The 279,357-nt window shown below is 45.0% G+C and overlaps 7 protein-coding genes and 1 non-coding gene across 16 annotated transcripts in view; 2 read left to right on the top strand and 6 right to left on the bottom strand.

Moving 5' to 3' along the window:
- Positions 1 to 37,911: 37,911 nt before the first annotated feature.
- On the bottom strand, positions 37,912 to 179,137 carry BRF1 (BRF1 RNA polymerase III transcription initiation factor subunit). 3 transcript variants are annotated; one of them, XM_033137529.1, is made up of 15 exons: positions 178,880 to 179,136; positions 168,101 to 168,178; positions 142,380 to 142,553; positions 119,837 to 119,868; positions 107,910 to 107,982; positions 92,506 to 92,655; positions 89,750 to 89,843; positions 80,934 to 81,060; positions 74,447 to 74,486; positions 74,261 to 74,353; positions 71,809 to 72,060; positions 46,688 to 46,749; positions 45,528 to 45,609; positions 43,415 to 43,470; positions 37,922 to 38,350 (listed from the first exon to the last, which is right to left on the bottom strand). In XM_033137529.1, exons 1-15 carry the CDS (start codon positions 179,073 to 179,075, stop codon positions 38,009 to 38,011), a joined length of 1,851 nt encoding a protein of 616 aa, XP_032993420.1. In that variant the 5' UTR covers positions 179,076 to 179,136; the 3' UTR covers positions 37,922 to 38,008. The 3 variants fall into 3 exon arrangements, with proteins under 3 accessions (XP_032993497.1, XP_032993578.1, XP_032993420.1); XM_033137606.1 differs by lacking the exon at positions 92,506 to 92,655 and having other exon boundaries at positions 37,912 to 38,350; positions 178,880 to 179,137; XM_033137687.1 differs by lacking the exons at positions 107,910 to 107,982; positions 119,837 to 119,868; positions 142,380 to 142,553; positions 168,101 to 168,178; positions 178,880 to 179,136 and adding an exon at positions 107,883 to 107,903 and having other exon boundaries at positions 37,917 to 38,350.
- On the top strand, positions 99,880 to 104,948 carry BTBD6 (BTB domain containing 6). 4 transcript variants are annotated; one of them, XM_033137892.1, is made up of 5 exons: positions 99,890 to 100,013; positions 102,013 to 102,301; positions 102,797 to 102,887; positions 103,250 to 103,368; positions 103,545 to 104,948. In XM_033137892.1, exons 2-5 carry the CDS (start codon positions 102,102 to 102,104, stop codon positions 104,575 to 104,577), a joined length of 1,443 nt encoding a protein of 480 aa, XP_032993783.1. In that variant the 5' UTR covers positions 99,890 to 100,013; positions 102,013 to 102,101; the 3' UTR covers positions 104,578 to 104,948. The 4 variants fall into 4 exon arrangements, with proteins under 4 accessions (XP_032993867.1, XP_032993783.1, XP_032993951.1 ...); XM_033138060.1 differs by lacking the exon at positions 99,890 to 100,013 and adding an exon at positions 101,443 to 101,706; XM_033137976.1 differs by lacking the exon at positions 102,013 to 102,301 and having other exon boundaries at positions 99,880 to 100,013.
- Positions 179,138 to 188,395: 9,258 nt separating the features above from the next.
- PPP1R36 (protein phosphatase 1 regulatory subunit 36) lies at positions 188,396 to 214,377 on the bottom strand (the record flags this gene model as incomplete). Its single annotated transcript, XM_033172771.1, has 10 exons — positions 188,396 to 188,658; positions 189,578 to 189,772; positions 190,913 to 191,106; positions 191,241 to 191,283; positions 202,464 to 202,604; positions 205,747 to 205,845; positions 206,945 to 207,011; positions 211,639 to 211,757; positions 213,297 to 213,392; positions 214,289 to 214,377. Coding segments are annotated over 10 exons (1,278 nt in total), but the record flags the coding sequence as incomplete, so codon positions are not given.
- On the bottom strand, positions 205,982 to 206,054 carry TRNAK-UUU. Its single transcript has one exon. It is a non-coding gene; the product is annotated as a tRNA-Lys (tRNA).
- An 18,621-nt stretch (positions 214,378 to 232,998) lies between the features above and the next one.
- HSPA2 (heat shock protein family A (Hsp70) member 2) lies at positions 232,999 to 235,546 on the bottom strand. Its single transcript, XM_033137398.1, has one exon. It carries the CDS (start codon positions 235,293 to 235,295, stop codon positions 233,391 to 233,393), a length of 1,905 nt encoding a protein of 634 aa, XP_032993289.1. The 5' UTR covers positions 235,296 to 235,546; the 3' UTR covers positions 232,999 to 233,390.
- Positions 235,547 to 244,137: 8,591 nt separating this feature from the next.
- On the bottom strand, positions 244,138 to 259,248 carry ZBTB1 (zinc finger and BTB domain containing 1). The gene is made up of 2 exons (XM_033137264.1): positions 258,983 to 259,248; positions 244,138 to 246,747 (listed from the first exon to the last, which is right to left on the bottom strand). The coding sequence occupies exon 2, from the start codon at positions 246,725 to 246,727 to the stop codon at positions 244,601 to 244,603; it is 2,127 nt and encodes a 708-aa protein (XP_032993155.1). The 5' UTR covers positions 246,728 to 246,747; positions 258,983 to 259,248; the 3' UTR covers positions 244,138 to 244,600.
- Positions 259,249 to 264,091: 4,843 nt separating this feature from the next.
- Positions 264,092 to 271,987, top strand: ZBTB25 (zinc finger and BTB domain containing 25). 4 transcript variants are annotated; one of them, XM_033136890.1, is made up of 3 exons: positions 264,092 to 264,108; positions 265,946 to 266,125; positions 270,425 to 271,987. In XM_033136890.1, exons 1-3 carry the CDS (start codon positions 264,098 to 264,100, stop codon positions 271,563 to 271,565), a joined length of 1,332 nt encoding a protein of 443 aa, XP_032992781.1. In that variant the 5' UTR covers positions 264,092 to 264,097; the 3' UTR covers positions 271,566 to 271,987. The 4 variants fall into 4 exon arrangements, with proteins under 4 accessions (XP_032992781.1, XP_032992857.1, XP_032992918.1 ...); XM_033136966.1 differs by having other exon boundaries at positions 270,428 to 271,981; XM_033137027.1 differs by lacking the exon at positions 264,092 to 264,108 and adding an exon at positions 264,295 to 264,345 and having other exon boundaries at positions 270,425 to 271,986.
- Positions 271,988 to 278,055: 6,068 nt separating this feature from the next.
- Positions 278,056 to 279,357, bottom strand: part of AKAP5 (A-kinase anchoring protein 5) — a 2,322-nt gene continuing 1,020 nt past the window's right edge. The window contains exon 1 of the mRNA XM_033136777.1: positions 278,056 to 279,357. This exon is cut by the window's right edge and continues 1,020 nt beyond it. Within this exon, the coding sequence (XP_032992668.1) occupies positions 278,827 to 279,357 (531 nt within the window). The 3' untranslated portion in view covers positions 278,056 to 278,826.

Genomic DNA, 279,357 nt, shown 5'->3' with positions numbered 1-279,357 from the left:
TAAATGGCACTTCTGGTGCGCTTTGGTTTTCCATCACGGTGTCCCGTTGCACCAGAAGTGATTTAGTCCTGCTGGGCACATGACCTGCAAAGCTGTCTGTGGACAATACCAGCTCCCTTGCCTGAAAAGCGAGATGTGTCCTGCAACTCCATAGTTGCCTTTGACTGGACTTAACCGTCCAGGGGTCCTTTACCTTTTCCCCAGGGGGCTTCTCTTCCACACCCACCCTTTGTTAACCATCGTAAGTGGGGTGCCAATTTGCTTAACTGCAGTTCGCACAGGACCTTAGGGAACAAAGTTACGGCCTACCAAGATAAGTGCAGCATAGACAGCTAGAGGTGATTTTAATGGATAATCACTTAGTTGCATCTTCACATCATTAAGCATCAGTGCAGAAGACATTAAAGGTCTTCTGAGAGAGAGAGAGAGAGAGAGAGAGAGAGAATATGGTGGTGATTATACTGATTAGCCACTGCAACCGGAAAGTGCTGGCATCATAGGAGAAACCACACCTCCCACCGATACCCTGAAGACATCCTCGCCTCCCAATTAGGAACAAGCTGTTGAAGAAATCCCCAGGGAAACCAGAATCTGTTGACATTTGTTTTACAGACGAGGAGGGTTCATATGCACCCTGAAAGTAGTTAGGTTCCGCTGCAGTACAGAGAATATTCCACTTTCCTTTTAAGTAAAATGGTGCAATAATTGGCATTCCCTTCCCCTCCAACCCAACTACTGAAATTTGTAAGGAACTGTGGTGTGAGCAGATTACTGACCTTCACAAATAACTGGTTAGATCCATTTTAAATTTCTAACCCAAGGACATTGTTCACCACCCCTCATGGGGACTCTTGCAATCGCTTGCAAGACAATAAAAGATAAACTACAGTGCAAAAAGGATAAATACTAAGATAACCTAAGTCAATTTAAATAATTCCAAAAACACACATAGCAACAGCCATAATAAAAAATTTAAATAGAAAATTAACAGTGAACCAGCCACCTTCTCTGCTTGCACAACCTGCAATAATTTCCTGACTTCTCAATGAACTGGAGAATAACAGAAGAGCCCTGATGAATCAGTGAAAAGTCCAGCAACCTGCTTTCCCTAGCGACCAATCAGATGGTGATGGGAAACCCATAATGCAGATAGCCTTCTTCTGTTCATGTTCACACTGGAAGCTGCTTCGGATGGCAGAGGTGCCTGGGTCAATCCAAATCCTCCCAAGGTAGGGCTGGGAGCTGGATGGAGTAACAGTCTGATGCAGTTTAAGGTTGCTTTCTGCTTTCCCAGCAACTGCATTTAGTGGCATGCAGCCTCTGTTCCCCAGACTAATAGTAATCAGCAGCCATATCCTCAATGAATTCATTCAACCTTCTTTTCAAGCTTGGTGCAATCACTACATCTCAGGTAGCAAATTCCACAGTTTACCTACGCACTATGTGAATACGTTCTCCTTTTGTCTCTCCAGAACCTCCAATGTTCACTTGGAGGACTCTGGAGTCCAGTATCTCTTGTTGTTGTTCAGGTCGTTCAGTCATGTCCGACTCTTCGTGACCCCATGGACCAGAGCATGCCAGGCACGCCTATCCTCCACTGCCTCTTGCAATTTGGCCAAACTCATGCCAGTTGCTTCGAGACACTGTCCCACCATCTCGTCCTCTGTCGTCCCCTTCTCCTTCTCTGTCGTGCCCTCCATCTTTCCCAACATCAGGGTCTTTTCTAGGGAGTCTTCTCTTCTCATGAGGTGGCCAAAGTACTGGAGCCTCACTTCAGGATCTGTCCTTCTAGTGAGCACTCAGGGCTGATTTCTTTGAGAATGGATAGGTTTGATCTTCTTGCAGTCCATGGGACTCTCAAGAGTCTCCTCCAGCGCCATAATTCAAAAGCATCAATTCTTCGGTGATCAGCCTTCTCCAGTATCTCTAGCATCTAGTTCTCTCTATCCATTATCTGCAAAGTGTTGCATCATTTTATAAATCTGCCATGCCCCCTGCTCTTCTTCTCTCCCACGGCAAACTGTACTAATCTCCAGGTGGTGAAGGGTTCCTAATGGAGAAGTTGGGATTGGTGGCTGGTTGTAAGAAGACAGTCTGAGCTCTGTGGGGCACAGCCCCATTTGTCCTTATGGACCCACAGCCTTCCACTGCCTCCAGCCTCTTGATTCTTCTCATCCTCCTTTTATCCCGCCTGGCCAAACTGACTTCCCTTTGAAGGCTCTTGCACAGAGTGGGGATCACAACAGAAAAACCCTGCTCACTGCAGTCTTCCAAGGCCACGGCAACAAAAGCAAGCAGATTTCAGAGCATGCAGGGTGGAGAATGCCACATACATCAGGAGCCCTGGGCAGCAAACCCGGAGCACCAACAATAATTTCACCAATTTATTTCCCTCTAAGGCATTACACACAATACTGCTTTTCCTCTCCTACAACTCCCTCCCTCACTCTTTTTTAAGAGGGGGGAAATAGTTTATGCCTCTTGGTCGATCACATTCTCCATAGGAGCGATTCTTCCTTTTACTGTACATGATGTACAGAAAAGTTTTCACAGTGCTGCATATTCTTGCTGGCGCTTTTTTCCCTTTTAATACTGCAAATGCCCTGACCTCCTTACAAAGAAGCAGCCTTCTGCCATCCCGGCCATATGGAATTGTAAATGGCTGGCTGCCATGGCTACAAATATTGGCTCCTTCTGCTGTCTCGTTAACCAGTGAGGGCTCAGTTACCGAGAGATATGCCATCATTGGGGGGAAATTTAAAAAAAAAACAGCTGTTTGCTAGACTGAGGTGGGAGCAGACACTTCTCTTCAAGCTCAAGAGCTCCTGAAAAAAGGGGCCCAAGTCCCTCCAACTTTGCAACAGACATGTCTTGCCGCAGTTGGCACAAACCACATATGTTTCTTCCGTTATTCAGATTTATTATTGTTATTAATTCCGGGCAGAGAGGAGCCTAATAAAATCGGGTAGATTCAGAACAGACAAAAGGGGAGCAAATTTATGGAATTTGCTGCCCGCAAGATGTGGTAATGGGCACTAACCTAGGTGGCTTTGAAAAAAGAATATAGAAGTCCACGAAGGATAGGTCAATCCAATGGCTAACAGCTATGACAATAATAATATATTATAAAAATTTATTATTTCTACCCTGCCCATCTGGCTGGGTTTCTCCAGCCCCTCTAGGGCGTTCCCAACAGAATATTAAAAATACGACAAAACATACAAACGTTAAAAACTTTCCTAAACAGGTGACAAGTGGAAGTGCAGCATGGAGTGGTCCTTACTGTGTTCCACAACTCACCTCTTCCATATACTCTATTACAATGGTTCCCCAACTCCCCTTCTGAACGACTTGTTAAACTGCTGAGGTTCTTGGGGAACTACTTTGAGATGCCCACAGGCATGTCCTGCTTGTGGGCATCTCAAATGCATCTAGCTTGCTGTCCATTCTGGTAAGGAGAAAGCTAGACCAGCTGGACCTTTGTTCAGGCTTCTTCTTATGAAGGGTCTTTATTCCAGAGGAGATACCTTGCAAAATTTCCTGTTGCTGTATGCTATATTTATTGCACTTTCCCCCCCATAGGAGTTCTTGCAGGGCACGCCCTGTCTTGTACTAAATTGAAATACTTCTAGTTAGTATTCATGGCTAATGAGCACAGTCCTAAGCACTGGAAGCCCCACAGCTCAATTAGACCTAAATCCTAGTTAGTGTACTTACAATTTATACATGCACATTCACCACACTGGGCGGGGGAGGGGAGCAATGTGTATCAACAGTGCTCCAGAAGAAATGATGTGAGTTGACAAAATAACTGATTGCCAAAACATAAAGGCCCAGAAAATAGGAAAATCAACTAACAAGTTTTTTTCTCCCTTCAAGTTGATTAACCAACCACCTGTTGGACTAGCTGATTTAACTCAAATTAGGATAACACCAAACCCACAGGGGAAAATGCTGAATGTAGTGAACGATAACTTACTAATGAAATGCAAAAGGCTGCATTGTGATTTCCAACTGCAATAAAACAATGGAACCAAAACAGCTTCAAAATGGAGCTGAGCACACCTCTAAGTCACAGTGCCACTGTTGAAAATTTGCCCCATACCAAATTATTCAGTCTACAACTGCTGATCATCTACAATTAAACTGCTTAGAGCTTTGAAATGAGTTGGGTTTTTTATAATAAAAAAACCACCACCTCCCCCAAAGCAATAAATTGGTTGAACCAGCTTGAAAGCTATCTAACTAGCACCCCGTCAAATGAGCTATTTAACACTGAGAGCTGACAGAGCTGACATTCTCCTGACAAAATGTGATTGGGACGAAATCTGTCACTGTGTCTGCTCACCGCTGAATCTGCTTAGCTCATGTTCTGTCTTCAATTGAGCTGTAGAAGATAACATCTAAGTTTGTCCTCTAGCTTAACAACTTAAAAGAAGATTCAATATAATAGATTCTGACAGGGCTGAAGCGCGCATAAATTGAATTGCCAAAGTGAACAAACACGGAGGGTAAGGAACAACAACAGGCAGGCTGCAGTAAACAGCTGCTTTTATTTGCTTTCATTCTATAAGTGAAAATTAGACCATGCAGACACCCTGGGAGCCACCATGATATGAAAGTTAAATGAAGACGCTCCATTTTGCAATAGGGTAAAGGGTGATGGAGCAAAGGAGAATCGTGTTAGCCACCCCGACCCCCCTGGATGTGAATGAAGAGAAAGAAAGAAAGAAGGGAAAAGAAAGAAAGAAAGAAAGAAAGAAAGAAAGAAAGAAGAAAGAAAGGTCTTTTGAAATCTCATTCTGGACACTGGCTCCCAGGTCTGCTACCCAGGGTGGGAAGCCCATCTGTTCAAACAAGCTGAAATGAGACTGGGGATATAGTTCAACCCAAGGACCACGTTCCCTTGTGTGGAACCTTCCAGTCTGCATGCCAGTGATGGTGGAGCCATGGATGCAATTCTCACCCTTGTGGATGTTACACTGCAGCCTTTACAAAAGGCAGAGGTTACTCTACATGTATCATGGATTGGTTGGAGGCACCAACCTGGGGACTCTCCAAGGAAAGAAGGCTCTGAACCCAGGGATTGGTACTGGGACAACAATGAGTGGTCAGAGGGAGAAGAGGGAAAAGACTGGAAGGAGATGTCATAAGCTGGAGAGATAACAGGGCTCAGTGAGCTGGAAGTGTCTCCAGAATAAGAGGCAGAAGCTGAAGTAGGAGAGGAAGGCGGCTGAGGGGCAGAGATGGGTCAGGCTAGTGAAGAAGCACAGGGGTCTCCTGCTGCAACAAGTTCCCCTCCCCTCTGGTCTCCCAGAACCAGGAAAGGCATGAAGCAGGTGGAGCAAAGGCAAAGACGCCAGTGTAGTCTCAGATTGTTGGGGGCAAACCCTGGAGAGGAGGAGACCCAGGCCTGGGATTTAAACCTAGCTATGTGGCAAATATGTATAAGATGGAAGTGGGAGGATTTTTTTTTACAGCCAGCTTTTTTTTTTGTAAGGGAGGGCATGGAAAGGTAAGGGAGTTCAGCTCCCCACACATATTCTTCTTTCTCTACTAACCAGACACATCCCCCCATCTCCACCCTGCTTTATGCTTGATGAGGTCAGGCCAAGACTTAAATAAAACAGTTCTGCTGCCATCACATCTAGTTTGAGCATGAATGGGGATGCAATCCCCAGCATGAGAAATCTCTTAGGCATCAAAATAAAGCCAGGCACCTTTGCCATCTACCAAAAGTCTTTCTAATCCCCCTAAAAGCAGACAAGAATATTCTGCTAATTCCTTATTCCTAGCCCTAGGTTCTCCAATTTGTGCTTTTCTAAGAGTCAGAGAGAGATCTTAATCTTGAATAGCACAAAGCACTAAACAGTCCAAGAATTGGATTTTCCAAAGAAAAAGTGCTTTGTGCCAAGCAATCTTATAATGGAGTTCTATATTCTCTTGCTTCTCAATGGGAGACCTGCAAATCACAGCCAACTCACCCAATGCCTCCAAGTGCTAAACCACTCACCTCTTTCCTATTCTCCTTGACCCTGCACCATACTTTGCTGCTCATGATGGCAGCTACAGACCAGTCCCATATTTCCTTCCAATACCATACATGCATTCATATGGATGGGCAACACTGCCAAGCAACATTCACTGGGTCCAGCAGGTATACCAAGCAGGCCATGGGCTCCAGAGCCACACTGTAACGCAACATTTTCTCTGGGGAACATTCTTAGGTACCCCTTTCTAAGACTTATGGAAATAGCCTGTCACTACAATCTGTGTTACCAGCACAATTTAAGTCTTGGCTATAAGTGGGGCCACTGAGACATAAAGGGCTGGCACAGATAAACACTTGGTGAAGAGAAGGTTTGGCACGGGCCAAGGTATCACATACTCCTTCTACAGCCCCCTTCTGCCCATCTTAACCATGGTTGGAGGTCTGCTCTCAATCTCTTAGTTGTGTTTCTTATGCCAGCACTGACCCTAAGAAGGTATGCTTATGTGCCTGGCTGAAGCTCCACCAAATGGTTACAGGTTGTCCTTCTCCATTATGGTGGCCTCCATATTTGGACTACAACTCCAGTTGTGCTGGTTGAGAATGGCCAGAACATCTGCAGAGCTTTCTTCTGGGTAAGATTGTCTTCCATGAACACGGTCTTAACAGTGAGTCCATAAGTGACTGTGGAGGCCAATTCTGGATCCACAGTGGGGACATAGGGTTCTGGGCAGGAGTTGATCACGGTGTGGATTTGCCAGGCGTGCCTTCCTCTTAGCACGTTTCTCCCTTGCATCCTGAGTTCGAGTGTCTTCAAAGCCCATGACACCTTTGGTAAAGGCTGTTCTCCAACTGGAGCGCTCGCAGGCCAGTGTTTCCCAGTTGTCAGTGTTTATACTACATTTTTTTAGATTTCCCTTGAGACAGTCTTTAAACCTCTTTTGTTGACCACCAGCATTACACTTTTCATTTTTAAGTTCAGAAGAGTAGTTGCTTTGGAAGACGATAATTAGGCATCCAAACAACATGACCAGTCCAACAAAGTTGATGATGAAGAATCATTGCTTCAACACTGGGGATCTTTGCTTCTTCCAGTACACTGGCATTGGTTGGCCTGTCTTCCCAAGTGATGTGTAAAAACCGCTGATGGAATCTTTCAAGGAGTTGGAGATGGCGTTTATAAGTGGTCCATGTTTCACAAGCATGCAGTAAGGTTGGTAGTGAAGTAGTTTTTTAAACAAGCATTTTGGTTTCCCTGTGAACGTCCCAGTCCTCAAACACTCTGCAGAGCACCAGGTTGGTGAAGGCTTGTATAGGTAATGAAATAGCCCATCTGTAAAACTATGTGAAGAATTCAATCATTTTAAACTGTACATAACGAGATACTAAATTTCTAAAAATCAAGGAACAAATTATGCTCCCTGAATTATGCTAAGGCTTATAGCAGAGCAATCTTAAGTGCAAGATTAACCACATTAGTGCTTTTAACCTCCTGACAAAGTTAACCAATATTTGTGTTTTTAAATAAAATAAAATAAAATAAAACCCAGGCCTCATAAAAAGATTATAATGAGGGAAAAGATGAAAAGGAAAAACATACACTAACCATTCATTTCCAGGAACATTCTACAAGGATTGTAATTATCCAAAGGTGATGCAAGATTCATTGCAAGCACTTCCTCTCTATGCACTTTGATGGCATAGCCATAATCCCTCCCAACTCTATCATATAACATTAAAAACCTCTTGCTGGCAAGCACACAAATACACAGAACAGGGGAGTGGGTAGTTTTTAAATAGTAAGTGTGAAGTAAAAGAAATGGTTGGAAAATATTTCTACCTGCATGTGGTATGCAGTACATTAAAGAAAAATATCCACAACCATCTGGAAATCAACAGAACTTGGACTTTGTTTTGAGATTATCTTTCACTCATACCTAATTATAAGCCACAAATCATTCCTTCTTGCTTGCAATTTATAGCAGCCGATTAAAGCAAATCTCTTATTTAAAAAGCAAACATTTCTCTAAAATTCCTGGCTAAAGCCATCTAATCAGACAGCTTCAAAGTGCCACCCTGGAAAGATCGCCCACCTTCTTCCACAAAGGGTTGGAGAGGGAGAAAAAGCACACACACCCGCTTTAACACATACAGTACTGTTTTGTGAAACATACACAGAATCAAAGGAAATGTCAACAAATGTTTTTTAAAGTATGTTGTCCCTGAAGTATATAGTCACCGAAAAGCATAATGAATGCTAACTCCTTTCCCAAATCAAGTCTCTGGGAAATAATCAGGCTTTGGCACAAGCAGAACAACAGAGTTATCAGCAGGAAAACTCTGAAGTTATCTTCAAATATCTGAAGGGAAGATGGAGTGAGCTTGTTTTCTGCTGCTCCAGAGGGACCCGAACCAATGGATTGAAATTACAAGGACATTCTGACTAAACATTGGGAAGAACTTTCTGATGGGAAGAGCTGCTCGACAGTGGAACAAAATTCCTCCGAAGGTGGTGGACTCCTCTTCACTGGAAGTTACTAAGCAGCAGTTGCATGGGCACCTGTCATGAATTCTTGACCTGCAATTTCTGCATTGCAGGGGATTGGACAAGGTCAGGCATGTCCAAAAGGTCAATCGCGATCTACAGTCAATCGCGGGACGTCCAACTCTGCCTCCCTAAAAAAGCTCAACAACTTTGGTCAATCCAAGGGGTAGATCACTGCCAGGTTTTTTTTTATACTGGGAGTAAATCGCAGTCTATTGGAAGCTGGACATGCCTGGACCTTGGGGGTTCCTCCCAACTCTACAGTTCTTAAAAAAGGCTTTAAGAAGCAACTTAGAGTTAGCAGCAAGGATGCCTGCTGAGTCGCCAATGTTTGGATTTTTGAGTGGGTGCCATTGGGTGTCTTCAGTGTCCCCCAGAACAGTCACATACACAGGAGACAAGGAGAGAGAAATAGCATTTGCACACCCACTTTACTTTTCTAAGGGATCTGGGTAAGAGTAGTATCCAGAATTAATCAGTGCTTGGAAAACGCATAGTACTGAAAGGTTGCCTTTTTCAAGGGAGTAAAAGGCAATCACCTTCACAACCTCCTGGCCATGGCTTTGTGGGCACTAGGAGAAGTCCTCAAAGGCACCACTGTGCCCACGGGCACCATGTTGTCAACTCCTGCATTACCATTTTATAAGTACCTATAATAATAATAATAATGATGATGATGATACAGGGAAGTTCTTAAATGGTTGATGTTTTATTGTGTTTCTAATGCTTTGCTGGGAGCCGCCCAGAGTGGCTGGGGCAACCCAGTCTGATGGGTGGCATATAAATTATTATTATTAATATTATAAAGATGCCCTTGGACTTTAGAAGAAACACAACAACAAATAAACATTACTCAACCCTCTCCTTAAAAGCTTGCTGAAGTTTCATGAAGCTGGTTTTATGTTGAGACACTAACGCATTCAAATGGTCTACAAACAACAATTATCTGCAATTAGCACGCAGACTGGAGACTCAGTCCTGGAATAGTATCATACTTTCAAGGTAGATTGGGCCATCCAGTGTAATTGAATTTATCTGCTTCATGGTGCAATGATACACTTAAATGGAAAAAAACCCCAACTCTGCCAACATACAACAGGGCTGGCTCCAGAAAACTGACTACTCAAGCACATGCGGAATGTGACCCTGGTATCTTTACTGGAGTACAAGCGGCTTAGTTTTGGGATGGCATGCTTTATCACTGGTCCTCCCTTCTCCCCACACACCACACACACAAGACAATGCTTGGATTACTTGTGCAGTTGGGACCAGCCTATCCAACACATGTTTATCCACTCTTTTCTGCGCAAAGTCCACTCTCCATCTCAATGTAAGGCGGCCTTTGTGTCTTGACTATAATTCATCTTTCAATTCAATGCAAATTCATCCACTGTCAAGCTTATTTATCCTTCTAGGGACGCAAATGATGCTGTGGTCTAAACCACTGAGCCTCTTGGACTTGCTGATCAGAAGGTCGGCAATTCGAATCCGTATGACGGGGTGAGCTCCCATTGCTCTGTCCCAGCTCCTGCCAACCTAGCAATTCGAAAGCATGCCAGTGCAGGTAGATAAATAGGTATTGCTGCAACGGGAAGGTAAACAGCGTTTCCGTGTGCTCTGGTTTCCGTCACGGTGTTCCATTGCGCCAGAAACGGTTTAGCCATGCTGGCCACATGACCCGGAAAGCTATCTGTGGACAAACGCCAGCTTCCTCGGCCTGAAAGCGAGATGAGCACCACACTTCATAGTTGCCTTTGACTGGACTTAACCGTCCAGGGGTCCTTTACCTTTTACCTTACTCCTTCTATTCTTACCATTGCACAATTATGAACTGGAGCTCCAGACATCACAGGCTTGGCATGCAGGAGAACACACTGCACCGCTGCTGGCTGAAGTCACTTGACCCTGTGGCTCTACCCTGAGTGGCTAGTTAGACATTCCAATTCTGGCATAAAGTCAGCCTTCTACTGAACAATTCACCTGGTAGTCACAGGTAGACAGGAATTCCATGCAACTCCATGCAATTGGGCATATGGAATTCCATTCAGCTGACCTGAGTGCGCTGGTGAAAACAGACAAATCCCTGCCCCTTCCTTCATTACCAGCATAGGACCCAAGCCGGCTAGTAGAAGAGGGATGGAACCATTTGTTCCTCCTCCACCAGTCCACTTGGTAGAAGGCATTTTTTAAACCATCTATTAGCCTGTGTTCTTTGCTGGCACAGATTTTCAGATATGGGGTATTGTTGCAGTAGCCACCGCTGCCTAGTTCTGAGGAGTCTTGATAATATATATATATGGGTGACATAAAGCAGACCTCCCACAAATTCCTCAGCTCATCCAATCAATACCTTTTGTTATACTCTCTATGTGCTGGAGAACAGCAACTTTTCATTGTCTGTTGCTCAAGTCCTCCTACACCTTTATCTTCAGCATCTACTGCTGGGACTACAACCATAAAGCTAACCCTGCCTTCTTTTGCCAACTATATCCTGCTGCTTCTCCCGGCATCCTGTCCATAGTAACCAGACTGTCATTGCAAGCATGTCCACATTGATCCAGAGCATCTGAGCCATACAAACCACCTGGCAAATCTCAAACCAAGCATTAACCTCTAGATGTTTACAAAGACAGCTTGTGTTAAGACTTCCCTGAAACCTCACCCTGTATTTAAATCATTTTAGGTGTCTCATAGGGCTGGGAGGTGAAATCCACTTTGAATTGTGAAGCATCCAGTTTGAGCCCAGCAATTCCTCAATACGTAGCTATGTGCCCAATTCTGTTCTGGCCCATACCCTGATCTGGAGTCACGCTAACAGCACAGTTCTATGCTTGCTTGGAAATAAGTCCCACTGAGTTTAATAGGCCCTACTCCCAAGTAAATGGATACAGGATTGCAGTCATAAGTGATGTGAAGGATGCTGTTTTTTATATCTAACGCTTTTCATATCTATTTCACTGGGAAATTTGGTGTCAACGTAGGAAATGACTACAGTGGTACCTCTGGTTACGTACTTAATTCGTTCTGGAGGTCCGTTCTTAACCTGAAACTGTTCTTAACCTGAAGCACCACTTTAGCTAATGGGACCTCCCGCTGCCGCTGCACCGCCAGAGCACAATTTCTGTTCTTATCCTGAAGCAAAGTTCTTAACCTGAAGCGTTATTTCTGGGTTAGCGGAGTCTGTAACCTGAAGCGTCTGTAACCCGAGGTACCACTGCATTTTTACTTGGAAAGACACTGCCAAGTAGCCTAAGGCATTATTAACAGCATATCATAAGTTTTGCCAGAGACACACAAAGTATTTTGGGTTCTCCTCCTCAGGAGTTGCATATTAAAACGAAAACAAAATAAATGCTGGGGGTGGGGAAATTATGCCAAACTAAAGTTTAGCACATATCTCTTATTCAGCGTAACTCACAGTGTCTTGTTTGTGTGAGAAACAGAATGATTAAGTACAGTTGAAAATGAATGAGGCACGAGGGAGATCCTATCAGGGTGGATTGATTTAAATCAGCCAGGAAAAAAAACATTTTAAATCAAGTTTTCCATTGCAACCTCTTCACATATTTCCTAAACAGTGCAAATTTGATCATTAAATCATGTTTATCTGCAACTAAACAAAGTATGATTTACATTGTTGTTTCCTTCTTAACCAGGGCTTGCATCTCATTGCGTCAATGCATATATTTTGCCATAGAATCCTAGAGTTGTAGAGTTGGAAGCGACCACAAGGATCATCTAGTCCAACCCCCTGCCTGCAATGCAGGAATCTTTTGCCCAACGTGGGGCTTGAACCCACAACCCTGAGATTATTTTCTTCTAGAAAAGGAAATGGCTTTGAAATATTAATAGATCAGCCATGGAAGTTTGTGAGGTTATGAATGGGAATTCTGGAATCTCAGCCTGGACAATTTTGTGTTCTCTTCTTTCCTGCTTCATCCTCACAAAAACTTAGTAAAAAGGTCCATGGAGGACAGGTAGAAGCAAAGCCTGTGATTTAATGGGCAACCTACAGCAGATTATTTTCTTGAGATGAAAATGAAATGCTTATTTTTGGCAGGTAGAGTGTAATCATATTTGAGAAATGATCAAGCCTTCTTTAATTCAATGCATCTGGTGGAGGCATTGATTTAATTTAGAGATTTAACTGTAGGCCCAACATGCTTAAATTAAGTTTATTTAACACTGACCTAGTTACAGTATTTGCAATTTATTTATTTTTAATCTAATTTGTAAAAAATTAAAAAGTTTTTTTTTTTACTCAAATTTAATTTACCCACAATCCTTATTTAAAAAAATTACTGTAGACGAGATAGGGGGGGAAACCTGTCACTTTGTGAACTCTAAGATACAGTGTATATAAATAACCTCAAGGGTGTGGAAACAAGATATTTCATTGATCTTCACACCACTAAAATTTTGCATCCAGCTTTGCTCTCTCCTCGCTGCCATCAGCATTGAGTGTTCATTTATAGCTGGGGATAAGTGAAATGATTCTAAAAACAAAAGTGGGACAGGCAATCCCTCTTAACCTGATCCCAACCAAACCTTGCATTTCAGCTGAAGAATTCAGCTTGCCAGATGTCTGGATGAGGCAGGAAAAAATGGCTCCCTGGAACATGCAGGTGTAGGATCAGACAACATTTCAGCCAGGTTTGCAAATAAATCCTCATTTTTCTATATGAATTATCATATCTGCCCAAACTTTAGCTGTAAAGTAAATGTATTAAATTAAAATTCATTGGGATTTTTTTTGGAGGGGGGGGTTGCTAGTTTATAGAATCATAGAACTGTATAGTTCATTACAGTGGTACCTCGCAAGACGAATGCCTCGCACAACGAAAAACTCGCTAGACGAAAGGCATTCGCTAACGAAAGGGTGACTCGCAAGACGAATTTTTCTATGGTCATGCTTCGCAAGACGAAAATTTCAATGCATTCCTATGGGAATTAAATTCCTATGCATTCCTATGCATTCCTATGGTTGTGCTTCGCAAGACGAATTTTTCGCAATACGAAACGACTCGCAGAACGAATTAATTTCGTCTTGCGAGGCACCACTGTATATACCTTTAGGCACCAGGCAAAAATGTTCCTTTTTAACCAGCCCTTTGGTTGATTTGATTGGCCCTTTTAAAAAGTGGGGTTTTTTTAGAGGGGGTTATTGGGTTGTTGTTGATTTTGTTCTGTGAACTGCCCTGAGACCTCCAGATACAGGGCGGTATATGAATTATAACAACAACAACAACAACAACAACAACAACAACAACAACAGTTCCAGTTACAGGTACAGAATAATAATACTGTAGTTGGAAGGGACCCTAAGGGTTGTCTAATCCAATCCCCTGCAATGCAGGAATCTCAGCTAAAGCATCCTTGATTGATAGCCAAATACCACTCAATGAGGTAGGAAAGATACCAAATGACTTCTTGTGAATTTAGCGAAGTAAAGGGGTCTCTGTGCTTTTACATGGTTTGCTTTCCTTAGGCTGTTTCACTGTAAGGTCCAGTTCATACACAACACTACGCCTGATCATAGCTTAGTGTGAATATGTGGGCTTCCAGAAAGGAGACTGCAGTCGCTTTGCTACTGAGATAAGTTACACTATGGTTTGGGCTTAGTGTGTCATCCAAAACTGAGCAACTGAGCTTGTGGTTTGCCTCCTAGGGAGCGGTATAACTTTTGGAGAGGGAAGGCTGTGTGGCTTAGGTATAGAGGGCCAGATACACAGACATGTTGGACAACATATGGGGCTCCAGACCTGAGGTTCACACCTCTGCCACATGTTCACATGTCTGTGCTAAGCCGTGGTTAGGCTTTGTGAACCAGGTCTAGGATCTTAACCATGATTAAGGGGGAAACAACCGTGGTTAGCACTAACCATGGTTAAGCATCCTGTCTGCCACTGTTTCTTTATTTTCTAAGCCTTGTTTCTTCTTGGGTAGTGTCAACAGCTTGACAAAAAAGTTTGTCTAAGTTGTGAGGAAGCCTTTTAAAGACCTTGATATAAGCTGTAACAAAAATGCTAAATGCCTCAAGAAAAACCTTCCACTTCCTTTTGAATCTCATAGTACTTAGGCTAACTTCTTAGTTGTTGTTTTCGCCTCAAATATGCACCCAGCAGAAGCCAGTAAGATTCCCAGGGCGGTTGAGCTGCTTCAACGTATCGAGCTATACTGTAAGATCAATAAAGATACCCTGCTGCATTTTTTATTCTGAACATGCAGCCAAGGAACACTCAAGTAAAACAAAAACTGCGCTGAAGACAATAAAGAAAGCTAATATTCCCAGATGATGGTAGTTACTTCAAAAAGAGAGAGAGGCAAACAGCCTAATTGTGAGGCCACTTTTGTACATGCTTTCAATACACTCATCTCTGTTCAGACCAGAAGGATTCCTGTTGCACATAAATAGATGATTAAGCCAGGGCTGGAGTCCCAACTTCAAAGGTTGCTATTAATACATTTGACAATTTGCCTTTATAGAGAACATGAACCAAACAAAGCGCCAACAACTGCAGCACCATTAAAGTCCCTTGGAATATGCCACATTCTACTGAGCAAAGAAAATGTATTGATAGATTTGGCTTCTTACTAAACTTAGTGCAATGTCTGCAATTAGGTAAGCTGCTTCCTACAAAGCTTTGAAAGACCTTTTTTTTAAAAAAAAAGTCGGTTAATGGGGTGTTTGATGCACTTTTGGTTGTACAGCGACTTTTACACACAGCGAGTTTTGCACTAGTCGTGCTCCTTTGGCCAGCCATCGGGAGGGGGGCGTCAGGCCCCCCCCCCACCCTCCATGCTTTTCATGGCAAAATATGAACTATTTCTTTGTTTAAAATATTTCATAGAATCGTAGGGCTGGAAGGAACCCTGAGTGTCTTCTAGTCCAACCCCCTGCAATGCAGGAATCCTGCCCACAGCCATCCTGCTCGAACCACCAACCTTCTGGTTAACAGCCAGGTGCACTGGCCCACTGTGCCACAGGCTCACATTAACATAACATCAAAGCAATGCAATAAAATAAAATACTGTAGAATTAAGAACAATCCAAGCGACGTACCACGTGTGGGGTGCCAGCGGCCAGCTCAGCTCTCATCCTCCCTGTTCTTGAGAGATGCAGATCACAGGATGAAAGAGGCAGCTGGTGTTAATTATCTGTTCAGCTTCTGGGTGTTTCTTCCTTAGCACAAGGCAAATGGTTTGATGTCCACTCTTAACCATGGGATCTTCATCTCTCAGGGACTGGGCAGATATTTGAACACTGCCATTGTGGTGAGATTACACTAACTAGTACCTAAGGTACTCCTGCCTGTTTGTGGAGAGTTTTATATTTTAGTGCTCTCCTCTGTTTTCATCCATTCAACCTGAAAGCTTACTTCAACCAAAAACACCACCCCTTACATTGAAAAGTTTCTTGATTTTTATGCAAGATCAGCGCTGCAGCATCAGATTGTGTCCCAGGAAGATCCAACAGTAAGGCCAAGAGAATACCCCTGATTCCTTGAAGAGAATATTCCTGTAAAATTTAGATATTCCTATAAGTACATACTGGGTGCGTGTCGTGATTTGTTGCAATCAGAATGGAGGGGTATGTTTATAGGTCCTGTATAGAGCATTATAGTATATATTTATGTATTTCTCTAAATTCTACTCAAGATGCATGGGCTACAAGTTGTTTGAGTCAATTTATAGTTCTCTCTTTGTTCTGGTTAGTTTAAAATTTACTTCTCTGCACAATGTGTGTACACAGTCGTATGTCCAGAAACCTGAACTCTTTGCACAGTTATAAAACTGAACAAACATGGTGTTGTTGCTTTTAAACAACGAACTCTTCTGATGGTCACTTATAGCTTCAAGCTAAAAAGACTCCGATGTCCCAACAATTACCAACAGCCTAAAAAGCACTGATAGCACTGGAGGGCAAAACCCCATCCTTCCCTTCCTCCAATCTGAAAAAGCTGCTCGCCAGCAACTTAGTATCCAACAGAGAAGAAGAAGAGTTTGGATTTGATATCCCGCTTTATCACTACCTGAAGGAGTCTCAAAGCGGCTAACATTCTCCTTTCCCTTCCTCCCCCACAACAAACACTCTGTGAGGTGAGTGGGGCTGAGAGACTTCAGAGAAGTGTGACTAGCCCAAGGTCACCCAGCAGCTGCATGTGGAGGAGCGGAGACACGAACCCGGTTCCCCAGATAACGAGTCTATCGCTCTTAACCACTACACCACACTGGCGTTCTGCAACAGACGGTGATGTTGGGTAAAGTGATAATCCTGTAAGATCATAGCCAAACACTACTGTGTCCACATCTGAGCCAGAAGTGCATTGCTAAACTGAAAGCCTGATTCACCTAAAGGAAGATTTAACAAGTGCCACGGGGAGTTCATCCCTCTTTTGGCTAGTGCCATCCTAATAGCCCCAGACTGCTGTTTGGACTAGCAAGTATCAGAATGGAAGCCAGCAGAAATAAAGAGGAGAATAAAATAATTGTATAACAGGTAAGGGAGACAGGGCAAAGGCAGTTAGTGACTGTGCCATGTGCCAGCCCCGCCCCCAACTTGGGAATTGTGGTTGTCCTATCAAGTCAGCCCTCCGGTTTATGGCTGCTGTAGCTGAATGCCTGGTTGGCTCTGAGTAAGACCTCCCACATCCATGATCTGATTATGGATGTGGAGGCCGATCTTTTCGCTGAAACCTGGTTGGGTGTGCAGGGTGGAGTTGGTCTAACCTAGTTGTGCCCACCATGATACTAGGTGCAGCACCAGGACAAGCTTGAGGGGAGGGGAGCGGAACCCAGACCCTCCCTGCAAACATCATTGGAGGCTCTTCTTTATGTGCCTCCTCCACAAGATGCCTGGAGGGTGTCAACAGGAGAACAGGCCTTTTCTGCTGTGGCTCCCCACTTGTGGAATGCTCTCCCCAGGGAGGCTTGCCTGCTCCCTTCATTACATATTGTTAGGTGGCAGACAAAAATATTCCTCTTCGCCAGTGGCCTTTTACACTGTGTGTTGGGCATATTGCTTTTGTCTGTTATTATGGTATGTATTTTTGTGTTTTTATATTGTAAACCGCCCTGTGGTCTTCAAATGAAAGGCGGTACAGAAATTTAATTAAATCATCGTCGTCATGGGCAGTCTTTGGAAAACTCAACTTGATAATGAAAAATATTCCCTTAGACTTGAAAGCTAAAGTGTTCAATATGTGCATATTACCTTTGATGTCTTACGGAGCGGAGAACTGGACCATACCATAACACAAGAGAGACACGAACAGCTTAATAACAACATAACATGCCACAGAATGTGCAATGTTAGCAATATCAATGGAAGATGGGGGGAAATGATTGGATATGACAGAGATCGAAAGTTACAGCTGTAGTGGGAAAGGCCACAGAGTGAAAATGGACATCAGCAGGACATGTGGCAAGCAGTGATTCAGGCCAATCATGGAGTAAAGGGTGTTGGTATGGACCCTACAATTTCAAAAGACCAAGGGACCTACATGGTGGGTGGAGAATTTAATGCTAACAGCAGGGCTTATGTGACTGCAAAAAGCAAACAACAGAACATGATGCAGATAACTTGAAAGATGTATATCCAAAGATGAATGTGAGTTGCTGCAGAAGAAGGCAGAGAAGGAGAACAAAGTAGAGAACCAGAAAATTCTCACTGACAAGAGCATCTGCTTTGTATGTAGAAGCTCCCAGATTCAATCCCCAACATCTCCAGGTAGGGGTGGAATGTCCTGTCTAAAACCCCGGAGAGCCACTGTGAAGACAATATTGAGCTAGATGGAACAATGGTCTGGCTATGTATAAGTTTCTAACTGAAATAGATTTGATAGCACTTAAGGAATTAAAAAGGGAAAAGAGCTAGTTAAAACAATTCTTCTCTTTGGATGATCAGAGTAAATGAAGGATCAAGGGAGGCTTCCCCCACACCCCCACAATCCATCTTTTCTTTTCTTATAAAAACGCAGGAAAGTTTAATCCATAATCAAGTTATACATGATCCTCCTAACTCCTTGGTGGTGTCAGATATAACAAAAACATTTCAAAGAGTGTGGGAACAGGGGAGGCACACAATTAGGAGTGCTGTTCTGGAGGTTTTTCCACCTCTGTCTCTCTGACAAAGTCCTACATTGTGCCCCAGGCACCTTCCATACACAAAAATCACTCTCACAGCGCGGTGATCAAAATCCAAAGAACACTTCACCCATCGGGAAATTTAATGACTTGGAGCAGTCTGAATTATTTGCAGGCATGAGAGGGGTGCGTTTGTGTGTGTAAGAGAGACAGAGAAGAGACAGCTTCAATATTCTCTGTCTATTGAGGCAGAGAGCCAAAATAGACGTTACCTTGGCAAAAGTGTGATCCCAGCTCCACATTTGCAGAGATCACGAGGAATGCAAGGGCAACGCTTAGGGTAGGATCTATGGGGTGTCTCTCCCTTCTCTGGCAAGGCTCACTTTTGGCTCTGGGGTGCCACTGGAAAAAAAAAACTTGAAAATTGCAGGGAAGCACAAATTTTATTGCTATTGCTGCATCTGTTGTGGTTTTTATCTGCTCGTTCCCCCCCCCTCTGTTTTATGGTTGTGTTTCTTGGCTTTCATTTAGATTACTGTACCCTGGGCCTGATACCACACTGTGATGAAGGATGAGTTTACAATATTTTAAATCAATGCAAATTTGCAAGGAGAAGTGGTGGGTAGGAGAAGGGTTAAGGAAATAGCAGGTTAAGTGACCCACTAGGAAGCGGGTGGCGCAGTGGTCTAAACCACTGAGCGTCTTGGGCTTGCTGATCAGAATCCCCACGATGGGCTGAGCTCCTATTGCTCTGTCCCAGCTTCTGCCAACCTAGCAGTTTGAAAGCACGTCAAAATGAAAGTAGATAAACAGGTACCGCTGTGGCAGGAAGGTAAACACCATTTCTGTGTGCTCTGGCTTCTTTCACGTTGTTCCGTTGCGCCAGAAGCGGTTTGGTCATGCTGGCCACATGACCCGGAAAGCTGTCTGTGGACAAACGCTGGCTCCCTTGGCCTGAAAAGCGAGGTGAGCGCTGCACCCCATAGTCGCCTTTGACTGGACTTAACCATCCAGGGGTTCTTTACCTTTAGTGACCCACTGCAAATACTCTCTCCGGATCCTACATTATGAGGGAAATGCATTATAATGAAATAAAGGAATCACCCAGAGCAGCCTTTGCCAAGGTGGCACCCTTCCAATGTTTTAGATGACAACTCCCATTGTAGTCCAAAACATGTGGAAGGCCCTACCTTAGCAAAGGATGACCCAGTCCTAGAGAGTTATGAGGAATCTCCCTTTTTTGTCATGAACTCACTGTGCTGTTTCACAGAAGCTGCTTTTTCTTTGCTTTAGCCCCCCATCCCACCCCACCTCACCCCATTCCACATGAGATAATAATTCTAACCTACCTTATTTGGTTACTGTAAGGGCTAGAATTTATGTGTAGCACTCTGAATGCATGAAATGCTAAGCGTCACTGCAACCAAGAACATCAATTTTGAATAACTGATAAGGGCCTTCATTTGATTATGTGAGAAAAAATTTCTATTGTCTGAGATATTTGGTGCATTTTGCATATATATGTGTGTGTGATGGCAATGATGATTATACTACATATTTTGCTCTCAAAATTTCACATAAACACAATTTCCGCATAATTAGTGAATTTCCTTTGGATCTGAACTGTTTCAAATGTTATATTTTTATTCTTTTAATGTACACTGCTTTAGAGCGTTGTTTTTTTAAAAAAAATATTAAGCAGCACTTAAGATGTTAAATTTTTAGAAAAGCAAAATAAATAAATGCCAGTGAATCTGGGTCTTACTTTCGATTTGTGCTGGCTGCAAGAAACGTGGCCTGAAAAAAAGACAGGAAGGAAGAGGCATGAAGGGCGAAGAAGGTTGAGGTGATACATTTTAGTTGACCAATTTACTGGGGGAAATAGAAAAAAGAGTCAGCCGTCAGCAACAGGGCTCAGCAAAGGGCAAGAGACAATTCTCCTCTACAAAGGCAGCATTGTTGTTGTTGCTGCTGCTGTTAAAAGGAAAGATTATTGCTGTCTCAGTACCTGAAGCAAATCCCTCCTAGCAGTAATAATAATAATAATAATAATAATAATAATAATAATAATAATAATAATAGTTATTATTTATACCCCACCCATCTGGTTGGGTTTCCCCAGCCACTCTGGGCGGCTCGCAACATAATATTAAAAACATGCTAAAACATCAAACATTATTTTTGATTTCTTTTTATTCTAGGTGGCCTTCAGATGTCTTATAAAAGTCAGATAGTTGACAGGCTCCATAAATGACTACTGCTGCTGCTGTTTGACAGAGAGGGCTCCTTTTTTAATATTGTTTTTATTTTTTATCAATGTCATTTTAAATTGTTATTGATATTAATGTTGTATTAATTAAGTTTTAGATTTTATTATTTATGTGAAAATTGTTTTCCATTTGGTTGTGTACCTTTTGATGTGTTTCATTTATTGTTTATGACTTTTGTTATGTTGGTAGTTATGTAAATCTTGTCATGTTGTAAGCCGCCTTGAGCACTGTTTCAACTAAGGAAAGGCGGCATACAAATAAAATGATGATGATGATTTTCTTGACATCTGATGAGAGGGTGTTCCACAGGGCGGGCGCCACTACCGAGAAGGCAAATTGCCACCTGGACTCTATTCAGTTACTGTGGCACCTCCAGTGAGCCATACCTTGGTACCCTCTGCCCACTCTGGTTGGCTCAGCTGGCCTCTTGCTGGTCTCCCAAATATTTGAGAGGGGAGAAAGCCTGTGGGCAGTATCCCTGCCAGTGGATCGACTCAAAAGCAATAGAAAGGGGCAGGACTGAACCGGCCTGGGATCCACTGGCCTCTGAGTTGCTCTCACAGGTGGTGCCAGCTGGCATCAGGGCCCATCTGCATGAGTTCCTGCCCCCTCAGCAGCCCTGCGAATCAGTGCTGCTGTTAAGGAAAAAAATAAAAAATGGAGAAACCAATCACCATTCTCTGGCAGAAGACTTTCCTCAAGAAAGACAGGAAGGTGGTGGAAAAACATAGTGCTGATCTGCAAGTATCACCAGATTTTCATGTTTTTTCGCATCTCCTGTGACCTGTTTTTGTAGGTATTAAAAAGGTAGCTACTGCCATGGGAACAGATGGCGGTCAAGCAGACAATTGGAAGCCTTCTGCAAGCAGCTGCCAGAAACCCCTTTGTTACAACAGAGAAAATGCTGTAAGTAGGAGATCCATTAGGAACGAAGTAGTTCTTTGCTGCCTGCGAATCCAACTTTTAACAAACATTTTGATCCAACTGGCGAAGAAAATAAATCCAAGGACAAGCCGCAGCTCAGTGACAGAAAATAACACGGGAAGGAACCACAGCTTTGAGGTGGAAACCACCATAGCTAACTGGTAGAGCACACAGTTTGCCTGCAGATGGTACCATATTCAGTACCTGACATTTCCATTAGGAAAGGATCAGGTAGCAAATGATGGAAAAGACCAATGGAGCAATCACCTGACTTAGCAAAAAGGCCAGGTGTTGCTTATGAAAGATGTTTCTTGCCCTATGGTCATGAAGCCCCTTGGTCAACAGTGGGCTGGATGAACAAATAGCCCGACTATTATAAAACAGCTTCCTAGTCTCCTAAAGCAAATTCACTTACTTATGTACAGGCATGCATAGGACTTCAATTAACACTTATTGATTCAAGGGGGTCGTGGGCGGAAAGAGACAGTGGAAGGATTTATCATTATAGGAGGCAATCTGGGTTTTTTTTTTAAAAAAAACAAAAAACATTAAGGCTTCTCCAGATTTCACTGTAAATAGGTTACCAATCTGTGTGATAACACCTGTGAAGAGGGACAAAATAAGAGAATGTTAAGACCAGATTTGCAAGTACTGGGGGAATGAGCTTAAACTCTTCTTCTCCACGGGAGTTTGCTAAATGTCCTCCCATGGGGGAAAACATATAGGCATCAGATGTACTATTGTGAACACAGATTTCCTGCACCATCATTTGGCTGGGCCTTAGTCATGATGAATTCTGAAAACGGGGGCTTTATACAATATTAACCTGTAGCGAGTCACAAAACCTGGGAAAGAGTTTTTAATGGGCAGTTTCTAAATGTTACTTCTAAATGTTGGGTTTAAGACTGGAGTTAAAACAACTATTATCAGCATGAACATGAGAGGGAGAGAGAGAGAGCGCGCGCTTAATGGACACACATTCAGCTCCAGTTTGCAAGGGAATTTGGCATCCTAGTGATGTCATTGTCCTCAACACCTTAACAACACATTGTGGTGATCAAATACTGCAAATGTTTGCAGAGGATGTGACCCCAAATGGCAGAAATGACAAGCCCTATCTGTAGGCAGCATCTTTAGAATTATTTTTGATTTTTTAAAAAAAATTCTAGGTAGCCTTTTATCAGTACAAGAATCTGTGATGTGGAGCACTGAAGTCAAAAAGCTTGCATCAAGCTGTTTACCAAAGGCGGTTCAGATACAGTATTATTCATTAGAGGATGCTGGGCACAAACAGCTGCTCTGGATCAGGCGGAAATGTAACCCTCGCCGTTGTCAGCAGAAGCTCCCCTACATGCCTGCAGCGTTCTCTGCTCTTTGAAAGCCAAGGATGTGCTCCTTTCACATCTGTATTAATTGCTGCCAGTTAATGAATGGAAATCTCATGCCTATTTGGATTTTGCAATCACTGTTTTGAATGGGTTCGGTGCAATGTATATATTAAGTCCGTGTGTGCAGGAAAGACATCCAAAGATCCTGGTTCACAGGCAGGTAGGCGGCATTCACCTGTCTTGGGAGACAACGGAAGAGTGTGCCATTTAGTAGCACAAACAGGCAGCTTGGGAATCCGAGCTGCCACTTTTCTGCTGCAAAGCAGCAAAATGGGAGCACACAATTTGCAGACATGTTTCTGATACACATGTTTGATGAGTTAAGTTGGAGAAAAGTACTACGGAGAGGGGAACCTACTGCTGCCTCACCCTTTCAAGTTTTCTCACCCCCGCCTTGCAGTAGAGAAGCAGCTCCTAGGCTAGGGGCTAGACCTTTAACTGCCTGAGACAAAGGAGAAATGTCCTTTCCCTAATTCCACAGCTGTAAGTCAACTGGGCTGACGATTGAATTTTAGAGATAGCATCCGCCACCAAACCTGAGAAGAGGAAGGTAGTTCGGAGAGCAAAGACCTGGTCATGTAGTTAGTGCACATAGCTCTGTCCTCCAATGGAGAGAATGCTTTGGGGGGGGGGCGACTCAGAAGGACTGTCAGGGGGGTAGCCACTGTCCCCCACCACACCCCAGAATCTGCAACCTCACTCTGCCTAATGGTAGGCCCAGCCCTGTCCAAGGCGCATATTTGGTGGACAACTAGCACCACTTAGCCAAAAAAGCAAGTACCAAGACAAAAATTCTTGCTGGAGTTGTTGCTCTGGGAAAAGGTACCATACTAAAAAGATGGCACAGTAATACGTTCAGCATCTCCAAGCTTTATCCTTCCAGGTTGTTGTCTCCTCTGTTTCCTCTCTTGTTTTCCACCCACCCACCCCTATAGTCTTTGGCAAAAGTGTTCCCAAGATGTGCCATACAGGCATGTCCAACAGGTAGATCGTGATCTACTGGTAGATCACTGGACATTTGTGGTAGATTGCTCAGCCTCCGCTAAAAAAAAGCTCAACAACTTTGCCTGTATATAACAATGGGTAGATCACAGCCAGTATTTTTATAATGTGAGTAGATCACAGTCTCTTGGGAGTTGGACTTAATAGTAAGGATAACCATAACAGCAATAACAAAAAATGCCTACCCTATCTCAACAGCCAATATTCCCTCTGCCAAACAGTCAATAAGGGCGCTAATGGAAAGAGTTGAAGGCAAAATAAATATGCCACTTTTAATCAATCATAAACTACTGTGTCATCAATAAGCTTCCATTGTTGTGACATACTGCCTTTGGTTACTTAGAAGCAAATGTGATGAGGAGCCCATACCTGCATACTAATCGCCCTGCTATACAAATTTAATAAATGACTTGGGAGGGGTGTGTGTCTGTGTGGACTGCTGTTTAATTTAGCTGTAGCTCCATGGTTTTGCTTAGGGAACGGGGCATCTGAGACTCGCAACTTATACAAATCATCTTTTGAGTTGCCGTTTCTTTTAACAGAGAGTCTACTTATTGATGCAATTCATAAGTAAACACATTAAGAAAATCCTTCCATTCTACAATAGTCTTTGCATTCCAAAATGACGACTGCAAAGCTGCTGGCAAGACCTGTGAACCCAGAGAGAGATCTCTCCTAAAAAATGCCAGGAGCAAATATTATTACCAGCCAACCCAAGAGGCATGACTAGCAGGGCTGCCTGGGGCTGGCATAAATGTGGTGGCTCAAGGTTAAGTGGGAAATCCCCCAAGAAGGAAAGACATCTTTCCTCGGCTACTGAAGATGTCCTAAATACCTGCCACCCAGATTAAAACTTCTGTGTCCCTCCCTCCACTCAAAAATGGCATCTCTGGCAAGAACATGCCCTTAATTATAGAAGGCAAGGAGAAAGGAAAGGGGCCGTCAACTTAACTTTATTCTCTCTTCTCCCCAAACTCCTCTATTTTCCTGTTTTCTCTTTGTGGGGAAAACGACACTCCAGCCATGTCCAGTCAGCTGTAGTCCTGGGCTCATCCTGCTGCTTACCCAATTCTGACATTAAAAAATCATGACTTTAAATTTATTTCCAGCTAGAAACCCTGAATTTAATTTCCCATCCACTGTCTGTCTTTGCTAGGGACTATTCTTCTTCCTTGTTTAAAATAGCAATATCCAACAGTATTAGCCAGACTGCAACACTGCTAGAGGCTTTAATGGATCAGTTCCTTGTCAAATTCAGCTGTGAGCAAGGAAGGGCATGCATTAACTTCGTTCAAGGACATTCGTCGGAGTCAGTGGAACTATCTCTGAGAGCTGCAATAAGGCAACTAAGCGTTAACTTGAGGACCAACCAGGGATGAAAGCCCCATTCAGCCATGAAGTTCGATGGGTGGCTTGGGGTCAGTGACAATCTCTCGGCCTAGGATTTGACACCATTGCTGAAACAGCTGCACTGGCTGCCCATCTACTACCGAGCCAGGTTCAAGATCCTTGCATTAATTTGCAAATCCTGAGGTCCAAGGCACCTCAGGGATCACTTGAACCCTCATTATATACTGGCTTGTTCATGGATATCATCTGTAGGAACACCGTTGTTCATTCCACAAGTTGGTGAGGCTCATTCGACAACAACAGCAAGAAACCAACCTTGGTGCCATCAGCCCAGTTCTGTGGAATACTCTGCCAACAGAGATTCAGCAAGCTCCTTCAGTGCCAACTTTTAAATGCCTGCAGAAGACTTTTCAATTCTGCCAGGCCTATGCAGGCAATTAAGAATGCATCTGTCCACAATGGTTAACTCTTTTAACTTTTTTTTTTACAGTTTTTCTTATACAGCCGTGCCTTGGTTTTCAAACAGCTTAGTTCACGAACAACTTGGAACCCGAACGTCGCAAGCCCGGAAGTAGGTGTTCTGGTTTGCGAACTTTACCTCGGAAGCTGAACGTCCGGTGCTGCTTCCAATTGGCTGCAGGACGCTCCTGCAGCCAATCGGAAGCCATGCCTTGGTTTCAGAACATTTTGGAAGTCAAACGGACTTCCAGAACGCATTCTGCTCAAAAACCAAGGTACGACTGTATGGAGTTTTTTTTCCATTACTGTAAACTGCTTTGATACAATGTCTTATGAGGAACGGCTTAGGAAGCTGGGTATGTTTAGCCTGGAGAAGAGAAGGTTAAGGGGTGATATGATAGCCATGTTCAAATATATAAAAGGATATCATATAGAGGAGGGTGAAAGGTTGTTTTCTGCTGCTCCAGAGAAGCGGACATGGAGCAATGGATTCAAACTACAGTGGTGCCCCGATGACGAAAATAATTTGTTCTGCGAATATTTTCGTCCAGCGGTTTTTTCGTCTAGCGAAGCGGCAATGTAAACCGCGGTTTTCGCTAGACGGAAAAAAAACCCGGAAAAAAATCGTCTTGCGAGGCGGCCCCATAGACTTTTTCGTCTTGTGGGGCAGCCTCCCACTAGACGAATGCCTTTGTCTAGCGAGTTATTCGTCTAGCGAGGCATTCGTCTAGCGGGGCACCACTGTACAAGAAAGAAGATTCCACCTAAACATTAGGAAGAACTTCCTGACAGTGAGAGCTGTTCGGCAGTGGAATTTGCTACCAAGGAGTGTGGTGGAGTCTCCTTCTTTGGAGGTCTTTAAGCAGAGGCTTGACAGCCATCTGTCAGGAAAGTTTGATGGTGTTTCCTGCTTGGCAGGGGGTTGGACTGGATGGCCCTTGTGGTCTCTTCCAACTCTATGATTCTATAATGACATAGCAGTATATAAATATTTTTTATGAATAAATAAATAACCTACCTCGCAGGGTTGTTGAGGGAATAATGGGGGAAGGGGCAGAACTGTGCATGACACCTTGAGCTCCTTGGAATAAAGATGGGATATAAATATAATACTAAATATCAAATAAATGTTGTTAACGGCTTTCATCCTTGGGCCTATAGTACTGGGATGGCGCCTCCTTGGTTTATCACAGGGAATGAATTCAATTTTGCCCATACACTGGGCAGTGAGAAAATTCAAAGGATTAATCTGCAAAAATAAAGATTCACAGTTGTATTGTCTATAGGCTGAGTATCAGCATCTTGTCTGTGCATACTGTATTTTGCAGTTCTTTCTGTGGCATATACTGTACTCCAGTGTTTTTCAACCTTTTTTGGGCAAAGGCACACTTGTTTCATGAAAAAAATCATGAGGCACACCACCATTAGAAAATGTTAAAAAAAATTAACTCTGTGCCTATATTGACTATGTATAAAGTAATTCTCTTGAATTTTTCAATTTTCCCCACGGCACACCAGGCAACATCTCGCGGCACACTAGTGTGCCACGGAACAGTGGTTGAAAAACACTGCTGTACTCTCTCTCTCTCTCTCTCTCTAAAGTAAGCCAGTATCTATAAGTTATACCATCTAAATAGTTCTAAACAACCTAAGAACCCCACCTGAAAGTAGAACACTAAAATAGCTGAATAGCCAAAAGTGCAAAAGATTTGGCCATTAATAATAAACTCTGCCTTTTGTGCTCCAAACTTGCCTGATGTTAGAAAAAGGCAGAGTGGTTCTTTCCAACACAGTATATTCTGGAAAATCTGAATTCAACCCACAGTATCTATTTCCAACAAACTATAGTAAAATGGCCAATATAGTCCACGCCCAGGAAAAAAGCAGGTTTCCGGTTCTTTGGATCAACTATCACATCAACAAACATAATGATTATCTGTGTGCCCACCCAACAGCTTCAATTAAATGAGGTAATGGAGTTTCCTCCACCAAAATGGAATGTTTTATAAAACTCTGGTTTTGCATCAATTTTCTTTCCTATAACTAAAACAGGATGTCAGACCAATTGCACCATGCAGGGTAACTCGCATCATTTACTTTGCTGGTTAAAACTTCATTTCTAAAACTGTATTGCAGCCAATAAGATTATAAGTTAAAAACAACTAGACAAATAGCTTTTAACGCCCATGCATTTGCTACGAAGTTGAAAATGGCCTGTGAAAGTAATGAGACACACACTTTTACCATAAATACTGTTCTCGTATAGGATTTTTGCTAATCAATATAGCTGAAAAGTACCTTGTAGGATAATTAAGCAAAGGAAGATTGTCTGGGAGACAGGCATAGTTCTTATGTTCTGAAAATGCAGAACTGCTCTGGGAACCAAAATCTATAGTCTTCTGAGAAAAATTAGAGATGCTGATTTTAACCTATAATACCTTCCACAGCTGAAGCCCTTTGTAATTTAGATTTAAAATCAGTCTCCTTAACATTTACCCATCATGGACCATTAGTACAGGCCATGAAGACTTACTTAATGGTGCAAGGAAACATCATGTTCAAATAGAAAGAGCAAAGAGAGGGGCATTTTTGGCAGCTGCCCCCAAGCTACGGCTGGAACCCCTATATACACTTGCCTGGCAGTAAGTCCTACTGAACTCAATGCAGGTTACTTCTGAGCAGGCATGCACAGGTTTGCACTGTTTTTTCCCAGTTCTGTTTGACTATTGGTACCTGGGTGTTAAGCCCGTGCAGGCCACTGTGCTGTATTGTTGAATTAGGCCCCGTGAAACCAGGGTTTTTATTTCCCACTGATCAATTAAATTTACTGGATGATCTGGGGCCAATAAGGTATTTCAGTGATCACTCTTTCTCTGGAGTGCTGTGAAGATAAAAGTGTGTGTGTGTGTCTGTTTAGAATTGTGTGTGCCAGCACAAATTCATGCCAGCAGTCTTCCCCAACCTTGTGTTGTCCAGCTACTGCAGATTACAACTACAGTGATACCTCTACTTGCGTTCACTTCCAGTTACGTATCCTTCAGGATACGTAAGTGGCAAACCCAGAAGTATTTTTCCGGGTTTCACCTCGTGCACATGCGCAGAAGCACTCTACGCACCGCGCACACGCGCAGAAGCAGCACCTCCAGTTGCGAATTCCTCAGGATGCAACTGGATCGCCTGCGAACGGATCCCGTTTGCAACTGGAGGTACCACTGTACATCTGTGCTGCTTGGGCATTTGGTCTAACGCCTGTGGCACACACCAGAATGAGGAAGCACGCCTTAGAAGAAAGGTAGAAGAAAAAAGTAATAAATACCTTAGAATTATAGAATTGGAATGGGACCACAAGGCTCATTTAGTCCAACCTCCTGCAATGCAGGAAACTTTCGCCGCCCAATATGGGTCTTGAACCCACAACCCTGAGATTAAGAGTCTCATGCTCTACTGACTGAACTACCAAGAGAGGGGTGCTCATTCACATGCCAATAGCATGTTTTTCTCAGATCTGTACCCTGAACTTTGAGTCTACGGAACTATAATTACCTTTTTTAAAACAACAACAACAACAACATAGCAGTGTAACAAAACCACAAAATAAAAATTGCAAATGAGTATAGGCCAAAGAACCTGGATGTGAATGACCCACCGTGGAGCATCTAAAGCAGAGGTCGGCAACCTAAGGCCCACGGGCCGCTTCTGGCCCATGGGCGTCCTGGGACAGGCCCATGGCTGGTTCTGTGGATCGGCATGGGGATTCCGTGGGGTTTTCTTTTCGCGGTGCTGGCACCATTTCTCCCCGCCAACATTCCCCCCCCCCTCTCCCTCACTGCGGCAGAACCTCCTCCCTCCCTCCTCCTGGTGCAGCAAATCGCCGGCCAATTGCCTGCTAAGGTTTGAGGCCCTGGTCAATGGGCGAGCGACGGCTGTGCGTGGCAGAGAGGAGGAAAGGGGCTGGGCTGAGCTGGCCAAGCATATTTCCAGCAGCGCCTCATCAGAGCAAGCTGTTTACTGCCGCCGCCTGTGCCACCGCTCTGCCAAGCGCGGCTCCTGTGCCTGCCCTTGAGAGGCAGAGGCTGACAGGGACGGAGGAGGAATGAGCAGCCCCAAAACAGCCCTTTCAGGCTGCTCATTCTCCTCTGCCGCTGTCGCCGCCAGCCTCTCGGCAGTACCCTAGGTAGGCGGGGGCTGGGGCGGGAGGGGCTGGGGAAAAGAGGGGGGAGAGAAGCCCCCTCTGCTGTGTGCACATGCGTATGCGCACACACGCACTCCGGCCCACCAGGAGGTTTGTGGTGCGGTGAACCGACCCACCCCCCAAAAAGCTTGCCAACCCCTGATCTAAACTCTTGGTGTACAGTTTCCAGGATATTTTTTTTTAAAACAGCATTACTTTAAAGGGCAGGGCATTATTCCAGAAGGCTACAGCCCCTCTAAACATGACACACACACCCCATATGTTGCAGCAAAACACAAGCCATCTCCCGCCCCGAGGGTTGCAAACAACAGTGATTTCCACTTTGTGTTGCCTGGAGATATATATGTAAGCCTGTAATACAAGTCTTGAAGATGGAGACACAGGTTTGCCTCCTCAAAACAGAGCCTTTTAAGAATAATTTCAGGGTAAGTCTGAGGTTAAAATTCATTTCAAAATAAAATCTTTCCCCCCCCCAAACCCCTGGAGGCCTTTCATAACCACCACTAACATGGTTTCAGTCTTGAAGACGTTCATGTTTGAGTGTGATTGTGTATATACTCATGGTGGGGGGAGGCAGAAAGAGACAGAGGGACAAGAACGACCTTCTGCCTTAGAAGAGGTTCCAGTGTACTTTTCAGGGCTGTTTCATTTCTTCCTGGATTTTCAAAGATTAACCCGATACATCATCATCATCATCATCATCATCATCATCATTATTTTATAATACTGCCTGTCTTCTTGTATATCACTGCCAGTTTTAAGTACCAGGAAACAGGGAGCCTTCACATTTTAAAATGTAGTGCCTTGAAAGGTCCTTCAAATCCCACATTTGCCAGGTGCAACAGATTTTCCTCCATAAGAAATATAATGAGATTTCAGTTCAAGCAAGTACAACATGCAACTAGAAGTTTCTCTGGACACAGCTCTCTCTTTCTACTGGCAGAGAAAATCCAGGTACAGAACTAAGAATGGAGCAAGTTTTCATTTAGCCATGACTAAAGCAGGTTTAAAAACAACAACACCACAAACCCACATACTGAGAAAGATTAGTGGTGTAAACTTAGGCTCCTGCTTTATAATAGTGATAAGACATTAAGAAGAAACCATGTTGAAGCTTGACAGATATAATGTTAGGTTACTGTAAGCAAAAACAAAAAACAAAAAAACCCACCCAAATTGAACTATGATTTGTTGATAGAAGACACTTAAGAGAAAGCATTTTCCATGTGAAAATTAGATCTGACCTTTTACTATTAGGCAGCTTCAAATTACATACAGTGAAAAACGTAATTAAAACACATTTACATAAAACTGAGCCTCCCCCCCCGAAAAATATGTAAACTTTTTCATTAGCCCCAGAGTTGATGGTCGTATTAAGTATTGCTCTGGTGATGTGCTTAAAAGGTATCTCTTCCTGTCTGCTCTTTAAAAACACACAAACAAAACAACAACAACAACAGATAATTGCATGCAGTTTGTAATAAAACAAATCACACCGTAATGTAATTAGCATTTTAAAATACAGTAGTGGCACGCTTGATGCCCTGGAATTAAAAGATAGGTCTTCCATTGGTTTTTTAAATGGTATAATTGAAGTCCCACAAAACATTTTCAAACTAGTAATCAGCTGCCCCTAGAAAGGGAACAAACACCTTCCAAGCAGGCTGCTGCACTGCAACTGCTGCTGCTGTTGTTGTTGTTAATAATAAAGGCAGCTTGCAGCAAGCATCCCTTTGGCAGTTCACGAGGACAATGGCAGTGCCCTTCAAGAGGGAGAGGTGTACCTTGCTCGGCATTTGGGAGTTGCCTACCCAGCGTAATACTCAGGACTTGCTTGTCCTCAAAGTACAGGAATTGTAATGATCTGATACTGTACACTGCCTTAAGTAAAACTCTTCCATTCACACACATTTCCTGGGGGGGGGGGAATTGGGGAGGGGCTAAATAAATTATTATTATTATTATTATTATTATTATTATTATTATTATTATTATTATTATCCCACCCATCTAGCAGGCTTTCCCCAGCCACTCTGGGCAGCTCCCAACCGAATATTAAAAACACAATATAGCATCAAACAATAAAAACTTCCCTAAACAGGGTTGCCTTCAGATGTCTTCTAAAAGTCAGATAGTTGTTTATTTCCTTGACATCTGACGGGACGGCGTTGCACAGGGCGGGCACCACTAGTGAGAAGGCCCTCTGCCTGGTTCCCTGTAACTTTGCTTCTCGCAGTGAGGGAACCAGCAGGAGACTCTTGGAGCAGGACCTCAGTATCCGGGCAGAACAATGGGGGTGGAGACGCTCCTTCAGGTATACTTGGCCGAGGCTATTTAGGGCTATAAAGGTCAGCACCAAGACTTTGAATTGTGCTCGGAAACCTCTTGCCTTAAATGCTTTGTTCATTGTTCTAAAAGAAAACATGTCATAATCCAAAACGAATTTCAAAAAATTCAGGAAACAGAGGTTTTGGGGGGAAATGAAGGGAACTCCCCATCATTTCCCCCTCCCCTCCAGGCCGTCACATTCTTCAAAGGGAAGCAAGTGCACATTTCTGAGCCTAGTTCTCAGTTTTCAAATTGTGGCTTGCAGTGAGCCTCCATCAGACCCAAGCACTATTTTTCTGGTTAAGATGTCACAACTCGACCTTGAAGGCTTAACTTGCACTAACTGAAATATTGGGTAAAAAGTATCCTTCTAGCAGTTGCTTATTAGGCAAACCTCTGCTCCTGTCAGATAAAATATTACTAAAACATTTAAGTTATCTCCGAAGATAAAACCAAGGAGATTATTAATCACTGCAAATTAAATGGCTAGTAAGATCTGTGCTCACGACTTCTAGATGGAGAAACACGAGGGGCTTCGTTGTCAAATGAGAAGTGTAGCACGTTTTCTTCTTAATTGCACATAAATTACTGTGATTATTGTATTGCTGAGGAAAAATGCATTTATCCGCTAACACCTCAGAGGAAGAAATGTGAACAAAGGAATTTATGCATTACATCCAAGAATAACGATGAACAAATGAATTTATGCATGCCATATGATGTACTGCATTTAGAGTAATGGAAGAAAAATCAAAAGGTCTACTGTAAATCTTTAATCCTGAGAAATATCAAAATAATCTATACACGTGCCAAGCTCCTAAAATATGATTCTAGATTTAGAATGCAAATTTCTACACTTTTATGCACATCCATACCTTCTGAGCGTATGCAGCTACCATATGAAGCTGAGTCAGGCCATTGGTACATTTAGCCACTCCTGGCTGGCTATGGCTATGCCGAGCTCCAGTCATCCTTCCCACTGGAAATGCTGGGAAATGTCCCCAAAAAGACACTACTTTCTTTCTGTATGCCACAACAGCAGCAAGAACTTTAATTGCCAAATATTGGAAGATTCAAGAGATGCCTATGGTAGAAGAATGGCAAATGAAAATGATGGACTATATGGAACTGGCCGAACTGACAGCGAGACTACACAACCAAGAGGAGGAGATGGTGCAAGAAGAATGGAAGAAATTTAGAGACTATTTAAAAATATTGTTTTATTTAAATTAGCATATACCTTAGGAAGTTATATTAGGTTTTCGGTAATATGCGAGATGAATTTAATAAGATAGATGTTAGAAAGAAATAATAAGATGTGACTGTGAAAATGAGACTGCCAAAGTAGATAGGCAGAGAAATTCAGAAGGGGGAGATCAGGGGAAGTCACTTCTAAAACGTTAAAGAAGAAAGGTTAAGAAGATATTAATTTTCCTTTTATGTTTTGTGTTTATAATGTTAAGTTGTGTGTGTTTGTTGTGTTTTGTTTGTATTGTTGTTGAAAAAAAGGAATAATATATATATATTTTTAAAAAGGAAATGCTGGGAAATGAATCTGGGACCTTTCACACACATCTGCACTAGCATTTAGCTATAGCCTAGGGTGGTGGGCTGTGGTCTAAACCACTGAGCCTCTTGGGCTTGCCAATCAGGTCAACGGTTTGAATCCCCGTGACGGGGTGAGCTCCCGTTGCTCTGTCTCAGCTCCTGCCAACCTAGCTGTTCAAAAGCATGCCAGTGCAAGTAGATAAATAGGTACCACTGCAACGGGAAGGTAAGCGGCATTTCCATGTGCTCTGCTTTCCGTCACGGTGTCCCGTTGTGCCAGAAGCAGTTTAGTCATACTGATCACATGATTTAGAAAGCTGTCTGTGCACAAATGCCAGCTCCCTCGGCCTGAAGTGAAATGAGCGCCACAACCCCATAGCTGGGGTGGACTGGACTTAACCATCCAGGGGTCCTTTACCTTTTCCTTTTACCTTAAATGTAAAGGGATCCCTGACCATTAAGTCCAGTGACAGACGACTCTGGGGTTGCGGCACTCATTTCGCTTTACTGGTTGAGGGAGCTGGCGTTTGTCCGCAGACAGCTTCCGGGTCATGTGACCAGCATGACTAAGCCGCTTCTGGCGAACCAGAGCAGCGCATGGAAACGCTGTTTACCTTCCCGCCGGAGCAGTACCTATTTATCTGCTAGGTTGGCAGGAGCTGGGACCGAGCAACAGGAGCTCACCCCATCGCGGGGATTCGAACCGCCGACCTTCTGATCAGCAAGCCCTAGGCTCAGTGCTTTAGACTACAGCGCCACCCGCGTCCCTTAACTTTTACCTTAGGGTTGCCATATTTCAAGAGGTAAAAATCCAGACACAAAAGTTGTTGAGTTTTTTGGCAGGGAAATCACCCAAAAAGTTGTTGAACTTTTTTGGGGGGGTGCTAGAAAGGGACACTAACTCCACTGGGTGAATCTGGATATATGAGAACCCTACTATAGCCTAATGCCCAACAATCTAAGAAGGGGTTAACCTTGTAAAACAGCTGCTAACCAGAAACACACAAGAAAAAAAAATCATTTTGATATATTTGTGTGGCGAGTGTCTATAAATAATATAAATAATAAATAATAACACCATTATTATCTGTGTGTTCCATGATGCCACAATGAACAAGCCAGTCAATGTCTATTTCTTCAAGTAATGCAATCTCCTCTTTGCTCCCTGCCTTCGTTTCACCTCTTTGCGGTCGTATGTTGTAACGGAAAAGCACAACGACCTTTGGAGTATTTCTTCAGCTGACCCAGGATCATTGTAAGCCTTACAGAGAAAAGTTATATGGAGAACAGAAGACACCTGCGGTTCTCAAACAAAGGCATATGGAAGTCAAAGACTGCAGCGCCTGAGCAGAACACAAAGATTTGCCACCTCAAATTATCTCCGTGTTAGCATATGGGATGCAGGAGAGAACAAAGTGCCAAGAGTGTTAAAAACAAGCCTCAGCGAGAGATTCTGAGTATGAAATGGCAAATGCCACAACAGTAAATTCGGATTTGAAGGAAACACCTAGCAGCTCGGTTGCCATCAGTCAGCACTGTGGGCATTGGAACTTGTAATAAATAAACACACACACACTAAAGCAAGAATAGCAAAGGGGCAAGTCAGGCTACCTACATTCATGGATGTTGAATATACTGAACTGATGGCAATCTGAGAAATTGTGCTTTTTTAAAAGGGATTTGATAAATAGATGGGGGTGGATGAGTAGCCACATCTACTAGCCAGATGTGAAGCCTCCATTTTCAGACATATGCCACAGATTGGTTGGATGCAGAGGAATGGTGGGAGGAACCAGCTGGGGAACCCCCAAGGGAAGAAGGCTCAAAGCCAGGGGAGTGGTGGTGGGACGACGATGAGGGGTCAGAGAAAGAAGACTGGGAAGAGGAGGAGTCAGGAGCTGGAGGGGTAACAGGGCTTAGCGAGTGGGGGGAGCCTGTGGCAGAGAGACATCCAGAATCAGAGGCAGAAGCTGAAGCAGCAGTGTAGGAGGAGAGAAGCCCAGTATACTTGAAGGAGCGTCTCCACCCCCATCGTCTGGCCCGGACACTGAGGTCCAGCTCCGAGGGCCTTCTGGCAGTTCCCTTACTGCAAAAAGTGAAGCTACAGGGAACCAGGCAGAGGGCCTTCTTGGAAGTGGCGCCTGCCCTGTGGAAAGCCCTCCCATTAAATATAAAGGAGATGAGTAATTATATAACGTTTAGGGAAGTTTTTAATGTTTGATGTTGTTGCTTTTTTATTACTGTTATTGGTGTTCTGTTGGGAAACCCAGCCAGATGGGTGGGGTATAAATAAATTATTATTATTATTATTATTATTATTATTATTATTATTATTATTACCACCATCATCATAAGCCAAGAGGCAGAGATGAATCCGGCTGGGGAAGAGTCATGGGTGTCTCCCCCTCCTGCTGCAATAAGCTCCCCTCCTCCCGTGTCTCTTAGAACTGAGCTGAAACTAGCGCAGCATCGGCAGGCTACACACAGGCGCAGTTTCCAATTGCTGGGGGAAAGCCCTGGAGAGGAGAGGACGTAGACAGCTGTGAAGATGAGGGGACTTTCAGCCTCGGCAACTACCGAGGACAAGTTGCTGTGCTCATTAGGCCTGACACTCAGCCAAGTCTCTGGGTATTGTGTTTTGGCTAATGTAAGAGTTAACTCCAACTTTGAACGGTGTGATTTACCTTCCAGCGGGCTCTTTGACAACATAGCCTCTGACTATCAGATGTGGGTGATTAATTAGATAATCATTATCTTGATGTCTGCACAACTATGTGAAATGCCTGTTGGTAGTCGGAATACTGAGCTGGCAGAGCCATTGGGCTGGCCCAGAACAGCCATTCTTACTGGAAACTAAAACTAGATTCGAGCCTTACAGCTAGCGTGGCAGTCGCCACTGGTGGTGCTAAATTACATTTGCCCCGTTCTCGTGTGCAGCGCAGCTGTGTGGGGCACGGGGTTTATTTCGAGCTGCTGACAGCTCATTACGCAGGAGTTGGAAGGTGTCAGAGCAGCCCTGGAAGCCCAGTGCCGGTGCAAATCCTGCGCCAGCAGTATCCTCTGTTTCCCTGCAGCTATAGCTGTCACTTTGCATCACGCTGCCCATTTGCATCCATTTACGAAATAGCCCTGCCCCGAAGAGGAAGGCACTCATAGCTGAGCTTTAATGAGGGTGGGAAATAGGCAGATGGGTAGACATCAGCCTCGGGGAAAGCATGCCTTGCAACAGATTCCTTACCAGGGGTAATAAGTTCTTCCGGGAGATCACCTGGCATCATCTAGATGCTCCAAGGTAAGCTGCAGGGCCAACTAACTTGGGCTCTTTAAAGCATAAAGCTGGCCAGGAAGAAATGGCTATAAACAAAATCATCTCAGAACTCCGACATTTATTTTATAGACAGCAGGGACCCGAGGAGGAGTTAAGACAGCTGAATAGGCACATATATTTTAAATGCGGAAGATGCATCCAAATTTGAATATTGTGCCCACTTCCACAATAGACCTCCCCCCTCATATTTTAGGAATATGCAACCTACAGATATATATATGTTTTCTAGGAAGCTTTGTACCCGAAGCAGTAATTAGCGACCAAACTTTGGAATAAAATTCAAACAAAGAACTAAATCACGCCACTGCAAACTGTCACAGCAAGACAAGAACCATTATTTTTTTAAAAATCAACTTGAAAAAATGAGGTGGGGAAGACTTCAGCAAGCACAAAACACAAAATCTGATCATTGGGGGGGGGGAGACGGAAGAACAGAAAATAATAAGAGAATTCTAAGAAGCAAAGTTTGTTATAGAGGGCTGACTGGTGCCTTCACGTAATGGTGATTAAGCCACAATGAAGCTGCCAGCCAACATGTGGCCTGTGGAGGATGATTCATTCTGGCCCCACACGCTGAACTGAAAGTGAAAGCCCCAACATTACCTGAGTGTCAGAGAACTGTTAACAATCTCTAGATGCACCGTTCGCTGAAGAGAGAAGGATTTAAATGAAGAATTGTGGTACCTTTTCCCCACGCTGTTTACGGAGTTGGCCACATTCCGAGCCGCCAGAGATTTCCTTCTTGACAGTTTCTTGGTGTTGCTGCTGTCATCAGCGCTGTCATCATCTTTCTTTGGTGAGCTACCTCCTTTGCTGTTGAGGTCCCTTAACACGTTATAATTAATTTTACTTGAAATCTTCTTCTGTTCCAACATCTTTTCAATTGCCTCTCCCGCTGTGCTGGCCTGGATCAGCTCCCGCTTCTTTGCAGACTTCTTGGGCTTAATTAAAACATAAACAGCAATTTTAGGGGGCAATCGAAATAATTTTACTGAGGCTGAAGAATGGGCTGCAGTTTAATCATCACTGCTCAGGTGGCAGCTGGCTGAGAGAGGAACTGATAGGTGGCACAGTTGCATTGGCACACTGCAAAGGATCCAAATCCTGAATAGTGGAGCTCATTGAAGATCCTCTATTATTTTTGGCCCCTTAAGGACTCTGGGTTGCAGTGCTTGTTTGAATAACTATCAAAATGCCCAGCACATGTGGGAACTAGCAAATATTTCTTTAAAAAATGTACTTTCTCCACCATGCGAAGCCATGAATGCCAGGTGAAGCCAGAACGATCCTTTAGGTAAATTAAAGCTGCATCAGTCCTGCTGGTAGATAGCCACCTCTGTTTTGAGGTCCAGATTAATTTTTCCTGCCTTTTGACCACAATTAAGCAAATGGGTGAGAGTTCCAATGGTTAGGCCGAGACCACAACCAGGTATGATGGCGATTACAGGATTGCCACCCTGCAGTTAAGACTATAATAAGCTCCTTAAGGTAGGGACTTGTTCTCTTGTACTTTGTAAAACATTGCACACATCATCTCCAACACAGTAATTTTAAAATGTCAGCTCTCCCTCCTCTTTCTGCAATGTGTAGTAAAAGAAGCACATGTCACCACATCACTAGGTTCCCTCTCCCAACTTGTGATAACCATTGGTGGTACAGGGAAGCACAATATGCCCTAATGTGCATCTTACCCTTAACTACACGTTATGGAAAGAGGAGGGGATTCAATACAGAATCACCATTGTTGGGGAAAACCTCTGTGGCTACTGTGACATTTATTTCTGGCCACAGACTGTGGCTGAATGCCCTAATTGCATAGCTGTCAACCTTCCCTTTTTTTGCGGGAAATTCCCCTATCAGTACAGTACTATACTATAGAGTAGACTATAGTACTGATAGGGGAATTTCCCGCAAAAAATGGGGAGGTTGACAGCTATGACTAAGTGCAGGGTAAAATGGAGTCAGAACATGAAGACAAACCCCCACATAGGGCTGGTCTGCACTTTCTATTTAATTTAATTTAATTTAATTATTTATTTAATTTATATACCACCCTATACTTGCAGGTCTCAGAGCAGTTCACAGAATAAAATCAAAATATAAAACCGCAAAACACACAATCAAAATAAAAACAACAACAAATGCAGGAACATGCTACGCTTTATAGGAAGTTGGCTGCAGATTTCTCAGGCCACCATACACTGAAAGTAATAAATGAACCAGGTGCACACGTTATATCCTCAATTTCCCCAGTCCTTTCAAACATATGCATACAAGGAATGCAGAAACTGGAAGCAACATGCCTGCAGAACTGCATGGGTATGCCCTAAACTTCCAGTTTTCCTCTGCTCAGTAGTCTGTATACTGAGCCATATCCCACCACAAAGGGATGGTTTCCCATGTTTATAATGCATGGAAACCTGTTGAAGTGAGCTACTAAAGTTTTAACTGGTTGTGTGAACTGGCCCCTCATGTGTTCAGCTGTAATGTCTTTCTTGTCTCAAAAGCAATTTCATTTATTTTCCCAGGGGCATACTTTGTACAGCCTTGGGTTGGTAGTAACGAGTGAGCATCTATAGCCCACCTGTGTTTTCCACGGAAGCAACTTATCAAAGCAGATCATGTGAGGAAAGGGAAAGGGCATGAGCACAGTGCTTACTCATTACATGGAAACTGGCCCACCCAACAACAACAGCAACAACCTGCTATCAATTGCCATTCATATGAATCCTGTCTGGTCCTTTTTGAACTGACAGAACAACATTTAACAGGTCAACTGCACACAGCGTGTGAAAGTGGGGATATTAAATGCTCCTGCCTGTTGAGTTTGTTGGATGACTTCCTGGCATTACATGCAAAGGAAAACAATGGTTGCAATCCTGTACCTTATTTACCTGGGAATAAGTCCCATTCAACTGAAAATGTTTTTTTCTAAATCATTTTATTGCTAGCTGATATAGACATGTCTGCTACCTATAGCGCCTTCTAGCATCACAGAATCGCAGAGTTGGGCGGGACCTCCAAGGGTCCTCTAGTCCAACCCCTGCAATGCAGGAATCTCAGCTAAAGCATCCATGGCAGATGGCCATCCAACCTCTGCTTATAAGCCTCCAAGGAAGGAGAGTCCACAACCTCCCGAGTGAGACTCTTCCACTGCTGAACAGCTCTTACTGTCGGAAAGTTCTTCCTGATGCTTAGTCGGAATCTACTTTCTTTTAACTTGAAGCCATTGGTTTGAGTCCTAGCCTGAAGAGCGGGAGAAAACAGCTTGTTTCCTCTTCCACGTGACAGCCCTTGAGATATTTGTAAATGGCTATCAAATCTCCTCTCAGACTCCTCTTTTCCAGCCTATACACACCCAGCTCCTTCAAGCGCTCCTTGAATTTCTTGGTTTCCTTGAATGTGTTGAACGCCAGACAGATTTTTTTTAAATTTAAACAATTTGGATAACTTTATGATATTAACTTTTGACAACTGGCATTTCTGAAAACATTACCTATTTAGCTTACTCTTGAATTGCCTTCTTGTAATGGCCATTGGCTATGAACAATGAAAATATAACTGACTGATTGACTGACAACATGACTTTGGAGACATGCATAGATAGGATCGTGCTGTGAGTTGCTCTTTCCAACCTGCTTGCATTTCCCTTCAGTCATATTCCATTTTATCAGCCTCTTTCCTACGCTAAAGGGTGATAATATTTTTAGCTTGCAGCTCCTGCTTTCCACACGGGGAACATCACACATTCCTCCCCCAGGCTTTCCTTGCTGAAAATTCCCTACAATACGTAAGTCCTTTATTGCTGAAGTCTAGATTTCTTTTCCCAGTCGCAGAGGATGGCTTTTGTTTTGTTTTGTTTTAGTAAAAATAAAATATTAAGAAAGCATATTCTCACTAAAATTATAATCACCACTGCCACCAGCAAAAGTGGGTACAAAGACTGAGTGCAAGCCAGAATGGAACAGAAATACCAAGTAGCATTACAGTCATTGTTGCAACAAAAAGCTCAAGGGATACAGCAGCAGTTTAAGTAAAAGTAGAGAGCTGTGTTCGAGAGTTCCCATAGGACTGCCACTCCACAGATCAGTGAAGGCAGCCAAGTGGAATACATGGAGTTGGAAACCTGCCTGTTAATGGGGTTGGGTTAATGCAAGCCTCTGAGAAATGTCGTGTGCTAGTCAAAGCAACAAGGACAGCTAGACGCATACTGCATTAAACCCAAAAGCTGCTCAGTCATGGGGGAATTATGGATGATTTAAATGCGGCAATAGAAGCACAGAAAGCAGCCTTGTTCTGAGTCAGGCCACTGGCCCACTTAGCTCAGTACTACATGCACTGACTGGCAGCAGCTCTCAGGGTTTTAGAAAGGAATATTTTCCATCCCTGCTAGGTACTGCCAGGAAGTGAAGCTGAGATGCAAAGCCCGAGTTCCATCAAATAAGCAACCCCCCTTTCCTCTATATGCAAAACCACAAATGTGTAAAGCAGATAGGGGAATGAGATACACGATTCCTTACCAGCAAAAGCCTTATGCCAGGGTTCGTCAGCATGCCTGCTAAGAAAGGATTCAGTAAATCTCCCCCAAACATCCACAATATACAAAAGATGGCTTGCACTTCCTACTCTGTTCCTGTTGGCACTGTCTCAGCCTCTCCTTCTTCCATTCATTCTAAAGAGAGGAGGGCAACAAAGAGTTCTGGCTGGTATGGGTGCCTTTGCCTCAAAATGTGAAATTTTATTATTATGGAATGTGGAATTTGTATTTTTATATATTCTAATGCACACCAACATTTGTTGGGATGTCAACTGCTTTGAGATTTCTTGAACTATAAAGCAGTACAACTTCAATCAATTAATTAGAAGATGGCTTTTCTGGGTCTCGGGTGTTTCCCAAAAGCTTACCTATCTAATGTCAGTTCACTGGCAACTGCTTGGGCAGCAATTTTTTGCTTCAAAAACAGCCCTCTTGCCTAGTAACCGAGACATGTGTTATGTACTCCATCAGGTTTGACCACGTTATGTTGTCACTGCTACTGCCAAGGTAAGAACTGTTTTGATGGTGGCAACAAGACCAACAACAACCACAACCCTGAAGCTTCAGCAAATCCAGGATATGAAGAGGTTCACAATGGAGCACTTCCACCTGATGCCAGGCACAGGAAGTAAGGCAACACAAATATTTAGTGTGGTGGATGCATAATCACTGAAAAGCCCTCCCAAAGACCTCCCTTCATACAAAACTCCAAAATGAAAACATGTTACAGTATTCAGGTAAAACCAAAAAAATTGGAGAAAATAGTGCTTAGATTACTTTCTTTCTTTCTTTTTAATGATCAGGGAGGTTTGAGTAAAAGACGATTAAAAATATTTACTCCTACAAGGTAAACGAAGAAGAAAAGCAACTGTATGAATTTTAACAAAACAGAGTTTATATAAACTTTTATATCACATCTCAGGCTTGTTTTTTCCAAGTCATGTAAGGAAGATTTTTCCTTTTAACCTATTGCAAAGCAGGGTTAGATTGACTAAAGAAGAACGCTCTTCTGGCAGTAAGAGGAGATATGACAGCCATATACAAATATCTCAAGGGCTGTCACGTGGAAGAGAAAACAAGCTGTTTTCTCCTGCTCTTGATGGTAGGACTCAAACCAATGGCTTCAAGTTACAAGAAAGGAGATTCCGACTCAACATCAGGAAGACCTTTCTGACAGTAAGGGCTGTTCAGCAGTGGAAAGATCACTCTTGGAAGGTTGTGGACTCTCCTTCCTTGGAGGCTTTTAAGCAGAGGTTGGATGGACATCTGCCATGGATGCTTTAGCTGAGATTCCAGCATTGCAGGGGGTTGAACTAGATGGCTCTCGAGTTTCTTCCAACTCTACAATTCTATGAGTTAATCTTTGGATTGCCCCTGTGCTTTCTAAATCAGCCTGGTCCAAGAACCTGGACTAAAATTGTCTATCCACATACATTTTCAGTCTGCTTATTCAAAAGAGTTTATTTACCTTATGTTCTTTATAAATCCCAAGCTCCTTCTCTTTCGCTATCCTTGCTTCTTTTTCTGGAAGAGGACACATGAAAGCAGTATGAAAGCACAAGTATAATCTGGCTAGTATTATAGAAGATTATGACTAGTTTTAATGACAACTTAACTAAGGGAACCCCATGTATGTCATTCTGAGTTCTGTCATGGAATAAAATAGTTTTATATGTGCACACAGAATTTTACAGTACTTAGCACAGTTGAAATTTTGAAAGTACACACAGGAAAAAACTCTGCTTTAGAGCAGGGAAAGACTGGCTTCATGTTCCATTATAAAAAGAGCAACCCAAAATCCAAGTGACCCACTGGTATATGCTAGGCTGGTGAAGCAGGAGTGCATGCTTGGGATTTCTTTAAAGTTAAGGTAGCCTCTACTAACGTGACTACAACTCCCATCAGCCCCAGCCAGCACAAAGCATCTGGAGAGCACCAGGCTGGCAAAGAATGAGTCAAGGCATAACTAAACATTTGGTTATCATGATACTGCACTCTTTCTAATGCACATAAGAGGTGTTTGTTGGATCAGATTAAGGCCTAGTTCAGCACCAAGAAAATACTAAGTGGTCTACTGTACTGGAGAAACGTGACTGGTAAACCAGTCTACTGCCTGCCTAGAGGGCCTTTAAATTAGAAAGGGGGGGAACTATTTGAAAACCAGTTGCCTAATAAATCCCCCTACAAAACTGTCAAGATCTGCACTGAATTCCTTTCAAGGAGGCAAACTTCATGTAATGGCTACAGCATTTGGGAGCGGATGGTAAACCAAAGTTCAAATCCCTAAGAAGTTATGAAACTCCTTGAGATGTATTGAGAAAGACAATTTTCTACCAGCCTAACTTGGGCCGGGGTCGTTGTGAGGCTAAAACACTACTCAAAGCTCCTTGGAGGAATGATGGAATACACATGTAGCAAACGATCAAGTGCAATTTATATTTATATGACTTGAAGCCTTTTTGCATACATTGGCCCAGTTCAGATGCAATGCCAAACGATGTCTTAGTACAATATTCATGTGCCTTAAGCTTGCATGATCCCACCCCTCCTCTGGAGCAGCCATGAAAGAAGATCAGAAGTTTTCACTTCTGTTTCTAAACTAAACATAGTTCCTCATTATATCCAAACGTAAGGAAATCAAGCTAGTTTAAACTATGTTTTTAAAATAACCCATGATCTTAAGTCTCAATTTGATCCTGGTTTGTTTTCCCCCCGCTTCCCATCCCCACTCACCCTATTATTATTTTTTAGTGTCCACCAATCCTGACTCATCTGAACAAAATAGAGCTTAAACTAACTAGAGTTCATTGAGTTTGGATGGAACAAGAAACTGTGGTTTTAGACAATGGGTGCTTAGCACAGCCTTCCTTTAGCTGTGCCAGAGGAGAAGACGGGAGGGGGAGCTTCAAGCACACTGCTGCTCATGAATGCAAGCAAGTTCAGCACAGCATCTGGACTGGACTATTATCTCAGAAACCCTATCATCAAGGATGTAAAGCAGGGCACTATGATTATATTACAAACAACTGGTTGGTTTTGCTGCAATAGCCTAACATAGCTACCCCTCCGAAAATAAGTTTATCTAAAATCATCTTGCTTGCTTGCTGCTCACTCTTAAGTCATGCCACAATAACCAGCGTTGGTTTCGTTTTCATCCTGCCCTTCATCCTGAGAGCTTAAGGTACAGGGTGCCCCCCCACATTTATCCTCCCTTGTGGGATAGGCTAGACAATGAGAGAGTAGAAACCCCCCAAGATCAGCTTTGTAGCTGCATTGGGATTATCCCCCTCCCCAGTCCTAACTATCCCCTATCGACTACACCAACCTTTCCCTAGCTGGTGTTCTCCAGATGTTTTAAACTGGCTAGGCCAGATGGGAGGTGTAGTCCAAAACATCTGGAGGGCATCAGGTTGGGGAAGGCTGCACTATACCATGCTGGTTGCTAAGGCACTGTTAGAAACCTTGTTGAAAGGCAACAGAATTAGGTCTACAATGAAGTGATTAATCACGGTTGAATGTTTTCAGCCTCAAGACTTCACTACATGACTCACCCGAAAAAGACTTCCATTCATTTGGCTTACCCTTTTGTTCCTTCAGATAATCTGCATTTTCCCTCATCCAGAGTTCTGCTTTTATTTTGGCTTCGGAATCATTAAGTATATACTAGGGACCAAAAGAAAAAAAAGGTAAGTGTTTTGCTTTTTTGTTCTTCAGCAGCAGACATAGGTACTCTGCCCATCAGCTGCTGCCCACTCCATCACCTCCTCGCTTCTACCTCTGCTCCGTTGACCTGGCTATGGCTTCCGCGTCACGGAGAGGAGAGAAAGAGGCATCGGTGTGGCAAAGAGCAGAAGGAAAAGCAAGGCAGCAGAGAGGCAGGTTATGGAATGAGATGAGTAATGAAGGTTTGGGGGTGTGGAGAAAGGAGAAGCCACCAAAGGAGATCCAATTGGTAGACAATCTTGAAAAAAGGACCAAGGGAGGGAAGGGAGGGGACAACACTCATCAGAGCTCCTCAGGGCTCCCCGATACCAACACTGTAGTCACCACTAAGTGGACTTTCATTAAATGAACTATTTACAGTTGCATGTATGGAGGAGATACTCTTGCGGGTACCACAGAGCCGTCTAAATCCACCCCTCCTTCTTTCACAACACCTATTTAAAGCGCAACACTCTACCAACAAGGAAGTACCTCATCCCTGAGCACCTAGCAACATTTCTGGAACTTGGGTCCTCAGCTGTTGTTGGACTACAACTCCCATCACCCTTGACCACTGGTCTTGCTAGCTAGGGATGATGGGAGTTGTAGTCCAACAACAGCTGGGGACCCAAGTTTGAGAAACACTGACCCTACAGCCAACCATAGCATGCCTTTAAAAAAAAAAAGTTACAGCGTTTGCCTCTCTTGACATCATTTTGATAACACACTACAAGCATTTTGATTTTTAAAAAATCTGGTCATTCTTGCAGACAACCACTAAATGTTATGCCAGTGCTCTGTATCTGTATTCTACACCTGACATGTTGTGGGTTTCTCACCACTGTTGCTCTAATGTTGTCTTGGTATTGGTGCTGGTGCCACCAATTAAAATTAAAATATTAATCTAAGCGATTATGGCATGCATCGTCAGCAGAATAAAGCAGATATTTTTGATTCCCGGTAAAACAAATTGCATATTGCACGCAGAGACAATTTTATTGGTGGCGGGGGAAGAGTAAGAAAGAGGAAGCATTCTTACCATATCTATTTCACTGTCGTCAATTCCACTTAGATCTAATTCACCATCTCCAGTATTTTCATCTAAATAGAAGCAACAGAAATTTTAATTAGGGTGTGCATTCATTCAAAATCAACTCCGATTCAAACCCTGGCTTTAATCATCTCGGAAATGCGGTCTTTCTGATAACTGGTTTGCTAACAAAGCAATCTTTCACAAGATGGGACCCATCCAAATTAAAAAGGGGGAGAAATGAGGTTTTCCTAACAACACTCGCCTATTGTTGCTGTTTCTTGTGTGAACACAATTTGTCACTGAAGTTAATTAGTGAGGAGAAGACACCAAAAAGGCTTGGCCCCCGTCCCCACCTTGGCTCCTTGCAAATCACCACTAATATGATTCAATGGCAAACACTCAATTAAATACAAAGTGATGGAATCAGAGGTTAGGACCTTTAAAAATTCCTCCAAGTCAAGGACATGCAACATTTGAACAGCTGCTGCCCTGCACCATGTGACTGGCAAATACTAGCGCAAATGCAGCCCAATCACAACATCTGCTTTGTGTATTGCTGAACATACATATGTGTGTGACACAGTAAGATACCTAGGTAGGAGGCCAGCAGCTGAGAAGGAGCACTTGACTGAGGCCCCATCTGCACTTTAATTTAAAGCACTCTCATCCCACATTAAACAGTCATGGCTTCTCGCAAAGCGTCCTGGGAACTGTAGTTTGTCAATGACGCTGAGAGGTGTTAGGAGACCCCTATTCCCCTTTGTTGTTTAGTCGTGTCCAACTCTTCGTGACCCTATTCCCCTTACAGACCTACAACTACAGGGGGGGAAACACAGACCCACAACACTCAATCCTTGGAAGTGAAGCAAGCATAATAAGATCTGGTCAATACTGCCAATTCTCAGAAGCACTGAACTACCTGCCCGCAGACTGTCTCGCCAGAGTGGTGTATGCTCTAAGTTATCTCCCACTTGGACTACTGCAATGCACTCTACCTTTGAAGGTGACCCGGAAACTGCAATTAATCCAGAATGTGGCAGCTGGACTGGTAACTGGGAGTGGCCACCGAGACCACATAGCACCATATAACCCAGAAGGCAGAGCTAGTCCCATAGATTTATTTCTTTTTACCAACTTTGAGTGAGCTCAGAAATCCACTGACCAAGTGCTAACTTTCTGCAATGTGCATGCAAGCGCTTGGTGAATTGTTCACCCAAAATATCCTAAGGAGCAGGAATTCCTCTGCCCAAGGCTTTTTCTGCAGTTGACTGGAAATGCAGGGGAGCAAAGGCGTGGGACTATTCCCCTGACTAGTTTGAAGATTAAGACAGACAACCTGTCTAATGAATAGCAACATCCCATCATTTGTTTATTGCATTTGTATCCCACACTTCCTCCAAATTGTTCAGAGAAATACAGGATGCTGCCTTATACCGCATTAGATTGCCCGTCTTAGTCAGTCCTTTCTATTCTGACCGGCAGTGGCTGCAGGGTCTCAGGCAGAGGACACACTAAGAGATCCCACGGACTGAGCCTGGGCCATCCTGCAAACAAAGCACATGCTCTTACCATTGAGCTATGGTTCCTTCCCAGCTATGGTACCTCCACTGACGTACACGGTTCTCTCTTAATTGCATTTCAGCTTCACAATGACCCTGAGAGCTAGGCTGGGCTAAGAGAGGGTGACTGGTTGAATGACACTCAGTTTGTAAAGTGGTGATATGAACCCCCATCTTAGCCAAGCATTCTACACACTCTTGTCTTTGCAGCACCTAAGTGAGCTCCTTGGGGTGCAAGACTGGGCAGCGTGTATGGAGGTCCTGGGCTCCCCAGAAGGTAAGACCCTCCTCTCTCAGCCTTGCTGATGTGGCCCAAAGGAAAGCAGAGCAATACGTTTGGCACCAGCTTGGCTGCAGGAGTTGCCGAAGGAGGTGTACAAGGTGTCATTCAACCGCCTTAGGGACAGCACTCTGGATTTGTGTAGGGTTTACTCCTTAGCCTTTTATTCTCCTGAAAATGTCCTGCATGACAGCAGGTACGGATTGCTCCTGGGGGTTTAGTCCCAAAGCCTTTCTCATGAATGACTATAGCCACAAGGTAGCAGAGGTTTAGGATCAGAGTTTTCACCAATCAGTAGCTACCCGAGTCTTCTTCCTCTCTCTCTCTCTCTCCCACCCACACACTTTTTGAAGAATGGGACAAAAATTGCCTGCTTCCAGTCCACAGGGACCTCACTTTTTCTCCAAGAATTCTTGAAGTTTACAGAGAGAGGCTCTGAGATTACATCTGCAAGCTCCTTTAGTACCCATGGGTACAGCTAATCAGGGCCGTTAGCAGTGCTGTCAAGTATCCCGTTTCCCCCGGGAATCTCCCTTATTTCAAGCAGTTCCCCGCTGCTATCCCGTATTTTTTATATCCCTTTAATTTCCCGTTTTTTCAAAGGAAGCAGCTCCTCTCCCTCCCCCTGCTGGCCAGGGACTGGGAAGAACTTGCCTCCTTGCAGCCTCAAAGCAAGCGGGAGCCATTTCCCGCGCTTACAGGCGTCGTAGCCCACGGGCAGCGTTTCCAAAATACAGTAAGCCTACTGCGTGCGTTCACACCAGTGCCGCCCACTTTTGCTTCTGGCTCCGCCCACCACTGCCATGTGACTGTCCCCGGGATAGGTGAGGCTGCTGATCCCTTATTTTCAAATCCGAAACTTGACAGCTATGGCGTTAGTTCAATTGCGGGAGAGGCTGTGTGTGCACCAAGATGCCTCCTCTTGAATGGTGGGGCTCACTCATACAAGATTTACCTAAGTACAAATTCCTGCTTAAGGACAAAAGAAGTGCTTTATTGAACCAGTTCAAGGTCCCCCTAATCTGACATACTAAGCAAGAATCACAGCAACCAGAAGGCAGAAGAGGGTGGCCCACCAGTGGGGCCACTAGCAACCTTCCGCCTACTCTTGTTTAAAGTCATTATTCAAAAATTAATAGGCAAACCATATGCTGATTAGGGAATGCTTTCTGGAGCACTAAATTCAGTTTTTTGGGTCATTTACATTTCTTCATCCCCGCTCCCCACAAAAAAAAGTTAATTTAGCCGGTTTGAGCTTTGGGGTATATTTCCCCCCTCTAATCCTCCCAAATTTATTCTTAGCGTTTTGTAGAACAGAAAAGGGGAAAGCGCCTGAAACGCACACAAATCCTTAATATGCCTGTTTGAAAATTAGGCCATTTCCATGCGCTGCGGAACAGTTTTTATGTCAACACTTTAATTTTAAACTAATTTTGGAATTTGGTGCCAGTTGTTTCCTCCATCAGTGGCAGGCAGAGAGAAGTCATTTGCCAACTGCCAAATTGCAGGAAAAGGATCTAAGAGGAAGTGATCCGAAATAAGCATGACTTATATCGGAGAGAAGATGTATAGGGAGTAATTGATGGCTCCTGGTCCTGCTTGCAAATAGCCACTCTTCAGACTGTCTGACAGGCATTCATTACGTGCAAAGATTTGCTGAGAACGCACGGGGCATCCAAGCTCCCGGGTTTTATGTCCCCTCTAAACAAAACTGTTTTGTTATAAAATAAACATCCACTGTAATGCTCAAATTTGAGAAAGGAAAAACAGCTGTTCTGATGTGCCACAGCAAACTCCGTTGCAATCATTGCCGAAACCAGCTGAACTGCCCTAACTGCTTAGCATGACCATCTGTTGTCCATTAAACAGCTTGCTCCAGAGGCAGAGAGAGAGAGAAAAAGGAGCTCCTGAATCTTGGCTCTTTGTCAGCTGGGGGGGGAAAGGCACCCCGTTTCGGCTCAAGTTTTCCAAAGAGTTTCTGAACAATATTCTCATATTTAATAAAAATGTCTGAAACGCCGTATTCCATAAACACAGATGTGACCACCCTTTGGCCCACGATCTTAAAGCAGCAGAGGTCTGAATGGTTTTGATGTGGTTCCTTGCAAGTTTCGACTTTCTTCCCCTTCTTCTTTTCCTTCCAGAGGAAGTCAAAGCCTGCAGGGTACAGGTAAAAAACAGGCTTCTGGATTTTTAAAAGGAGGTAACGCTTTAGGCTATTAATTCTGTAAGCAGATCAGAGAGCGCCTTTATGGTTAAACAAGGGCAAGGAGCAACAAGCGCACCCACCGCCACCTTCCCTGCCCATTCTAATCTCTCCAGCGTAACTAGCACCTTCTGTGGCTTTCGACCAAGTCTCCAAGTCAATTACAGTCCTGAAACTTAAAAGCGCCTGCCATGCCCTTTGCAGCCGCCACCTCCCCCTCCTCCTGCCCCAGGCCTTCTGAAGATAAGCGCAAGGGTTGCAAAAAGAAGGGGAGGGGTGCTCAGAGCAGGAGCATATGCTTTGCTTGTAAAAAGTGCTAGGTTCAATCCTTCGTATCTGTGGTCAGAATTTCAGATAGGAGGAGGGCAAGAAAAGACCTCCACCAAAGACCTTTGAGAGCTAGTAACAGTCAGGAGGCAATAACACTGCCTTAGATGGATCAGTTGTGTAGCTCAGTGCAAGGGCAGTTTCACAGACCTGTTGCTTTTGGATTGGGCTTTGTAAAACTATGTCTGGAACAACTACATTTCTACCTGTCTGGTGACCATTCAGATCTTCATCTAAACCTCTGCTCAGAAGCCCTCCTTCTAGAGAAATTAGCAGACTAGTAGGAAAAAGCAAGGGTTTCTGAGGAGCAGCACCAAAGCTCTGGAATGACCTCTGGGAGGGAGTACATCCTGAAAACCTGTTTGTTTGCACAGGTCTCTGGGAATTAATTTTCTGGCTTTTTATCACCAGACTAGGACTTGATAACACTATTGATTCTGTGGTTTTATATTGTCTGCCCTTTAAAAAAAATGGATTTCTAGCAGTTTTACAGCTCTTAATCATATGCGGCAAGGCTGGGCATGTGCCAAAGTTTTCCTTTCTGCGGAGGGCACATTGACACTGTAGGAAGATGTGGAGGCACATCTAATTTCCCAACAGGAGAACTGCTTGCCATACACCAGTCCCATAGGAAGCTACACTGGGAATGCCAGCTTGCATTGAAGGTGTGGGGTACAAGACAATTCCAGACGCCCTTGTGATGATGCAGGAGTCTCTAGGGCAATCATTCGTTGCCCTTTAGGAACGCTGTCTGACTGCACACAAGAATGGCATGCTCCATAGCTAGCCTTTCCTGCTGTGAAATGGAAAATTGTCCCAGAGGCCTATGCAGCATCAAAGTGGCCTCTAATGCAATTTTCCATTTTCTGATGGAAACGGCAGCAGAAGATGACCCTCTCTCACTCCTTTTAGGCCTCCTTCACCTGACAAGGCTAAACGCTCAGCTCCACTCTGCCCACCTGGAAATGAGAGCTCAACCCACAGAGTCTTCAGGCAATCTCCTCATCTTCCTTGTTGAGTGCTGGCAGAGGAGACTAGCAAAGCGGGGGCATGGAGAAGGTTGCAAAATCCAGCTCTTTCTTCTTGTGCAGAATCTGGAGTTACCTCGGCACAGAAAACGGTATTTGCAAAGAGCACAAGAGTTCCCGACGCAAGGCTCATAAGCATGTTCGTGTGACCAGCTGCAAAAGATTTAAAGAGAGATGTGCCGGGCAGACACAGACCACAGGCAAGGCACAGCCAAAATTAAACCCACTTAAGCCCCACTGATTCTGGCAGAGTGCGTGTGCTTAAAACTCACCCACTGAAAGCTTAAGAGGGCTAGACTGAGCCCTACATCTTAAGTATTGCATACTGCTACTTGCAATGAAGAAGTCGCAACTTTTTGTCTTTAGCTTTAAAAGAATGCATTGATTTGAGATTTGAGGCACTGATGACATCACAGCCTTAAGGACGTTTCTTATTTCTCTGACAGAAGGACAAAACTATGTCTAAATAAGAGGATTTCCTTAGAGCCAGTCACTAAGTGGATTGCAGGGAATCCTCTGAAGCCTGTACAGTTAAGAACACTTCAATTTTACTGAACCAGGCTATTAAATAAGTACTATGCTATAAAACAAAAACGATTTGTGCTGTATGGTTCCATGGTGGTTAATTTTTTTAAAACGCTCTAGCGCAGATGTCAAGCACTTCAATACAACAATAATTATTGGGTTTGCAAATGAAACAGAAATGTTGTAGATTTCCACTGCATGATCCAAACTATGGATTCTAACCTTGGAAAATCAATTGGGCTATTCATAAATAAGCACTTTCATGCCAAGACACAAACCAAACATGAGATCTAAGCCACAAACACTAACGTAAACCAAATGCACGATGAACAGCTATTTGCCTCACCACCCTTGTCCATCCTCAAACCACTATCAGTCTATAAAATCAGCTGCCAACATTCTGTTGCACTTTAAGAAACAGAATAGATTCTTCATATGCAGATGAGGAATTCCTGAAGGTTCCCAAGGTGGGGGCAGCCGTCTTCATTGTTTGCAAGCTGGGTGCCATTTTGAATCGAGGTGGCAGACCAAAATGTGACTTTGGAGTGACTTCACCTATTTTGGTCCAAACTCACAAATGACACTTAAAGATTACAATGCTTCTTGGTTTCCTAAACTTCCCAGGCAGCGCTGGGCACTCCCCACTAGTCAGTCTATAAAATGAGCCACTACCCTTCTCTTGCTATTCAAGAAATAGCATGGATTCCTCATATGCAGAGGACAGGGTGGCAATATGCATACAGCAGCATGCTTGACCCTCATTGACAGGAGGGAGAGGTCACCAGAGGCAGAAAATGAATTTAACATCAACCCCAATGGTGTCTGTGGAGCAAACACCTTATTTTCTACCCTACCAGTGAAATAATAAGAATGTTTTTTTCTTGTACTCCGCCCATCTGACTAGGTTGCCCCAACTACTCTGGGCAGCTTCCAACAATGTATAAAAGAACACATGAAAACATCAAACATTAAAAGCTTTCCAAACATTCATATGCAGTGGGGGAAATGTCTGCACCTAGGAACCCTGTTGTACCAACAGCAATATCCCTAGCACTGGGCGAATGGCAAAACTAGACATTAAACGTAGTTCTAGATCAATGTTTCCCAAATTTGGATTTCCAGCTATTTTGTAGTCCAAAAACAGCTGGAGACTCAACTTTGGGAAGCATTGTTCTAGACATCCACGATAGGGGCAAATATGTCTTGCATTATGTCTCTTTCTCTGTGTGTATGTGTGTGGAGCCACAAGTGGCTATGATTTGGAGTGGAGAAGGAGTTATGCTCCCCTCCCTCCTTGTTTTTTAAATTATGATTGCTCCCGCAAGCGCTATTTCCCCAACAGTTGCACATTTCTACCTGTAAGTTCTGCCTACCAGGGATCTATAAATGAAGCCCTTTGCCCACGGGCATAATGATAGGCTAGGACGTGGCACCAATATTTGAGCTGCCTCCCTTTGTCAAACTCCAGCCCAGTCTTCCTAAACCAGGTGCCCTCCAGATGCTTGGACTACAAGTCCATGGTCAGGCTGGCTGGAACTGATGGGAGTTGCAGTCTAAGATGTTAGGAGGGTACTTGGGTGGGGAAAGCTGCTCTAGCAAAACTGGGACACCATCACACCAGGGAATCACATTTCCTGATGGGAGACCTTTCTAGGCATGCAGGTCCCACAGGATGAATAACATGGAGCATGTAAGGTGACAGCTGTCCTGATAAAAGTATCACTCCAAATGTTGAAAGGAAGGTTTCAAGTTACACAGAACTATTTTTCAGGCTTGGCTGAAAACGGGTAGGGATGATGGGAGGAACTAAAGAGTTGGTGAGACATGCCCAGGCTCTCTCTCTCTCCCACTCCACCATGTGGGGTTTAAAACAAAGGAGGAGGGTTTAAAAACATGAATTGTGTTAAGTGGATTACAAACCGTCTGACCTTGCCAAAGGGATTCAGGTTACACAGCACACCCTGAGGAATAAGGCAGCGAAAATGTCAACGAGATGCACAGAAGGAGATTGCTAGCAAGGAAGTGCAAAGGAATTAGATTTTGAGGCATTTCCCCATCTCCAGTCCTTTTCTGGTCTCTCAAGAATCCCCGTCAGCTTCTTTCTGCTGCCAGATTTTGCTGTCAAGACTTTCCACAGAAGCCAGGGAGAAACGAGAAATGGCTGATTCAGCATTTGACACCTTCCAGGGTGGCTTCTGCAGTCAACTTGGCTTTTAGGCTTGGTCATGCTGCGGTACGAAAAAGGGCCTGCGACCCATAACGGTGGTATGGGGGCCTTCACTTGGCTGGGCTTTCAAGCAAGCATATGAGCTTACTTATGGCCACACCATCTCTTCCAGATGTTGCAGGCGGCACTTTCATTTGTAGGTTTGTGCTCCTGCAATTCCGGGTTCTAATTGTGGAGCTGGAAATTAAACCACCCAAAAGAAAAATTTACACAACAAAACGTTTTCTGCTTACCATGTTTAAAAAAAAGTAAATAAATGCGGGTTCTGTGAAGTATCTTACATATAACAGAGCCCAACTTCTGTTGTTAAAACCAAACGTGTATTTTAAGTCCACGGTAGCTTCCTTTCTGGGGTTAACAACACCTTAGGGAGCAATTTTGTTGTTGCAGAGGCTTGGGGGAAAGGGTTAAACCCCAAGGTCCCAGTTAAGGACCCCCCACCTTGCCCCACAGCTGCTGTTTAAAGGGAAAAAAACAAACGTGACAAATGCCATTATGCATGAAGCATCACATCTGTTCTGGCCTTTAACAATGTAAGTCTCAAAGCTGCAACACTGGAACTTTTGCAAAGCTGTTCAAACTTACTTGCTGCTGCTGCTGCCTAAATACCCCGATGAAGCCCAAAGCCTGTGTTTTATTTCTGTTTGATGTCCTGTTTTAAATTATGGCCTCAGCAGTAATGAGGCAATGCAAGGCTTTTCAGTGGTACTTGGGACAGCTCCATGCAGGGCTCAGGCTGGAGATCTCATAAGAGCGGAGTTCATATGTTGTTTCAGCAGCAGTTGTCCTCAGGCTGAGCCTTAAAGAGGAGCTTCAGCTCCAGCTCAGTAGCTAGCTCTGCCTTCTGTGAGAGGAGCCCTTTCGTTTTAAAGGGCCCAGCCTGCTTTAGCAATCACCAACTCCGACTGATCAAGGAAGACTGTGTTTCTGCTGGGTGTGGAGCCTTTACACAGCCCAAGGGCCACTTTCCCACCTGGGAAACCTTCCAGGGGCCAATGGCCAATGGGTGGAGCCAGAGGCAAAAGTGGAAATTCAGATTCACTAATGTGGAGCACAAATAGCGTGATAGTTAAGTGACCAAATTTAAAATAAGCACAGGAAAAGTAGCACTCTAGTAACAATTATGATGCTCTAAATGACCAGAGAACAATGACACAACTGTCACAAGGGCGCTTGCACCTCAGGGGTCAAGAAGAAATCTTGCTTATTCAGCCATCACATGTCCCTTCCTTTTTCCAAGAGAGAAGTCAGTGTGTTTTAGTGGCTAGAGTGTTGGATTAGGGCTGGGGAGAACAGGGCTCAAATATCTCACTCCACCATGAAGCTCAATGGCTGATGCTGGGCCAGTCACTGTCTCTCAGTCTAACCTACCTCATGGGATTGTTGCAGGGGTGGGGGATCACGTACACCAGCCTTCCCCAGCTGTCCAGAATCTGGTTGTGAAAACATGTTGCTGGATTAGACGGGCTCTTGGTCCGATCCAGCAGAGCTCTTCTTATGTTCTTACATCCCATTCAGCACAACTTATAAAAGCAGGTAGAAACATAGCACATCCTTAATGTATGCTGATGTAGTACCACAACTAGAGTAAAGGTAAAGGTAAAGGACCCCTGGACGGTTAAGTCCAGTCAAAGGCGACTATGGGGTTGCGGCGCTCATCTCACTCTCAGGCCGAGGGAGACGGCGTTTGTCCACAGACAGCTTTCCGGGTCATGTGGCCAGCATGACTAAACCGCTACTGGCGCACAGAGAACCGTGACAAGTGCCAGAGCACACAGAAATGCTGTTTACCTTCCCGTCGCAGTGGTACCTATCTACTTGCACTGGCATGCTTTCAAACTGCTAGGTTGGCAGGAGCTGGGACAGAGCAACAGGAGCTCACCCCATCGTGGGGATTCAAACTGCCGACCTTCTGATTGGCAAGCCAAAGAGGCTCAGTGGTTTTGACCACAGCACCACTCGCATCCCAACTAGAGTATACCCAGCCAGCATGGTCAACAAAATGGGCATGGTTTATGGGGATTGTAGTCTGAAACATCAGAAGAACACCAGGTTATAAGATGCTGGTGTATTCTAACTATCAGCAGGTCTCCAAGACCACAAGCAGGGTTCTTTCCGCTACCTGAGATCCTTTTAACCGAATATACCAGAGGGCAAAACATGTCCATGACAGAACAGGATGTGTTTGCTGCAGAAACACCAGTGAAACACTAAAAACACAATACCTATCCCCTTGACATTGGATATCCATAATGGGCAAGCTCAGTTTAAAATATTGCATCACTTCTGAAAGATGCTCAGGCTTGGGCTCTAGCTAGCCTCGGTAGGAAGATAATGCCATACATCCAAATGCCAGCACATTGACAGCATTTGTTATGTATTTAGGCTATTTTTAGCTCACTTTTCAAATCGTATTAATTCCAAAAGTGGGGCACAATGAACAATGTAAATAAAATCATAAATGCAACAAGAAAATAGCAGAGGGATAAGATAAAAATCAAGAATCAAAAGCAATATTGCAGATAGAAGAGAGGAGATTATCTCTTATCAATCTAGGCTTTTCAGGCTAGAGAAAGCATGCTGGCTTCTTAAAACTGTCCATTTACGCAGAGCTGGACAGAAGCTGGCTCTACATGCGGCAAGTCAAACAGAAGCTGCTTACCCTACCTGCCATTTATTAACACACCTGTTTCATAGTCCCAGGAGTTTGGAAAAGCTAATGAAACCTTTAACATTGTAGAGCAAGACATGGCCTGCGGCTAATTTTGTTTTTACTCTATTTAAGATCTTTCTTGCCAGAAAATATAATTATATCCTCAGATCAGGCTTTATGCACTAGGCATCTCCTTAGCACCACTTTTAAAAGGCAAGCTGAAGGTCACAAAAACCCTATGACTCACCAAATGCAAAAAGAGAAAATGAGATTCAGCCCAGCTATTATATCTTCTGTCATGTACCCATTTTATCTTGAAATGTGTGTGTGTGTCTCTGCATGTGTATGAGGGAACTAGAAAGTCCCCACCACCACACACACACGCAATTATAAAAATTAAGACTGTCCCCGTGGGCACACTACTGGCATCCTAAGCAGCAAATTGGTACAATTCTACCACGGCAACAAATCAGAAAGATTTAACTACACAAACCACTGTGGATACTTTCATGTCTTCTAACTTGCATCTTGCTGGGAACTTCTTACTGGCTTTTTTCTCTTGAATCAATCAATCAATCATTAGCATCTGTAGCCAGATCCCCATTTGAACCTGCCCACCCCCCGCCCCTACCAATTGCTCTCCAGGTTCCAGGTGCACGTTTGCAAGAGTGAACGTGCTCTTTCTTGAACCCTTGGGGGGGGGGAGAGCATGGGGAGAGTTGTAGTAGCTACCGGTAAGTGCTATAGACAAGCCATAAGAAAGCAACATCTTTATTGAGCTGTCCTGGTCGGTCACCACCAGTTCAGACCCCATCAGCATATATGTGTAGTTAAGATTACTTCTGTCCTAACAGGCATCACTTGACACTTGCTTCCGTTAAACAGTGTTTGAAATTTTACCACCCATTCACTCTGTTTGGAGAGGTCCTTTGGGGCATTTTTTAAAGGTGGCAACCATTTCACCCCACAAAAAGCTCCAAAACGATGCACTGAGAAAAGCAAATGATGGCCATTGATGTTGACTCTGCTGCCCCCGCTATCACTGATAGCAACAAAAATGTTAGGAAGGAAGGAAGGAAGGAAGGAGCATCAAAAAAAAACACGAGGGCCATAATGAAACAAACAAAACACCAAACAAAATAGGCTTTCAGCAACAAAAACAAATGGAATCTCAAAGTGGAAAAAACTTTATTGCCCTTCTGTATATTCTGGACACATGACTCCCAGGGAGAAGAAGAGGGATACCAAAAGACAGGGAATGGGCTGTGTGGCAGAAGGTACACAGGTAGAGGTGTGGAAAGGAGACAAAGAGGACTTCCTGTTCCTTACAGGGGTCCCCCACATGTCAAAAGCTGCTCAGTTTCTCAACTGTGCAGGACAGACAGAAATAAAAGCGGTACAGAAGGAGCATTTCCAATTATTTTCCTAAGAACAACCGAGGGCTCAGTTGTAAAACAAGGACATGCTGTACTTGTTTTTAAAAGCTTAGAAATGCTATATATCCATTACTTCCCAGGTTGCTAGATAGCTTATTGGAAGGAAATATTTCCTTCCAGCGTAAACACTAAGCCTTTGTAACATACAGACCCCCAGCATACGAGCGCCAGTGTATTCAGGCGGGCCAAGCGAGGTGGGCCTCAAAAGTCACTGCAAAGGATAGACTAACCAAAAGCTGTCACAAAAAACCGAGTCCGACAGTGATGCATTTAGGCACAGACGAAATAAAGCAGGACCGAGTCAACTGACCTCTGCTGGCAAAGAGAGCCGGGAAATTAATGACTCGGAGGAGAAGTTGGCCTTTGTTCCAAAAAGGCTTTATAAGTCAATGCACAAGCATCTTACAAGCAAACCAAAACTTGACAGGTAGCCAGTACAGCAGGGCCAGGCTTGGGCAGGAAGGGAGAGGGGGAGGGAACGCAGCTGAGCCAAAAATAAAACAGCCTGCGATTGCCAAACTCATAAAAGCATTACAAGGATCTATTTGTGAGGCCACAAAAGCACAGCTCAGAATCTCTGCACAAGGAAAGGTTTAATCCTGGAAATATTTCTCAGACGCTCAGACTTCGCCCCACATAACCGAAGGGCACGGCTGCGACGGCAGAAGCCGACTTCACCACCGACAGAGGGGGCGGAATGGGGAGAAGCTCCACGACACTCGCGCCAAACGCATACAATCACACGCTTGTGTTTGGCTCCCATAAATCCACCCTTCTGCAGCCCTAACAGGTTGTGTTGTAAAGGGACAAATAATCCCTCTTCACTGAGAAAGGTGGAAGTTGTGTACTTCTGCTCTTCTTCGTGGCAACTGTGCTGCGCCAAGTTCTGCGGGGCATTTTGTCCTCTGAGCTATTTAACACCGACATGAAACTGGTGGGATGGGCCGTTTCCTGTTGCTTCGACCTCTTCCCCCGCCCCACTTAATTTATCAGTTCAGTTGTCATGGAACGTGGGGGGTACAGAAGAGTGGGGTGCAGCGGGTTGGGGTGAAACAGACTGGAGTGCAGTTCTCGTGGGTGGGAGGCTTTGCTTGGTCAAAAGGAAACTAGATGGGAATACTGAAGCTGGTAGATGAGTGTTGCTGCTTTGGTCTGTGAAAGTATTTCGGAGAAGCAACACCAGCGTTTAGGTAAAGGTCTTACCAAAATTTAGGACTCTCTAATCCGTGTCCAACAAACTAACCACTGGGTTACACTACCGCTCCTCAGAGGAAGAGTTCCCAAAGCACAGTTTCTCAGCCACAGCTGCACAGCAGGCTGCTAAAAAGGCAGGGTACAAACGGTAGTGAAAAATAATAATTCAAGAATAAATAAGCAGTTTTGAAACTTGGTGAGCATTACAGCTGTGTAGCACTCCAGAGAAGCGAGATTTCCCCAGCAGAATGTGTGAAGGAGTGCTGTTACTTCCATTAACTCAGCAACAAACTTTTACCACAGTTATTATGCGGAGGACAGAGTTGTAAATTAATATTTTCCCCCTCCCCACTCCCGACAATCTGAATTCATTCATGGTAACTGTGCAGGAGCCCTCTCTTATTTATTTGTGTGATCACAGTTTTTAAAACAGGATATAAGAGAATGTGGGGTTCTTCCTGATATGTTTGAAACAAAGCTTGACTTTTTGCTAGCTTCACCTTCCTCTGGATTATTTAACTGTGGGAATTATTGCCCATATGGCATCATGATTCTGAAAATGCCCCAATTTGCCCTTTCCTTTTGTTACTAAATCAGTAGGTTGCCCTCTTAAGTTCTGCCATTTTTTTATTTTTTTTATTTTAACTGGAAGGAAACTTGCCTTGTAATAAGAGAGGTGCTAGAAGGTCGCTGTGGCCATTTGCAACACATATTTGCAATCTAAACATATCAAGACGAAACTGATCTTATCAAGTCAGTGCCTAGAAATGGAGTAAAAAAAATTGGATTGCTTACGTAGTTAGTGGTTTGGCTGTACTACAAGGAAGCATGAGTGCAGGGGACACATGATCGGGGACACAATCCATCAAGCACCGTTCTTGTGGCAAACCGCACACACACACACACACACACAGAGCATTCTTGTAAGAGGATCGGAGACCTGGTGGAATGGATATGTTGAATGCCAGAAGCATATGGCCAACCCAGTTTTGAAAAGCAACCAAGCATGTCAGCTGGGTGAAAGAATCACGCTGGAAGGCTGTAAGAATTCTTGAACCAAAGTGTTGACAGTGGAACAGTTTCCCTTGGGAAGTTGTGGACTCTCCTTCCTTGGAGGTTTTTAAGCAGAGGTTGGATGGCCATCTTTCATGGATGCTTCAGCAGTGATGCCTGCAATGCAGGGAGTTGGACTAGATGACCCTTGGGTTCCTTCCAAATCTACGATTCTATGAAAGGGGGAGTGTTAAGTGGGGAATCAGTACTGAAATCACTCCATAGTTCTAGTTCTTTCCAAAAGGCAAGAATGGTGAGGAAACCAGCCAAAAGTGCCTCCTCTTTACATCAACAGGTCAGAACAGGTTGGCTGATACTTCCTGATTACTATAAAGGCTTCCAGATCAGCTAGAAATCCTCGTTGCTCGGGCTAGCAAGCAAGCTTAACCTGGAAGCTTTCATACTGTGGCTTCCTCCCCGTGTCTTTTTTCCATCCTGAACTCCACAAGAGCCACGTTTGACAAAGAGCGAGAGAGAAAAGCTCTGGGGTGCACACGCCATAAGTCTGCGGCAACTGCCTAGCTAGGTCAACAGCCGCAGACTCCAAAATACAACAGGAAACTACATCTGTATTTTAATGCACAATTTCTCTCATAACAGCTATGCTAATTGAGCCACATTTACCCTTGTAAGGTTTCTCTTTGTGTTTGATTTTGGTTTTTGGTGGGGCTTTTTCTAAAGAAGAGGTCTCATTTTAAAATGCCAATAGGTAGATTCTGGATGATCGAGGCTATTCATTTAAGGAGAATCGTTTCAAGAGTACATTCTGCTTTATGAGGCGAGCATGAGACCGAAATAGACAAGCAACTTTAATGTGGTGGAAAGAAGGGGGGGTGGAGAGAGAGAGAGTGAGAAGCAGCAGGGACAGCTGCAGAGAGAATAAACTAACTAGCATGAGAAATTAGCAATTTGGTGCCAGTGAAGTGCTAGCTTTCTGCATTTCAATTATGGCTTGGGCTAAAACGGCAAAAAAAAGGTAATGGGGATGGCATACTGAATTTATAGATTTCGCTTACATTGCCCAAACTAACAGGTTACATAATTTGCGTAGTTCCAAGAAGCACCTGATAAAAACATGTTAACAGTTCCTTCCATCTGCACCTCCCTCAATGAAATCAAATGTTGATGCAGCCTAGCAGCATTAAGAGCACAAAAACTGATGGAACAGAGCAGTGGGGTAAGGCTCCACCCCACACTGAGAGGTCCTGCACACAGACAAATTAGATTAATTCTTGGAGGATAAGGCTACCAGTCATAATGACTATGTTCTACCTCTACTGCAGGAGACAGTATGCCCTGAATGCCAGTTTCTGGGAATTGCACATGGACAGGGAGAGAGATGTTGCGCTCGGGTTGTGCTTGCGGTCTTCCCATGGGCATCTGATTGGCCACCATGAGAACAAGGTGGTGGACTAGATGAGCCTCTGGTCTGATCCAACTCTTCTTGTGTTAGAAATATCCTTTCCTTTCAGTACTTTCCTGATACTTTGGGCAATAGGCATAACATCGACTACCCAATTCCAGTCAACCTGAGTGGGGAACTCTTGAGTTTAGGGCATGTCAGTTCCAGATCTCATTTTCCTCTCTGGCTCCAGCAACCCAAGATAGTGCCATAGAAGGGTAGCTGGGGGAGGAATGAAGGGAGCGGGGATTGACATAATGACCAATTTGTGCAGGGGTTTCATTGCAGACCCACATACAGGTCGGCAGGGCCCACGTAAGGCCACCCTGCCTCTTCCCCCCCTTTTTGTTAGGTTTTTGGGGCACTTCCAGGTTTGGCACAATGCGTGTGTGCGTAGTCGCACGCATACTGGACATGCCTCAAGCAGTCGTTACCTATATTTCCTCTCTTCCCAGGCATTTTAATAGTCACTGTGCATGTGCATTGGGAGGAGGGGAGCAATCTTTGTGCACGGACTGTTTCAAGATAGGCTGCTTTTCCCCCATACCTGCAGTGCTTTTGGTGAGTTGTACCTGCTTTCTGTATGCACAAAACTAAACGTTCTGATAGCAGGGGGAAATATGTACTCACCTTAAAGCACGAGGCTGCACTTTATATGCTGAGACTTAACTTATTTGGATTCATTTGGATAAGCCCATAATAATGCTCGGGGGAAGATTCATGACATTTTTAAAAAATGATATGGAGTAAGGGTGTCAATTTCTGTCCTTAAGAATAAGTTGACCTCATTAATTGCCTAATTATATCTTATTTACTTCGACCAGTATGTCAGCCACCAATACCTTTTCACCCATAGATACAGGGGTGGGGGTAAGAGAGAGAGAAGTATAGACATGGGCGAATGTATGAAGTCGAAATTGAACACTGGGAGAGCTAATAACAACAATACTACTACTACTAATAATTTTATTTCTTACACCCCACCCATCTGACTGGGTTGCCTCATCCACTCCGAGCAGCTACGAACAAAAATACAAAATATAAAATAAAAGCAAACATTACACAAGCTTCCCAAAACAGGGCTGCCTTCAGATGTCAACAGGGCTGCCTTCAGGTGTCTATATAGTTAACTAGAGCAACTAATGGAGTTTAAGGCGATGGTGCAACAAGGGAGGAATTAAAAATGTTGCTGCTATAAAAGCTAACAAATGTCTTACGTTTGAAATTACATGGAAAAACCCAATTGCCCTCTAAAGATTTACTGCACAACATTTAGCAAAGCAAAATACAGATTGCAAGGCTTTTTCACCCTACTTTGCATAAAATCTCAGTAAAACCTTAGCTGTGGCTTAAGGAGCGTTAGCCTCTTCCACTGTGACTTAAAAATTAAGTGCAAGAATATCGTTCCTTGGAGAAGAAAAAACCTTCACTAGTATACGCAATGAGACTACTAATTATCAATATATAATGGAATCCTCCCACATTTTACCTAACCACCCCTTAGCCAAACTCTCTTATGTCATCCAAGACCCTTCAGTGGTATAATAACCTTGGGGTGGGAGACCTTTTTCAGCCAGAGGGCTAAATATGGCAACTCAAGGAGTACACCTGACTAGAGATCTAGGGAAATAGCCGTTGTTGTTGTTGTTGTTGTTGTTGTTGTTGTTGTTGTTGTTCAGTCGTGTCCGACTCTTCGTAACCCCATGGACCAGAGCACGCCAGGCACGCCTATCCTTCACTGCCTCCCGCAGTTTGGCCAAACTCATGCCAGTCGCTTCGAGAACACTGTCCAACCATCTCATCCTCTGTCGTCCCCTTCTCCTTGTGCCCTCCATCTTTCCCAACATCAGGGTCTTTCCCAGGGAGTCTTCTCATGAGGTGGCCAAAGTACTGGAGCCTCAACTTCAGGATCTGTCCTTTCAGTGAGCACTCGGGGCTGATTTCTTTAAGGATGGATAAGTTTGATTTTTTTGCAGTCCATGGGACTCTCAAGAGTCTCCTCCAGCACCATAATTCAAAAGCATCAATTCTTCGGCGATCAGTCTTCTTTATGGTCCAGCTCTCACTTCCATACATTACTATTGGGAAAACCATAAAAGCTTACAGAGTACTTATACACATATTGTGGTAAACTACCCCTTGACAAATGGTCATCTGTCCTCACTCACCTGTCCTCTTCTATGGGATGGGGGAAGGCTCTAGGAATGCAAATGGATTCCCCATTACCCCCTCCTGACAGAAGAGGCAAGAAAGCTCCCCAGGGATGCTTGCGAGTTTGTGCATCAGTGCTGTGCTTCCTGGGCATTGGCAGCCTTTCCCCCCTTCGATCATAAATTCAAGGTAAACATATCACACCCTATACGTTGTTCCCTTGTAACTGATCTTGTATATCAACCTCCTTTTGCCCTCTCTCCCTTCTGTGAAAAGAATGGCCTATAGCATTTATACAAAAGAATACAGTGCACTAGGAAATGCTTCTTATTTTACCAATCACTGTAGCGATATTTTCTCTTTCAAAGCCTATTTTGTACCCTTAAGGATATCTCCCATGACCACGCCACAAGACTCACCCAACACATCTCAAGACAGCTGTTCCTTATTTCTGCTCCTTAATGGGATCTCTATGTATTCACATCCTTTGTTTGTTTTTCAGGGGTTATTCCCTTATTTACATCAGTTAGCCATCACTGCATCTCAGCCGGGTTGAGAAGGCAGACAACTGATTACTTAAGCACATTATACATTACAGTAGAAGCAAATAAATAACTTTCTGAGGTCATTGATTTGACCTCTTCTGTTTGAAGGACTACCTACAGCTTTCACTACCGACAGTAAATTTATCCACACACAAACACACTTCTTATTCTGGTAAGCGTTATGATTATTGAGCCAATATGCAGTTATTCTGTAGCACAGGGAACTGTTAGACACGCTCTATTGAGAATTTTGTGTGTTCTGTTATATGGAATTTCAGCTTTAACTTGCAATTCATCTGAATTTTAGATGAATTCATCAGGTTTTAGACTGTTCTTAAACTATACAAGACTTAGGACAGAAATACACATGATTTTGTGATTCCTCTTACAGCCTTTAGTTTTACAAATATTAAACCACCGAGGTTTAAGTTTGGTGGGAGAGGCTTGTGCAAAGAAAATGGACTTTTAACATTTTCCAGCCCCCAAATCAGTCATCCCAAGTTGCTTTCACTTTTGCAAGAGAAACAATTCAGGTAATCCATAGGTTTCAGGAGGTCGGGGTAAAAAAATATGGGGAAGTGATCTGGCAGAGGGGAGTCCTTCCCTGATGCTGTTTCCCCCTTTGAAACTGAACATTTAATTTTTTTTTAAAGAATTTCTTGATTTACAAAAGTGTGTGCAATGTCTCTCTCGTATTTTTTCCATGTAACATTTTTACAAATCAGTTTTGGTTGCTGAGACATTAGGGAGACAAGGGGGAAAGAGGTGGGTGGGATGGGTGAGGTGGGGTGACGATGTTTCTGTTTTCCTTAATATATGTATGGTTTGGTGTCAGCGCTGATTGTGCAGGTTCTCTGTTGTTCGCTTGTGTTTCTTTGACGGTGAGAGAGGTCAGGGTTGGCGTAGGGTGTGATTGTTCATTTGTGGTTGGCTGTGGTGATCTTTGGTTTCCTGTGTGAGTGGGGTTGGTGGGTGCACATTATTGTAACTGCACATTATTGTAACTAAAAAAATAAAAATCACCAACTACAAACATCCAACAAAGCTACAAGGATTGGAGCATGAGTTGAAGAACATGCTAAAGTGATAAAACATCTGTTTAAAATACCTTCACGGTGCAAAACCCCACAAAATTCACTCCTCAAATGCCAACACACTAAACAGGAAAAGTAACCTGCCACGTATCACTTGCTTGCCATTTTGACTCATCATAGCACCTTCGCACAACAGGAGTTCCCACAACAAAGCCCCCTAGGACCAAATCTTTCATCACCTGTGAAATTCATGAAGGCAGGGCGCAACCAAGGTTAATCATATTTACAACCCCTTCATTCTAATAGGACAAATTTAAGCATGGAACAAGTGCTCCGTCAGGAAGAGACCCTCATTTTGTCTAACATCTCTCTATCAAGCAGTTGGGCTCAAGAGACAAATACAAATAGGGCAAATAACCTGCTATTTATTATTTGTTTCTTTATATTCATTGCCAACATCCAAAGGGCCAAAAGCAGATTCCACGGTTGAAGGTGGCAGGCTTGTGGGATCAGGAGACAAAATTTGACGCACAAAAGGCTGGTTTTCCAAGACTTTACATTAGATCTTTCGTGTGACCCATAATTTGTCTTCTCCCTCTATGGTTTAGGGTGTTGTTGTTGTTTTAAAAAAAGCATTAAGATAATGGCACTATCAATACAACTAATAATAAGATGGAGGCCTCACTAGCAGACTTTTGCATCCTCTTCCTGGTGGATCCAATGAGGTCAAAGTAATAAAGAGAGGTCATCTAGGGCAAAATGTAAACCCAGTAAAACATACCCAAGGTACCTCATCACTCTGTTTATTTATTGATCATTTGTCATTCTGTCTTCAAAGCAGTTAACCCCAGCAGAATTCGGTGTTTCCTTGTATCACCTCCTGCCAAGGGCAAGGTCTATGGCTCTTTAGCACAGATTAATAAATCTTCATCCACAACTGAAAATGTGGTGATGAGTCTTCTCTGTGTTGGATACAGTCTTGGAGGGCTACTAGTTTGACATTTCAGTCAACGCAATGATAACTGCTTAAATAACACTTCTCTAATGGGTTTCATTTCCACTTGAATCCAATGAAAACTCCATTTGATCGCTAAGTTGTCATCTTCTATAATGCTTCTGTAATAAGCAAGATCAATATGATCACCGGTTATTATAATAAGAAGTTTCTAGGTTAAATGAAACAGAGAGAGAAATGGGCAAAGGAGCCATTCTTTTTACTAGCTCCCAGTGACTACTCATCCAAATAATTGACTGCAATGAGCTCAGATGCAGACAAAGGATGCAATCCATCCAGTGATTCGGTGGTCTTTTTCCCTTTGCCCCCTCACCACTTATGGGTTCAAGTACTTTCTACCTCCATCTCCTTGATCATGACCCTGAAGGCACCTCTCCTGTATGATGATAGAGCACCCCATCAAAATGAAATATGAATTTCAGAGGCTGGTGCATACAGAAGGGAGAAAGAAGACGGCAGTCATCAATACACACACACACAGCTCAACATCCAAAAAGAAGTCAAAAGAGGAGGAGAGGACAAAGTTCCTTTGTATGCTAAATGGCAGGCTCAGCACCTGAAACTTTGCCCCAAGAAGAACAGAAGGAAGCAATGCTGTTGCTTCATGTCATCGGTCGGTAGGCAGTATGTGAATTTGTTCCACATAAAGGCCTATAAGGAGAGAATGCTTGGTATAAAACAACTTTTGTTGACACAGCAACACCACGTTCAAACATGCCCAAGTCTGCCAAAAGTGGATGCAACCCTGCCAAGTTAATGAGTGACATCATCAATCATGATGTTCACTAGAAGATCCCTGCCAAAACAAAAAACACAGCTGCGTCCTTAATAAAAGTACACGGCTGATGTTTATCGCATGCAAACCTACTAGGTCCTGAAACCCAAATCCAGCAGTTTGAAAAAAAAAGATGGCACGGATAAATAATTGCATCATGTTTATAATTAGGATTAATTATTAACTCAAATTTCTACTCCACGTCCCAAAAACACTTTCTTAATAGCTTGTAAAGCATAAGACACAGTACAATATACATGAAATGCCATCAGAGCAACACTTAAAAATAAATCCAAATATATAACCAAGTCATAAAACCACTCTGAAATCAATTTCCTACTTCAGGCATTTTTTGAAAGGGAAAAAGTTCTCATAAGCAGTGTCTGTTCTCATAAACAGCTTTTTTTTTTACTAGTTTCCTGGAAGATGACACTGAAATAGTCAGGGGAGCGAGCCTTAAAGTGAGTTCTGGAGGCTGGGTGTCATTACCAACACGATGCTAGCCCCTCTTGCCAACAGATGACATCATCATCATCATCATCACTACTACTACTACTACTACTACTACTATCTTTGTCTTATTGCTGGTATTTGTAAGTTGCACTGGGATTTTGGGGGGGTAAAAAGCAAGATAAAAATGCTTTAAATAAACAAACCCCACCATTACTCCAAGGACCTCAAGCCCTCACAACAACCCTGTGAGGAAGGTTAGACTGAGGAGTAATGACTGGGCCAAAGTCACCCAGTGAGCTTCAAGGCAGAGTAGGGATCTGAAACCTGGTCTCCCAGGTCTTACTGCTTTGATTTATGCTCAGAACCCAACACATGAGCAACATAGCTGAATAAGAAGAGGCCAGACCCAAACAGGAGCCTGACATTCTGGCCGGGTGCAGTTCCAGAGCAGTCTTCAAGGATGCCCACACAGATGGTGCATGACAGCAATCTAATCCAGAAGTTAACAAGGGACAAAAGTCGGAGGCAAAATCTTCATGGTAGGAGCAAAGGAAGTTAACATCGACTGAATCAGACTGTTGGTCAATCAGGCTCAGTATCACCTACAATGATCAGCAGCAGCTCCCCAGGTCCTTCTCAGTCCTTCTGGGAGACATTGGGGATTTTTGCATGCACAACAGGGGCTCTACCACTGAGCTACTGCACCTCTTCTAGGGGAGGTTGCAAATGGATAAAGGCAGTTGTTACCTGCCTATTAAACAGCAGTTCTAGGTCAAGGACCCAAAAGCTAAGAACTTTCCATTCTAAGGGCGGTGAGATCTCATATAGAACAAGTCACCCAGCGACTCCCGACTCCACAAGCTTTTTAAATTAATTAAACTGGAAGCATAACTTCTACTCTTCCGGTTTCAATGAACATCTGAAGTCACCTTTGGGTTCGCACAGGCTGCAAATTTTCCTTTGCAATCAGTCTCAACCAAATCCTAGAAACCCCAAAGCACTGGGCATGTTTTCATTAGCATATGCTGCTAACTCAGATGAAAGATTTCTTCAGTCAAAAGAGCAGGTCTTGCTGTGTGGCACTTGAGCCTATCACCATTCAAAAGAGCATACTTTTTATGTGCAGTCAACAGATTGTTAAGCAACAAAATTGTTTTCTTCTGCCAGGGTTTGGGTCAAAATCATATAAATTGAAGACAATCCATAGCAAAGAATTCAGATACTGGAAATTGTATATGGAGCATCTGGGGGAGGGGGCTGAAGGGGAGGCTCCAACTTTATCAAGCCGGCTGCAGCGAGATTTTCACATCTCATTAACAGCATAATGAAGGCTCAATCACAGATACAATAGTCTATAAAGACTGCCAGATTTATGAACTGTACACAGAAGGTTCGACTTGAAGGGTTTGCTCTGACCGAGATTTATCATCGCCCACTTAGAGAGACCTTTTCAGCATGATACGGTACATGGAATATACATTAAGAGCAGACTGCAAAAGCAATTTGCACATTTCCAGGGGCTTTCATTAGGGCAACTACATGCCTAAGAGGCCACATATTAAAGAATTTTGACAAGTGATGCTAAGAAGTATAAAATGGAGTCCATGCCTCAATAAGAGTGAAGAATGGAGTAGTGGGGATCAGGGGCATTGCTGGAAAGAAGCACGATTTACCTCGAAGCAAGCAGTTTTTAAGCAAACAACTGCACATGTTCAAGTAAACAGATGGAAGCACAATAATGATCTGAACCTTCTTACCATGTTCCTTAGAGAAAACATACTGCATGAGACAAAATTGATTGCACACTGCTACTACCATTTACCATATATTTGGCACTGCCTGAGATCTAAATTTTGTGGATTCCTGAAGGTCACGAAGTGAATCTGAGGTGAGGATTAAAGGCAGGTGTAAAAAGCTGGCGGAAGCTTGCAATGATGCAAAGTGAGTAAGACATAGCAGTGGAATGGATGGTCAGAGGAACAGAAAAAGAACAGATATTGGCTCTGAAAAATGAACCGAGAAGCAGCTTTGTAATCACATCCCACTCTTCATTTAGCAAGAAGTACTTTCTGTATCTGAAGGCTGCTACTGTACCAATATAGTTGGTCAAATTACAGACATTGTCCAGCATCCTGTTTTCCACAGTGACCAACCACATGCTTCCAGGAAGCCTATAGAAGACATTTTGAAGCCAAGTTTGATCCTTGTGCAACAGAATGTTTCTCCCTTCTCCCACCTTAAATATGTTCTGGGGTTTCTCCCAACCCTCTGGAGCAGCACAGGGCACACATGGAGGAAGAAGAGGGGGGAAATCCCATTGCACTAGTGCTAATCGTTGCACCAGTGCAACTATTTAGTTGAATATCACCCAATAGTATCTTGGTGCCACTATACAAGGCTGGGTGAGCCTCTGTATAATGCAGAATTTGTCAACCTTGGATCCCCAGACCCAGATGTCATTGGACTCTAATTCTCATCAGCCTCAGCCAGCTTAACCAGTGCTTAGGAATGATGGAAGTTGTAGGCCAACAACATCTAGGGGCTCAAGGTTGAAGAAGGCTGGGATAATGACTTGCTGACAATCCCTGGCAGAGGATGGTTAAAACCAGGGTAAATTTAATGACATATAGAACACATCACATGAGCAGAAACTGATCCCAAGACAATATGAGATCCTAAAAACATTCCAAGAGCATTCACGCCCATAGCCACGAATCTTTAGAGTGCAAAAGGATATATATGAAAGTCAAGGCGAAACACAAAAGATATTAAGGAAAATACAAGGTAAATCTCTTCAGTCTAGAGGTTTAAAAATTCACAGGGAAGGAAGGAACATGAATGGTTTACGTATGAGCATATGTTGTCCGTATAATATTCATTATACGGACAGCATATGTCAGTATGTAAGCCATTAGCTCCAAATATACTTCCAAGAAAAGTTAAAACATAATACTGGCAGTAAAACTGCACAATGAAAAGATAGCCCATGGCATGATCACCTTATTACAAAACTAATTAAGCCACAGCATCACCTATATGTGCTTTTCTCCAGGTGCCACCTAATTGTTCTCTCACTCTGTTTTGAAGCTCTCAGCCCCTATGGCCACTGGGCTGCTGCAGCAAACACTGACAAAAGCCCGCCACCAGTCCTCATCACAGAGTAGCAAGCTCCAATTTGGTACAAAAGTGAAATTCCACAGTGAACAACCAGAGCCTCTTGTGCTTCGCAACTCAGTTCATATGTCTAACTCAGGTCGTACTTACTGTGGTCTCGATCCTTAGTCAATATGCATTCTTTTATAGATTCCGTTATCCCAAGGCTGGCAGCTGTAGGGAGAGGGCCAAGCAGGGACTCCAGGGCAGGTGGCCTCAGAGGAGACTCTTTTTCCTTTGACCTGTCTTTATCCAGAAGTTCACTGTAAAAGTCCTTGTTTAAATGATTCGCAGCTGCTTCCAGTTCTTCGTCTTCTCCCTCCTCTTCTCCAAATATACTCGAGGCATTGTCTTCCATGCAGTCTTTAAAGGGAGAGGATCAAATAATTTCATCAAAACTGTTAAAACAGATGTGTGCTATATGCTGCTAGCAGGCTTCCCTAGACTCCTAAGAATCTCTCACAATCCCTATTTCTTTCTAGCATGAGTTTATTACTCGTCCTTGCCAATAAACAAACATCAGAGCCACACTCCCCTCCGCTCAGTGAATGCATATTGAAGGTGTGAACAGAGCTGTAAACATGTCCTCTAAAGATGTGGTGGTTGGTGCAGAGACTGCTTTGTGAGCAAAACCAATGCCATTGTGAATTAATTCAATATTTTGCAGTTTTAACTGTGGCGTTTCAGTAACGAAGCAACATTGTAAAGGGGGCAATTGCCAAAATTTTGTTGAAGCCATCAATAATAATAATAATAATAATATTTATTATTTGTACCCCGCCCATCTGGCTGGATTTCCCCAGCCACTCTGGGCGGCTTCCAACAGAAACCAAATACAACAATATCAAACATTAAAAACTTCCCTAAAAAGGGCTGCCTTCAGGTTTTTTCTGAATGTCAGGTAGTTGTTTATTTCCCTGACCTGTGATGGGAGGGCGTTCCACAGGGCGGGCGCCACTACCGAGAAGGCCCTCTGCCTGGTTCCCTGTAGTTTTGCTTCTCGCAGTGAGGGAACAGACAGAAGGCCCTCGGCGCTGGATCTCAGTGTCCGGGCTGAATGATGGGGGTGGAGACGCTCCTTCAGGTATACAGGACCGAGGCCGTTTAGGGCTTTAAAGGTCAGCACCAACACTTTGAATTGTGCTCGGAAACGTACTGGGAGCCAATGCAGATCTCTCAGGACCGGTGTTATGTGGTCTCGGCGGCCACTCCCAGTCACCAGTCTAGCTGCCGCATTTTGGATTAATTGCAGTTTCCGGGTCACCTTCAAAGGCAGCCCCACATAGAGCGCATTGCAGTAGTCCAAGCGGGAGATAACCAGAGCATGCACCACTTTGGTGAGACAGTCCGCGGGCAGGTAGGGTCTCAGCCTGCGTACCAGGTGGAGCTGGTAGACAGCTGCCCTGGATACAGAATTAACCTGTGCTTCCATGGACAGCTGTGAGTCCAAAATGACTCCCAGGCTGCGCACCTGGTCCTTCAGGGGCACAGTTACCCCATTCAGGACCAGGGAATCCTCCACACCTGCCCTCCTCCTGTCCCCCAAGAACAGTACTTCTGTCTTGTCAGGATTCAACCTCAATCTGTTAGCCGCCATCCATCCTCCAACCGCCTCCAGGCACTCACACAGGACCTTCACGGCCTTCACTGGTTCTGATTTGAAAGAGAGGTAGAGCTGGGTATCATCCGCATACTGATGAACACCAAAGCGAGAGGAAGCATCTGCCCAGCACCCCTCCATCATTCCTAGGTCCAACTCCAGCTATGAGCACCTGCCCACCAACAGACTTTGCCGAGACTACCAGAGGATCAGTTTCCCCAATTAGCGGCTGGCTGTCAGGCCTGCTCACAGTGCTTCAAAGTTGGGCTACTGGCACAAGAGAGGTTGCCTTCACAGCTTCCAGCCTTCAGAAATCCCACTCCTTAAGAATTGGAAGACCACAATCTCTTGATTAAAAGCTCCCTCATACAGATGCCAATGTAACCAATGAAATTATCTCAACAATGAAATGTCAAGATAGAGATGGATTATTCCGCAGTCTTCAATTATGTTTTATTTTTAAATCAATGAGTCCAACACAGATGGGCACCATCATATATTTTACTACTTTCCTGTATGTCCATGTTTAATGCATTTCTGGTGACTGGGAGCTCACAAAAGGTTGGGAAGGGAAATGAAGCTATTTATATCCCATACGTACTTACACAGTTCGGCAGTTGAGGAGACATATCAGCTGGGAAGACATTCACCAATACCCACACCAATGCCTGCTATTTTCTTTTCCCTGGAAGCTACTTGATTTCTCTACCAATAATTTTTAAAATGCAATTCAAAACTCTCAATTCATCCAGTTAGGGATAACAACACTGAAAGAGGTATCACACACTCCCCAATTCTGTTACAAAATCCAACTCTTCCTGCGTCATTCCTAGCTTACAAATGAAATACTTCATTTTTCTCTATATTCCAAATGGATGCACTTATGTACCCAAATTCAAAACTACTGTAAAATCACTCTCACATTTAACATACTCCTGATTAAGGGATTTTAAAGAGACTTACCATCTTTACTGAAATTTGCATAAACTCCTTTTGCTTTTGGTCTGCTATTTTCTAACTCAATCTCTATTTCATCTTGGTAGCTTGTTATTTCACCTGCGGTACATACAAATAATTGTCACCAGTGCACAAACACAACGTGGCATAAATAAGACTATTGAATGAAATGAAATGCAGCCCAGCCCGTACCTTCTAACTCTTCAAGCTTTTTAGACAGCTCCTTCTCAAGCTGGAGAAAGGAGAGAGGAAGACAAATGAGCAACAGAACCAAAACGTACGTTAGGAAGATTTACAAGCACCAATAACTATATCCTGTAAAAGATATATTCTGCAGCAGGCCTGACAATGTTCAAAATCAACAGTTGTGCATGAGCTAAACAGGTATGGATTGCATCTAGGGTTTACAATGCACAAGGGAGTCCCATGATCTAGGACACAACAAACGAAAAGGACTGGAAACTAGATTTAAAATACTGCTTGAAACTCTCCACTAGATCCATGCCTCAATCCAATAATCAAATAAAAACTTACAAAAGGTATTTGTTGTATTATTTGGTTTACTTTATTCGCTCTGAAGCTTGCAACCAAAAGCAAATGCAACAAAATCCCACTGGGCATTAAAAAAGTTTGGCAGTATACCTGACATTCATAAATGCTAGGATGCTAGGTTTCTCAAAATAAGCCCTTTGATATGTATGGGGGGGGGCTGAAATCCATAATTAAGTACACAGATTTGATGACAGGATAGGTGGATATTCTGAATTCACAGCAGGGTAAGATGGGCTCATAATCAATCTAGAAAGCAATTTAGGAGACAGAGAAAGTTAGTTGCCCAAGGTCATCCACCCATTTTCATGGCTGAGTGAGGATTTGAATCTGGCCACTTCACTGTCTCGTTAATGACTTGCATGTCATTTTCAAGAGGTTCAAGTCATAATCTTTAGATACAGAAACACATGAACCAGCTCTTAAAAATTATAGGGGGCTCAATCTCTAAGCGGCAAAGAACATGCCTTGCATGCAGATTCTCTAATACACCATTCACTTTATTTGTAATAATGACCAATGATTAAACAAATGAGTACTTCAATTATACCCAAATGCTAAAAGGAAGGGACCTTGACAGTTTGGTGGGCCATATCCAGTGCAGATCAAGTAACTTCACATGGCCAACTACACACATTGGCTCAATGGTGGGGGCACATACGTTGCATGCAGAAGATCCCAGGTTCAGTTCCTACCATGTTCAATGAAGCTGATGATGTAGCAGGAGATGGGCAAGTCCTCACTCTAAGACATTAGAAAGCTGCTGCCAGTGAAAGCATACAACATTGGGCTAGATGGACAAATACTCTGACCTAGTTCAAGGCAACTTCTGACAACTTGTAGACTGGTTGCAACTGCCCAAGAAAGAGGTCTGTCTGGTGCTTCCTAAAGCATCAGATAATTAAAATAAACATCATCATCAAAAATAAGGGAGTGCAGAGAGTACTCATTTTGCAGAGTAAAGACATAATGGCTCTCATGTACCAACAGGGAAATTGCAATGGATTAGCCCTGCATTTTACTGTCTGTGGCTGCCATAAATGTCACAGGGAGAGGGACACCAACTACATTTATAGCCATCACAAACTGGCTATTTCTCAAAAGACTACATTCAATGCATGGCATTTATAGGGCTTTATATTTAATGGGATAGTCAATTTTGTCTCTGCAATCTGAGTATGCAGATTTTCCCACTGCTGACTCAAATGTGCGCACGCACATGCACAAGGTGCCTGATTGCTATAGAATAGGAAACTGCTCTCCTCATAAACAAGAACCTCTCTTGCCCGGGCTGAGCAGTGTTAAGGCAGTCGATTTCATTGGGTGACAACATCTAGTACTCTGAAAGTGAACAATCCCTCCCTGTCTAATTACACCACGCAATTTGGTAATTTTATAAACCACCATTAACCCCCCACCCCACCCCACTTAAATCCACTGTTTTCTCAACTATAATCTGTAACATCCTTATTCATTCCCTGTAAGAAAGATGCTCTGGCCTGCTCATCCTTTTAGTAGCTGTGTTCTTGTACCAGCGGTCAAAAGCTGACTTCACAAGGTAGACCGGTATACAGTAAGCAGCACAAAAATGGCGCACGGAAATCTACCAGACCATTCCACGTTCTAAATCTTCTATTTGTAATCCAAAAATTGAGAGAACAATGTGCAAAATCTTATACAGAAGCCACAAACAGAAAACTCATTCAAATTAGTACAAAAGGTAATAATAATAATAATAATAATTTATTTATACCCCGCATCTGGCTGGGTTTCCCCAGCCACTCTGGGCTACTTCCAACAAAATATTAAAATACAATAGTCTGTCAAACATTAAAAGCTTCCCTAAACAGCACTGCCTTTAGATGTCTTCTAAAAGTCTGGTAGTTGTTTTTCTCTTTGACATCTGGTGGGAGGGTGTTCCACAGGACGGAACACTACCGAGAAGGCCCCCTGCCTGGTTCCCTGTAAGTTGGCTTCTCGCAGCGAGGGAACCACCAGAAGGCCCTCGGCACTGGACAGGGCAGAACGATGGGGGTGGAGATGCTCCTTCAGGTATACTGGGCCGAGACCGTTTAGGGCTTTAAAGGTCAGCACCAACACTTTGAATTGTGCTCGGAAACATACTGGGAGCCAATGTAGGTCTTTCAAGACCGGTGTTATGTGATCTCGGCGGCCGCTCCCTGTCACCAGTCTAGCTGCCGCATTCTGGATTAGTTGTAGTTTCAGAAGGCTATGTTAAGTTTCAGCAAAGATCTGGTGGGGATAAAAACTTTTTGAAAATGTCTCTAGAAAACCTTTTGGAGAAAGGGGATTTAAAGACAACACTGAGGAGGTGGTGGTGTATGCGTATCCTCCCCGTCCTCCCCGCAGTGATAATAATTTCTATGCAAAATTAGTGATAGATATTTCAGGACAATCAGCGCAGGAGCAGATTCTAGTGACACTCTGCATGTCTTGGCAAGCAACATTTTGGAGCAATTCCAATGCAATTTAATCATAATTAATAGCAGTGCTTATTTTAAAATGGACCAGTTGAAACACAGAATTCGATGTAACGTTGTATTCCTCCCCCACCCCATGGCATTTCCAGTGGGAGCAGAACTTGAAAAGGGTGTGTTTTTTGGTGAGGGGGGGGATCCAATTAACAAGCAAATACCTTTCCAGCTGTGGCCTTGGTTAATTGGAGTGGAAGAATGAGAGTGGCATACAGAAGAGAAGCAATGCACAGGCAACAAAATAAGCTTAGCTGTATCGTGTGAAAGATTTTAAATCTTGTAAGTCAGAATGAATTTGTCGCTGCACTGGGTGGTGAGCTGATGGGGAGAACTTGTGCACAGCAGGTAACCTGCCAGGAATTATGTTGAAAGCAACTGCGACGGCTCTGCAAAAGGAGCGAACCCTCGTGCCCAGCAGAATTTCCCAAGCAAAGGCAGGCACTGAACTCAAAAGCTGGTGCAGGGCTGGCAGATATTCACTTCTTCAACTATCTTCTCTCTGAGCGTTCCCTGGCTACAGCTCAGCCTTTCTCAGTCCCTCCCACATCCAGTGCATCCTTTAAAAATCTCTGAGAACTTGACCCATCTTTCGGCTCTCACTTCCCACTATACCCCTTGCCTGTGACCTTCCTTCTTCAAACTTTGCTGCTCCTCTGCTGCCCAAACACAAGACTGGGCAAGCCTTGCTCTCAAACGGTTCCACCCACTCACCCTCGCTGCCCCCTCTAGGCGTAAGAACCTAAGCGCTCTGCTCAGTCAGGCCACCAGCCCATCTGGTCCCTACAAATTGATGGTTCTGAATAAATAATACGTAATATGATCAAGTGAAGAGCTGTTAGAAATTGAGCTATCAGTGCATTGGGGAAGGTGTTTGGGTTTTTTTTTTTTAGTAATTTTATCAATATGAAAAGTGAATCACCACCACTCAGGTCATTCAACAGCTTTCCAGAATGTGTGTTAGACGGTGTAATGAATGCCTCTTGGGCAGTTGTTGAAAGGGGTGTGTGTGTGTGTCCAGTAGCAGACTTGACTCATTTTTCTCTTGGCACACTTGGGCCTGTCAAATACTAGCCCGTCCCTGCCAATGCCCACAGCTAATACAGAAAAAAATAATATAAAAAAATACTGAGTAGCTCAGCTGAGTCTGCCTTTTTGGACATGTTGGTGGGTATGTTTCTGGGCCAAACTAAAAAAAAAATCCAAGGAAATAAAACATCCGAGGCTGTTTCCTAGGAATCTGAATTTTCAGCCTGGACTTGCTTGCCCAAGTCCTCATCACCAGTTTCAGACATCTGAAATGTACATCTGGCAGCATCAGTCACCAGGATGAGAACTTGTTCAGAGGGTAACTGGCAGGCAGGGTGGCTTTCAGCAAACATGCAATTCTCACCAGATAAATTGAGGTGAACGGGGGAGCTTTCAATAATATCTGAAATGAAGCTATTCCCATGCACTGCAGTGGCCTCAACCTCTAATTGGTTTAAGGTAGGCATGTCCAAAGTCTGTTTCGGGGGCCTGGCCTAATCCAGCCCATTGGCCTGTTTAATCCAGCCCCTGTGGCGGTTTATTTCCTGGAGTAAAATGCCAAAAAAAAAGCTCAACAACTTTGGTCGGCCCTCATGGATGTTCACTTCATCAGATCTGGCCCTCTTTGAAAAAGGTTTGGGCACCCCTGGTTTAAGGTAAAGTAAAACCTCTTTCTGAGTGAGCAGCTCAGAGGACCAACTGCTTGGAGGAACAACCACTGCTCTGTGTCATTTAAAAATGAGTGGTTGGGATAGTGCATTTGTTTGCAAGATGGTAACTTTCAAGTTCTGTATCAGCAACAAGTATGGCTCATGTAATATTAGGGTACCAGTGGAAACAGAAGACAAATTGTGCTACAAACGAACTGAAGGCTACACAAGCCAACATCGCATTGCCCAGAATAGAATCAACCTACAGTGTTGGTACTTAACAATAGATAAGTATTCTTCTAGGAGCAAAAGACAATATAGAATAACAAGCTGGGCCTGCAACAAAATGATCCTGTTTACTGCTCCAGTCAATCTTGTCTTCACCAATACTCAATCCATTTCCTCCCCCACCCAGCTTTCTGTCCCCCACCCTAACAGTCAGCATTCCATGTCCCCTGGGTACACCGACCTCACTGGTCTGTTTGGGGAAGTTCTCCCCTTACTTTTCTTTTTCTAATGATTTTTTATACTTTTGCGAGCCTTGGGGGTTCTTCTGTGCCTGTCAATACCTCCTCCCTCATGTGCAAATGGTACCACTTTGGCTGTGGAAGGACCATCACTCACCTCTGAAATTTGGAAACGGGGGGGGGGGGGGGTGTGACAATACAATGTGGAAAATTATCACACCCACCCCATCCCCATGATCTCCTGTCACCCACCCAAAAGAAGCAAGCATTAAAATCAACAATAGCTCCATACCAACAAAAGATCAATGGCTGTACAAAAACTCAGAGTTCGTGTGATTAGCAAGTATGGCAGCCAAAATAAGGGACTGGGATGAAAGGAAAACAAGGGGCGAGTGGGAATATCTTCGAGAATACTTAAAAAGAGATGATGTTAGAATCAATTTGCAACTGGGAACAATTTTATGAGCAGTAGCAATAGAAACTAAGGAAAAGATGGGAGTAAAGAAACTAATGGAGATGCAGCATAACGAAGGTTTTCTCTAGAGGGTTAGATTGGGAAGTCTGAATGAAATGCTGTAAGATGAAAAAAATGTAAAAGATGCAGAAGGTATACTGTAAAACAGGCTTCCTCAACCTCGGCCCTCCCGATGTTTTTGGCCTAATTCAAATTCAAATTCAAATTTATTGCGGCTATAAGCCCATAAAAACATAAAATATGGAATATATGACATAAACTTACAGCAAACCATAGACCCTGGAGTCATAGGGAAACAAACCACAGCACAAATACAAGTTTTAAAACAAAAGTATTAGTGGTCGTGTAGTTGGCCACAGCGCCTTTTTTGAGATATGACAGAGTTTAGAAACCTTGCCACCTGCAAGGTTGTATAGGAGTCGTATAGGCCTACAATTCCCATGATCCCTAGCTAGCAGGACCAGTGGTCAGGGATGATGGGAATTGTAGTCTCAGAATATCTGGAGGGCCGAGGTTGAGGAAGCCTGCTGCAAAACGTATGAATAATCAATCAATCAATCAATCAATCAATCAACAAAATCAACAATAGCTCAAGCTGACACCTATCAATGAAATTTCACACGTATCAGTTGGCAATGCTTTGCTCTGCGCTGAAAGTAAAATCTGAAAGGGCTTAGGGCAGGGTCTTCTTTGTGCTGGAGCTTTGGAAAGTTCACACATTTAGAAGAATGATGAAACAGATATTATTATTATTTTCTTTTTCATGACACATGGATGGGTCTAAGTAGATCCTGATCCTGATTGTTTTTGAGAATTATTTTTACACATCAGGTTTTGCTGACGTGTTGGAGCTGACCTCACTATTATATGATCTTGCTGGTATTATGTGCACTTTCATGTGGTTCTTTTTTCATCGCTCTTGGCTTCCAGATGGAGGAATAAAGCAGAATAGAATTCTATAGACACTGCCTTTCCAGCCACAAAGCAAGGCAGAACTATGCGTACAAAAACATTCACCTGCTGAATCTTTATCTTTCGTTGACCAGCTGTAAATGAAGGAGGGTCACATTCCTCTTCCAAATCAATTGTCATGAACTCATCTATTGTTAGCTGACTTGCAGGTGTGTCTTCAAACTCTGTAAGTCTAAAAGCACACATGAAAAGGTTAACACGGGTTTTCTCTCCGTGAATTTCACAGCAGACCAACATAAAAAGATGTCAAAGATGTTCCCCAATTCAAAACAAAACTAAGTAAAGAGCTCAGCCAAAACAATTTCAAATAACTCGTCTTTAATGACCCACAAGCAAGGCCTATAATCATTTTTCCAACATAAAATACCCATTGAAATGCAATTCCAGAGGGACAGTCATATTAATCTGTTGCAGCAAAAATAAGAAAGAACATTGTGGCACCTTTAGACTAACAATTAAATAGGGCAAGAGCTTTAATCAGATGTATGAAGTGTTATCGCGAGTTGCAGGAACATATATGCCCATGGATAGTGGGGTTATAAACAGTGAAGTCACAAGGAAATTCCTGCATTTAATTCCCTTTATAATTGACCTTTATAGATCTTTATAATTATCATTAACTTGACTAATTTATAAACTGCTGCACAGCCTGAAGCTATCAAAGCACTGTATAACAAAATAAAAATGAGATAAAATACAAAAAAATGCAAGCTCCAAAAGCAACAAAACCACTTATACAAACTCTTTAAATTATTTTTAAAATTGCTACCGGTACATACAATGAACATTCCATAAATGACTGGGTCAGACCTCAGAGAAAGCCTTCTTCCACAAAAATAGAAGATGCTACTACGTCATTAACAGTAGTCAAATTAAAATGCAGGAACAAGCTTTATGTTCATCTTAAAAAAATGTAATAAATCAATATTATTATAAGTATTCATGACAGCCCCTATATTGCAATCAGGTTTAAGTCATCCATGCCTCCATGATGTCATGGGTTAAGTTTTAATAGAGAATTAAAATATGTTTCACAATATAATATATTTAGAAAAGGGGTGGGGATTAAATCTCTCACATGTGATTAGCTGATTACAGCCCTGGTTACTGCCATGTATTTCTTTGATTTTCTTGTGCTCACCAATTGCTATGAAATACTTCAATCTTTAGCACTATGGCAAAAAAAAACCTGATTCTGATTCACCTTGCTACTCAGAAAGAAATGTTAAAAAGGATGGATGTTAAAATGCCTAATTAATGCTGTGACCACATACAGTTTTATTGTGTATTCGCTTTTCCTGGGCGTAGGCGTGGTCTGTTTGTGAAGGCGATGCCTGATTTAGACAAGGGCACTGCCATGTAGCTGGCCCCCTGATGCAGGCATGGCATAGTTTGTACTAGGTGGCAATCTATTTGAGTGAAATGGTACTTCAGTACGTTTGTATCATAGCTAGAAAGCACAGTGAGGATGGAATTCACCTAACTCGTGTTTGAAAGAAAAGAAGTAGCTACCTACATATTACATATGCCTTTTTAAAAAAAATCATCATGATGGTTCATTAGAGAGAATGCAATATTTCCACTGTGTTATGATTTTGCTATATAAAAAACTGATCGGTGTTCAAATGCTAAGCTTCCACAGGAATTGGACTATATAGCACAGTACTGTTACATTCCTCTTATCTGTTTTGTAACCAAATGTTCAGTGGTATCAAACCCCATTCTAATAAAAAAAAATCATTAATTTAAGAAAGAAAAAAAATTAGTCATCCAGCCCTGTACTGACAGCAAGGCCTACAGAGTCAAAAGCAGAGGTCCCTTCCAAGCCTGTAACCTGAGATCCTTTAACTTGAGATATTTGGGAACAAATGTGCAATGTTATGTTACACATGCAAAGCTCAGGCGGTGACATTTTGGGTGTTGTGGTTTTTTTTTAGCACACACACAAACACAAAAATGTGGGGAAAATTTATGCAATACTTTCAAATCAATAGAGTACGAGAAATGATCAGCTCTGGCCTAGGAATAACCATGCTGCTTTGAGAAGCATTTCTCCTCCCTCTCCTCACTTCAAGTGTGATGAACACTACGTACTTAATAACACTTTGCATTCTTATAGCACATTTTAAGTGTTCTAAGCACTTCATATACTCTTGCAGTAATCTTGTGAGGCAGGCCAATATTATCAGCCCCATATTGCTGGTGGCAGGAAGCTGGAGCTGAAAGGACAATCACTTTGCAACCCCTACTTGATGAGCTCCAGGCGAATGTGAAGCTTGAAGCAGGGACTTCCTGGCTTCTGCTCTTAGCACCTGCATTGCAAGCACTCCTCATGCTGGGGGGAAATAGCAACCGTACGCCACAAAATGGAAATAGCTATGCCTAGTGGATGAACCATCTCTCATGCCACAAGGACCTATCCTGCAGGAATTCAAGTACCAACTGTTCTCCAAGAAGGCATTACAGACATCACAAGCTTCACCTTGAATCTTCAGGTGAGGTTTTTCAATGTAGAATCATAGAATCCTAGAGTTGGAAGAGACCACAAGGGCCATGCACTCCAACCCCCTGCCAAGCAGGAAACACCATAAAAACATTCCTGACAGGTGGCTGTCAAGCCTCTGCTTAAAGACCTCCAAAGAAGGAGACTCCACCCCTTTTTCCACTTCCTGAAAAGTTACAGTCTTTACAAGTTACAGAACTGGTTATCCAAGATAATTCTGTACCTCTGTATTGGGACCAACCAAGAAAGAAAAAGATATGGGCTTGTTTTGGTGGTGGTAGTAGTGGGGGAAGCAGTGACTGAGACACCTGTTGCCAGCAAGAGATGGGGTAGCTGGCTTCTTTCACTAAGCAGTTTCTCTGTTTTATTTATTTCATTTTGCACAGTGTGGTGTAGTGGTTAAGAGTGGTATACTCATAATCTGGGGAACCGGGTTTGCGTCTCCGCTCCTCCACATGCAGCTGCTGGGCGACCTTGGGCTAGTCACACTTCTCTGAAGTCTCTCAGCCCCACTCACCTCACAGAGTGTTTGTTGTGGGGGAGGAAGGGAAAGGAGAATGTTAGCCGCTTTGAGACTCCTTCGGGTAGTGAAAAGCGGGATATCAAATCCAAACTCTTCTTCTTCTTCTTCTTCTTCTTCTTCTACACATGCACAGTGCATACAGAACGTCTGGAAGCAGGCGTGAATAGGGACAGCACTGTCCCCCACCCCCAACTGAAATTGGATGCAACACCTGGCCCTTGTACCCACTGTGACCTAAGAGGGTGGGGAGGGTCCTGGTGGCTGCCCTATTAACTCTCATGGTGGCCTTGCCACATGAAATAAAAGAACAGGTGGCAAATAGGAGCCACCCTAGCTGACTGGCTGGCTGACACCAGATAGCAGTTCAGCTCTAGCCTAAGTTGACTTATATCCAACTCTCTTATCTCCTGCTATACCAGGATTCCTCAACCTCAGCCCTCCAGATGTTTTGAGACTACAATTCCCATCATCCCTGACCACTGGTCCACTAGCTAGGGATCATGGGAGTTGTAGGCCAAAAACATCTGGAGGACTGAGGTTGAGGAAGCCTGTGCTATACACACACAGTGCTTTTTTGTGACGGCATCACAGGTACATCACATTTTCTTGCTGCTGCTGCCCATGGCAGTCATTTTGTGCTGGGACCCACAGCACTAGTATTATCATTATTAAATCACCTTCCTCACCAAAGTAATCCAAAGTGACTTACAATGTAGACCCAAAAACCAATGACAACGAACACAACCAATACAAAACTTTTTTTTAACAACCCACGTCTATACAATTTTTTTTAAAAAAAATCTGCAGGTCTTGCAGATCCTGCCCCACCAAAAGACCCCAAGTACTTGAAGCCCTTCAAATTAAAGGTCAAAACCTCAAGTAAAACAGAAACTATTTGCCTTTTATCAAGATATGAATATCAGTGCCTCGTTTTTCACCAATAAAAAGAAGAGAGCACTGTCTGAATCCACATCCATGAACCCCTATCTCCAACACAACACCCTCAAGAGTGGCCAGCAAAAAAGTGAAGCAGCATAGGATCTCCTGCAGATGAAAAAGGGAGGTATGACGATAGAAACAGGCTGGTTGTTTTGAGACAGGTAACAGATTTGACGCTTATCAAGCTGGCAGGTTTGTCTGAGATAACGTTTTACAGGCTAAGAGCAGGTTATGATGCTACCAAAGCATGCCCTTCAACTGTGACCCTGGATTGCTGGCCCCCAATGACAGAAATGCCACAAGGCAAGGCAATGTGTGTCTGTTCAGAGCAGAAGCAGAGATGTGCTGCACCTCCCAGGTCTTGTAATACAATGCAGGGATCCTCACATCTCGGAGTCCCTGACCCATCACAATGATTAGCATGTTGTTAGCCAAGAAACCAGGTTTTGGCCATGTACGGGGGGGAACCTAAGCATGGCTTGGCCTCAAGCCAAGGGTGCTGTAAAGATTTGAACTTAGACAAGTGCTTTCTAATTCCGGCAAAAGCAGCAATGATTCTGTCGGAGTTAGACAAACATAACTTGTAATCCTCTTACAGTGTCACAGACTATGTCAAAGAAATCTTCGGGGACCCAAAAATTTTCTAGCTCATCTATGGATCAATGATAGTCTAAGGGCAAAAGGAAGGAAACAGCAAAACATTTTGGGTTGTTTTTGTACTGACTTTGTAGCTGCAACTCTCAAGCGACAGCAATGCTGACAACTGCTTAAGCGAGTGTGAAAATGAAAGTACTGAAGTCTACCAGCAAATTCTTAGTGTCTTTGTTGTAAATAGTTTGCTGAAATGTTAGACTCGCTTGGAGGAAAATCCTGTGGGGGAAATGGCACTTTCTTTATGGAAGGAAAACAGAGGTTGATCAGTGAAGTTACTGGAAGAAATATCAGAAAGATACTCAGATTGGATCTTTGCCTAATGTGCGAGCGAGCTGCTTGTCATTCAACCAATGATAGCACTTTGAAATTATGCTAGTATGTATTTCAGGTCTCTACTTAATTTAGCAAAGCAATTCTTGATGCCTCTCCAATGAAATTTGTATCCAGATACCAAAAAAAGCAATGTACTTCCATTCATAACAAACATTCTTTTCCTTTTGGTAAGATCCCAAATTCCTCTTCTCAGCCATCTGCTTAACAGCTGATTCAAGATCCGTCTTGACTGACACATATCTGCTAACCACTGACATTGCATGTTCCCCACCCTACTCCGAGTGCTTAATATAACCTCCCCTCATCTTGCTCTCTTTCGTTGTTAAAAAAGGTTTAATACAATGCCCATGAAAAACATCAGAACCTGACCTATCACATAGCAAAAAAACAAAAACAAAACCCCAGAATATCACTCTTCTTCCACTCCTAAAAATAACCCATGCTAGTCTGCTGTATACATGAACTTGTTCACCCCTACAAAGTGAAGCTGAAGGAAATGTCATTCAGTATAAGAATCCTATAATCCTAGAATTGTAGAGTTGGAAGGGAGACCAAGGGTCATCTAGTCCAACCCCCTGCAATGCAGGAATCTCAATTAAAGCACCCAGATGGCCATGGAGCCTCTGTTTAAAAACCTCCAAGGCAGGAGATTCTACAAGCTCCCAAGGGAGACCCTTCCACTGTGAAACAGCTCTTACTTTCGAACAGTTCTTCCTGGTGCTTAGTCAGAATCTCCTTTCTTGCAACTTGGAGCCATTGGTTTGAGTCCTACCCTCCAGAACAGGAGAAAACAAGCAAAAGAATTACGCATTCTCCAAAAACTGTCAGTACAAGTTAAGAGTGTGCACAGTTGCAGTGTATATGGTTTTATAAAGCTCAGACACTAGGATGCAGTTGATGGAAGGCAGAGACTAATGACCAAGGAGATTCTGGAAGATAAGACCATTGTACCATATAACTCAGTATTGCCCAATATCAGGGGTAAGCAACGGAGTGCCCTTCAGATGAATTGCAGTTCCCCTCACACCTGATCATTGACTATGTTGGCTGCTGCTCATGGGAGATGGGAGTCCAACAAGAACTCCTTGTCTATACTGATGGGCGACAGCTCTACCAGACTTCTTTCCTTGTCCTACCTGGAGATGCCAGAGACTGAACTTGGGAGCTTTTGCATGCAAATTATGGGCTCTGACACTGAAGTGCAGTCCTCCCCAGATACAATGAACTGAGAAAAAGAGGGACAGGGAGAGAAAGGGGCAAGAAATCTACTCCCAACCTCACCCTGAGGAAAAACCTCAGGTGAAAATGCAATGTCTATCACCAGAAGCAGTGTGTGTGTGTTTTTTAAACAGTTATGTGAAACAAGTACTTATTAATTCAGCCAACTTCTACCTAATGACATTTCAAGAATCTAAGTGCTTGAAGGAAAAATCTTGGGCTCAGGAAGACTTACTCAAAAAGGTTTGTTTTGAATATGCCTCTGCGATAAATGCAATATAATGTGGGGTTATTTGAGAAACATCAATCATGTTTTATGGATTTGTGATAAATACAGTTGTAATTATAGCTCCCTGAAAATAATTCAGCTGTCACGTTTACCTTGTCAAAGTAAATAACACTGTCAATTTAGTTGATATGCATGACCTGAGTAAACATTTCAAAGCACGAATTTTGCAGTTACGCTCCTTCATTTTAAACAACTGCTCAAATGAATGTGCTTCCACTACAATTCAGCACATTTGCTATCACTCAAATAAAATGAAGGCTGCGCGCCAATAATCCATCCAAATGATTTGGAAACCGTGCAAAGCATCTGCTTTGCAGTGCCACGCGTTTTTAAATGGGCTAAAATCGGGAGCTTGATCAACTAAAGTTCAATCAGTCTGAACTGTGGCTTTCAAATGATGTTCCTATGAAGCCAGGATTTGCCCTGAAACTTATCAAGTGGATTAGAAAGGAAAATTAATTAAAGATACGCCATTTGATGCTATAAAGTAGTGGGATGGCGAACTAGATCTGGGCCGAGTTTGACACGCATGCAGGACCAGCCACCTGTCAATCACAACAGTGTCAAGTAGGGCTGGGTGACGTCTGGTTTATGATATAATCACAATATCTGAAATAAAGATGGAGGTATATAGAGGCATTGGCTAGCTTCACAGTTTTTCCCACATTGTGTTTTTGGCATAGCACGCACACACACACATAATTCGTGATATATTGCCAGGTCAAAAACTATAGCTTAATACATCCAATATATTAAACTGTATTTTCGAGTCATTTTTCAGACTTAATTATTTTAGCTTTTATTGAAAGCATAAGCAGTAGAAAAATTCAGTGAGATAATTCTGCAGCTATTGGCTTTTTAAGGGAGGACGATAAGATCCATACCACTTTACTGTACAGACAATGATTTTAGAATTCCTATTTAATGCAAATGAATAAAAAGTGTATAATATGTTTTTGCAAGATGAACTCCTTGACAAAACAAAAACACTTTTTAAAATGGAAAGCCATTTTGTTTATTTAAAAAAAAGAACGCTGTGCCAATTAAACATATGGGATTACATGGAAATTTTCCATCATACAATACTTTGGTCATTCAGACCCATCGATGATGTTGCATTATTTAATAAAGTTGACTCGTTTGCGCATGGTACTGTATAGTTCACTTCAACCTCTGAAGCATTTCAAATGCTGGGCTTTAAAAAGATTTCTTTTATCAGCAGCAAACTACAGGGAGAATCACCTTCCATCCTATGAGTTGCAAATACATCCCATGGGTTTTACTTAAAACAAGTCCGCAGCATCTGAGCCTAAGCCCTAATAATTTTGCTGCCAGCATATTAAATGAAATGCTTGCAAGGCAGTGGAATCCTTGCCTTAACATCTCTGTAGAAATGACTAATTTTAGAACAGTTTTTCCAATCCCAAAATCCCTTGAACATATCATATAGGAGGTTTCAAAGTTCACAGTACAGAAAGGCAACCTACTTAACTTCAATGAAGGGGGAAGCTCCGTGCAAAGGAAATAAAAAAGCTGCTCTTTTTGCGTAAATGAATGGGGAAGTCTACATGCACAATAATTCTACACGCTCATCCTTGAAGACATTGGTAATGGGTGGGAGCAGCTGAGTCCCCATGTTTTGTCTTCACCGTCCTATAACTTTGGCAGCCCCACTGGAGCTGAAGATCTTACTAAGTACGAAGGTGAGGAAATTGTTAGGCACAATTTTGGGGTTTGGGGCGAATGCAAATTCAACAAGCCTTGTGTTCTGTAGAGTTCTCCAATGCAAGACAACTTCAAAGGAGTCACTCTCTAAGGGAAAACTCAAAGTGGGTAGGTTGTAAGGTACAGCAACAGACCTTGAACCTGGAATTTCATAACCATGACTTGGGAGGTGGTCAAGTGAGCTGTCTGTCTAGGTAGAAACATGGGTGAGCAACACGGGCACCAGTAACTGGCGAGTAACAGGAAACCTTTGAGTTGGCTATGCCTCACAGAATCAAAGAGTTGGAGAGCTGGAAGGGACCACAAGGGTCATCTAATCCAACCCCCTGCAATAAATAAAGGATACCAAGCCTTCTGACCTTGCCCAGCCAACAGAGCAGTAGCTTCTCCCTGCTAAGACTTCAGCTCTTCAAATCTAGGCTCCAGGACCAGCAACTGACCTGGGCTGAAGAATAGACCTTCCCAGCCTATATTTGGGTACAGCCACTCACAGCCTAAGCTAGGCCCTGATGCTCACCACCATTCATATTCCTATTAGTGGGAAGTTCTTACATAGGGTCAGGATTGTGCAGGCAAAGAATGTCTTTCTAGAAGTGTAAAATAGTCCTGTCCTCACGGTAAACACATTGCGCTGCATCTTACATAAAATGTGAAGCCCCCACACAAACCTGACCTACCTTTTTCTTAGTGTTGATTCGCCAACTTTAACCACTCTGATGACTTCTTTCACAGTGCGCCGAAAATCATGCATTCTTGCCGCAACTAGAAGAGCTAGAACATAAACAGGGAAAGGGCTACATCAAAAGGCAGTTCAATGCGGGGGAAAGCAAGGGAATACAGTGAGTCATGCAAGTACCATCTGAAATTCTAATTCTCATATTAATTTTAAAATATTGATGTTTAGCTCTGGGCTTGAATACAGAGTGATTAAATTGGAATTTTATAAAACTTACTTTGCATGCAGTAAAATCAAGCCAGCTGCAGAAGAAGTTCTGTAAATGCAACACAGGGCTTTTTTCTCTTGGACACTGTGTGTGTGTGTGTGTGTGTGTACGTACACACACCCTTGCACACACACCCTTGCACAAGGCCAACGATCATGATCAGACATGGCTGAAACAAAATGCTGTAGCATTGCAGAAGCTAAGTGACTATGCAGATGAAGGGGTGGAGCTATGCAGATAGAAGCAGGCTTGATTCTCAATGGCGAGGATCACCCGGGGACGGAAAGCAGGTTTAGTCCATCCATCCCAACCCCAACAGGGTTCCCAAGTGCACCCATTTACATATATTTAAATGGATGTTATTTATGTTCTGCATTTGTCCCTCATCTACATAATCAGTGAAACTGTCTCAACCAAGGGGCTTAAAAAAGATTATAAAAGATGACAGAAAATGCTTGAACTGTAGTTGTGGAATGCCATGGTCAAGATTACAGGAATAAATCTGACCAGGACAAACAGGTGCAGAACCCTGGCTTAAATAAAATGGGATTGCCTTCTGATCCGGCTGTGTGATGTCTGGGATCTGTGGGCAAATTCCCTTCCAATGTGATCTGTACCAGGGCTTAAGTCATCTGTGGTTCAATTGAAAGCACAACAGAAGCTTTTAAAGTGTAGAAAGTAGTGGACAGGGGGACAAATTTCTCCCTCATTCTAGAACTTGAAGAGTCACCCAGCAAAATTCACTAAAGCAGAGACCAAACAAAAAACAAAAACAAAAACCCACTTTTTCAAACAACATTTATTCACAGGGCTGCCACCCAAGTCAATAAATCCTAGTCAATAAAATCTGTACAAGTTTGCATGTGAATAAACAATAACTCTGAAGAAGTTATGCAGCAATAGTTAGATTCAGAGTCTCATTGCAAGTCATTCTACTCATGCATTTTTATATAGAACACTGCGCTGAGAATGGCTAGTGTCTGATACCACCCTGTAGCTACACTTCACAGTAGACATAGACTTGAAGAGAGTATTTTAAGGAAGAATTGGGCATTTCCCTTCAACGTCACCTGTCACCCCCAAGTCTTTTTAAAGCACTTATAGAGTTGATTTTGTTTTAATCTTTGAAAAACTGATTAATTGGTTAAATTTTGCAGTATTACTTCTCTGACTAGTGCAATCAAATGCCAGCATGATCATGGCCCTGCTTCAGAGTTTTCCAAAGGAATCTGGCTGGCCACTGCTAAAAGAAAATTGGATAAGATTGATCATAGTCTGATCCAGGAGGCCCCTTCTTCTGCTCTTACATAATCACCTAATTCCATGTGATAACAAAAACCACTAGCATGATGCTCTTCAGGGAGCTTATTGTTTCTGCTCGTGGAATACTAATGTGCGGATTACTCCACTAGAAATACATGCTGCGTTGCAAGGGGTTCTGTTAGGCTAGCGGAGGGTGGACTTTAGCTTTGCTTTGTTTAGCAAAACCTCAAGCCCCCACCAACCGCAGTTAGATGCAAAATAGTGGCATGGGGACACATTGTTTAAATCAGGGGTCGGCAACCTGCGGCCCATGGGCCACAAGCAGCCCATGGGGATCATTTAAACAGCCCACGAGCTGCCCCTGAACCGAGCTGCCTGCTCGGCATGTCCCCGCACACTGCGCTAAACCGGCACAGCGTGGAGCAGGGACTCACTTCCATCGCGCCGGAACACAATCCGGCCCACAGAGCGATCTCCACAGGAGTGAACTGGCCCAGGCAAGGTAGACCTTGCCAACCCCTGGTTTAAATTAAGGGACAGAGTACCTCTGAGACATGATCAACCCTGGAAATTGTTTCCAGCACCAGGACTGAGCTTTCCGTCACGTCACACAAAGACCCAGCCCTGGTTTTCTTCCTCAAGCTTTCTTCCTATCAGCAGCACAATTTAGAAAGGGGAAAGGGGCTTTCTGCTGTTGCTCTTGTGAAACAATTTTGAGTCAAAATCTTTGCTGATCTATTGCAAACCATACAGTGATTGGTTACCAGCAGAGTTTGATCTACCGTTCTGTTGTTGGCATCCATCTATCTCAAGAGACAACAGAGTGCACCTCTGGGGGTGAAGTCAAACTGCTGCATTAGCAGCACCGAAGTGACCTCCCAGGGGTGCAAGCCTGGGCAGTGTGTATTTCTATGGGTGGGTCCTGAGCTGCCCAGAGGACAAGACCCGCCTCTCAGCTCTGCTGATGTGGTCCAAAGGAAAGCAGAGCAATATGCTTGGCTGCAGGAGTTGCCGGAAGGAGGCATACAAGGCGCTATCCAACCTCTTTGGATTAGTCCCTAGAGTTGAATTCTAACCTTCTTTAGCTTGATTCTAAGGTCGTGCTTGTCGATTCACCCACTGCTTCTTACTTACAAAATGAACAGGGGGTCACCTGCAAAGCACCTTCTGCACAACCCACAGCTGCTGCTCTACGCACCCAACAATTTCCACAAATTCTTCCATACCTGCACCACAAAGCCCCGAAGGCCGTCGCCCTGTGTGCATCCAGTCTCTCTTCATCTGCTGCAGGAGCCTTAGGGCAGTCATGGAAACCTCATGGTTCTTATCGCCAAACTCCAGCATGTGTGCAAAACGAGGAATATATAAACATGGATCTGCAACAAAACAAGAGTCGGCTATTTCTGATCCTGACCTTTGCTTTCGTAAACATGCTTCTTGAACAATAAAGCCTACCGTCATTTCTTAGTTCACTGACAGAAAGTGGGTTACGCTCCTGCAACGTTTCCAGTCCAGACAGGTAGCAACATATTCCAGCGGAAGAAGTACATAGGAACATGGAAAGCTGTCTTATACAGAGTCAGACCATTGGCCATGTAGCTGAGCACTGTCTAAATTGACTGACAGAGACTGTTGTGGGTTTTGGACAGGGGGCACTCCTAGCTCTATGTCAGGGATTCAACCAGGGACCTTTTGCATGCAAATCAGATGTTCTACCAAAAAGACACACACCATGATTTTCAAGTTAGTGCACTACACAAGGAAATAACATGAACTGCTGACTGCTGTGGATTGTAAAGAATACGACAATGCATGCAATAACCAGGGCAGTAAAAGATATTGCCAGAAAACTGGGGAAGTGGGGAGCGGTGCCCAGGGGTGTGCTAGAGGGCAGCACCACCAGGGAGCAGGAAGTGACAGGAGAAAATAATGTTCTCGTAAAGCATACAGAACATTTTGTCTGTAAAATTTTCCCGTATCAAGTGTTCCTCGCTCATATCATAGATCAAGGGGGTGGGGAGAAGAGGTCATAAAATGTTTTTACTTAACAACAAAAATCTGCAATTTTTATTCTCGCACTTTTGTTTAAGCATTGTGTGTGTGTGTGTGTGTGTGTGTGTAAAATTATTTACAATGCACATAGTAAAGGTAAAGGTACCCCTGACCGTTAGGTCCAGTCGCAGATGACTCTGGGGTTGCGCGCTCATCTCACTCTATAGGCCGAGGGAGCCAGCGTTTGTCCACAGACAGCTTCCGGGTCATGTGGCCAGCATGACTAAGCCTCTTCTGGCGAACCAGAGCAGCACACGGAAACGCCGTTTACCTTCCCGCTGGAGTGGTACCTATTTATCTACTTGCACTTTGACGTGCTTTCAAACTGCTAGGTTGGCAGGAGCTGGGACCAAACAATGGGAGCTCACCCCAGCTCAGGAATTCGAAATGCCGACCTGATCGGCAGCCCCAAGAGGCTCAGTGGTTTAGACCACAGCGCCACCCGCACATACAACCACACAATTACACCAACTCAAATACCGACAATACAAAAATAGAAACATAAATGCTACACCTATGTGACTTCCCTCCACTTGTGTTCGTCATTTCTTATTCTTTAATATTATTTAGATTGCGATTTGTAACTCTCATCCTTAATATTATTTCTTAACTAATATTTTGTTTTCTGAATCAACTTTACAAACTTATCAGACTCAACACAGGGGGTACATGATCAGGACCTCCTGTATTTATTTGTCTTTTGCTTCAAAACAGCAATGTGAGGAAGTGGCAGCGGGTGAAAGGCTGCTGCATCCATTCTGGCCACACCCCTTCCTGAATCTAAATTCCAACTGCCTATCTAGCCCTGGAGGGCAGTGGGCTAGCAATTGCAGGAGTAAAGGACTAGCAAAATCCAGTCTCCTGAAGAGTATTAGAGTTGCCAGAAAAGTGTGCTGAGAGCATAGCAGCCACGGTAGCCCACTCTGGAGGAATTGAGGGTGGGGTTAGGCTCCAACTCCCTTCCCAAGGTGGCCCATAAAACAAATCGCTCACCTGGGCTGTAAAGTTTATGCTAGAAGAATCAACGTTCCACCAAGCATGGATTAGATTATATTTATTTCCCCTTTCCTGAAGGAGTGATACAGGTTTTCCAGTGACAAACAGTTGTTTGGCTTTTCTGCTTTATTATACAATTTTCATTCATGCATGTTGCTTTAATAATTTTATGCAAGCAAACCACCTGAAAAGCAGTATATGTAACTTACGTAAATAAATATTTTCACATTCTCATTTGGAAAACCAATTAGAGCACGCAGCCATGTGGTTTTACCTGCCCACTTGTTTCTCCGAATTATATCAGTTTAATGTGCTTAGCAATGCAGCACAATGCCTAAAAGTTGTGCCGCAATAAAATCATTTTTATATTGGTGTTTATGGTTCCAAAAGAAGAAAGCTACGTAGATAGTGCTCTTTCGAGGGGTCAACGTCTAATGCAGCAGATTATTTTTTTTAAAGCCTTTGTTTAATATGTTTATGCTCTTCTGCGGAGGAATCAGTTTCTCATTTCCTGTCAGGTAATTTGTCGGCGAATATGCTTTCTCAGTTGATGCCCTGCTTGAGTTCTTCTGTTGATAAAGATGAGGCTTTGCTTGATAATGTTCATTTAAATAGTTCTTGTGGAGTTACAATGAATGAAATCAGTTTCATTTGCTGCAAAGTGTTAACACTTATCCATTATGCAGCGAGTTCTGTTTATTCTTACTGTGTGATAAAATGACCACACATACACATATTCCACAACACTGCATGAAAACCTCTGTACAGGCAGTAAGTAGTAGATCATAGTAAAAACAGCAAGTAAATTATTAACGCTAACTGAGTTGTAGAGATTAATATTCATGGAGGAAATCCCCACATTAGTTATCCATGACGTTCATACAGATTTATAGCTAAATTGCTGTAAATCTATGAACTTGTTTGGAAGAATTAAAGACCCCAAGAAAATCTAGTATCCCAAATAAAAGCAAATGCTATAAATCTTCGGCATCACAACTTCATCTATATATATAAAATGCAAGTGTCTCTGCGTCCAGTCCGTGTGTCTCTGGGTTTGCGCTACTGCGCATGTGCCCCAGGGACACAGGGATTGGATGGAGAGAGATTGGGCGTGAGCAGCATCGGCAGTTCAAGCGGGGCAGTTGAATCCGAACGTCGGCGCCCCAGAGGACGAGGGGAGGCCGAGAAGGCAGGTTCCGCTGCTGCTGCTGCAGAGACTTGGAGCGCGAGAGAAAACATGGTGCCAAAAGCAACCAGGAAGCAGCGGAGGTAGAAATGGCTACTCACGCCTCTTCCTGGGTTTTCCCTTAGAGTCGGGATGGGCTGCGACCCTTTTGGGGGCTGGGGTTGGAAAGTGAGGTGACGGTTTTGCAAGGAAGGAAATAAATGTCAAAAAGCAGGAGGGGTTGTTGGGTGGGTTGGGTGTCCCCCCGTCCTACAGCCTGGGCTTCTCCGCTGCTTCACTCACGGACTCACTCGAAGGTGAAGAAGAGGCCGCTGGTGACCACGATGAGGCCGAGCATGAGAAGGAAGACGCCGCTGTGCCGGGCCAGCATGACGCGGCCTCCGCAGCAGAAGCGGTTGCGCCCGGGGAAGACTTCCCACTTGCGGCGCGCCTGTGCGCCGGGGTGGTGGCGGTGGCTGCCATGGAAGGGGCTGCCGGCGCCGGAGGCTCCGCGGAAGGAGGAGCGGCCGGGGTTCCTGGCGGGATCTGCCGGTACTCGCATTCCTTCATGGTGATGCCGCCGGCCGGCCTCCTCCATCCAGACCCCACCGGGCAGCGGCGGCCTCTGGCGCAGCCAGGACCGCCCGGCAGGCAGGCAGGGAGAGACCCGCTCGGCAGCTCCGTCGCCCCGCCCTCAGCGGCAGCAGCGGAGGGAGAATGAGCAGGCCGGTGGGCGGGCACCGGAACACACACCCTGTCCGCCGAGGCCTCCCACCGCAGCGCCCCCTCGCACCTGTCGGCCTGGAGTCCACATACAAGAGCCCGGGAGGCAGGCTCCCCCCAGGCCCAGGGAAAAGCCCCACGGCTGCCGCCGTGGGGCAGCCCGGGGGCAGCGGGGGCGCAAGGCGGGAAGACCTTCCCGGCGGCGGGTCCCTTCGCCCCCTTTCCCTCTGCAGGGCTCCACTTGGGGACCCCCCTGGAAAGCCGGTGCCGGATGGCGTGAGAGGCAGACTCCCGGTACCAGCCTGCCTGTTAAGAAAGGCCCTGGCTGGATCTAGCCAAAGGCCGTATTATTATTACTATTAGTGTTTTTTTTCTGGGGGGGGCGCAGGGAGAGGAGACGGAGGCCAGCCGGCCGGCCGCAGGGAGGGAGGGAAGGAGGAGGAGCGAGAGGGAGGGAGGCGGCTTCTGTTCTAGCGCCCGTTGTTTTAACGGGCTGAAGCCACTAGTTAATATATAAAGGTGTAAGCAATCAATAAATATGATTTTTGTGGCTGCATTTCTATGTTACATTGCACAATGCAACAGAGAGAGAGAAAATCACAAAACTTTCTCATGTGCGTTGGCAGCGGTAACATGAAGGCAGCTAGCAGGTCACAAGATGAGAATCTCCTGGGATGAGGTTAAAGACCTTTTATCACTTTTTTACCTAAAGCTGCCCTGCACAGAGCCTCAAATGCATTGTGGTATTTCAGAAAATTATTTTGTCTTTCATGCTTACAGACTGCCTTGACAACACCAGTCTGTGCTGAGCATTAATAGAAAAGTAAAACTCACCAAAGAAATTGAAAGCCTTGAAGACTGAACAATTCCATTCCCAAAACAGATTAAATGAAAATATCAAGGCCCACAGACAACAAGGTAGTTTCTTCCAAGTACCATGTTAGCTTGTGATGCCAGAAGATCCTTTAAAAAATAATCCTATGGAAATTATAAAGGTGTGTAAAGTTTTGCTTTGTAATGCTGTAAGACTGAGCCCAGATGTAATGGGGAACTATGGATTCCTACTACATGAAGTCTGGAGTGCACACACTCCATCTCATTCAAAAGCACCCACCCACAGGTTTAGACAAACCAAGTTCCCTGTGACATTCTAGCTCAGGAGACGGAGGTTTGTTTAAACTACAAGCCAGGACAAGAACAAGCCAGGAACCAGAACCATTGCTTTAATCTGTTTAATTCTCATTTACTGTAGCAGTCTTTAGCACCATTTGGTGGGGTGCAAATTTAACAAATGCAGGTAGTTAAAACACAAACCAGTCAACCATGTTCAGATATCACAGGATAGTTGGTTTGTTTAAAAGCAGAAGCTCCTTCCTAATTACCTTGTAAATGCAAAAAGGGGAAAATGTGTGAGCCTAAGGCTTGTCACTCCCAGTAGTAATGTATGGAAGTGAGAGCTGGACCATAAAGAAGGCTGATCGCCGAAGAATTGATGCTTTTGAATTATGGTGCTGGAGGAGACTCTTGAGAGTCCCATGGACTGCAAGAAGATCAAACCTATCCATTCTCAAAGAAATCAGCCCTGAGTGCTCACTAGAAGGACAGATCCTGAAGTTGAGGCTCCAGTACTTTGGCCACCTCATGAGAAGAGAAGACTCCCTAGAAAAGACCCTGATGTTGGGAAAGATGGAGGGCACAAGGAGAAGGGGACGACAGAGGATGAGATGGTTGGACAGTGTTCTCGAAGCTACTAACATGAGTTTGGCCAAACTGCGGGAGGCAGTGAAGGATAGGCGTGCCTGGCGTGCTCTGGTCCATGGGGTCACGAAGAGTCGGACACGACTGAACGACTGAACAACAAGGCTTGTCACAAGTTTCTTCACATGTTGTAGCTAGAAACCACGGTTGTTCATTTTATGTGAACTAGGTCCGAAAATAAAGAACTCAGATTAACACAACTAAACAGTGCCATAGAGACAAGCCATCGACTCAAGGCACACTTAAATCATAGAATCATAGAATCATAGAGTTGGAAGAGACCACAAGGGCCATCCAGTCCAACCCCCTGCCAAGCAGGAAACACCATCAAAGCATTCCTGACAGATGGCTGTCAAGCCTCTGCTTAAAGACCTCCAAAGAATGCTGGACTTCTTCCAATCCTATGCCCAAGCTTTTGTATCGTTTTCTGTAAATGCGTGATTCTAGGTCCTGGGTAGGTTCTGGATCAGAGGTATCAACATTTTGTAGAAAGGGTTCAATACAAGTTTGGATATAGTTTATCCAAATGGTTCAAAAGTGTGTGCAAAATAGGATAATGAGAAGTTTACAGAAACTCAAGAGCTCTCTTCTAGGCTGACAGCAACAACAGAAAGGGGTGCAAGATTTGGAAAAGCAAGACCTACTTTTTTGTGTTCACGTGAACAAAAGCAACAAGCACTTTCAAAGGTGATATGTGCAAGTGCTTTATTTCTGTGCCATTTGTCTAGGGGAGGTCATTACCTTTCTCTGCCCCCACCACAAGGATCATTTCTAGTTGAATGTGGATATCCCTAAGTTGTTCTCCATTGTGGGGCAGGACACCTCAAGAAGGGGCAGAGAGGGCCTTGCAGTATCAAGTGAGCACACAGCTAAGGAAGGAGGATATAGACTCCCCTTTTAAGAGCATTCCCTCTGCACTCTAACAATCCTATATTCAACTAAGTCCTACTCAGAGTAAACCCACTTACATTAATGAACCCAAGTTAATCATGCCTACATCAATGGGTCTACTCCAAGTAGGGCTAGCATTGAATACCACCCACTCAGTCCATGCTCGGCGGGCACTCGTGCGCCGGGGGGAGGGGAGTCAGGGCACAGAGGGTGCTGTTTACCTTCTGCCCCCTGCCCCTGCTTGGCCACAGCAGCAGCCTCTGTCCCCATGGGGGGGGCACACGAGCCTAACCAGGGCACTGTAGGAAGGTGCTACTCCCCTGGGCCATGTTGCTCACTGGGACAAGACACTTTGGGCATATCACACCGAACCTGGTCTGACTGCACTGCACTGGTTGCCGATTAGTTTCTAGGTCAATTCCTAGAAGTTTAGGGAAGCTCTTCTATTGAAAGGAATCCCACCCCTTTTTAAAGAAACCCCACAAGCACATATTTTTTTATTCAGCTTAAAATACAAATGATAGAAAAATGAAGCATTTTACCCTGGCAACTCCAGGCTTGTGGACTCTCTTCCCTTGGAAGTATTTAAGCAGAGGTTGGATGGCCATCTGTCATGGATGCTTTGGTTGAGATTCCTGCATTGCAGGGGGTTGGACTAGATGACCTTTGGGGTTCCTTGGTCCCAATTAGCTAAGCACTGCAAACCCCCCCCCCCACTCCGTGTTTCAAAAGCCAGACCATGGACCCCCTACTTTTGAAAATTTTGCTATCTCTATGGTAGTTTTTGGGCGACTTCGCCTTGGTTTGGGCGGACGAAAACTTTTGCAAAGCGCTATGCCCCCCCCCTTGTCTTTGCCCGAGGGAGGGGGTCGCACGGAGTGAGAAAAGGAGCCCTGTGTCAGGCTCGGGCCAGAAGGAGCAGGGGCGCCCTCGCTCGGCTCGCTTCGGAAGGAAGCTCGCTCGGGGCCGCCGCCGCCGCACCACTAAGCCGGGATCGGCGAGGCGGCCCCTCCCGCCTGCCTGATGCTGCTGCCGCTGCCGGAGACTGCCATTTCCATAATCATGGCTTCTGACTCCAAGGATGAGTCCGCCGCGCAAACTTTCCCAGCCGGGCTGGGGCGAGGGGGCGCCTGGTGAGCGGGCGAGCAGGTACACTTTGGTGGCTTTTATCAGGGCCGTGGCGGGGGTGGCGGCGATGGGAAACGGAGGGGAGGGCCGCGGCTGGGACCGGGCGATCCGGGGTTGGCAGGGCGCTGCAGCCGAGTTCGCCAGCTGCAGGGCTGCTTGCCGTGGTTACCTTGAGCGACCCGACCGCCCCCTCCAGGAAAAAAAACCCACGCACTTTGCAACGGGACCAAGAATGGTCGTCGGTGCCGATTGGCAAGGGATGACAGAATTTGCAAAATAAATCTGGACACTCCGCTCCATCTGAGGCTTGCATTACACCTGGGAAAGGAAGGGGGGGTATCCAGACATGGCCCGGTTTGTTTACTGCTTTCCCGATCGCGTTTTGGGGCAGCGGCGGCAGCAAACGCAGAGGCGAGGTCAGGCGAGCTGCTGCCAAGTGTGTGCTATGTAGGAAGGGGAAGAATTTCCCCATGCAATCGCTTAAAGGTGGGGGGTAAAGGACGCCCCACACACCCCAAAAAAGCAGCCGAACTTTTATCTGCAAAAAAGCCCTGCAGATCCCTTTCTAAACTGAAATACTTCTGCAGTTTCCGCGGCGCCTTTCCCGAAATTGCTGGAGGGGTTTTGGGGATTTGCAAAGCGGGGGCTGCATGTTGTTCTTCGTTCTCTTATGCTCCACTGCAGCCGCGTTTGTGTGTGTGTTGTGCTTTTCAAAATCTGCTTCGCCCAACAAGGAGAGCGAATTTGGGTTTCCTGTAAATTTCCCAAATGGAGGAGGGGACTGGATTGATTGGCGAAAAAAGGGAGGGGGGAGGGGGTGGGCGGCTAGCAAAGGAGCGGAGAAGAATGACATATTGTCTGGCAGGGGAGGGGTGGCAGGAGGGAGGCAGCCCTCCGTCCCTCCCCAGTGCGCCCTGCTCGCCGCCGCCTCGCCATTGGAGCAGGCGCCGGTGACGCGCGGAGCTGCTGCTGGCTATTTGAGGCAGCGGGAGGAGGAGGCGGCGGAGGCAGCAGCAGCCGCGCCAGAAAGGGAGAGACGGGCGAGGAAGCACATACGCGCGAGGAGGCGCACACGCGGCCAGCCACGGGCGCCCAGCCCGGCAAAGCTGCTCTTGCTGACTTTCAAATTACGACACAGGCGGAGCAGCAGCAGCAAAGAGAAAGACACCATCTCCGACCCGGCGCCCGCGGATGGAGAAGTGCGCCGGGGAACGGCCTCCCCGAGCGCAGAAGCTGAACCGCCGCCTGCAATTTTGCTAGGGTTTTCCTTTTGCAAAGAAGAGGGACTGGATCGGATGCCGGCCCCCACCCGACTCCTCTGCGCATCGCTGCCTCTGGGATTTTACCGACGAAGGGTCTTGTTGCGACCGTGCAGGAAAATAGTAATAATAATTGGAGATCTGCTGCTCCTTCGCGGATGTTCCACCTCCGGCCGGAAAATTAAAATAAATAAATAAGCCAGCAAGCCGAGTTTCCTGCTTTCGCTCGCTCGCTCCCTCCTCCTCCGCTCCGAGAGGGTTGGCAGAAGTTCAGCGTCGCCGCCGCCGCCACTTGCCGCGGCCTCTCCGGCGGAAATCGGTGCCTCGACGGCTCCCTGGGCTTTGCCGGTTTGGTGGGCCCAGCGCGGTGGGGTGCTGGCCGCCGGCTCGAGGCTGGGACACCCCTGCGTCCTCTCCCACCCCACCGCCCCCATCGTTCCGCTCCCGGGCGCCAGGTGAGCGATGACTCACTAGGGCATCACCGCTGCGCCCCCATCAGGAACGGAGCGCAAAAAGGCGCTTTGGGCATAGATCTCTCTCAGCGACAAGCCGAAGCGGCCACTGTTTGTTTGTTTTTTCCCTTCCAAAGGCAGGATTTTCTCTTCTCTTTTGGTTGACATCTTTGGACGTGGGACTGTTGTGCTCGATTGCCCGTCGAGGAGGAGGAGGAGGCGGGGATCCCTCCCCGCTGATGCCACTGGACCATGGTTGCTTCCATGGGCGGATCATGAAGTGCTTGACTTTCTTTCTTCTGCTTCCAGAGACCTTAAAGAAGTCCAAAAGGAGCGTCCGGGCCGGCGGCAAGGGGCCAGCATGCTATGAGATAGTGCCCCTGGCCCTCAAGAAGAAGATGGCTGCGGAACTTTACCCTGCCAGCGCCAACACCAACCTCGCCAACAGCAATAACGCCGCCGCCGCCAACAGCAAGAAAAACGCCCTTCAGCTCCAGCAGAGCGCGCAGCCCCCGCCGCCGCCGCCGCTGCAAAACCTCAACAACAACAACGTGGAGAGCGCCAACTGGCAGTCCTTCCACCCCACCCTGCGCGAGAGGTAAGCGCCCGCCCGGGCAAGCAGCCCAGCGGAGGAGAAGCTCCCGAGGTGGCAGCAGCGGCAGGAAGCAGGGCAGCAGAGAGAGAGAGATCCCCCCTCCTCCCTCACCCCACAACCTTGAGAAGGGGTGGGAAAGCTCCAGCGGGCTGCAGGTTGCAGCAAGCAACAACCTGGGCGTGAACTTGTGCTGTGTAATATCAACAAGGGGGGATGGAGTTTGGGTGTCTGGAATAAAGGGCACTCCAGTTGCGCTCAAGGGGGTTTGGGATGTTTCCAGAGATTTGGGGGGGGCGGGGCAGATTTGAGCTCCTACCTGCCCCTTTCCAGCGAGGAAGCAGAAGGGAAGGAGGCACACTGCAGTGATGGTTGGAACAGGTCCAAGATGGGGGAGGAGGAGGGCATGCAAACTACTGAAGAAGAAGGGAGAGAAAGGAAAGAGCCTTGTGATGCCTGCCTGCAGTTTTAACAGCATCCTCATTTTCTGTAAACTTGCAGGAACGCGCTCATGTTCAATAACGAACTTATGGCGGACGTGCATTTTATTGTGGGCCCAGTGGGGGCAGCCAAGAAAGTTCCTGCTCACAAGGTTTGTGGGATCACACACAGCTTTCTTTTCCCCTGCTATGGGATCCTATTTGTGATAATTCTATCTGTTCTGCATCAAAAGACCCTTGTACTATTCCACATGCCCCAGCTCAAAATTTTCTTATTTATAGGGTCATCCCATCATATTATATTTTCAAAATGCAATTAAGGAGTTGTATAAAACATATAATATCTTCTCTTACACTAGATAAAATAAATTTACACTCATGTGGACATACTAAGTTTTATAGCTAAATGGGGAGGGGAAATACTCCTAAAATTGAAATTATTATATAATCCTACCTACTTAAATATAACTGCCTACAACCATGGCTGATTTTCTTCTTCTTCTTTTAAATGCAGTATGTTTTGGCAGTTGGTAGCTCTGTCTTCTACGCCATGTTTTATGGAGATCTTGCAGAGGTCAAATCTGAAATCCATATACCAGATGTGGAACCTGCAGCCTTCCTAATCTTATTAAAGTAAGTGGTAGTAAAGATAACTTGGATGAAAACAAAGCTTTTCAACAGTCTTTCAGCAGCTTGGGAACATGGGTTTAAAGGCCTTTAAGGATGGTTGATGTTAAATGATTAGCTGCAACCATATGCCTGTTCTTTTTAAAATTGGGATTATTCTCTCTCCTTTTTTGCATCGATAGGTACATGTACAGCGATGAAATTGACCTGGAAGCAGACACTGTGCTTGCTACTCTGTACGCAGCCAAGAAATACATTGTCCCGGCATTAGCAAAAGCTTGCGTCAATTTTCTGGAGACCAGTCTAGAGGCCAAGAATGCTTGCGTTCTGCTGTCTCAGAGCAGACTCTTTGAGGAGCCGGAGCTGACACAGCGCTGCTGGGAAGTCATTGATGCTCAAGCTGAGATGGCACTAAAATCGGAGGGCTTCTGCGAAATAGATCAACAGACGCTAGAGATCATCGTGACGCGGGAAGCCCTGAACACAAAGGAGGTTGTGGTGTTTGAGGCAGTCCTGAACTGGGCTGAGGCTGAATGCAAAAGGCAAGGGCTGCCGGTTACGCCAAGGAACAAGCGGAATGTATTGGGGAAAGCTTTGTACTTGGTACGGATCCCAACCATGACTCTGGAAGAGTTCGCCAACGGGGCTGCTCAGTCCGACATCCTAACGCTTGAGGAAAGGCATAATATTTTCTTGTGGTATACTGCTGCCAATAAGCCCAAGTTAGAATTTCCATTGACAAAGAGGAAAGGACTTGTACCCCAAAGGTGCCACCGATTTCAGTCCTCCGCCTATCGTAGCAATCAGTGGAGGTACCGAGGTCGGTGTGACAGCATCCAGTTTGCTGTAGATAAAAGGATATTTATAGCCGGACTGGGATTGTACGGGTCGAGTTGTGGGAAGGCGGAATACAGCGTCAAAATTGAACTGAAGCGGCTGGGGGCTGTTCTTGCCCAGAACCTGACGAAGTTTACCTCTGATGGATCTAGTAACACTTTCTCAGTCTGGTTCGAGCATCCCGTGCAGGTTGAGCAAGACACCTTTTACAACGTGAGCGCCATCCTGGATGGCAACGAGCTGAGTTACTTTGGACAAGAGGGAATGACCGAAGTACAGTGTGGAAAAGTGACATTCCAATTCCAGTGCTCCTCGGACAGTACCAACGGCACTGGGGTGCAAGGAGGGCAGATACCTGAACTCATTTTCTATGCATGATGCATTTCACTTAGAATGTATCCCGGGACTGCTCTGCATATTACGGGATACTCTGACCCGACTGCAAATATTCCAGGGCGATTTGGAATGTTGCGCTACTTTTAACTGTCTTACTTACCATCTGGCTATCAAACTAAGTGAAGGAATGCTCTTGAATTTAATCTTATTTTATTTATTCATAAGCTATTTGACTTAATTATTGAACTGCAACATGCAGGAGGGGGAAATGTTTTAAAAAATTTGCACGTGACGTGCGTTTATTTTGTATATAGATAAACTAACTTGCAGGCTGCAGCTGGCTCAAACAGAATGTTCTAAAGTAGAGCGGTTTGAGAATCTGTTGAATATAAAACATTTTTACTTGTCCTAGATACTTGTGTGCTTTTGCCGATTACTGGATCCATGGTCCCTTTTGTTCACATTGTTTGCATATAGTATGACTTAGGAGGCTCAACGCAAGGCTGCACTCCCACACCCATTTATACAAGCCTAAGCTCCATTGGGTATTAAAGATACATAGGCTTGAACTACAGAGAACTCTTTACATTTGCAGTTTATTCACTCGGGCATTTCTGTTAGCTGAAATGTACAGACCCTGATAACTATGGTCCTATTGGGTCCATCAAAATAAGAGATACAATAAATGTACCAATTTCTCTTGATACAGAAGTGTGCTGGCACAAGGTGTCACAAACCTTTTGTGCAGCTCAAATGGTTGAAATCTCTACAAAGAGTTCTATTAAGCTAAAATCAGTGCACTCCAATAACAATGGATGTTTACTTACTAAACAACTATAGTATCTCAACCCTGTCATTCTTTTAGTAAGGTTAGCCAAAAACTATAGGCAAACAAACTTTTCTTCAGTCTGTCAAATGAAACAATGCAAGTACATGCACTTGGTTTTCAAAATCAAAAATTATAGCAAACTCTAATCTTAGAGGTTATTTTGAATTTAGAGGGATTAACTTCTGAATAAGCAAACACAGGGTTGTAATGTTACTATTCATAGAATTTATATACCTTTTAAAAATTGAGTGGGGGTGGGGAATACTGTCTAAAAGTTTTTACAATACAATAAACGCCCAGTAGGGTACTGTCAGTTCATCATATACCCTAAAGAGAAGGGTCAGAAATCAGTCTTCTCTCTCTCGAGATATTTCACAATCACTTTAAACTAGAAAGTGGGATATATTTATTGCCTCCGTTTTCACCTATATAAACTCTTGAGCTAAAGCAACTGGAGATCTGTCTCTAATTTCAAAGTTTACTTGTTTTCTTGGTGGTTTTGGCAGCCATGATGCCCTTTTACTAGAACAGATCTTGAGAGCTTGCCATAACCAACATGTTTTCAGAACATAAGCTCAAATTGATTGTGGGGGTTAAACATTCACATCTGAAGAAAGATTCAGTTAATTAGGTAACATAAAAGTTTAGAGTGAAGAAAGAAAGTCAAACAAGCCAAGATCTAAAGAAAGTTACAGCCAATTCTTTGCATCCAATGGAGTCAGAAGCTCCACTGTGACACATTTTTGCAACTAGCTATAACTTCACAAAGTCACAGTCACGGTCAAATTTGGGCATGTTCCATGCCCCAAGTAGCTCTTTGGATCCTAGGCAGCATCTTTACAAAGATCACCATGACTGAGGAGCTAAACAGCTTTTGAGATACTTCAGCATCATGCCAACGAACTGCTACAAAACAATACTCAGCACAAATATATACTGATGTCACTGATGCAATATTCCTGTCCAACCTCATAAGATCCAACAATGCAAGATGCTTGGTGTGCTTTAAAAGAATATTTGTATTGCCACTGTCCCATTTCAGTTAATTTGACAACTGTAATGTTAGCTGGTCTCTGCATAATTTCCTAAATAACTTTGGTATCCTGAGAAACCAAAAGCTTAAATATTCTAGTAATCATGTAGGGCAGCATGCAATACATGCAAGCTTTTGGAAGTAGTTGGCACAGCTTTATGGCTAAGAGTACAAGCTACGACACCCCCATTTAAAATCTCACCTCTGCCATGAACTGCGCAGATGACATTAGCCAAGCCACTCTCAAACCTTTGCCATCCATTATGGAGTGTTAACGGGCTACCGCTGACCCATGGTGTTATTTTAAGATGACTGGGGTAGCATATGTAAAGTGTTCCGGAAACTAAAATACTATAAAAATTCTAATAATTATTATTATCACAGTAGATATCAGAGTTATTACCAGACAGGTTCTGGACAACAATTACACAAGTGCCTTGATTAATGTGGACTAACCTGCTTCTAAAAATTAAACACAGTTGTTGTTTTTTAATGTTTTTTGACATTTAGTAAATTTTGGGATTCCCTGGCATGTCTTGCTTCCTCAAAATACTAGAAATTAATTTGTAGACGACAATAATCAGCAAGCTTCTGACTTGCCACGATATGTATATGTTTAACAACAGCAGGCACACAGCAGTGCTGTTACCATTACTGATGCATATCCCTACAGGAGTTGGTACTGCCTAGTAGTGTGATGCCACTGGTTTATACTCCCATAGTGTGATTGCTGGTTTATACTCCCGTAGCACTAATAGTGCATGGAAACTACCCCCCAGAGAGTCTTATGTTTAACACCAATGTTACAACCACTGCCCAAATCTGCTTTGATTTCTGGAGGTTGTTGATGAAGCACTGGCCTTTTAAGGTGGGTTACATCAAAGCCAACCAAATATTGACTGACTTCTGTCTGAAGTAAAAGAGCACTTTTTAAAGGTATTTCAATCTCTTTTTATTATTTCAAACCAAGAAAGTGGATTACTCACCTACACATCCCTCTTAGAGGAGATCCACATACATACACAAGGGTGTGATGTTGTTTCTGAGCAGATCTACTTCCAAGAAGCCCAAGTGGCTGAAGGGGTAAGTGCTGGTTGCAATACGTCAATGTCTAATTGCGAAGTCTCCCACACTAAAAGGTGACCATGTTAAATATTTGCTAAGATAATTTGCACCATTTCTACTGAATTCCAATCAACAATTTCGTGCTCTTAATCCAAGCCTGTTCATTTACTTTAAATAAATAAATAAATGGCAGAAGTAATTGGAAGAGGGAGCCTTATCTTGCTCACAGTGCTGATAATAAACTACTTAAGATTTTCTGTTCTAAAGTTACCTCTGTGCTTTTAATTGGCAGCTTTCATCTCTGGAATCCTTGGATTTAGTATTAAAATGCCTTCTACATACAGGTTAAATTGCATTATGTAAAAAAAAAATTAGCTTGAGAAGCTGCCATGAAATCATGGCACAAGTATACCCACGTACCGAAAGTCAACTCTTATTAAAAAATACCTATAGCTGGAGCATTTATGCAGAGCTCTCTGGCCAACAGAAGAAAAGTTTTTCCCAGCACGTAGACATTCACCTGTATAAGGAAGGGGGGGAAAGGGTAATTTGATTATTAAGCAGCAAAAGTTACAATGTCCTTGTACGGAAATAAAACTGTGTCCTGAATATGTTTTAAACAAGTGTTCACATGTTTTAAACATGAAAGTATCAACTTCTGATGCTGACTATTATTTACCAGTCTCATCGGCAGTGCCAGATTTACGTATAAGCTAAACAAGCTATAGCTAAGGGCCCCACTCTCTTGGGGGCCCCCAAAAGAATTAAATGAAAAACAACCTGGATGTACATTTCCAAAATATAAGATAAAAAACAAATAAAATAAAACCTACATACAGCAACAGTGGCAAATGGCTTTAGATATCTATTAGGTGCATAAATTGCCATACAGCATATATTCAACACAAAAAACAGCGACAATTTGTTGTTGACAAAGGACAGCTAGACATATAAAGGGCCCCATTACCTTCAGTAGCTTAGGGCCTCATCAAACCTAAATCTGGCCCTGCTCATTGGGCAAAAATATGCACATTGAGTCATAATACTGTGGTGACTTTGCACTAGCAGAAACATTTCCACTCGTGAGTTAGGGCACCCAATTTTCACCAATTCACTCTACCCACTGTAGACTCTTGTGCCTTCCAGAAAGATGTGTCTGAAGGCCAGCCAGCGTGGGATGTGGCTCAGAGAGAACAGGCACAAAGAACAACATGGGATACAGCACTGTGTGTGTGTGTGTGTGTGTGTGTGTGTGTGTGTGTGTGTGTCCCCGTCCGTATATGGAGCCCAGGGTGGAATCCGTGTGCAAATGTCAATATTTTTCACTTTCTGCACATCCATTATAATACATAGATACAAATGATTTCAAATTGCTGTACTGAAAGATACTACATTTGGGGTATTGGAGGAAGAAAAATACTTCAACCAAGTCAATGGCAAAACAGAAAGGGGTGTCAGAAAATGTACAGCAGGTTAGTGCATAAGTGGCACTCAGTAAACCGAGATGCTGATCAGGGTGTAACAAGCTGCTCTCAAAGCTCTTTCAAGCTTTCTTTTATAATCTGTGGGTAGCTACCTATGCTTGTGGGGGTGGAGCCCCACATTTCACTGACAGCAATCATTCTCATTTCACAGTTATTTATGTTTTTTTTTTACTATGCAATAGGTTCTATAGATGTCCTATCAAGAAAATGGCTTTATAGGTTTTTGCAAAACTGCTAAGAGAAGTGAAATGCAACTAATCACTAAACTTAAAACCATGGAGAAACCTGGTCTGAACAAAGACATTGGATTCTTATCTCATTATACATGACAAAGCTATCTTTAGCCATCTCATCCCTTGCCTTTCCCTGGAAGACCCTGGTTTTCCACACCTATCAGCTGATCACCCATTCCCACCACCCTTCTGAATAATACCCCTCCCCACTCCCTCACTATATTTAAGGCTCTGGTGACTTCCGTTTCAGTGTATCTGAAGAAGTGTGCATACACACGCAAACTCATACCAAGAACCAACTTAGTTGGTCTCTAAGGTGCTACTGGAAGGAATTTTTAATTTTATTTTGTTTTGCTTTCTCCAAGTTACAGTTTCACCCTCTTAATAGGATGACCTGCAGCTCTAAGCCTTTTTATATTTCCTCATGTACATAATAATCAATAGACACTTCTGCCTACTAGTCCTCTGCCCCTTACCATTTTTAAGTGGAAAGCGCGGGGGGGGGTGTTGATTCACCGTGCTGCTAAAAATTAAATCCAGCACAGCAAGAGAAACTTGTAATCAATGCCAAATGTATTGCAAGGAGGGAGGGAAAACAAGTAGAAGGGAAGAGTTTGGATTTGATATCCCGCTTTTCACTACCCGAAGGAGTCTCAAAGCAGCTAACATTCTCCTTTCCCTTCCTTCCCCCACAACAAACACTCTGTGAGGTGAGTGGGGCTGAGAGACTTCAGAGAAGTGTCACTAGCCCAAGGTCACCCAGCTGCTGCATGTGGAGGAGCGGAGACGCGAACCCGGTTCCCCAGATAACGAGTCTACCGCTCTTAACCACTACACCACACTGGCAGTGGGGTCAGGGCACAAAGCTGAAATTGTTACCAATGTTTAGGGGCACCAGCATCTGCAAGTGTTTCCTCACCCACCCACCCCCAAAAAGACACTAAAATATTCGATAAGCTTCACTTCAGATATCACATTGCAATGCATTTTGCATCTTTCTCACTTCCCACACCCTTAAAAAAGTGTGGGATTATCATCAAATTGCATCTTGAACAGCACTTGGACTGAACTAGTTCAACTGGATGAAGTTCACAGAAGTAGTTCAAAAATGAACTATACCTGAAAGTAGTTCCCATAATTGCCAGGTCACCTGAAGGCAAATTAAGTTTATTTGGGGTAGAACTTGGAACCATATCCAGTTTATGTTCACATACACCCTCTGTACCCCCCAGCAGGAGCCCTGACTCTGATTTAGCTTTTTTTTTAAAATGGAGGCAATGTTCTAAGGCTTATTTGGCAGATATGTAAGCGCTTCTGTTGCTAAGGAAGCTTAGTCACTCTTGCTAAGCATCCAATAAGAAGGAATGTGAGGCATTTCCTGTATCTTCTCTGAGAAGATATTTACTCTCTTCCAACAGGAGCAGCTTGAATCAAGAAATACAGGTACAGAGACAAAGTGAATGATGCCTTGTGCCTTTAACTGCTGTGTGACTGGCATAAATTAAACTGAGTAAGCCTTCTGTAGTATGGTAATAAAATTATGGGTAAAGATCCACCTGTTAACATTCAGCCAGTTAGACATCTTATTACTGAGTGTGACCCCAATATAATTTAGGACGCTATACTCTACAATTCTATGATTCTAAAGGCAGCATTACAATATATTTTTCATTTTCCTCCTCTACCCTGCCAAGTGTTTTTTTTAAGTGCTTGGTCCAGCTGATGGTCACACCAAAACGTGGTTTGCACTAACCATAGTTTTGAACAAGTCATGGACTGAGGTTCCCAAACTAGGGTAAGCCATAGTTGCGTATTCTACCTGCTCAGTTGCTGCAGTTTCTATTAGTGCAAGGGCTTCCCAGAGGCAGAGTAAAAGCTATAACTATGGTTTGTCAAGTCACACAGCATACCAAATCATACTTCATGTAAACCATGGTGTTCAAATCCAATCCATGACTTCAGAGTCTAGTTTGTTATCAGCAAGCCAGTGCTCCCTTATTGAGATAACATACCAAGCCATTGTTACAATTACTTTATTATGGTTTGGTGTAAATTCACTCAAACTGGTATGTCTGCTCCTGAGTGTCATGGCATCCACTCAAATGACTGCAATTCACTGCCCTCTGCCCTCCTGCACTCCACCCCACCCCCCCCCCAACATCTGCTCCAGAGCGTTGGGGTGAAGACTTCTGCTCAGACAACACTGGATTAGTTTACCTCGTTTTGTCAAATATTAGTTTACCTCGTTTTGTCTAAAGCTGGAGTCAGAAGAATATAGAGCAGGTGTGGGGAACCTTTAGCCCTCCAGAAGTTGCTGAACTACAACTCCCATCAACCTTGGCAATTGGCTGTTGAGAGTTGTAGTGCAAAATCTGGAGGGTCAAAGGTTCCCCACACCTGAAGTAAGATGGTGGATTGTGGTTTAACAGTGTCATCATTGTGGTACAGATCTCTCTTTTGCTTATTTCTGCTCAAAAAGAAACAACAGCAGAAAGTAAAAAGACCTTAGACCAGTCCAGCATTGACAATCCTGACTAGCAATGGCCCTCAACAGTCTTCAGCAGATGGAGGTCTTTCTTATCACCTCCTACTTGACCCTTTTTACCAGGAATTTCTAGGGTGTCCTAGCAATTGCCCCTCCACACACAGACACCACAGACAATGATTCCTTTATTACCCCCCCCATTCCAGAAGAAAAACTGTCTCTGTCCCTAATCTGCCCTTCTTCTTCCACTTGTACTCCAAGAGCAAGGCAGACAGCTTAGCTTTGCAAAAATGAAAAACAAAACACTTGATATCAGAGACCCCTGGGAATTTCTGATCTAAACTCTCAAAGTACAATTTCCCCGAGTTTGGTTTTGTCATCGATTGAGATAGGAAGCCTGCACGCACTGCTCACTATTCCATTGCTCCACTGGGTTTTTCCATAGACCTCATACATGTTTAATGCCAGTACAAAAAGTCAGCAGGAGGAAATTGGTTTAGAGTCCCTTGATAAGCAAGTGTTACTGATGCTTCAGCTGGAGAACACACACATGCTCACACTTCATTTTGGAATTATAAAGAATTTATAAGCTTGAATCTGGAGCTTTATACCAACAATGAGAGAGGGGATAACCACAAGGTACTCAATGTGAATCAATAATGGGGCTGCATTGTGTCAATTTATGGTGCTTTGCTATAAATATTTTACACGCACCCATCCTCTGCTCTGGGTCTTTTTCCTTTTCTTTTTTAGCAGCAGGGTGGGGTGGGGGAGGAGTGTCATCATTTGCACACCTTAAAAATTCTTGTTTGTTACATGGACTCCATCAAATCGCACAGGTGCGTTTCACTTTTCGGTTGCTGCAATCTGCCTTTTCAAAGATAAATACATTTCTTTCCTACAATTCTCAGGTCGCTGCAGCATCCGGCACTGCCTTTGCCACAATATCACTTCGGCAAGCCACTTTGCTCTTAAGCCTCGGCTCTCCATCTGCAATGTTGGAACTGGGGATCCGCAAATTTTGACTGGCTTTGGTAACCAAGCCAAAATCTGTGATCACCATCATTCTGCCCTCCCCTTCTCTGCAACCCCAACTGCACCTCCATGGAAGAGCAGGGGCAATCCCTCTCCCTGGAGGTGGGGAATATTCTTATGCAACTGCAGGGATGACCTTTCCCATAGCTGCACCGAGCCTCTAAAGCAGGCATAGGCAAACTCGGCCCTCCAGATGTTTTGGGACTACAACTCCCATCATCCCTAGCTAACAGGAGTTAGTATTTCATGCATCCGATGTTGCAGATGTGATTGGTGTAAATCACATGCCTGTCTGGGAAGACCGTGGGAACAGAAGACAGCCTTAACAGTGTGGTGTAGTGGTTAAGAGCAGTAGTCTCGTATCTGGTGAACCGGGTTCGCGTCCCCGCTCCTCCACATGCAGCTGCTGAGTGACCTTGGGCTAGTCTCTCAGCCCCACTCACCTCACAGAGTGCTTGTTGTGTGGGAGGAAGGGAAAGGAGAATGTTAGCCACTTTGAGACTCCTTAGGGTAGTGATAAAGCAGGATATCAAATCCAAACTCTTCTTCTTCTTCTTCTCTTCCATTGTGGCTACTGCTGGACTGTACTTTTGCTTTTACTTCGTTTTTGTTCTCTCTCGGAGCTGATGAGAGAGGATGCCATAATTCTTTGTCTATACATAGTGTGTAAATAAATACGTAGATTAATTCTATGATGTCTCACACTTCTTGCTGTAATGCTAGAAGATTAGTGTGCATATGCTATCTGGTATATGTCACTGAGCACACTGGAGAAGAAGGGAAATGCCTTTTCCAGAGCTGCGCATACCGGAGGACGCTCGGACAGCAGGGGCTGCAGGAGCACCTCAGGGCGTTTACCAACAACAGGACCAGTGGTTAGGGATGGTGGGAGTTGTAGTCCCAAAACATCTGGAGGGCCGAGTTTGCCTATGCCTGATCTAAAGCTCAGAACAATGGACAATCCCCACTGACTCTCCTGCTCCAAACTGGAGAGGAAGGCTGAGTTTCTCATCATCATCCTCACTAGAACAAAACAGGATAGTCATTGAGGTGCAGGCGAGGATAACAAATAGGACCCCTGTTTGGACTAACACAGACCTACCAGGGTTGTCATATGGATTACTTCAAAAAACAATTAGAACACTTCAAAAAGAGCCTGGGAAATTGCAAATATTATTTTAGGTAGCAAGCTCTGGTTGAGCCTTTCCCAGCTTTCTGTGCAACCCAGAGTTTCAAATATCAAGCTGCATTTATCTGAAGCTCATTAGATTCCCAAATGAAGAGATGCCAATCGCAGTAGCACTTAGTCTATTAAAGACAACAGGTAAGTAGGGGGGCCCCGATTCAAATGCTTCATCATCAACAAGGTCAAGAAAAGCAATTCCAGGCAGAACAGATAGCTAAGGCACTCAAGCAACCGGGCTCCATATCAGGTTACCAGCTGTTCAAGACTTACTGTAAAAATAAAATCCACCGTTTCACTCTGGAGATTACAAAAGAAATATTTCAGGGAAGAAATAATTATTATCTGGTGACAGCCAGCCAAGAGAGATCAAGATTGTTTCCAAAGGAGGGATTTCAACATCTACTGAGACTATCAGTTCACTCTTTTGAATTATTTCTTTAACCATGCTATGCATTATTTCCTCATACTATACCAAGTCAAGCAGTTCTCCAGACAATGTCTCCAATGACTGGGGTTTACCTTTGTGGAGAAATCATCCCAGTGAAAAAGAGTTGTTAGCAAACTCTACTTTCAGAATACAAAGCTTCAATACTGGATAATTCCTCCAGTTCTATCATTTTAAAATCTCAGCTCTCAATTTAGTGTGGAGTTTCTGCACAAAGCAAAAAAAAAAAAAAAAATCCCTTCAATTCCTGACTTCCATGGTGGAGTCCCCCCCCCCCCACCATCATATCATATCTGCAAGCCTGAGCCTGTAGAACTCCATGTAACATCTAGTTTTTTCCTCCAGATCAGGAGAAAGGCAAGCGGCAGTACAGCCATCAAAGAAAGTCAATGGAGAACAGACAAGGGTGGACCTAGCCAACAAGGGCAAAAAAAACAACAACTATTTGGGCAACATTAAGAAAAATATATCAAAATGGCCAGCAGTATAACATCAACAAGAAAATTACATTTATAAAAGAAGATGCATCACAAATCAGTAGATCACCTTAATAAACCAACAGAGCTGGAACACTGCTCAGGTGAGGCATTTTAAGCATGTGCTTAAATACTGTATGCGCTTGCCCGATATTCACTTTGGGTGCATTCCAAAGGGCAGGTCTCACCACACTAAAAGCCCTGGTCTTAGTGAGTATAAGACGAACCTCAGGAACATAAAAATTCCTTCAGCAGTCAGCACATTTTCACACAGTTTAGGATGGGTTTGCTCCAGGGGGCTTTCTATTAGAGTTTAAGATGACCTTCCCCCATCAACCCAATAAAACCCAGCAGAATGCATTATATTTATTTATGCACTGTATTTATAACCTGCTGTACACAATACCGGTATATAAAAATGCAATCAATAACAATTGCCCATAAAGCCATCATTAAAAACACCAATAATTACTGATTGGCTGAAAGGAGAAAAAAATGCTTTTTTCAGACAGACCTTTGCAATCTAGTTTTCAAAAGACGTCTGAAAGAAGAGAAGGATGGTACCGGCTGAACTTCTACCGGGAGGGAGTTCCTGCCACACTAAAGGATCAATCCTTTAGAGAAGCCCCACAGAACCTCTGGGGCATGGGAAGCCACCAGAAGTGCCTCATCCGAGGATAGTGTCATCCTATTCGGACATGAAACTCACAGGTGTGAGCAGAGATGGAAGTTCTTCCTGACTATAGTCACCACCAGTTTGTGAACAAAATCTACCCAGCGAGCTGCACGGTGAATAGATTTTCTCTGGCCACAGAATTCTCGAAAGTCTGGCAAATCCAGACTTTTAAATTTAAACTCTTAAATTTAAGAATTTAAGGAACCATTTCAAATGTCAGCTTTAGACAAGACATTAAAGAGTTACGTGAGAGCTAATTACTACAAGTGTCATAAACTTAACAGCAAAGTCATCAAGCAGTCATCAACATCATTCTAATTAGTAGTTGACATTTCAACCCAACTACCCTTAGCTATAGTAAGCTACATAAAATGTGGGTTAGTAACTAGCCTGAGCCTCTCACACCCACTTCCTCCTAGTCTGTATTTAAGCATATAACCAACATGGACAGAGACAGGCAAAGGCACTTAAGGACCTGATCCAGCAGGATTTCCCCCTCCACCCACAGAGCGATCTACCTTCAATTGCCCAGTGGAAATAGGGCATGTCATTTTAGGCAGAGAAACTTAATTTTTGCAAATTTCTTAATGAGGGGTCTTAAAAATATGTTTTTGGGTGTGATTAATTTTAATCTGCTACTATTTGGGGAACTGGACATCAGTCTACATCTGATGAAGAAGCACATAAAACACTTTCAGAAAACCAAGGAGTTTTAATTTTACCTTCTGAAAATGTCGAGTAATGCTAAATAATAATTAACAATAATAATATATCTGCAAGTGCTTGGCAATCATTTTTAATTATTTCTGCGCTTTTACACACATTTTACTTACCAAGCAAATCTATGTTATATTAATCTAACCCAAGTTTCTTTTGAATTCCAAAATCATGTTGCAACTTTTTAGGACCGCTCATTTTTGTAATTTGAAAGCTGAAAAATTCAACATGCCCTACTGTGGGAACGATTGTGAGGGAAGAGGGAACAAGCTTGCTTTCTCCTGCTCTGGGGGTTAGGACTTGAACCAATGGCTTCAAGTTACAAGAAAGGAGATTCTGACTAAACGTTAGGAAGAACTTTCTGACAGTAAGAGCTATTTGACAGGGGAACTTCTTTGGAGTTTTTAAAGCAGTGGTTGGACAGTCATCTGCCATGGATGCTTCAGCTCAGATTCCTGCACTGGAGGGGGTTAGACTAGATTCCATGGTCACCATTTTTTCTTCTGTTGTTGCTCATTTTGACAGGATTTTTTTAAGAAAAGGAAAAAGAGTAGGAGGGGAAAGAGAGAGAAGAAAAATGGGCATGTATACAGTATTTACCGCATTTTACGCTCCATAAAACACACCTTTTCCCTCCTAAAAAGGAAGGGGAAATCCCTGTGCACCTTATGGAGCGAAGGCTTCGCTCCCGCAGCCTCCCTCCATCCTCCGCCACGTTTGGCGGGAGGTGGGGGGAGGCAGCGCCGATGTTGCTGGATCGTGCCAGTACCTCTGTTTGCCGAAAGAAGCTTCTTTCGGTGAATGGAGGTGCTGGGCACGATCCAGCAACATCTCTGCTGCCTCCCCCTACCTCCCGCCGAATGCGGCGGGGATGGGGGAGGCAGCGGGAAGCAAAGGGGATGTTGCTGGATTATGCTGGCAGCTCCATGAATGGAGCTGCTGGCATGATCCAGCAACATCCCCTTCGCTTCCCGCTGCCTCCCCCCATCTCCCACCGCATTCGGTGGGAGGTGGGGGGAGGCAGTTTCAATGCCTGCTTTTGGGTTCGGTGGGCGGCAGGGAGGTTGGTGGAGGATTTCCTCCACCACCCCACACGCTGCCCGCCGATCCCAAAAGCAGGCTTTTGGGATCAGTGCAAGGCACGGGGTGGTGGAGAAAACAGCGGGGATGCTGCTGCTTTCTTCACCACCCTGCACCCCGCACGCCGATGCCAAAAGCAGGCTCATCCCCTCCTGCTTTAAAGGGACATGGGGACGAGGGGAGAAACGGAGCGTTCTCCCCTCGTCCCCATGTCCCTTTAAAGCAAGCGGGGATGAGGCGCTGTGAAGGGAGAAGGGGCTCCCCCTCCATCGCCCCCTCCCTGACTTTTAGAGGAGGAAAACCAGGAAAATATTTTTCCCTGGTTTTTCCCCTTTAAAAAACAGGTGCATCTTGTGGTCCGGAGTGCCTTATGGACCGAAAAATACAGTAATAAGCAGCTTTAAGCTGATGTCAAAAGTGAATCTGAAAAGGGTGGGAAATAGTGGGAAAATAAATAAATCCACCTGTCAAAGAGATTCAACAATCCAGAAGAGCTAAATGTTGCCTTCTATAACTATCTATCATATAATAAAAATCAGCATCGGCAGCCATGAAACCCCCATGTCTCTCTACCACCTCTGACATACTGCTATATGGAGTCTATTTTTAGCATTGGCCCCTTTAAGAATAAAAATTTGTTAAATTACTGCAATTCCCAAAAGTTCTTTGAAGCTCCACACAGTAGAGGATGCCAGTTACTAGAGACAGCTGGAGAGGCCAAAAATAACCTCTACCAGCTGAGTTGTATATAGAATATTTTGATATGGGATGGTCATATCAAACACATGCAACACACACACATATATATAACCGTTGAGAATGCCAATCCTTAATGCACTTCTACAGATAACTCCATGTGTAATTTCAGTCCAAATACACCAACTACCAGAGGCTAAAGCTCATTCAACCATCACCCTACTTACTCAGAAAATATGCAACAAACCCATGTGTATCAATCATTCTCTTTTCAAGCCAACCCTGCTAAAATATTTTCTCCCCACTTTTGAACTATGGCCCTCCATTTCACATTTTCTATAATTTCGTAACAAGTAAAAGCTAGTTTGAATGGTGCATAAAAGCCTACCCCAATAGGGCATGCTGAATTTCCCAACTTTCAAATTCCAAAGCCGAAGGGTGCTAAAAAGTTGTAAAACTGCATAGAAATCATAAAAAAATGTGTGCCATATACTTCCAGTTATATTATTGATTTATATTTATATTTATTTAGCATCACCTGACATTTTCAGTAGGATTAAAACATAAATTGGTTTGTTTTCCGAAAGCAGATTATGCGCTTCGTTGGTAGACTTAACAAGCTAAATGCTGTCCAGTCACAAAAATAATAGCGGATTTGCATTCCTCACACCCAAAAACATTTTTTAAAGTCTCATCACTGAAGAAATTTGCAAAAATTAAGCTTCATCCCGTGGGCTGGACTAGTGCAGCGTGATGCTGGAAATCGCGTCTGCGCACGTCCGTGGCACCAGACATGTGCAGAAGCGATTTTCGGCGTCTGGCCATGCGCATACGCTTTTCTGGTATCTGCACATGCGCAGACGCGATTTCCAACACCGCTCGGCGAGTCCCTGCACCGTGCTGGTCTAGCACAGCACGCGGGGGACTCGCCAAGCAGGCGGCTCGGTTCGGGGCCGGCTCATGGGCTGGTCAAACAGTCTTCGTGGGCCACATCCAGCCCATGGGCCGCACGTTGCTGACCCCTGCTCTAGAGCAAAGGTTCTCAACCTTTTTCCGACTATGGTCCAGTTCCTACCTTGTTTCCTTCCCGTGGCCCCCCTGCCCTACCGGTAGAAAGGTAGCTATTTAAATGTCTTGCTTGTAAATAGAACATGTCTTATTTATAATTTTTACAAATCCACTGGGAAGCATGGTCACTTCTCGGTTGACTCTACTCGTTTTCTACTCTTTTCTACTTCTCTGTTTTCTTTTTTCTTTTTTCTTTTCTGATTTCTTTTCTCGGTCACTTCTGTTTTCTTCAGTTCTCACTTTCCTCTGTGGCCCCCTAGTCTCGTGCCGTGACCTCTCCATTTACATGATTTTCATCTGTGTTCCCTTCGGAACATTCCCCCCCCCCCTTGAGAAACGCTGCTCTAAAGCAGTGCTTCCTAAACTTGGGTCTCCAGCTGTTTTTGGACTACAATTCCCATTATCCTTGACCACTGGTCTTTGCTAGCTAGGGATGATGGGAGTTGTGGTCCAAAACATCTGGATGGCACCAGGTTGGGGGGATGGCGGAGGCAGGTATATAAAATCTGACCTTGGGCCACTGCCTCAGCAGCAGGTTCATTAGAATCACAATGATACTAACTGTTGATTTGTTATTTGTTGAAGGGAGCGAGAAGCACCAAACACTTGATCTCTAATTGCATAGAACAATTATCCCCGATTTCCAACCCCTGTGATTTTCCTGTACAGCACTGCTAAACCAAAAAAGAGATAATTAAGGCTTCCTGAATAAGCACCCACATTAGTAGCTCTTCACTTGCAAGGATTAATGTTTGAGCAGAACATTTGGAGAAAAGCAGATGCAGTACAATACCTGAAGGAGATCGCTGAGGTCAAGCAGCATGTCTGTGGTGGAGGTTAAGGAACTTAAGCACATACTCAGACGTGAGGAGCTGCTCTTTGATTGGCAGCTGGGGAAAGAAACAAAAGCACTTTGTTCCAAATGCACATGAATAGGGCGTCTCATCTCCTTCTCCTGATTCCTTAAACAAGGTGGTTAGGGGTTTTCCAAACACACACACAATCCACTCATTCATAAGCCTTTAGTAAGGGTCTGGATCTTCTGCTGCTGTTTTGTTAAGAAAAATGTTGCCTGGCATTTAAGCCAATATTCTAGCCAGTACAGAACACTAATTTCAGGATGGAACTAAATGCTAACAGAGACAGGAGGTGGATCAAATTATTGGGGAAATGCTGCTTTATGAATTCCACAGATCCCACCATTCGCCTCCCCCAATTCTAACCAAATCATGCTCCCCAGACTTTCTAAATGCACCATGTGGTTATTGTAAAAGAGAGCCAGGTCTGCTCTGCTCCCCACCCCAGAATTTTAGAACTACACACTCCTCCTTTTCTAGTAACATCCCGATAAAACCGGCACACTGTGCTACGTCATCAAACTGCAGGTTTGCGACTTTGTTTTAACAAACGACCACAGTGAGTGGAACAAAACATTTGCTGCCGAAGGCAGAGAAAGGGCTCAAAAGTATTGGGCACATCTTGAGTATCAGCTGGCGGCACCTTTTGGAGGTTGGTTTCCAGAGTGTAAGAATGTAAGAAAAGCCCTGCTGGATCAGAAGGAAGGCCCATCTTGCCAGCATCCTGTTTTCCACAGTGGTAGATCAGACGATGCAGAAATCCCACAAATAGGGAACAAGTGCAATTGTCCAACTCCTGCTGCAAGTGGTACACAAGAGGAATGCTGCACGTCCAGTAGCCAGCCCTGATAGCCACACATTCTATGACTTTATAAGCTGTTTCCTCAGTGCTGCCTCTCCTCTATTCAGCTGCAAGTCCCCACTCACCAATGAGTGAATACCCAAATCAAGCAGAGACACAGCAGGGGTGCTCCTCTGAAGAGGGGGAAATTCTTACTGTGAACACATTTTAAAAAGCAAATCATTTGACCTGGAAGACTGATTGAGCACCTCCAATTTTATAATTCAGAAAGAAGAAAAACATGGCTCAGCTATCAGTAAGTAGGTTTGGCAGACACAGCCAACACATTAAAACTTTGAGCATGCTTCCTTCCTTTCCTCACATCAGCCAAGTAGCAATAGCACCCTCCTGCTGGAACAACTAATAGGGAGGAATGTTTAACCAAGAGATTGCATTGATGCAATGAACCACAGGCACCTCTACCAGCAACCAGCAACAGCTAAAGGCCAGGTGTGTCTAAGTCACATGGGACACAAAGAAAGTTAAAGCACTCTGGCCAGGTTCTTCTCAAAGGGATTGCAAAAGAAGACTTACCTTTCTTTGGATCCCATCCATCTTTCTGCTATCATTCTCCCTCTGAGTTTACATTTCCTTTCAATAACATCTAGGTTTCATTTCAAAAATCTCCTGCTGATCTTGCTGTCTGGCACAAGTGTTTTTGCCAGGGAGATCTCTGAGAACAACTCGCCAAGTACTGTGTGATTTTTAAACGGCTCGACGTGACTTTGCACAGTTTCGTCACACACAAAAAACAGAGAAGTCCCTGTCTACGAGGAAAATATATAATCTAAAAATATTTTTATTGTTTATTACATTTTCATTCTGAAAATGCAGGTGCTCTGGGAAGCATACGTGGTGTGTGTGTGTGTGTGTGTCCGCCTTATCTTTAAAACAATCTGTGGAGTAGGTTCAGGAGAAAGAGAGAAAGGGAGAGAGAGAGAGAGAAGGAAGGAAGGAAGGAAGGAAGGAAGGAAGGAAGGAAGGAAGGAAGGAAGGAAGGAAGATGCTAGCCCAAGGGTACCCACTGAACTTCATCAGGGCCAGCTCCAGGTGTGAGGGGGCTCTGGGCAAATTGTGCTCCTGTGAGCCCCCTTCTCTGCCAGTGGGCTCTGGTTCACCTGGTTGCAGTGACAGTGCTCCAAGCAGAACCGGGGGTGGGGGGTGGGGTTGGGTCTCTGCACAAACTTTAATTCCCCACATTGCTCCAGAATGGGGGCATTGTGAAAAATGAGAAGGGTGGCTAGATCCAACCACCTGCTTGGAGTGCCAGGTCAGGGGGGAAACCTAGAGGGGTCTCAGGAAAGGGCATCACCAGTGGGTTCTGCTTGGGTCTGGGATCCTGTCCCCTGCCCAAGGAAACCAGCTCCAAGCTTCACAGACAAGAGAGAATTTGAACCTGGGCCTCCTTCTGAAAGCAAAGCATGAGCTGTAGCACTGAACGGGATGTGGTTTTGGTCAGCACCGTGACAGTCAATCTTTCTGGTTAGCATAATACAATTCAAATCCCAAGGATGAGATGGTCTGCCTCTAGGACGGCACCATAGCACATGTCTAACCCCCTGTACCTTGAAACAGTCTTGCCTCTATTCAACCACAGTGGAGAAAGGGACACAGGTCTAACCCCATGCTATAACTTGGCCATGAGCCCTTAGTCGCATCTAGGGATGCCACAAAAACCCAGTTGCCTATTGGTCACCTATGGGTCAGAGAACTGTTTTATGTACTCAGTTTCCTGATAGTGAGACTTTGCAACTGCACGGTTTCAGAGATCTTCAGAAAGACTGGAGCAGCTTTTAGAGTGACTATGAGTTACACAAACAGAACACTGTGCAATAATACAACATACATTAGATGCTTCATTCATTCAAATGTTTTAGATTATGGAATGTTTTCTTAGCTTGTGCAAGCATTAGAAAACTTCAGTGCTTTGATGAGTTAGTCAAGGTTGGCTTTTCCATAATTACTGTACAATCTTTCTTTCAACTTAATAAACACTAGAGTAGATCTTAGCCAGCGCATTTCAGTTTAAATACTGTGGATTTATTTTTTTAAGGATAGGAACAAAAAAACAAATACAAAGAGCTTCAAAGTTATACTGCACATTCCACAGCTACACCTTCTCAGCAAGGTAGGGGAGGGGTATTCACTTGGCACAATCTGAACTTTTATCCAATGTCAGGGAGGGAAATCACACCACGGGGTTTGGGGGTATTATAATTCCTACTACTAGGGTAGAATATCCAAACACTCAGAGCCAGAAAACACTTATGGGGGGGTCCAACGCCAGTAAGAAACCTGCAAGAAAACTGTCATTGGTTAGAGAAATGTGCCCACAAACATTACAAGGCTTTGTGCCAACCTGCTGGCACTTCCTCTGCAGTCATGAGTTGCCTTGCTCTCTGGGAAAATGAAAAGAAACCCGCTTCAGTATGGAATACTGCTTTGCCAGTTGTTTCATTCAAAGGGGGACGGGTTTTGCAGAAAGCTGCCCAACACATTTGAAAGTATACCCACCCAATCCATGAATTGGAATCAGCTCTGGATGGATGCAGTTACCCTTACCCCTTCCTATCCCAGCTTCTCCCAGCAAATGAGGTTCTGGATTGGGGGAGGAATAGCCTAGGCTAAGAAAGTGGTTTCCGTACCTTGAATGCCATAAAGGGGGCGGGAGGGGTTTGTTTACTCCTTTGCCTTGTAATTGTAAACTGGTTTGAGTCCAGTGCTCTTGGGTGTCCTAGAATCATAGAGTTGGAAGGGACCCACGGGTCATCTAGTCCAACCCCCTGCAATGCAGGAATCTCAGCTAAAGGATCCATGACAGATGGCCATCCAACCTCTGCTTAAAAAGAAGCGAAGTCCCTCCAAAGAAGGGAAGCCCATCGCTTCTCGTGGGAGTCTGTTCCACTGCCGAACGGCTCTCACTGTCAGAAAGTTTTTCCAAATGTTAGTCAGAATCTCCTTTCATGCAGCTTGAAGTCTACTCTCCAGAGCAGGAGAAAACAAGCATGCTCTCTCCTCCATGTGACAGCCCTTCAGATATTTGAAGATGGCTATCATATCTCCTCTCAGTCTCCTCTTTTCCAGGCTAAACATACCCTGCTCCTTCAAGCGCTCCTCATAAGGCTTAGTTTCCAGACCCCTGAGCATCTTGGTTGCCCTTCTCTGCACACATTCCTGTCGCTGCCCATTGTTCTATGAAAAAAATCAGGGTGCTTTTACATTGATTGGGGTAGTAAATAAACAAGGGACGTTGTACAGGTGTCAATTTGTGACAATTTTCAAGAAGAACAACTTTGTAGGTCAACTTATGTGTACAGACAACTCCTCATTTGAATGCATTCAATAGGTGCACGTGCATAGGCACATTGCATCTAACTCGGAAATGAGCCAAAAACATCACAAAAGGGGGTGGGAACGGGGAGGGGCAGGGCAGGAACAAGGTGTTTGCAGGCTTTTTCAATGGTGTTTCAAATATACCTGACTTCACTCAAACACACGGTGCCTCAGAACATAACCCCCCCCCACCCATAAATAGGGAGTTACCTGTATATGAAAACTGTGCGGGGGGGGGACCCTTTTGCTTCCACTAAACTGTCAATGAAGTAATTAAACATAATGTTTGTACAGAGCTTTCAAGTGCTCACAGTGCTTCATATACATAACCCAGTTGCGATCCTTATACTGTAAAGCTTACAGAAATTCAGAAGGTCAGCATTGTTTACTCCCATACTTCAGATTGAGCGACTGAGGCTGAGAGAGAGAGAGAGAGAGAGAGAGAGAGAGAGAGAGAGAGAGAGAGAGAGCAGCTTCCCCTAAGACCACCTAGAGGCAAAATTAAAGCAGGGACTTTCTGATTCACAGCTCAAGTCACATCCACTCCACCCGTAGTTTCCTCCCAGAGAATCCTGGGAACTATAGCTCACCCCTTACAATACTACAATCCCCAGCACCCTTAACAAACTACAGTTCCCAGGATTCTTTGGGGGAAGCCACATCCTTTAAAAGTATGGTATAGATATGACCTCAATCCCTTAACCACTTCTCTTCAACAAGAAGCCTCCACTCTAAGTAGATACAAAACATATCCATGAAATATATATATATATATGGTGCTATTCTGGGGCTTAAGGATGTCCCCTCCTTCGTAAGACCTTACTTTTGCCACAACAGCTTGTAAAAAAAAACCCACCCTGAAGATGGCATATCTAAGTTCTTCTGTCTACATTCATATCTTATATCCAACCTGCCTTTGTCAGTGCCACAGAATTTGTATAGGAGCCTAGTGAGAGAGACAAAAGATCCTTTGTTGCAAGACGTGCACAAATTCAGATGGGCTGTACAAGCACATCCAGCCTCTGACAAACCCTTCACACAGACACACCCTTTGACAATTGCTTTACCAGCGGAACAAGAGGGCGAGGCTTTATTACTGTTTTCAAAATACACTGAAATAAATCTATCTCGTCTGCCTCGGCTCTGCTTCCAGCTAGCCCATTTGCAGCTTAAAAAGAATACATATAACAATATATTCCCAAAGTTCCTAAAGATACCTTGTGCATCTGGCGTCACAATGAAAACCCATGGAGAGAGCTATGCAGAGGCAGGAGTGGGGCTTTCAGCAGGATACTCAGCGCTTCAGAATACGAACGCTGCAGGTTTCAGATGTGCCTCTCTCACAGATCACGTCCGCAACCCGAGGTTCCACAGTAGAGTTCTATGGACTCTCCTTCCTTGGAAATTTCTAAGCAGAGGCTGGGGGTGGGGCATCTGTCATGGATGCTTCAGCTGAGATTTCTGCACTGCAGGGGACTGGACTAGATGACTCTTGGGTTCCCTTCCAACGCCACAATTTTATGATTCTATGCTCCTTCCTTTTGCAAATGATAACTCACATCTAGCAGAGGCTGCTGCTCCACTAACAAGAGAACATTTCTGAGGGCAGAGGGAGGAGGAGGAGGACTGGCCAAAAATCGCCTCTTCTCTATTCTGCCTGCAAGAGCATCCAAAGCAGTGCCAAAGAGAAATCTGGATCGAACCCAACAACAATATAGTGAGCGTGTTGGATCACGTCCATACACTTTCACTGTAAACACAATGCACACACAAACCGTGAAGAAAAGAATCTGATGAGCCAGAAATAGCACTGATGCCTGAATGGAAGACAACACTAGAAATCAATTACATATAGACACAGAGTAGCATTGTGTGATAGTTCAGATATCCATTAAAGATTAAGAAAAGTTCAGGGGGCAAATTTGAGGCCTCCCTTGCAGCAATATCGGATAATGTTTAGATACCAGGCTGCCAGAGCAAAGAGGAAATGTGTCATTTGCTTTCCAAGGGGTGGCCTGTTTTATGCCTGCTGTGAGAGCAATTATCAATAGGAAGCAGTTGTAAAAACACCCCTTTGTTTTTAATCTCTCTCTCTCTTCTCTCTCTCTTTTAAAATACAAAGGGTTTGGGAGACTGAATCACAGAAATAGTGACTTCATCCCCAGCAACATGCTGGGAGAGAAAAGGTCAGGAAGATGGAGCAAGTAGTATCTGGGGTCTTTAGTGAGGCTGGAATGCAGCACACAAACCAACATTTGTCCCCCTTAGTATGAGCCAGTTCAATATAATCCGTGGAAAGACTGAGACCCCCATATGAGGTCAAGCCCCCTTTGTTTGCATGATTATCCCTTTTGGTGGAGCCATTTGGTGGAGCTATTTATAGACAAGACATATAATACCCATCACAAAAGCAACTATATAAAGGACAAGGCACCCACTAAACACAGCCAGCTCAAATCGAGCTGCAAATGTCTAACTGGCTACAAAAGCAGAGAAAAAGCCCTCCAGATTACCTCATGCTATTGTGTCTGGTTGCGTCAGCAGACCACAGTTTGCAGCCAAGCAAAGGCATGCAGGATAAAAAATATTTGGGGGTGCGGGGTGGGAGAGGCCAATGGAGATGTTCCGAGTTTGGGCCTGGAAAGAGCCTGAGACAAGAGCAGAATAATGGGTGTGGTGACTTACCACTTACCAGCTGGACCATGCCCAGAGAAGAGCTGCCAGGACAGCAAGGAGTCTGAAAATTAAGTCCTCTGAGGAACAGTTACCAGAGCTAGTATTGTTTAGCCTTAGACAGAAAGAAGAGGAAGAGGTGAAGGAGAGATGTCTCTGAATATTTGAAGGCGTGCCTCGAAGAAGCTGGAGCTGACTTTGTCTCTGTTTCCACTTTGGGACAAACTAGAATAAAGGGATGGAAGCTGCACAGAAGTAGATATCAACTCAATATTAGGAGAAATAACAAGAGCTGTTCAAGAGTGGAACAGACTGTGGTGGGCTTGCCTTTGCTAGAGGTATTTAAGCAGAGGCTGAATGGTCATCCTTCAGGGATGCTGTAACTGCATCCTGAACTTCAGATTCTTGCACTGAGCAGGGGGTTGGATTACATGAACTCCAAGGTTCCCTCCAACTCTGATTCTGCATGCAAGGCATGTCTTCTGCTAAGAATTATAACCCCGCCCAATGTTTTCTATATTTTCAACTCAACTCAACTACAATGTAAAGACAAGTGATTGGAGGCAATTACTTTCTGGAAGGCTGCACCTCACAATTTTTTAAAATCATGTGGTCTCCTTGTTTATCATTGTTCTCTAACCAACACTCAAAAAACTCCACTCGGCGTTACAGCTGAATAAGCTGCCTAGCCAAAATAGAACTTCTCCCTCATTAATTAACACAAAGCTAATAAAATTAATACAAAAAACTATGTGATTATTTAATTAGGCTCGTTAACTGACACTTCTAGTCTATCAACACCCAATTACATGGCACAACTGAAGAATAAAAATAATCAGATAACAAATGTGGCAAATGTTACAACACTCAGAATCAACTTTAGATTAGTTGACCACAGAGAGATTGGTTGCTTAGGTGCAAAGCATGCAAAAAATGCTGTAGCACAAATACAGAGCTGTTCCTTGTGATTGCACCATGAGCACTCAAGAGAGGCTGTCTGTATCTGTGTTACAGAAGACTGTACAAATCTGCATATCAAAATTCCCTGCACTGGGGTGGGGGTGGGAACCCTCTTATTTAAAAACAAGGAAAAGAAAGCAAAAAGATTCTCAGTTGGAAAAGCAAGGATGCAAACTTGCAAAATGAGGTTTTACCTGGAAGCTGAATAAATAAGAACAGCTGGACATTAGGAACAGATCACCTGCTGATACCACTGCTTGGATTTGAGTGATTCCATTTTGGCTGCATCAAAACTGGCACCCTGATAACAAATTTGATATGAATCCACGGGATGCTTGTTACTACTATGTTCAGCGCTTCCCAATGTTCAAAGCACTTCACATACATTATCTTATTGTAATCTCCCCAGCCTCATAAGGTAATAATTATATGCTCTGAGCAATACACGTCTTCTTCTCTCTCCACTCCCAAGTGAAGGTTCTTCAAATAGCTGTGAGGCAAAAGCATGAATGTTTTTGTGTTTTATAATCCAGACATAAACATTCTCCCTGAGAAGCAATTTACATAAAGAATATTAGGCTTCAAACCTATGCACATTTTGCTGCCAGTGCCAATGAACACAGAAGGACATTGGCATGCATAGATCACAAAATACATAATGTTTTAACTTGTTTGTTTTACAGGAGACGCAAGTATTTTATTTGTACAAGGAGTATGGCACAAAACACACACATTCTGGATGTTTTTTAACGTTCAATATATTTTTGTTTGCACCCAGGAATTGCCCCCACTCCTACCTTTAGACAATCCTTTGTGCTTCTTGGTGGAGTGAGGTTATTTGCTGCCAGAAAATCCCGAACTAGCTTGGACTTTCTGGGAGGAAGTTGAGAGAGCAGATGAACCAATATGCAGTTCTGGTTGAGGCTGTTGGGAACTGAAGTCCACCAACTTCCTGAGGACCACAGGTTACCTATTCCTTGAGGGTGAGCAGCCCAGCACCCACAGATCACAGCAAATAATCTTGTTGGGAGGAAGGTTTGTTGAGGGGAGCTTTTCCGTCCTCAAGGCCAGACTGCTGCAGAGCCTCAAGCAATGCCATTATTATCCTTGAATGCATTCTGCAGACATACTCATGCATGTGGCATAGCCACCTCTCTTCTTCCATGGCCTCCATCACTCTAGTTAACCACCTGCCAACCAGAAAGAAAAGTGCCATGTTCACACAAAAAATTGAAGTTGCATTTTGGCAACCTCATGATCTTTTGGATAAAGGGCAGTAAAAGGTAAAGGGACCCCTGACCATTAGGTCCAGTCCCGGACGACTATGGCGTTGCGGCGCTCATCTCGCTTTAGTGGCTGAGGGAGCCGACGTACAGCTTCCGGGTCATGTGGCCAGCATGACTAAGCCGCTTCTGGCGAACCAGAGCAGCACACAGAAACGCAGTTTACCTTCCCTCCGGAGCAGTACCTATTTATCTACTTGCACTTTGACGTGCTTTCAAACTGCTAGGTTGGCAGGAGTTGGGACCGAGCAACGGGAGCTCACCCCATCGCGGGAATTTGAACCGCCGACCTTCTGGTTGGCAAGCCCTAGCGCCACCCGCGTCCCTATAAAGGGCAGTATACAAATGTAATTAACAACCAGCACCAGCACCTTTCATGAAAAGATCAGCATTCAGAGTTGTTGACTCAAAATTCGCTTAGTGTGAGCCACATTCTTCCTTTTCAACCACGGCTTAAATTTATGTCCTTCAAATTCCTCTTTTGCAGCTGGCTTAAACTTCCCTGTGCCCAACATCATATGATGCCAGGTGGGAGTGGTTCGCCCCAAGCAGCCTGGCAGGCCAACTTTGGAGGTTTGGCGGGCTTCAATAGGCCCACAGGCTGGAGGTTACTCATCAGTGACTAAATGCCCAAAACTAAGAGCATTACTTGGCACCATGATACCCAATCTAGGGGAAATCCCTTTCAGTTGGAAAGTAAATCCTATGGGTATCAGAGAAGGACACCATGTAGACACGGGCACCATGCTGGTGACCCCAACCCTACAATCTAGCATTATAAATGTGTTCGCTTTTAACATTTTAAAATTCCTTTGTCACTGATTATCTGCAGGGTTTACTCCCTGAGCGAAGGCAGGCTGCTTCTACCGCAAAACCCAGAGTCTCTGCTTAAACCTTTAGAAAAGACATAGAATCACAGAGCTGTAGAGTTGGGAGGGACCGCAAGGGTGATCTAGTCCAATCCCCTGCAATGCAGGAATGTTTTGCCCAATGTGGGGCTCGAACCAACAGCCCAGAGATTAAGAGTCTCATGCTGTATCAAATAAGTTTGATGACAACATGTCATTCAAAAGCTTCCTTCCAGTGGTTCTAAAGTCTAGCTCAGAGGCAGCCAGACTAGTGCCCTCCAGGTGTTGTGGTCTATCACTCCCTTCAGCCCCAGCCAGCAAGGCCACCCTGGTCTCACCTGTCTAAGCCAGAGTATCATCCTGCTATGTCTTATGGTTCAGGGCTTTGGAACAGGCCAAAAGGCCAAAAACAAACCCCAAAGCAACTGGATATGTGGCACTCTGGCCTCAGAGTCTTCTTCAAGCAGAGAGTGGAACAAGGAAGTGCAGCATCAGTCTAAGACTGCACAGCAGAGCGAAGCCCCAGGTAGCATTATCTTCTGCCCACTACTACACTTCAGGCTCCAAAATCACACAGTAACAGAAGTAATGCATGAATCAAGGATGAACACAAGAAGCAGGACTTACCTGCCAGTGCTCATTTTCTTCCAAGGAAATTTATACTTTGCCCTAATTCAGAGTAACCACAAAACATCAGCCTTTCCTACAGCTATCGAGATTTAGATGGCGAATCAAGCATCATAATCTTTTATATCAGTACAGTACTTGATCATGTATTGCCTAATCAAAACAATGAGATCACATGGGTTTTGCTGTAAAATGTACATTAGCTTGCTGCCGTTACATTGCTCAAGAACAGTGAAGCCTTCAGGGAATGCTAACAGTAGAATGATGAAATCTTCAGCTGTGACAAGGAAGCAGAGGACAGATTTAGTACGCTAACTGCTATAAAAGAACTTGGTTAAGAAAGTTTTGGAAGACAATTCCTCACCAGCCTTTCATATGCCACATTTACTGCACCATCTTCACATGCTGCAGTGAGCATGAAAAATCCTGGTGCCAATTGATGGCAGCCCCAGAAATTCTACCTACTCAACTGCAGTCAAGATTACATCAAATGCCATTTTCTGTTCACTTCCCCACATCTGGCTTAGTGTCAAATCCAAAATAGCTCTGAATTTGTCCAGAATTAAGAGACTGCTGGCATGAGCAACTAAATGGCTAAATGGTATCTGAAGAAGTGTGCATGCACACGAAAGCTCATACCAAGAACAAACTTAGTTGGTCTCTAAGGAGTTACTGGAAGAAATTTTTTATTTTATTTTATTTTATTTTGACTATGGCAGACCAACACAGCTACCTACCTGTAAATGGCTAATTGTCTGTCTTAGTTATCTAATAATAAGCAACCATCAGCCATGGGGGACTGCATCCCCACCCTTTTCCTTGGCTGGCTTTTGATCCAGCAAAGACACGGGAGGACTCTGCACAACAGGTGAATGGCAGCTCAAAGGGCTGAAGGGGAAATTGGCAAAAACCACTTTCCTCCTTTTCCCCTTAGGGAACACATTCACATTCACAGGCGCAAAAGCGCAACTGGATTCCACCAGTGAAGATTTATCAGTCTTTGACGTGACCTGCTATTATTGAAATACGGTATATGAAGTGCTGTGACCCCTTAAAACACTATATAATATAAAAAATGTCAAGTAAATTAGAGTTCACTGTAGCAGCCCAAAATATAATAGCCTATCACGTATTTTACAAAGACAGAACTCCTTTTCATTCCAAAAGCTTGCTTAAGATATAGACGTTCATTTGGTCTGTCCATGAACTGAACTCTTGTTTAGCTACAAGCTCTGTAATAACCAGACTTGAATGATCTTTAAGCAGCAATTTAGGAAACCACTCGCTCACAGACACACATACCCTTCTCAGGGAAACATGAAAGCACCTATTATTTTGTTTTGAGACCCATTATCTGTGAAGAGTCAAACCGGCCTATTAAATCAATATTTGACACTTGTTTACCAATTAAATTTAAAAGTTCAAAGCTTTATGATGTCAGTGGCAAGTGGCACGGGCAGATTTGCTTCCAAAGGAGGTGAAAAAAAATGCAATTATCAAGGTTTCTAAATTACAAGCATATAACCTCCCACGAAAAAGAAGACTCTCAACGAAGACAGAGAATCTTTTCTCGGAAGCATCATCAAACTTTTATGCCCCTTAATCCTCTGTAGATGGCAAACACTTATTGCGAGTCTCATTTACAACCCAGAAAGTGCTCTTTTCATTATCAGGGTTTGTTGTGTGTGTTTTCTAAGGATATGTCATAAACCTATCTCAGTTACTAGAGTTCTTCGCAAGAAAAATATGCACTGATTGTACATATCATTTGCCTCTGGTAAAATAATCACTGCCAGCAATATGCTGGGAAAGAGGTAATCAAGTCCTCTTCGCACACTACTCTGTTGTGGGTTTGACTGCGATCTGGCAGCACAATTTCACATAGCACAAAGATCGCAATCTATTTGGATGCAGCTTGCATCCAAAATGCAGCTACAAGGAAAGACAGGGCTCCATGCCTACTATGTCCCTCCATTCAGAAGCAAATTCTCTGCCTTCCCATTTGGTGGAGTAGTGGTTAGTGCTGGATTATGGCTGGGGAGAAGAGAGTTCAAATCCCCACATTTAGCTACGATGATGCTCAACTCAGGCCTGTCACTGTCTCTCAGCCCAGCTTACCCTTAGGGTTATTTATTGACATTTTTATCCAGTCTCAAAGTGGTATACCGTACAAGATTAAAAACATAGTATGCAATACAAAACAAAATAAATGCCACTGAAATCAGACAGATAAATCACATGCTGGCAAAGGCCTACATAAATGTGTTTTAAGGAGACACCTAAATACCAGCAGTGAGAGGTGAATCCCAATAAAATTATGCAGCTGCAGGAAATGTTCTGCCAAGGTGCTGTCAAGGTTACTGCGCAGATAAAAATTGGGGATGGGGAGACATGTATGCTACCTTGAGCTCCTTGCAGATTGCCTCCTCCAGTGCCAAATATCTCAGGCCCTCAGGCAAGGGAGTACCTGGGGGTGTGCCATTGCTAAGTGCTGACTGGTTGACTCTGATCACATGGCAGAGCCTTCTTAGTGATGGCTCCTCATTTGTGAAATGCCTTTCCTGATGTGAGCCTGCCTTTCTAATTACTAACTTTTAGAAGAAACTTAAAAGCATTCCTCTTCACCCAGGCGTACAATGGCTGAAAGATACTGCTCCCAGTAGTCTCGACATTATTGGCTGTGAGGGTATGTGGCTGTTTTAAAACAATTTTAGATGTTCTTAATGTTCCTACTTATCTTATAAATGGAGGGTATTTTTTACGCATTTAAAAAGACACCCCCAACTTCAATCTCAGGTGTTGCAAGCACTACTAAAATACAGCCAGTGTATAAAATAAATACAATCATATTAAGCAGTCGACATCAGATGCAGTACTAGTGGAATAAAAATATATATGTCTGCACAGCTTTTCCAAACATGCCACTACACGATCATCACATCAGGGTGCATCTCTCAACTGCCTCAAATGAGATAATACCACTTGGTAATGAATAGCACAATGCCTGCAGACATGTGCATAAGTTGGCTCTGCATGTCTGCAGGGGAAGGCAACACCATACAGAAAACCTTGTGCATTCAGGGCTCAATCTCCTTCACTAAAGTGAATGAATGGCAAGTCGCTGGGTGGAAGCACTGAAGGTCAGTGAGAAAAGCACAGAAATTCACAAATCCACTCACCAGCTCGTGGAAAGCAAATATCCAAAACCTTTCTCATAAGGAGACATGCTCTGGCCTGGAGCCCCCAACCTCTAAACTGCACTGGTGTATGGAGAAAGTAAGAAACAGTAGCAGAAAACCCTCAGGTATTTCTTAGATTTAACCCAGTGCAAGTGAAAGAAATTCCTGCCTCTCTTTCAAGCTTACTATATGCTCCAGAAAAAGCACTGGCACAGTTTAGATCGGCGTCTACTGGTAGATATCTGACTAATTTGTCATGGATCAGCAAGAGTTTCTAAACTACTCTCAATTGGCTGCCAAGAGCAACTACTAAAAGGCTTCCGTCATTAAATTTGGCTGCTAAAACAAAGGAAGCTGGAAGGAAAATCAGAAGTGGGCTTTTGTGTGAAAAGATTGTGAGCTTGGTTTTCATACCGATTACAATCCCTGGGCCGAACACATGTAGAGGCAGCCTGTTCCTTAATTATTAGCTTGTGTCTGTGCTCCTGCCCTTTCTTTTGCACCTGACGCTGGTTGATAGACCTTAGAATTCATCAGAAAATGAGGCAAGACCTACAAACTTGAATTCCTCCTATCTCTGTTCCAGAATACTTGAGAGAGGATGGGCCTTATCTCAATTGCACAGAGGTTTAGAGAACTTTTGGTGGTGCCCTAGGCAACCCTTTGGAATATTCTGATTCTTCTTCATTATTATTTTTTTAACAACGTGCTGCGTTTTACCATTTTTGCTATTGGCTTTCTTGCTTTTGGGTGCTTTTTTTTTTACATATTTGGGTGTGTGTGTTTTGTCAAAAGGCAGCCTATAAATAAATGCAAATAAGTAAGTAGAAGCTTGTGCAATGTGATAATCAGACCACAGTGATAGGAGCCTGCCTCTTCCGAAGCCACAGGTGTGGTTAGAGGACTTGGGAGTGAAGCAAGTTTTTATATTTGTGGACCCCCTGGAAACGCCACCTTGCTCAGCAAGCTGACTTAGAGCAACTTTGGCCCCCAAGCACAGCATACATGTACCCACACTAAATTAGGTTTACTTTTTTAATGCAAAAATGGAAGGGGGGATAAATCTATGCTCTTCTTGGAAGGAGGGAGGGATAAAAAATGTAATATAAAGTATGTAAGATGTTGTTACAGACATTACAAATTTAAGTGGGATTACAGTCTGAATATGATTTTTTTTTTTTGTATAAGTACAATTTAACATTTTGTCCAGCTTTGTTCTTCTGGGGTGAGGAAGAGGGTTAACTTGTAAACACCAAGCACACATTGTGCACCTGTATCCTGTTCCCACTAGGAAGAAACACCCTCTTTTTACTCAGTGTCACGGGAACATTCTTATCTGGCTCTCTCGCTCTCCAAAACGATACACACGCCAGCATGTGTGGAAAGGAAAAATTAAAGCCCATTTGTCGAGGGTACAGGGGGTCCATCCTTCATATTTTCCATCACCAGCTGTAGTTATTCCTGTCTACCGAAAGTTCACACGGTGAGCCATCTGTTGGCTAAATCCTAGTGAAAACAACTCAGTCCAATCTCCTAGTTGTGAGAAGACGGAGAGGGTTTGCCAACTGCCCCTCCCCTCTTATTTACCTTCATTCACTTTCCTCCTTGCAGGACTCTTCTCTGATTGGATTGCAAGCCTGCAGGCAGTGCCTGTTTACTTTTCAAGTTCTGCATGGGCTCTTAATTGGTTTTAGGTGCTTTATTAAGTACTGTTATTATGAACATAATAAAATGATCAAACTGGAAGAAATAGCAATTCCGTAAGTGAATATCCTTAACTATGATTGGCAATCTAGTAAATTTTCAAAATGCTTATAACTCAAAATCAAAACAACTGAGGCTTATTTCCCCCCAATAGTACTGTGTCATATTTCAGCCACAATGGTCCCTCAGATGATTGTATTGTTGTTGTTGTTGTTCCCACCCCACAGCTTCTACTAGTACTGATTAAACTGTGAGAGATCCTGACCATGGATCTCTCACATCGAAGTCAGCCCTTGTCCTAACTTTCAGTCTAGCCTACTGCACCTGGAGAAGGAGCCCTGGGAAAGGAGGACGTCAAAGGGGGGCATATTCCATGCCTTGCATGGGCCATCAAGCAAAGGCTCCACCAACTCATGCTTGGTCAACTGCATATCAGCTGTTTTGCCCAAAGTGTTGCTTCATAATATCTGCTTTCTTCGCAGGCCTGCAGTCCTCCAAGCACCAAGTCCTCTTCTTCTCAGGGCTGTTTCAGTGCTGTGCTTTTCTCAAGATGTCCACGTCTCCTTTTCCCAAGCCAAAGCCAAACCCCAGAAACAGTAATTTCCTCCCAGGGCTGCTTCCGTGTTCCAGGGGAGGCTCTTCCCCCAAAGAGGACAGGGGTTTTCTGCCTCAAATCCCTTGGCAGGCTAAAATCCAGGGCTCCTATCCCTCCCCAGCAAGTGGCAGGTGCTATATCAATTTAGGCCATTGGTATATTCTCTCACACCATGTCCAACAGGGCTTAGGGGAACAGCCTGGTGAAGATCTCCAACCAGAAGCAAGGAGCACCTTTCCCCAATTTTTGCAGAGGCACCTTATCTAGGCATCCAGTTTGCCCAAACTGTTTCCTGTGGCTCTACTGGGCTTCCCCTCCCTTCCTTCTTCCCTAAAAAGCAACAGCTGGGCTCCTTCTCTGTCATCAAGCAGCTGATGGAGAATGTCCTACCCTTCTTCTCCCAAAGGTGGAGAGCCTCCAGGCAAAGTCCCAATGTGGTCTCCTCAGGCTGGTGCCTGTTGGTGCAGATCAGGCCTACAAGCAAAGGACCGGCAAGCCCTGGCAGCTCATCACACCCACCTTACAGTTGTGTAAAGATATAATGGAGGAGAGCCTTGCACATAATCCTGAACTTCTTGGAGGAAGGGCAGGATTTTATTTTTAAAAAAGAAAGCAACGCTTACACAACACTACCACGCATTTCAAAACATCCTACTCAGAATTTGGTCTTAATAGCAAGAACAACCAGTTGTTCCAGCCTGTACTTTGGAAGTTTTTAAAAGTGCAGCCTCTCCCAAGTACTTTCTTGGGTTGCTCTGCTACAGCTTACAACAGCAATATCAAAACACTTTCCTGCCAGAATTACAGCACACGTTCCTGCATGTAATTCAACCAAATGATGCAGAAGGGCAATGCTTGGGGTCAGGAAGAAGTCAGAGAGCCACCCTTCCATTAGAAAAACAAAACAAGATTTTTTTGGGGGGGGGATTTCACAGCTGAGTAGTTCAGTTCATGCTGTGCATGCAGAAATCCCCAGGTTTAATCTCTGCCATCTACCAAAGGATACCAGGCAGCAGGACTAAGAAAGACCCTCTGCCTAGACCACAAAGAACTGCTGGCAGAGTACAGAGCCCTGATCCAGAGAGACCGACAGGCTGATCCTAGAAAAGGCAGCTATGCATGTTCACATGAGAAAGAAGTTATCAGTAAACACCACACTAAATAAGAGTTGATTTCTTGCGACGTATTATCTGGCAAAATTATAATAATAATAATAATATTTATTATTTGTACCCCGCCCATCTGGCTGGATTTCCCCAGCCACTCTGGGCGGCTTCCAACAGAAATCAAATACAAAAATATCAAACATTAAAAACTTCCCTAAAAAGGGCTGCCTTCAGGTTTTTTCTGAATGTCAGGTAGTTGTTTATTTCCCTGACCTGTGATGGGAGGGCGTTCCACAGGGCGGGCGCCACTACCGAGAAGGCCCTCTGCCTGGTTCCCTGTAGTTTTGCTTCTCGCAATTATATTCTTCATCTATGCACACACACAAACACAATGTGCTTTGCATGTTGTGACAAATTCCAGCTCAACTATGGCTAATCTAAAGATCAGTACAGAAGTCTACTGCTGAAAGTCATTCTATGGCCTTCCATTTTGCCCTACTGGAAGGACTCTCTCAATTTATACGCAGGGTTGAGAGCACACCAGTGCAAAAGTAGCAGATAATTTGGTATGGGGCATATTATTCAGCGTCCTGCAAGTTTTTGCATTTACTAAAGGTCTCTCATTTGCCAGAGGTCTTCAAGCAAAGGCTAGGCAGATCAGGAGGATTGCTTAGTTTCTGTAATTGAATTCTGCTTCTCTTGGCACAGATTTTTTGCACTATCATCATATACGAATACTTAGCACTTAAACATATCCAAAGAGATTCAAAGACATCTGCTTTTTGTAATCCTTAAAAGCTTGCAAGGCAGGCCAGTATTATTATGCATTCATTTATTTGAAGCACTTCTAGTTCATTAAATTCAATCCCACAGCAGGATGCAATATAGTGAGAGAACCAGAGTTTGCAGCTAACCAAGATTCTTAAGATTCTCCTTCTAAGATTCAGATCTGTAAGGGGCTTGAAACTCAAAAGACAGACAAGGCACATACAGCTTTCCTGCCCTTAGCAGGAACAAATCTCACAATTCACCTATACCCGCATGGGAGTTGTGTGCATTAGTGGTGATTCCCCATAGAGTTCACTACCTGTCCAGGTATAGGCACTGCTAGAAGCCTGAAAGCAGGGCCACCTGATGCACTTATGCAGATCTCATTAAACATAATGGACAGGTGTGTTGCAAAACACTACAAGCATATGATAGTGGAGGAGGTTTCATAGGAACCTTAAGCCAGGTCAAATTATTCACCCATCTAGCTTAGTATTAAGGGACGTGGGTGGCACTGAACCTCTTGGGCTTGCTCGGTCCCAGCTCCTGCCAACCTAGCAGTTCAAAAGCACATAAAAAATGTGCAAGTAGATAAATAGGTACTGCTCCGGCGGGAAGGTAAATGGTGTTTCCATGCGCTGCTCTGGTTTCAGTGTTCTGCTGCACCAGAAGTGGCTTTGTCATGCTGGCCACATGACCCAGAAAAACTGTCTGCGGACAAACGCCGGCTCCTTTGGCCTGTAAAGTGAGATGAGCGCCGCAACCCCAGAGTCGTCCACGGCTGGACTTAACTGTCAGGGGTCCTTTACCTTTACCTTTTTAGCTCAGTATTGTCTACTCTTGACCGGCAGCAGCTCTCCAGAATTTCTAGCAGAATATTTCACTCACTGCAACCTGATGCTTTTATCTGACGTGCTGCTCAACCTGGGACCTTCTGCATGCAAAGCATTGAGCTATATATAGTCAATGCAGAGCTATGCAGATCTGCTTCCATGCAACTGGCTGCCCAGGCAGCAGGGAATTTTGACTGTGTACTTGGTATTACAAAGGGGAGGGGGGAGTACAACCCTTCTTGAGGATTGCTTTCAGTTATAACCTCATGTTCTTGTTCATAGGAATGAGGGGGCCTAACTATCCAGCAAAAGGCAGGCATGTAATTTAACTGAAACTCCACCAAAGTGAAAACACTCCAATATACCCAGGCTAACAACATAGGCAAAATGAGTTATCCACTCTAGTTACTGCTTGAGCTTATGTAACAGACCCACATAGATCACTGTGCCAGATGGTCTCTTACACATACTACGTTGTCCTGGGGGCCGAATGTCAAGGTAACCACAAGGGGAAAGCTGAAGCAATTTATGCCAATGAAAGAATAAAAGGGGCAAACATCGCCCCATCATATATTTTTAACTGTCCTATTCCCCACATCCTTGCAAAAAAAAAAAAAAACCTGGTAGATAATATCCAGATTATTTGCATATAATGATGGAATTACTGGCAAAATGCAACCCTCTTTTCAAAAGTCCTCCCCCCCCAAAAAAAATGCTTGAAACCAGATTGCTACAACTTTTGTATCAAAAAACCTCCCTTATTAGGGGGTGGCTTCTTGTTTAGCCCTAAATGCTCCTTTAGAAAGACCATGAACCAGAAGATGCTAGTAAATTTGCAAATATTATTTACCATGGCATTTCATTTTTGTAAATTTAAACTCAAGGGGCCTTTTTTTTTTTGCAATGGCTCCCCGTTTGTGAAATGTTCTCCCCCAGGGAGGCTCACCTGGCACCTTCATTACATATCTTTAGGAGCCAGGCAAAAACATTCCTCTATCACCAGGCCTTTAGCTGACTGAACATTCTCCATCCTTTTAAATATGTATTGGGGGGGGGGCATTATTGGTTTTGTGTTCTCATTTTTTTTTTAATGTTGTAAACCACCCTGTGATCTTTGGGTGAAGGGCAGTATACAAATTTAATAAATACTAACAATACCCAATATGAAAATGATGGGCTGTATGCAATGAAGTAGTTTTGTTAGTGCTGAGACTTGTGGCTTAGCACTAACAAAACTTAGTAGAACAGAACTTACCCTCTCTCTGTTTCCTCCATATGCCCATAAATCTGTTCTGGGGTATCCACCAAACTTCAAGAGTAAATTTGGGGAGGGTGGGGGGCACACAGGAAGAAGGCAAGGAAGTTCCATTGCACAATTGGAAATCCTTGCACTAAGGGGACTACTTCATTGGATATCTCCCTACACTTTAATTTATTTCTTATGTTTAGCTTTTTGTCTATTTCTTTCCATTTTATAAACATTTTCTCGAGAGCTAAACTTTGAACATGCTGAAAATGTTAATTTAACATACTCTTCAACCTTTTTTGCCCTTTGAAAATGTAAACATGTTTCTCATTATATTATATAGTTGCTCTGTTGCAAGCCATTAAAAAGAAAGCAGCTTCATATTGAACGTTGGGTATTTCTATTTCTGCAGCCAGGAGCTTGCCTTTTTTTTCCCTTTTCTTTTCTTTTTCTTTTTTTGCTCTACTGTGGTTAAAGAAACCTTCAACTCTTACCGTATATACCCGAGTATAAGCCGACCCGAATATAAACCGAGGCACTTAATTTTCCTACAAAAACCTGGGAAAGCTTATTGACTCAAGTATAAGCCGATTCACCTTTGCCGCTGTGGAGGAGGAGGAGGAATGAGCAGCCCGAAAGCAGCCCTTTAGGCTGCTCCTTCCTCTTCCTCCTTTGCCAAGTTTGCATTTATGCGAGCAGTTCAGGAATGGAACAAGCTGCCTGGGGAGAGTAAAGAACCGCTGTTCTTGTACACTTCTTAAGGAATGGTTGACTGGGGTGAGCGGGCAGCGGCGGCACGAGTGGAGAGAAAGGGCTTCTTTCTTGCCGCCCCAACCGCCCACCTCACTCGAGTATAAGCCGAGGGCAGCTTTTTCAGCACAAAAAATGTGCTGAAAAACTAGGCTTATACTCAAGTATATACAGTACTTCAGCACTCAATATTCTGCCAGAACCGTCATATGCCTTTTCATCTAATCTTTTGTTTACTTTAAATATTGCGATTCATGTTGGATTTTCAGTATTTTTGTTCTTTTTCATTCTTATCCTAAACACTGTGCTCTGCTACCCCCTCTAAGGCAAGGAACCTCTGACCTGTGGGCATCATTAGACCTGGCAGGCCTCTCCATTTGGTCCACAAGGCTGTTTCTGCAAAGCCATGCCCAGCCTTCCCTACACCTAACTTCATAGACTTTACAAAGTGCCGTGGGTAAACCAAGTCACGACACCATTGTGATGTCCCACTTGTCAAACGTGGTCCAAGAAGGGCTGAAAGCATTCATCATCCTTGAGGTAAGTCTAAGGTTTACACAACATATTACCAAGATACTGAGGGAAACTGCATAATATTCTAACAGGCTAACAAAGGACAGAAGTAGCATAGCCCTGTTGAAGGAGGCACATGCTCATTCCTGGTCTGCCTGAGGAAGCATTTCCTTCTATCAATGCGGACCTGAAATTCTAAGGAGCAGAAGGAATCCAATATACTGGGTTTGTTTGCACATTGCGCTTGTCATGTGGTATGAACCCCAGATCACTGTTTGTTCGTTTGTTTGTTCCGCGAGCAGGAAGCCGAAAATAACGAACATCACTAATGTGAAAAAAATTAAACATTCCCAAGAACACCAGGATCATGAAGTTAAGATGGAAATGGGTACAAAATGTGAAAGACAGTTTGCCTGCTCAGCAGAGTGGGAAGATTCAAGGGCCTGTTTTTTTGGCTTTAATCAAAATGAAATGCATCTTATGTGCTTTTATTTACATGATCAGAGTTTTGCATGGGTGAGTGAAATAAATAATTGGAGAGGTCCTGCTCTCCATTTATTTACTGTCCACCCCCCACCCACAAACCCAGTGGGTTCTCCTTGCTTACCAGGCTTTGGGAAGAAGGGGCGAGGGCTCTGGGACACTGTCCTCCATCTTGCAAGGGGGAACGGCAGTTCCTGAGGTTCCTGGCTATATGCAATTTTGCATTTACGAGTGAATCTCCCAAACCAAACCCTCGCTTAAGATGAAAGTTACCTGTACACCGTATTGTTTAAAAAACAATTTGTTGCCTTTATATTTTGACACGAGACACATGCATCAATAAATTTAGGGCATATACAGCTAGCAAATAGGCACATTTAATTGTTTATTTAAAAAAAAATACCCATTCGGTGCACAGAATCAGTGAGCTGACCTGAAATGTGGAATAATCATATTGTGGCCTCATCTAATGCAAAGGGGCAGGGGGGCAGTCCATTCATGCCCCTCCCCTACAGGTCAGGGCACCATATTCAACTATGGATTAAATTGGACAATCCCTACCAATTTCACCATTGACTTTTATTCAAGACAAAATGTTTTTCCTGGTGTTTTCTTCAATGAGAGACAAGATTAAAGTGTACAAAAATGGACTTATATTTGAATTAGCACAGAAGAGTTAAGAGCTCAAACCGCCCAAGGAGTGCCCAAAAAATCTTCAAGCAGCAGTGAAAGGATACGTGGAGTGCCTTCTGTTCTGCACACCAGGTAGAGGCAAGCAGCGATCACATGGGTCATCTTCCTCCCTCGGGTTAAGTGCTTGCTCACGGCCATCTTGAAAAAATTGAAGGCTGTATCAAGGCAATGCTGATTCAGTTGCAGTTGGTTCCCCAAATGATGGATCTGCCGTTTTCCTTTCAAGAGAAAACATAATAATAATAATAATAATAATAATAATAATAATAATAATAATAATACACCATTTGCAAAGCATGCTTACACTATGATTTGAAGTCAACTTTGTTGTTCTATACTTTTGGGTGGGGGATTGTTTCATTATAAAATAAGAAGTTAAAACTTTTAATGCAGCTAGGTCCTCTCTCTTTCTCAGATACTATATAATTTGCACCCAAGAAGGGGTTGTGTTCACTCAATATGGGTAGCATAAAGATTTTTACTTAAAACAATGTACAGTGTTAAATATATATAACACCCAAATCAATTATGAATTTCTGCAGCACTGCCCGCAGATTACAAACACACTAAACTATATCCACTTAGATAGTATAGGGTACAACAATTTGTAGCACATTCTTTCTTTCTTTCCAATAGTGGGTATATTCAGAATTTTGCTTGTATAAAACTAAAGTATAGTATTCATTTTTTGATGCTGCAGTCATAGGCACTTGCCCAAGGCTAAGCTACACTAAAAAGAATGGATTTTACTTCTGAGTAGATGTGCATAGCATAAAATTCATATATGTGCCAAATATGTGCTACTTTAAATAATCTGTCAGAGAAATCAAATAAGTGTAGGTAGGATGATTAATAAGCATGCATTTCACTTTCCCCTCAAAGTTGTCTATTTCCCCACTGCTCCCAAAAAAAACCAGATTGTGTGATTCCACCACAACCCATGGCTTCAAACAGATAAGCCAAAGGTTTGTTAAGAAGCAGGATTGTTTTCATCTGAATAAATGCAGAGATACGCTACTCCAAAGAGTGAGCAATGCCCCTCAGTCAGCAGTGTAAGGGTGCATGTCTCAAAATTGCAAACAGAAGATATTCCACGTTAGTTTGAAAGAAAAGTACAAGTTTTCAGTTCACCAAAAACCTGGCAAAGCACATTCTTGCTCATGCAGGTCCCCTAACCGCAAACAAGGCAAAACCACAACTGAGAAACTCTGGCCATAGAAAGAGATGTGCCCTCTAAATTTGCCACTGCTGTGGAAGTACTTCCTGCAAATCACATTTGAGGAGAGCTCAGCTGCCAGATTACAAAGATTAAGTTGTGGCTTCAAGAAGACGGATGCACCTTATTGCTTTGTTTGAAGCCCTTTAGATGACTCATAAGAGGATATGACACAGCTGGTGATACAGTTGTGGAAAGCAGAGCACAGGCACATCATGCTAATAAACACTTCAGCTGCAGGAAACTGTGGCAAGAGCACAAGCCCAAATTGAAGGAGAGTAGTTACAGAAGAACAGGGTAAAGTAAGTATGGTATTTATTGACCGGACAATGAGTAGAGCATAGGTTCAATATGTAAGAAAAATGTTTCTGCCATGTGTTGTTACAGGAAACATGCAGAACATTAAAGTTTCACGGGGATATTGGAAACAAATAACATTTCCATGCAGGGAGAGAAGTTTGCCATGTGGCTTGTTCAACAGTTTAAACTAAGCACATGATGACAACACCAGACTTGTCGGGGAAATGCAAACACTGTGTCCATGTGCATTACTTTGTGCTTCTTCTTCCGGACTTCCTATCAAAGCACCTATAATACCAGGCTAAGGAGAGAGTAGCTAGCATATGACAGATAAGCTCTTATAGGGCCGGTTCATAATGCAACCTTCCATGTGGGTTCTATGTCCAATGGGCCAAGATAACAAATCTTCCACCACAACCAGTAATATTTTATATGATCTAAAAGCTATGTTCGTAAGGGCTCAGAAATCTGCTTTACACCACTGATCCTTTATACCAGGGACTATACTGGGGTTGGGAAACAGAGGCACTCCAAATAGTATAGGACTCCAACTCCCATCATCCCTGACCATTGCCCATGTTGGCTGGGCTTGTGGGAGTTGAAATCCAGGAACATGTTCCCTATGCCTGGCCTGTCTCGCAGGATCTCTCCAGGATTTCAGTCACAAATCCTTTCCAGCCCTACCAGAAGATGCCAGGGATTGAAGCTGGAACCTTTTAAATCTAAAAGTAAGATCTATCAGTATGCTGCATCCCTTCCCTGGATACCTTAATCCGTAAATTCAACTTCCCCCATATTACATTCACTAGGCTTTCTCTGTCGCCCGCATTGCCTACCAAATCTGTTTGAAGAAACCCAATCCTGGCCTGTGTTATACCAGTTATAAACAGGGGAAGTGAGCTTTGCCCTGGGAATTACAAACTGCACTTGATGAGACTGACTAGATATGTGGAGAAAGACATATCTCAATTCCTGAACTGTACTAAATATTATTTGGTCAACACAGAATGCTCAAGATCTTGCTTTTCCAATCCAAGTTGATAAACTGTTGCCGACAAAGCTCACATATATAATTTTAATATGTAATCTAAAAAGTGCCTTGTGTACTCCGAATCAGATCAAAGCTGGTGCCAGAAACATGGGGAATTATTCATGGGACTTTTTCCACAATGAATCGTTTTGATTAAAGCCAACCAAGCTTTCACAGAACCACCTGGTGTCTCTCTCTGTATGCTTGTCTGTACGTGCATCATTTTGGAACTGCGAGAAACTAGACTTTGTTAGTGCCGTCTTCCCGACATGAGCAATGCCCATAGTGCTGCCAATCCAAAACCCCAATTGCCAAATGCCCAATCTAGCACCATTTTGATAATTAAATTAAATTAAATTGCTTGCAGATGTGCCAGTGCTGCACTGGTCTCAACCCACATAAATTAACTATCCTGAACAGGCTGTGCCTGGCTATAATTAAAATGGGATGTGCAGGTTAATCAGCAACTATGTTTTTAATTTCCCTACAAAGGAGCATAGTGCACCCACTATTATTTTTAATTCCTAAGCCTCTTTAACAAACATAATCTGTACTCTGATCTTAACCCCACACACAAATACACCAAAAGAAGTTGCTCCTGCAGGGCACAGTGCAGCCGATTCTCTTGTGGCTGCTTCAAATGTTATGAAATTGCGAGATGAAAAGCAATACAGAGCTGGAACTGGCATGCAACCAGCATGTAAATTCTAATGTGATCACATACATGTGCAGTTCTATGATTCCATGTATTTTGCTACATACAGATGTGGCGGGCAGCTGCAATGAGCTGGAGCTTCCCAGTGTGCATACACTACATGCACCCACAGCAGAAATACATACTATGATTACTACATTATGCCCACCAGGCTGCATGCTAATTCCTAAACAGAAGTACTTTCTCAATACCAGTTTTGTAATGCTTAGTAAACCCTTCTTTTTCCTTATGCTCGGGGGAATAAGAAATACCGTAATTTAGCACTGGAGTATAATGAAATGCTGTTTTCTTCTGTCTGGGTCTACAAACAAAACAGTGCAATTTTAATTTTGTAGATTGTAAACTGTGTGGCAGCCCTTTGGACTAGCGGTATGGGTGGGTGGGCGGGTGAGTAAGTGAGTGTGTAAAATATAGCATGGCATACATTGAAAGTTCAAGTACAATATGTCACCAGTAACCATTTCCCATTGACGGCAAAGTGATTTTGTTTATACAAATTTACCGTATTTTTTGTCTATAAGACGCCCCCATGTATAAGATGCCCCCCATTTTGGAAAATGGGGGGATAAGACACCCCCAAATTTTGGACATTATTTTTTAGTGGAAAAAACATACATCTTATACACGGAAAAATACGGTATGGCATCTCTTCACATCTTTTTTTATCTAATGTCCCAATTTGCTCCCTATTTTCTGCTTTTGGTGTATTAAAAGTAATTGTTTATTGTTCTAGTGATTTAGCACTACGTTCCACATTCTACTTTCACTTACAACTGTCTCCGTTTACATTTGTTTTGGCAGAGTTCAGACTCCTTTACGCGTTCCTCATTTTAGCTTGTCTTTTTTAGCTGCTCTCCAAGCAGGGCAGGTGATAAAACTGTGGAACCAGTTTCCAGAAAACTGAAATAGTTTTGCAATCCTGGCTCATGGCACACCAAATAAGCAGGCCCTAGAGAAGATGCAGGTGGCCTGGCCATCTGTAGACTCCCAAACCCTGGTTTTTCCTTCACCACCATGAAAGAACACTTGCATTAATAATCAAAGGGGGAGATAATTTTAACTTGCTGAAGGACCAGTACAGGCCTGCCTCATATAATGAGAAGCTGTGAAATGAATTTATAGAAACATGCTATTAGCTACCGAGTGCCGAGTTCAGTCCAGCAGTGCTTCAAGTTCAGTATTTCGTAGGAATAAGAAACACGCAACTATGTTTGCACCATGACGGTGTGATGACACCTCAATACATCAGCACAACAGACAATTCAGCAAGACTGCAAGGCTTCATCAATAGGATGCCTAGATTAGAGCCTCCGGATCATCCTCTTCACTCCAATGAGCTCTCTCAAGTGGTTAATAAAGCTGTATTCCCTGCAGGCCCAGAGAGCTTCAATCTGTCAACCACTATGCATTGAAGGGTGTGGAAACTAAGCAGCAATCATAACGGGGAATTACAGCTTTAAGGAGTGACAGCACTGACAGCAAAAGATCAAGTGTATTTTTTTTTCCTGACTGGAGACCAGGGCAGAGAAACAGCCCAATTAAGGTGAAACTCGGTAAGCCTAGAAAAGCCAACACAGACTTTTGAGAAAATCCTGTCCTCGGGGGCCATGAAAAGCGCTTTATATATTGCACCTCAGTAACTTCCAAACAAAAGGTCAGGGCTTCTGCTAGCATCGAGCGCTGGGGTACATAGCATGCCCAGCTGTTCACTGAGAGTAAGTGGGTAGAGTAATGAACTTTGACCAGGGAGGCACCCGTTCAAATCCTAACTCTGCTACAAACCTCACTGGGTAACCCTGGACCAGTTGCTAACTTCCAGTACCTATTATAACCTACCTTGGAGAGTTTCCTGAGAGGATGCAGCAGGGCAGTTGCAACCCACAACCTTCCTGTAAAGGTAAAGAGTAAAGGGACCGTGACCATTAGGTCCAGTCGCGGACGACTCTGGGGTTGCGGCGCTCATCTCGCTTTACTGGCCGAGGGAGCCGGCGTACAGCTTCCGGGTCATGTGGCCAGCATGACTAAGCCGCTTCTGGCAAACCACAGCAACGCACGGAAACGCCGTTTACCTTCCCGCCAGAGTGGTACCTATTTATCTACTTGCACTTTGGCGTGCTTTTGAACTGCTAGGTTGGCAGGAGCAGGGACCAAGCAACAGGAGCTCACCCCGTTGTGGGGATTCGAACCGCCGACCTTCTGATCGGCAAGCCCTAGGCTCTGTGGTTTAACCCACAGCGCACCTGCGTCCCCTCACAACCTTCCTGAGGGAAGAGTAAAAGTCGAAGGGAAGCTTCTGAGATGGGCCTGGGACAGTCAGATATAATGAGAAATCTCACTGATTCCACATGCCTCTGAAGCTCATTACAACATCAGGGACAAGTTCCCTTCAGGCTCAGGAGAAGGGCCTGGGTCCATCCCTGACCTGACAGTGTACTACAGACAGATAAAATGTGGCTTCTTTCCCACTGCCTTCCAAGTGTCTCTGAAGTTCAGGCTATCATTGGGGCAGGGGAGGAGGAATAATGTCAGTGGAAACCACATACTTTGACGGCAAACCAAAGCTAGGTGAAATTTGAGGGTTGGGGAACTGCTGTGAACAAAAAAAATGGGACCATCCAAAGTTCAGGAAGCAATTCAACCATAGAAGATAATGCTCACAGTTAATAAGATTGTTGTTAATAATGATGGTGGTGATCAATCGTCTTCCACGGGTGTATCTAAGGCAACGCGCAAATCACTGTAATTTTAAAATGTTTGGCATGCCAATCTAGGATGGAAGACAAGTATGGGAGTGAGCCCCGTTTTCCCTCCACTTGCTGCAACCAAAATACATATGGATTGGCTGGAATAAGAGCTCTGTCCCAGCAGAAAAATACAGTTCCAATGGCTCAGATGCACAACCCGTAACTACTAGAAGCCTTTGCATTCAGTGTAGTGGACCCAAGCCTGTGGAATTCCATCCCAACGGAGATTAGATGGACACACTCCTTGCTGAACTTCAGGCACATGACAAAAGACTTTCTTGTTCCAGAAGGTGTTTTATGGTGAATTTTCACGGTTTTACTGTCCCTCTTTCTGTGAACTGTGTTTATGCATACCACTTAGAAATGTGAATAATTAAACAGTATCAAAAATGTCTTAAATAAATAAAAGTTGCAGCAGGAAACACTGCAAGGTGGGGGTATGCGATTCTAAGTCTCAGAATTCCAACATATCTCCCAAAAGGCATGCCGGTACAATATATTTTACTGTATCAGGTTTGCTTTGGTTTCTTTACATATTTGTGAGGATTCTTCTATTATGATATACTACAATTATGCCAACTTCTGAAACACCATGCCAACAGCACATCCATCTTATGCATCAAGATAGGCATTGCTCCCGAGCCGAGGAATTGTCTGATCCCTCCTTCAAGACATAAGCTATTCATCAGGGCACTGAATTACTTTTCACAGCCTCCAAGCCATTGTCTTTTGCTTCAGTCATCTTCTGATCTAGAGCCTTGCTTGGAGGAGCATTCTAATTGGTCCTATTTGGAGTCACACTTCAGAGCAGACACTTATTCAACGTATATGTAAATCTGAAAATGGTGCCCCATAGGACATACCTTATACAAAGTCCTATTAGTCAGCAACATTCTATGCCTTCAAAGATCATTTATCGACTACTACTGAAGGAGAAACATCTTCAAAGAGCAGTGTTTATTCACAATAGTCCAGTCTCTTGCTAGGTAAATCTGGCTAAAGATTTTTTTTGGGGGGGGGGGTTAAGTGCAACAACACTGTCATGTAGACAGTTTGTCTCCACTATATAGATACCTTGTTTCAGGAATGGAGAAGAGAAAGAGATTTATAATGGTAAGCATGGATGATGGCATTTGAAATACTGCTACATATGAAAGCATGAATATATATGTTGTTGTTGTTGTTTTAATTATTGCTGTTCCAAAAGTTTTTACAGATTTTCCCACCACATCAGCACCATCCACTTAGCTCGTGTTTTCTTAAACTGTAGGGCGCATTCCCCAAATGAGCAGCACCAGAATATCTAATAATCTCATAATCCGAGTGCTCTATCTTGCCACAAGGGAAAACAGACTATTGGGGCTCCACATTATCCTCGTTCCCACTAATTTAAAGATTAATTTAAGTTTTTTGAATAGCTTTGCAAGGTGGGCACGCTGGCACATGAGGAACCAAAGCCATCTCTTTAAAAATCATGCAGTCTTCACCTAAAATGTCTTATCATATCAAAAAATAAATCAGGACCACTGAGAATCATGGTTTGCAAACTGGGAGCACACAACTTCACCTCACCTCCGCAATAATTACGCCCTTCGTGTTTTTAACTACAGCAGTTATTGCAGACCTGTGGCCCTTCAGGTGTTACTGTACCATAGTTCCCAACTTCCCTGACCACTGACCTTGATGGTGGAAATTGGAACAACATATGGAAAGCCACAGTTCCCCATCCCTAAACTGCAGTTTCAGTCCTTGATCTTTGTGGGAACTGTTTTTTGTGTTAACTATGGTTTTCATCAGTGCTCATATCAATGCAAAAGCGAAGTTAACAAAGCAAAGAATAAAAGTAAAAGGAATGGGGAATTGCTCTGGACAAATACCCATGCTGCAATCACAGTCTTTTAACCATAGTTAGGAAATCAGGAGCATTATGACTGCTCTGGGCCCAATACCATTTTACAGACCATTTGCCGGCCTTTCCATCAGAATCTCAGCCTTTGGTCTACCCAAATTTCCCAGTTTAATTCAATGACTCTGACTTAAACAAGAGTTTGGCAGTGCTCTTAGGAAAGCACTTATTTATATCATTGGAAAACACACAAATAGAAATACAAGATAAAAAAGAAAGCTATTAAAAAAATACTCCTGCCTCCACAGACAGAGGCGGTATGCTTCTCAATACCAGTTGCTGGTAAATCACAAGTAGGCAGAGTGCCGTTGCATAAGCATCTGGAACAGATGGGCATTTGGCCTGATCCAGCAGGGCTCTTCTTATATACTTAAAAATACTGTCCTACTGAAGACTGCAGAAGCTAAAACTTCTTGAAAACACTGTCTGCGTTACATTTGACTAAAACAAAATTTGCTCTAAAAAGAGATTCCATGGTGACTCAATTAGTCAATTAGCTTTCTCATTTCCAAAAGTATTACCAACCTTTCAGTATTGGAAACTCAGATATATAAGCTAGGAACAAATGGCACCTTAAATCTAGGTTACAGTCACCACAATGGAATATCTATTCGCCAGGGGTTGGACTAGATGACTCTCAGGGTCCCTTCCAATACTACAATTCTATGACTCTATGATCTCAACTACATTGCTTGACTGTAGTTGTTGTTGGTTACTGAATTTATATACCACCCTATACCAGCAGGTCTCAGGGGGGTTTACAGAATAAGGTCAAAATATAAAACCACAAAATCCATAATCAAAATAACAACAACAACCCAATAACACACCCCAAAAACCCCACATTTTAAAAGGGCATACAGTGGTACCTCGCAAGATGAATGCCTCGCGCAACGAAAAACTCACTAGACGAAAGGATTTTGCGGTTTTTTGGTGACTTGCAAGCCAATTTTTTCTATGGTCGTGCTTCACAAGACGAAAACGTTTTGTGGGTTTTTTTTCTTTTTGCACAATGCATTCCTATGGGAAACCATGCTTCGCAAGACGAAATTTTCACAATACGAAACGACTCGTGGAACGAATTAATTTCGTCTTGCGAGGCACCACTGTAGTTTGCTCTTCCAACATTTCACTTGTCCCAATATGCAAGAAGGAGAAACACACACAGTGGAAATGGAAATGGGATTAACTATGGACTAAGGCAGATATTTTTAAACTGTAGTCACCAACCTGGCTCCCAAAAATCTCCACATATTTGCAATTGGCAGTGGCACCCTCCCTGTAAGGCCAAGGTTTGGCCTCACATGTTGTCCACACCAGGACTCATGGGTAAGCTTTCTCCTAACTGATCATCAACAGGGGCTACAGCTCATGGTTAATAGGAGACAATTTAAGCACAAGGCCCTTGGCTTAGCACAGCAGTAAAAAGGACTGGGGATGATCAGGGCAGTTGTGAGCATCTCTGCTGTACATTCACACGACACGGTCTCAATGAGTCATACCTTGGCTTACTCTAGTGCAAACCAGGCAAAGGAGATGCTCAATGCTTATGATAAACCACAATGCCCAGAGCTTGCATTTCCTTAAATTCCTGTTGTTTTCATGCAACAATCACCAACTTCACACAGTGCATTCTGTGTTAATAAGAATCTGAATGATTTAGCTATATAGCCTTTCCCTGCTCCTCGCTTATTTTGGTTTGTAGAAAAGATTCATAAGCCTCAGGAGTGCAGTGCAGCTTCTTAGAAAAACAAAAAACAAAAATCAACTGATTTGACTATAATTAGCCCACAGCTTTGTTGTATTCTGCACTGGTTAATTTCCCTTTAAAAGGCAGCCCCCGTCATGCCTTTTTCTTCCCTTTGTTCTAACACAAAAGATTCCCAAGACTGGAAATTTTCAGAGAAAATAAAAATTCTTAATAATAAAAAATGTGTTAAGCTGCAAAAGAAGATCATGTACCTCAGAACAAAAGGGCCTCCTGAATAACCCTCAAACTGTTCCAAGTCAGCTACCAGGATCTCAAACCATTCGCTCTTGAAAGATGAACTACATGCTACTTGCAAACACATATAATAAAACTCCTAATGGATGCTGCTTTTAGGCAAAGCAGATTCAGAAGTGGCTAGAAAACAGAGCTCAACCCTCCCCTTGCCTGCTTTTTTACCCTGCAACACCCCACCCCACAGCCACTTCCCCCTCTACTGGTATGCATGGACGTTCAGGCTTGGACAAATCCATTACAACAGCGCAGACAGGTAAGCCCACTGATGAGCAAGGAGGTTCCCCTTCCAGGATGGCCCATTACAACATGCTGCTGGGTAAGTGAGCATGTGGGGAAGGCTGGCCGTCACCCCACCCTGACTACCACAAGCAGGCATACCTAGTCACTGCTTGTGGGCACAAGGGGGAAGGATTGGGACAGCTGTCAGACTCCCCCTGACTCATCCGTGGGTTTGCCTGGAGACAGAATTGGACTAGATGACCCTTGGGGTCCCTTCCAACTCTACGATTCTATGAGCCATCAGCTTCACATAATGATACAGCGCAAAGGAGTAGCCAAGTGGCAGCAGGGGTACTGAAGGAGGGGAAATTAAAATCCCTGTCTGTATTGATAAATTAATAAAATGCTATTGCGCTATCACGGTGGAACTGGACTTCCCAGCTGGCTAGTAGAAACTAGCATGAGGCTCCCAAGCCTGTAATTTGCAGATCCCTTTGTGTGTGTGGCTTTAAAGGAACAAGAAAATGCAGGCTCAATGGGTTGCTTTTATTCAACAGCATATAAACTTAATGCAACATAAGAACAGCCTGATGAATCAGGCCAATGGCCCATCTAGCCCAGCATCCTCTTCTCACAAGGCCTATCAGAAGCCTAGAAGGAGGACACAAGTGCAACAGCACTCTCCTCGCCTGTGATTCCTAGCAACTGGCATTCAGAGGTAGCACAAACGAGTGGAGACAGTTTTGTGTATCTGGAATCGCAAACAATCTCAGACTGGGATATATATTTCCCCCCCTCCTGATTTCCCCTTGTAATTTTCACAGCACAAATGCTGAAGAAGAAGAAAAATTGCATAAGGCTGCAGCAATTTCAAACAAAAACTGCACTTACTCATCTGCTGCAAACAGCTAATAAACAGAACATTTCTACAAATCCTCCCACTCGCGTGAACTCAAGCCAAAGAACAGAACACAAAATACCTTCCTTCCCCTTCAAAAGGGAAGGGTTGCAAGTGCCGTGGCTGCGTTCTCCCCCTCCGTTTCTCACATATGTACAGGCACCGTTAGATCGACGAGTCAATTCCAGCCCAGAATTTCAAGAGAAGCTCCTTCCAGGGATATGGTGCCAAAATAAATGTTTTATTTTGTAGACTCCCAACATAATGAAGAGAGAAAAGTGCATCCAGCGTAAGAAAAAATGCTATGGCTCAACAGACCTGGGTGAAAAAATGGCACACTGTGGAAGCACACTGCAGAAACCACTGGCAAAAACACCTGCCATGTCTACAAAGAAAGCTGAAAGGGGTTAATGGCAGTGGATCAAATATTATCTCCTCCTCCCCCTCCCCTACATAGGGAATCACAAACAAGTGGTCACTAATGCAAAGTGCATACTGCTGCTATTTTGGCAGTGGCATCAACCCTCCATAGCCACCATGACTCTGAATCGCCAGCAAACTATTGTACATCTCAGTTCTTCCCCTGCACACCAAAGAACGGGAGCTACTGAGTACTGTCACTATATCCTGCTCCATGAAGGAGATAGTCTCATTATAGCCCCTCTTGTAGGAATTACAACACTCCTCTAGCAGCATGGAATAAAAGTAAGCTTGTCCCAACTTAAATAAGGGCTATAGGTGTGTTCAAAGCATGTGTTTTACTTGCAAGAGATCCCAGATTCAATCCCATGTAGGGCTGGGAAAGAGTCCTCTCTGAAATCCTGGTAAGCTACTGCCAAATCATGTAAAATAGACAATAGTGAGATAGATGGATCAATGGATGAAGGCAGCTTCCTGTGTCTGACCAAAGAGCTCATTTTAGGAGTGTCTTGGTACAACACAGAAAGAAGCAAAAATTTGCTGCTGGTCCTCACATTTACTACACATACAGTATAAAAAGGTAAAGGTAAAGGTACCCGACCGTTAGGTCCAGTCACAGACGACTCTGGGGTTGCGCACTCATCTCGCTCTATAGGCTGAGGGAGCCAGCGTTTGTCCGCAGACAGCTTCCGGGTTATGTGGCCAGCACGACTAAGCCGCTTCTGGTGAACCAGAGCAGCGCAAGGAAACGCCGTTTACTTTCCCGCCGGAGCAGTACCTATTTATCTACTTGCACTTTGACGTGCTTTCGAACTGCTAGGTGGGCAGGAGCTGGGACCGAACAATGCGAGCTCACCCTGTCGCGGGGATTCGAACCTCCAACCTTCCGACCGGCAAGCCCTAGGCTCAGTGGTTTAGGGTATACTTGGTGCCTAATCTGACATCCTCAGAAACTCAGCTTCAGTTTATATTTAGGGGAAGGTTCCAACCAATATGAAATTTCCAAACTCAGAGGAAACCTCAGAGTTATCCAAGCAGTGAAGCTGGAAAAAGGTTCAGAAACAAGAGCGGGGCAGGCCGGCCTTCAGAATCTCCCACCCCAGGAAAGGTCACCTGGTGGCTGCTTTATCATTAGCTTTGTCCTGGGGAGCCGCTGCATGTCAGTGAAGACAATACTGAGCTAGACATACCAATGATCTGACTCAATATATGGCAATAGCCCTCCCATTAACAAGTCCTTTGTTGTCGTAAGTATCATAGGCCACCTTTATCAAATTTGTTTAAAGTCCAGGAGACACCACTGGAGGCACTTTTGTTGTTGTTTAGTCATTTAGTCGTGTCCAACTCTTTGTGACCCCATGGACCAGAGCACGCCAGGCACTCCTGTCTTCCACTGCCTCCCACAGATTGGTCAGACTCATGTTGGTAGTTTTGAGAACACTGTCCAACCATCTCATCCTCTGTCATCCCCTTCTCCTTGTGCCCTCCATCTTTCCCAACATCAGGGTCTTTTCCAGGGAGTCTTCTCTTCTCATGAGGTGGCCAAATTATTGGACCCTCAGCTTCAGGATCTGTCCTTCCAGTGAGCACTCAGGCCTGATTTCCTTAAGAATGGATAGGTTTGATCTTCTTGCAGTCCATGGGACTCTCAAGAATCTCCTCCAGCACCATAATTCAAAAGCATCAGTTCTTCAGTGATCAGCCTTCTTTATGGTCCAGCTCTCACTTCCATACATTACTACTGGGGAAACCATAGCTTTAACTATACGGACCTTTGTCAGCAAGGTGATGTCTCTGCTTTTTAAGATGCTGTCTAGGTTTGTCATTGCTTTTCTCCCAAGAAGCAAGCGTCTTCTAATTTCATGACTGCTGTCACCATCTGCAGTGATCATGGAACCCAAGAAAGTAAGGCACTTACCCTACAGTAACTGGACAGGTTTGATTAAAATATATATACATTAGCATAAACTCTGAGCCTTGCCATAAAATAAAATGGACATAACCAACGAACTAAGCAAAGTTTCTAGGCAGTCTCTGTCTTTCTTCAGAGTCTTCAGCTGCCTGGCAGCAGTGATTAGAGAGCTGAACTGTGCATGGTGCGCATGTGAGCAAGAGAGAGAATTTACTACCCACCCAGAATCATACAAATCTAAAGGAATCAAATTAAGCTTGAATAGATGAGTGTCCTTCACTCAAGGAATATCAATTTACAGTACTTGTAAAGAGGCACAGCTTTTATATGAATATAATCCACCAAGAGGGTTGCACACAAAATAAAGCATAAAACATAGCAACAATGTGCAAAAAGGCTTCAAAATTACACCGAATAGCTGGAAAACCAGTGTTCTACATCAGGAATCCTACCAAGAGACAAAACACAAGACATAATTAGGCCCACAAAGTACAGCTGATTCACCGCTTAAATGCCTTTTGGTCAATTAGAAGTCCATGGAACCATTAAAAAAAACTGCAGGTGGCAGACACCGTCTTAGAGGAGACGTTCCTCCTCTCTCACTCAAGAGGGAATGCCTCTTCTTAGATAGCAGCTCTTGTGGCTGTTTACTATTTATTTATTAGATCTGTATACCGCACTATACCCATAGATCTCAGGGTGGTTCGCAACATAAAATTACAATACAAAAACACATAAAATACATAATAAAAACAAAGACAAAGTCAACCCAATATTTCCCCCAACAATGCAGTGGTCCCAATTAGCTAAGTACTGCAGGGCCCCTTGTTTTTCAAAAGCCAAGCCATAGAGCCCCTGCTTTAGAAAATGTTGATAGGTGCATTACCTAAAATCAAAGGGAGTGCCCTCTTCAGAAACACTGTTTTATTCATATGCGCAGTTATGCTGATTAAAGGAGTAATTCTATAACAAGACCCACCAGGTTCAGGAGGGTTAGGATCCAGTGCAGTGGTTTCCAATTAGGGGTCCAGAACGCACCCAGGGGGTCCACGGCCCCATCCCTTGCCTCCCCCCCAACTAATTTTTGTCATTTTTGCATGGTAATGTCACAGTTTTATGGTCTATTTTAGCACTGTGTGGTTTTTCAATACATTGGCCAAAATCGCGATAATGATTTTGACCTGGCAATACGCAACAATATACTGCTCCTCACGTGAGTGAGAGCAGGGCAGCTGATTTCAAGGCACTGCTGATATCTCAAGATGATCTCAGCCAATAACAGTGCTGATCTGATCTGCCTTCCCTCACACTGAGGGAGACCAGGGTAGCCGATTGTGAGGCACTGCCTTCCCCTCACGCAGATGGAGAACAGGGCAGCTGACTGCCCTCACTTCAAGGCACCGTGGCACTACCTTCCCCTGGTACTGAGGCAGAGCAGCTTTTCTCAGTCAGCAGGAAAGTAGCATCTGCCCTAGTGGGTGTGCATCTTTGCTGGCTGCCCCGCTGATGGCAGCTTGATGCACCCACCCCCACCCCCTCCCCTTCCTCTCCTGCCCTCACCCACCGGATCTCCAAGGCTGCTCCTTCCCTCTTCTCCATGCCTGATCTCCAATTTCAGACATCGTGATATATCAGAATATCACGGTGTTTAGCTGCTGATCTATCATGAGGTATCGCTCAGCAAGTCCTACTCTGTTTTTTAGTATACCTAAAACCCTTTGCCTATTAGGGGCTACCCCACATTTTGTTCAAAAAATTGCTTTGCAGAGGTAACTACCACAGAGTCAGCAGAGTAGCAAGCCGCTGTGGTGCCTGGGGAAGGACGGGGCAGGGTGCCTATGGGGGTGGGGCAAGCTGAGGCAGGGCATGCTGCCAGAACTGTGTCCCTCCCAGCGCCCTCTACCTGGAGGGCCACTAAGTGGGACACAGTGCTCGTGCGCCACCCCAGCGCAGCCTGCAAAAGCCTCCGCATTTGTCACCCCTACATTATGGAACATGGGGCGGTCCGCCCCCTACGCCCCCCCCTTGCTAAGCCCCTGATAGGGGGTCCTCAGTAACTAGCCAATTGGGAACCACTGATCTAGTGGATCGCTGGCTGAGCCAGGGGGTTTCTAATGCAGCCAGGCTATGCTGGCAAAACTCCCCATCAGTGGGATCCCAAGCCTGTTCAGCTTGGTCATGTGCCTGGCAACCTGGTGTAACTTTAGCTGTGGAAACATAGGCTACTGGTGTAACTCCAACCCTATTTTAAAGACTTGTTTTCCCTCTGCCACTTGTGAAACAAGTTTATATCTGGTGTACTTTGTGCTGGCTTAATCTACACTGGGTTGGTTTATGAGAGCTTCTTGTGTATAGGATTATTCCCTTAACTGATTAATCACATGAATTTGGCTAATTCATCAGTTAAGATTTCTTTAAGTGGGCACCAGCTTGACATAATGTGCATCGTTGCTTTCGTTTTACCCTGATGAAGAGCTATATAGGTACATCTTGACACATACTGGGTCCCCTAGCTATTTATTTATGTAGATTGTCACTGTATTATTCAGCATAAAAGCCATACAAGGCAATAATTTCTTGAAAAATTGAGCTGGCTTAAGGTATTTTGTTAGCTCAGCTGACAAGCTCCCAACAATGGGCACAGATGTGTGCATTCACACACGGAGTTAACGTTTTACTCATGCTGGAAATGTACAGTCACATGTAACACACAGCTCCCTCCAGGAGTTTTAATGCTGTTAACTGTGTTTTTAAATACAATTTCAACCAAACCCCATTTGCCACTAAATTTGCCAACACACAGGCTGCACATCTAATTCTCTACAGGGAAAAAAGCTCTCACTTTAATGGGCTTACAGAAATTGCTTTATGACTCTTAGCTTTGACTTCATGCATAATACAAGGAAAAGAGCACTGTGTATAATCACTGTGTGTGTAGGATATGAAATGGAACACTGGGGCTGCACTGACGACAGCACCAGCATCAGCCACGCTTTGATTTTCATAGAAGAACAAATAAAACTGGGGACATGACAATGGGGTTCCTCACTTTGGCCAACAGACCCCACCCTTTAGATCCACAGTAAGCAAATATTGCAAAATGGGATCAAAATAAGCATAAAAAATTACTAACAGGTTCTCCCAGTACCACCCACAAAAGTCCACAGGATATCTCCTACTTCTAAAGCTTTCATTTTGTTTGTATACTGCCCTTCATCCAAAGATCACAGGGCAGTTTACAACATAAAAATATAAAATAAGAACACAAAAATAAACCAATAACCCCTCCTCCCACAAACACATTTAAAAGGCCACAGGACATTCAATCAGCCAAAGGCCTGGTTACAGAAAAACATTTTTGCCTGGCACCTAAAGATATGTAATGAAGGCACCAGGCACTCCACCCTAGGGAGAGGGAACCCACTGCAGAAAAGGCCCATTCTCGGGTTGCCACCCTCCAGAAATCTTATGAAGGGGGCACATGAAAAAGGGCCTCAGATGATTATTGCAGGGTTCAGGTCGGTTCATATGGGGAGAAGCAGTCCTTGAAGTATTACGGTCCTGGTGGCAAAGTTTGCAGATAACACCAAATTATTCAGGATGGTGAAAAATCAGATTGTGAAGAGCCAAAAGGATCGCTTTACTGTAAGAAGGTCAGTTCTTCTAAGAAGGTCAGTTCTTCATGGGCTCCCAAATACAATTGTGAATGGTTCTGAGATCGCTAACATCTTTCAGAACTGTTGGCTTCAATGAGGCATCCATATCTAAATAACTGCATTTTTATATTTTTAACTCGTTTTCTTCACGAACACTCTCACTGTCAACTTTGCTACTATCTCTCCCTCCCTTAGGATTACTGCCACTCAAGATGCCAGCCACTTTCACATTTTCTACCAGTCCTTCCGTATTTGACAGAAACAATTCGTCATATTCCTCATTGCTTCTTCCATTTTCTGAAATAGGTTGTCCTCAAGAAATTACTACACAGCCCATGTTTTGCCTCCAACAAATTAGGATAGATGAATTAATAAACCATTAATACTAGTTTATATATACTTGACAACTTTGCTGACTCCCTGAGAATGCATTTCATCTGTCTGTCTGATTCTGTCATTTTAAATCCATGCCTATAGTTATGCCACCTCTCTCCCCACACCTTGCCCCCAATCTTCCTTGCTCTTAAAATTACAGAATGGTCTGCAGCTTCAATTCTGCAATTCTCCAATTTTGCTTTGAGCAATCTAACCTTCCTGATGTATTTCTTAATCAAGAAAGACCAGTTCAGTGGTTCTGAAGCATTAGGAACTCAGGTATGCAAATAAATTACCAAGTTCTAAATGCCATCAGAGAACTATTAGCAGCAGCAAATAAACAATTTCACCAAATGAATACCGGTAGCTTTCTCATTTTTGCATGGTATTCAACTCTAGGGGAAAATGTAGTAAAAATGCTTCTGCCAATTCGTTTAAAAAGTACTTGCATTAAGAAAAAGAAAAGAAGAAGAAAAATTATTTTTTTCACTTCATATGCACAAACTGTCCATACTGTTTTGGTTACATGACTCATTTCTCTCAGCTGTATTATCATTAAGTGGCCTGATAATGTTCCATGAATACTAACTGTTGTCAAAAGATCTGGAGCATGCAATAAGCTTGTAGGCTGGAGCCGAGGCCAGGGAGCAAACGTATCATCAGATTATTATTATTATTATTATTATTATTATTATTAATTATCATCATCATCATCATCATCATCATCATACTTATTGTTATCATCATCATCATCATTACGCTCATCTGACTGGGTTACCAGTCAGTTGAAATGAGGGGACGGTGTCAATCTTCATTTTATATAACGCATTTGTTTTAGTCTTTAAATTGTAAACTTCCCTTGGGTGCCTTGGTACAAAGGCCATATGTAAATCCAATAAATAATTAGAACTGTTCTTTGATCTGATTTGAGGAAATTGAAATCAAGGGGCAAAGATTGCCCAAAATGAAGCAGAGGAAATTCCAGGATGAAGGATGTGAATAAAATAGTTTCAATGTTTTTATTTGAAGAAGAGCAAGTCAGGAAAAATAACCTGGCTGAAAGATAAAAACAGGTTAAAAATCATTAGCATTTCCCAAGGGAGAAACAAGCTGGGAAGTTTGATGACATATTCGAGCACTATGAAGTGAGTGGAAGAGAGAGGGAGGGATGGAATTTACAGTGGGTTAACTGCTAAATTAACTGGTAAATTACTGACCTCTACATATGAGATTGAGATTAAATCTTAATTCCCTTTCCTCCAAATCTGTTTCAATTTGAATGACATGACAATGTGAGGATGAACTAAAGCCATCGGGGGGGGGGGGGGGGAGAGAGGTACCTAACTGAATTAAGTTATTCCAATACTTACTATCAGGACACCCAGTTCCTTAAACAAATAAATGAAGGAAGGAAGCATCTGTTACTCATAGATCATTCCATCACATATAATGCATGTAAAAAGCATAGGGGTGTGGATCTGGATTAATATCCCAATTCCATATTTGTTGACAGTCGGCATCCAACTGTATCAAGAGACAATGGGGTACACCTCTGAGGATAAAGCCAAACCACTGTATTAGCAACACTGAAGTAACCTCCCCAGGGCACAAGGAGCACAATATATCCCTCACCAGAGATACTACCCTTCCCTAGAGATACTATCCCATACACCCCTTTTCCCTATAATCTACTGTATTTGAAATGAAAGACCTGTATGACCCTCTTGAACTTGTCTGTCCCAAGTCTAGCCTTGGCCCTAGCACAGGGGTAGGCAACCATGGGCCACAAGCGGCCCACGGGGGTCGTTTAACCGGCACACGAGCCACCTCCGAACTGAGCCACCCACTCAGCGAGTCCCCGTGCACTGCGCTAAACCGGCACAGCGTGGCACGGGGACTTGCTTCCGCAGTGCCGGAAATCGTGTCTGCGCAGACGCAGCTGCTGGAAATCATGGGCACGCGTGTTCACACACACGTGCAATCCGGCCCACGAAGGGATCTCCGCTGGAGTGAACTGGCCCAGGCAAGGTAAAGCTTGCTGACACCTGCCCTAGCACAAACATGTCAAAGTTTTGTTCTAAATTGAAGAGAGGTCATCTTGCAGCTCTCAGAAACACTATTGTCCTGGTGGTTGTGAAAATACTGGGTGGCGCAATTCGACATAGTGGGAATTACAAATTGCTACCAATTGTTTAGGACTTTTCCGATAATAATAATAATAATAATAATATCCCATCCATTTGCCTGGTATACCTCTCCACTTCTAAACTGTGCTTTATTTTTTAAATTATCTGAACACAGGATGTGTCTATTTTTTGCTAAAGATTCTGAACTGTTTTCTGCAGATTGAGATGTGGAATTTTAATATGCAATTAATATGCAATTTGGAAAAAATTTGAGTGCAGAACAAATTCAAAGAATACAGGAAGGCACTGGCCTCAATTTTGTCAAAACAGTAAAATATCTAGGTATCAATCTCACAACCAAGAATTTGAACCTGTACAAGGACAATTACGAAAAACTGTGGACGGAAATAAAGAAAGACATGGAGATATGGACAAGATTGAAACTGTCGTTAATGGGAAGAATAGCTGTGATAAAAATGAATGTCCTACCAAGGATGCTGTTTTTATTCCAAGCCATACCAATTTTGGATAAACTGGACTGCTTTAAGAAATGGCAAAAGGACTTATCGAAGTTTATATGGCAGGGCAAAAAGCCAAGAATCAAGTTTAAGATCCTAACAGACTCTAAAGAGAGAGGAGGCTTTGCCCTGCCGGACTTAAGACTTTACTTTGAAGCAGCGGCCTTTTGCTGGCTAAAGGATTGGTTTAAACTAGAGAACGTTGATGTGTTGGACTTGGAAGGACATGATAATATGTTTGGTTGGCATGCATACCTTTGGTATGACAAGGTTAAGATCCACAGAACTTTTAAGTCTCATATAGTTAGAAAATCCTTGTACCAGGTCTGGACTAGATATAAAGACTTGTTAGAGAGAAAGACCCCTAGATGGATCTCTCCAGTGGAGGCCAAAGCCTATAAGAGACCGAACATGTCTGCAAACTGGTTAAGATATATGGACATATTGCAGCAGGAAGGGGACTCTTTTAAGCTAAAAAGCTATGATCAGGTGAAAAGTCAGGTCCCTGACTGGTTGCACTATCATCAGGTATATGAAACATTTAAAATGGACAAAAAAGTTGGTTTTCAAGTAGAAAAATCAAAACTGGAAACAGAACTGATAGAATCGAACTTTAAGAACCTTTCCAAAATGTACAATCTTTTGCTAGAGTGGCATACGAAAGATGAACTGGTTAAATCGTCAATGATAGATTGGGCGAAAGATGTAGGACATAATATTATGATGGATGACTGGGAGAGATTGTGGCAGAAAGGTATCAAATTTACTGCTTGTCATAGTTTAAGAGAAAACATAATGAAAATGGTTTACAGATGGTATCTGACACCAGTTAAGATAGCTAAGATGAATACCAAAATGTCAGATGTATGTTGGAAATGTAAACATGCGAAAGGTACCTTTTTTCATATGTGGTGGTTGTGCCCAGCGGTAAATGCTTTCTGGGATAAGATTTATAATGAACTTAAGAAGGTAATGAAAGTTACCTTTTGTAAGAAACCAGAGGCATTTCTTCTGAGCATAACCAATGAAGAGATACCCAGTCAGGATAGAGTGTTTTTTATGTATGCCACAACAGCAGCTAGAATCTTATTGGCAAGAACATGGAAAGGTGAAGAGATACCAACGGTGGAAGAATGGCAGATGAAGATGATGGAGTATATGGAACTCGCAGAACTGACCGCCAGAATCCGGGACCAGAGGGAGGAGAAGGTGTCACAGGACTGGAAGAAATTTAAAGACTATTTAGTCAAATCAGTAAAATTGAATATTTGAGCAGAATCAAATAGAAGAGCGGCTTTAGTAGGTTTATGTTAGACAAAATTGTTAGAAAGATATTTTTGTGTGAAAGATTTATTTGTTAGAAAATAAGTTAAGATTTGGTGTTTAAGTTAAGATTTATATGCGATTAGGTATATGATTAAGTAAAGTTAAGCACATTAAAAATTGGGCAAATGTGAATAGAATAAGATACAAAGCTACCTAGAAGATATATATGATTTTGAAGACAGTGGAGGGAATGGGGGAAGTCCCCAAAAACAGAGAAGATAGTACCAAGAAAAGTAAGAGGATAAGTGTTAGTTTAAAGGTTTGTATATGTTTCTTTTTATTGTAATTGTTTGATTGTGTTTATGTATTGTGTTTTTGTATTGTTAATGTTGGTGTTTATGCTATGTTTTTCTTTTGTTTAAATAGAAAATAATAAAATCTTATTAAAAAAAAAAATGCAATTTGCAAGCTGATTTGCAAGCTGATTTCAGTCATATTGCTGCATCATGGAACTTTCAAGTCTGTAATAAATAAAATAGTTGCCTCATCTACATTCTCCAAGAAGTCCTTTGAATAAAACTAGTTACATTGATCTGTACCATCTGAAGACTGTCTGTATGCCTGTCCTTGAGGCTAGCTCTCTAAAGGAGTGGCCCTGTGATGGAGCGCCTGACGGACACTAGATTGTAAGAACATAATACCTTCCCAAGTTGCAATTTAGAAACTTTACATTCATTCCCATGAACACTACTTCATGATCATCAAAGAAAATTTCTGGCAGTTTCCCTCTCTACACTCCCATACCCAATTCCTCAACTAGCTTCTGTTCCAGGTAATTTTCAAATTGCCAGGGTGCAACAGAGGTTTTATTGTGAGGGCTGAAGCAATCCAAAAGATGTGCACTCAGAAGCGAGTCCCAGTGCATTCAGAAGCAAATCTAATCCTATTCAGCATACTTCCAGGAAAGTGTGCACGTGATTGCTTGCAAACTTAAAGTCAATAAACAGTATGGGAAGGACAAATGACCTAGTCCGAATTTCAGCAACTTGGTGCTCAAGTTTTCCTTAAGTCAGGGCAGGGGAACCCCCCCCCCCCCGCCCGATGTTGCTGAACTACAGCTTCTATCAGTCCCAGCAAGCATGGCCAATGGCAAAGGGTGGTGTGAGCTGTAGTTCAGCAACATCTAGAAGACCAAAGGTTCCCAACACCTGCCTTAAGTGAACAGACAAAACTTAGAATGCTTCAGCCAACTGGCAGTCATCCATACTAGTCAGTTCACAACCGTAGCAGTTATCAGTCTTAGTCACAGTCACCTATACTGACTTCGTATTTTTACCCTTATATGTTCAGAATAAGTTACAGTACATATGAACACTCTGCTAAACTATATATTTGCTGCTGGGGGGAGCCAAGGGTGCCAAGGAAGGAGTGCATGACCTGTGAAGTTTTTTTGATGTCGCAAAGGATGCTGAGGCACAACTCTCATGCCCAGCCACTTTTCTGACCTTAACCACATTTCTCAGGTTTGGAGACAACCAAACGCCTCAAGCAGGCCATTAACAACTCTTAAGGTTGTGGCTTGCACTCTTCTGTGGTTTCCGCTCCCCCTCAGGGGTGCATATTCAGTTGATGGAGGGTCCATTGCCCATAACTTCTGCCCCCATCAACTGAAAGTTTGCCCCAGAATGCCTGCTATTAGGAATTAACAGATGAATATCACAAATGTTAGTCCCTTGCAAGAGGGCCTGTACACTATCACTAGTAACTCCTCATAACCTTCCAGGGAAACTGGATTTAACAAGACAAATGATTGAAAATAAAAAGCAGGTTCCACTGGTAGACACACTTCCTCTCAAACCAAATCTTCGGCAGTGCTTTACTTTAAATATATATATATTCAAGTCAACAGGCAAAGCTCCATGAACTTCAAACTGACAAAACGCTTGTCAACAAATGCCAATGAAAATAAAAATTACAACATCATTCCCACAGTTTCATTTGCTCCTGGCCCAAAAAGGAAGGGGGTGGGATTATGCACAATGGCCAGCCAACTGCTTTTCACATCGAAGTCGGAAGAATGTCCTCATCCACCCCAGTGCTGTGTACATTAAAACAGACTGTTCTTTCAGCACCTGGGGAATCTGCCAGCACAGTGCTGCTCACGCTGGAAAGGAGTTTCTCAGAGACAGAGTGGCAGCAAGCCAGAGGAGGGCTTGTTACACAGATTAAAGTCTGCATTCCTTTCTACAGAGTGAAAGAGAATACCCACCATGCACTGACAGTAAGGCGGCCCCAGATTAAGCCACAAAAGAAGACAATTCTGCAAGCAGTCTGCTTCTTTATACAACCGTTTAGCAAAGCATTTTACTTTCAAGCACTGTATCTGGGACATGTGTGCGTTTTACTTTGGTGGGACTCAACCAGCTTAAATCCAAGCACTCCAGTTTAACAGTGTCATGGAGTAGTAGACAGCCCCTGTCACCAAAAGAAAATGGAATGGAGAGATAGGGAGAGAAGTGAAATACATCCTTCTAGGAGTCATTGTTGGGGATACGAGAGACACTCTTAAAACAAAGAAATTGTTTAAATGCTAATCCTAGCTAAGTAAAAGCTGCTTCTCTGTAAGCTGCTCCGACATGGCTGGAGTAATTTTTAGATGAGCGATGGGGACCCTGTGGCCGACCAGTTGCTGTTGCACTCCAACTCCCATCAGGCCCTAGTGAATGGTGAATGCTCAGGGATTTTGGAAATGGTAGTCCAACAGCGTCTGGAAAACCACAAATTCCCTGACACTGGTTTAAATTGTCTGGGCATGGAATTAGCAGCAAGGGGGCTTTCTAGGTCAGTGTTTGCCAACCCAGTGCCCTCCAGATATTCTGGACTACAACTCCCATCAGCCCCAAGCAACACAGCTAATATTTTATTTGGAGGCATTTTAAAAATACATGTATGAACATCTTTGGGCTAGTTGTAGTGACCATTGCTCAGCATGGTTAATTGTCTATTTTAAGGGACTTACTGAAACTACCAGAACTGTATGAAACTAAACTTTTGGGGAGAAAAATCAGGTTACATGCACCCTTACAAGACATGCTGGCAAGAACTCATGAGGAAAAAAATCAGCTAATTCTTACATTAGAAAATAGGCAACACCCAAGATTAGTCTACAAGTGATAAAGGTTATCACATTGAAAATAACAGCAGTGTAAAACTGCCTAAAGAAAGCTCAAAATACGGAGGAAATGAGAAGAACAGCCCATTGTGATTTTTAAACATAGTATTCATTTTCTGCTATAAAATTTGCTTTAAAATATATACAGTAATTGCACTATAGCATTTTAAAAATAAAGTATGCATCATAATGGGCATAGTATACCAAGCAGTAGGTGCACACAAAGAGAGAGCAGCCCATGTGATCGGTGTACAGTATGAAAGCTACATCTGATGTAAATATGGGAGGTTGGCCTTCTGCCCCTGCTTTGTCATCAGAGCAGAAACTTATAGTTCCTGCAGTCCAAGCTCCAGCTTCTCTAACACAAAGGCACTGAACAGGAGAGCACTTCCTCCAAGTCTGAATCTGGCTCTTGACACTAATGCACAAGCCTGCCTCCATAAACAGATGTTGCACATAAGTAGCATTTGTTGGGTTGAAATAGCCAGGGTTTATTTATTATTAAATTTATGTCCTGCCTTTCTTCTGTCGAAGAGCATTGATCAGGCCAAGACTTACTTATCCTGAGTAAAGTTCCTACATTAGATTAGACCCACCCTTTCCGTGACTTTATTTCACAATAATGTTAAAGATTATTTGGGCAGGAGGTGTTGTTTCCCAAAGCACATATTTTGTCTTTTGCAGGAGGCCAGTGCAGAACAGATTGTAAGAAAATACATACATCTATTCCATTTTGAGTCTGATATCATCAGATTTTGTGGAGCCTGAACTTGAAAACCACCTTTTACACACTAATGATTGATTTATATTTATTTATATCCTGCTTTTCTTCCATTAAAGAACTCAAGGCGGAATACACAAGTTTCCCAAGTGGTCTCCCTTCCAGAAACTGAACAGATCCACACCCATTTGGCATCAGGAAAGTAACTGCATCATGTGCTCTCAGACAATGCCCTGGGAAACAAACTCCCTCTACTGCAAGGTTACTGAGTGTTAGAATACCTGCGGGGTTCAGAGACTGCACTGGAAAAATTGGGTACAAGAAGGCTTGGCTGAAGTGCCACCAGTCAATCCAATCAATCAGACTTGTGCCATTTTCCTGACGCAAACCCGCTCTTCCAACAGAACACATCACACAAGAAAGTGTTAGAATAGTTGTCCATTGAAAATGGCTGCTCCTTTCTGAAACACTTTCCAAAATCAGTAGCTGATAGTTTTAGGATAGAACTATTTAGCAGAGCAGCCTTCCCCTTAGTTTTAATTTTTAAATAAGTTATAACAAGTTACCATTTTGGAGAGTCTGTGCCCGCGATTCCTTTCCCAAGTTGACATGAAATCCTCCAACTGTTTGTGTTTTTCCTGCCGCTGCAAGGAACAAAAAAGAAAAAGCTTGTCAAATACTATAGATTAATGGAGGTATTACAATAAATCTTGTGATGGCTCCCTTTTAGTAAGTGTTTCATCTAACAAACTTCAGTGGTCCTAGACACAGAGGCTCCTCTTATGCTGATTAAGGATCCAAGAACACTCATAAGGGAACTCAAGAGCTCTCCTTTCTGCAGCTTCATCTGCTTCTATCACAGACAGAGTGCAACAGGCTCTCAGAGTGGGTGACTGAAAGGTTGTGCAATATATATTACTAGGGGCTGCCATCGCTACTTGCTCTGTTCACCCACTCCATCCACCCACCTCTTTGCCCTTACCACACAGCTGACCAACCAGACTCTCTTTACACCTTCCCCCATACCTCACCCCAAGCCCTTCCTCTCTCACCCCATACCCTTTTTAAAGGGAGGAAGAGGAACTTCACACAGCAGTTTGCTAAATAACAGTGTGAAGGGTCTTCTCACCCTCTGTTAAACAGCTTACCTGGGTCAGCCGGCCATTCCTCATGCTGCATTTGGCATAGCTGCATATTGGCGGCCATGCAAACTGCAGTGTGACGACACCTTACATTTTTATGTAGGGAGAAAAACAGTGTGTGGGCACATGCAAACATTTCCAAAGATTCGTATTGGGTTTTCAAAGTCAGACTGCATGTTCACTACTGTAGTACTTTGGGGTTTAGCAAACTTCCAAAAGGTAGCAAGCAAACACATCAGGAAGCCTCTAAGAATATGTTTCCTGTCAGTGGCGTAGCTAGCCTCTGCGCTGCTGGGGGCGGCGGCAGCGCAGAGGCACCCCCCCTGGGGGAGGGGCACGACGTGTGCGCCGTGATGTCATCATGACGTCACGATGCACGTGTATGCAGAAAGGGGGGATTTCCCCCTTTCCGAGGCTTTTTTCCGGCGGGGGGTGGTGGTCAGCTAGGAGGGGGTGACAAGCGTGACACCCCCTCCTCGCTGGTCGCCCCCCCCCGCCGAAAAAAGCGGCGGAAAGGGCAAAAAGAAGCAGAGCAAGCGCTTGAATGCGCCTGTTCTACTTCCTTTCCCCGCCCCCCCCAGCGGTTTCTTTCGGCGGGGGGGTGCCCAGCGAGGAAGTGGTGACAGGTTTGACACACACCCTCGCTGGTCGCCCCCCCCCCCCCCCGCCGAAAAATAGCTGCTGGAAGGGGGAAAAGGCGACATGCCCCCCCGTTCGGGTCCGCCCGGCGGGGCGGGGTAGGAGGGGCCGGCCAAAGTGTCACCCCCCTCCCCTTGACCTAGGGGCGGCCCGGCCCCCCTGCGACGCCCCTGTTTCCTGTTACCTTCAAACTATGATTACCAATTTAAGAACAAGCAAGAATATGATACCTCAATTCTGTCCTCATGCCATTTAACAAACTACTGAATGGGATCATACAGAGCTTTGGAGTACGCTATTATCAGTATACTGGCGATACATAGCTCTATTTCTCTTTTTCATCTTCTGCAGGTGAGGCAGTGGATGTGCTGAATCAGTGCCTGGTTGCAATAATGGACTGGATGAGGGCTAATGCACTGAAACTTCATCCAAAGATTGAGTTGCTGTTAGTGAGTGATCCTTCTGTTCAGCCGTGTTGTGTGCAGTCTGCTTTAGACAGCATCACACTCCCTTTGAAGAAGCAAATTCAAAGTCTGAGGGCTCTCCTGGATCCACTGCTGCCACTTGAGATACAGGTGCCTTCAGTGATGCAGAGTGCCTTACCCCAGGTCAGGGTAGTGGCCCAGCTATGACACTGCATGGTGTACAAGACTAAAAGTGCATGGGTGCAAGACTAAAAGTTTTTTTTCTAACAAATAAATTATTCCAGGAGCCAACAGAACCCATTCCAAGGTGATATGTCCAGTTAGAAGGAAAAAATGAAAATGAAAAACACATTTCTGGTTTCTATGCCATTTATGAAAGGTGTCAATCCAGACCTCTTTCAACATATTTCTTTGGAAATCATTTGCATGTTAAGTTTCAGACTTATCCCAGTTGACAACAGAACAATTTGTACTAAAAAGTGGTTTATTTATCAGAACTATTGAGCCAAGGAAGGTGATGATGTGGAAGTAACTATGGTAGGAATAATAATTTTTCTACCGTAAGAGAATATGTGGGGGTTTAGGTATTATTTTCACCACTGCACTTTTATAAAGAGAAAAATGGCACATACTGAAACAAGGAAGGAAACCAGTAATATCTGGTACTTTACACACTTATAATGCAGCCTAGCACTCATGCATAAAGTGTCCAACCAACTGTGAGATAACCATGGATTACACTAGCTACACTGGGAGACTTAAGATACAAATGCAAAGATTCTTACATTTTTCAGCCTGAGGTTTTCAGTCAAAAGCTACTGCTAAAAGATGGCTATTCTCAGCTTCTACCATTCAGCTGTCAAGCAATTTTACAGGAAAGTAAACAGATCTGAACACTCTCCAGCAGAGACAAGTTCTGCCAAGCCCATTCTCTCCACATCCTCCCCACCCCACCCCTCTTCTATCCCCAGGTATCACCCCAGTGGGAGTCAGATTCTGAGGTTCTTCTCTGGATGAAATACAGCTCTATAAAAAGCAAGGGGGTGGGAAATCAATGCAGTCACAAAGTGCACAATTCAGCATTTTCATAACTGCCAAACTATCCTCTGCAGCATCTCAAGCAAGCCTTTGTTGCTGTCATGAAAGCAGCATATACAGGAAGAGGGTGCCAGAAAGAGATTTAGCCCTGATGCATGATACAAGACTGACACCTGGAGGAAGCCATGAAAGATGCAATGAGAAAGTCACTCGTATGCTGTGCAGCTTCCCTGACAGAGTTATGTTTCCATGATAAGAGGCAGCATCTTTCCTACATGATTCCAACAATCTGTTTTGTCCTCATGACTCCTGAGGCACTCAAGGAAGTCTGTAATATGACGACAGGCAGGTAAAAATTAATAAAGAAAGATGAAGTTTATACAGTGGTACCTCTGGTTACGAACGGTATCTGTTGCGGAGCCCCATTCGTAACCTGAAAGGTCCACAACTTGAATTGCCGCGTCTTGAAGTGTCGTGCGCGATGTGATTCAGCGCTTTTATGCATGGTGTTATTTTGCGTATCTGCGCATGCGCAAACCACCGAACCTGGAAGTAACCTGTTCCGGTACTTCCAGGTTCGGTGTGTTCGTAACCCATGACAAACACAACACACAATGTTCGTAACACGAGGTACAACTGTAATAGGACTATAGGCAGGAGATGTGCCTGTGCTAATTAAATCTTCCTGTCCTAAGACCACCTGTAGTTGCATTTTTTCTAATGCAACTGTGTGGAACCTGTGTGCCTTCCAGAAGTTCTTGGACTCCAACTCCCATCAACCCCAGCCAATAAGATGGAAGCTGCAGGCCAGCACCTTCTGGAGGTCCCACAAGTTCCCTGCCCCCCAAGTTGTCTTTCCCATTGGTGTTAGTGGTTCATTGTGCCAGGGCGCTGGCCTCTCAGGGGTGCCCTAGCCTCCCCTTTCCCTGCACGCCCGCCAGCTGCACCCCGCCAACTATATGGCTGGTGGGCGTGCAGCTACCTTCCCAAGCCTCTGCAGGAGGAGAGTGATCCCCGCAGAGGCTTAGGATGGAAGGTGTGCGCAGCTTCCCTCCCAAGCCCCTGCATCTGCTAAAGACAGCCATGCTCCCGGTCGTTGTCCTCCTGCTGCTTCCTGGAGAAAGGCAGCACACAGCCTTCCCAGGCTGCCTCCTTGGGCGCTCGGACATTGGAGAGCATGTCCACCAGCACGTTCTCCTGCTTTATCGCCGCCACCATGCCGGGGATCGAGGTGGTGGGGGAGGCAGAGGACATTTTCCACCGCCCCCTCCCTTGTTTTGGAGTTGGGGGGGCCCCCGCCGGAGGGATCTTTGCACCACGGCGCTGGATATGCTTAAGACGGCCCTGCCTGCCCCTGTTCTAATGGCTAGATGTGTAAGCATAAACAGTGGTAGTCTGTGTACAAGTCCTACTCTACTAAAATAACCCACAAATGGTCTTCTGCATGACCATCCCTCCCCTCTTGCTTTCAGAAAGCAATCTATAAGGAACCTCAAAGAAGCAATGTCTGCAGTAAACTCTGCATTTGAATTCAGCATGAATGGGCTTTAGGATAGCAGAAACAACAATCATCAGTCAAGCTTATCTGACACTTGAAACCCTTTATCAGAGAATGAGCCACTCAACAGAAGGCTGGGGCTGTTCTGTTTATTTAAGAAATACGCTCATCTGAAAAGATGTGTGGAAGTTTGCAGAGAGATATGGAGAGTGGCTAGGGGCGTGGGGTAATACGATTCTATTTATTTCACTTATTGCATTTGTATACCACTTTTCTGCCAAACCACTCAAGGCAGTTTATAATTTGTATAAGCCATTATCAATCAAAGACCGCTACAAAAGGATTGGAAAGAGAAGAGAAGAGAAAAACAAACAATTTCAGGTCCCAGCTCTTTTATAAGGTTACCTAATTAGCCAGTGGAATGGCCACAGTGGGTCAGATTGACAACAACGTGTAAAGTGAATTCTGCATTCTATCTCCCACTGAAAACAAACAGCATCATAATTTATGGAAGGATGCTTCTGGAGTCTAAACATGGCAATGTCTCTTTCAAATTCTGTAAAATATTACTGAAACAGATGGTAGAAGAGTGCTAGCATCTTCAGCAGTTTTGGCACCACTGCTAAGAAATAAAAGTTACCAGAGTTCGGGGAAACATACTTGTTTTCTTCAATTCATCAATGGGCCGAACTTGGAGTTTTGTAGGTGGGGTATGTTTGGCAAGCACAGAGCAAAGCTTCCATATGAGCAGAGGTATCTAAGACCACCATCCATTTCATGGAAACTGCCCATATTCTCAAGCTTTCCTGACTAACTAGAAACCACTGTAGGAGAAGAGCAAGCCACAGGAGACTTCCGTCTTTGTCAACAGGGAACTGGCACTAGCTGTACTAGAGAGAAGATGTCAGCTTTCCCCCTTTCTGTCTTCATATGCTATAAATGGGCATTGGACAGTGTCTAAAAGATGATAGTACAGTGAAAGTTTCAGGGGCTATGGAGTGTAATCTTTTATACAGTGGTACAGTGGTGCCTCACAAGACGAAATTAATTCGTTCCGCAAGTCTTTTCGTCTTGCGGAAATTTCGTCTTGCGAAGCACGGTTTCCCATAGGAATGCATTGAAACTTAATTAATGCGTTCCTATGGGAAAAAACCAGTCGGGGCCGGGTGTCGGGAAAGCGAGCGGGGAGAGCGGTTACTTACAGTACTGTAGTGAGCGGCGGTGGCGGTGGCGGGAGGCAGCCGGGTGTGGGGAGTGCGATGGGGAGCGTGGGGAGGGCGAGCAGGAGGAAGCCGGGTGTCGGGTGTGCGATCGGGGAAGGCGGGGAGGGCGAGCGGGAGGAAGCCGGGTGTCGGGACTGCAATGGGGAGCGTGGGGAGGGCGAGCAGGAGGAATCCGGGTGTCGGGTGTACGATCGGGGAGCGCGGGGAGGGCGAACGGGAGGAAGCCAGGCGTGGGGAGGGCGATGGGGAGCGCGGGGAAGGCGAGCAGGAGGAAGCCGGGTGTCGGGTGTGCGATTGGGGAGCGCGGGGAGGGCGAACGGGAGGAAGCCAGGCGTGGGGAGGGCGATGGGGAGCGCGGGGAAGGCAAGCAGGAGGAAGCCGGGTGTCGGGAGTGCGATCGGGGAGCGCGGGGAGGGCGATCGTTAGTGAGCGGCAAGCAGGGAGGGCCAGCGCAAGCGGGAGGGTTCTTCTTACAGTGGTACCGCGCAAGACGAATGCCTCGTCTTGCGAAGCACGACCATAGAGAAATTCGTCTTGCGGGTCAACAAAAAAATCGCAGAACCCTTTCGTCTTGCGAGTTTTTCGTTGTGCGAGGCATTCGTCTTGCGGGGTACCACTGTACCTTGGTATTCGAACCGCTTGGCTCCCGAACAAATCAGCTCCCGAACGCCACAAACCCAGAAGTAAATGTTCCGGTTCGCGAACGTTTTTCGGAAGCCGAATGTCCGACACGGCTTCTGATTGAGTGCAGGAAGCTCCTGCAGCCAATCGGAAGCCACGCCTTGGTTTTTGAATGTTTTCAGAAGTCGAATGGACTCCCAGAATGGATTAAGTTTGAGAACCAAGGCACCACTCTTAATGTGCCCACTTGTTAATCCCATCTTGTTAATAGAAAGTGACCTGTTTCCTGCTCAACACATTGGGAATGAAAAAAAGTTGCGATTTGTTAAAGTTCCCGGCATAAATATAAGCCTGTGATGATTATTATAGCCTAAAACTGCCCACTGACTTTCAAATTTTTCTTCGATTTCTGGGTGTCACACCAGAAATCTTACTGCGCATTTCTTGGTTTTCATATGCCACAGTAGGTTAGGTACACATACATGCTTAAATTTCCTCCCTCTGCAGCTTTCACCATCCTTTCTAGACACTTGCCAAACTCAGAGGTAAAACAGATTGTGTAATAAGAGAGGTTGATGAAGAAAGAACAGGAAGAAACAAATATTTCTAAATATGAGACATGACCAAATAGATAGAAAAACCTAACAGATCTGAGCATTGAAGACATAGCAGGAAAGAAAGTCAGGTAAGTAAATGTAGTGGATTGAACTGTGAGAACTATATGAATGGATCTGTATAGGTCTGTTTTGGGGGGGGAGTATCTACCAGAATTTCTCTCCTCTACCCAATCTGATCTCACAATTTCCCAGCCTTCATCCCACCAAAAATCACACCCACTCCTATTCCTGCCATTCCCCTACTCAATCACACCTAAGCCATCATTGCTTACACCTTTTCACTTCCTCTGTGCACACACTATTCGCTTAAGGTCCCCTCTCTTGATCTCCGTCACCTCAAAATGATATGCGAGACCACAGCAATTCAGAAACTTTGCAGTAGCCCCCCACAAAAGTCACACAGACCTCTTAAAACTAAATCCCTTCTGTCCTCAAAACTACCTGCCCCCCATTAACATTTCACCTCATACCAAATGCAGGTCATTCAGAATTATAGGAAGCTATGTTATACCAAGGGAGACTGTAAGTTCATCTAGCCATTATTGTCAACACTGACTGGCAGCAACTCACAGGATTTCAGACAATAATTCCCTATTCCCCACCCTGCCAGCAGATGCTGGAAAACGAACCTGAGACCTCCTGCATGCACAGAACATGTGCTACCTCTGAGCTACGGCCCTTCCCTGCGAGTCTCAGCTCATTCAAACTGCACCCCTACCCTGGAAGTGGCCTAAATCCAATCCTCTGGCACAGCCACCACCTGCTGTTCAGTCCCTAAAAACATAAGAAGAGCCTGCTGGATTAGGTGAAAGGCCCATCTAGCCCAGCATCCTAGTCTTACAGTGAATGACCAAATGCCTGTGGGAAAACCACAAGCAGGATTCAAGCACAAAGCCCTCTCTTCTCTCTCTCTCTCTCTCTCTCTCACACACACACACACACACACACCCCGTGGTTTCCAGCAACTGTTATTCAGAAGCATTGCTGCCTCCAACATTAGAGGCAGAGCACAACAATCATGGTTAGTAGTCACTGATAGCCCTCTCATCCATGAATTTGTCTAATGCTCTTTTAAAGCCTCCTAGGTTGGTGGCCATCACTGCCTTTCTTTTATCTGTCCTGAATCTTCCAACATCAGCTTCATTTGGTGTTCATGAGTTCTAATATTATGAGAAAAGGAGAAATAACTTTCTTCTAGCTGCTTTCTTCATGCCACACATACCGTATTTTCCGGCGTATAAGACGACTGGGCGTATAAGACAACCCCCAATTTTTCCAGTTAAAATACAGTGGTGCCCCGCTAGACGAATGCCTCGCTAGACGAAAAACTCGCTAGACGATGGCATTCGTCTAGCGGAAGGCAGCCCCGCAAGATGAAAAAGTCTATGGGGCTGCCTCGCAAGACGAAAATTTTTCGTCTTTTTTTTCGTCTAGCGAAAATCCTGCTTTAACTGCCCCCCCCACACACAAAGAACTGCATAAAAAAGAAGTGTATAAATTGTATGAAATAAATAGTAATAAATGACCTGTGATCAGCTGAGTCAACGACTGGTATGCTTCCAAAGAATCTGACAACAGCTGACATTTAGCCTCTTTTGTATGCCATTAAAAGCATCCCACATTTTACCAAATTCCTGTCACATCCAAGAAATAATGCATGCATCTCTTTATTACACTGAAGAGGGCACAGGTTGAATCCCCAGTGGCATCTCCAGGTAGAGCTGGTAGAGACCCCTGTCTAAAATCCAGGAGAGATGCTGCCAACCAGCGTCAACAATACTGGGATGGATGAGCCAGTGGCCTGATTCAGGACAAGGCAGACTAAGTTTACACAAATCTGGAAAACCTCTGATGCAGTGTTAGAAACTCACCAAATGTTCCTTAAACCAAGGTTAGAAGAGTCACCAAAACAGAGTATCTACAGTAGTTGCCATTTGGGGGTAAGATGGCCCTAAGGTCTTATTTTTCAAGTGATGGACTGACTGTGATTGATTCTCAGTTAAACATCTGGCTAGTTCAGATGACAACCTTGAGCTAGTTTAAGAGATTTGAGAAGTTAAAAAAGAAAAGTCACTTGATCCAGGGACAGTCCAAATATATATTGGCCTATTCTGACCTCTTTTTCTTAATGCTGAGTGCTCCAGTTCAGGCTACACATAAAAAACATTTTGGTTCCAGAAATTCTTTCCAATTGTGCTGATAAAATATAACTGACAGAATTCTTCAGGATGTGTTACTATTGTGTGAAAACAGTACAGATCCAATGATTCCCCAGGTGCTGGAGATGTGAGATGCCATTCTGACATCTAGGCATCTTCACTTGGTTTCAAGTGGTCAAAAGCCAGCTGCAAAATGCACCTAGCGCCTGGATAATTTTGAACACTGCTCTGGTGTTCTTGTTTTTATCATGTATTTAGTGTTTTCATGTTGTTAAATGATCTGAGATTTATGCATGAATGGTGGTAAACAAATTCAGCAAATAAGTAGTTAAATAAATAAATAAATATTCTGTGTTCTCATTTTGCATTTCTATGTTGTAAACAGCCCTGTGATCTTCGAATGTAGGGTGGTATGCAAATTTAATAAATAATAAACAAAAATAATAAATAATACCACCCATCTCTCTCACACACACCTTGGACACTAGACCCCCAGCAGACCCTCCAAGTGTCCCTATTTTCCAGGGACAGTCCCGGATTTACAGAAGATTTACAGAATCGGTTTCCGATTGGATCCTGGAATGTCCCGCTTTTCCTTAGGATGTCCATATTTTCATCGGAGAAATGTTGAAGGATATGGAGTTATGCAAAAAAAAAAAAAAAAAAAACCACAAAACTATACAACCTATAGAAGACATCTGAAGGAAGACTTGCAAAGGGAAGCTTTTTAGTGTTCAATGTTTTGTTATGTTTTTATATATTGGAAACTGCCCAGAGTGGCTGAAGCAACCCAGTCAGATGGACAGGGTATATAAATATTATTAATACTGTTAATACAGTGGTACCGCTGGTTGCGAACGGGATCCGTTCCGGAGCCCCATTCGCAACATGAGCAGAGCGCAACCTGAAGTGGCGCGTCTCCGCATGTGTGCGGCGCAATTCGGCGCCTCTGCGCATGCGCAAAGCGCTGAACCCGGAAGTAACCCGTTCCAGTACTTCCGGATTTGACGCATTCGTAACCCGTGCCCAACGCAACCCGCAGCAAACGTATCTAGAGATATGACTGTATTGCTATTATTATTTAATAGGACATCCCTATTTTCTTTGGAGAAATGTTGGCGGGTATGGAGTTCTGTGACCCCTGAACCAAGGGGATAAGTAATATTCAACCTTTAGAAGATATCTGAAGGCAGACCTGCATAGGGAAGTTTTTTGATAGCTGATATTTTGTTATGTTTTTATATATGTCAAAAGTCGCCTATAGTGGCTGGAGCAACCCAGTCAGATGGACAGGGTGTGTGTAAAATAAAGTAATAATAATTTAATAGGACATCCCTATTTTCATTGGAGAAATGTTGGAGGGTATGTGACCCCAGAGCAATCTAAAGGCAGCCCTGTACCTCATGTTACGGCCGCTGCGGGTTACGTTTTTTCGGGTTGCGCTCCAGGCTGAACCCGGAAGTACCGGAACAGGTTTCAGCGCTCGTGCAGAAGCGCTAAATCACACTTTGCGCATGCGCAGGAGCACCAAATTCTGTCACGCGCGTGCACAGACACAGCACTGCAGGATACGAACGCTGCAGGTTGCGGATGTGCTTCCGTCACGGATTACGTCCATAACCTGAGCGTCCACTGTATAGGGAAGGTTTTTTTTTTTTTTTAGTTTTATTGCATTTTTATTTATGTTGTAAGCCGCCCAGAGTGGCTGGGGTGACATGGTCAGGTGTATGGGGTATAAATCCTGAAATAACAACAATTCTTCATATGGAATAGTAATGATGATGGTGGTGGTGAAAATAATAATAATAATTATTATTATTATTATTATTATTTCCTCATATGGAATAGGATGTCCGTATTTTCACAGAAGAGTGTGCCGCAGCCCACCTCACACACACCCCTGCCCCACATGCCCTGCCAGCCCTCCTTGCCCCCTGCCGGCTCCCCTTTTCTATCCCTTCCTTTCATTTCCCTGTCACCCACCGTCGAGGGAGACGAACTGCCCGACGGCCGACGACCCTCCTCCGCTGTTCTCCACGAACTGCACCTCGGAGACGATGATGTTGTCCTCGAGGACGGAGCCGCAGCCCGTGCAAACCGCGTCTCCGCGGGCCGAGTCCACCTCGATCTCCGAGCTGCCGCACGCGGCGCACACCCGCCCGCCGCCGCCGCCCGGCATCTTCGGGCGCGAGAGGCAGCAGGGAGGCAGGCTCCCCTCAGGCCCAAGGAAAAACCTCGCTGCTGCCGCCGCCTCGCGGGCCGGGCCGGCGACCCCTCCGCCCGCCCGCCTGGCCGCCTGCTCTCTCTCTCTCGCCGCCACACGCTCGCTCTCCCCTCACGGGCCTCGGCCGGCTCCTCTCGCCGGCTCCACCTCGGCCCGCAAACGCCGCCCCTTCTCGCGAGGCCTGCGAGGCCTAGTCGCCTCCCCTCGGCCGGGAACGGGCGAGCCGAGCGCTCGCGGCCCGAGGGGACGGGTTCGGCTCCAGCCCGCTCGACGCCCCGCGGCCTAGGCTCTCCCGCGGGGCTTCGCGGGCCCTCTCGCCTCAGGCAGGGCAGTAGGAAGCTTGTGGGCCCTTCAGGCTGCTCGTGGACTACAACTCCCATCAGCCCCCGCCAGCGCGACCTGGTAGCAGGGGCTGATGGGAGATTGAGTCCAGGAGCTGCCTGAGGGCCGCTGGTTCGGCTTCCCCCGGGGTAAGGGCCGGGATGCTGAAGGGAGGTTTTGCTTGCTGGTTGGATTCTGGGTTCTAGCTAGGCAGGTCTAGCTGGTGGCTTGTCGTTTTGGGGAGCGGCTCGGTATGGGCTGCTTTAGCTTGCCCCGCGTTTGCAGAAGACCAGCAGAGGTGGGGTGTTGTTGTTTTTTATCCCGCTGCTAGGCCACACAAACACAAAAGTTGTGCCATGTGGTGAGGGTGTTGTCACTCACATTGCAGCTTGCAGATGTCGGTGGAGAAACCACCTTCTCAGGCTTACAATGGGGAAGACACAGCACTAAAGGGAAAAAAGGAGTGGGAGGAAGGAGGTGGAAAAGCAAACCTATTTCTTCAGTTTTAATTGAATTTTTAAATTTGTATTTTAATCTGTTATTTTAAATTGATCGTTTTTATGTTTCTTGCTGTGATTTTAATTGATGTTAGCCGCCCTGAGCCCGGTTTTCTGGCTGGGAAGGGCGGGGTATAAATAAAATTATTATTATTATTATTATTATTATTACCGAGTTCTTGTAATGAGCAGGTGGAATGAGCCAAAAGCTGCTGTTCTTTCAGCAGAGCTGACAAAGAAAGCCCTCTTTCCCACTCCCATAGCTTGATGAATTGTGGGGGGCTGATAGTAAATGTGTATATTCCTCAGAATTGTTTTGTCCATATGTATGTCAAATTTGACATACATTAAGGGCTTCCTAACTGTTAAAAGTGTGGGGCTTACCTTCTTCTTGAGCTGGAATTTCACCCTCAATTGGTGACTTTCCCAGAGAGGAGTCTGGATTGCTGCTGTGGAAAATGAAGGTGTGGGGAGTGTTGCACTAGAAAGACAGGCCTTCATTTGGGTTGCTGATTTCATTCACAGCATGGAACACTCCATGATATCTGAAGAATAAAGAGCCCCTGAGCATGGAGGGTATATTTTCCTCACCACTGAATAAATAAAGCCTCTGCAAAGAGAGAAAGATTAAGAAACATGGCTCATTTGTGTTGATTTTCTTCCTAGTTATGTGTACCTAAGTACAGAAAGCAGCATGTGAAATAGGAGTGTTTTGCCAGGGCCACTTAGAAGCTGCATCACCTCCTTTCCAGGAAGAGTATCATGGCAAGGGGAAAATAAGCCTGGTCCCATCCATCAGGTAAGAAGCAGCGGCACCCCCAACCCCAACCTTGCCCAAAATGAACATTCCACTTCTTCTGCCTGTTCTTAGACCGTAGCCATCAACTTTTCCCTTTTCTCACGAGGAATCCTATTTGAAATAAGGGAATTTCCCTTTTTTTAAAAGGGAAAAGTTGACAGCTATGTCTTAGACTGGAGAGCTGAAGGGAACCAAACTCCTGACTCATCCATCAGGCAAAGGACTAAGGGGTCCTGGGCTGTGTTCCTGCCATGAGTTGCAAAGTATAAACCTTCTAAGCAAATAAGCAATAGATCAAGCTATGGAGAAAAGAAAAACTGTCTTGTAGAGGATCAATCTCGTTTTACATGAAGCAGATGGAAATGCCTCAAGGTTCGTACTGGAAATTCGATCACGTCAAATCAGTCCTAAAAGTACTCTCAGCTAATTATTGTTCACTTGGGTCACTTGGTGTAGCATTTTCCTAAGTGCAAATTGCCCATCTCTCCTCAAACACTCTTTAATTAACTGCCCCCCCCCACACACACACATACACATGTTCTGGAAGAGTGCTTAAGAATACAAAACGTTGAAGAAAATGTGTCCATGCACATTTAAGTCTAAATTATACCAAATGTTAAATTGCAAAATCTTGGAACTGAAAAGGATGGGGGACATCTAGTTCAAAAACCCCGCCCCAATGCATGATGCAACTTAAATACCTGAAGCAGTGTAAAAATAATTATTATTTCCTTCTGCCCCATTTCATGATGGAAATCCCACCCATAGCTGCTATTCGCACCTACAACAGCATCCTTTTTGGACAAATAGCTTGGCGGGGAAGGGGCAGTAAAATGATTTGATCCCCCACTTTCACCACAGTCCTGACAGGGAGATCCATATGGCAGCTTTAAAAAATAATAATACATGTAACATAATTGGAATAACAAGTCTCTCTCTAACTATAATCCAATTTCCATGATGGTCGCTGCTTGACAAAATAGTTAACTGAGATCAGCATAAGGTGGCATTGTGAAAATAGATGGCACGAAACCAATGCTGACTGCCCCCTCCCCAACTCACTAGTTGTTAACCTGTTTGCATAAACCACTTTTTCTCCACTTTCTTGTTTTCTGCTTTCATCTTCAGGAGCTATGGCTAACCTAGAAGCCCCTTAAATTTTATTAACTCTAAAAGAGGATAATAAAATTTATTCCCCACATTCCAGCATGCTATGAAGTCTCCAGAAGTAGCACTAAAAGCCTTAGTTTTCTATGGATGAGTGCATAGAAGCTTAGGGTAATTTTCTAATAATTATGTTATTTGCAAATATAAAACTTGAAAGGGGGGGACAACCCACAGACAGCAGATCAGCTAATCCTGTATCACATTTCCTTCAAGTAGGGTTACCAATAATAATAATAATAATAAATTTTATTTGTACCCCGGCCAGAGCCGGGCTCAGAGCGGTTAACATCATATAAATAACACAGTATACATAAAAACAGGCATCAATTAATTAAAATACATCTTAAAATTAATTCAGACAAATTAAAATCTGGACAAATGGCAGTTATCAGGTTAAGACTGAGAGCGGTTAATACTTGCCAGGACCAACTAGAACAGGACCAACATACTTGCCAGGACCAACAAGAACAGGCTGGGAGGCCTCCTCATGCTTGTTCTTATACAAAGGAAAATAGGTCAGACTGAACCCTGGCCAATGCAGGCTCTGCGGAAAGATGTCAAGTCTGAGTTGCCTCCAGACTATCCCTAGTTTCCAGGAAAGTTTCAAGTTCATACTGGAACTTTAGATTTGTGCAATTAAAGCGGATTTAATTTATTTGATTATGTTTTTTGAATTTATGTCCCACCTTTGCTCCTAAAGAATTAAAGTACTTTGTTGTCCTTGTGCAACCATTCCACTTTTTATGATAATAAAAAACATTTTATTTGCAGTTAGGAAAGTGACAAGAAAATACATTGAAAATCATGGGATGAACGAACAATTAATGGGAACACATGTTAACACCCCAAAAGCAAATCAGGGTGAATGTTCATTGTCATGTAACCACCCTATAAACAAACAAATAAAGAACAGAGATAAACTAACCACTACGTACTGGTAGGTTTTGTGCAAGCAAATTGGAATGAATGCTGAATAAACAGGACATCTGGGGGGGGGGGGCAACATGCTGAGCTGTGCTCTGCTTTTTAGCTAACTTTGGCAAAATTCTCAACTTTTCTGGGTATTATTAGGGTCTTCCTTCACTGTTAAGAGAACATTTCTGCCTTAAGTACGGTAAATTCCCTTTGATGAAACATCAGTTAATGCTCCTGCTCTCAGCCTAACAATGGTATAAAGCAGTCAGCAGAGGGAGCCAAAACCCTATTTCTGCTCTCCTCTTGTTCCCTAAATAATTTAATAACCTTTATATAATTAAAGGTTCCTGTGAGCCCAGAGCACTTCCTTACGGAGGTAGTTGGACTATTCTGTCTCTCTGATTTTCCAGTCTTCTGTTTACCTCCATCCTCTCAGAAACTTCTGGAAATGGGCTATTCTGTCCAGTCTGTAGCTCAGGGGTCAGCAAACTTCTTCAGCAGGGGCCAGTCCACTGTCCCTCAGACCTGGTGGGGGGTTGGACTATATTGGGGGGGGGGGAATTGAATGAATTCCTATGCCCCACAAATAACCCAGAGATGCATTTTAAATCAAAGCACACATTCTACTCATGTAAAAACACCAGGCTGGCCCACAAATAACCCAGAGATGCATTTTAAATAAAAGGACACACTCTACTCATGTAAAAACACACTGATTCCTGGACCGTCTGTGGGCCGCATTTAGAAGGTGATTGGGCCTTCCCATGCTCTAGCTCAGGCATGTCCAAAGTCTGCTTCGGGGGCCTTATCCAGCCCACCAGCCAGTTTAATCCAGCCCCTGTGGCAGTTATTTCCCAGTGGTAAAATCCTGAAAAAAGCTCAACAATTTCAATGCTAAAAAAGGTCAGCCCTCATGCATGTTCACTTCATCAAATCTGGCCCTCTGAAAAAAAGTTTGGACACTCTAGCACAAGTATAGCACCATTCTTAAAAGGCTGCCTGTTGTGTCCCTACTCGGAGCATTTCTCCTTCCAGTTAGGTGGCAGGCCCAGAACTCACTCATGCTGGCCTTCTCTGAGGGTGGGTGGTTCTTGATTGCAAATTGAGAATCGGATGGAAGGTTAGGTTGGGGGGGGGGACTCCACTTGAACCTGAAGAGCTGCTGTCAGTCAGAGTAAGCAATGCTAGTCCAGAAGGAGAGGTAATCAGTCTGACCTGGTATGAAGAGACTTTTTGCGCCAGACTAGATTTGATGGCAGCAAATCTAGCTGTTTAAACAGATTGAGAGAGGGATGGGTGGCAATCTGTTTTTAACTTGCAAATTGGATGCACACATCAGAAGGTTAAGAACCTTCCTCTCATCCACAGTTTATCCACCCAAACACACCTCAACCTGCAAGAGTTAAATGCCCAAATAGGGCTTTAGTATGGCTGTTGGAAAAAAAAGCCTTTTCTGGTGCCATTGAGAAGCATTATCCTGGTTTTTAGAAGAAAAGAAACTCCACAATCAGAAATCTGGGAAATACTGGGGCAGGGAATGTCTGGTATGTTTTTGATGAATCAGAGGGGCCTCCTTGTATGTTTAGGATTCCAGCTCTCATCTGAAGATAAATGACAATGTCTGGCGTCCTTGCTTTGGTCCGGATTGCAAAAATATAGCAAATCTCCACAAAGGTTTTTCTAGGCTTACATTGTGTGCAAGAGCTCAAAAGGGAGGGATAATTTCTAAAATAGTTTTCTTTATCAGGGCTGCAGTCCTGTGAATTCAAATTCAGAAGTAATCCTTAATCTGACAGGGCTTAATCCCAGACCCCAGGAAGTGTGAACAGTATTGCTGCCGCAAGATTCATTCCTATACAACAACCTTTGACAACCTGGTGCACTTCAAACGTTTTGGACTAAAGTTCCCATCAGCCCCAGCCTATCAGTTACTTCAGCATCTATAATAATTATTACTACTGCTGCTACTACTATTTCTCTAAGAATTGGTGCTAAATAAACTTTGTGCAGTAGTAGCTGTAACAGCTGTTGCTGCTGTTACAGCTACTACTGCATAAAGTTTATTTAGCACCAATTCTTAGAGAATCGTAGAATTGTAGAACTGGAAGGAACCCAAAGTGTCACCTAGTCCAACCCCCTGCAATAGAGGGGGGGCGGAGCTAAAAGGTTGTGAAGATTGAGAAGGTTGAGCAACCAATCAAAATGGCAGTTTTCATAGTAGCATATCATGTTTAATCAGTTTGATGAATCAGTTAAAACACATTGATGTCTTTCTTCAGTTGATTGCGCACAAGATGGTTCACTTATAAAAATTATTTATAATAAATACTTTTAAAAGTGCAAGTAAGAACCTAGGAAGAGCTTGCTGGATCATGCCAATGGCCCATCTATTCGAGCACCCTGTCCTCACAGTGGCCGATCATATAATCATAGAGTTTGAAGGGGCTACGAGGGTCATCTAGTCCAACCCCCTGCAGCGCGAGAATATTTTGGCCCACATGGGGCTCAAACCCACAACCCTGAAATTAAAAGTCTCGTGCTCTGCCAACTGAGCTGTGTCCATGAGAAGCCTATAAGCAGAACCTGAGCACAAGAGCTCTCTCCTCTCCTGTTGTTTCCAGCAACTGGTATCTAGAAGCATTCCTGCCTTGACTGTGGAGGCAGAGCACAGCCATCGTAGCTAGTAGGGAAACGGTGTCCTACAAGAGACACTCACAGCTGCATGAGAGAAGGATGCCTCTTCTAAAATAATGCCTGTTGCAACACATTCATGTGTCATCTAAAAATGAGGAGAGCGTGCTTTTCTCTCTTTCAAAGTACTCTTCTCGTATGACAACATTATTCTTTTCTTGTTCTAAACTCTGTATTGTAATTACAAAACAATACTTTTTCTTAATGCTGTGCCATCTGCTGAAGAGAACAGCAGAAGAAGGTATTGCAGACCTGCACTGCACTCTGGGTTCCACTGACACCTGTGTCTGCATGTCACTTCTCAACTTCTTCAGAGGCAGAGTCAGGACAGGGGGGAAATAAAGTACTTCACACAGCAGATTGTTAAACTATGGAACTCACTTCCACAGGAAGCAGTGACAAACCACCAAGTTGGATGGCTTTAAAAGAGTGGATAAATCCAAGGCTCTCAGTGGCTCCCAGCATCTGGTTGACCATTGTGGGAACAGGATGCTGAACTAGATGGAGCTTGAAGTGGCTTCTTTCAGTCTGAAACTTCTGGAGGGAACCAGGTCGGGAAAGGCTGGCAGAGTCTTGTCGAAATGGGGGGGGGGGTGTGACAAATCAGAACAGAATATGCTTGAGTGCGTATTCAGCAGTGAAGTGTTTTGCTAAACACGTCCTTCATCCTTGCAGCTAACAGGAAGCTGGCAAATTTTAACTTAACCACCCTTCCTGGTGCGGAATGACTTATGTGCCTTTCCCTACAGCAACCCCACATTTGTGCAAGCCCAGGCCATGGGCAGTGCTGGAGAGGCAGCTCCAAATCCCTCGTGGAGAAGGAAGGATTAGCGTGTACCAGGCCAACCTTGGCTGGCTGTTTATCAAGATTCCCCAGCTGAGCTGAAGCTTTGCTGAATGACAAAAGAGGTTCTTTTATACTATCTCCAGAGATGTGTAGTTTTAGCTCCCAAGGCAGGCGTGTCGTGCTTGTGGAGGCACGCAACTTGCTGAGGTCTGGTTCCATATGAGGGTGAATCATCTTTCTAAGAGGAGAAAGTGAGTCAGGAGGAAAGCTGTCTTTGTACAGGCTTATTATATGCCAGTCCCCCCCCCCTGCTGTTTTGCCCGGGGAGTCAGGGAGAAATATCCACTCTTGCTAATGACATGTTGCAGCTGGGAATAATAAAAAGTGTGGCTCACTATTCCAGCCCCACCCAGCCTTTCCATTGTGCGCTGTTGTGCATCCAAATGTTGATTATTTAGTTTAGAGCAAACTGGCAGGTCCTAGGGCTTCTATGTTGTTGTTCTTTTTTAAAAAAACAAGGTGCCCACATTCTCGTTATGGGTCCTTGCACGTGTGCACGTGCATTATTTCCAACAACACTTAATTTAAAGCACACATTCCTAGTGATACAAATCTTGGAGTGCTTCCAAGGATGGGCTTAATATGGTAAACATATCACAAATGGGATATTTATCACATTTCCGCCCAAAAGGTAAATCTGGATCCAATTATTGGGGGGGGGGGAATATGGACTGGGGTTTTGAAGCCAAAATGTCACATGGACCATGCAGAAAAAATTGCACACAGGAGGAGCACCCATCTGCCAATCTGGAAATTAGAACCAAAGGTCAATCCCTCCCCTTCTGTGCTGCAGGGCACAAATATAGGGTGGTCAGCTGCAAAAGAAGCTGGGGCTCTTGCACCTTTAATAGGTCTGCAGAAGAGGGAAGTTCATCAGAAGTACCTTGTCGTGCAGTGATGCAAGGGCATGTACGAACTGGCCCCAAAAGAGGCTCTTTTCCTGCTTTCTAACCCATGCTAAGAGATCTCTGAATGTTCCTTTGATGGAAGAGACTCATATAGCACTGTTTCTCAGCAAGATATGTTGCACCCAGCCCTGACTTTATGGGGACCAAACTGGCTTTAAGGCAAGCACTTCCAATGCAATGCAATGCAAGCACTCCCACTCTTGTCTAAGGGCTGCCTGTATCCAGATCAATCCATGGAGGGTATAGAGACACTGGAAGCAGTGGGAAGCTGTAGCCTAAAGAGCAGTAGGTCCTGTTCAGTTGACCCTGCAAAGGCAGAATGCCAGGCTCTTAGTATTTACAAGGCCCTGGCCAATTTAGAGCCTTCATGTTGCTTGCCAGTTGCAGGGGCCACTGTTAACATCTGTCCCATTCTGCCAGGACTCCTGGATCAATTTCAGGAAGCTCATCAAGTTAAATGTCCACTCCTGACCTTGGGAATCCCAGTTTGCTCCCAGTAGTCCTAGATTGTTTTAGGAATGCAATAGGATGATGTGTGGGTAAGGAAATTTTTAAAATAGCAAATTAAAGAACAGCATACAATGCATTTTTTAAAAAAAATAGAGCTCACTAATAAACATTCCATAGGGATGGAGAAGATACTGAAGATAATGCCTGAGACTACTGCATCGCCACCCACAGCAGGCCACCAGCAAAGGATGTGAGCAAGCACAGCGCACTAGGCCTGTGCAGCAGGAACTTCCAATTGATGCACCAAAGCCTTAGGGAGGGCTCTGCAGTGAGGATGCAGGGAGAAGCCTTCTCCACCTTTACGGATTCCCATTTTAGGAAACCTACCTGTTCTACCAGGCCTTTGGAGGTGTTTAATACCTGAAAGCGTACTGTGTCTAGTTTCAAAAACTCTCTTTATTCTGGTTTTAACGCAGACAGTTTTAACTTCCTTTAATGGTCTTTTTTTCTTCTTTTTTTGCAATGCACCAAATATTGCCCTGGGAGCTTGGCAAAGTGGAAAGTGTAGCTTGGCTTTGCTATACTCTCCCTGCAGGCTGGAGTACACAAGGGATGCAATTCAAATGGCAAACGTTTCAAAACGTTTCGGCAAACGTTTCAAAAGAGTTTAATTAAACAAAAATTATCCCTAATGGTTAGCGTATGCTGCTAGTGATTCTCAACGTAATCTGCTTCGGTGGTCGCCCTTGAGCCCGCCACGGATGGGAGACTCGCGCTGCCTTGAGGGACCTTCAGGGAGACATTCAGCTCCTGGGAAACATCTGGAGAGATGCTTGTCTCCGAACTCATGCTTTCGTCATCCTCATTCTCAGCATCCTGCGTCCCGATTGGCTGAAGCGTATGAGGGATAAATCTGTGGCGTGGGCATCCAATGATGCCAATCCTGCCGGAGAAGAAGAATACAGCCAGGTTGTTGAGTGGATGCCCACCTATTACACCTGGGCTAAGGGAACTGCACTGGCTGAGCTAGAGTGTAGGGCTTAACACCATGGCAAAGTGGTTTGGGTGCTATTCAGAACTGGGGAGACCAAGGTCCAAATGCCCATCTCGGCTGTGAAGCTCACCACGTGACCTTGTAGCAATCATCACCTCACAAGGCCAAACTAGGCAATACCTGAGCTCCGTATCTGCGCCCTGAAATACAAGTTTTTTTAAAAAAACAGTTTGCATTTAAAATAATAATTAAAACACTGCACTTAAGGATACAGCTAAGGTCTAGTTTGGCCCTCGGTTCTCCCTCGCGGGCTATTTCTGAGAATAAAATGGGTGTCTGGAGAACCAGGTAGGCTGCCCTGTGCTCCTTGGAGAATGGGCAGGATAAGAAACAAAGAGACAGAGATGGGAGAGTCTGGTAGCTGGTGTCCCCTTCTCCCGATTTTCTGCTTTCGGGGTAAAGCAGATGGAATTGTTGCCAGGTGGAAGAAACAGACACACAGGATGCATGTCACCAAAACCAACGTAGTCCATTGGCCTGAATTTGTTGGCATCCGTCTGTCTCGGGAGACAATGGAGGAGTGTGCCTTTTGAGATCAAGCCGTTCTTACCAAAACTCATTGGTTAAGCACTCATTGGGTTCTATTCTGCTAGCTTTCCTCTCTTTCGCTCCAGCAGGGTCTTCAATGTCCTTTTGCTTTCCCCATGGCCATCACATGCGCAAACAAGGCAGGTGCACCCACTACATTTAGAGCATATTCAGATAGGTTCGAAACTATGAGTAACTCAGATATATTTGTAAGAGAGGCCACAGCTCCCAGTTAGATTTTGTGGTCACGCATTGCGTAGAAAAGCCCTGCATTCCTTACTTGGGTTCTGGCACCACAGAGGAAAAGGCTGGCAGCTCTTCAGGAATGTAGGCTGGCTGACTTCTGCCACCATGGAGGTAATGGTCCTGGAAAAGGTACTGAGCGCTGTCCTTAGGCATCGGCAGCAAGGTGCTAAGCACCGGCGATCGCTGGTCCATGACGCTTCGGATGGCTGGCTGCCTTACATCGGTGCTCCTTTAAGAAATAGTTCAAAAAATAAAATAAAATAATGAATAAGGGAAAGGTGTTCAAGTAAGGGTGAAGTCAGACAGGGTACCTTCCGACTGACAGCATTTTGCAGGCTTTGGGGTGCAGAATTCAATCACATACCGGAAATTTAGATTTGCAGAATTAAAATAGATTAAAGCGCTCTATTGCCTCAGGGAAACAAATCTAAAAATACAGTTACAGGTGGGTAGCCGTGTTGGTCTGCCATAGTCAAAACAAAATAAAAAATTCTTTCCAGTAGCACCTTAGAGACCAACTAAGTTTGTTCTTGGTATGAGCTTTCGTGTGCATGCACACTTCTGGCATCTGAAGAAGTGTGCATGCACACGAAAGCTCATACCAAGAACAAACTTAGTCGGTCTCTAAGGTGCTACTGGAAAGAATTTTTTATTTTGTTTTGACTAAAAATACAGATTTTTTTTGCAATTAGGAAAGTGACAAGGAAACATGGGATGAATGAATGACCAGTGGGAAAGTATATGAATACATGAGATACAATAGCCAGCTTCAAATGTCTCAAGGGCTGTGATAGATGATGGAACAAGCTTGTTTTCTCCTGCTCTGAAGCGTAGGACTTGACCCAGTGGATTCAAGTCACAAGAAAGGAGATTCCGACTAAACACCAGGAAGAACTTTCTGATGGGAAGAGCTGTGCGACAGTGGAACGGTCTCCTTCAGGAGGTTGTGGGCCCTTCTTGCTTGGAGGTGTATAAGCAGAAGTTGGACGGTCATCTGCCATGGATGCTTTAGTTGAGATTCCTGCATTGCAAGGGGTTGAACTAGAGAGGACCCTTGCGGTCCCTTCCAACTCTACAGTTCTATGATTCTATGATCCTCAGGCACTTTTTTATTTGCCTTGCTTGGAAGTGCCCTACAACTACAATAATGCCTCTTGTTCACCTGGATGGAGATATGTGCAGAAAATTCTGACTTTTGTATGGCTCCAGCCACTTCTGGCATATGGCCTTGGCAAGACTCCAGCCACTTCTGGCATATGGCCTTGGCAAGGCTAAAAAAAAATGTTCCCCATCCCCAATATAAATATCTGCAATGCATCCAATAACGGGTGGGGGAGGGGAGGAGAGAAGAGAGAAAATGAGGCCATACTTGCGATAGCGGAAAGTGACCTTCTTCACCTCCTTGGTCACATCTGTTTTCAACTCCTTGGGTTTAGCTGTCTCTCTCAGAGCAGGATTGAATATGTTTGAGCGGAGCAGCCGGCCAACTTCCTGCTGGATTTCCTTGAGGTTCTTCTGTCTGAACGTCACATAAGCCACGTAGGAGGAGAAGTTGTACAAGCACTAAATGCAAAAATAAATGAATAAACAAATAAATAAATAAAATGGAGGTGATCTACTCAGGCACTATTGTTGCAGCTTATCTTAAAGATGAGACAACCCTTAGCTGCTCTGTTCCTCCAGGCAACCGCTCTTACCTCAAAGAAATCCCTGTCTTTCTGTGTTGTTGATATTTTCCTCCTAAAATGTGGAAGAGAAGAATAAATCCACAGACAGCAACAGAGAAAGTACTTCGTAAAGTATCTGAAGAAGTGTGCATGCACACGAAAGCTCATCCAGGAATTATTCAACATGGAGGGTCCTAGTCTAATCTCAGTTGGGAGGGGATTTCAGGCTTCAGCCCCCAACCCAGGCGACATGGTTTCCAGCAGTTACAAGCCATGCAAGCTGGGATATAAGGGACTCGCCAATCCTTACAATATCCTGGATCCAATTTGTTAAGGGCCTTATAAATTAATGCGTGAACCTTGAACCTGGCATGGTGACATATGGGTGGCCTGTGCAAGCTTTTAAGCAATGGTCTTATATGGCTGTGGTCATCCGATCCCGTCAAGTCTAGTTGTACCAGTGAGAACTCCAGAACACATTGCACTAGGAGGCCATTGTGCTTTAACCCCATTCCATGGAAAGCTTGAGCTATGAATCAAACTGATGTTAATGGCATTGAAACTGGCCAGGTTTTGGGGCTTTTTTTAGCTCCGTCAAGTTGGCATTCCCAAATCATTTGCCTATTTTAGCCGCTCTCCCAGTCTCAAACCAAGAACGTCCTCCTGGCTTATGGAAGATCACTAAATTTGACTAAACATGTGTATTTCATATACGCAGCTGCGAGAACAAAATGCAGGTCCTCCCCCCCCCCCCCGCCTTATGTAAATTTGCCCAAGAGGAAACTGGCAGCAATAAATATTACATAACCCTGTCCCTGAGCCAGATATGCCTGGTTCCTTCTTCATTGTGTGAGGCACTAACAAAGTAAAAGGGGGGGGGGAATCTACAAAACCCTTTTTAAAAAATGGCAAGGTCCTCTGCAAATACCATCTAAGGGCCCCTCTGCAACATCACCTCTGCCTTGTTCCAAGATTTTCACCACACTTTGGCTCTGCACACACAAAGATTGGGAATCACACAAGTGGGTGGGGGGGCAGGATGAGACCCTCCAGAAAAGAGTAGAGTGTGTTTGTGTGCATTTCCCCCTCTAGGGCTGAAGCTGAATTTCTCTCTCCGGGCCCTTTTATCCTCGGAGAGAAAGTTGGGCTTCTGTGAAATGTTGTTTTGGGGGACGGTGTTGCCGTTTTGTGACAAGAGATGTCTTTGAAGATTACAGATGTGCTCTTAGGCCCCAAAGGGCTGGTGACCCCACTTCAGTTTGACTAAGGAGCCCTTCAGGGTCTGTTTCGGGGGGTCTAATCTGGCCCGCCGGTTGGTTTAATCCAGTAGTTTATCCCCTGGGGTAAAATCCTTTGAAAAAGCTCAACAGCTTTGGTTGGTCCTCACACGTTCACTTCATCAAATCTGGCCCTCTTTGAAAAAAGTTTGGGCACCCCTGCTTTAGGCTTAACCTTCCTAACCTGGGGGCCCTCAACTGTGGACTAAAACTGCCACCCGCAGGATTGGCTCTAGCAGTCATCAGCTACGGACCTTCCCCAGGAATATGTTTCCTGATATTTCACATTTTCAGATGTGTGCTAAAGTTCTCTACGCCAGAGATTCCAAAGCTCCCTTGAGGTTGCCTGCAAGAGGTTGTGAAACAGTTGGACATCTCTATGCTCAGCCCTGCACTCTTCCTTCCTTCCTTCCTTCCTTCCTTCCTTCCTTCCTTCCTTTTCTCCTTTTCTTGACAGTGGAATTCAAGGCTCTTTTGACCAGGGGCAGATAAGGATCTTCATAATATGGTCCTGGTGCTGTCTACTAATATTCCTTAAAAATTAACCACCAGGTAAGCAGCCTTTATCAGCCTCTTGGCTGCCAGTTGTTTTCTGGGCACTGTTCAAGATGCTGAAAAACCCCAAGTCATTTGGCTATTCCTGACATGAATGGGGGAAGCTACAGCTCTGAATTTCTGCCCAACATGCAAGTATCTAAGGTACAGAGTGGCACCCTGTATTTATTTTCACTCTATCCCTGCAGCTGAATCGTGGGGGGGGGGGGGGAGGTTGTTTGCAATACTTGGAATTCAGAGCCAGGCTTTCTGGTTGGGTCACTAAACAATTTTGTCATGCTGACTCTTGCATGCACAGCATTTTTGGGCTGGGCCACCGGCTGTACTCAGCCTACAATTAACCACGGAGTTGGTGCGGCTCACCCTGCCGAATCGACAAGAAGAGGGAAAATCACTCCCTGTGCCGCAAGCGACGAGGATGGCTGACAGGACGCTGCTGAACCTGCAGCTGTGCGGCACCCGCGGGTGGCAAGGCACCGCCCAAGTTCACATAGATTTTGCTGCTGCAGAAGCAGAAGGCAGGGGCTCTCCTGTGTCTCAGGTGTGTTTGCAGCCCAGCTGCCTCGTATCAATTGGCTGCAGATGCAACGAACTGAACCCGGGACATGAGCCTTCTGTTTTTCGTTGGTTTGTTTGTTTTAATTTCAACCTTTATAATAGAAAAAACTTAAAATACATACAATATAAAACATTGCATTTCAGACATTACAAATTATAAATATACAAAAGAATATAGAAAAAGAAGAAAAAGAAAGAAAAGAAATAGAAAAAGAGATAGAAGATGGTTTTATTTATAATAAAAAGAACCTTCCGAGTATACCCGTTGTACTATTTTGAAATTATTATTTTTTTACACAGTTTCCTGAAAACATTTTTCTCCTTCTTTATTCTAGTTTCCTCCGATACTACGTTATGTCACAAGACTCATTCAATGTCTGCCATAAAGCTTTTGTTATCACAGTAACCTTTGAGATATTCTTTGATCACTATCCATTCTTTATTAACATCTTGTATCGAGTTTCCTCTCACTAACCCTGTTATCCTTGCTAACTAGGTATTCTAACAGTTTGGTCTGCCATTCAATTTTTGAGGAAATGATTTTGCTTTTCCAATTTTTCTCAATTAGAATCCTGGCAGCAGCAGTTGTGGCATACATGAATAGTGGTCTAACCTTCTTCTTGATTTCTGTTGCCATGATTCCTAATAAGAAAGTCTCCGGGTCTTTTAGTGAATGGGAGCTTGAACATCTTTTTTAACTCGTTATAAATGAGGGCATGATGCCTTCTGATGCATGAAGTAGTCTCCTCTCCCCTTGACAGCGACTTTAAACTGGTCACACAGAAAAACTACACTTGCTGCAGCAGCAACAACCCCATCTTATATAACTTCTGATACGAAAAGGTGCACCTAAACTGTTGCTATTTTCGGAGGCAATTCCATCACAACCAAAGCCCAATGAGGTGCACAACAAATCCAGCTCCCCAAAAGAAAACCCCCCAGAACTTTTGGCAATAAGTGATGGACAAACACACTGGGAAGCGTAGGATCATTTTGGCTTGGCACAACAACGTCATTGAAACTCTTCACAAACAAATCTGAACGAATGCACAATAAATAGGCGGGCATCGTCTAACCTCCCTGCATAATGTTTGCAAACATATCAGGATGGATGTGAAACAAACAGGTTGCCTGGAAGTGGCCAGAGTCCAGAGTCCAGCTTGGTCCTCTCTTTAGTTTTTACAATGTCCCTGAATCTTCACCTCTTGTCCACTTCCTTTTCTGTCACCACGGCACTTCTCTCCCTTTCCTCTCGCTGCCCTTTTAAGCACCCGACCTGTCCCGAACCCAAGAGCCGTTTCTTATTGTCCTTGATGCCTCTCACAAGCCTGGAAAGGGATGCTTCCTGGTTGGTCTCCTTGCCGGGGGGGGGGTGCAGGAAAAGCGCATGCACATGCAGGAGAAGAAAGCTCAAAGTCAGGGCGTGTCCCTTGTTTCGGGTTTGGCACTTTGACACAAGGCCAGAAAGAAAGAAAGAAAGAAAGAAATGTGGGGAGGAAAAAGAAGTTATTTTAGGTGAGTCGAGGTGTTGAGTATCCTGTTCCCCACACAAGGGGAGTCCTTTGGCAGGCTAGGCGGCCCAGGGAGAGGGAACACATATAATACCAAGCTGCCAAGCTACTTTTAGGGATTGTAGGTAGCCTTAAAAATCATGGGTGGTGCCTGAGGTTGGCAGGGTTGAGCCGCTGCTGGGATCATAGCACAAGGGTGCAGCAGGTGCTCTGCATGAAGGAGGTCCCAGGTTCAATCCCAGGTATATCAAGTTGGAAGGGGTCTAATCGTAGCAGGTGAGGTGGAAAGGCTTGAGATCTCAGAGAGCCACTGCCAGTCAGAGTAGATAACAGGTGGGCATGATGGTCAAATGGATCTCCTTTGAGGCAGCTTCCTACGATCCGGAAGCCAGCGCTGTCTCTGTGCACAGCCAGCTCTGAGGCAGTACAGGTTGTCTGTAACCTTCCCAAACCTTTCATGGACCAAAGCAGCTGCAAGCCAGATGCCTCAATGAGCTCTGGGGCATTTTCTTGCTCCATGCAACTTAGCAGATGTGCCTACTCTATGAGGCCCTCCAAGGTTCAAGTGCCCAAGCCTCACTCAAATCCTAACCTTTTATGTACTGAGTTGAATAGGATCCAAAATGCAGCAGTCTGATTGGTCCTAGAACAATAGGATTCAGAATGCAGCAGTCTGATTGGTCCGCAGGAGCCACCCAATCCAGCTCCAGGTGGAAGTGACTCTGCAGCCTGATTGGCGTACAGGAGTATCCCGGAATTAGCCAATCACGTGGGGCCCATTGTGTAAATAATGTATATAAAGCCGACGTTTTGGGGAAACTTCCATTCCTCGCTACTATGAGCTGAATAAAGAGCATGAAATCCACACTTGACTCCGAGTATATTTCATAACTCTAGGACGGGGACAGGGGGAGCAAAACTCTTGATTCCACAGGAACACACTGTCGCGGTCACTCACTCAGACCTGAGCAGCACCCCCGGACGTTTAACGGTCTATTGGTAACTGCCCCAACGACATATGGTATAACCGCTGCCACCAGCCAGTATTCACTCTGGCAATGAATAACTCACTTCAGATTCAGATGTTGGTAAAATAAAACATAAGTTTCTTTATTGTGTGTACAAAGCGTAATGGTTTCAAATGACTTGGTGAAATGTTTAATATAACTGCATGGTTATTCAGCTAAGTATATATCAACTCTCTACCTAGTATTCCAATAACTATCCCTAATGCCTCCTGTTTATTATTCACTCTGCTCTAGCTCTGATCATTGGCTCTATCTCCCTCTCTCTATCCTTCCCTAACTCAACTCAACTCAACTGTCTCACTTCTAACCTCTAACTGCCTTTTCTATCCTCTCTAACTGTCATCCTTCCACACTCTAATTGCCTGGAGAGCTCCCATTGGTCAAGCTCCTCCCTGCCAAGTTAACCCTTGGAGAACCTATAGGGGTGAACGCCACACACACTGATTCAGAAGAGATTGTAAAACATGGTACTCAGGGACTCTGTGTTCCTGCCAAGTCTGCTAACCCTAGCTAAGGCCTCACTGGCATTCTTCCTGCAAGTTAATTTGGTTGAGTCCTGCTGCTTCGCACTGGAATCATATCAGTAAAAGCTCATTCCTGGGCACTGTGCTCCCTGACAGCCTTCACTTTCCGGCTGGTAGTCTGCACATCTTTAAGGGTGCTCACCTAAAGCTGCCAAGACAACTTCTCATCTCTCCGTTCCGGCAGTCTCGTGGGCTTTCTGAAAAAGCACAGGCCAGCAGGCCCCTGCAGCAGGTCACGTCCAGCTAAACAGGAAGGCAAATCCCCATGGGGACTTTCGCGCTGAATAAACGCGGCTTTGGTTCTGAAGCATGAGCTTCCTGCCAACAACAAAACAGCCATGCAAGCTTTGGGGAGTGTAACCAATCTGAAATAAAGCTGCCGCTGTTTGTTTCTTTTGCTCTGCACCATCACCAAGCTCAGAGAAAGGATGCCCGAGCTGGTGCAGGAGAAATAAACTTGATTCGTAAACACGTCAAGGAAATGACCTGCCAAGGTAGACCTGTGCTTTGCATGTCATTATAAGAGTTTGGGGCTTTCCCCTGCCCTTCCAAGCCACATATTGGAAGAAAGCCAGAGAGAGAGACAGAGTGATTCAAAGCAGGCAAGGCTCAAGTATGCCATCTTTTCTTCCCAGTACCAGCCCTTCTTCTTCTTCTTTTTAAATGATTTTTATTGAATTTCCAAATAAACATATTACCGGTATTTACACATAATATTATTACATCTTATTTTCCATTTCATATATATAGATAGATAGTTTCTAGAAAGAGAAACTAAACTAAAAAAAGGGAAAGAACTTCCACACTTCCTTCTTCTGTTATTTTTGTAATTATTCTTAATTTGCACAGTTCAATCTTCCTTATTTAATTAATCATCTGCCAGGTATTATTCCAATAGTTACAATTTTCTAAATAACCGTTTCCATATTTTCCCCTTATGTCTTACACATAATGTCCATGTATTCCATTTGTATCTATAACTACACATTATAGTATCTGAAGAAGTGTGCATGCACACCTAAGTTCATACCAAGAACAAACTTAGTTGGTCTCTAAGGTGCTACTGGAAGGATTTTTTTTAATTTTTATTTTGTTTTGACCATGGCAGACCAACATGGCTACCTACCTGTAACTACACATTATATTGCATTGTTATCTCATTTGTGAATTTCCAGTACAGTGGTACCCCGCAAGACGAATGCCTCGCACAACGAAAAACTCGCAAAACGAAAGGGTTTTGCGAGTTTTTAGTTGACTCGCGAGACGAATTCGTCTATGGCTGTTTTTCGCAAGACGAATTCGTCTGGCGAGGTACCACTGTGAGCCGCCGGAGCCGCGTTTTAAGGCTGCAGCGAGCGCTGCAGCTTTAAAACGCGGCATCGCGCCATAGCTAAAAAGGCTTACCTTTTGGCTCCGGTGTGTGTGTGGGGGGGTGTTTTCCGCGTCGCGTCCGCCATTTTGGATCGACTCAGACATGCACAGTCGATCCAAAATGGCGGGCGCGACGCGGAAAACACCCCCCCACACACAACGGAGCCAAAAGGTAAGCCCTCCCGACCGGCACGGCGCCGCGTTTTAAGGCTCCAGCGAGCGCTGCAGCTTTAAAACGCGGCGTCGCGCCGCAGCTAAAAAGGCTTACCTTTTGGCTCCGGTGGTGGGGGGGTGTTTTCTGCATCGCGCCTGCCATTTTGGATCGACTCAGACATGCGCAGTCGATCCAAAATGGCGGGCGCGACGCGGAAAACACCCCCACACACAACGGAGCCAAAAGGTAAGCCCTCCCGACCGGCACGGCGCCGCGTTTTAAGGCTCCAGCGAGCGCTGCAGCTTTAAAATGCGGCGTCGCGCCGCAGCTAAAAAGGCTTACCTTTTGGCTCCGGTGGTGGGGGGGTGTTTTCTGCATCGCGCCCGCCATTTTGGATCGACTCAGACATGCGCAGTCGATCCAAAATGGCGGGCGCGACGCGGAAAACACCCCCCACACACACACCGGAGCCAAAAGGTAAGCCCTCCCGACCGGCACGGCACTGCGTTTTAAGGCTCCAGCGAGCGCTGCAGCTTTAAAACGCGGCGTCGCGCCGCGTTTTAAAGCTGCAGCGCTCGCCGGAGCCTTAAAACGCGGCGCCGTGCCGGTCGGGAGGGGCGCGGCTTACCTTTTGGCTCCGGTGGGGGGGTGTTTTCCGCCATTTTGGATCGACTGCGCATGTCTGAGTCGATCCAAAATGGCGGACGCGACTCGGAAACCCCCCCCCACCGGAGCCAAAAGGTAAGCCTTTTTAGCTACGGCGCATTTTAAAGCTGCAGCGGGCGAACAGTTCGCTCGCTGCAGCCTTAAAATGCGGCGCCGCGCGGCTCCGGTGCCGGCCGGCGCCCCTTCCGACCGGCGCTCCCTGACTTTTTTCCCATAGGAACGCATTAATTAAATTTTAATGCGTTCCTATGGGAAACGGTGCCTCGCAAGACGAAATTTCCGCAAGACGAAAAGTCTTGCGGAACGAATTAATTTCGTCTTGCGAGGTACCACTGTATGTATTGTCATATAGTAATTTTTATCGTATTTTCCCCATTATATCTTACACACAGCATCCATATGTTCTATTGGTATCTACTGACTATACTATACATTGTATTGTTCTTTCATTGTAAATTCCCAATAAAGAATTTTAAAATTCAGTTCTGAGTTTCAGTTCATAGTGCTGGTGTTCTCATATTCCAAACGTCTTATCCATATATACCAGAAATTTCCCCCATTCCTTTTCATATGTTTCATTTGGAATGAGGTAAGGTAAGTACCAGCCCTTCTTCCCACCACCATTAGTGTTATTAGCTGCCTGGGGGCAGTGAGGGATCACCCTGACCTGCACCTTTAGCAGCAGAAACCAGCAGATTCAGCTTCTCACAACACAAGAGGACCACCTGATAATGCCTACTGGTCAAGCTGCTGTCAACAGCAACAGAGGCCAGCTGAAGAGATTGGAACCCCGGGCTGGTGTCAAGAGAAGGGTGGCTAGAGAACATAAGAAGGGGAACTCTCTAGGGCAGGCTTGAGTAGAAGGCAAGTATGTGGGTAGCTTGCTGCGAGACTCCCAATTGTTTGAAACTCTCTTTTGCAACCGAAATCAGGCTGCAGAAATGAACAAAGCTAAGCAGGAATGAGTTTTGGGGAAAAGAATCATAGAGTTGGAAGAGACCACAAGGGCCATCCAGTCCAACCCCCTGCCAAGCAGGAAACACCATCAAAGCATTCCTGACAGGTGGCTGTCAAGCCTCTGCTTAAAGACCTCCAAAGAAGGAGACTCCACCACACTCCTTGGCAGCAAATTCCACTGTCCAACAGCTCTTACTGTCAGGAAGTTCTATGAGCTCAGTTAAAATCCCTCGGCTCAGAGGCACCCTGTTCCTTAATTTTAACTGTAAGCCATCTGTGAGAAGGAAAACTCTGGTCCTGAACCTCCGCTGCCTTGTGGGACATCTTCGGAAGTGAACCCTACACAAATCCAGAGTGAAGTCCCTAAGGCAAATTGGATGGCGCCTTCCAGCAACTCCTGCAGCCAAGCTGGTGCCAAACGTCTTGCTCTGCTTTCCTTTGGACCACGTCAGCGAGTCCGAGAGGGGGCGGTGTCTTGTCGTCTGCGCAGCCCAGGACCTCCAGACACACTGCCCAGGCTTGTGCCCTGGGGAGGTCACTTCAGTGCTGCTAATAAAGTGGTTTGACTTCACCTCTCGACACTCCATTGTCTCTTGAGAAAGACAGATGTCAACACATGCCCTTTGTACCTGGTCCTTGTTGGTATAACTTCAGGTTCTTGCAAACAAAACATACAAAATAGATCCAGCAAGCCTGAAGCCTGAATGCCCCTGCTCTAGAGCAACTGGTAAGACTGGCAGGCTTTGGTTTGGGAGCTGTCTTATTGCTGTCTTATTTCTGTTGCAGTGCTTTTAACAGACCCCAAATCTGCAGCAAGCAGAAGGAGATTGTCTTTGTCCCCATAGCATGAAAAGCCTTGTTTGCTGAGTTCTGCATAGAAAATATCTGTTAAACTCGCAAGAGCAGGCCACACTGGTTTTTCTTCCCGGAGTTGGCAACCTTAATGGGAGTGCAAGCCGTGCTGGGAAAGATGTGGTAGGGGCTGCTGTGTTTTCATGGGCTTCGTAAAGTGGTGGTCACCGCAAGGGATTTGGCCCAAGGATTTAAAATAAATTTTTAAAAAAGTATTTGCTCCTCCCCATGGCGACCTGCTTCATACTGTGACACTCATCCCACTTCTTTGCGTGTTGAGACGTTCCAGAGGCACAGAGCTTACTCAAGTTTCATTTCCTTTGGAAGCAATTGCCAGAACTTCTGTCATGTAATATTTGCCCTTCTTTACAAACGTACGCATTGAGTGGAGATGGATGCAAGTCTGCTGCTCTCACATCAGATCTCCAGGTGAAATAGCCAGCAACCTAAATGCTAAGACTCAGCGCTCTCTCCGAAATTACTCAAACTGCCAGAGGCAGCTAGGGATCATCCTTAGCTAGGAGTGTGGGAATAAAGGCATGCCACCCTTCCAAGAATTTCCTAGCTATTCAGAAGAGTAAGAGTGCCTAAAAATTAGCTAGCACAGAAGTACATCGCCGGAATAGTGCAGTCTACCAACACACCATTGCCAAGCCCAAAACTCTCTGGCAAGGCATTGTGACAAGGCAACCGACAGTGGTAGCCCTAATCACAGAAATGTGATAGCAAATATTGTAATGAGTTTTGTTAAGTTGCAACAGCTATTTGCATGCCACCAGATCCTAAACACATTCACCTAGAGGCTATGACTGCTGATTTTAGTGACTTCTAAGGAAAAACGATGAGAATTTTAGCTTGCGATCCTAACTGACGTCATTTTGGAATGTGTCCCACTGAGTTCATTGGGACCTTATGGCCCCAATAATATTTTGCTTAGGACTGTACCCTTGCACAGATTTCCCGAGTGCAGGTTTACCTGGAAGTTATGCATTTTTCTTGAAAGGAAGAAGAAGAAGAAGAAGAAGAAGAAGAAGAAGAAGAAGAAGAAGAAGAAGAAGAAGAAGAAGAAGAAGAGTTTGGATTTGATATCCCGCTTTATCACTACCCGAAGGAGTCTCAAAGCGGCTAACATTCTCCTTTCCCTTCCTCCCCCACAACAAACACTCTGTGAGGTGAGTGGGGCTGAGAGACTTCAGAGAAGTGTGACTAGCCCAAGGTCACCCAGCAGCTGCATGTGGAGGAGCGGAGACACGAACCCGGTTCCCCAGATTACGAGTCTACCGCTCTTAACCACTACACCATACTGGCCAAGCCTTCTACTGAGTTAGACCATTAGCTCATCTAGACCACAGAATCTTAGAATTGTTGAGTTGGAAGGGACCATGAGGATCATCTCATCCAATCCCCTGCAATGCAGGAATTTTTTTGCCCAACTTGAACCCACGACTCTACCCACAACTGAACTATCAGCATTTCCTACTTTAATTGGCAGCTATTCTCCAGGATTTCACAAGAGCCTTCCCCATGCCAGGAATGGAACTGGTGACATTTTGCATGCAAAGCAGGTGCTCTCCAGCCTTCCCCACTGAACTCTGTGGGATTTGCTTCCTGGTGAAAACGCTAAGGATCAGGCGGCACGTCCCCCTTTCAGTTTCCATAAAGGACTCTCAAGGGGCATTGAGTTTTGACAACCCACTCAGAAACCCAAGTTCCCACTTCTTCTGTTTTATTCCCGACATCTGCTGCAAAGAGCAGATGGCATTACAGAAAAGCATTTGCTGGGTGCAGCCGTTTCCTTACTTTCCGCAAGCCATGTGATGTTGATCGGACATTCCCAGCCCGAGGATGAGGATGCAGTACAGCTTGGCCAGGTGCTTTTTGGTCACTGCTAGGTTGATTTGGTTCTGCCGCATCTCTTTCCTTTCCAGGGCACTGGGCTTCCTGTTTAACAAAGAAGCAAGTCATTAAAAAAACGCATTGCACAGAGCACTCTCCCACTCATGGTTAGACGATCAGGAACACTATGTCTGCACCGGGGAATTCTGACCCAATTAGATCATTAAATCATAGGGCTGGAGTGGCACGCCCTGGGAATGCCTAGCAAGACTCTGGTCAGGCAAGCAAGATCCACTATGCCTGGATTATCATTAGTAGATTAGGTGATACAGCAGAACAGTAGAGTAATTGCAAATTAGGAGCAGGAAGGGCCAAGATGTTGTGTGCTAGAATGTCTCCAGGTAGGTCAGGTGTGGCTAACCTGTGGTCCTCCAGAGGTTGCTGGCCTCCAGCACCCATCAGACTCAGCCAGCAGAGCCAATAGCCAAGGGATGATGGGAATCATGGAGCAAGTTTGTTTTCTCCTGCTCTGGTCGTAGGACTCGAATCAGTGGCTTCAAGTTACAAGAAAGGAGATTCTGACTAAACAACAGGAGAACTTTCTGAGGCCAGTGAGATGGTGTATCTCAGGAGGTTGTGGACTCTCCTTCATTGGAGGTTTTAAAGCAGAGGTTGGATGGCCATCTGCCATGGATGCTTTAGCTGAGATTCCTGCATGGCAGGGGGCTCGGCTAGATGACCCTTGAGGTCCCTTCCAATTCTATGAATGTGATCCAACAACATCTTGGATGGCCACACCTTATTGGCCTCCCTCAAGGCTGGGGATCCTCTGTGGCCATCCAGATGTTGTTCTTTAATTTTTTTTAAAGTATTTTTTATTAAAGATTTCTTGATTTACGAAGATGGATGGGGCTGGGGTCAGGTGACGATGTTTCTATTTTACGCCAACCCCAACCTCTCTCATCACCAAAGGAACACAAGTGAACAACAGAGAACCTGCACAAGCAATGCTGACATCAAAGCCTACATCCAGATGTTGTTGAACCACATTCATAGAATCATGTCCCAACACCTAAGGAAGCATTGGTGGTGATCTAATCTAAATGATTTAGTTTAAGATCTCACCTGGGTCAACACAAAACAAAACAGGTAGGTGTTGGGGCATAAGGCAGCTGCCGATTCAAACAAAAGTTGGTTCGACTCATTTTTTTGACGTGTACTCTGTAAGCTGTCTTTGAAAGGTATTTATATTTTGGAAGGCAACCTAGAACTCTGTTACAGGGGGGGGGGGGAGATGACAACATTATGCCTGAACTCAATACAGGAAATAGCTTTCAGCTGTTGCGGACTCTCCTGAAAGCCCCTGGGAAGCAAGAGGGTTGGTGCTCCTTGCCAACATGTGAGGGGCAACAGAACAGAGATACCCAGGCCAAGGCATTAGTGAAAGTAGGTTTGGGTGCATTTGTGGAGAAAGGAGGGAGAGTTCTGTCCACTTTTCAACGGTTTGTGCAACACCCACCACCCCAGCTTCCGCTGGTCTTAGGCCACAACCACCGGTGCAGAACTGAGCTCAAACGCAGCCGTGAAGGAGAACAGGAGAGGTGGGACTGACCCGAAAATGCTGAGACGCATTGACTCAAGTCTCCTTGTGGAGGACGAAAGTCAGAAACGACCCAGGAAAGAAGGATGGAACCAGTCAGAGGAGACTGAAGAACAATGGGCTCAAATAGCTCCTGGGAGTTGACAAGTGTCCCCCAGAATCACAGGAAATGGTCTTGGACTCCCAACTTCAGACTATTCATCTATTAGTCACCCTGAGCACTGGCAACTCTCCAAGGTCTTGGGCTTGAGGCCTCACGGCTTGTGATCTTTCTAACCAGCACAAACTGAGTCTTGAAGCAAAGCACACCCACACTGAATTTATAGAGCAATAGCCCTTTCTAAACATGACGTCACTGTAAAATCTGTGCTGATTCCCTAGCTTTCGTTTCCGGGTGAGTGGAATGCCCCCTGGATGGAGTTCCCCTCCCCTTGAAGGAGCAGGTACAGAACCTGGGGGTAAGGTTGGATCCAGCACTGTCGCCGGAGAAACAACTAGCTTCAATGGCACAGAATGTCCTTTTCCAGCTTCGGAGGGCAGGCCGGCTCTCTAGACAGGGATAGCCTGGCTTCGGCAGTCTATGCTGCAGCAATGCATTGGAGTTGGGTCTGCCTTTGCAGAGGATTTTGGAGATTTGGCCAACACAGAACGTAGCAGTAAGAGAACACCCACCTTATGCACTGTTGCGTTTCAAACCCAATACCAACTTTTAAACTTGCTTGTCGTCGTGGGGTGTGCACCAGCTTGTGAGTCACAGGAAAGCTCAGTTGATAGAGCATGAGACTGTGAATCTCAAGGTCGTGGGTTCGAGCCCCACGTTGTGCAAAAGATTTCTGCATTGCAGGGGGTTGAACTAGAAATCAGTGGTGTCCAAACTTTTTTCAAAGAGGGCCAGATTTGATGAAGTGAAGGGCCGTGAGGGCTGACCAAAGATGTTAACCTTTTTTTAGAATTGAAGTTGTTGACTTTTTTTAGGATTTTACCCCAGGAAATAAGCTGCCACAGAGGCCGAATGAAACCGACCGGCTGGCCAGATTAGGCCCCTAAAATGGACTTTGGACTTTATGACACTGTGGTCTAAACCACAAAACCTAGGGTTTGCCAATCAGAAGGTTGGCAGTTCGAATCCCCACAATGGAGTGAGCTCCCGTTGCTCGGTCCCTGCTCCTGCCAACCTAGCAGTTTGAAAGCACGCAGTGCAAGTAGATAAATAGGTACCGCTCCAGCGGGACGGTAAACAGTGTTTCTGTGCGCTGCTCTGGTTCACCAGAAGCAGCTTAGTCATGCTGGCCACATGACCCAGAAGCTGTACGCCGGCTCCCTCGGACAGTAAAGCAAGATGAGCGCCCCAACCCCAGAGTTGTCCACAACTGGACCTAATGGTCAGGGGTCCCTTTACCTTTAGACTAGATGATCCTCGCAGTCCCTTCCAACGCTACAATTCTGTGATACTACAGCAGTAGTACTCGGAGCAGAATGGCCAGGAACTTACAAAAGCAGCACTTTTGGGGAACCTCTTGCACACAAGAGAGAAGCAGAGAGGCGCAAGATCTGAGGGAGGAAATGTGCCCATGCTACAAGGACCCGCTCTTCGGAGCTTGGCTACGAGACTCAGCTTAAGACACACATCCAAGCGATTTTACTCACCCCATGAAAGATCTGGGTTTCACCTCCAAGGCTAATTTTTCCAGATAAAAATTCAGATAGTACAGCAGAGCCATGAGAAAATCATCTAGCTGCCGGCACCTAGAGCAGATTTTTAAAACAGAGCAAAACACCACGTCACCCATGTAAACTTCTTCACAAGGGAGCAGTTTTCCTTTGCTAAATGCAGCCCACTGGGCAATGGCACCTGGGTGCCGTTCACGATACCCAACGTTCATGCCCAACGTGGGGCTCGAACCCACGACCCTGAGATTAAAGGTCTCCTGCTCTACCAACTGAGCTATCCCAGCAGTCTATTATGTGTGAAGATCCAGAGGGGCACTTAACCATAATCGGATTTTAGAATAAGGGGTAATAAATTGGCCCTCCCAATCATCGCCATTCCCACTTAACCCACAAAGCTCACCGGGTGACCTTGGGCTGGCTGTTCTCTCTTAGCCTAACCTACTTCGCAGGGTTTTTGTGAAGATGTGGGAATAGTAAGAGGTGGGAATAATGCACGTGGCCTGAGGTCCTTGGAGGAAGGTTGGGAGGCGGGGGTGGATGGGATGCAAGCAATTCCAACCAGGCACAAACATTGAGCCAGTGAAAGGTGTGGTCTGGGGAGAGGAGGATCATAAAATCATAGAACTGAAGAGCAGGAAGGGACCCGTGAGGGTCATCTAGTCCAACCCCCTGCAATGCAGGAATCTGCAGCTGCCCCATACGGAGATTGAACTGCAACCTTGGCACTATCAGCACCATGTTCTGACCGACTGAGAAGTAGCCTGGCAAGTGTTTCAAGGACCGCACAGAAAGCCATGTTCCCCAGCCCTGCTTTGCAACGCTAAAAGCAGCACATATATCCCTTGCCCCAGGTCTGCTTAGTGAGTTCATATGATTGACTAAGATTTCTGCAACAGGCCCACTTCATACTTAAAATGGAAGTGTAGCGAGAAGCAGCTGCAAGGGTCCTTGCCTGAGGATGTGATGGCTGTGATTTCTGCCCTTTTCCCTCTCACAGAATTGTATATATGGCAAAGTTATCTTTCAGAATTCAGGTCTTGATGACACAGGATATGGCAACCTCTCCGCTAACATCTGACTTGGTTTTTACAAGGTGCCGTAAAATATATTTTTCTTTTTAAAAAAAATGGAGTGAAAGCATCGCACTGTGAAATGCAAATACCAAATGGCATACCTCATAACTAAAGAGAAAGAATTGATGTGAAAGGAGTCGTCTTCGTGGGCCAGAAACAGGGCAGCGTCTGAAAACATTCAAAATGAAAAATTTAAAAAAAAATCTGTAGCATTGCATTCTCGTCCAGCTCTGCAAAGTGTCTGCAAACTATCTCAGAGAAGGTTTTTACATAAATCAAGTTTTGTTTGCCTATATTTTTAGATTAAACTTCCTCCATGGAGCTCAGGGTGGTCCACCCATTTTATTCCCCCCTCTAGCCCAGTGAACTAAGCTGTGAAGAAATTAATTACTGTCCCCAAATCACCTAGTGAGCTTTACACTAGGGAGGATTTGAACCCAAGTCTCTCCGGTCCTTGTCAAACTTATGGAAAATCACAATCGCTGAACTCGCTTCCAGTTCTGATTTGTTTTGACTGTTAGGGCTTGGCCATGTCAGCAGAATGGAAGATGGCAGGATCCCCAAGGATGTACTCTAAGGGGAGCTGGCTACAGGCACCAAGCCCATTGGCAGACCAACTCTGTGTTACAAAAATGTCTGCAAACGTGACATTAAGGCTGGTAAGATCAACCCCGCCGTGTGGGAATCCCTTGCAGACAACTGCAATGCCTGGAGACGGACAGACAGGCTGTGCATTCACAGCAGTGACCAGGGGAGGAATGATCACTCGGAGAAGCGCAGAGAGAAGAAACAACCGGATGCCTTCATCTGCCCCAGCTGCAACAAAACATGTCTCTCCCATATCGGTCTCTACAGCCAAAGCAGGAGCTGTAACTCTCCAACAGTTTGACAGACAGGTGCCAACAACAACCAGTTTAGGAAAAGGGACAGAGAAAGAAGCGGGAGGATGGCGGACTTTAACATCTTTGCTATCTATCACGAGTTAATTTGGCGGCTGCGATGGGAGTAAGCAGCCTCCCACCTCCCCGGGACGACGGGGAGGGCTGCCTTTGCCCGCGGTACCCCTTAACCCGCTTTGGGTCCTTCGGGACCGAGTGGGGGGGTCTGGGCACATAGGGCTCGTTTTCAGATGCAGCTCCTGGAGCCGGCCCCGTTCGTGCACGTCCCCTTCAATTGGATATATAAATTTGCTTAAAGATTTTGGGCATGTCTCGGACAAAGGAGTGGGAAGAATGTTGTAAACTGCAGCCCTGAGTGATTAAGAATGAAGACTGGAAGAAGACGTGGACTTTACATTGGTATGTGAAGGAGGGAAAAGAAGGGGGGTAAGCTCTGGAATCTCCGTTTGTTTTGCCTCAATATCTACTTAACACGGGCGAAACCTCCCCCAGAAAATCCACTTTCACAGGCAAATGGCAAGTGGACCTTAAAGACTGAATGCAAATTAGATTGGAAATTACAATAAATAAACTGTATGGAGTTGAAATAAGATTTGGACTGATTTAAATAGTAATGGAGGATCTCCGGCTGGTGTGACGCAGCAAGAATTAATTGTGGATTGTTGACGAGAAATTTGGTATAATTGGAATTGTTATAATTGGAATTGTATAATTAATTTGGATTGTAATTCGATTGGTAATTGGAAATATATATTGGAAAATCAATAAATATGATTTAAAAAAAATAGGAAAAGGGACAGAGAAAGAAGAAACTATGCAAGGTGTTTGGGGAATCCTAAAACACGCTTACTAAGAACAAATCCCATGGAATTCACTTATCTCCAAGTAGACATATTTAGGGATTGGTGTAACTTGAGATGGGAGTTAAGGAAAACAGCCCATTAAATTTGGGTTGGTTTTATTTGCCCTGCTTTGTTTCACCTTAAGATAACAGCATGCCTCCTTCCACAGGGAGCGCAGAAGTGGGTGCGGTTTGGGTGTAGGACTCCGTCAGAGATCCCAGAGATTCTACCTGGAAAATATGTGCTCTGCCACTGAGCTAGGCACCAGGAGATGCGTGGCGTGATGGAGGCATGTCACTATTGTGGCAGGCTTGGAGTTTATCAAAGCTGCATCAGGCGTGACCCAAGAGGAGTAAGCAAGTCGCCCAGGTCTAGTTTTCATGGAGGCGGTAAAAATGTGTCTGGGTTGTTCACCTTTAGACTGCAGGTGAGACTCGCTTGGCTGAAAGCTCCTCTGTACAAAAACGGTCCCTGCATATAGAAATCTAGCAAGTCAGGGAAAGGCGCCAAATTAATACTAGGGCTTTTTTTTGCATTTAATGCACACGCTTGTAAAAATACAAATTACATCTATTTTGGTTCTTAATGGCTGTAGGCACATTATGACTTTGAAGCACATCCAAAGCACACAGGCACACCCTTCAAAGAATTATGGGCACAGTAGTGTGTTAAGGGTTACTGGGAAATGTATCAACAGTGCCTATAATCCTTTGAAGGGGGAAATGTGCTTAAAAACACACACGCAGAGTACTAGTCTAGCCTTCTCCACATCATCTATTTTTCTACATGGAGTGTGGAGGGGTTTCTTCTTCTTCTTCTTCTTTGTATGGAGGCAGAAGTAAATCATGTTTACTCCCACCTGCAGTCTGCTCTGAAATGCTATTACCCAGACACAGGGTTTTCCATCTCGTAAGAATGCGACTTCTTCTAGCACATTTTGACAACTTGCCTACTGTGGATTGACAGTCTTTCCCACCCTGAAAGATTTCCAGAATCCCAGTCCAAATTTAAGGTCTTGCAACGTTTTTCGAAGCTGATTCAACTTTTCAAAGGGAAAATTGCAAGGCAGTCCTCCTAGGGCCACACCATTGAAATGCTAGAGGGAAACAGTGCGCTTAGAAATAATTTAAAAATTCCTTCCAGTAGCACAAAATAGAAAATTCTTTTCAGTAGCACCTTAGAGACCAACTGTGTTTGTTCTTGGTATGAGCTTTCGTGTGCATGCACACTTCTTCAGATACGATCTGAAGATACGTGGTATCTGAAGAAGTGTGCATGCACACGAAAGCTCATACCAAGAACAAACACAGTTGGTCTCTAAGGTGCTACTGAAAAGAATTTTCTATTTTGTTTCGACTATGGCAGACCAACACGGCTACCCACCTGTTCCAGTAGCACCTTAGAGACTGGAAGGATTTTTTTTATTTTTTATTTTGTTTTGACTATGGCAGACCAACACGGCTACCTACCTGTAATTAGAAATTATTATTACTGTTACAGCTGATTTAGCGATTTATACCACACCTTATTTACAAAGAAACGTAAGGGGGCTTAAATGCCAGGCACAGGAAGCTGAAAAGCCACACAACAGAGAGACGGGTAGGCAGGAAGCTGCTGATGAGAGGGAAAATACATGCCCACTTCCTTCCCCCTCTCCCTGCATTCTGAATAGTCTGCTCTGGGCAGGCCTATACTGCAGCACATGAGAATACCTTTAGGTGCACTGCTGCGTTCAATGTGCTTACCTGCTCTGCACTTTTCCAAGCAGTGAAAAATCCCAGGAGTTAACCAGCTTTAGTTTTCGTCGAACAAACGTGCAGTGAAATAACGCCTTTGTAATACTTGCTTTCTTTGCAGATATACAAAAGCAAGCTACGTATGCCTTCAGGCGAAGCCAGAGTAGTGTAGTGTTTGAAGGTTCAAGAAGAGTAAAAGCCAAGAGACCCAGGTCCAAATTGTTCAGCCATGAAAGACACAGGGTGACCAGTCAGTCTCTCTCTCTCTCTCTCTCTCTCTCTCAGCCTAACCTACCCTGCAAGGCTGTTGTTGTGCTATGCTACCTCGAGCTTCTGGGAGAAAGGTGGGGTATGCATGATTTAATTAGGGTTGGCGCCATGTTTCAAACAATGAAAATCTGGTCAGAAAAGTTATTGAGCATTTTCCGGGCAGCGTTGTTGAGCTTTATTTGCCAGAAACGACACTGCCGAAATAGGTTGCCATACGTTCAGATTTTCCTGGACATTTCCGCGATTTCCACCACAGACGTAAATTCCAGATGTATGGCAAACCTAGTTAATAAATGTCCCCTCCAGTTCAGTCCCCCACTGTTTCCAATCCAGCAAAAAGCAGTGCTCTTTGTCTGAGTCTCCTGAGATTCAGGCTTACTGCACCTTCTCTGCCCTTCCCATAGGCTCCGATTCACATCACATCCCAATGGCAGGAGAGAGAGAAAGACAGAGAGATTTCCAGATTACCAAGTGAAACCTATTGCTACTCACCAGTCCATTAAGAAACATTTGTCAGACCCTTGGCCACACCTACATGTGTTGGGCAAAAACCATAATGAAGCCCATTTGTGCAATCCAAGATAGTAAAATGTTGTAACCAATGCTACGGAGACGCCATTGTGAAAGAAGAGGCTGGCACCATGATGCAATATAGAAGAGGAGCTTGCCTTTCTGCCTTCCCCTGCTCCATATGGACTGGAAATCTTGCATGACTCAAGTCCAGTTATTTCCATGACTGGAGCCTTTCTGCAAAACACCCACTCCCTGTTTTGGTCTGTAGCGCATAGGACTCCCGTTGCTGGTTTTGTGCAAGACTGTTAAGGTGGACGGTGCTCTTGGCTCCCACAGCTGGATGGGACAAAGAGGCTGTTTCAATGTGATGCTTTTATGATTCTTAGATATGCTGGACACAAGCCATTTAGGCCACGTAAACAAGTCCTGTTGACTCGGGATAACACTGAAATCAGCAACCCTTGGAACCATCTCAAGGACGCCTGATAAAATCAATAAGCTGCAAACAACTTGGCAATTCAGCACCCACACTTACACTTAACGTCTTCTAGAGAAATCAGTTCCTTTTGCATTCGCTTCAACAGCCGGGGCGACTTATCTTCTTGGATACTTTTCCGTACGGCAAAGATATCTCGGAAATAAACAGGATCCAGTCTGCAGATAAAATGCAGGGTGGGTAGGACTTGCATTTCATTTAACTGGACACATGCCAAGGCAACTCTGGAGCTAAACTCTGGGGTGTTCTCTTTCCAGGTAAATTTGATTACATTGAAAACAAAGGCAGAATTCAGCCTCCTATGGGCACATGAAGCTGCCTTACTGGTCTCTCAAGCCTCTAATATTCACAGAGGGGCGGCACTTAGGACATCCACAACACATATTTAAAGCACTGTCATACCACTTTGGCAGCCATAGCTCCCTCCCCCAAGAATCCTGGGAACTGTAGTTTGGGGGTGTTGAGAATTGTAGTTCCAAGAGGGGGTTCCTAGCAACTACAGTTCCCAGGATTCTTTGGAGGGCAAACTCTTTGCAAGATGCAGTGATTAAAATGGTCACTTTGTACAGCCGTCTTCCCATTCTACCGATGCAGATGGCTTGTAGACCCGTTCTTTCTCACATTTGAGGGGGTGGATCCTCAAACGATCAATTGTAGCTAAGGCATTACGGGATGCAGGTGCAGAAGAGGGAAGGGGAGATACATCAGATGTATGTATGGTGTAATATGTGAAAAGGTAAAGGTAAAGGGACCCATGACCATTAGGTCCAGTCACGGATGACTCTGGGGTTGCGGCGCTCATCTCACTTTATTGGCCGAGGGAGCCGGCGTACAGCTTCTGGGTCATGTGGCCAGAATGACAAAGCTGCTTCTGGCGAACCAGAGCAGCACATGGAAACGCTGTTTACCTTCCTGCCTGAGCGGTACCTATTTATCTACTTGCACTTTTGACGTGCTTTCGAACTGCTAGGTGGGCAGGAGCTGGGACTGAGCAACGGGAACTCACCCCGTTGTGGGGATTCGAACCGCCAACCTTCTGATCAGCAAGCCCTAGGCTCAAAAAAACATGCCTGTGTTGTTGTGTTGCTATTGTTCCCATTTAACAGACAGAAATGTCTGCAGGGAAATGTCTGCTTGCCCAAACGCATTTGCTGCTAAGCAGGCACAGAGGCAGCCTGTGATGTTGGGGCACAAAATCCGAATAGCAACAATGGCAATGTGGCAATGGCAACAATATAATAATAGACCAAATAATTGACCATTTGCTTCCCTTTAATGGTGCACCTGAGGCAGGCCTACCTAGAATGAATTGGAACTCCTGTCTCAAGAGTCACAAAGGAGAACTCTTTAAGACCTATCATTTTATTTCTTAAAAATAAATGAATTGGTGACATCGGTGGGATTCCCTCACCATCCAGGTCAGGCTCGGACCATTTCTCCATCTAGCCCAGTACTGCCTACCCTGGCAGGCAGCAGCTCTCCAGGATCACAGGCCTTGGTCTTTGCTGGGGATCAAACCTGGGGCCTTCTGCATTGAGCTATGTTCCATCCCCAAAGGTACGTCCAGTCTCTTCCCCTTCCCTTCCCCACATACAGGATTTGTGTGGGATTTGAATCCAGGACTTCTTACACACTTGCCAAGACCACAGACTATAGTCAGGGCATTTCAAGCTCTGCTGATTTTTAAACTGGGTCACCTGTCTGGCGTTATTGTGGGCGTCTCCTGGAAGTGGATGGTTTTCCCTTTCTTAGACTTATCCTTAGCTTCCTTATCTTCCTCCTTAGGGTGGGCACTGCAATACCAAACAGAGGCGAGTTTGCAGTAATGGCAGTGGCAATTCATACAACTACACAGGAAAGAGGGCTCACCATGCATCTCTCAACCACAGAGTGAGCCCAGCAGAGAGGAATGGCAGCAAGTCCAATGCCAGTTTAGGTGCCCCAGCCCACTATAATTCAGCTGGGATACTTGATTTTTTTTCCAAAGCCCCACTATCCACAACATTTCTGAGTTGATCTGTTAATCCTCCATTCTTAATAATCCCCCCCCCAAAAAAAAATGAATACCGAAGGGGAAAACAGCTTCAGGGATTGGACAGGTGGTTCTTTATGACATCACAGCATGCTCAACCAATCAGCGTGGGGTATCTTCTGCTTCAAAATTACAGAGACGTTTTAATTTTTATTCTTGCAGAGATTGAAGGAATGGGTATGTTTGGACTAATTGCACTTAGGGAGAGATGAGGCATACTGCTAGACGCTTTCACAGCTGGAAAGAGTGGCATCGTGCAAACTCAGGCTCTTTTCAATTGTCACTCTTGGTATACTGTGGAATACCTCTTCTTACCACAAACCCCTGTCAAGAGCTCTATCAGGCCTGACATTTGCCTCCTTTCAGAGGCAAAGAAAAAAACATTTCAGTTCCTCCATGCTTTAGGAAAACAAGGATTCTATTTACTAAAATGTATTGGTTTCATCCTGCTGATTATGATCTGCTATTGTTGGAAGTGTTGTAGATTCCATTGGTTTTATTGATTTTTTTAATGGACTATGCATGGAGGGAGGGGGGGAATCATGCTGCAAGGGCCAGGCGCTTCATAAACTAGCTCACTGGCAAGTGATGTGAAATCACAATAACCACAAACAGAAAAGCAACAAAGTCAGACCGAAAGGGACACTGAATCCTTACCATACAAATTCAAGACTTCGGCTGTCATCTTTCCAGTACCACAAGCCAGGGTTAACTTTCGTCAACTGCAAACGTTTTGGAATACACAAGTATCAAGGCATTAATTTAAACCATTTCATCATTTTCATGTTCGATTTTCAGCTCCAAAAACTGCAGCGAGTTCATAAGCCTGACCGATAAGCCCAATGCCATGTGCTTCTGAAGATGGGTGATCCAATGTATGCCCAAAACGGGAACAACCACTGGGACATTATCAAGCAACCTCCAGGGATATTGTTTCATGGTATTATTCTAAAAAAAAAGACTGATGTTGTGAGCCAAGCCTTAGAAATACAACTTTTCCTAAAGGCTGCCACAATATTGGCCACCGGTGTATATAAAGGCCAGTGGCCCATCTAATAATCCTAATCATAATAATCAAGACATTGACTGAATATTTCCAACTGCCTATTTAAAAACAGCAACAACCAATGCCGACAGGTCATTTCAAGTTTGTGACCTTCAGAAACACTATGGATAGGGATGGAAGGCGGAATAAATATATATGAGCACATACAGTGTTGTCTGACCTGTGGGGTGCCCTCCCATCAGATGTCAACTAGATAAATAATTATACAGCTTTTAGGAGACATCTGAAGGCATCCCTGTATCGGGAAGTTTTTAATGTTTGAGGTTTTATTATGTTGGAAGCTGCCCAGAGTGGCTGGGACAACCCAGTCAGTTGGATGGGGTACACTAATAATAATAGTTAATAATTAATAATAATAATAATAATATCAGTATCAGTGCTTTCTTTAAGAAAGAAAGGTGCCAGTACTTATTATAAAGTTGTTACAGTAAGTGCCACACTTTTAACATGGGGGAGGGGGGGCCTAGCGATGGGGGCGGGGGACGGGCCGGCCCAGGCAGTGCCCTGGGGTAGGGGTGACACTTGGGGTGGGGGGCACCGCCCCCCCGCGATCGGAGGCGCCGGCTCCAACTGGCAGTGGGGAGAAAAGCCCTTTTTTAAAAAGAAAAGCCAAGGCAAGCAGCTGCTTGCCTTGGCTTTGCTTTGCTTTTTAAAAAAGGGCTTTTCTCCCTGCTGCCAGGGCGGCCAGCAAGGATGGGGTGTCACATGGGTGATACCCCATCCTCGCTGGCCCCCCTCGCCCCTGCGGGCGGCTCCACCCAGCAGCGGGGAGAAAAGCCCTTTTAAATAAAGCTTGCCTTGCCTTTGCTTTTTTTTAAAAAAAGGGCTTTTTTCCCGCTGCCGGGGCAGAGCCGCAGTGATGTTGCGTTGTGACATCACAACGCAACGTCACGATGCCCTGCCCCCAGGGGTGCCTCCGGTCGCTGCCCGGAGTACCGGGAAGGCTTCCTCTGCCCCTGCATGGGAGTGGGAGGGGGAGGTGCTGGTACTGCATATCCTTGAGTACGCCCAGATGATGTTGGTGTTGATAACAAACAACAACAACAACAACAACAACAACAACAACAACAACAACGCAAACCAGTTGTATTCCTCAAGTAAGATTCAATTCATAAAAGGCTAGACAACCAACACAGTGTAGTGGTTAAAGTGTCAAATCCCCACTTAGCCATGAAGTTCACTGGGTGATTTTGGGGCTCAGCACGGTCTCTCAGCCTGACCTACCTCACAGGGCTGTTGAGAGGGTTAAAATGAGGGGCGGAGGGCGGGGCCCCCCAATGTAGGCCCTATTGGAGGCTTTTGGAAGGAAGGAGGGGGTAGAAATGTAACAGGTAAATAAACGAAGCACATCAGCACCCACAAACTGAAAACTGCTCCTGAATTGTGGGCGCCTCTAACATTTGGGTTTGAAGAGGGGATTTCAACAGGTGAAGGTTGCATGATGACCCAGCTATGAACGGTGCAAGACCCAGCCTGGTCATATCCTACCTTGGGCTTTTTTAAAATAAAGTAATATCTGCAAACCCTCACCCTCTAAGAAGTTCAACAGTAACTAGACCCATCCAGGAATGCAAACTTACTCACAGGCACTATGTATTTTTCCCATTGTTTTTTATTTTAAAGGAGAAACAGTTCCACACAAGAGTAAATATGTATAAGCATGAAAATTTAACCTTTAACTGAGGAAACAGCATTATTTCCCCTTTACCTAGTGATTTATTTTTGCAACTGCATCAGTCACAACAGAATTATAAAGTCAGAGGAAGAACTGTTACAATATGGAAATTTATCCCCCATAAATTATTTTCCAACTTTCCCCCTTTGAAATTTTTAAAATAGCACTCTAAAAAAAAATCCAATTAAACTTTGATATTTATGTTGCGTTTTTACTGTTACCAATTAAAGAGTCGTAGTTTTTAAGAAACCAGTTGAGATTTGTGCCATCTTAAAATCTTTAATTATGAAACCATTTTTAACCTGGAATAAAAGCAGTACTGTGTTCTCAAGGCAAAATATGAAACTGCGTTTAAAAACTAAATTTGTGATTAATGTATTGTGCACTTATTTCTAGCATTTGAAAGTAACTGTGTTGCTTTGCAGAGATGATGAATGTTCATTCTCTCTCTCTCTTTTGCTGTAAAAGGTTTTCTGATGTAAAAGCTAAGGCACAGAAAGTTTACAATTTGGCTATAAGTTACTATACTATCGGCGGAGTGACTAACTGAATAAAAGACTTACAGGTACTATATGTCCCTTGGGCAGCTCCAGAAACTGTAGCTGAGACATGGCGACACTTCGTTTACTGAGAGGGTATCCTGGCAACAGCTCTCTCTCTCTCTCTTACCATCTTGAATAGAAGGGTCGGCTCCCCCACCTGGAGACTACAAGTCCCATCATGCAACGCGGCAGGCCTTCCCTTTTTCTGTCCGTCTGTCTGCCTGCTTGGTGGCTTATGGCTCTCTTTCTAACCAAAGGGCGTCCTCAGAAATTATCCCAATTGTGAACCCCCTTCCCAGATACGTGTGAACAGGACGTCAGTGTTTCGTGTCGCAGGCGGCTTTCCTTTAAAATAGCCCATCCGACACACTGACCGGTTTCAAAAAAATAGGTGCTGCCTACTTCTGAGCAGGCAGGCATGGGATTGCTTGCTTTCTGAGTGAACTGCCTGCGCTCATTTTTCTCTCAAACACATATATGTGTGTAATACTCATTTATCTGTTTTATTTTATGCGCTAAATTTCAGTACCACCCTCCCTCCCCAAAGCAGCAAAGCAGCACCACTGAAAAATAATTCTTAAGAAATGTTTTATCACTGTGAGCATCTGTAAACAATCATATATCTACACCATGATTTCAAGGTTGCCTGGATCAATTATCTTTTCAGCCATCAAATACCTGGGTGAACTGGAATGTGGTAGTTGGTTTTTTTTTAGAGTCCCTGAATGTTAATAATGCTCCTTGGCCGGTGGAGTTTTCCACAGTTGAGCCACTACCCAAAAGGCCTTGCTGCAGGTAGTGCCAACCTGGCGGGAGTTTTACAAAATTGGATTTAGTTCGTGTTTAATATGTATTTAATTTTAAATCTATTAAGCTACCAGCATTGAGGTTTTGGCTGTTATGCATTGATGCGTGCGCGTGTGCACACGCACCCACACACAAATGGCTTGCACTGGGAGAGTAGAGCAGACTGCAAACATGGCATCACAATGACTTTCACTCATGCCCAATAAGAGGGTATCCCCTCATATTTCCACCCATTCGCACACCTAAATCCACCCCGATTCCTTTCATTAAATCAGGGGTCAGCAACCTTTTTCAGCCGTGGGCCGGTCCACCGTCCCTCAGACCATGTGGTGGGACGGACTATATTTTGAAGGAAAAAATGAACAAATTCCTATGCCCCACAAATAACGGAGAGAAAACGAGGAGCTCTGGGTGGGTGGCTCAGGACAACATGCCTCTTGCCACAGGTGCTGGCATGGCTTGAGGAATCACAAATGGAAGCAAGAAACTGCCTTAAATTAAGCCAGACCATTGGTTTGTCTAGAGCAGTGGGTCTGCAAACTTTTTCCAGCAGGGGGCCGGTCCACTATCCCTCAGACCTTGTGGGGGGCCGGACTATATTTTGAAGAAAAAAAAATATGAACGAATTCCTATGCCCCACAAATAACCCAGAGATGCATTTTAAATAAAAGCACACATTCTACTCATGTAAAAACACGCTGATTGGGCCGCATCTGGCCCCCGGGCCTTAGGTTGTCTACCCCTGCATTAAATCGTGTGTCCCTGCTGAAAGAGCTTTCTGATGGTCGCTCAAGTCCCCGGACTCCCTGCGCAACGCCTGCTCTGAGCTCGGCTTACTTCTCTGCCTGCGCCCTGTGACCTTTTTTAAACAACAGCACACTGTATGTTGTGTTTGCAGTTGCTATTGTGGGCTGCCAAGGATATTCTGGAGCTTTGGCAGCAATGCTGCATATTTATCAAGAACAAGAAGACAAGCAGATTTGGAAACAAACGAAGTTTTGGAGTTGCGTTGAGGCAACGCTTCAAAAGCAGTATCAAAAACAGGGTAAAAAGAAAGAGGCACAGTGAATATAAATGCTTCTGTCATCAGCATGTGCTTATTAAGTCTGGCTATTCAGTTATCAACAGCCTCCAACCTTTTCAGACACAGGCCCCCACTGTTTAACCCAAACATGCATTTGGAGACCTGTTTCTTAATCATTATTTTTCACCATATGTATGTATTGTGCTAATTCTGCTGTTGCAAATCACCTTAGATCAGGGGTAGGCAACCTAAGGCCCGGGGGCCGGATGCAGCCCAATCGCCTTCTCGCTCCGGCCCACGGATGGTCCGTGTTTTTACATGAGTAGAATGTGCCCTTTTATTTAAAATGCATCTCTGGGTTATTTGTGGGGCCTGCCTGGTGTTTTTACATGAGTAGAATGTGCCCTTTTATTTAAAATGCATCTCTGGGTTATTTGTGGGGCCTGCTTGGTGTTTTTACATGAGTAGAATGTGCCCTTTTATTTAAAATGCATCTCTGGGTTATTTGTGGGGCCTGCCTGGTGTTTTTACATGAGTAGAATGTGCCCTTTTATTTAAAATGCATCTCTGGGTTATTTGTGGGGCATAGGAATTTGTTCATTATTTTTTCCAAAATATAGTCCGGCCCCCCACATGGTCTGAGGGACAGTGGACCGGCCCACGGCTGAAAAAGGTTGCTGACCCCTGTTCCTGACCCAGCAGTCGGTCTGACTCCCAACTCAGCAACTGAAGAAGAACGAGTCAGATGAACCACTTTTAAAACGTACTGTACTGATGAACTAAAAAGGTGCCCTCAATTAAATCAACAGATTTAATTTCCATCCTGATAATAACTGCAGGTTGCAAGTGCCAACTTAGAAGAGGAATGCCTCTTTTCAGGCAAGATCTGCTGGGTCACATCATTTAAATACAAAACAATGCATCCCTACTCCCCCCCCCTAAACGCTCATGCTCAGTTAAATAATTTTTTTTTTAATTGGGTGCAGATCTTCCAAATGTTCCTATTTTCCAGGGGCAGTCCTGGATTTACAGAAGCCATCCCAGTTCCTGATTTGATCTCGCAATGTCCCACTTTTCCTTAGGACGTCCCTATTTTCATTGGAGAAATGTTGGAGGGTATGGAGTTATGTGACCACCCCCCCCCCCAAGTTAAGGAGATAAGTAACTATACAGCCTTTAGAAGACATCTGAAGGCAGCCTTGTATAGGGAAGTTTTTTTTAATGTTTAATGTTTTATTATGATTTTATATGTGCTGGGAGCCGCCTAGAGTGGCTGGGGCAACCCAGTCAGGTGAGCGGGGTATAAATAGTTAAATCATTATAATTGTTGTTATTGTTGTTGAATAGGACGTTCCTGTTTTCATTGGAGAAACATCAGAGGGTATGGGGCTGGTGGCTTTACTTGTTATGATTTGCACCCTAGGTTTTTGGACTCGAATATGCAGTGTCCATATACCTCAGAACAAAGAACAGTGTTTCTTAGTTACAGTCCTGAAAGGTTTGTGTTACATAAGCATGCGTTACATAATCCTGTATATCATAGCATTTATTTAAACTAATAAGCCTTTAAACTCTCCCCGCAAAAGCATTGTGTCTGGGGAATGCCTTGCATTCCACGGAGGAAGACCGAAATAAAATGGAAATGCCTCCAGGTCTTGGCCCTCGAAAAGTCTGGGGATGTCAGCTCTGGTTTCCTAGGGAATTATTAGGGCACAACTACCTTTGCACTCGACTATGCAGCGATGAATTCGTTCCCTGCACACAGCAGCTGCCGTTCTGTTTATTTCTGCATCGGCCGCTTACCTGCCAAATGTTCCCCTCCTGCTCTCAATAAGCAGTTCCTTGCCTCGGGGACAGAAACCAAGAACATTAAACTCAGCCTGATCTGCTCTTCTGTACTTTTCCATTTCGCCCAAACTCATCCGCTGTCATCAGGTGTTGTTGGTGCTGGGGTGTGTGTGTGTGTTAGGGGTGGCATTTTTTTGGCAGGAAGAACAGAGAAAAGCTTGCCAGGTAGAATGCCTGAAAAAACGAAAAGAAAAAAAACCAGGATTCATTAAATCCTTGTTAATGAAGCTAATCCAGGGGATGCCGGTTACTTTTTGGCCCCTATACGATGCTCTTTTCTTTTCATACATTGTACAGTATCACACATGATTGACCACATCCGCATAGTAGAGAGGCGAAATGAACTTTCTGGGCAACGTTGTACGGATTGCTTGCCAATTTAGGGTGGAGCAACGAGTGTGAATTTTACCTTTGATAAGGAAGCTGGTTTCTGCACGCCCAGTAACAAATTATTACGCCAGTCGCCTGATTAAAGAAAGCCAATCCACTGTATGAGTTTTAATCAGCTAATTTGCGTAAGGGCTCACACACCACCTCTGAAGCAAGAAGCATCTTCTCTTTGCTCTTAGATCAGTGGTGGGGAATCTCTGGCCTGCCAGCATGGTCAGCCGTCAGGAGCGATGGGAACTGGGGGCCAGGAACATCAGAGGGCCACAGGTTCCCCACCCGTTTTGGACGTTTCGGAGCACAATTCAAAATGTTGGTACTGACCTTTAAAGCTCTAAATGGCCACCGGCCCTGTATACCTGAAACAGCTTCTCCACCCCCGCCATTCAGCCCAGACACTGAAGTCCAGCTCTGAGGGCCTGCTGGTGGTTCTCACCCTGCGAGAAGTGAGGTTACAGGGAACCATGCAAAAGGGCCTTCTCGGCAGTTGCACCCTCTTGTGTGGAACGGCCTCCCATCAGATGTCAAGGAGATAAGACATCCGAAGGCAGCCCTGTGTAGGAAATATTTTAATGTTTGATGTTTTATGATGTTTCTGTGTGTTCTGGAAGCCACCCAGAGTGACAAATACAGTGGTAGCTCAGGTTACAGACGCTTCAGGTTACAGTGGTACCTTGCAAGACGAATGCCTCGCTAGACGAAAAACTCGCTAGACGAAAGGCATTCGCTAATAAAAGGGTGACTCGCAAGACGAATTTCCCTATGGCCGCGACTCGCAAAACGAAAAAGTTTTGCGATTTTTTTTTTCAAGCCGCGCTTCCTCCGACCATGCTTCGCAAGTCGAAATTTCCCCAGTACAACAGCACTCGCGGAACGAATTAATTTCGTCCTGCAAGGCACCACTGTACATACGCTTCAGGTTACAGACTCCGCTAACCCAGAAATAACACTTCAGGTTAAGAACTTTGCTTCAGGATAAGAACAGAGTAATTATTATTATTAATTATTAAGAGGCATTCCCTTTTACATGAATGCAAATGCAAAAGGTCCAAGTGGAGCCCCAGCTGCTGCTTCTCTATTACAATGTGGGGAGACAGGGCCGTCTTAAGGGGATCGGGCGCCCTGGTGTGACGATCCCTCGGCGCCCCCGGTGGGCCGCCTCTCCGCCCACTTCCCTCCCGCGCTGGCCGCCCCTCGGGAGGGGGGGGTGGGCGAGCGGGGGATGAGGGGCATGGCGCTGCAAGCCGGCCGCCCTCCAGAGCCCCAGCTGGAGCGCTGGGAAGGGCGCGCAAAGCCCCGCGACGTTCCAGCACCACGCCCCTCATCCTCCGAGGGGCAGCCAGCGCGGGAGGGAGGTGGGCGAGCGGGGGATGAGGGGCGTGGCGCTGGAGCGGCGCGGGGCTTTGCGCGCCCTTCCCAGTGCTCCAGCTGGGGCTCCGGAGGGCAGCCGGCTTGTAACTCGCCTGCCGGCGCGCGAGCACCCGCCCGCCCGCGGGGGCGGGTTGGGGAGGGGGCGCCCGGTATGCTGGTGGGCTCGCAGGGGCACCCCTGGGGGGCCTGGCGCCCTGGTGCACCGCGCCACCCAGCTCCTATGACGAGACGGCCCTGTGGGGAGAGGAGGGTATGTGCTTAACCCTTCTCCCTAACCTGATCCCCTGCCTCCCCCTGCAAAAAAAAAAAAAAAACCCTCTGCTGCTAACTTTCCTAAACTGGGTTTCCTCAATGCATGTACTATATTGCATAAGTTCCCGTGGATAAATGATGGGGAGGGGGAAGGGATAAGCCCCTTCCACACATCCTGCTTCTCCTCTGCAATAATAATAATAATCATCACCATCATAATAGTAATAATAATAGCAATAACAATAATTTATTATTTATACCCCGCCCATCTGGCTGGGTTTCCCCAGCCGCTCTGGGCAGCTTCCAACAGAATATTAAAATGCAATAATCTATTAAACATTAAAAGCCTCCCTAAACAGGGCTGCCTTCAGATGTCTTCTAAAAGTCTGGTAGTTGTTTTTCTCTTTGACATCTGGTGGGAGGGCGTTCCACAGGGCGGGTGCCACTACCGAGAAGGCCCTCTGCCTGGTTCCCTGTAACTTGGCTTCTCGCAGCGAGGGAAGCGCCAGAAGGCCCTCGGCACTGGATCTCAGTGTCCGGGCAGAATGATGCTGGTAGAGATGCTCCTTCAAGTATACTGGACCGAGGCCATTTAGGGCTTTAAAGGTCAGCACCAACACTTTGAATTGTGCTCGGAAATGTACTGAGAGCCAATGTAGGTCTTTCAAAATCACCCCCCACGGTTGTTTTGCAGCCGAGGAGTGGCCAGAGTTTCCAGATCTGTGTTTGCTACTGAACACACAAGTTGGTCCATAATTGTACTGCTTCATGTGTTGAAGAAGGCTACCCTCTGCCATGCCAAGGCCACAGCTAGGGCTGCACAGAGTTATTCTGGCTTAAGTTCATGGCCAGTGGCAACACTGGCTTTACATTAAAGCCTTCAGTGAGAGAAAGTTTCAATTAGCACGGAGTGCCACTTATGGGAAGGGAATGTACAGGTACCTTTTAAAAACCTGAATAGCCAGCTGCTCACACTAATAAAAGGCTCCCTTCCCCACTCTGCTCCTCTTTTTGTTTTTATTTGTTAATTTAAGATGGTGCCAACTATTTTGATGCTGCTGGGAATGCACGCTGCGGTTGTTCTAGCTGCTAACCTTTGATTGTGAACACGCCACAAGGAGAAAACAACATTCAGGGCAGACGGATTTCTTAGCACCGTATACACAATTTGGCTTTCTGCTGCAGCATTTTGCAGAATCATCTCCACTCATCATTCATATAGCATTTTGGGTCGCAGGCATCCTGATTCATCCGCTTTAATGTCCCTGTGCATTATTTAAAAGGCCCATTTGGCAGATGAAAAGCCAAATGGCCGAGAGAAAACAAATTGCTCAAGAGCACAGAGAGACAATACAGCTTAGCTGGCGTTTGATTCCAGTACTCCCAGGTTCTTGTGCAAAACGCTAATCACAGGATCCACCCCCCCCCCATTGTATTTGAAGACAAAGGCTGTGTGTATATTACTGGCTTAAAATGCAGCGAGGTGCTTGGGTGGAAGTAATTTTTTTGCTGCGTTTCAAATGGCATGTTCATCACTGTGCACATCAGTCAAGCTGCACGTGTTTCCAAGTTGCCCACCGTTGGTCTGTGCCAGTAGGCGGAGAGGTGGCATGGATGCTTTCATGTAGCTTAATTTTTCAAATCAGATCGAAGCTCATTTTGAGGGGAATGCATCAAAATACAGTATTCTGCAAGAAACTGCAGGACAGATGTAGACTGTGGCTGATGTCATGTGTATTCAGCTTCACAAGGCAGAAGTGAGGGGGATGGGATGCAGAGCAAATAAGAGTATGTACACAGCCATAGACAGAGCAAATAAGAGTATGTACACAGCCATAGACAAAAGAAGTCAGACTTGCAAAAAAATCTATGGTGCTCGTTGCCTACCTTTATTATAGGATAATAGGAAGCTGCCTTATGCTGAGTCAGACCATTGGGACATCTGGTTCAATATACAGGTGAAACTCAAAAAATTAGAATATTGTGGAAAGGTTCATTTCTTTCAGTAATTCAACTTAAAAGGTGAAACTAATATATGAGATAGACTCATGACATGCAAAGCGAGATATGTCAAGCCTTTATTTGTTATAATTGTGATGATTATGGTGTACAGCTGATGAGAATCCCAAATTAACAATTTCAACTTTGGGGTTTTCATCAGCTGTGTGCCATAATCATCACAATTATCATCACAATTATAACAAGCAAAGGCTTGGCATATCTCGCTTTGCATGTCATGAGTCTATCTCATATATTAAACTCCAGTAGCTAATGAAAACAATTGCTTACATAAATGGACTTTTCCACGATATTCTAATTTTTCGAGTTTCACCTGTACTGTAGTCTGCAATTAGCAGTTCTCCAGGTTTCAGACAGGGAACATGCATTGCAGAAGGCTGGACTAGATGATCCTCATGGTACCTTCCAATTATACAGTTCTTTGATTGTTATTTCCAGCCCTACTTGGAGATGCCAGGGTTGAACCCAGGTCTTTCTGCATGCAAAACAGATGCTCTGCCTCTGAGCTATGTCCCTTCCCCAAGGGACACAATGTATATACCGGTACATTGCTGTTGCTTTTATATCAGCCTCGTATTTAACAACCATAGGTACCCAGGTATACTCTGCAGCAAATAAGCAGGCTGGAGGCAGAGGAATGGATCACGCCATCCTTCCTGCACCAACCCACTTGGTTTCTGTGATAGCCACCAAGAAAGGAAAGTCTCTTTCTCCATAACTATCACAGAAATGCTGCAAGCTTTTGAAGGAGGAGCAGATTGTTCTATTGCTTCTCCAACAGTTTGCATTGCAAAAAGAATTTTCTTTTCTCTCTCTCTCTCCCCCCCCCCCCTTATTAATCTGCTAAGAGGCTAGCAGTCTGTGTCTCCTTGCTGTCCGCGGAGGATGAACAGGGATTGTAACTTTAATAATAATAATAATAATAATAATAATAATAATAATAATAATAATAATAATATTTATTATTTGTACACTGCCCATCTGGCTGGATTTCCCCAGCCACTCTGGGCGGCTTCCAACAAAAATCAAATACATTAAAATATCACACATCAAAAGCTTCCCTAAACAGGGCTGCCTTCAGATGTCCTCTAAATGTCTGGTAGTTGTCTATCTCTTTGACATCTGAAGGGAGGGAGTTCCACAGGGCGGGCGCCACTACCGAGAAGGCCCTCTGCCTGGTTCCCTGTAGCTTTGCTTCTCGCAGTGAGGGAACCGACAGAAGGCCCTCGGCGCTGGATCTCAGTGTCCGGGAGGCTGAATGAGGGCTTTAAAGGTCAGCACCAACACTTTGAATAACTTTTGTGGGCTTATTTACAGGTCTGCTTTATATACTGTAGCTATAAATCAGGGATGGCGAGCCTGTGGTCGTCCCCCACCTGAATGTTGCCCTTCAGGCTTTTCAACCTGGCCCTTGAGACTTTTTCCAGGCCATGTCCACTCCCCAGATCTCCCTGAGTGTTTTCACCTGGCTGGAAAGCTTCCTTCAAATCTGATAATGCCTCTGTTTCATCTGGGTAGAGGATGAGCAGCTCACCAATAATATTCTGTCTGTTTTGGGGAGAATCTTCCACTCCAACTAAACAGTCACTCCTTCTCCTTTCCCTGTGTGCCACTTTGCTCCCAGAAATCTTCTTTGTAGACTGTCAAAAGTAGCCACGAAGGTAAAGCAATTAATTTATTTCTGACTCAAGGGCACAATTTCACCAGGACAGTCTCCAGCATAAGCTCCGTGGAAACATTCATGAGAATTGCTCAAAGGCCCAGAACAATTGCTTCAGAAGATGTCCCTAGTAGATTGCCCTCTTTAATTCCAGAGCATTTTCTAGCCCCTTTCAAGTTTTTATTTCATAAGGCACATCAAAGAGAGAGGAAATACCATCTGGGATCCATTGTGCCCATGTTCCCCTCCATTGCAGCTGTCTGCTGGGCTAAATGCAGAGCATCACCTGCAGGATGGCAAACACGCCCAAACACGCCCATCGCCCTCTGGGTTGCGTTCAGATCTTGCAAATTCAAGTCCTGTAGAAGTTGTGCCTATAAAGCCAATAGACTGAAGCATTTTTAAAAAAACTAGATTTGGGAGAAGTTTGCCATATGACAGTTCTGACAAGGGTGGTCCACTTGCTTACTTTACTATACAATCAACCTACAAAATCCAGATTACATTATGGCACAGAGCAAGCACACTAGGAAAAGGAACTGTGCACCAAGCCAAACGACACAAGAATTTGTTTAAATGATGCTTGACGGTTGCTTTAGTAAAATTGGGTATTTGCAGAGCTGGCAGGCAGAGATCTCAGATGACAGCTGCTAAGGGACTTGGAGCTGACAGAGCTCTGTGCTCCATGCAATCACCCCCCCCCCAGTGGAAGATCTATTTAAAGCCCATTTAAAACATGGCTTCCACCCCAAGGAATCCTGGGAACTGCAGTTTGAGCTCTGGGTAAACTATAGCTCCCAATATTCTTTAGGAAGAAGCATGTGCTTTATACATATAGTGTGAATATGACCTAAGCGCCAGCCCAGCTAGCTTCTGTTGGAATTGAGGGCAGCAAACTGTATCATTGCTTGCTCAAAACGAATTTTGAGTTTAAATGAGATTTAAAAGGAGAATTGCCCTGGGCCCGTTGTTGTTCACATCTTTATAAATGACTTGGATGAAGGAATTGAGGGGATGCTTATCAAATTTGCAGATGACACAAGACTGGGAGGGGTAACTAATGCTGCAGAAGACAGAATCAGAATTCAAAATGACCTTAACAGATTGGAGAACTGGGTGCAAGCTAACAAAATGAATTTCAATAGGGACAAATTTAAGGTTCTGCGCTTAGGCAGGAAGAACCAGATGCACAAATATAGGATGTGGGGGCACCTGGCTTACTAGCAGTATGTGTGAAAAGGATCTAGGGGTCTTGCTTAACATGGAGTCCACAGTGTGATGCAGCAGCAAAAAAAGCGAATTCTATTCTAGGCTGCATCAACAGAAGTCTAGTGTCCAGAACAAGGGAAGTAATAGTACCACTCCATTCTGCCTTGGTCAGACCACACATGGAATACTGTGTCCAATTCTGGGCACCACAATTTAAGAAGGATGTTTGTTGAGAAGCTGGAACATGTGAAGAGGAAGGCAACCAATATGATCAAGGGTCTGGAAACCAAGCCTTATGAGGAATGGTTGAAGGAGCTGGGTATGTTTAGCCAGGAAAAGAGCAGACAGAGGAGATACGACAGCCATCTTCAAATATCTCAAGGGCTGTCACGTGGAGGAGGGAGCATGCTTGTTTTCTCCTGCTCAGGAGGGTAGGACTCGAACCAGTGGCTTCAAGTTGCAAGAAATGAGATTCCGACTAAACGTTCGGAAAAACTTTCTGACAGTAAGAACATACTCCCACGAGAGGTGGTGGACTCTTCTTCACTGGAGGATTTTAAAGAGAGGTTGGATGGCCATCTGTCATGGATGCTTTAGCTGAGATTCCTGCATTACAGGGGATTGGACTAGATAACCCTTGATTCATTCTAAGAACATAGGAATCTGCTTTATATGGAGCCCATCTAGCTCAGTATGGTATACAGTGATTAGCAGCAGCTGTCCAGGATTTCAGACAAGGAGTCTCTCCCAGCCTTAATTGGAGATGCCAAGGATTGAACCCTGAACCTTCACAGCATGCAAGGAAGATACTCTTAACCACTGAGCTAGGGCCCTGTCTACATACCTAGATTTCCTGCACCACTAACAAAGTGAAACATGGCTACTACAGCTTGTGTTTTTTCACACTGCTTGTGTGTTTTTTCACAAGCAGTGTCATGTTATAAAGGGGACACGAAGTTATTTTATTCTAATAATAATAATTTTATTGTTTATACCCCAGCCATCTGGCTGGATTTCCCCAGCCGCTCTGGGTGGCTTCCAGCAAAATATAAAAAATAATGTCAGGCATTTAAAAACTTCCCTGAACAGGGCTGCCTTCAGATGTTTTCTAAAAGTTGTGTGATTCTTTATCTCTCTAACATGGGAGGGCATTCCACAGGGAGGGTGCCACTGCCGAGAAGGCCCTATGCCTGGTTCCCTGTAACTTTACTTCTCGCGGTGAGGGAACCGCCAGAAGACCCTCGGAAGTGGACGTCAGCTGAACGATAGGGGTGGAGATGCTCCTTTTTGCAGAATAAATATCCTCGTTAAGAGCCACTTGAACTCTGGTGCAATGGGTCATTGCATCTGGCTGTTAACCAGAAGGTTGGTGGTTCAAGCCCACCCAGGGACAGCTGTGGGCACGATTCCTGCATTGCTGGGGTTGGACTAGATGACCCTTGGTATCCTTTCCAACTCTATGGTTTTATGAAATCTATGGAACTCACACAAAGACCTGTAATTCTCAAGGATTTCCTTAGCAGCAAATAAAATAGCTCACAATAAATTGCTACAATTATTCCTATGCCTCAGCACATGATCAGGCCTCCTTTATGCATGCATGCAAACTATAGCCTGCTTTCACCAGAAAAGGACTAAGGGTAGTTTATGCCGAGCCACAGAAAAAATATCAAAACCAGTGTTAAAACTGCAAAAATGTAAAGGCAGCCCACACCAGTAAAGGGGGGGGGGAGCTGGTAAAGGCCATTAAAAGGATTCCACATACCAACAAAATAATGAGAGCAGAGGTTTTACCTGGTTCTGGAAAGATGATGCCAGGTGAACATCTCTAAGGAGAGAATTGTGTAATTTCAGTGCTACCACAGAAAAGCGCATCTCTCCAATCTGTCTAACTTGAACAGGGGGGTACCTTAGAAGGGCACATGAAGTTCTTATCTGAGGAGTGGGTTCATATGGAAGATGATCCTTTACCTTCTCCAAACCCAAGCCACTTAAAGCAGGCATAGCAGCACAATTCAAACCCAAAATCCAGCAGGACGTGAGGATTTGGATTTGCTGACTTGGGCTGCCTACATTGCTGTTAAGTCCCCACCCCCCAAAAAAGGAGCATAGTGGGGGCATGGCAGGAAATGAGGCAACACCTATTCCAAACCCTATTTGCTTGGTCACAAGACTTAGGGCTCCATCCTCAAAATTTAAGCCCATGTTCACCTGCCAGCTCAGCCAGCGGCACCCACTCCCAGAGGCTCCTGAAAAGCTTCTGGAAAAGGAACAAATTACAACGGCTTTCTGATTACTCTATAAGGTTGAATCAGACCAAGTACTGTCATGTCAACACTGACTGGCAACACCTGTCCAGAATCAGAGCTGCAGAATCAGACCAAGTACAGTGGTACCTCAGGTTACATATGCTTCAGGTTACATACTCCACTAACCCAGAAATAATGCTTCAGGTTAAGAACTTTGCTTCAGGATAAGAACAGAAATTGTATTCTGGCGGTGCAGCAGGAGGTCCCATTAGCTAAAGTGGTGCTTCAGGTTAAGAACAGTTTCAGGTTAAGAACGGACCTCCGGAACGAATTAAGTTCTTAACCCGAGGTACCACTGTACTGTCAACACTGACGGGCAGCACCTGTCCAGGGCTTCAGGCAGGGGGCATTCACAGCCCTCTCTAGACGCTGAATTAATGTTCCTTGCTCTCCTAAAAGGGCTCTGCTGATTTCAGTTCCAATTTCTGGTAACCAAAATCTGATTTCCTCTTTCTCCTCCTCCTCCACCCCACTTTCATAGGTTTTCTTGATGCCTTTATTGTCATGTAAACAGAAACTCTTTCCAAGATAACGCTTGAAAGAGCAAGCAACATCAAGCCTGTCTGTTCTCATCCCAATGGGTGTGTCAAGCATTTCTGTTCCAGCGAGGGTATGAAATATCTTTTACCACCATTGGAAGCTACAAGAGCCTGACTAAGGGAGTAAATCCCACTGAAGTCCACATGGCAAGGTTTGGTCTAGCCCCCTGTAAAGCCTAGAATCTGAAGTTTCACCAAATGCCAGAAGAGGCTGCCTCTCCTTACCCCTCACATACCAACATGCCCCTAATTATATTATAACTTTCTGGAGATTTTAATTGTAAGACACTTTGGGAACCAATCTTAGTTGAAATCAGGGTATAAATATAAACACAGACTACTTGCAATATATCTGTAGCCTCGCATGGAGGTCCTCAGATTCTTCCGATACTGATGAGAACACAGAGAACAACCATCTTACTGAAGCCTATCAGGTCTAGTTTAGCAATAGGAAACTGCAACTGTGTACACAGCTCATGGCTCCCCAATCCCAAGAATCCTGGAAACTGTAGCTGGTTAAGGTGCTGGGAATTGTAGCTCTGTGGGAGTAAACTACATTTCCCAGGGTTCTTTGGGGAAGACACGTTGCTTTAAATGTATGGTGTGAATGCCGTTCCTTTCTGCTTCATGTAGGCTGTTATTAAAGAAAGATGGCTTCTTACACTAGTTTAATCTGGATTGACAGGAAAAAAGGAGGCTGGACAGGGGAGCAAGTGAAGGCAACTATCCTCCAGTGAACTTAATTGGTCAGTTCATAGCAGCATGTGAGAATCTATTACGTTCCAGAATCTCTCAGTAGGGGGGCACCTAGATTTACCAGAAGCACCCTCAAAAACAGCCTACCAGGAACTCTCCAGATGTTTGGGACTACAACATCCATCAGTCCCAGCCAACATGACTGTATGATGACTCAGGTGGCATGAAGGCCAATGAGCAGATCTGCCCCAATCAGCCAAGCATCATATAGCCATTATAGCTGGGGCTGATGTGAGTTGTGGCCTTGAACATCTGGAGGGCTCCTGGTTGGCAGAGGCTGCTCAGAACTTACAGCATATGCATGCAGCCTTAAGATGGAACCAGCTGGACCCCTCTGTGGCCCTCAGATATCTATGTGGGTTCTTTCAAGGAAAACAAACACTGAAAAAGCAACAATGGTAGATGTGCTACTTGCCACGCAAAGCATGAAAAAGGCACTCCTGCCAAAATCTCATCTATACACCTATATTTAAAATGTATGGGAATCCTCCCACCCATTATTTTATTTTATCTGGTAACCCTATAAGGAAAAGGAAAAACAAAACTAAGGACTTGGCATATGCTAGAAAATGTCCACTCCAGACAGACTTCACTAACAGTAACTAGGCTGTAGAAATAACTATGCAATAGGACAATGAAAAATACCTATGTAGGTAGTAACCTAGATTTAAGTTTTAGCTGTGCTGTGATTAGTTGTTGGAAATAATACCTCCCTACGTACCCACCCACACTGTACTCTGTTACATTTCTAGGTCACTCACCAAGGCTCCTGGATCCAGACTGTTTGGGGAATCCTTGGATTGAACTGTTAATATCCAGAATTATGATTTTTTTTAAAGGTATTTGAGACGTGGTCATTTTTTCCTTCCAGATATATTAACCATGTTCAGCCACCTAGTCTTTATTCAAGAATCTTCCAGTTAAACCATCCCACCAGGACCTTGTCAATTTTAACATAAAATCAGTTAAACCGGAGTTTGCTACAGCCCTTGATTTCACCATATGTGGACAAGATCAGCTCACAACACAGAGCTCTTCTGCTCCACTAGCTAAGCAGTTTTACAAGCTGTTAACGTTAAATATTTCACAAGGGTCACCACCAGCACTTGGGAAGTTATTACTTCATGAGTAACTAGGATCTCCCCAAAATAGTTATTACGATTAATATTACCCAGCTTGGTTCTTTTTGCTGTTCTGACCCCATTTGTTTCATCCCTTCAGATAGATAAGATACCAAAACCAGTTTATGCAAGCATTTGCATCTGGCTCCACCCTGTTAGCAAACTGTTTTTATGCAGTTGTCAGCTCCTGAGCTGGTTTGATTACATAGTAAAGCTAATTATAAAGGAAAGCTCCTCTATTAAGTATTTTTAATAAGGCTCTTTAGTTTCCCTGATGTATGAAACCAATTAGCTTTGGACTCTGCCAGAAGTAAAACACTTAAGCTGTTGAAAGGATCTATGTTTTATGACATTAGACCAGATGGCAATTGTGCAAAAATCTTTAACCCATTTGAGTGTCTAGTTTTAAAGATAATCAAAACAAGGCTTAACTGCAGTTAACTGGGTGCCACTTTTTCCTAACAGCTCCTGTACCTTTAACAACTGCATTACTGAGAGGTGACTTGTAAATCGTGTCCCAGTACATATATACAGTGACAGAAAGGTTTACTACTGCATTTCTGTCTGGGTTTTTTTTAATCAAGGTTAGTGGCAAAGTTGTACCAAGTAGTAACAGACTAAGCCAGACCACCAATAAAATATTCTTCCTGTAACCCAACAATCATTTCAGGAGTGCAAGTGCTTAACTATTTTTCCTGCTAGAGCACTTAAGTAAAACCCACAGTTGCTACCGCTTCTATCCCATAAACCATTTACTTTTAAAATGAAAAAGGAGGGTATTGTTAAGCTTCAAGTAACTTTTTATTACCAAAATTTTAAAATAACCAGACCAAATAGTTTCAAAAAGTAAAACCTTTCTTTGGGGTATGTTTTAACATTTTCCATGCTCTCTTGAAATGGTTCTCCCTCAATTGTAATGCTCAAGTGGATACTTTAAAAAACAGTGAACATAAAGAAACAGAAATATACAGACTAGCATGGATATCTGAATACAAAGACAAACATTATCTGCAACAAACTTTTAAGCTGGCTTTTCTTCCCCTGGTAGAGAGCAAGTTAACAACCTCCTCCCATACACACACACACAGGAAAATCCCTCCAGCAATAGCACTGACTGAAGAAAAAGGGAAGAGCAGATGATGGCAATTGCTCTTATAGTCCAGTCTATGGTAGTTTAGTCTACCTCTTCAATGGTGGGCCCACCGCCTGGAGCCCCCGCAGCTCCTCCAGCACCCTGGTACAGTTTAGCAATGATGGGGTTGCAAAGCTTCTCCAGCTCCTTCTGCTTGTGCTCAAATTCTTCCTTCTCAGCCATCTGGTTGCGGTCGAGCCAGCTGATCACCTCCTGACACTTCTCAAGCACCCTCTGCTTGTCCTGCTCACTAATCTTGCCTTTCAGCTTGTCATCTTCCACCGTCTGCTTGATGTTGTATGCATAGGACTCAAGGGCATTCTTGGAAACCACCCGTTCCCGGTTGGACTCATCCTCTGCCTTGTAACGCTCTGCTTCCTGGACCATACGGTCAATGTCGTCTTTGCTGAGGCGGCCCTTGTCATTAGTAATTGTGATCTTGTTCTCTTTGCCGGTGCTCTTGTCCACCGCAGTGACATTGAGTATGCCATTTGCGTCAATGTCAAATGTGACCTCAATTTGAGGAACACCGCGGGGGGCTGGCGGGATACCTGTCAGGTCAAACTTGCCTAGTAGATTATTGTCCTTGGTCATGGCCCGCTCGCCCTCATACACCTGCACCAGCACACTGCTCTGGTTGTCTGAATAGGTGGTGAAGGTCTGGGTCTGCTTGGTGGGAATAGTTGTGTTGCGTTTGATCAAGGCGGTCATCACACCACCAGCTGTCTCAATACCCAGTGACAGTGGTGCCACATCAAGAAGCAGAAGGTCCTGCACGTTCTCTGACTTGTCCCCCATCAGGATAGCAGCCTGCACAGCAGCGCCATAGGCCACAGCTTCGTCAGGATTGATGCTTTTGTTGAGTTCTTTGCCATTAAAGAAGTCCTGCAGCAGCTTCTGGATCTTGGGGATGCGGGTGGAGCCACCAACAAGCACAATCTCATTGATTTGCCCTTTGTCGAGCTTGGCATCACGCAGGGCCTTCTCCACAGGCTCAAGGGTGCCACGGAAAAGATCGGCATTGAGCTCCTCAAAGCGGGCACGGGTGATAGACGTGTAGAAGTCAATCCCATCAAACAATGAGTCAATCTCAATCGAAGCCTGGGTGGAGGAGCTGAGGGTGCGCTTGGCTCTCTCACAGGCTGTGCGCAGCCGCCGGACTGCCCGCTTGTTGCCAGCGATGTCCCGCTTGTGCTTGCGCTTGAACTCCTCCACAAAGTGGCTCACCATGCGGTTGTCAAAGTCCTCCCCACCCAGGTGAGTATCGCCTGCGGTAGACTTCACCTCAAAGATGCCGTCTTCGATGGTCAGGATGGAGACGTCAAAAGTGCCACCTCCCAGGTCAAAGATCAGCACGTTCTTCTCGCCGGCGCCACTGCCTTTCTTATCCAAGCCATAGGCAATAGCAGCTGCCGTGGGCTCATTGATGATACGCAGCACATTGAGCCCCGTGATGGTGCCAGCGTCCTTGGTGGCTTGGCGCTGCGAGTCGTTGAAGTAGGCAGGCACCGTGATGACAGCACTCTGGACCTTGCGCCCAAGGTAAGCCTCGGCTATCTCCTTCATCTTGGTCAGCACCATAGAGGAGATCTCCTCAGGGAAGAAGTTCTTTGTCTCCCCCTTGTACTCCACCTGCACCTTTGGCTTCCCTGCCTCGCTCACAACACGGAAAGGCCAGTGCTTCATGTCAGACTGCACGGTGGGGTCGTCGAATTTGCGGCCGATGAGGCGCTTGGCGTCAAAGATGGTGTTGTTGGGGTTCATGGCCACCTGGTTCTTGGCTGCATCCCCAATGAGCCGCTCGGTGTCCGTGAAGGCCACATAGCTGGGCGTGGTGCGGTTGCCTTGGTCGTTGGCGATGATCTCCACCTTCCCATGCTGGAAGACCCCCACGCAGGAGTACGTGGTGCCCAAGTCGATGCCTATGGCAGGCGCTTTGCCCGACATGGTTGCAGGAACGCGGTCAGGTACCTTTCGAAAGCTCCGCCGACTGGAAAGTCCTTCACGGTTTTGGTTTTAGCTTTATCTCGCCCGCCGCTTCCCTCACAACGAACGCTCTCGCTTTGGCTCTGAGGCGCGATCTGCCGTTGCCGTCGCCTTCGCCTCAGTTTTTATACCCGCGGCGCTCCCGCTTCTGGAACCTGCCAGAACGCGCTCGGCCAATCGTGACGCACACCGCGGACCTCTGACCAATCGCTCCGCTATGCCTCCTTCCCGCCCCTGCCCGTCCCAACCAGAAGTTTCCACAGGGCTCGAGATCGGACGGAGAGGATTGATGTCACCGGCAACCAATAGGGGCTCGGAGGGACGAAAGCGTTGGCTCTTCGAGACGCCTTCTGGGAGGCCGTTATGCAAAATAGCTCGGGCGCGCCCCTCAGCGGCTCGCGACCAAAAAAAAAAAAAAAAAGTTCCGTCATCTTTCTACTTAACTTTGAAGCTCGAGCGCCTTCTACTTGCTTCTAACGGCGTCGGGAACATTCCAAGAGCGCGCGCGCGGGGGGGGGGGGGGTTACGATGACGCAGCAGGATGAGGGGAAAGGGGGAGTTGACTGAGGTAGATGAAATAACTGAAATAAAAGCAATATTTGAGGGAAGGGTTGTTGTTGTTTTTTTAAGTCCCCAACATCGTGTTTCAGGCTCACCTTCCAATGCTGTAGTTGTAACAGGAGAAAAGACGGTCTCTGAGCAGTCCAGAGTGCTTTTGTCCTCACCTCACATTTCAACGTCATAACTAACTGGCCATTTCAAAATGGAGCCCTTTTTTTTGAGAGATTAATATAACATACCTTTTGTCAACCTGGTGCCCTCATGCTGACATGGTGGGAATTGTAGTCCAAAACATAGAGGGCAAGCTTTTAATACTGACATCTGTTACCACTGTCATTATTCAGTCCCGAGATGCGTGAAGTAGTGAGGAAATTTGCAGCCAAGCATTTTCCGCAAGCAACCACATAGTTGTCCCTGTGTGTAAAGGAGTTACGGCTTCTCAAAGCAATATGAAAATGGCAAATCCAAGGGCTTTCTTTCAAAGCTAGATCAGGACTCCCAGCCCCCAAAGAGCAATACAGATCAAGGCAGAGGCAGCAAGTGCCAGAAGTGAAAGAGGGTCGATGAAGGAAAATAAACACAATGCAAGGAAAAGGTACAGATTTGGACAAGGGCAAGTGTGCAATTTAAGCGATTGCAGTATGGCTGTGACAGGTAGCTGAAATATCTGTGCTCACAGGTGCTTCCTGGGAATAAACACTAGGGGACGACAGTTGTCTTCATGCCTTGTTTGCAAAATTTTGCAAAGGCATATTGATGGCTGCTGTTGAAACAGACTGATGGACTAGAGGCATGCAGGCTCAAAAGGACAGGACGATGGGCAGTTAATATGGAGAAAGTGGTGGAGCAGGGTGTAAGAATAACGATGGTGGATCTGAAATGTCAGTATTTGGAGGGGAGGACAGGAACGTGTGCACCAATTAGTGGAAAGGGTAATATTGAGATAGACAGGCATAGGCAAACTCATCCCTAGCTAACAGGACCAGTGGTCAGGGAGAATTGTAGTCTGAAAACATCTGGAGGGCCGTGTTTGCCTAAGCCTGCTTTAGAAAGAAATTGAGCAGCAACCCAAAGTGAAAAGTGACAACCAAAGAAGAAAAAGGAGACAAGCAGTACTGTGCTGTACAGTTCCTGATTTATAGTGTGGGGTTCGTATTTCTAGCCTGCATGCCACTGTTTGTAATTCTTATAAATTCAGCTGAATGTCAAATACCATCTTTAAGCAAACAAAGAGCTAGAGAGGAACTTGACCTTTTTTGGTTGTGGTGCAAGAATTCCATCACACTCCTTAGTGAGAAACCAGAAAGGAAATTGGTCACCAAGTGTGGGGGCGGGGGGGGGGGGCGGGCAGGGGTCCAGCTTAAAAGACATCCAGAAAGCATGCGATGTTGCAGACTCTTTGAAATATTTCCTCTTTCAGCAACAGAAATCTCCCTTCAGTGACTCCTTTCCCTTCTCCTGACATGTAAAATAGTAGGCTAAGCTAACCGCTACTTCTCATGGGCATACCCGGGGGGGGGGGGCAGGGGGGCACCTGCCCCCCAGAAGCAAATAATAATAATAATTTAATGGTTATCAGCAGCCTAAAAGGAAAAAAAAAAGCTCTCCTAAAAAAGCTCAACTACTGGTCTTTCTCCCCCTCCCAAAATCTAAATAACAATTGACCTCTGCCAACCAGCAGCCAGCCACTGTGTGTGTGTGTGTTGCGCCAGCTGATTGTTGCAAAGGAGCTTTGGAAACAGTTCCCTTGCATGGTGAGTAGTTCCTTTGCAAGGGCTGAGGATCCTGGGAAACTGAGTTTTTCAGCCATGTGGGGGCTTTCTGTCGGGGGGGGGGAGTTTTTCTGTTTTTTGAAGCTGTTTTTGTTTGCTGTTTACATAATATGGTCAGTAATCTAAAAACGAACCGAACCCCTAAAAAACGGGGCATTCCTCATCCCCCAAAAAGGTCAACAACTTTGAGCTGAACCCTAAAAAACAGGGGTAGATTACAGTCTCTTGGGAGTTGGCCACCCCTGGTATAAGACATGTAACTAGAATAAAAATTTAAAAAAATGCAAGCAAATAATTGTAATAACTACCGTAATAAAGCACTGCTATAATTATATATAATTTTCCTAAAATTTTGGTTTTATTCGCCTTTCTGTGCTGAAATGTCACAACCTGAACGACCATGGCTTGCCCCCCCCCCCAGTTTTGATCCTGGGTACGCCCCTGCTACTTCTTCATAGTTTTTTCACGTGCAAGTGCCTCCGTTGCATTATTAGTATGACTTGTCTCTTTGGAATACCCCCCCCCCCCCAGATTATGGAACATTAGGGTAGGAGATCAGGAGGCAGATAATTAGTTGGGTTTTAGGGTTATGGAATAAGGCTAAAGAAAAGTGGGAAATGGGGCTGGGAGTTGTGGTCTTAGTCATGATCATGATAGGAAGTAAGCAACCATAGGAGCATTGCGGGAGTGAAGACAATGAATTGGCGCTCTTGGTGGCAGGTCTCTGCAAGCTTAGAAGCCAGGCAAGAGTTCATTTCCACAACTTTTATTGCTGGCAAATCGATATATTTTGTAGCAGACCACTTTTAAGCCAGCATTCCCCAAAGACAAAGTGTGTCTGGCTGTTAACCAGAAGCTTGGTGCTTTGAGCCCACCCAAGGTGGCTGTGGGCAGGATTCCTGCATTGCAGGGGGCTGAACTAGATGGCCCATGGAGTCCCTTCCAACTCTACAATGCTATGATTTCCTTTGGAGAAAAATGCCAAATGCATTTAGCCAGAAATATTTTGAATTAATTTAGACAGCATTTTCCTAGGTAGCAGTATTTTCCTAAGTAGCAGCACAATCCTAGATACAGTATGTCTAAGCCACACTGTGGGAAGGGCAAACAGTGCCACTGAGTTCTGAAGCACAAGGACACCAGTAACTGCATATCCAGCCCCTAACATTCTTGTGCCCACATGGAGTCTCTGTGCCTCACTGTATGGTGTGTGTGTGGGGGGGGTCACAATTAGGGCATTGATATTTTTGCATAGGTTTAACTGTGACAATGGGTTGAAGATTAGCACCTTATTATTATTTATAATTTTCAGTTTTATTCATTTCAATAATTTGGGTTCCCAATTACCATAGCTAATAACTGAGGACCCCCTATTTTTCAAAAGCCAAGCCATGGACCCCCTGCTTTTGAAAATGTTGATAACTTTATGGTAGTAACCTCTGCAAAGTAATTTTTGGAACAAAATGTGGGGTAGCCCCTAATAAGCAAAGGATTTTAGGTATTCTAAAAAAACAGACTAGGGCTGAGCGATACCTCGTGATATATCAGCAGCTAAACATTGCAATATTCTGATATATCACGATGTCTGAAATGGGAGATCAGGCGTGGGGATGAGGGAAGGAGCAGTCATGGAGATTGGGGGGGGGGGGGAAGGAGGAGGAAGTGAAGTCACCTCCATTGCATGGTTTGAGGGGAAGGGGATGGGGATGGGGGGTGCATTAAGTCACTGTCAGTGGGGCAGCCAGTGGTGGCAGCCAGCCTGCTGCTGCTTTCCTGCTGACTGAGAAAAGCTGCTGTGCCACAGTACCAGGGGAAGGTAGTGCCACGGTGTCTTGAAGTGAGGGCAATCAGCTGCCATGTTCTCCATCTGCATGAGGGAAGGCAGCTCAGATCAGCAGCATTATGAGCTGAGATCATCTTGAGGTATCAGCGGTGCCTTGAAATCGGCTGCCCTGCTTTCCCTCGCGCAAAGAGCAATATATTGCTGTGTATTGCCAGGTCAAAATCGTTATTACAGTGAGATTTCAAAACCTTTTTTGGCCTATATATTGAAAAACCACACAGCTCTAAGATAGGCCATAAAATTTGTGATATTACCATGCAAAAATGATGCCCCCCCCAAAAAAAAGTTGTGGAGGAGGCAAGGGATGGGGTCGCGGACCCCCTGGGTGCGTTCTGCAGACCCCCAATTGGGAACCATTGCAGTAGGGCTTCAGGCTACAACCCAGAACCCTTATTTACCTTTAAATGCACACTGATAAAAGTAGTTGCAGCTGATGTCACATGTCTTCTGGTTCTCATACTCCTTCCTCTTTCTTTTATTTTTCTTTTACTTATATCCCACGATTTTCCTCCAAGGAGTTCCCAGTGGTGTACAGTATATGGTTCTCCCCCTCCTCATTTAATCCCCACAACAACCCTGTGAAGTAGGTTGAAATGAGAGGCAATGGCTGGCCCAAGGTCACCCAGTGAGCTCCATGGCCTAGTGGGGATTTGAACCTTGGGTCCCCCAGGTCCTGGGCAAGCACTCTAACCACTACACCACACTGCCTCTAAAAATAGAGAGACTATTTAAAGACAACAGCAAGGATTTGAACTCACAGACTCTGGGTATGAAAGCAGGGCCTAATGAGCAGGATGCCTCATTTACCTCCTGTTTAGAGGCTAGGATTGGGTGGGTGAAAAGACCGGGGGCGGAGGGGGGGGGGAGAGGAACAGAGGGAAGCAGCCCCTGCCACTTAATTTTCCAAGTTGTCTTGAGGGCATTTAAAGTTACAAGCTGACAACTATTTGCCAGGAAGTCAGATTAGGAACTTTTGAATAAAGTATTAAGGCAAAGAACTGATAAACGCAGGTTCACTTTTGTGCTGTATGATTGACTTCTCTGGCGAGCCCAGATTTAACACTAACCAAAACTAAATATATAAATCACTTGTTTCAGGAAGGCTTACACTGCCTCAACAGTGGCAGAACCTGCCTGCTTAAAAACTACATAACCTAGGTCAAGACAGCAACAGGATTGCTACCTTCGACAGGTAGAATTTCAACAGATGCAGTTGTGGAATTTCTGCCTCCGATGCTGCTGTTAAATGCACAAAACTGCCTCCTGTAAACAAGTTGGCAACCACACAGCCCATGAGTTGATACAAATTACCAGAAGCACTGTAGCTCTTTGAATAGTAAATCATATCAACTTGTCTTTCTGGGAGTTTTACAAGCTTAGTGGCTACTTCTCAAAGAGAAAATCAGTAACAGCTGACAAGCTTCCCAGAAAGTTGTCCACCACTACTGATTTTCTCTGTACGGTAGTAATATCTTGTTGCAAGGGAACAATGCAGGGTGCATCCTCAGCTTATCCTTGGGGACTGTGAGGCCCAAGAGCCCAAGCCAGCTCTTGCCATGTACTCTTTTGCACCTTAGAAAATGCTCCAGAGTCCCCTGCAACACGCAGCTGTTCTATGGCAGGGCCTTGGTAGCAGCCAAGCCAGTATGGAAAGTGCTCATTATAGAGGCACAGCCATATTTCAAATGGATCGCATCAGAGTAAAGAGATATACCATATGGCCAAAGCAGCTCTTGGTCTTTTTACGGGCATAGTCCATTGATGAAAGCTGTATGAATTAGCCGATCAATATAGTTGCCTGCTACCATGGGAACAGCCAGGATGCTCCTGCGCCTTTAACAGCAGGCTGAACAGACAAAATTTATCACATCACAGGAATAGACAGTATCCCATTCTAATGTCTGCAATCATGTTGCTGTTAAAGGCACACTGAAATATCAACAGTTGAAACTCCCAACTTTCTCTACCCATGGTTTGCTACAGAATCCGCTAAAAAATACCCTCCAACACACCTTGTGTTGCTAAATGGGATAGGTGCCAGTTTGGCCCAGGAGGACCTCTGGTTGCCAACCCCTGCTAGGTATAAGACCGGCACAAATTGCAGCATACAGAGCCCATATTGTGGCCTGTTACATTCTCTCAAGAGCTCCCAGTGTTTGCAACAGTAAGCAGTAGGTCTCTGAAATCCACAATGGGCCCAGTTTGGCTTGACGTGTCACACAAAGCCTGCTGACCCGACCCACAAGTGTCAGCAAATACTGTTGAGCCTTATGGAACCCATCTCAGAGGCCCAGTTCACTCACTCACTTAACTTGGCTGGCCAATATCTTCATATGGCAGAACAGCAGGTGCATCCTCTGCCCTGCACCAGTCAGGCAACATCATGGACACAGCACCATAGGCATGACCACAAACTGCAGACTTCAGACCCCACAAAGGTGTGACAACTGGACAGGTTTATTAACGTGGGTTTCATGCAGCTTCCTAGCTTAATACAGCTCCCTGGCTTCCTCCTAGTTCAAGGCAAGAGAGGGAGTGATTTGGAGACTGTATTGTGTCTAAGGAGACAGCACACTGTTAATTAACTGTCCCTGAACATAGTGTACATAGTACCCAGTTAGTGCAGCTCTTGTCCCTTAAAAAGCAATGGGGTGACTGGTTATCCACTAGGGGCATTAAGTATTTGCTGCAGAGAAGAGAGGCTCACACCTTCCTATATCATGTGAAAGTAGTAAATTGAGGATTAAACCAGTGTCGTTTGTACCATTATTATTGTTGAGAAGTGCAGTTTTAAATAGGGGGTTGGTTGCCTTTTTCAGCCAAAGGTCCGCATTCCCTTCTGGGAAACTTTCTGGGAGCCACATATCACTGCTGGGCAAGAGTAGCTGGAACATTGAAGTTTCTACACATACTCATCCCCCATTCCGTATATTCCATCCATTCAAGCAAGAGGTATTATGAGAAGTCAAGCATACATGTCAGGGGGGGGGACACACTCAATGAGGGTGCAAAACAGGTGTGGGGCCTGGCCATGGGAGAAGGGTGTGGGCATGGGGAAGGTCTCCCAAGGGCCAAATTAGAGAGGTTTGCAGGGTGGCACTTGGCACCTTGCCCTGCAGTTCCCGTCTTAAATGAAGGTACAACCTGCCATAGGATCTGAGTTTGCAATCTTCAAACCACCCAGCATTTATTTCCGTTCCAAAAGAAGCATGCATGTTTTAGATTAGTCACCAGGCAGAGCTCATACATCAACTGAAACCAGTCTAAATGGTGAATGGTTGGAAACAATACAAGCTTCTGTAGAATGTGAAAATCAAAGACAGCTTGTAGTCTGTTTTGCAACTTGGGAGATAAAGGAAGGGTCTAGGGGCACAAAGAGAACTTTCCCACTAACTAGAGCTCTGCCTTCTTTCAGATCTGCAGTCTAGGATATCACACTGAGGGTGGTCTTGTGTATGGTACATACATTTTCCACTTTCCGCAGATAATTTTGGCCCTCATTAAGTAGACATTGCACCACAGATCTGGGACAAGCATCTTGAGGTATCCTCCTTACTGGGCTGCCTATTCTTCCCACTCTTCATCACCAGTTTTTCCTGTTATTTTTAATGAAGAATTGGTACTGTGGTAGCCATTAATTGAGGCTTTGGTTAATACTGTAGTAGTAGTAGTAGTAGTAGTAGTAGTAGTAGTAGTAGTAGTAATATTTATACCCCACCCATCTGGATAGGTCTCCCCAGCCACTCTGGGCGGCTTCTAGGGCATATAAAAACATAATAAAAAGTCAAACATTAAAAACATCCCGATACAGGGCTGCCTTTAGATGTCTTCTAAAAGTTGTGTAGTTCTTTATCTCCTTGATGGGAGGGCATTCCACAGGGAGGCCACCACTACTGTGAAGGCCCTCTGCCTGGTTTACTTCTCGCAGTCAGGGAACTGCCAGAAGACCCTTGGAGATGGTCCTCAGAGGAGTTGTAGTCCAAAGCATGGAAGGTAGCAAGGGTGGGGAAGACTGTTTTAGAGTATATCCTGGATGTTTTACAATGTGCTTATGCTGCAACATCCTGATTTTTCTGCTGCAGCACATCTGCACAGCAGAGAATTCCTGTGGATGTGCCGTCCTCTCATTTCACCCCAAGATAGCATTGCAGAATTAACTAAAGTCACCCAAAGTGCTCTGGATCATGAGATTTAAATATCAAACAAGATGTCTGTGATAGCCAGTACATACATTAAGTTATAATCCCAATGGGTTTTACTCAGTGTAATCACTGGAATTAATAGTCCTAACTTAGTAATATTAATTAATTTCATTGGGTCTACTCTTGAGTAAAACTTAGCTGACTACCACTCAATTGGTACAGTCCAACACAGCCCTTTGATTTCAACAGGCTTAAGCATGTTTATGCTATGTGTTGGGGTGTGGTCAGTGGATACTGCTTCCCAATCCCTGCACATATTAAACATCATGCAGTCTTGATTTTCACACGAAAGGTTTACTCCCCATACGGGACAGCTGCATATTCGTGCATTGCAGGGGGTTGGGCTAGATGATTCTCAGGGTCCCTTCCAACTGTACAATTCTTCAATTCTATGCACATGGAAATAGAAAAGGAGACAGCTTACATTGATGAAACTGAGAAGCTGTTTAATAGAAGCCGGTGATTTAGGTAATACTACAGTGTGCTTTTGAAGTCTAGAGTTTTAAAATAATGATTTGATTCATCTACTTAAGAAAGCAGGGGGGGGGGACACAGAAACAGAACTTAACATGAGGCAAGAGTAAAAATGCAATAATTAAACATTTGGTGCTTTTTATGAACTTTAATACCCTAACAGTGCAATTCCATAACTATTTACTTAGAAGAAAGTCCCATTAAGCTCACTGGGGCTTACTTCCAGGTAAATGAGCATAGGATTGCAGCCTAAATGAAGAAGCACATGATTTAACGTTTCTTTTAAACAAACAAACAAAACCAGAACATTTCAAAACAGGCCATTTAAATTTTTTAAAATGTATGATTGTTTGCTATGCTTTGGTGTTCCACTTGCTTTTGTTTTAGTTCTTGCTAATAATCGTTATTATGCCTTCATGTTCTTTTCAAATGTTTGGCATTATAGTGAGATCTCATATCTTTCCTCAGATTAAATTTGGCGCCACATACGCCACATGTATAGAGGTGAACATCCATGTGCTGCTCGAGTTGTTCGTTATTTGGGAAAATCTGAAAGCAGACCTGGCATATTGTCTCTCCAGCTGACAGGTGGGATATCATGTGCCGGACATGATCGTGCTTCCGGAAGTTTCCTTGGTCACAAATGGAGCAGACATACCTGGCCATGCCCTTGTGCATGTCGTTGTGAAGGCGCAACTGGCGCTCTCTTAGGAACTGCTTGCCGCACGTCTGACAAGCAAACTGTTTTTCCTTGGTGTGCACCGTGTAGTGTTCCCGTAAGTGGCAACGCTGATAAAAGCCCTTCCCACAAAGATTGCAGAAATGCTTGCGTCTGTGGTCCCTCTCATTCTCTTCCATCATGGCATTCTTGAACAGATCTTGATCCAGGCAGCTGGACATGTGCTCAACCACCAAATTCTCAGTCTCAAAACGCAAGCCGCAGTTAGGGCACCGGAAAGGGCAAGCTGAATCCCTGTAGAGCTGTTTCTTCGGAAGACTGTTCATCTGGAAATGGCCGTCTCCGAACTCGTCCAGCATCTCCACGTACATCATGTCCTGGATTTCAGACTGCTCCTCGGGGCTTTCTTCCATGTCAATTTTCTCCTCCATGTTCCTTAAGCCATTGGTGGTCAAGTCTTGGGGCTCCCCGCAGGACTGCGCATGATCCTGCAACTGGCGCCCTTTCACCAGTATCTGGCCACATTTCCCACACGCACATATGTTTTCTATGTGCTTGGACAAGTAATGAGAAGAGAGGTCTTCCTCGGTGATTGTCTGCCCGCACAGTTCACAGGACGCGTTTTCCGGGCCCTCCTCAACAGCACTGACTTTACTGTTGAGGACCCTGGCGCTTCTAAAATATTTCCTGGCCTCCTCATCAATAGGCATGTGGGGTTTTAAGAAAGCTTTCCTAACACGCCTGTTTTCACTGACCTCTTCCTCAATGTAGTACCTGTAAACCGGGTCGTCGTCATCCAGCTCGTCGTTGTCGGTGGAATCGTTGCCGTCGGTCACCTTAATAATGTTAAACTCTTTCAGGTCGTCGATGGGGTTGTCCTCTGGCTCCACCTTGACAATTATCCTTTTCCTCTCCATGGCTCGGCTCCGCTGTTTGCCCAGCGCCTCCAATGAAACGCTAGTGCCTTTCCCGCTAGTTACATTTGACGCTGGGGAGGACGACCCATCTGTCGCTTGGCTTGCCTCTGCTTTGAATTTGTCCAGCTGGGGAGATGGGGTTTTAAGGGTGGAGTCTCTTTCGCCGCTGTCTTTCTTATCGGCCCCGTAATACCTGGCGTTCTGATACGAGTGCCTGTTCGTGCAGGACATGATGTGCTCGTCCAGCAGCCGCTCGCAACTGAAACTGAAGCCGCAGCCGTCGCAGGTGAAGCTCCTCCCAAAGCGGCGCGATATGGACACTCGGTCTTTGGCGCCAGAGGCCTTGCGCGCAACACTCCCTTTGCAGCTCTCCAACGGCTGCTCAGATAAGCTGCTCAGCTGCAGAGCTTCGTCGCTGACCTCCCTGCTCTGGGATGTGCTCACCGTCGAACTTGGCGGCTCAGCACCGCACCTGCTCGCTTCACTCCCACTTCGGGCCAGCGTCTCTTCGTACATCCGCACACCAAATACCATTTTGCTATTTTGGGTGCTGGAAGCGGAAGAGGAGCACCGGAGACCCGAGGAGTTTGTGTCCTGTATATCTTCCAGACATTCCGGCACGTTGTACAGCTGCAGCGAGTTCATGGCCACCTTGAACTGCTCAAAGTTGTTGGGGGCCGTGGCAATTTTCCCCAGATACATGAACTGCAAAATGAGATCAAAGCACTCGGCCGTGATCTTCATGTTGCTGAGGTTCAGTTGCACCGTGCTGTGCTGCTGGCTCATGAAAAACATCCTGAAATAAGAGCTGCAGGCGGCAAGGACGGCTTTGTGCGCCTGGAAGTAGATGTCGTCGATCGCAATGCAGCAGTCGCAGAGAAAACCCCACTCTCTTTGGTTGTTGAGCTGCTGGAGGACATAGCTGCTGTGGCTGGTCCTTGCCATCTTGCGCCAGAATCACGGCCCTGTGCAAACAAGAGGAAAAGGGAGGAGGAGGAGAGAAAAAATATATATACAGCTATCAGCTCGGTTTTGACAACTGAAACAAGAAAAGCCTCACTACCTCATGATCCTAACCAAGGGATGGCCAACATCATGGTACCCTTCTGATGCTTCTGTTGGACTCCATCTCCCATCAGCCCCAGCCAGCATGGCAAATGGCCTGGAATGATGGGAGTTGTAGTCCAGCAACATATTTGAGGGCACCATGTTGGTTATCTTTGCCCTAACCGATTACCATACTAGCCAAGGATGAATGCATTTTGATATGCTTCTGGAGCCAAATGAGAGGCACAGGAGACCTCAGGGAATCTGTGTTGTGGGTGTGTGTGTGCTGGGGTTACTCACTGGCTTCCCTGCCTCTACCCAGGGTAGCTGTGAGGTTTCTGTAGTGGTTTCTCATGAGTAAACACGCTGGACTCCGGTCCATCTGTTTACAGGTTTATTGTGCAAGTAATAAATTATTATTATTATATTTTTGTATCTGATTTTTGTTGGAAGCTGCCCAGAGTGGCTGGGGAAATCCAGCCAGATGGGCAGGGTACAAATAATAAATATTATTATTATTTACAGTGCAGAGCTCAAAAGTTCACATCACTCTCAGATTCCGGAAGTGGCGCTTTCCTGGAGCACCCCCAGCAAAGGAACGTGGGTACACCCCAGTCTCCCCTCCGTGCGTTTCACCCCTCTACGTAAGTGGAGCAACGAAAATGCCGTTGCTCCCTCCTTGCTAGTCTGGCTGGGTGAGTGTCTGGGCTCTGGAACATCCCCCAGCCCTCTCCCCTCCAGGCTTCCCTCAGCCCCTGCACCACCCCGCTGGTCTCTGACGGTTCCTTGACAGTAATAAAGTCTGAAGGCACAGTGCTGGAGCCAAGCAGGCCTGCATCTGTTCCTACGCGGGGCCCACATGTATGCCAACTTGGGTTCCATGACAGAAAGGTGGGATATAAAAGTAAGAAGATTAAATAAATAAAAATACTCGCAGGGGCTGCAGAGGGTAGGCTGCGGTCCTAGAATTCTTAGGTGAGAGAAAAAGCTTCATTGAAATCAACGTGACTTAAGAGTCTGGTGACACATTGCGCATGCCATATGTAAAGTATCCATGCCTAGCGGAGCTCCCCCTGAAGGCTGGCGGCGCAGGATTTCAAGCTACCGCACAGAGAAGCAGGAGCGTGTGCTCAGGTCTCACAGGGAAGCAGATGCTTCTTTGGCACAGCTCAGCAACTAACCTTTCCAATGAGTTGGGAGGGGTATGTTCCAGGGAAAATTAGCCCCTGAAAGATAATAAGAGATAAAGAGAAGGGGGAAAAGTGGCCAGCAGCTCCTGCTTTTTTGCATGTTTGCCCACCCTCTCCTCAAGTTTTCTCTAGCTGGCTTCTGGGAGTCTTCAGTAGTCTTAAAAGGCAAGATTTGTGGTCACTATGTATGGGTAGTGCACAGGTCCCCAGCCTTTTTGGACCTGGGGGATTATTTTGAAACCTTAGAAAACATCATGGGCACTGCTGCAAAACAGTTGAATGATTTAAATCACCCTTTTTTCTTATTAATTTCAGTTGTCTTGGTAAAATCCATCCATCCTCCCAGCCACTGCCAATATGTAATTAAAATAAAATAAAATTGGGAGGGGCAGAGCATGGAACAGAAGGTCCAAGGGCAATGCGGTGTCTAAAAGCACACTAGGAATAACATCTTGCCGGGCTCTTATTTCCAAGGAATTGTGTTCAGAATTACAGCAAAAGGGTATTATGTGCTGCAGTGGGAATTGGAGTGAAGCAGGCAAGATATTATGCTGTGCTAATTATGCAAGTCAAAAAGACCCAGTTTCTAGTATTTTGCCTGGCCGGTCCAATCCCAAGGCCTCATCCTGGTTACCAGTCACAGGAGTTGGTGGGCTTCCATTAATGTCCACCCTCTATGAAACAAGGGCCACTTCCTGAGGTAATATAAGCAGTAAAGTTGTGGTGAAACGCTTGCCCCAGTGCAGCCCAGGGCAGGTGTGCTCACCTACTCAAAAAGCACATTGCAGAGATTTGTAGCCATCCTGTTTTTCTTGCTAAGCGGGCTGCATTTTGGTTTTAATGACCTCATATCATTGCCACTCCCGTCATGTGACAAAAAGTACCGAGTTTTCAGCTGTGAAGGCTTTAAAAGGACCGGGGGGGAGGACAACGACTCAATTCTCCACGGTAGAATCTTCAAACTGCACCGTACGATATTTAGGACGATGGTTGTTAATTCAGCTCTGCATATTGCAGAAAGGCCACATATGCTGCATTTGCAGTGCACGCAATATGTTTCAGCTTCTGTTAACAGCAGACACTTGGAAATGTGATTTGGCTTTGCTGCTTGGCTGAGAAATGCTATGGGGTCATTCAACCACTCCCATATTTTTTTGGGGGGGGGTGAATAACATTACTGTAGAGGCAGAGAATGATGCAAACTGATCTAGCGCCTGCCCATCCAAATCACCCAGAGTCTGTCTGTCTGTCTGTCTGTCTGTCTCTCTCTCTCTGTGTGTGTGTGTGTGTGTGATAATTGCCTCTTCCCATAGCAGCTTCCTGCACATTCATTTGTCCATTATCTGAAGAAGTGTGCATGCACACGAAAGCTCATACCAATAACAAACTCAGTTGGTCTCTAAGGTGCTACTGGAAGGGAAAAAAATTATTTGTCCATTATGGAACTGAACCAGGAGCAACAGATGCTACTGCCTAAATGAGACCCTAGGCTAGGGTGCATCTAGCAATCATGGGTGACCCAAAGGCACATTCCTCTACTACAGTGATGGCCAAACTTAGCCCTCCAGCTGTTTTGGGACTACAATTCCCATCATCCCTGACCACTGGTCCTGTTAGCTAGGGATGATGGGAGTTGTAGTCCCAAAGCAGCTGGAGGGCCAAGTTTGGCCATCACTGCACTATCTTCCGAGACATATGGATGTCAACAACCACCAACATATTTTGTCCTTGTTTGGGACTGTGGTGAAAACGAATCCGTGTCTCATTTAGGATTTTCCCATTCTCTGTGCCTGTTTGACCATGCAGGAACTATTTAAAAGCCTAATGCTCATTTTAGGACATATTAGAAACAGATTGCTGAAACCATCATGGGCTGCAAACAGTGAAGACCTGCTTTCTAAGGGCTCATGGAAAAATACCGATTTCTTTAAGGAAATCCCTAAGCATAGTAAGGCGATCCCAAGTGCCCTAGCAGCTTGCTTCTCCCTCTTCATGTTCACAGGATCATGTTCTGCTTTCCCTCTTTCATGTGCATCCTCCTTGCCTTCCCCTTGCAGAGCTAACTATCGTTGGCAAAGCACGCAGGTTTGTAGCCATGAATAGAACTTGGTTAGAATTAAGATGAATGCACATGTCATGTTAACTCTGATCACGCAAAGAAGAGCAAATTTGCTGGAGCGGGCAGGGAAAGAGAATATGATCCTGGTGGGGTGTTCCTAATCATGATTAGGAGACGGGGCAACTTTACTTGTGCGTTGCGGTCCTTAGCCCCTTTTGCTAAAGAAAACCATTTGCCAGTTTTCACATTTCCCCCAACCCAAGATCTGCCAAACAAGCATGTGAGGAGTTTGTTACTGAGAGGCTGGAGCTCCACCATACCACAATGTGATCGCTCCATAGTCTCCAAAAATAGGCAGGCTTGCTGCCAAAAGTGGGACAGAGCTACGGCAAATATGCTGGATTCCTAATAATGCTGTTGCAAAACAGGATTGCTGAGAAGGGCCTTTTATGAGGCCTGGCAAATGGATCCACAGTGGTTAAAAGTCTGCATATTATTTATTATTATTATTATTATTATTATTTGCCATGCAATGCAGAAATAGGCGATTTACAAAAGGAATGCCTATGGAGTCAAAAGCATAGCAATCATCAATATACTAACACTAGCAAGAAGAATTAAAAGGAGCAGGAATGATAGAATCACAGAATTGTAGAGTTGGAAGGGACCCCGAGAATCATCTAGTCCAGGGGCGCACCCTTCAGATGTTTCTGGACTACAACATCCATCAGTCCCAGACAGCACAGTCAGTGATCAGGGATGATGGGAGGTGTAGTCCAACAACACCTGGAGGGCCACAGGTTGTGCACCCCTGATAGTCCAACGGCCTGCAATGCAGGAATCTCAACTAAAACATCCATGACAGATGCCCATCCAACCTCTGCTTAAAAAGCTCCAAGGAGAGAGTATATCACCTCCCAAGGGAGACTGTTCCACAGCTCATATTGTCAGAAAGTTCCTCCTAATGTTTAGTCAACATCTCCTTTCTTGTAACTTGAAGCCATTGGTTCGAGTCTACCCTCCAAAGCACTGCTAAGGTGTAATGATTTCCCTCCCCAATGCAGAATATGATGGACCAGTCACCTTGCAACTATGGATGTTTCTAGACAGGGGCTCTATGTCACAAACAGGTTGTTCATCTGCTTGGCATGCAGAAGGTTCCAGGTTCAACCCCCAACACCTCCAGGTAGGATTGGGAGAGCTGCTCCACCAGAAACCCTGGAGAGCTGCTGCTGCTGCCAGCCAGTGTAGACAACTACAACTACAAAAGCTTTCCTCTTGGGCGACAGGGAGATGGTTCTCTAGCCTCAGGAAACCAGTTGCCAGCTCACATACGTCAACAGCAGCAGCTCAACATGTGGAGCAAATTGCCACCATCCTTTTGAGCAACGAATACAACACGATGGAGATCTTTTTAAGCAAACTTGCTTCTAGGGGGTGGTAGCACACAGTGTTCCCTTTTTTGCAAATATCCGTATCCCAATCTTCCTCCAAAGAGTTCAGAGCAGCTTTTCATGGAGGTTGCCTCATTTCATTCTCACAAGAAGGCAGGCAGGAAATAGAGGGAGGGAGAAGGACAGGAAGACAGACGGACAAGGAAACCGCTCAGTGGAGCTTCATGGCTGAGTGGGGATATGACCAGGGTTTCCTGCAGCCAAAACAAACTCTCTTCCAAACTGCATACTTATCTCCCCTGCCTTCTTTTATCTCTAGCCTGAGTTAACTGCAGTCAAAGACTTATGACTTCAAGTATGCCTTTTTAGCGAGATACCAATGGCTTCCAATACATTGCAAAATCCTAAGTTCCAATTGTTCATAAGGCATATTCTATGAGATGTGCAAGAGAAACATTGCCATCACTTTTACAGTTTATTTACACACACACACACACACACTTGCAGGACAGTGCACTATGGGGACGGTGGTATTTCTTTTTATTATCACAACAACCCTGTAAGGAAGGTTAGGTTAAGGAAGACTGAATGGGAACTTGCAGCAGAGCCTTCAGTAAGGCTGTCCCTGAACAGCATTCCTATTGAGATAAAACAGGTTCCCACTATCTGTACTTTCCAAAAACAACCGAAGACAGCTTTCCCAGATGAATGAAAAAAGTCTCTGCTTTAGGTGTTCATTTTGTATCTTCTCCAGTTGTTTTTGTACCGTTTTGAAAACGGTTTCTAGCTGTTAGTATGGTGGTGTCTGTCAACCTCCTCTAGACGTATTGTAAAAGGGTATTCCTATGTCAATTAGTTAAGAATAATAATTAAGATACAATAATGGCCCAAGGGAACCCAGGAAGCTTCATAGCTCAATGGGCAAATGAACCCAGGTCTCTGGAGTGCAACCAGCAAGGCACTTCAGCTGCACGTTGCTCATCCATTCCCCCACAAAATCTCCCATTTATGTCTAGGGATCATAGAATCACAGAATTGTAGAGTTGGAAGGGACCCCGAGGGTCATCTAGTCCAATCCCCTGCAATGCAGGCATTTCAACTGAAGCATCCCCAATATCTGCTTAAAAACCTCTGATGAAGGAGAGCCCACAACCTCCTGAATAATGCATAGCATTTATACAGTGTGCAAAGCACTCAATAGGTGTTCCTGTCTTGTAATCTTTAAAACACATTGAGGCATCTGTGAAGGGGGGGGGGTTAAGAGGTGGGTGAGTGTAACGGACTGAGGCTAACAGGCAAAAAGCCACGTATAATGAGTTTGTGGCTGGGGCCAGAGTTTAATCACAGACGTCCTGATTTGTAGCTCAGGCTTTTAGGGCCAAAGGAGACATGGAAGATCCCTGGTCAGATTTCCAGAAAGTTCAAAAGCAGCTGCCAGGAATAGGGAGGCACTGATCCCAATCAAGGCAGTAGCAAGAGGGAGCCTGTGCGCGTTTAACTCTTTACTTCCACACTGCTTTCCTCGTCTAAAGCATGGGTAGGCAAACTAAGGCCCGGGGGCCAGATTTGGCCCAATCGCCTTCTCAATCCGGCCCGCGGACGGTCCAGGAATCAGTGTGTTTTTACATGAGTAGAATGTGTCCTTTTATTTAAAATGGGTTATTTGTGGGCATAGGAATTTGTGGTTGTTGTTGTTGTTTTTTGAAAATATAGTCCGGCCCCCCACAAGGTCTGAGGGTCAGTGGACCAGCCCCCTGCTGAAAAAGTTTGCTGACCCCTGGTCTAAAGCATTTCTCCAAAGGTGCAAAGAAAAAGAAAAATGCAGGTTCCTGCATCTGCAAGCTGGATGTCCGGGGGGCAAGGCATTCGATCAGGAATGCAAGGTGGGAGGAAAGGGCTGCTGCCCCATGCCTACCCAACTCTTCCTCTCCCCCCGCCCCACAGCTGCTTTTACATCCTTACAGACAAACAAGACCCACGGGAAGATCAAAACACCTGCATCGTGCAAGCTCAGCATTCCTCTTCAGCGCAGGATGCTTCATGCATCAACCAACATCCACACAACATCTCAAACCTCCACCTAGAGGACAGCCTCTCCCAAGTGTGCCAGAAGAAGAGAAAACGAGGAGCTCTGGGTGGGTGGCTCAGGACAACATGCCTCTTGCCACAGGTGCTGGCATGGCTTGAGGAATCACGAAGGGATGCAAGGAACTGCCTTAAACCCAAGCCAGACCATCGATTTGTCTAGAGCAGGGGGTCAGCAAACTTTTTCAGCAGGGGGCCGGTCCACTATCCCTCAGACCTTGTGGGGGGCCGGACTATATTTTTTTTTGGGGGGGGGGAATGAATGAATTCCTATGCCCCACAAATAACCCAGAGATGCATTTTAAATAAAAGCACACATTCTATGAATGTAAAAACTTCAGGCAGGCCCCACAAATAACCCAGAGATGCATTTTAAATAAAAGGACACATTCTACTCATGTAAAAACACACTGATTCCCGTACTGTCCGCGAGCCGCATTTAGAAGGCGATTGGTCCGCATCCGGCCCCCGGACCTTAGTTGGGGGACCCCTGGTCTAGAGCGTTATGTATACACTGACCAGCAGCAGCTCTTCAAGCAGGAGTTTCTCTCCCGGGCCTGAATTTGTGATCTATGTCATGCAAAGTTGACGGATGCACTGCCGCTGCGCCCTTCCCCGATCTGAGCCACCAAACCTACCCAATTCCTGCAGCTTCGCTTCACCCGACTCGCTTCCTAAACTTTGTTATCACCATCCTTTCCGCATCCTTCCGACACCCTCCTAACGTGAGCCAGCTGTAGCTGGGGCGGCACTCCTTCCCAGACCACGATGAGCGAGTGTGAGGCTTTTGCTATAGAGCACTGAAAAAATAAATAAACTTGAAATGAACTGCAAATGGGGCGGAGAGAGGGGCCTTAATGCAGGAAATGCAGCAGAGGCGAGCAATGCCTCCAAGCCAAGGAAGACTCCCAGCATCTCCTCCTGTTTTCCCTTCCACAGGAGCGGTTGCCTAAGCAGCGAGAGCTCCAGTTCACATGCTGCTCATGACATCACCGGCTATATTGGTTTGCAACAAACAGTCCGACGGAGCAGCAGCAACGGGCGAAAGCATGATTGCACGCACACACACACACACACACACACAATGCGGTGAGAAAGCATGCAGGGGGGAACAGATTCTGCCTCCGAGAAACTTAACAGGGAGATGCAAAGCGGTCTTCGCGCAAGTTTATCTATCAGCCGGGCAGGCACACGCTGGCTTCCTGCTTCGGCAACTTGTCCTCCATTCTCGTCCGCCCACCTCTCCGCCCACTAATGCAAGAAGAGCGTCTCTTTGAAATGAAGAAGAAGAAGAAGAAGAAGAAGAAGAAGAAGAAGAAGAAGAAGAAGAAATTCTGCCACGTTATTTGCACAATTCCCTAAGCGTCATGACACCGGCTGGCTGAAAGCACTAAGGCAGCACTAAGAGAGGTTTCCCAGGCTCGCATTGCCCAAAAGGGACAAAAATAAAACAAAACAAATATTAGTTGGTTGGAGACCAACTAACAGAATGTTTCCGAGCAAATTAAGCCAAGAGTAATTCTGGAGAGAGAGAGAAAGAGAGAGAGAGAGAGAGAGAGAGAGAGAGAGAGAGAGAGAGAGAGAGAGTGATTTTCTGTGACTGGGGAGGCCTGGGTAACGGGGGCTCGGTTGTTTCGAGAGGAATGTCATTCCCAAACTTCTGAGCCGCAGGATTAAGAAGGGGGGAAACATTTCATTCTCGCAGCCAAAAAGTGGTTTGCTTTTCGGCATGGGTGGCAGGGAACCTGCTGAGGCTCACCCCTCAACTGCAGACTCCTGGAGCCCCCTGGTTTCTTCCCCGTAGCTCAGGGGCAGAACACCTGCCTTGCATGCAGAAGGTCCCAGGTTCAATCTCTGGCGTCTCCTGATAAGGCTGGAGAAAGCTCTCGCTTGAAATCCCGGAGAGCCATTGCCAGCCACTGTAGATGATGCCGATCTTCCCAAGTTACTAGTCCAGCGTGCTTCATGCCCGCCTCGCCGAAGGCATTTTAAAACATTGAGGACTGGCTACCAAAGTGCCATCTGTGCAAATTACATCTATACGCCACCTTTCCTCCAAGGAGCTCAAGATGGCCTACTTGGTTCTTTTCCATCCCCAGCCACTACAACAACCCTGCAAGGTAGGTTAGGCTGAGAGACAGTGCCTGCGCCCAGTGACCTTCACGTCTGAGTGTGGATTTGAACCCCGGTCTCCCAGGTCCTAGCCTGCCTGACATTCTAACCACTAAACCACCCCGGCTTGTCTTTGTCCCCGTGTTGCTAAGTGCAGTCTGAAACCTACGCAGCAGCCAGTGGAGCTAATCCAATTACCAGAGCAAGCTAGTGCATGTCTGTGCCACCTGCAGTCCTAATAGGCATGGGAGCAAGAACCATTGAACTCAGGGAGAGCAGTGAGCAGACATGCAAGAATTGCATTGCAAGACCCATCTCTCTTCCTGCGCTGCACTTGAGATGGAGCACAGTGGAGTCTGGCTAAATGCAGGTTTTTGTGGCTTAAGAATCAAGGCAGCTTTTCTCTCCACCAACCCCATGGCTGTGTTCAACATCAAGCCTGACCAAGAGCCCTGGACAACTCAAAAGCTGGCTCTTTATTTTGCGCTATCTTACTAAAGGTCTAGCCCAGCGGTGTCCAAACTTTTTTCAAAGAGGGCCAGATTTGATGAAGTGAAACGCTGTAAGGGCCGGCCAAAGGGCCGAGGAAAGTTGTTGAGCTTTTTTTAGGATTTTACCCCCAGGAAATAAACTGCCATAGGGCCCAGATTAGGCCTCCGAAATGGACTTTGGACATGCCTGGTCTAGCCCAACTGTGCAAGGCTTCCTTAGATTCCAAGGATCAGTTCTTCCAATAGGGATTCCTTAGATTCCAAGGATCAGTTCTTCCAATAGGGAGGCGACAGGAAATAATGCAGGGCGTGCAGTTTTCTTGTTAGTGTCACGTCTGATGGCAGTTCCAGATAATTACTTTAACCATAGATGCATGGAGTCTGGTAACGTTGGGTGGCCCTTGTGGTCTCTTCCAACTCTATGATTATTGGTTTGGTGGTACACTTTTAGCATGCAAAAGTGTCCTAGGTCAATCCCAGGCATCTCCAGACATAGCAGGGCAGCACTCCTGCTTCAAACCCCAGACAGTTGCTGCCACTAAGTGTGGACAATACTAAGCTAAATGGACCAATGGTCTGCCTCTGTAGGAGGAAGCTTCCTATGACCCTAAGATTTCTCACAATGTCAGATTCTGCTCCTGCATTGTTGAGAATAAGACCATGAAAAAGCTTCCTTGTCTGGTCACCTGCAGTAAACTCCTGCTCACCACAGGCGACCAAGTCAGCGCAATACTATTCTGAACAAGGGGCCTGTGAAAAATACATGGATGGACACAGGAAGTCACCTTATGGCACATTAGACTATCCATCCAAATAGCCAAATACTGTAACAGGTGGTGCTAGGGAAGAATTGAACCCGTGTTAGAAACTCAAATATATAATCTAGGTGCTCCTTAAATCAGGGTTAAAGTCACCAAACGGAATGCCTAGTTGCCATTTTTGGGGCAGACAGCTCGAAAGTCGTATTTTTCAATATGACTTTTTGGTTCCTGAAATTCTTTGTGATTGTGCAGATAAAATTTAGCAGATAAGACTTCCACAGGATGGGTTATTAGTGTGTGCAAATCAGGAACCAAGGATACCCAGGCATGCAACTCCAGATGATGGAGATGTCAGGCGCCATCCTGGCACCCAGGCATCTTCAGTTGGTTGCAGCTGGCCAATAAGTCAGGTGCAAAATATGCCTGGCAAATTTTGAGTACTGGATTGAACCTGAGATCTTCTGCATGCATAGCATGTGTTCCACCACTAAAGTATGAGGCTTTAGTATAAGAGCACGCCTGGAAGAAGGGGTGTCCTTTCCCAAGTACCCCTTTTTCAGAGGCTGGTGACACTTGAGAACAGGTTTTATACATTCTGAACTTCCCAACTTGCGCCGCTGCTATAGGAACATTTAAAAACCAAACCAATCCTAAGTTATCTTTGACAACTGATAAGCCTCAGCACTGGAGAGTGAAGCAAATTTAGAAGAAACTGGAGCGTGGGGTAGAGCAGAAACATACCTATAAATTTACAGCCACAAATCTCGGGGCAGTTTGGAGCAAAGTGAGAAGCCAGCAGTTCAAGGACTACTCACAGCAGGGTATCCTAAAGGGCCATGGTTTTTAAGGTAGGCCATATTCAGAGCCTGGATAGCTTGGCTGGTTAGAGCGTGGTGCTGATAATGCCAAGGTTGCAGGTTCGATCCCCACATGGGACAGCTGCATATTCCTGCACTGCAGGGGGTTGGCCTAGATGATCCTCAGGATCCCTTCCAATTCACTGATTCCAAGAGCAGGGGGGGAAACTGTGACTTGTGAACCGCAGGCCTTGCACAATCACCAAAGCTGAAAAGAGTCTAGATCAGGGGGGTCCAGTAGTCCTCAGTGTTTTGGTGGCCTTTGGCAACATCTGACGCCTTACCCCAGCCCTTGTACTGCCTTCCCAAAACCAGATAAGCCAGGCTCTTGGCATTGGGAAGGAGGTGCCCATCTTCCCAAAGCCTAGTTCGCATTTTCCCAGCTTGGGGAAGGAGGTAGGAGGGCTCTAGGGTCCTGCCAGAGCCTCATGCCTCTTCCTTTGGTAAGGCAGCATGAGAGCTGGGGGGAGGTGTCAAATTTTAGCTTCGTCACCCACCACCCGGTCTGGGGTTCGTGTCCAAGTACTTTTGCGGCCCACTTGGTATGAAAAGTTACAGCCCATTCCAGCGCCGGACGATATGCCGTGGGACCTCGGGTTTAAGAGAGCAGATGGATCTCCCGGATCCACGGCACTGCCTCGATTTCCCCCGCCGCTCCCGATCCCCGGACCCAAGTTTTGCCGATCGTCCGCGCAGCAGAAGGAGCTGCGCCGCCAGGGGCGCCCTGCCGCCTCGCCTCGCCTCTCGCCCTCCCCTCTCCCCCAAGGAGAGCGCCGATGGCGGCGCAGGGCGCAAGCCACATGGCTCCAGCGGGGCAGGGCGGGGAAGCAACTCTAGAGGCCTCGGCCGGGAAGCCCCGATGCAGCCAAGGCCGGGCGCGCCAGCTAGCGCCGCCTTTCCCTCTCCGGAGCGCGCGCAGGGAGAGAGAGAGACGAGGACGGAACCAGCCTCTCCAGCCACGGGCGCACGCAAGGGCGGCTGCCCGAGCGCGCTTCTCCGCCTGCGATCGGGCGCTGCCCTTCCGCGATCGCGCTGCGCTCGGCTTCTCTCAGGCCGGAGGCCTCGGCCCGGCTGCAGCGCGCCTCTCTCCGCGCGCTCCGGCGCTGCGCCACCGAGGGAGGCTGTCGACTCCCGCGGCCTGCGCAAGTTCTACCCGGGGACGCGAGCGCTGTGCCGCCGTGGTTGCGCCCCGCGCCCCACTTACCCGAGGCCGATGCAGGGTGCGGGGGGGATCCGGGAGGACGAGGCAGGCGCGCCGCGCGGGGGCTCGAGGGGCGGCCAGCTGCTCTCCCGGCGCCGCGGCCGCCTCCTCCGGCTGCAGCAACAAAGGACTTCCGCCCCCGGCCGCGCCTGCTGCTGCTGCTGCTTCCCTTGCTGCCGCCCCTGCTCTGTTGCAGCAGAAGCCGCTCCGGCTCCGCCGCGACCGCACGGAGCCGCCGGACCCCTCCCCCCGGCTGGCGGCCAGCGAGCGGCGCCGGGCCCTGCTGGCGGCGGCGGGTGCGGCCAGGGCGCAGCGGTCGCCCCCCCCCTCCCGGCGCATCTTCCTGCTCTGCGTTATCCTGCACGGCCCCATTCATTCCCCGTCTTTGGTGGGGCGGGGGTCCTCCGCCGGAGTGCCCAAGACCAGAATGTCTATGCCAGGCTGTGCAGTGGGGGGCGGGACAGGCCTTCAAAGGCACCCCGCCCCCCAGCCAGGGTGGATCTGCTATTAGAATTGTAGAGCTGGAAGGGACCCCAAGAGTAATTTAATCCAACCCCCTGCAGTGCAGGAATGATGCACCTTAAACTTCAGGGCCCCTAATCCTGGAGGGGCCCCAAAAGCGATTTTTGGTGCACATTGCTTTTTAAAGGGGGGGCGCTCTAGTAGACTCAATTTCATCATTCTATGATGCATCTCCTTAATTTTTATCCCCTCCCCATAACTCGAGAACAGTAAGGCATAGGAATTTTTAATTTGCATCATACGGGTGAGATAATCTAGTACAGCAATTTTAATCAAAATTTTGAGATGTAGCAGTTAAGTGGTGATCTGTTGTGGAACAACCCCTTTAAAGAAGCTAACAGCGGTTACCCATACCTCGCTGCTTGCAAAGGGGTCCCCATAACAGTTGGAGCTTCAGGGCCCCCCCAAAAACGTAGGTTTGCCACTGCCCCTAGCTGGGGTTGGATTGACTGGGGAGCTTTTCATGGGTGGGGTGTCGGTAAGGAGAATTACCAACTTATTTTGGCCCATTTTGGCATGTTTGGATTTTAGAGGCAGTGCCACTTGCTCCATCCACTTCTCCCTACCACCAAAGCCTGCCTAGAGCCTGACAAGTAATCTCATGGTTGCTTTTGCCTGGCTTTTCTGCCTCAGACAGGATGTCTAGTGTAATGAGATGCTTCTGGACTACAATTCCTATCATCCTTGATTCCTGGCCATCCTGACTGGGGAGGATGGGAGTTGGGCGTCCAATAACAGTATACCGTAACACACATACACCAGGTGCTCTTTGGATGAAGGGCGGCATATAAATTTAATTTGAAAACGCATAAATAATATTATTATGGGGATTGCAAGAGATTGTGGGAGCGACAGAACACTTGATGCCGACTTACTCTCTGTGCCTTAGGAATGTAGGAAGCTGCCTTATCCCAAGTCAGACCAGTGGCCCAAGTTTTGCCCTCAATGACTGGTAGCGCCACTCCAGGGTTTCGGGCAAGGTGACATTCCCAGCCCTCCCTGGAGATGCCATGGTTTTGTACCCGGGACCCCTGAGTGTGTGCCTGCTCCCTTGGGTTCCACAACGGAAGAAAGGGGGGGATGTGGAAGTGTACTAAGCCAAAAAATAGCGTAAAAGTATGCGAGGAGAGAAAGACTATGCCTGCAGACCTTCCAGGAAGAGCAATGCTGCTTTCAGTTGGATATTTTTGTGCATGATGTATTTGAATAGTGAAGTCATGCTCCGAATGTGCAGCCCTTTGGAGCCAAAATAGCACCACCCACAAGGGGAGGTGTCAGTAGATGGGGGGGGGGACCCAAGGTTTCCAGAAGTACACGAAATCTTTTTTGCCGGGGGGGGGGGGACGACGACGACCGAGACCACCAAAGCCTGAGCGTTCATCTTGGAATGCTGGACGACTGTTGTGGAAGGGGACATGTTGTGGAGGGGAAATGGAACTGACTGAAACCCTGACCAGGAGCACTCTGCATGATAACATTTTAATCTTTATTTTTGCACAGCCAACTTCTGAGCTTCCTCTTGTTATACAGTGGTACCTCGGGTTACGTACCCAATTCGTTCCGGGTTGCTGTACATAACCCGAAACGTACGTAACTTGAAAAACGTGCTTTGCACATGCGCGAAGCGTGCAGAACGCTAATTCGCATGTGCAGATCGCATGCGCAACGGGAAACACTTCCGGGTTACGGGAGTTTGTAACCTGAAAAGTACACAACCCGAAGCGTACGTAACCCGAGGTACGTCTGTAGTCTATCAAAACAGCAGCTCCACCTTTTTATGGGTTGACCAAAGAAATGTAGCTGGCTGCAGACCACCACCTTGTGTGTATGATAGCTCTGCTGGTAAGAGTGTGGTGCTGAGGATGCAGAGGTTGCAGGTTCAATCCCTGTACGGGACAGCTGTATATTCCTGCATTGTAGGGGGTTGGACTTAGAATGATCCTCCGGGTCCAACTCTACGATTCTATGCCTGCTTCTGAGTCTCTTCTACACGTGTAGTAAAGCAGCAGCATCTAGCTCAGTGCATGACAAAATAGAAAGTTGTTGGCCGACACCCTCAGCAGTTACCAAGTGCTCCATGGTGTGGGGGGACAGGGAATTTGGGGGCCACAAAAGCAGAGTGTTTTGTTATATATATATATTTATCTCACCCTCCCAAGAAGCTCAGCGTGCTTATGTATATTTTTGTAATTGGTTTCATACTTATATAAAAGCCACAGTGACAATTAAGCAGTATGTTAATTAATTAATATCCATGGAGGTCCTCCCCACTGCCCCTTAACCTCAGAGAACAACCTTTACAACCTGTGTTAATCCAACACTCTTGTCTACTATAAGGACCGCCTCTCTCCATATGAACCTACCTGGACCTTGAGATCACCTTCTGATACCATTCTTCATGGGCTTCCTCCACAAGAGGTCCAGGGGGTGGCAACATGAGAATGGACCTTTTCTGCAGTGGCTCCCCGTTTGTGGCATGCTCTCTCCAAAGAGGCTGACCTGGTGACTTGCTTATACACCTTTAGGTGCTAGGCAAAACTGTTTCTCTTTAAACCAGGCCTTTGGCTGATTGACATCCAATGCCCTTTTAAAATGTGTTGTGGGTTGTTGTTTTTTATTCTGTACTTTTATGTTTTTATTTTGCGATTTTATCTTGTGAACCACCCTGAGACCTGCGGGTATAAGCTGGTATACAAATAACAACAACAACAACAACTCATGCCCAATTAACTAGAGGATACCAACTGGATCTCTGCAGCTTCAAGGTAACATTTTCAGCTCCTTTGATCCCTGCAAAGCCTGATAACACAGCGTCTCATCCCCCACGAGCCCACATGCAAAGCACCAGAACTGTGTGCACCACACCATCTTGAACACTTTCGGAACTTAGCAAGTAAAAAGGATACCTTAACCCACCTCTCCTCCAGATGTTTCCTGCAATGCAGGTGGAGTCTAAAAGTGCATGACACTTTGTGGCTTGGTTTGCGTGTGTGTTAAATTTTTCCCACCCCAGCACCAAACCAACCTTCCTTCTCTGCACCAGTTGCTTAACCTGGCCCCATCCCCCCTCCCTTGTTTGGATGGATTTGGGCCTAGCTTCTACAGCAGTTGTTAAAACCAAGCAATAAAGCCTTCATTCTCTGGACTCTGCCATTCCTCCATTCACATGCCCCTCTTATCAAAATTCGACCTCTCTACCCCTTCTTACAGAATTTCCCTAAACATGTGAAATTGCCATGTGTCTCTCTAAGCTGGCTGGGACTAACCACATTCTCTTGCAAATGATCTATACAATTCACTGTTAAGATACTTAACAGCAGAAGTGTAAGCAGGGAAAAGAGTCTCTACAGCGTAGAACAGGGGTCAGCCACCTTTTTCAGCCGTGGTGGGCCAGTCCACCATCCCTCAGACCATGTGGTGGGCCAGACTATATATATATATATATATATTTTGGGGGGGGTTGAACAAATTCTTATGCCCCACAAATAACCCAGAGATGCATTTGACACAAAAGCACACATTCTACTCATGTAAAAACACACTGATTCCCAGACTGTCCGCGGGCTGGATTGAGAAGGTGATTGGGCCACATCTGGCCCATGGGCCTTAGGTTGCCTACCCCTGGCGTAGAATAATTATATCTCTAAAACTGTAACAGCTCCATCCTACCAACTTCAGCTCTTCTTAAGTCATTTAAGTGTAAAAACTCAGTGAAGCTACAATGTTAAAAAAAAAAAAGGCTTGGCAAGGCATTTTTCTGTGTGGTCAAACCAAAGATAAAAGAGCATGAAGAAATGCTGTGTTTTATTTAATTGTCCTGAATACCTGGAGACACCAAGGTTTGCAGATGTTCTGCTGAAGGCCCAGTTCATGTTTCAGGGTATAATCTAAGCCCCAATTGAGTTCTTTTAAAAACCCAAACCCATCCAGGAGGTTGCCGGGAGGACACAAGGACAATTGCTGCCACATCAAGTAAGAGCCACATATTTTCATTCCAAGGATTATGGCTTCTCATTCCCCTTTCCCACAATTATGCATTGCCAGAGGCTTTTCTCTGCCTGCTGCAGGCTGTTATTTGTTTATCCTGCATTAGGCTTTTCTCCACTGATTTGGAAGCCAAGAAAGCGTTTTTGCTCCCCGGGTTAAAGATACAAACTGGAAAAACAACAGAAGCGCCCCATAAACTGTTGCCAACAGTTTCAAAATAAAGCTTGCCATGTGCTTCATATGGCTGGCAGGCTGCGCACCTTCCACAGAACCTCAGTGCAGCTCCCAGATGTGTGCAGACGTGCATTCACACCAGAGACCAAATGCAGGGGCCTCTCATCCAACCAGCTGCTGATCTTGGAGCCTGAAACAATAGAATAGAGTTGGAAGGGTAGGGACCCCAAGGGTCCTCTAGTCCAACCCCACAACCCTGACATCAAGAGTCTCCGTGCTCTATTGGCTGAGCTGTCCCGGGAATACAACAGCATTGCCCTGTTGTGTCTTTTTTTTTACTGCCATGTGAGCAGGCCGGCTTTCCAACCTTCCCGAGAGCCGTCGCTGAGAGGCAGGGAATGATGCATTAAATAAAACGGAAATCCCCCCGTCGAAATGACTCCAAGGTGCGCTCCCGCGCGCGAGGAAGACAGGCAATCCAGAGGCTTTGCAGCTGCCGCCTTGCGCCACAGCCCCTTTCCCAGCCCCCTTTTCTTTCCTCCCTCTGCTCAGTGCTCTCCCTTCTTCGGGCCGGAGGAGAGGGGAGGGGGGAAGCAACGTGAGCGCGCGCGCGCGCGTCCTTGTTTCTGCCGCCGCTGCGCAGCCGCCGCTTCCACGCGCCGAGAGGCCCGCCGCCTTGTGGGGTAAGGGGGCCAGGAGCCGACGGGAGGCTACAACTTGCTTCCCCCGGGACGGGACGGAGATGTGGTGTGGGTGCGGGGTGGCGTCGGGGAGCGCCGTGCAATGGGGAGCAGCCCCTCTTCCACCGGAGGAGGGGACGGTCGAAGGGGTGTGGGGGGGAACCCAGGAATAGATGCCCGGGGTGGGATGGCTTCCTTGCGCCTCGCCTTTTGCAGCCGCGCGTCTGCAACAGGAGCCGACGAGCTATTTGCAAGCAAGGAAACCGATCCTGCTGCACCGCCGGCCTTGACTGCCTTTCTGTGCGCGCGCGTGCGCGTGTGGCACGTTTGCATTTCCGTGGCTTGCTATGGGCATGCGCGGCGACCAAGGGTGGGTTTTTTGGGGGGGTGGCCTCCAGATGTGGGACCGGAGGCGCGCAGGCCAGCGGCACCCCGGGCCAGAAGCGCGCAGGGATTTGGGGCTGCCGGGTCGCTACCTTGGCCGCCTTGTGCAGGTCTGTCCAGCTAGCGCAGTATTGACTGCACTGGCTGGCAGCGGCTCTCCAGGGTCTCTCGGGCGCGAGGGTTCCCCCTTTCCAGCCTGCTTGATTTTCTGCGCTGCAAAGCGGATGCTTTGCCGCTGAGAGTGCGAGGTTGTGCACGGTTGCTAGCAGGTTGCAGCCGGATGATTATGCTTTTTTTTTTTTTTTTAAGATTGCACCTTCGGTAAGGCATTTCAGCAGCCCTGAAAACAAGTCGCTGGAAACCACACGAGGGGAGAGAGGGCTCTTGTCGTCTGGTCCGTAATGCAGCCTTTGGCCAACCTATGCCTGATGGGAGTTGTAGTCCAAAACATCTGGAAGGCACAAGTTTGGCAAAGGCTGGTTTAATGCCTCTGGCATTCTGATGCCTCATATTTTAGATATTGTTGTTTTAAGTCCCAGTGTGTTTTGTGGTTTTAGTGGCTTGAATCTTATTAGCATTTTAAAAAAAACCAACACAGGCAGAAATAGCAAGTATTCTGGATCATGCTTGCTCAGTGGTCAGGAATGATGGGAGTTGTAGTTCTTGCTACACTGAAATGGGCATGCCTTCTCAGGCAGGGTGGGCAGAAGGTAGATGGAAATCTGCAGATAGATGTCTGACTGTTTTGCAGTAAACCTGCAAGGGCTTCTGATCCTCAGTTGTCTTGCATTAGCAACAACTATTCCACCTAAACTAGACGGGTGAAATGAAGAGAGTTTGGGGAAATCAAGAGGACTGCGATTTTAGTTCAGTTCTTGCACTGGAAACGAATTCCTAGGCTCAGAACATGCTCAGAGGCACCTTGCTCTTTAATTTTAACTGTGTGACCTAGGATAGCTCAGTCAGCGGAGCATGATGAGACTCTTAATCACAGGGTTGGGGGTTCGATTCCCGTCTAGAGCAAAACATTCCTGCATTGCAGGGGGGTGGCGTAGTTGAGCCTTGTGGTCCCTTCCAACTATACAGTTCTTTTGCACCTGACTCCAGCTGGTAGATCTTGGTATTTTAGTAAAAAAAACAAAAACAAAAAAACAACAGAGTTAAGATCTCACAAGCCTGAAGCCTGAACACCCATAAGAGCTCTTGTTTTGTCCTGCAGAAACACTATGGAGACTGCCAGCCACAGCCTGATCCTTCTGCAGCAGCTGAACATGCAACGGGAATTTGGCTTTCTCTGTGACTGCACTGTGGCAATAGGAGACGTCTACTTCAAAGCTCACCGAGCCGTCCTGGCCGCCTTCTCAAACTATTTTAAGATGATATTCATTCACCAGACAAGGTAAGGCAGTGCATGTCTTTTGGGGCATTACGGCTGCAATCACAAACTTGTTTTCTGGGAAGGGGAGGCTCTCAGAACTTCCAGAATATCTCCCTCACACACATAAGACTTCCCAGCATTTGACAACAACAACAACAACAACAACAACAACAACAACATCTGGCTGGGTCTCCCCAGCCACTCTGGGCGGCTTCCAACAAATATTAAAATACATTTAAAATATCACACATTAAAAACTTCCCTGAAAAGGGCTGCCTTCAGGTTTTTTCTGAATGTCAGGTAGTTGTTTATCTCCTTGACCTCTGATGGGAGGGCGTTCCACAGGGCGGGCGCCACTACCGAGAAGGCCCTCTGTCTGGTTCCCTGTAACCTCACTTCTCACAGTGAGGGAACCGCCAGAAGGCCCTCGGCGCTGGATCTCAGTGTCCGGGCTGAATGATGGGGGTGGAGACGCTCCTTCAGGTATACAGGACCGAGGCTGTTTAGGGCTTTAAAGGTCAGCACCAACACTTTGAATTGTGTCTGCAATGTTTGTGGATCATGGGAACTGCAAAGGGGAGAAGCGAAGAAGCTGATTTAAATATTATACCTGCCTCCAACATGAGGCAGAATCAGAATTGTAGAGTTGGAAAGGACCTTAAGGGTCATCACGTCCAATCTCAACTAGATTATATATGACAGGCGGCCATCCAACCTCTGCTTAAAAACCTCCAAGGAAGGGAGAGTCCACCATCTCTTGTGGCAGCCTGTTCCACTGTCAAATAGCTCTTACTGTCAGAAAATTCTTCCTGAAGTTTAATCACAGTCTCCTTCCTTGTAACTTGATAGATAGAAATTTATTACCGTCCCAGACCAGTTTTACATACCATACTAAACGAGCATAAAATGCAATAGAATTAGGTTTGGATTAACAATCAATTATAACAATAAACAGTACGAATATGGCAGCAATTAGAAATGTGGTTTAGGTCTTAATCTCTAAAATATTATCTAGAGTTTGCATCCGAGGTCTTAGTCTTTGTAATTGCACAGCTTGTTCCCCGTGTTTTATGGCAGCCGTGCAAAATTGGGCCACCTTTGGTGTGATCTCTGGATTCTTGTCCTCTAACAGGGATTTTAAGCACACTGAGATTCAAATCCACTTGGAATTTTCTGTATAACGGGTAATAAAGACCGAACGTATATTCTCATAAAAAGGGCATCGAAGCAAGACATGGGAGAATGGGAGACGGTTTCCACCTCTATCAAGCCACAGGGGCAAACTCGCTCTGCATATGGTTTCCCACATATCTGCCCTGCAATAAGGCAGATGGCAGCACGTTGAATCCAGCGAGGGTGAACGGCTGTCTATATTTAGATATATGTAGTTTTGACAGATATATTGCTGGGGTAAAACCTCCCCCATTGTCTTTGATTGCTGGGTGCTCATTCATCTGGTCCCATATGTGAGAGAGCCACTGTGGTGTAGTGGTTAAGAGCGGTAGACTCGTAATCTGGTGAACCGGGTTCGCTTCCCTGCTCCTCCACATGCAGCTGCTGGGTGACCTTGGGCTAGTCACACTTCTCTGAAGTCTCTCAGCCCCACTCACCTCACAGAGTGTTTGTTGTGGGGGAGGAAAGGAAAGGAGAATGTTAGCCGCTTTGAGACTCCTTCGGGTAGTGATAAAGCGGGATATCAAATCCAAACTCTTCTTCTCTTCTTCTTCTTCATCTCACATGACGCTGAAATTCTACATCCCATATTCATTGGCGAATTGTTGCTCTGGCTTTCTCATAACCTGTGGCGAAAACCCCAAGCCTTTTAGCTTATCATATAACGTACCTTGTAACTTGAATCCTTTGGTTCAGGTCCTACCCACCAGAGCAGGAGAAAACAAACTTGCTCCATGTGACAGCACTTCAGATATTTCCTCTCAGTTTACTATTTAGCAGGCTAAACATACCCAGTTCCTCATAAGGCTTGGTTTCCAGATCTTTGATCATCTTGGTCACTCTCCTCTGTACATGTTCCAGCTTGTCAACTTCTTCCTTAAATTCTGGTGCCCAGAACTGGACACAGTAATCCAGATGTGGTCTGACCAAGGCAGAATAGAGTGGTACTGTTACTTCCCATGATCTGGACCCTAGACTTCTGTTGATGCAGCCTAGAATAGCATTAGCTTTTTTTTTTATTCTGCATCACACTGTGGACTCATGTTAAGCTTGTGGTCCACCAAGACCTCTAGATCCATATCCCATGTTGTTGTGGTTCAGTCGTTCAGTCGTGTCCGACTCTTCGTGACCCCATGGACCAGAGCATGCCAGGCACGCCTATCCTTCACTGCCTCTCGCAGTTTGGCCAAACTCATGCCAGTCGCTTCGAGAACACGGTCCAACCATCTCATCCTCTGTCGCCCCCTTCTCCTTGTGCCCTCCATCTTTCCCAACATCAGGGTCTTTTCCAGGGAGTCTTCTCTTCTCATGAGGTGGCCAAAGTATTGGAGCCTCAACTTCAGGATCTGTCCTTCCAGTGAACACTCAGGGCTGATTTCTTTAAGGGTGGATAAGTTTGATCTTTTTGCAGTCCATGGGACTCTCAAGAGTCTCCTCCAGCACCATAATTCAAAAGCATCAATTCTTCGGCGATCAGCCTTCTTTATGTTCCAGCTCTCACTTCCATACATTACTACTGGGAAAACCATAGCTTTAACTATACGGACCTTTGTCGGCAAGGTGATGTCTCTGCTTTTTAAGATGCTGTCTAGGTTTGTCATTGCTTTCCTCCCAAGGATGCTGTCACCATCTGCAGTGATCATGGAGCCCAAGAAAGTAAAATCTCTCACTGCCTCCATTTCTTCCCCTTCTATTTGCCAGGAGGTGATGGGACCAGTTTCCTATGTACTGCTAGTAAACCCAGTTTTCCCCATCCTATATTTGTGCATCTGGTTCTTCCTGCCGAAGTGCAGACCCTTACATTTGTCAGGAGTAATAAAAGGAAACATTATGTAAGATGGACAGGATACTTACATTTAAAAAAAATGTAATTGTTTTAGTTCAGTATGCCACATTTATGCTTATCCAGCGCTACATTCATCCATTGTCTTAAATACAAATTGAATTTCCCCCCTTTTAAACACTGCCCAGTCCAAATCCAAGCCTTTACAGCCTAGCCCAAGGCCATTGTCAATCATAAATAACATGATTAAAAAGCCAGTTAGTGTGTCATAAGAAGAGCATGCTGAATCAGGCCTGTGGCCAGCATCCTGTTTTCATTGTGGCCAACCAGATGTGTGTCTGCATCCATCACTAAGCTTGCTGTAGGTTTTCAGAAAAATAACTTGATCCTAGAAACCAGAAGGTGCACCCGTATTTTAAAATTTTTAATTCATTAGAAAAGGAAGTAAAATACAGATTAAGAAATTGGAACAGACATTGCCTCAAATATGAAAGGAAAGAAGTGAGAAATGTGTTAGACCGCTTCCAAAAATGTCACCTCTCAAAATTTATATTCAGCTTCTTGTTATTCTAAAAGCAATCAATTGTGGGGTATTTTTTTAGTTGTAAAGCCAAGAAACGAATGAATCACATAAATAAATGAAGAATAACTCGTTCTTAGGAGAAACCACAGTATAATTCCCCTTCCATAAATTTCTGCATGCCGTCGGTTTATTCAAAAGCACAGTATGTTATGACTTCTGGCTATTCCTCAAGGGTAGGAGGAGTCTGGTGTAAATCCTGGTTTTGGCTTACGATTGCCTGAACATTTGCATTATCATCAGCACTGCTTCGTGGATGGTCACTGTACTTATTGTTTGTGCATTCTCAACTTTAGTATAATTCAGTGTTTTTCAACCTTTTTTGGGCAAAGGCACACTTGTTTCATGAAAAAAATCACGAGGCACACCACCATTAGAAAATGTTAAAAAATTTAACTCTGTGCCTATATTGACTATATATAAAGTAATTTTTCGATTTTTCCCACGGCACACCAGGCAACATCTCGCGGCACACTAGTGTGCCGCGGAACAGTGGTTGAAAAACACTGGTATAATTGACAGCTTGTATACATATATATATTTAATTTCATTCCCCTCATTGCTCACACATCTTTTTCTTTGCACCCATGTGTATATAAAAATGCCAACTTAGGATAGCACTTCATACTTCTAATGCAGTGGACTAAAATCTACAAAAGCTTCTTATGTCACAGTGAATGTGTCGGTCTTTAAAGTTCTGCTGGATTCTTCGTTGTTATGTTTGTCTTCACTCTTAACGGCTGCGCTGCAATCTGCTTCCCTAACGTTCCTCTTTTGTTTCAAGCAGCGACTGCATAAAGATCCAGCCAACAGATATCCAACCCGACATATTCAGCTACTTGCTGCATATAATGTACACCGGGAAAGGACCCAAACAAATAGTCAACCAGACCCGGCTGGAGGAAGGCATCCATTTCCTGCACGCCGACTACCTTTCCCGCATGGCGGTCGAAATGAACCAGATGCTCTCGCCGGAGTCCGTGCAGTCTTCGAACCTGTACGGCATCCAGATCTCCACCACGCACAAATCCGTCAAGGAAGGCCTCCAGGCGAAGGAAAGTTTGACGAGGAGCCTCGGGAGCAGAACGGCCAGCCAAAGCGATCACCCCCAGCTGCAGCTCTCTTTGGCTATTGGGCTCGACGACGGCTCTTTGGACCAGCAGCTTTCTCGTCCTTCCCTCCCGGCGGCTGTGAAGCCGGCAGAGGAGCTTCCGAACCCTCCCGTGACTATAAAACAGGAGAAGAGCGACCCGGAACAAGTGGTGTCTCAGAGCCACACCTCGTCCTCCCCGGATGTCAGCGGCCCGGCCTTTTCTAGAACGAACCTCAAGGTCCATTTATGCCAGTACTGCGGGGAGCACTTCGAATCCCGGAGCAGTTTGCGCGAACACCTCTTCACGCATGTCTCGGGGTCGTTGCCGTTTGGGGTGCCGGCCTCGATCCTGGAAAGCAGCGACCTTGGCCAGCTGCAGCCCCTGCACGAAAACCACGAGGCTGCGGAAAGCCACCGGCTCGGCTCCTTCCTCCGGAAAGAGGACGAGCGCCACTTGGAGCACCCTGCTCACGGCAGCTTGGAGCCTCTGCCCATCGGCCAGCTGTCTCTCGTTTCCAAGGATTCTGAGCCCGTGGAACTGAACTGCAACTTTTCCTTTTCACGGAAGAGGAAGATCAGCTGCGCGGTCTGCGGCCACAAGTTCCTGCGGAAGAGCCAGCTACTTGAGCACATGTACACCCACAAAGGCAAACACTTCAAATTGGGCCGGTGCCAGAGGCTCGGCGGCTCGGCAGCCCCTAAATTTCAGCTGCTCGGCAGCAGCTGGACTCCGGCGAAGAGCACCGCCCTCTCGCAAGCTCACGTGGATTCGCAAAACGCGCCGGATCCTGACCTCTCTCAAGAGAGTATTGACACCATACTAGTTGAATAGCTCCCTCCCTTTCTCCTGTATGTGTTTTTTTTGCCTGTGAATTCCTGGGCTCATTTCAACGTCTCTTTCATTGTCGCTGAAGGTGTTTTCTGTCTTCTTGCGAAATACGAATCGGCAGACTGAAAGCCCTGCTCTGGGTTGTGTCGTGGACTCGGCTGCACGGCTGTTAACATGTGGGGGAGGGGGCAGGTGACATGGCTGTGCATTGCCGCAAAATGCAAACTAAATTGAGTGCACTCCCCCACCTGAAATCATATGAGATGTCAGAGGTAGGTACAGATAAGAAGGCAGCTTCAAAGGAACAGTCGGACATGCTTACAAGTGTTTTCTTTTGCAAGTGGGACTTACTGTCAGAGCCGATTGCTGCTGTCAGCAAGCCCTGCTTTGCCAATTTGCAGGAGCAGTTTGAATGCAAACCACACCTGCAGGTGGACTTCAAAGAGGCTCTACAACAGGGTTTCCCCAAACTTTGGTCTCCAGCAGTTTTTGGACTACAACTCACATCATCCCTAGCGAGCAGGTCAGGGATGTTGGGAATTGTAGTCCAAAAACAGCTGGAGACCCAAGTTTGGGAAACCCTGCTCCGCAATGAGCCCCTTTGGCAGGTGTTCTCTGGCATTGTCCCTCCAGTGGATCCTGCACATGCCCTGGACTAGATTTCAGACCCAGGAAATACCCCTTTCAGAGACCAAGGAAAACAGCTAGCTGGGCCAGAGATCTCGGTTTCACATGTTCACATAACACATTTTTGCTAACCCCAGCATTCTTGCAGATGGAGTATTCTGTAGAGTTTGTTATATAGGACTATCGCCAGTGGATAGAAAGAGTAACATAAAGTGGCCAGCAGCAGTCGTGCCCTGAAGCCACTTTCGAGGGCTGCACCTGGATTGAGTTCCCGTGAGCCTGAAAAGATTCAGCCGCAGTTCAGGCTGCCCCTGCTGCATCTCTGCAGGCTTCCCCATTCTGGCTTCATGCCCTTCCAAAGAGCTTCCACCCGGGAGGCTGATTTTGTGGCACCTGCTCTTCAGGTGTGATAGGGTAGTTCAACCTGCGATGCAGAGTTGGTCACAAGAACGCCCGGCCTCGGGGGAAGCCTCTAGTCGCCTCTCTGGACGAGTTGCTGTCCACGAGGCTTGTCTCAAATCAGTGACACTGCGAAAACACATAGAATTGGTCCCTCTGGGGAACCTTTTGGAGACGGCAAAGGAAGTGATGAGTAAGATTGGGGTAAAAGTAGGCAGAGCAATGGATAGATGTAGGCTACAGCCCCCCCCCACTCCAAATTCATGTTTCTGTGCACTCACAGAGGTGCAGAATCCTGCATTTGTCCCGCTAGGCCTGAGGTTCTCCAACACTGCCTGGAAAAATCTTTTCACATGTAAGTGATGTGTTCCTCCAGTTCAGGAGAAAAAGGCACAAGTTTGTCAATTTTCGGAAGTTCGGGAAAAACTTGGAAATCATGTAGCTCTAGGCCAGGGGTCGGCAAACTTACCAAGCCTTGGGCTGGTTCCTCCAGCGCCAATCGCGCGAAGGGCGGGGGAGCGTGCGCCCATACGTGTGCGTGCACGCTATTTTCGGCGCACCTCCGGGTCAACGGAGCACCTGAAATAGCTTGTGCGCATGTGCATGGTACTCTCGGACCCGGATGTGTGCCGGAAATGACACGTGCGCACAAGCTATTTCCGGTGCCATGCCAGTAAGAGCGGGTGGCGGGGGTCGCCGCGGGCCAGATAACTGAGTCCCTTGGGCCGTATCCAGCCCATGGGCCTTAGTTTGGAGATGTCTGCTCTAGGCAGATGCCTTAGGAACGCTGAGGCTATTCAGGAATTTTTTGCCCAATGTGGGGCTCGAACCCACAGCCCTGAGCATTTGGGGGGCTGGACTAGATGACCCTGGTGGTCCCTTCCTTGATTCTATCCCAGCCCTGCAAGTTTTCCCGTTTAGCCAGAAAGGGGCATGGAACCTTACCAGCAGATTGGTGCAATAAAAATCTCTGCCCTTGCTAGCTTTAGATAGTCTGTGAGATTTTTTTTCTCGTCGTACTATTTCATGTTAGTTGCTGACCCATTTCTTTGGATTTAACATCGCTTAAGATGGATTTCTTCCCCATTACAGCACAACCTGTAATAGATTCTCTCAACTGTTTGCTCCCTGCCCATTTAAGTTATTCTCTCATTTTTATTTTTACAAAAAATTAAGGAATAAAACCAAAATCTTCTGAATCTTCCATCAACTCGTGCTTTCTATTTTCCTGTAGAAAAACTGATCACACGGTTGGTTTGCCCAGAGCTTTGGAGATGGGGCTCCTGTTCCTTTTATTAGGTTATTTGGTCTCAAAGCAGCTTCCAGGTGATTTTCACCATGAAACCACACTTGAAACGGTTCGGCTGTATCGGAGCAAAGGCCTGGCATATGTAGCAAAGCAGGAGGTGTGGTAGGAAGAGGAATAGCTCTGGATTTGGCCCCGGTTTCTATGTGAATGCAAAAAAAGGTCCTCACCTCCAGCTTTTGTCTTGTTGCCAATTTATTACGTGTCAGAACTTGATCGGCCAGCAGGTGGCAGCAAGGCGCAAACAATGTTCTTTTCTCAAATTAAAATGTGAACTTGCCAGTTGTAAACTCCACTAAAAGGCCTTTTGTTACTCCACACGCACACACACCCCTCCACGCCTCCCACTGTTCTTCTGCAACAATTCTCTGACACACAAGGTGAGTCACCCAGATTTATGAGGGAATTTTAAACACATGTCAGAAGAGGAGGCGGGAAAGAGATTATTTTTTTAGAAAGATGTGTTTTTACTGAAGGTGGGAAATACTTAAAAGCTTTTCTTCTGGACTGTAATAGCAAGGAAATGCAGTCAGGAGTTCTGAGCACTCTCTTCCTGCTGGATTCTTTGATAAACCCTGCCTCCCAAAATGTGTCTTGTTTTCCTTTCCCCACCTCATCCCTTCTTTTTGTGCTGTCACATTTAGGCAGTGGTGCTTTTAGGGCAGAGAGGTCCGCAGCTCCACTTGGCAGAATGAGCAGACGGGTCCCCCAACACAACAGGGCTAGCTCGCCGCATTTTGAAGCAAGCAATACACGTTGCATTACTGTTCTCTCCAGAGTTCCAGATTATCGACCTGATGCAACCCTTTTTCACTGGAGGGCAGAGTAAAAATATTTCAAAACTAAGATGCCCCACATAGGTAAAGGTAAAGGGACCCCTGACCATTAGGTCCAGTCGTGTCCGACTCTGGGGTTGCGGCGCTCATCTCGCTTTACAGGCCGAGGGAGCTGGTGTACAGCTTCCGGGTCATGTGGCCGGCATGACTAAGTTGCTTCTGGCGAACCAGAGCAGTGCATGGAAACGCCATTTACCTTCCTGCCGGAGTGGTACCTATTTATCTACTTGCACTTTGATGTGCTTTCAAACTGCTAGGTTGGCAGGAGCTGGGACTGAGCAACGGGAGCTTACCCCGGCACGGGGATTTGAACCGCCGACCTTCTGATCAGCAAGCCCTAGGCTCTGTGGTTTAACCCACAGCGCCACCTGCGTCCCTCGATGCCCCACATATGCGGGTGCAAATCCACATCTGACTCATTGCAGATCAGGGTGCAATTGGAAAAGGAGAGCAAGCAAAACGAATGGACCTTCTCCCTTGCTGATCAGAGATTCTTGCTACAAATTCACTAGTTCCCCATTTACGTTGCGCTCCCCGCAATTTATATGTAGGGATGTTCGTGACCGAAAAAAAGAGCACCCAAAGAGGCGTATTGTAAACGGAAAATAGCACCGCCAAAAAAATAGCAAGGGAGTGTCCTAAAGTAATCAAAACCAAAGCAAACTGAACGAAACGAGAAGCCATCGACCCAGGAGGGAACACACACAAAATTAACCCAAACGGATTGTTTTAGATAAGCCGATTCTCCTGCAATGCATATAACTGAAAGGTTTGCTGTGATGCAGCCCAGCTGTACAGATCCCTAGACGACAATAATATCACCTGCTAAGGACAGGGGCCAAGGTGTCTATATTGGTTTCACGCAGCTTATTCTCTGAAAGCAAATGTTGCCTTCTGTCTGATTTCCATCTTTCTCTGCCATTTACTTCTTTCAGAGCTGCCTCGTTTTTCTTTCTTTCTGCAGTTCTCTTTTGTGTTATCACAATGAAAGTGGAGAGGCAAGGAATAGCTTCAGTTTCATTGTTTAGCTCCTTTTCTTTTGTATTATTTCGCGCACACACACCTTTGAGCTCCTTCCTTCGCTTGCATGCTTGCCTTTATACGTGACAAAAGCTGTAAGAAGGGGAAAGGGGGGGGCGATGCATGCTGTGTGGTACCAACAATTTATCTCCAATATGAATTGTTCATCGCCAGCAGCTGAAAGGGGCCGAGTATGTGGATCTTCCACCCTATCTTACCCGAGAGTAAACCCTGGACATAAAACTTGACATGCACAGGATCACACCGAAGACCAAACCTCTTTAAAGGAAAGGAAGTTTTGTAAGGTGCTGCAATGGGGACATTAATGGATTATCTTGGGGGGGGGAGAGAAGGGTGTCGCTAGCCTGGTTGCAGTATTTCTGACCTCCAAGGCTGTCATTTCAGAATGCAGATTTGGGATCGCAGGACTGGAGAGCTCAGCTGGTTAGAGCGTCGTGCTGAAAATGCAAAGGGTACCGGTTCAATCCCCATACGGGGCAGCTGCATATTCCTGCATTGCAGGGGGTTGGACTAGATGATCCTCAGGGTCCCTTCCAACTCTACAATTCTAGGATTTTAAAGCAAAAACCAGAACCGTATTCCATGCACCTAGAAAAGTAGAAAACCAGGGAGTAGCCTAGGCTGAAACCGGAGCAACCAAAAATTAATCTCCATTCTGAAGTGGTACGGTCCCAGCTTAATAGGGCTGTCCCATGTGATTTTTATAAACATACACTGGACCTGAATTAAACAGTATTACTGTTCGGGTGCTGGCAAAATGAGATTGGCTTCAGGTCCTCCTTTGCACAGCTGCCACTATCCTTTTTGCCTATAATTATGTGCCAATCAAGAACCGCGTGTGTTTTAAAATACAATTTCTCAGTGAATTGTATGAACTGCCCAATTCTCTGCAGCAGTTTTCATTTTTCTCCCAATTTTGGGAAGGGGGTGACTAGAATCGACACCAAGAAGGCTCAGGACCTCTCTCTTGGCTCTCGCATTGCCCACTGCTATGCACGCAGGAGGTTTGGTTAACATCTGGAGACACTGCAATGCCTATGGACCGACACTGTTGCAGGTCTGAGCCGCTGCAAGCTCCCAAGTTCACCCGGATTGACACCGTATTTAACAGACATCTCCAGAAGAAAACAATCCCAGAGCCTTTATTAATTACCGCAAATGTTATGGGCAGGTACTGCTTTATGACAACTCCAGCAATACTGAATGAATGACACTCTTCTCTTGATGGCAGCCCCAGGAACATCTGTCGCAGCTAAATGTGCCCCCCAGGCCACTTTCTGGCCCTCAGGACCCTCCCTTAGGTCCTGACCTATCCCCAGGTAACAACCCCTACCTACCAGAACCTTTTGCATCCCCTCAAGTGCTTAACTGGGACAATGCCTATTGGTCGCCTATATCTGCAGGTGTAGAAACCTCTTGGTTATTTGCATGGTTGGAATGTAGCCAGCAAAGGTTAAGTGTCACATTATTCCTCCACCCACTTTTTGTCTCTGGCCCCGCCCACCTCCACATGTGGCCCCTTCCTATGTGAAGATGTGGCCCTCAGCTCTCCATCCTTGATCTCTGGTGACCTCCCAAGAAAAACCACTCTTTTGGGGACTTTCCACAGGCTTCCTCAACTTCAAATGCCTTGAGGGATATACTCTTTTCTGAAATAAATGGGTAGGCATGATTCATTCTTGCACTTGTGCAAGAGTAACCTATGTGGACCTAAGGGAAACTAAGGAGTGTAGCTGGAGCCCTTGCATTTGAAAACGGTTAAGCGCCAAATCAGTGCCCTCCTCTGATCTCCTCAGAAACACTCCAGCAAATCTTTTTATCATTCCAGTAGTGTTTAGTTCTGTGTACCGCAGTTTAAGGATATTGATGAGCTGGAACATGCGCAGAGGAGGGCGACCAAAATGATCAAGGGTCTGGAAACCAAGCCTTAGGAGGAACAGTTTAATTACTCTTTGAATTTTAAAAAAAAGCCTCTTTAAATATATATATTTTTAAGGCTCAAGTGATGCAGCCTTTCTGCATAGGAAACATACTGCACCTCCATTATCATTTTGGTTGCCCTACCATTTTGGTTGCAGCTCTACAATATCCTTGGTTCAGGTACAGCAACCAGAATTGCATATTGTATTCCAAGAACTGATGGCGTCATAGATTTGTATAACGGCATTAGGAGTCTTATTTTCGATCCCTTTCACCACCTGATATTTGACGATAGTTTTAATCTGTACTCAACTGAGATTTGTTGCTTTTTGGTTTCCCTTTGCAAGATCAAGTGGGCTCCAAGTCTCTGAAAACGAAACATTTATTTTGAGCAAAAACAGTGCTGAAAAGCTCTAGAAAGTTACACTTTTCTAAATGAACACTGAAGTTTTGCTAATATGGCTCTTAAGGCCTCTGCAAGACCTCCGATAAAAACGGCTCGCTTGCCAATTTCAACGTGTGTATATCCTTCATTCACTGTTCTGTAATTTGATCCCCCGTTCAGCAACTTGCCTCTAACAGCAACTTAACCAAAAGCAATTTGGCGGGTGTTAAATTTGATTAACGTAGGGCTTCTTCAAGCATCTGGCAATAATGGGAATTGAACAACTTGTTTCTAAGTAAGGAAAATAAATGGACAAGGGAAAGAAGAGGTGGCTTCTTGCTTTCCTAGATCTACCACGCAGAACAAGCCATTGACACGTCACCATGCAGCAAAGGACACCCCCCTCCTTCCAAAAATCCTGTTTTTACGTACATGATACATTCGTCTCACCGACATGCAAAATTAAGCTAATCGCAGTGGGTACTGCAATTTATCTCGGGGTTTCATCCGATGTCTTTCATGCCGAGTTCAAATATTGTAGGACTTTCTTCACCCTTCCTATGGCATTCATACTGGATTAACCTGTAAGGTAGTTTTGGCACCTGATGCAGAAAATTCAGCCAAGCCACTTAAATAGCAGATCCCTTGCGCCTTTTACTCGGGTGCTCAGAATCCGCTTACAGTACGGTACTTGTGGAAGTCTGACGGCAGGGCCTGGCCAAAGATCACCAGGGAGCTCCTGTGACCCTATCATAGAAAACTGTTTTGTTTATTTTGCTCCAGAGCCATCTCATTCACAAGCTGCTCGATGGACGACTGTATGGCCGCCTTCACGAGCGACGCGGCCGTTTCAATCAGAAGCACCTCGTATTGTTCCGAAGCCCAGTGCTCCTGGTCATTGGCACCCAAAGGCGGCTGGGCCTGCGAACACGTCTTGCTTTCCCTCCCCGACTTAGAATCGGGGCCCTTGCTGGTTTTCTTCTTCGCTTTCTGTTTGCTGGCTTGCGGAAAGGAAAACGTTTCGCAGCTGTAGCTGGGTTCCTCTTCCTCTTCCTCCTGGAAGGCCTCTGCTTCTGTGATCATTATCACGATGCCCGCCCCAGGCATCACACGCTTGTTTTCGTCGGGTTCCGCTTCCTGGCAAGGAAACTCCGGCTCCCTTGAAGCCCCGTCTTCAGATGCAGGCGAGCTGCAATGCAGCATCACTTCAACCGAGTTGCCTCCCTTGGCGCCGTCGGTCTCCGCCACGACGTCCTCTCCAGATTGTTCCAGCTCAGCCTC

Source organism: Lacerta agilis, chromosome 1 (assembly GCF_009819535.1).
Source record: "Lacerta agilis isolate rLacAgi1 chromosome 1, rLacAgi1.pri, whole genome shotgun sequence".
NCBI lineage: Eukaryota > Metazoa > Chordata > Lepidosauria > Squamata > Lacertidae > Lacerta > Lacerta agilis.
The sequence above is the reverse complement of the archived record's forward strand: the minus strand, read 5'-3'. Positions and strand labels throughout refer to the sequence as shown.

What these genes read in the sequence shown, in the direction of transcription:
- BTBD6 (XM_033137811.1), top strand. Translation starts at nt 101,943, where the DNA reads ATGCCACTGGACCATGGTTGCTTCCATGGGCGGATCATGAAGTGCTTG. An exon ending in CACCCCACCCTGCGCGAGAG is followed by an intron (nt 102,302 to 102,796) that starts GTAAGCGCCCGC and finishes GTAAACTTGCAG; the next exon opens with GAACGCGCTCATGTTCAATA. An exon ending in AGAAAGTTCCTGCTCACAAG is followed by an intron (nt 102,888 to 103,249) that starts GTTTGTGGGATC and finishes TTTTAAATGCAG; the next exon opens with TATGTTTTGGCAGTTGGTAG.
- ZBTB1 (XM_033137264.1), bottom strand. Translation starts at nt 246,727, where the DNA reads ATGGCAAGGACCAGCCACAGCAGCTATGTCCTCCAGCAGCTCAACAAC.
- ZBTB25 (XM_033136890.1), top strand. An exon ending in ATATTCATTCACCAGACAAG is followed by an intron (nt 266,126 to 270,424) that starts GTAAGGCAGTGC and finishes TTTTGTTTCAAG; the next exon opens with CAGCGACTGCATAAAGATCC.
- HSPA2 (XM_033137398.1), bottom strand. Translation starts at nt 235,295, where the DNA reads ATGTCGGGCAAAGCGCCTGCCATAGGCATCGACTTGGGCACCACGTAC.
- BRF1 (XM_033137529.1), bottom strand. Translation starts at nt 179,075, where the DNA reads ATGCCGGGCGGCGGCGGCGGGCGGGTGTGCGCCGCGTGCGGCAGCTCG. An exon ending in CATAAATGCTCCAGCTATAG is followed by an intron (nt 92,656 to 107,909) that starts GTATTTTTTAAT and finishes GTTTTGTTGCAG; the next exon opens with ATCCATGTTTATATATTCCT. An exon ending in GGATTTATAAAGAACATAAG is followed by an intron (nt 38,351 to 43,414) that starts GTAAATAAACTC and finishes GTTTTAATTAAG; the next exon opens with CCCAAGAAGTCTGCAAAGAA.